This window comes from Lissotriton vulgaris, chromosome 1_1 (genome assembly GCF_964263255.1).
Source record: "Lissotriton vulgaris chromosome 1_1, aLisVul1.2, whole genome shotgun sequence".
Taxonomy (NCBI): domain Eukaryota; kingdom Metazoa; phylum Chordata; class Amphibia; order Caudata; family Salamandridae; genus Lissotriton; species Lissotriton vulgaris.
The window spans coordinates 968,512,346-968,800,703 of NC_141685.1; the positions used below are offsets into that span (position 1 = coordinate 968,512,346).

Sequence of the window (288,358 nt, forward strand, 5' to 3'; positions counted from 1 at the left end):
CTGGCAACACCTAAAACTGCATTTAGCCAGTGCTTTAATTGGGTCGGTACTGTCCGGTACTGAGTTCTGGCACTTCTTATTTTGAGAGGGAGAGTACCTGCATTACTCAAGAGAAATGTAATACTTCTAATTGGGGAGTACCAGCACTTCTCAGAAACAAGAAGGTACTCTGGTACAAAGTACCTGCACTTGTATTTTTCCATTTCAAGCACTGTCAAACTAAAATGAAGTAGAGTCATGAAAGGAAAGAAATGTGGGGCTGTGTGCTAAATATGTAGAAGGAGTAAACCAATCATTCATTAAAATATAAGAAGTAAATAGTGTTGATTACATTGTCGGCCGAGCAGCTCTGAAGTCTGATAGACCCTGCAGTCACTACAAGCCATACGTGGGAAGCTTATTGTGTTCTTTTTCTCTGCATTCTGCTACTTGTATGTGTTCTATCATAAATGCAGAACTACAAGTACCAGCATGCAATGTAAACACTACTTGATTGGCTCCCACATAACAGGGACAAGGTCAAAAGCGCTCCCAGTCTCAATGCGCAGTTTTAAAAGAGTTGAGATATGACTCCCCTCCCCCACATCAGTATCACATTTAGAGAGCGGTCGCTTTACCTGCTGCACTTTACCGCCACTCCTGGCAGCATACACCGCCTTGGGCAGAGCTCCCACCCTCCATGGCCAATGGCCCATGCAGATGACACAAGAAATTGGTCCTTTAACACAGGGGCAAGATTGATTTGCATATGGCTGAGACTGAACTTAGGTGGCGAAGTGAGCTAAAGAATGGTGATGGATTCAACCCAGATCTGTGACTGGGGGTTAGTGTCTGAAAAGTTTCAGTTCTCCGTCCATCATCCCCTTGTGTTTGCTTTAAAAGCTCAGGCATCGGAGCGGACACCTAGAAGATCAGCCTGTCCCACGAGTACATTTTATCTAGTAAAAAGTGATAATTCTGTAATTACACCTACTATGTTTCTTTTCCATGAAAAGCTGTACCTGCATACATAGAAATAAAATTTCCCAGCAGCGAAATGGCCCTCAGAGGCCTGTAAATCTAGGCTCAAATCTGTCCAATAGTAGGTTTGCAAATGTCCAAAAACTGGTGTATGACCAACTCTCCCCAGCATTACAGAGATAGCAGACTTATCTGCTGTGTTTTCCTTTAACAGTTGTACAAGTATGTGCCTGAGATAACTGACTCAGTTCCATTCCTAACAGCCTGACATTTGAACCGGTCCTTTGAGTAAATGTCACCAAACTTGTATAGACACCTGTATAGACGTGTTTCTGACTGCTCAGGTGCTATGATACTTTTGCAAATGATGTAAGTAATGCTGAATAAATCATACAATCACCCCCAGTCAAGAGATCTGGGCTAAATCCATTGTTCTTTTGCTCACCATCCCACCCCAGTTTAGACCCAGACATATGCAAATCAGTCTTGCCCCTGTGCCTCATGGGAACAGTCCAGACCGAACTGCCAAGCCAGGTTATCCCTGGACTGGAAACAAGCATCCTGGGACTGGTTTCTGGGTATTACCCTTCATTAGTCAGGCTAACTTGAATCCTGTGGCATAGTGAGCAAGGGACCCACGTTTGGGCATACCCATCCCACTTAGGGTGAAAAGTGCTACGTAAGCAAATGATGGACGGAATGCTGAATAAATCATACATTCACCCCAGTCAAGAGATCTGGGTTGTTGGACTTGGCCCTTTTTGGCAGGTTCACCCTGAACTTTTTGCTTTAAGTTATTCATGGTGGTAGTGATTCTAGGACTCTGCGCACTTTTGCACTGTGGCCCAGTGTAAAGTTTGTGTGCTCTCTGAGTGTGTGTGGTGAGACTGGCCTGCCGTTCCATAGGAATGCATGGGGGATATGTGTGCCCATGGTCATTCCTGGTATGAGGGGAGTGCAAGGTCGAGTTTAGTATATGCAAACTCGTGACAATAAATTCTGCACAATAGTGTGCGCAGATTTATTGTGGTTATTTTAGAAATGCCACTTTTAGAAGTTGTAATTTCTGTGTGCTGTGTGTCTGCCTACATGATGTGATTTGCATGTCTGGCTTGTGAGTGACAGGTGCTGGCTGATGTGGATGGCTCCAGGAGCCAGAATAAGTTTGCCCAGTGGTCAATAGGGAGATCTGCATGTAGATGGGAGGGAGGAGTTGCACCTGGGACCTGAATAGGGCTATGCCTTCCCTCCACAATGGTGGCTTCACCTCCTGTGGTGCGTCTGATGTCTTTGGCCTGTCCTGTGAAAGGGAGAGAGGAGCTGAGCAAAACAAAGTGCTCCAAAGCTCCCCTGAACCAGTTGTATCAGGTTCTCCCATCCCCTACACTTTGAGACAAAGGAAATGTGTGTATAAAAGAAAGGACTGTAACCCCATGTAGATGTTCAGTTCTTGGTTGCTGTTCCTGCCAGAGTGTGCTGCTGCTAAGGCCCAGGGGGCCTACCATGAGGGCTTGCCTCCCTGGGGCCTGCATTGCCCTTTTTACCTGTAAGAACTTCTTGGAACCCTTTTGCCTTTCTTCCAAGTTTCCAGGACCTTTGCAGCATATTTTTCACCCTGGGAGCGCTTCACTTTACCTTGAAAATGGCAGCTGATGGAGAGCGCTTTATTTAAGTCTGGGAGCGCTTTATTTTCTCCCTGCAGCGCTGGGCTGCAATCTTCTGCGAGGGAATCCTGACATGGGGACTCCCCCGGCCGTGCTGTCTTCATAGCGGGTGCCCACCCTGCGTCCTTGCAGCCTCTGAATATTTTATTTTAATGCGGGTGCCCACCACACTTATAATTTTTATTCGGAGGGAGCCTACCTACCCCTCATTGCCACATTTTTAAATGTAAAACTTAAGCGGGAGCCCGCCCCGCGTTTCACCGCCACGGCCTGAGCCGCTTTCTAAATGCTCGCTGAGCCGCTGGTGTTACACCGGCCCGATCCGAAAGCCAGGTGGCCTTGCCTGACTGGGGCAGGCCTAGTGCTCATCACTTGCGCTTTGGAGAAAGGACCCGGCAGTTGGGGAAGTGCTTTGTCGGCGGGGCTCCCATAGCGAAGTGGGGCCCCGCCGCACTTAAAAAGAGGAGCCCGGGTGAAGAGAATGAAGGCAGGCGGGAGCCCACCCCGCCTGCATGGCCGCTGCAGAGTGCAGCTGGATCCCCAGCAAGGAACGAGAATGACTGTAGGAGTTCCCTGTTAGCACCGGGGGCACATTTGTTAAAAGGGCCATTGAGAGCCATTTTTACATTTCCAGCTGCCCAGCAAGTAGCGGGCAGCTGCACCGTTTAGGCCTTTCTTTTAGGGGACATGTTGAGGTAGGAGTGGGATACACTCCTTCGCCCCCATCTTTTCCTTCACAGCTGCGCAGCACTTAGTGCCAGCTGCTACGTTTAGGCCTGCGCAAAGTGTGCACCCTTGACTGTCTCTGCTTTGGCAGCGCACCATGACTCTTTTGGAGCTAGGGCATTTGAGCCCCTTGGAGTTGGCCCCAGGGACTATTAGGTTTGTAGGGTACCAGGCCCTTGTGCGATTAAAGGGTGCTAGGAAATGTAATGTATATAGTATGTTTTAGGCACCCTGATTTATGCTTCTAGATGTGTTTATGATTATGAGATTTTACATACTGTGTTATGTTTTATTTTTATCTTTTACTGTGGTTTAGGTTTGATTTATTCCCTACTGCGTTTTATATTAGTTTATTTCCTAATGCGAGTTATGCTAAGGAGATTACGGTCTACTATGTTTAGGCTTATGAGGTTGACGCAGAATATATTTTTTGCCTTATGTGATTCTGTGCATGATATGATTTATGTTACAGGTTGATGCTGATTATAGTGTCTGCCAGTAGTTGCTGGTTGTGTCTACGTTTATGATATGTTATTACTTTTACTATTTTTACCAAGTGATAATTCTGACAGTGGCCCACGTGGCCCAGTCATGTGTAAATAATCTCCTGTAAATATTGCCCAGTGCCAGTTGGCACAGTATATTTTGTGTGAGTACCATCTAATGTGTTTATGATAATACAAAGGCCATTTTTATATATAACCTTGTGTGGAGTTCCTTTTGTGGTGTGCCTAGTATGTTGTTGCTGTGTGTGTTGTGCAAATGTTTTACACATCGCCACAGGGATAAGCCTGACTGCTCATGCCAAGCTACCAAAGGGGTGAGCAGGGGAGGTTAGCTTTGGCGTGTAACTCCCTTTCCCTGACTAGAGTGGTGGTCTCTGCCTGGCTTTGGCGCAAGCCTTAGCCAACCAGAGATCCCCATTTCTAAATTGGGTTAAATCCATCGTTCCTACTGAACTGAAACAAGCATCCTGGGAGCAGTTTCTGGGTGTTACCCTTCATCAGCCAGGCTGGCTTGAATCCAGTGGCACAGTGAGCAAGGGACCTGCGTCTGGGCATACCAATCCCACTTAGGGTGAAAAGTGCTATGCAAACAAGTGATAAACGGAATGCTGAATAAATCATACATTCACTCCCAGTCAGGAGATCTGGGTTAAATCGATTGTTCTTTTGCACACCATGCACACCCCAGTTTAGACCCAGCCATATGCAAATCAGCCTTGACCTTGTGCCTCATGGGAACAGCCCAGACCGAACTGCCAAGCCAGGTCTTCCCTGCACTGGAAACAAGCATCCTGGGACCCGTTTCTGGGTATTACCCTTCATCAGCCAGGCTATCTTGAATCCAGTGGCACAGTGAGCAAGGAACCCACTTCTAGGAAAACCCATCCCACTTAGGGTGAAAAGTGCTACGCAAACAAATGATGGACGGAATGCTGAATAAATCATACATTCACACCCAGTCAAGAGATCTGGGTCATGTTATGTTATGTTATGGAAACTTTTAGAGTGCGCGATTCCCCAGAGGTGTCCTGGAGCTAGTAACTTGTCCGTAATGCAGAGCTAGGCAAAAAGATGGTTTCTTTATCAAAAAGCCAGGTCTTCAACCCTTTCCTGAAAGATAGAAGATTGGTACCATTTCTCAGATGGAATGGCAAGTCATTCCAGGCTTTTGCTGTGCATGAAGAGAAGCTTCTGCCACCCCACTGAGCTTTTTTTGTTGGTGGGTCTATGCCCAATTTGGCTCCCAGTGATCTAAGAGTTCTTGTCGGTCTATACATTGAAACTGGCATCTTAAATGATCTGGTCCCAGGCCCTGAAGTGCTTTAAAGACCATGCAAAGAGATTTAAAATGCACCCGGTTCCTCACCGGGACCCAGTGCAATTTTTTTCTACCTCTTTGGAAATTGGGGGGAAATTGGATGTGTCTGTAAGTAATCTGCCCATGGCATTTTGACCACCTGAGCACCAAAACAGCACCACCTCAACACAGCACCGTTTCAGCATCGCACCACCTCCTTATAAGTGTACCACCATGAGTGCAGTATCAGCACAGAACCACCTCAGCACCAGAGCACCCCCACCTCAACATCAGCACAGCACCATCTCAGCATCAGCACAGCACCACCTCAGCAGCAATTCAGCACCAATGCAGCACCACTTCAACATTAGCGCAGCACCACCTCAGCATCAGCGCAGCATCAGCTCAGCACAGCACCAACTCATCATCACCTGAGCACCAGTGCAGCACCACCACCTCATCATGACTCAGCATCAAAGCATCACTCAGCACCACCTCACCATCACACAGCACCCTCTGAGTATCATTCATCAGCATCTGATCATCACCTCTGCAACAGCTGGAGTTCATATAGGAGTTTTTGTTGTATATTTAGAGGCTGTTACAGTAGTCCAGCCTCGACAATACCAATGCTGTAACCACTGTTTGCCGGCTCCCCAAAGGTAGAAGCCGCAATACCTTCTTAAAAGTTCTCAGGACACGTTCTGTTGTTGAAGTTACTGCATTTACCTTGGCCCCAAAGGAGAATTTCTCATGTAGTATTATTCCCAAATGTTTCACCTTTTTAGAGGGTGGGGGGAGTGACCCCATGGAGGCTGGCCACCAGTTAGGAGTTCAGAAATTAAGATCATTCCCAAACAGCATTACTTCAGTTTTACCTGAATTCAGCTTTAGGCAATTGTCTGCCATCCATCTCCCAACTGCTCCGAAAAGACGCTGTCCCCATCTCCCGCTTTCAGTTTCTTAGTTGTACACGACTATTCTACTTCACAGAACTCAAAATACTCGCTGGTCACCACTTCAGCATTAGTGCAGCACCAGTACAGCATCACTTCAGCAGCAGCGCAGCATCACTCGGCACTACCTCAGTATCACTCAGCACTACCTCAACACCACCCCAGCATCACTCAGCACCCCCTCTGCACAAGCACACCGCCACCTTAGCACCACCTCAGTGTCACTCAGCACAACCTCTGCATCAGTGCAGCACCACCTCAGCATCGGCACAGGACCACCTGAGCACCATCTCGGCATCAGCACAGCACCCCCTCCACACCAGTAAATCACTACCAGTGCAGCCCCACCTCAGCAGTACCTCAGCACCAACACTGACCCACTTCAGCATCAGAGAAGCACCACCTCAGCATCAGCACAGCACCATCTGAGCACCATCCCAGCATCAGTGCAGCACCACCTCCACACCAGTGAACCACCGCCAGTGCAGCCCCACCTTTGCAGCAATCTAGCACCAACACTGCACCACTTCAGCATCAGAGCAGCACCACCTCAGCATCAGCATAGCATCACCTCAGCACAGAACCAGCTCAGCACCACCTGAGCACCAGCTCAGCACCCCCTGTGCACCAGGACAGCACCACCACCTCAGCATGCTTCAGCACCACCACAGCATCACTTGGCACCACTACAACACACACTCCACCTTAGCATCACACAGCACTGCCCCACCATCAGCACAGCCCTATCTGAGCATCACCACACAGCACCACTTCAGCACGGGATCATCTCAGCATCACTTCACCTCCTCATCAGAGCACCATCACCAGTGCAGAACTACCTCAGCATCTGCACAGCACCACCTCAGCACCACCTCAACATCAGCGCAGCACCATCTCAGCATCAGCACCATCTGAGCATCAGCTCAGCACCACCTCTGCATCAGTGCACCACCACCAGTGCAGCACCAATTTAGCATCACTCAGCACCGCCTCCCATCAGCAAAGCACCACCTGAGCACCACAACAGCACCACCTCAACACAGCACCGTTTCAGCATCGCACCACCTCCTTATCAGTGTACTACCATGAGTGCAGTATCAGCACAGAACCACCTCAGCACCAGAGCACCCCCACCTCAACATCAGCACAGCACCATCTCAGAATCAGCACATCACCACCTCAGCAGCAATTCAGCACCAATGCAGCACCACTTCAACATTAGCACAGCACCACCTCAGGATCAGCGCAGCATCACCTCAGCACAGCACCAACTCATCATCACCTGAGCACCAGTGCAGCACCACCACATCATCATGACTCAGCATCACAGCATCACAGCATCACTCAGCACTACCTCACCATCACACAGCACCACCTGAGTATCATTCATCAGCATCTGATCATCACCTCTGCAACATCTCAGCATCTTTTAGCACCACCCCAGCACCAACTTAGCATCACCCAGCACCACCTGAGCACCACCAAAGCATCATTCAGCACAACCTCAGTATCACTCAGTACCACCTGAAAACTACCTCCACAGAAGCACACCATCACCTCAGCACCTCCTCAGTGTCACTGAGCACCATTGCAACAAAACCTCAGCACCACCTCAGCATCAGTGCAGCACCACCTCAGCATCATGACAGCACCATCTCAGCATTAGAACAGCACTACCTCCTCATCAGTAAACCACCACCAGTGCAGCACCAACTCGGTACCAGCACAGCACCAGTGCAACACCACCTTAATGCAGCACCACCTCAACATCAGCATAGCACCATCTCAGCATCAGCACAGCACCATTCTGCATCAGTGCACCACCACCAGCCCAGACCCACCTCAGCACCAGTGTAGCCCTAACTTTGCACCAGCACAACACCTGCTCAGCAGCAACTCAGCACCAATGCAGTACCACCTCAGTATCAGTGCAGCACCACCTCAGCCTCACTCAGCATCACCTGCGCACCAGCTCAGCCCCTTAATTTAGAAACAAACTTGAGCAAGAAACAAGCAACACAAATATATCTGCAGGCTTACAATATACAAATAAGCAACAAACAATTAGATTGTAATTCAGATTCAGATTCAGAAAAGCTTTATTCGATTTTTAAGAGAAAATCATAAAAGCGAACATTACAATAAAAGTGCCCAAAACAGTTAAATATTTATACATACTATTTAAAAATACAATAAGAGTTTGTCAGGCAAGTTAATACATTGAAATCCGGAATTTTATAACAAGTTTTAAAAAGCCAGAGACTGCATGAATACCAAAATCGTTTTCTAATTGCTGAAGTCTGCTAAAAGCAAGTTTACATGTACGGATGCCCCACTGCTTTAAAATCGGTTGTAATTCATTAAATGATTGGCTGTGGACGTTTGCTTCGCCTGTTTTTAGCTGCTGGTCTGCTGCTGTGAGCTGGGGTGCACACCTACACCTCGCCGGACCCGCTGCGCGGGTCCCGCTTCGTACCTGGAGTCTGCGGGAAGGACTGCGACGTGGGACATCTGAAGGGGCTGCTGGAAAGCTGACTGTCGGGGTAAGCAGCAAAGCACCGGCAGGGCTGCGAGCACTGTAGCAGGGACTCAAATTCCCAAGAGTCCCTGCTCGTTCAGCCCGCAACACCTGGGCCGCTCTCCCTGCCGGCCACGCCCCCCGCCCTAGCTCCACTTAAACATCCTGTAAGACTGCTGTGCAGTAGCGTGCGGGAGCGCCCGGGGCGAAGCCCGGGCAAAGGGCGGGCCCTCTGAGGCCCTCGTAGGCCGGAGTAGGCTGGGCTGGGCCTACCCTCTTACTTTTGCTTCCCCACGTGGGGTCCCTGAAACAACTGTTGGACATGGCTCTGATTCCCGAGGATGCCACTACTGGAAAACCGGGGGGGTCAAGAAATGGGATAACGGACAATTACTTTTCCAGGGTATCGATCGATGGTGATAGGAAAAGCTTGTTGGCAGAGCGCAGGGCTGAGCGCCGACGCTCTATTGAAAGTTTGAAAAATAGGCCTCTTGCCGACCCCACACCCCACGTCGTTGCCCAGGAGGGAGGAAGCCCAAGTAGTAATGAAGACCTACTATCAATGGATAGTGTCCCACTGCTGTTGCAGGACTGTACCCCCACTCCTTGTGTTCTTATTGACCAGATTGTTTGTGCTTCCCCCCTTCAATTTCAACCTGTACGGCTGTCGACTTAATTACCCAGATCCCCACCCGTGCTAAGCTGACAAGGATGAAGCCGAAGCATCTAGCATTGGCGAAAACCCATGGCCCACCCCCTAGTAAAAAAGACAGAAGATGGGGGGAGGGCTGCTCAAATCTAAAACTAGCCACTCTGATTTTGGTAAAACTACAAAGCCCGTTAATAAACCTGTCTTGGCGCCAGTGGAGGTGCCAGAAAGTCCCTCAATCTTGACATTACCGCCAGCAGTTGCACTACCTACCACGGATATCAATATCACTGAGCCTGACCCTACCCTTGTGGAGCCACTACTGAATGTAGTATCCACCACAATTCCACAGGGGAATTTGGAATACTTAATTAGATCTCTTCTCCAGCCCATTATAGAGAGTTTAAAAAGGGTGGAGATTAGACTTACGATCCTAGAGACCGCCATAAGTAGTAAGGTTATTCCTCCCAAGGCCCAGGTAAATGTGACTGCTCCGTCCACAATCTCAGCTATGTTACCTTCTACTAATGTCGCTAAAGCCCCATCTCAGATTACTAAAGCTATTCCACAGCCCTCTAGTAGGGGCGACTCTACCCATCAAAAGCCACAGCCACTAAAGTAGGTGGGAGCGCCGGTTAGTGAACTGTAAAGGGGTCTGGCAATAGCCCCCACAGGGATCACACGGGAGGAATGGGGAAGTGCTAGACATACTAGAGCCACAGTGAACAAAGGGCCACAAGTGGAACTACTGCCACAAGCTTTGCCATTTGTGGTTGTTCTAACGGGGGTTCCACCACTATCAGCCAATAAGAGAGAAGGGTTTGCCCAGCTAAAGAATAAAATCATGCATTGGCTGGGTACTTATAGACCCATCTCACACAACATTGATGGCGAGATAGTGCACGTTAGGCGACTTACCTGGCTGGGTAGTAGATGTCAAGACATTGAGGGCGATCTGGTGGTAATTAACTTTGGAGACCCGCGTGCAGTGGATTACATATTAAATTGGCCCAGGGGAAGTGGTGATAATTGCATTACCCCTCGGGCCCTGACATATTTTTACCCTAGATCTTTGGTCTTCCCCCCATCTTTTCCAAATGGGCTGATCCCCACTCATTTAAATCCCCTGCCATTATACAATATTAGGCAAGCGCCTCAAGGCCAATACCCTGCACAAGTGCTCGATCCCTTCGGGTGGAACACAGTACCCCCGAGATATAATAGAAACACCAGTAGGAGAATGGACCATTTGAGACCTTTTACACCTCTGGAGTCAGGGAACAGGTTTTCAGTGCTAGCAGGTATGGAAGACTGCGATTGAAGATCACAGCTGAGGGTACACATGGGTGGTCGATCATGTGATGCCAGCCTAGGGGGTATAGCCCAAGTGGCTACAAGTGAAGCCAGTTGTCATGATACGGGGGATCCTATACTAGCCAATTTCATGGGTAGTAGTGTAACCACTGCCTCAACAGAGATAGTGTGCCCGGGTTTCAATGATGGTAATAATGTAGCCCTAAATCTAACTAAAGATGTGGAGGCCAGTCCAAAGCCCATTGTTCGGGGGAGGAGTGGGAACAAGGGGGCCCCTGATGCGTCTGATATAGGTCATAGGGTTGTTCACTTGTTATCTTGGAATGTGGCGGGGTTAAAAAGGAAGATGGCTTTACCGGAATGGCACACTTTCATTGGGAAGTTCGATGTGTGTCTGTTCCAAGAGACTTGGTCTTTGCTCCCATTACATAAATCAGGGTACTCAACCTTCTTCTCCCCCGCCACAAGCTGTGGGAAGGGCAGGCCAGCGGGAGGCTTATTGGCCTGGATTAAAATTGATCTGAACTGGGATGTTATTAGCAACAATTCAGCATGCAGGGATATCCTACATCTTTCATTTAGGGTACAAAATGAGGGGAGTAGGTTTGGCTTATTTAATGTTTATTCCAGAGGGACACCGGGGGATACAGCCTCGCCTACTCTAATGAGTCTAGATTTGGCATTAGCCAATTGTCCCCCATCATCTAAAATTATAGTGGGTGGGGATTTTAACTGTACATTTGAGCCCCTAAGTGGGGATGATCCATTGGGCATTGAGGAGGAAGATTCTCGATGGTCCATTCCAACCTTGTCTTTAGCCCCAATCAGAAAATGGTCAGCAAGGGCAATACAAATTAATGCACTTACCAGGGAACATAATCTAAGAGCACTGAACCGTAGGACTATGTCTGACCGTGCTGGCACGATGACTTTTAATAGGCTCACTGGTCCGTCAAGAATTGACTATATCTTACTGGACGTAAAATTGTGGAGGGACCTGGTAGATATGGAGGTGGTATGTACACAGGACAGTGACCACAATCCCCTTTGTACCAAGTTAAGGTGGGGCATCCCAAATGGATGTGTGAAGAACGTTCCCTTGAGGATAACCAATGAGGTCATCCCTTACAATGGTAACCGTAGGCTGAAATGGGACAAGGCCCAACTACAGGAAGATCAACTTGTGAGTATTAAGTCACAAGTGGCAGATCTGACTGCGGAATTGATGGCTCTGGAACTGGGAATGGAAAATGTCCAGGAGTCCCCTCTTGTTTTTGCCAAAGCATATAAAAATACAATAGAAGTAGTAGGCCAACACTTTTTATCTAAGGGGAAAAGAGGAAGAGTAAATAATACAACTTCTATATCCACCAACCCTTGGTATACGGTTCAGTGCAGGGAAAAAAGGAAAGAGCTAACAGCTGCCCTGCTAAAAAAAGATCCTTCACTAGTTAGAGCGGCTAGGAAGGATTATGCAAGGGTAATGGCACAGGCCAAACGAGAATGGGAAGAACAACATTGGAAGGATCTTAATTCTGCAGTTAGTAAGAGGAATTCAATGTTGTTTTGGGAGCTTATTAATAAAGCTAGGCAGAAGAGCTCCCAACCACTAGCGACCCACATAACAAGCCAACAATGGTTCTCCCATTTTTCTGCACTGTACGGTGGAGTTGAAGAGCCCTCTTGTCCCCCTCTAGCCTCGGCTAGAAGGGACCAACTCCCACTCGTGATTGAGGACCCATTCCTACCAGCGGAGCTAGTAGTGGCAATCAGGCACTTGACCCCGGGGAGGGCGGCAGGCCCGGATGGGATCCCAGGGGACCTCCTGTTAGAAGATCCTACTGCTTGGGCTAAACGTATTGCCCCTATAATGAACCTTATCGCCAAGGGACAACCTGTGCCAGACTCTTGGAAGGGGGCAGAGGTCATCACCGTGTTTAAAAAGGGGGCCAGAGATGACCCTGCCAACTACAGACCCATTAGTCTGATAGATGTGATTCAGAAGGTGGTTGGCAGGGTCATTATCTCTAGGGTGGGAACCTGGATGGAAGAGGAACATGTCCTGTCCCATTTTCAGGCAGGATTCCATCAAAAGGTAGGCACAATGGACCAGGTCTTTCGTTTTTTTGCTATCTATTGGAAGTGTGTGACCATCAATAAGGGTAGTCTCTACCTCGCTTTCATAGATCTTAAGACGGCATTTGACCTGGTCCCTCGGGCAAGGCTGTGGGACACGCTGGAGAAGATGGGCTTTCCCGGGCCTCTTTTGGGCTTGATTGTAAAGGCTTCACGAGGGGAACTACGCGAGGATTAGATGGGGCACCCAGGGACAACTGACAGATAGGGTGCCCGTGAGGAGTGAGGAGTCCGCCAGGGTTGTGTCATGGCGCCGACCCTCTTCTCTCTCTTTGTGAATGGTGTGGTGGACCATCTGAGAGAGGAAGAGGCAGACGCGCCAACCCTGGCGGGGGAAAAAACACCTACTCTGCTCTTCGCGGATGATACCATACTAATCTCCAAATCCCCCGTGGGACGCCAAAAGCTTTTGCACCGCTTTAGCACCTTCTGCACGGATAGAGGTCTCATCATCAATACCTCTAAAACTAAGCTTATGGCCCTCTCTCCCTTCAAAAGAATTAGGAACAACTTCACGCTCAACGGGACACCTTTGGAGCTGGTAGATTCCTTCGACTATTTGGGGGTTCAGGTTAATAGTCAGATGAATTGGAAGGACCATCTGGCCAAAATGTTACTCAGCCATAAAAGAGTGTCAGGGGTGACCTTGAGAGAACATCGGAAGTCGATGAGCAAACCTGTGGCACCGGCTCTGGCGATCTATGAGGGACAGATTCTACCGGCCGCCCAATACGGCTCCGAGCTGTGGGGGTTTGAGAATGTCTCGAAGTTGGTCTCAGCTGAAAACAAATTTTTGAGGGATTTGGTGGCCCTCCCTGTCTCCACCCCGCTAATCCCTTTACGGCTAGATTTAGGCAGGTGCTCCTTTAAAGATCTAGTGCGACTGCACCCACTATTATTTTGGGTACGGCTGAGAAGGACCGAGGAGCTTACAAACTATGCTGCTGTCTTAGATGAACTTATTTTGCTCAATACCAGTGATAAAATCAGATGGTTGAGCAACCTGAGACAGCTGGTTATGCATCTGGGCTTGAGTGATGTATGGACTAGCCAAATGCCACCCCCTAAACTGGTGATGAAGAAACTCTACTGGGACTGGGTTCAGGCAGAGGCAATGCGTAGTGGCGCTGGGGGCTTACTCACCGAGCGGTTCTTAGAGTTTAAATGGTCAAGAAAATTAGAATCTTTCCTAGACCTTATATCAAAGCCACTGGACAGAGCACTTTATTTAAAACTTAGGTATGGGACCCTCCCGGTGCATGACTTCACTTCAGGGTGGACCAACGTTGGCAGTTTGTCGAACCCTTGCCCCTGTTGTGCTGCCCCGAATGAGTCTGTGGCGCACTTCCTCTTTGCTTGCCCTGCATATAAAACTGCCAGGAAGGTTTGGCTAAAACCACTATGTAGGGAGTTGGGTCTTAGATGCCACAAAATGGCCCTACGAGTACTCTGCACTGATACGTCCTCCACCCTTTTGGTCTGCGGGGTAGCTAAATATCTGGGTAGTGCTTGGCTGACACGTATGAGGAGGATCAAGCCCCATCCCACCCCGCTTAACACCTAGACGCCCCTTTTTTAGGATACTTGATGGTATTTTTGTAGTGGCTAAAATGGACCCCACCAGTATGCAAGGGGACAGTCATGTGAGATCACAAGCATATTTGGTTGTTGAGCCTTACCATACTATGTGTACACTACAATATGCACACTCTCGATGGAATTTTATTGAATGAGGTATCTATTAATGTATTTTTAACTTAAATATGTATGCTATAAATTGTATACTTTTATTGATACAACATTGTTTTTAATCATTTTTGTGTAAAAAATATTAGAAAGGTTCACTTTATTAAAAACATAATTTTCAATTATGTTGTCCTGTACAGTAGGCAAATGCAAAAATATTTCATTTATTGTGGCATAATTGTCAATTATTACATCCTAGTTGGTGTGCTAATCTTGTGGACATTAATTTTGTTCGCATTACATTAGTTCTTCAAATTTTAATACAATGGTGTCCAATATGTAGGCACAAGAGTTGGCGGTATGTAGACACTATGCTCGTTTCGGCGGGAATGCCTTCATCAGGGAGCCATCACTTCAGTCGCTAATGCTCTTGCAGGCAATACAAAAGGAGAAGAAATCCATGTTTTACAGAGGAGACTAAAGTGGAACAAAATACACACATCAGTCCTAAGCAGGTGGAAAAGTGATTAGCCGATAAGAGCTGATGAATTCCCAAGTGGCAATATCCCTGAGAACTGGATCAAACTGTCGACCAAGGTATATCATCTCTTAATAGGTAAACAAAGAAGGCACCCCCCAACATTTAGAGAAAGGTCCTGTTGTCAACTCCAACTTCAGTGTAAAAAGGCGGAGCAAAGAAAGAGGCTACTTAGAACTGCCTTACGCAACCACAAGCGAGAGGGAAAAAACTAAACACATCAAATCCTACTTCTAGCAAGGAAAACACACAAAAAAAACGTCTTGGATCACAAAAGGAAACAACAAGACTCCGAATGGTTGCATGTTTTCACTTTGCTGACTCCAAGCAAACAGGCGGAATTCTGGTTGAATATTAACAGGCTCTCAGGGCACGGCCATGATCGACACAATGTGGTCGCCCGCGACAAATGGATAAACCATGTAACTTCACTATACTGAGGAGCCTCTAACACTCCATCACTGGGACGCAGAGGCCCACCATCATCACGGGTTGGACTGACACGCCTCCCGTAGACACACTTGGACAACTTGGGACAGGGAAATTGACAACCATTGAAGAAACATTTGAAGTATTAGCCCCGGGGGATCGGGAGATGACAATCTTAAAAAATATCAGAAAAGATGGGGCTCCCGGCCCCAATGGCCTACCAGGTCATCTTTTCAAAGAAGATTGAGACTTCTGGGGAACCGTACTCACGCCACTTTATCAATTCTGTTTGATAAACTCAACAGTCCAGGAGACTTGTTGCAACTTATCCACAAAAAGGGAGACACTGGGGACCCTTCCAATTACAGGTTTATTGCCCTGCTAGACATCGAGGCGAAAGGATATTCCAGCCTTCTCCTGCAAGACCTACAGGATTGGGCTAATGAAAATGAAATTCTACCTGCGTACCAAACCGGCTTTAGACTAGGAGCATCTACAACGGACAACATTTTAGCTATCGCCTACTTAACAGGTCAGTCCGGGCAGAAAAACTTGGCTACCCTCTGTGCATGTTTCATGGATTACTCTGCTGCTTTTGACGGAGTCAATCGGAGTCTGTTGTGGCGGAAACTGCAAGACTGGGGGATACCAACAAACCATAATCAGTCTCTACACAGGAACTTGGGTACGGGTAAAAACCGCAACGAATTCAGCCACTAAAAAGAACATCAAAACTTTTTATTTAAAATATGGGTTAAACATTCTGAAGATAATTACGAATGCACTTTATAACTCGGTGACTCCAACCCTCCACTGTAAGACTTGCAAAGTTTGCACATAAGGGGAAAGACCGTTCAGTATTGAATTGATTTCTTGTATTCATTCCAGTACTCTATTGATTGTATCTGTTTTTGTAAAAATCATCTTTGTTTGTTTTAGATCAAAACTCGCTAGGTATGTATTAATTGTAACGAAGTATATGAGATTTTATTTGAATTTTTGTAACAATTTTTATTAATTGACACCACAAACTACTCATTGATTGATTCATTCATTTATTCAGTAGCTAATGATGCGACTCAATTGTCCAATGTCAAATTAATGGACAGTTGGATGCAACATGTCATCCGACAATAATTTCTTCCTGGGATTACCTAGTTTAATCGGGTACTAGATCCGTTTAGGTTTCTCCTTCTCGAGGAGACCAAATGGGCAAAGTTAAATGATTGCTTCAGACAGCACAAGTGATTGCCCTGCTAATACTCTTACGTTGTTACGTGCAGCAGCTGTTGCCTTTATAAAGCCCACATGCAAAGCAAATGAATTATTGCTGCTGCTCAGCTAGACAGCTCTATCAATGTGGCTATTCACACTCGAGAGCCACAGACTGGTGAGGCGAGCCTCTCTGCTGTCCCCAGTCTACCAGCTCAGCTGCACCTGAGCACTAATGCAGCACCACCACCTCAGCATGACTCAACACCACCTCATCATGACTCAGCACCGCTTCAGCATCACTCAGTACCACCTCAGCATCACTCAGCATTACCTGAGCACTACCACAGTACAAGCTCAGCATCTGCACAGCACCATCTTAGCATCAGCACCACTTCCAGGGTTGGATTGGGATAAAAAATCAGCCCAGGCATACTAAAACTAAGTGGACCACATTTGCATTTTGTCTATCCACAAAACACTGCTTCAGTGAAATTGAATTAAATAGGGGGAGGGGGAGTAAAAAAAAAGCACTGCTTAGTTTACACTGGTGAAACACACCTGAAAACAAGTGAGGCCACTTCTGCTCAGGCCCCCTGCTCCTCTCAATCAGCATATATTAATGGGCCGGCCCAGCAAGAGAAAGGGAGTGACACCTCTGCCGCTTGATAAAAGGGAGGTAATGGGCGCTCATCTGCCTCCAGAAAGGCCGCTCAAGTACCCACTGGGTCGCTGGCGGTATCCGAATAACACAGAAAACACCCAAATCGGCCCCCAGACTGGTCAAAAAAGCAGCCCACCACTGGAACTGGACACCGGCCCGTCGGGCATTGCCCGAGTGCCCTCGTTACCAATCCGACCCTGACCACCTCCTCATCAGTGCACCACCACCAGCGCAGCAGCACCTCAGCACAGGTGCAGCACCACCTCAAAATTGGCACAGCACCATCTCGGCATCAGCACAGCACCAGCTCTGCATTAGTGCTCTGCCACCAGTGCAGCCCCACCTCAGCACCATGCAGCTCCACCTCAGCATTAATTCAGCACCAAAGCAGCGCCACTTCAGCATCAGCTCAGCACCACATCAGCATTAGCAAAGCACCAACTCTGACCTCTGAATCTGGCATCTGATTCTCCCCTAGTGTCCGTCCACTGCTCGTGTTGTAATTCAGGTGCTACTTACCAACCTCCAACCTGCTGTTGGTTATGTCAGCCCCATAACAAACAAAAACCTATAACAAACAAGCATCAGAAAACGCAGGAAGCTGTTGCCTGTATTGCAAGGATAAAGAACTAGAAGACATGTATTATGTTAATTCTTTTAACAGGGTCGTTCAGTCATGCATAATGTCTTCTTGGTTACATATAGGGTAACAAAAATGCTTATAACACTTTTTTATTATTATAACCTTACAACATGCTGCACAACAGCTACACTGTTCTACACCACAGTTTAAAGACATTGGCAAAGCCAATAGCTCTGGCTAAACACTTATAAGGTCCTAAAGGCCAGACCTATTGGCTATGCCAATGATTGTTTTTCAAGGTCACCCAGAGGAGTAATTAACGAAGTACAAAAGTAGTGAGCTTTGCACGGGTGGAATATTACAATCCGGTAAAAGGCAGCAGCTGTCTAACTCTTGAAGGCTGAGCTGAGCTGCTTGGGGGAGAGGGTGACCAACATCCACCTCCAATGGATGACGGACCATACACAGGGTGTGCATGTGTGTGGCCACACTTTTTCTGAAATAATGTCTGCCGTTAGCAGCCATTGCGATGCTCTGGGGGTCATGGGAATTTAAGGCTGGCCCAGGAGTCACGTCCTTACTATCCAAGAAGTCTCTAGTGGCAGAGAGAGCCCTGGGCTCCTATGTGCCCCTGCCCTCCCTCCAGTTCAGACCGCCTGCTCGGTGGAGGAGTGAGTGTTGGCTGCCCTTGTGGCTGTTTATTATCTATTCAGCAATGCAGTGAAATGTGTATTTTGGCCCGATCTGGGCTCTGCCTGTTCAGGGACATGTGCGGTGTTGATTGGCTCCTAAGACTCGCTTCGTCGAATCAGGGTTCGCGTGGTCTTTCCTCCCCTGCTGCTCTTCCTTCCCTTGCCCATGGTCTCTCCTTGTCTCAAGTTGGATACTTCTCCTTTCCCTTCGGATCGCGCCCGGGGAACATGGGACATGTTCACTCTTCACTCCTCTTCTTGTTTCACAATAGTCTCTCATTTAATGCACTAACTAGGCTATCCCCTTCACTCCTCGCCCCCCCTCCCCCCCCACCCCCTCTGCCAGGATGGGGCCTGTGCCGCAGCTCAGTTTGTCCTTGCCCCCCTCTTGGGCCCACCACCACTGTATTGAATGAACCCTTCCTTGCAGGCAGCGCTCTTTTATGTACCAATTTAAATTCATGATTGACTATGTATTTATATACTCAGGTATAGAGATATATTTATAGTCAGCTTTAAACCTTCTATGCAAACGTGTATGTATAAATAAATCCGCACACCGCTCCATACAATTGCCCTTTGTGGGTTGCCCCAGCAGTTTCATCTGCAATCCATTGTGTGTCCAATTTAAATTATCTTCGATTTACGCCCCGCCCTTTACTTATCTTCCTCCCCAGGGTTGTAAGTGGGCCAGGTTTTGCCGGTGCCCAGCACCTGCAGTTTTAAAAAGTAGGTTCTGAGAGGGCCCCCTGTCGGGCTTTACATTTTTGCCCTCAGCATCCGGATGCAAAAAAAAAAAAATCTTAACTCTGCAGCAGTTTCACCCTTCGCTGCCTTTGATGTAACTTCAAAGAGGCTCGTATAGTCCTTTCACAGTCTCATTCAGAATTAAGCATTTTCAATTAGCTATACAACGAAGCCGTAGTTATTAATCTTAGGCAACTAACAACCATTGACAAAGCCATTAGTACTGGCTTGGTGTTGTAAGTGTAATGTATCTGGATGGAATGACAGAAGTTGCACAATACCAGTTTGGCGGCACACTATGTTAAGCACAGATTTTCAGTTTCTGAGCTTTTAAGCCACATCCTTAATTACATCAATCGCGCCCCTTTCAGAGACCGGCCGTTTTTTCATCCCACTTAAAGCCCCGTTCCTTACTGATTTTACGCAATCACTCGCCCCTTCACTGACCCTCCCCTCTGTCTCTGATGTCATTCACCTCCTGTCAGTCACTCCTCCACCTTAGCTGGCCCCGCCCCTCTCCGGCACCTTAAATAACGCGCTCTTGGTCCACGAGAGTGACTCTTCAGCCACCCGAACAGAGACAGCAGCTCCCGGCAGAGGCTGCACAAGGTGAGAGGATTTGTTTTTCTCTCGATAGTATCCCCGATTAGATAAACACTATACAAAGCGTATTGCAAGATCATTGGAATTTCTTTTTTAATACGGGGAGATTTCAAACCTACTACTATTTTGAAGTTCGAAAACGGGTCAATTTGAGTTAGCTTGGAGCAATAATTTCTAGAATGAGTGTCCGTGCCTTTTACTATGGAACAGTGCAAGGTTTGCCTAAACTAGTTTAAAATAGTACAATGTAAAGATTATTTTTATATTATATTGGGCCAGATGATAGGATTTAGTAGCAGTACCAAATAGAGACACATTAATTTAAATATTACTTTAACACAACCCCTGATATTCGAAGGCATTATTGTTCTGAAGCTTGGGATGCGTGTCTGGCGGAAACCGTTGTTTCCATTACATATAATGAATTTGGCATGCCATTGAGTGTCATCGGTGTAATGATATCTATCTGAAAGAATTTGACAGGAATAGAGCTGTGAAAAATAAATCCTGTCCCAGGAGAATTAACTCCCCTTGTGTAAAATGTTAATGAAAACGTGGTGACCATCAAGTAAGTAGATGTGAAAGAGGAAAAATGTTTACTGCAATCCTATTTACAATGAATATCCCTTAACAATTTTGGCACTATCATAATTAAAATAACAGTAGTGTTGGGTATTTGATCACAGAATCCTCTTTGGCGGGTCAGCAGTGCATACCATCTCCTGATACCTTCCGATATGCTATAATTTATATTTGGACTAAATTCCTCCAAAAGCAGGGCTTTAGGCTGGTAGGGTCTCAGAGATACAGACCCTGCAGTGATAAAAATATTCCTTTACATTTTGCCTGTAAAGTTATTGTTACTTAACATTTACAGGCAAAAGTTTTTTGATTTCTGAACAGTGTACACACTGTTAAGGTAATTCATTTAAACGATTCAGGGCCAGATGTAGGTCGGCAAATACCGGTCGGTAATGGCCGAAAATCGGTAATTTCGGCTGTTACCGACCGGTATCCATGACATGAGATGTAGGAGTCTAATTTTTTCCGAATCGGAAAATATGAGTCGGTATTATTCCAAATCGGTAAATATGAGTCGGTATATTACCGATGCAGAATTTTCCGAATTCACATTTACCGAATTCTTAATTACCGAATCGGTAAATAAGAAATTGTAAAATAATGGGCATGGAGATGTAGGAAACCTGAAAAATACCGAATTGAAGGAAATTCGGTATTTAGGAGTCAGTATTTACCATGGATTGAATGCAGGTGGTAACCAAGTGCAGGCTATAAAAAGAGTCCCAAAATGCAACAGTGTAACCAGAGTGGCGGTTTTCTTCGTAATTGCAAGGAGGCAAAGACTACAGGCAGCAGGAGAGAGGGAATGGCTTGGCTAAGGGAGGAGCAAGGGTACAGGCAGAGGATAACACTTTTCCAACTGACAGAGCCACAAATACTCCAAAAGTACAGGCTACATCCCCAAACCATCCAGAACCTGATCAGGGACCTACACCCACTCCTGGAGCACCCAACACCAAGGGCGCACGCCATCCCACCCCATGTGCAGGTGCTGTGCAGCCTACACCTGCTTGCCTCTGGGAGTTATCAAAGTGTGATAGCTGCAGTAGGTGGTGTGTCCCAGAGCTGCCTGTCACGTTTCTTCCGGAGGTTCCTTGACACCATGATGCAGAGGATGGAGCATTATATTTAATTCCCTGACACACCTGCAAAACTTGCAAAGACCAAGACTGATTTCTATCAACTGGCACAGTTCCCTCACGTGATAGGCTGCATAGATGGCACCCACATACCACTCTGTCCACCTGCAGCCACAGAACACATATACAGGAACCGGAAGTCGACGCACTCCATCAATGTGCAGGTCATATGCAACGCTGGCAACATCATCACAGACATCATTGCGAAATTCCCTGGGAGTACCCATGATTCGAACATATTCCAGAATAGTGGGATATACACACGCCTAGTTGCCGGAGATTTTGGGAACGGATACCTGCTAGGTAAACGACATTGACACACCCTGACAGTCACAGTAGATGAATGTATCATGTTTATGCAACTAATGGCAATCTTTTCCCCCCCTAGGCGACAGAGCATATGCCCTGTGGTCCTTTGTGCTCACCCCCTACCTCAACCCATCCACCAGGAGTGAAAGGCGTTACAATGTGGCTCACAGATCTACACGCAACGTTGTGGAGCGCACATTTGGACTCTTCAAGAGCAGGTTTCGCTGCCTCCACAAGAGTGGAGGGGCACGCCAGTACACTCCAATCCTGTGTTGCAAAATCATTGCGACCTGTGCCATATTACACAATCTCGCCACCAAGGAAGGCACAGAGGTGGAGATCACACATCATGAGGACATTGATGATGACACAGAACAGGGAGAGCCCTATGCTACAGTAGCAGCACCAGCTACAAATGGGAGACTAAGACGGGCAGAGATCACACAGAAATATTTCTGAGTGAGTAATGAGACACAGTCAGGCTAAGATTATGATGTACGTAGTTTAATTTTCACTACACCATTGCAATGATACCACACAATGGTTACATAAATTATCAATGTCCATGACTGGGTGGTCACAGTTAACCCCACCGTGACCTGTCCTTTGGGTGGAGGGCATAGTCAATGTTTCCGTCCACGGATTACAGGGTGCGACTGATGTGGCTGTGTTTCACGGCTTTCGGTGGGGTCTGTCTCTGTGGAATGATGCCTGCCGCTCCTGCATATTTCTGGGACAGGAGTGCTTGCGCCACTCCTGCTGGTGCATTCTTCACTTTCAGCCACACATGTGTCGCCTCGAGTGGCTGTCTGTTGTGTAAGCATCAGCTCCATGGCAGAGGTCACTCTGCCCATCCCCACAGATAAATTGGTGCAGCACTGCACAATAGCATCCTGCATCGCTACTGACCGTCTGAACAGCAGGGAGGTTGCAGTTGCAAAGCGGTTTAATGCTTTTGTCTGCTGGCGCACATCCACACGAGCCTTGCGCCTCTCCAAGTGGTCCCTGTCCAATTTGTCGCACAGGACAGTCATGCACTGGGTCATGTCTGTCATGCCATTTGCCAGCAACTGCATGCTGTCCGAAATGTTTCCTATGCCCTTGTCAATGTTATCCAGCTTGTTGTTGATGCTGCGCGCCTGCATCTGAACACCCATCATTGCCTTTGCCTGCAGGCGCTGGACCTTGACCATGGTGGCCTCCAGAACGCAGAAGACCCCCTGACCCTACTGCCCTTCAGCTCTTTCCTGTGACCTTCTTCCTCGGACACTGGCCCGCACAGCTCTTGGAGTGGGCTGCTGCTCAGCGTTGGCTGACTCTGGTGGATTGCTGGGAATGTCACCCTCCTCCTCTTCCTCCTCAGATGTTTCTAGAATGCGGGGAGGGGGTACATCAAGCCACCTTGCCCTTTCCTGCACAGGTGATGGAGTTGTTGGTGTGGGGGACTGTGCAGCTGCTCCTGACTCCTGAGTCCCAAACAAAAGAGGAGACTGAGGCTGTGGTGTGGTTGTCTGCTCAGGTGTCTTGGCTGCCTGCTCTGTGTTCTTCCCTCCTTGAACTGTGCTGGGACCAGCTTCTTCTCTCCTCTTCTCCCTATCCATTGCTATGCTGCGCGATAACTCTCCTGTGGACAGACATGGACATTGTGTCAGTGGAGTAGTTCACCTGTGTGTCTTGATTAAATCACACTACTATCACACATTTGCCTGCTCCTCATTTGCTTATGCTAGTAGTGTGTTGCAACCCTTGCTGTATGGTAAGCTGATGTGTTACCAAAGAGGGGTTTTACTCAAAGCGTCACTGGGACCTGGGTGCTAAATGATACATATATAGGGGTCCCAGAGGGATAGCGTATCAAGGAGGGGTACGCAATTATTGAATTGAAACCTTTATGATTGCAAAGTTCATCATGTTTAATAGAGCAAAACTGTCAATTAATCACAAAATGCTACTGAATTAATTCAAATATTTAACGTAAAAATTAATAAAGCCCTATATACAAGGGAGAGGGAGAAAAGATGAAGTGTGGAATGAAAAAGAGTAAAAGTGATTCACAGAAGAGAACACAATTTCATATTCAGAACAAAAATATTCATAATTAATGTAAAGAAGGCTACAACTTATTCAAGCCAAAAGTACAGTTAAACTAATACAAAAATCATTCTGCTGTCACATTTGTAAATATTTAGATCATGGATAGTGCCGGATGACAAAACAGGTAGAGCCGTCGACGTTTCGACCCCTACATGGGAGGTTTACTTGAGCCCTTAGACGGGGTCTTCATCAGGACAGGGAAAGTGGTGACGGGGCCAGATAATTCTAAAAGGTAAAGGAGGATTTAATAAATTCAAATAGAAAGGTGAATTTAAAATTAGTTATATACTAATAGAAGAATGTTATTTACCATGGTGTATCGGGCCAGCCGGCTCCGATGTTCGAGAATCTGGAAGACCAACTTCTGTGTGGTCTGTGGCTAGTGGGTAGGCCAACTAGAGAGGAGCAAGAATGGTATCAAGAATGAATAAGTGACAAGTGTCAGCTTCACTAACACATGAAATTGTTTAAGGGTGTCTAACTCACATGTGGTCTTAGTATTTAGAGCTGGAGTCAGTCCGTCAATGCAGAGGGAGTGGGAAATGGTTTAACTTCAGCGTGGCCTTCACTGGAGGAACGAGAGGAATATGGTTTAGGAAACAGTCCAACACCAGCACTACTTAGAATGTGTTTTAGTTAATTCCCTGATCAAAAGAACTTACATTTGTCAGGCAGTCATGTAGGATTTCAAAAATCCTCCTTAATCGCTCTTGGCGTTAGTCACGTAACGTGTAGCCGCAGCCGCGGTCTCTCATCTCCACAGTGCTCGCTGCTGGATGTACGCAAAGTGAATGCACTTCCGCGTTTGGCTTGTGAGCTCACTCGCGTGGTCACATGAATGAGTAGAAAGGGAAAGAATACTACTCCGCAGATTGGGGCAACAATAGTATTTTCTGTTATTGTTGAAAATGAGCACATTTATTTTAGGTATTGAGATTATGTCCGGCTTACTGAATCACTAATTAATCAGTCAATGTTACATGACTAGCACCTCGTCAACACAGGGGTATAGATGTTCAGTGGGCAATTCCACAATAGGGAGCTATTTGATTGAGGCCCGATCGTGAGGTGTTCGAACTATTTTGCAAATAAGCCGGGCATTATTTTATGGACACAAAAAGCTCACTACTTAAAATTGGGGGAGTCTAATCAGTTTACAAAACGTGCACCTCTCCCACACGAGGGTGTAAACGTTCAGTCATTATACATGCTGTAAATCAAAGACGACCATTCAATGAAAACCTGTCCCATGTAAAGAATTGTTAGATGACCAAAACACTCAGTAGATCGAGAACGCGCACCTCTCCGACATGAGGGTGTAGACGTAATCAGTGCAGTTATATATAATTTTTTTTTTTATTTTGTCGTGATTATAACAGTACATCCTAATGAAACACTATAGTTACTGTCCTAATGCTGCCATCTGGGCATAACTGCTATCCATTTCATTAAGACCATTAGCGATTGAATCAAATATAGCCATCCATTTCAATTCACGGGTGTTCAACACTGTTGTCAGGTTCCCGCCTCTTCTGCCCAGAGTGATCTTCTCTATGACTAACCATGTTAGATCTTGTACAGTGTGCCCCATTCTATGACAAGGTTCTACCAGGGGTGCTCCTGGTACGTTACAACATATCCTGCTACCATGCTGTAGGATGCTCTGTTTGATCTTCTGTTGAGTCTGGCCAACATATATTTTCTCACAGGGGCATTGGATGATATATATAACGTTGGCCGTGTTACAATTAGTGTAGGATTTTAGAAAGAAAGTCTGATTTTGGTGGACAAATTTCTTGGTCTGTAGAGTGGTGGCACAGGCAACGCATGATCCACATTTATAATGCCCAATGATCGGTGGGAGATTCCATAAGGATGTAATAGTTGGTTGTTCAGGTGTATCTAGAAAGGAGTGGACCACCATGTCTCTGATGTTTTTAGCTCGTTTGAAGGAGTGTAACGGTAAGTGTTCCTGGTTGATATCTTCAGCTACCAGGGACCAGTTCTTATTGATCTTTTTAATTTCGTTACTTCTTGTAGAGAAGGTGGTAACGCAAATAATGCGCTCACAGTCAGTTTTCTACTGGTCTTCGGTGTTGAGAAGAGTCTCACGTGGATTATTCCAGGCCCGTTTGCGGGCTTTTTTCACAAGTCTGCCAGGGTATCCTCGGGCTACTAGAAGATCCGATAGATCTTGGGACTCAAGCATATAGTCATCCTTTTTGGAACAATTCCTTCTGATACGCAGGAACTGTCCCACGGGCAAATTGTCTTTTAGACCTCTCGGGTGATGACTTTCATACTGCAGCAAAGAATTCCTCTCCGTAGGTTTCCTGTATAGGGTCGTCTGAAGATGTTCATTTTCGGCATAGATGGTAATATCCAAGAATGGGACCTGTTTATTGCTTAACTGGATGGTAAATTGTATATCTTTATTGCATAGATTCAGCCAGGTATGAAATGAATTTAAATCCTCCAGGTTGCCATCCCAAATGCAAAGGACATCATCAATATATCTAACCCATAAGGCCAGATTGGCCTTAAATGGGTTGATGTCAGAAAAAATCAATTGTTTTTCAAAGAAGTCCATGAATATAATCGCTAGATTTGGGGCAAATGTAGCCCCCATAGCAACGCTCTTTGTTTGAAGGTAAAAGTCTTCTTGAAATATGAAGAAATTCTTCATCATTGCCAATTTGAGCAAATCAATAATGAAATCGGTTGGTACTGGTACGGGTGCTGGGCGTTCGTCCAAGACGTTGCGGATGACTTCGACCGCTTCCAACTGTGGAATACTAGTGTATAAAGACACTATGTCACAAGTGACTAACAGTTGTCGGGTGCAATCAAAGGGGCGCTGGTCCACTAGATTAATAGTTTGGGTGGTGTCTCGAAGATATGCCTTGGTGTTTCTGGCTGTTGGTTTAAGGAAAAAGTCTATATACTCGCAAAGTGGTTCTAGCATTGAGCCGCAACCCGATACGATAGGCCGACCCGGCGGGTTGTTAGCATCCTTATGCACTTTTGGCAAAGTGTATATGGTGGCCAATCTTGGGTGTTGTTGATTGAGGAATTTAAACTCCTGGTCTGACAAGAAACCTTCTTCCAAACCTCTCTGTGTAGCTTGAAGTATGTCCATCGCTAATTCACGAGAAGGATCAGTATGTAGTTTTTGATAACTCACTCCATCCGAAAGCTGACGATAAATCTCTTCCTTGTATTTGGTGAGGTCTTGAACAACAATCGCTCCCCCTTTGTCAGCGGGCTTTATCACCACTTGTTTGTTCTTTTAAGGGTGGCTAAAGCAGTCTTTTCAGATTAACTTAGATTAAATCTCGTGTACTTCTAATGTCCAAGTAGTCTATCCACTTCTTTGGTGACAATATCCTCAAAAGCCAAGATTTTGTGACTCATGGCATATGTCGGAGAAAAGAAGGTTGAGGGTGATCTTAATCCAGTGGTGGAGGTTCGTTGTTGGGATGTTTGGTTCCTGAAGTAGTGTCTCAACCGAATTTTCCGAAAAAACCTAACCAGCTCTGTCTTCAGTTGGAATTTGTTCGGTGTTGCCGTTGGGACGTAGGATAGACCTCTACTCAGGATTTGTATTTCCTGATCATTCAGTTCATGTTGGGAAATGTTGATGACCGGGTTGGAATTTGGTCGTGTGTTACTGTCAACATTCTGGTCAAACGTTGGGAGGGATTGGGGGAGGGATTGGTTACCATCTGTAGGTATTCCTCCTGGTCGAAATTTCCCCGCGTGTCTCCGGACGGAAGGTAACTTGTTTCTGTACCTTGCCTCTGCCCCATTCCAATTGTTCGGGTTCTGTTGTTGTCCTCGTGTTTGACCACGGGCCCAGTTGTTGTCACGGCCCGGGGCGGTCTCCATTGCCCCCGGCCTAAAAATGATGAGGGGGAAATTGTGGTGGACCCTGAGGGTATTGTTGGTAACCAAAATCCTGTTGGTTGTAATTATAAGATGTGCTCGTGCTTGGTTCTCCTTCACTTCCCGAGCTGAAGGAAGAGTCAAAGAACGTAGTGTAATTACGCCTCCCTCGGTAATTACCGCGTCCCCGATTGGTGAACCGGCCTTGATTATCCTGTTTGAAGTAATCAGGTTGTAAATAAGGATAAACGTTTTTCTTATCAAATATTCGTAGGTCTTTCGCCAGTTTCTCAAATTTCTTTGTCTGAGCCATTATATCAAATTCCTTAAGGGTTGCATCCAGACTTTCCAAAGCCTCCTTAGCATTAGTTAGTGTGCTGTCTCCAAGGATCTTGGATCTCAACGCTGATATTTCCTTAGTCGAAGACTGGACCTGCTCTGCAGCTGTTTCTACTCCCAGCACCATCCAGTGCCGGGAGCAGTTTTTCGCCACTGGTGCAGATGCGATGGCATTTACCTTTGCTTGGATATCAATCCAAGTAGTGCGCTTGACATACTCTGCAACATGCAGTGACTGTTTTCCATAGATTTTGCTGTAGTGTTTCACTACCTCTGCAACCAGCACCTGCAGTTCTTCAGGGCTGAATTTCAGTTTCCTCCTGCGCTCTGCTGCATCCCTCTGTCCATCCTGGGTCTCCATGGTGCTGCATCACTCAGGGGTACCACAGCATCACTCAGGGGCACCACAGCATCACTATGCGCTACCACAGCATCACTGAAAGCCACAACATCACTCGTCACCACCACAACATCACTCAGCGCCACCACAGTATCAATCTGTGCAACCATTCAACAATAACTGGTTCAAATATTTTCTCTCAATGTTTCAAGCTTTATTACAAATGTCACAAAAAGATGTCATTATTTCACTTCTGTTCTTGGATTTTCGTCACAATTAAATACACTGAACATAATCTTCACAAAAGTTTAAGCTATTGCCATTATAAATTACAATAACTTTTATTTAAGTATTAATTATTTAAAAAAATTAAAAACTATTGTTATTTGTAATATCAATACATCTAAGTCACGTAAATACAAAACATGTTGCATTACAAATGCTATAGGTGTCACATTTGCAAAAGATAAAAGTATTGGCATTGTAAATGACAAAGCTATTAATTTAGCTATTTTCAAAACCAACACATAAATAAAAACTTTGTCATTTACAAGTTCAATAGCTCAAACTTTCCTAATGCGAGACCTATTGCATTGCAAATGCTTGTTTTATTTGTCATCCCACAAGCCAAGCCACAAGGGCCTGTGTATCTTTTAATTTGTGTTTTTTTTATGGCTTTTTTTTTATGGCCTGGGCTTTTGCTGTCGATCTGTCTCATATTGTAAAAGGTGTTTGCACAACTAAAGTTAAAAACATTTTTTTTACCGCTTTTAATGGTATCTGCCATCTTGGATCAGTAAAGAAAAAAGGGCAAGCGCCTTAATGGAGATGCACCTTTCTAGGTAAGGTATGCCGGCCTCCCACCTGTGATTCAACACCACATAAGCAAAAACCACTGGCAAAGCCAGTGTACCCCGAAGTCAAGACCTATTGGCTTTGACAATGCTGGTTTGAATTAAGCGACCTTACCAGAACCAACGAAAACATACCTGCGCTCATAGAGCATAGTGCTGCCTGCATATTCTCCTAGGCAGTTGAAATTTGTTTTTGGATGTTTTGTGTATCCCGCTTAAATTGGAGTGGTTGTCTGTTTCCAATCAACCTCAGTATAGGCAGGCTGAAGAAGAGGGGTTGGCACTCTTAGATTTACCCAAGATCACACAGTTTGAAAAACTAAGGGATGGTGGATAGCACATCTGGTCTCCTGCATCTTTAGCTGACAGTTTACCCACTAATACACAGATCCTAAAGGGAGTAAACAAACGTTTGCACAAGAGGTGCCAAGGGCACAAAGGATAATTATATGGGCCACCGAGGAATGTGAAACCAGCTTTTTGCCAACGATGGGGCCAATTACACCGCTCATTCCTGTCAGGGCCTTGCCAGGTCTTTGTACGAAGACAGGAGAGTGCTTTTCTCTTCCAACCGCGATGGGCGGAGCAGGTATGTAAATGATATGTTTGTGTTTTATAATAGGATCTCTGCACAATGGGTGGGGCGGCTTACTGATGGATCTGGTGATTTTGACCTCAACGGGGAGTGATCTGAACGGTTGATGGATCTGGGCAGGTCTGACAGACATCATACCAAGGCCGATAGGGTTGGGGAACAACTAGTCGCCTATTGAGTATGTAGACCTATAGGGTGGGCAGGAATGGGTCACCTGGCTATGGTTGCATAATTAAGGAATAAGGGATGGTTTCCTAAAGGGACCCATCCCACCACTTCCCTTTGGCCACTGCGAACCACAATCCCTGTAGGTAACTAGCCACCTTCGGTTCAACAATGCTATAGTCCTAATCTTTTCCAGACTAGGACCAGCTGGATGCCCACATCCATGGCAGTTGCCTCTGACCAAAGAGATTGACCCATGCAGTGCTCGGGTTTGCAGGTGGTGGGCACCGGCATTCATTTTTGAAGACTGAGACTGATTTTTCATCATCAGACTTCAGGCCAAGCCAGAGAGGGAGGCAGAAAAGGGTGAAGGAAAGAGGGAGAGAAACAATGGTGATAAATTAAGCTAGCCGGAATGAAAAAAGAACCTGCAAGAACAACAGTGCTGGAGCAGTGTTCAGACTGGGTGTCCCGAACATTAACATCATAAAACACTCAAACGGTGATGGGGCTGCTTGCAGTTAGTCTAACCACTGCCAATCGCTTCGGTCTCATTCCAACCTATCCTTTGTTTGCTTACCATGCCACCTCAGTTTAGACCCAGTGATATGCATATCAGTCTTGACCCTGCTCCAATGGGAACAGTCCAGTCCCAACTGCAATGCCCGTTCCTCCCTGAACCAGAACACAAGCATCCCAGGAAAGGTTTTGCCCCAGTTATGGGCTCATCAGTGTTTCGTGTATTGCCCTAAGTGGCACGGGTGTGGCCAGACATGGGTCACTGTGTCGGTGGAACCGAGATGTACCCATATGATCCCATAACTAGGGCAAAACCGTCCTTCCTCCTGGGGGAGTGCCCTGCTGGTGAAATGGCCAGCAATAATGCAAAATGATGGGGCCCGTGCAGAATGTGATACATGCTAGATGTCTTGCAGACAATAATTCGCACTGGGTGGGGCTGGAGGGCTAAGTCCCCCTTCCGACGCCACTGTGGAGGGAATGGATGCGTCTCATGCTGCCCTGGATGCATGCAGAAGTACCCGTGAGTGGGCGCCATTTCTGTACATGCTGCCTGAGGTAGCACAGTGGCTCAGGGGAGAGTGATATGCAGCACAGAAGGTGTTACGTGCCACACGGGTGTAGAACATATTACATGCTAATGAGGAGTAATGTAAAAACCAGGGGTGAAGCTCCTCAAACGCATCAAATGCAGCCAGCCAAGCTTAATTGACTGTTATTGTAATACCAGCCAACTCCTTCTTCAAAGCACCCTCAAGACAGGTTCCCTGAGGTTTATGTCACTGTTATTTGGCTCAAGTACCACATTGGGCTGTATATCCCAGGTGCAGTATTTATAACCGGTTTGCTCACATGAGCTGGTGCACATTTCCTTCAATACATCCATGCTTTGCAGTGATGGAGAATTATTGTTGCTGAGAGCTGTGCCAGAACAAAGAGAAGTGGAGCATTTTAACTGTCCCTCTTAAGGACCAGTAAACACAATTTATTAGTGGCCAATGTATTTGACATTGCATTGCAGGTTGCCTAATTCAGAACCAATGTATACAAAAGATTGTGCAGAATTATGCGGATCTAACTGGAAATCAGCATAACACTCCTACATATGAGGATGCACAGGAGTAAAACAAGCAAGATGTAAATTGGATATATTTTGTAAAGTTGGTATTTTGTTCTAGGATCCATTTTCCTCAAGAAACTGGGACTGATTCTCCCGCCTTTGCGTGCTTGGGTCACATCCAGGCTATTTTACTCATTGTTTGCTTGCGTTGGCCAACCCAATACGTCAGCGGTATCTCCTGGTCATCCTGATCTGCCTTTTTATTTTCTAGGCAATCAACATCGTTTTAGGCTTTCAGGCTGTTTCACAGAGCAATGCTTTGTTGGATACCTGCAAAGTGGCAATTTCTGTCCAGTAGCTGAGCTCTGTTAATAGCTCTAAGTCAAATAAATGTGAGTCCTATTGCATTTCTAATGCTTGTTTAATTCATCGCAAAGCAGAGCAGAGGGTTACTGCAAAGAATGCGTTATGCAGATCACAGAATTGTATTTTATGTTCATAGCTCAGTGGATTCTGATTTTGTCACAGGGATACTCGTGTTACTTGCAGTTCATAACATACAATCCTAACATACCACAGTAAGCTATAGGCTAGCTTCAAAGCGCTGCATGTAAACTGCAAGCCATACCTTAGAATGTTATGCTTTCCCCAGTCTCATCAGCCAGACCAAGCACTCTTAAAACGAGCATTTGCAATGCAATAGGTCTCGCATTAGGAAAGTTTAAGCTATTGGTATTGTAAATGACAATTTTTTTAATTTATGTGTTGGTTTTGAAAATAGTGAAAATTAATAGCTTTGTCATTTACAATGCCAATAGATTTAACTTTCGCAAGTGTGACACCAATAAAATTTGTAATGAAATATGTGTTGTATTTACATCTTAGATGTATTGCTATTAAAAATAACAATGACTATTTTTTAAATTGTAATACTTAAATAAAAGTTATTGTAATTTATAATGGCAATAGCTTCAACTTTTGTAAATAACATTTGTGAAGATTATGTTCAGTGTATTTTATTGTGACGAAAATCCAAGAACAGCAGTGAAATATTAACATCTTTTTGTGACATTTGTAATAAAGCTTGAAACATTGAGAGAACATATTTGAACCAGTTGTTGTTGAATGGTTGCCCAGATTGATGCTGTGGTGGCGCTGAGTGATGCTGTTGTGTTCAGTGATGCCGTGGTAGCGCATAGTGATGTTGTGGTGCCCCTGAGTAATGCTGTGGTGGTGCTGAGTGATGCTGTGGTGATGCGACAGATAGATAGAGGGAGGGCGATAGATAGATAGATAGATAGATAGAGAGAGTGAGGGTGACAGACAGACAGACAGACAGACAGACAGAGTGAGGGTGATAGATAGATAGGCAGATAGACAGATAGACAGATAGAGTGAGGGTGATAGATAGATAGGCAGATAGACAGATAGACAGATAGAGTGAGGGTGATAGATAGACAGACAGACAGACAGATAGACAGATAGATAGACAGACAGACAGATAGAGTGAGGGTGATAGACAGACAGACAGGGTGAGGGTGATAGATAGACAGACAGACAGATAGACAGATAGATAGACAGACAGACAGATAGAGTGAGGGTGATAGACAGACAGACAGAGTGAGGGTGATAGACAGACAGATAGATAGACAGACAGGCAGATAGAGTGAGGGTGATAGACAGATAGACAGACAGACAGACGGATAGGCAGACAGATAGGCAGACAGATAGGCAGGCAGATAGGCAGGCAGATAGGCAGGCAGATAGGCAGGCAGATAGATAGAGAGAGGGTGATAGATAGATAGATAGATAGATAGATAGATAGATAGATAGATAGATAGATAGATAGATAGATAGATAGAGTAAAGCCGAAAGATAGATAGCTAGATAGAGTAAGGGCGATAGACAGAGTGAGGGTGACAGAGTAAGGGCGATAGACAGAGTGAGGGTGATAAATAGATAGAGTGAGGGTGATAGATAGATAGAGTGAGGGTGATAGATAGATAGAGTGAGGGCGATAGATAGAGTGAGGGTGATAGATAGATAGAGTGAGGGTGATAGATAGATAGAGTAAGGGCGATAGATAGAGTGAGGGCGATAGATAGATAGAGTGAGGGCGATAGATAGAGTGAGGGCGATAGATAGATAGAGTGAGGGCGACAGATAGATAGAGTAAGGGCAATAGATAGATAGAGTGAGGGTGATAGATAGAGTGAGGGCGATAGATAGATAGAGTGAGGACGATAGATAGATCGCTAGAGTGAGGGCGATAGATAGATAGAGTGAGGGTGATAGATAGATAGAGTGAGGGCGATAGAGTGAGGGCCACAGATAGAGTGAGGGCGACAGATAGATAGAGTGATGGCGACAGACAGACAGATAGAGTGAGGGCGACAGATAGAGTGATGGCGACAGATAGATAAGAGTGATGGCGATAGATAGATAAGCAGAGTGAGGGCGATAGATAGATAAGCAGAGTGAGGGCGATAGATAGATAGATATAGTGAGGGCGACAGATAGAGTAAGGGCGACGGATAGATAGCTAGATAGAGTGAGGGCGATAGACAGAGCAAGGGTGATAGATAGAGTGAGGGCAATTTTAGACATTTTGAGCGCCTTTGAAAACAATAGCAGCTGTTGATGTTTTCAGTAAGGGAAATTGCAGTGGTTTGGCAGAGCAAATCTAGCTGTCCCATCGATTCGAATCAATAGTGTTTATCTCTATGTGAGCTGCATTATTTTACATATAAAAAAACTCTGCTCACCAGTAAATCCTAAGCATAACTTTCACAAGTCACTGTATCCGTTCCTGCAGATAAAGTGAACCCAGTGCATGTGAGAGACCCTGCGATTTGACTACCTTAAGAGAAGCGGGCAGGGCATGTTCAAGGCTTGATTAACATATTAGAAACCCCCTGTCCCTAAAGAGCACGCGTTGATTGCCCTGTGACTAGGAATCGCAGAAACCAACCCTGCCTTGAAAGTTCAGTGCTTTACAGCTAATGCACATCAAGGCTGTTTAGTAATGACCCGCTGCTTGGAGACAATAAAACTGCAAAGGATTTACAGCCGTAGGTTCTCCTACCACTGGCCTGATACAATAAACCATGAGCCCTTTTCAAGCTTCTTATCTGTGTTTTCACACAGGCATGCAAAGATGTGCGTAGTCAGCATGTGCAAGTTCTGTGTGAGAGCTGATGTGCGGAAGCCACTTGTTTTCACTTTCAGGCTTTAGGATTTGTTGTTGGGTACTGAAATAAGCAAAGGCTGAGACACACTTTCCACATGCGTTCTGTAATCATCATTGTAGGCAACAGTAAAGATCCGTAAGAGTGAGCAGGGACTGACTAGCTATTGAGGCAATTTGAAATTCTGGTAGCCTTATCACAAAAAATAAAGACTGAAAGGAGTATGTTGCAATGAAAATAAAGGCACGCAATGGCAATAAGATGTATGTATGTATGTATGTGTCTTGTAAAGTGCACTGCTGCCCTGAGGCGTCGTGGCGCTGTAGACCGCTGGGGAACCCGTCCTGCCTATCCCTGTGAGATGGTCCCCACTGGGTATCTCCAAGGTGAAACCAGGCATCCCCGGCGAATGTGGGGGGCCGTTGTAGAGATGAGGCAAGCTAATGCTCAGAGTTGCCGAGTGTGATCCCTGGTTAGAGTAGGCACCGAGGCAAGAATTATCGAGTCCGCTGACCCTGGTCCACGACCCTGCCGCGTCGGAAATTGAACCCTGGTCCCAGGCCGTTCTCTGCTTCCGGGTCTGCCACCTCTAACCAGTGAACCACACCACTCCCCTTGTAGACAGCGTGTGAGTGTGATTAGGTATGAGTGAAAATCAGTGAGGGAAGGAGTGTATCTGAGTGTGACTGTCTGCATTAGAATGAGAGTCTCAGTGAGCGTGTGTAACAGTGAGAGCGAGTGAAAATGAGTATTGAGTGAGACAGGGAATGAGAAGGGTTGCGGGAGCAAGAGTGAGTGAAAGGGTGAGTATGACTGAAGTAGTGTGACAGAATGAGTGAGGGAGATGAGCATGAGTGTGTGTGCGTTTGTGAGTGACAGTGTGTCAGTAGGTTTATTTGATAAGTGGCCATGAGTATAAGTGAGAGGCGGAGTGTGAATGTGAGCGAGTTAGAATGAGTAAGTGTGAGTGAGCGAGAGTGTGTGGTATGCCTGAGAGTCTGCCACTGGCATTGGCATACTCCAGAGAATATTTGCTTCTTAGGCACCCCAGCAATATGCTGGACCTGTCATGCTACAGTAGATTCTTGGCTTAATGGAAGATACCCATGGTAATATGTTGTCCTTGGCATACAGAAGATGATTCTTGGAATATGGGGGCACCACTGATTGCAATGGCAAACCAGAATTCATACTGAACCTACAGGGGGGGGGGGGCACATAGCAATTAGGAGAAAAAAATGGGATCCCCTCCTGGGAAGCTTCGTAAGCCTGGCACATCATGAAAGTACTGGGATATTTAATGAGTGCCTATTCAGAGCTTTACTTACATGTATGTGAAAATTACGCTATAAAATGCAATTTTTTACGCCATTTTCTTTCAAATGTTCTCGGGGGGAGAGAGTCATCCTCCCGCCCTCAGCAAGTCAAGCTCATTGGAAGTTATTAGGCTCCAGGTGATGCAGTTTGTAATTGGGGGCAGGCTGGTGTTGTGACAAAGGGTTCAGCTGGTGTGAAATGTCCCTAGTATCTAAGCTGCTATACGATACAGTGAGAATTATGGGCTCTTTGGGATGCAAATGACTCCAATATACTTACGTAGGTTTCTGTAAAGTCTACCAATCATGCTTTTTGTGAAAGGTGACGTATATTGCGCGTTCGTAAAGTGCTTTTGCAACACATTTTTGAAGGATGGCAATTTACCCTTGTGTCTGTGGAGGACATTGCAGCACCGTTCCGTAGCTGCCTCCGTGAAAATCCTTCTCTGCTGATAATGTACCATTTTCCAGATGGTAAGCGTTGGTTTAAAGGGAAGCTATTGACTTGCAGCTGCGTCTCCCTTCTGAAATATGAATAGACGCTTTCCATAAACCTGCAGAATGGGACGGAAACTCATCAGTTTTATTCCTAGCAGTCTGAGGACGACTACTGTCCACGGTCACTCGGAATCCGAGCGAGCAGAAGTTTTTCGGATGTGGCAGGAGCGGGGGAGCGCATTCCTTTGAAGTCTGAAGCGGGGGAGCGGATTCCTTTGAATTCTGATGCCGAGGCCGATGGTGTGCGATGTGGCTGGCGATGTGCACGCTCCTGGCTCACATGAACTGTACCCAATCCGCAGTTTGGGTAGACTTTTGAAAGCCTTACTATAATCTCGACAAACAAGCATTGTTAAAGCAATGCTGTAGTCGAGACCTAAAAATACTGCCTGACAGTATGGATGATAGGTGGCTCCTATACTGTAGTCCTTGTTTTATGTAACATTTCCAACAAACTTTAGGATTTGTTATCTATGAATAATGTGTCTGTGATGTAAAGCAATGTGACACACTACCCTGAGTAGCACTATTTAACAAATTAAAACTATGCGTCAGATGGGCTATGGAGAGACAACGGGCCTCACCGTTGGAGTTTGATAGTAAGGGAACGCCAAGAAATCTTGTCACATGGGGCGCCACTGGTGCTAAAGCCAGCCCTGATTTCAGTGCTTTAAGGAAGGGAAAAACGTGAATTTGTGCTATTGTCCGTTATTGAGCTGAATGTCCCATGTGGATTTCCTGTTCCTTCGCTCATTGGGTGCATTAGGCAGTGCTTAATTTGAAGCAGTGGTTGCTGGTCGGGACCATCCGCACTCTGACATTATCTAAGAGAATGAGCGGGAACACACACAAAGGAGAAAGGCAGAAGAAAATTGACAGAACCCTCACAAAGAGAGAAAGCCAGAATATGTACAAGGGAGACAAAGGGGCAGGAAGTGTGTAGTAATAGTTTAATAAGCCTCAGGGGGTTTTAAGGCTTGGCATCCTTGGTATTAGGTGTGCTGACCTTTTAATTGCACCGGCCGCGGCTCCTGACATGAGCTTTGGGCACCTGCATGCCTACTTTTAAAAATAAAGCCCTACTCTGGGCTACAGTGGGCTCAGTCCACAATTTTACCAGCATTTAGCCCCAGAATTCGTTCCAAGAGATGCCGTATACCGATGGTCGCAAGAGACCAGAGATATAATCTCCACTTCCGTCACTTGACCAGACTGTGTGACCCTGGGCACATATCTTCTCTCTGCGCTTAGGTTCCCCTATGCACAAGAATGCACGGTGCTTGACCAGCTCTAGCCTTATTTTGTTTCTGTAGAAAAACTGTTACCTTTGGTTTCTAGCGCAGTGAAGTTTTTGGAATAACCAATTGTAGTGATTATTTTTATGCACGCGTATAGAGCGAAGGAAGAGCTATACATTCTTGTAGTGTCTTGTACATTTTTCTTATGAAGAATGTACCTATTTATTACATGAATTTGAACACAATGCATCAATAACTGACAATTGATTTGAAATTGTGTAATCTGTTTCTCCTTGGATCCCTGTTTGTGGGTCATTTTGGGAAAAGAAATATAGGTCGGGCGAGCTCTGTTAATTTAATTTGTATTAGAAGTCAACGCGTGGCTTTTTATAAAACCCATAAATGAATGATCTGTATTCATGCACACATGCCTATTGGTGAACCGAGGTTGTGCTGCACGTTTGAAGTGGGTGATAAACAGAAGTCTAACTATCAATATTGCAGCAGGTGCATTTGAGCATGGGGTGCACTGCAGCCCAGTTATGGCTGCTTTTATTACCAAACCAGGTGTTGGGGGCTCTATTTTGCTAGCTTACATTGGGACCCATGGCATCCTTTCCACAACACTATTGTTTAAGAGTGCACTATACCTGATCATATGGAGGTCTGGCCAGTACTACCCCCTCAAAGGCACAAGATTGCACAATATGAGTGGAACAATTCCAACCTCCGTCCCCCCCCTCTCCCCTCCCACCGCGGTGCTCACCATGGCTGCACTGGGACGGACCATTGTAGATATGTGCATGGATGGAGCACGTGCAGCATGCAGATTTCCTTTCCTTTTAAAGCCACAACAAATAACTGCTGGCCTTAAATTTAAGGGGCCTATATGATGTTGGGCTGGCTTTCGGCTGCCAGACACCGTCTCAGAAACAGGACCGACCAACCTCCGGTTGGTGCTAACGACTGCCTCATTATGATGCTACCGTACATGGTGCGGTCACATTCCCAAATTCCCCTGAGGATCATGTGTTAAGGCCATAGTACATGCTCCCATAGGGAAATGTGAGGTAGTGTTAATCCCTGCACCCCAGGGTGCCTGTCACTGGGTGCAGGGATTAACGGAGGGCATCATAGGTGCGACCAACATCATAATTGGCCCCTAAATGTCGAGTTGGTTGTCATGTGGTGTACCAATAGGGGTGTGCATGGTACTTTTTCACTCTAGAAGTTTTGCAAAGTTCCCAATTTTCGTCCTCCTCATAGGGTGTGAGGTTTCTTAGTTTCTCTTTGCCATTGTGAAGCTAGTAAGTCACTTTCTATGTTAACATATCCAAGGCAAGCAGCACATGCCTCAAAGTGCAGTTCATGAAGTGCTAATAAAAGGCACAACATAATTACAACACTCAATAACCTGCAACGTATAGATAGCAGCTCCCCCTTCTTTCTTAGGAACACATTCTCTAAAGGAGTGTATTTCCTGCCCTCTCTGGTAAGAATAGAAATTGGCATGCCAATGCCTAGACTGCTGCAAGTATGTAAGCCGGTGGTTTTTGTAAAGGACAAGCCTTTTTTTTTTTCTTTTTTTTGTCCTCATATTTGCCACCAGAATATATTTGCTCTAGATGGGTCTCACTGTTGCCTCTTATACTGTTGTTTTTCGAGTCCGCCATGGAGACAGTATCATAGCATACAGGGATGTCCCAGAGGTAGGCTGCTTTCCTTATCCTACTCCTCCAGGCCTATATTAGGCACCCTAGGCCTGGTGGAGGACAGGACCGACACAACCTCTGGCATAATCACAGGACCGTTCACCTATTTATCCAGACCACCAATTTAGACCAAACGTTCTCGGTGTTCTCTTTTCGACCAGCCAAATCCATTTTACAAACTTCCATTATATACTTCAGGCATTCTGCAAAACTAGGAGGAGACACTGACTTCCACTCCATACAAATTTGTCTCCTAGCAATGATTATTATATAAAAAATAAACTGTGAGTCCAGACTATTGATATCATAATCTTTCGATAAACCAAAAAAAACAAGTCTACGAGAACAAATAATAGTTGTTGAGAGTACATCACCCAAAAAATCCATTACCGCTTTCCAGTAGTCTTGAATAACTGGACATTCTAAAAAGATGTGAATATCGTCAGCTGCATTATGTTTACATCGGGACAATATTAGTTGTTTCGTGTGATCTTATGCAGTTTGGCCGGAGTCAATAAAGGACAAGCCTGGCGGGAATCAGGACGGGTAGAGGATGAGATCCCAGAAGTAGGCATTGGTCACTTTGTTCATCTGCATCAGCTGTACTAGACACGTGTCTTGGAGGGATGCAGCAGAGCCTGAGATTGACTTCATTGGCGCAAGTTGATGAGCCACCATTGAAAAGCAACAATAACATGATTAGCTCTGTTTTTTTGTTTTGTTGCTGCGATCATGAGCGAGATCTGCTCAAATCTACGAGCTACTGAACAGACTACAGGTGGTGAGTATGGCCACTCAGTCAGGCTTTGTGTGAGTATCTTTCTAGAGTAAAGTACATTGATACCAAGGGCTATTGAGTCCCACCATGAGTAAGACTTTCTAGGTGAGTGAGACCCACTAAGGTATACTTGGCAAAGATTTGGCCATCATTGGGACTGTGTGTGGCTGAGTGAAACCCATTAGAGTCTATGGGGTGACTGGGTCAGACCTTGAGGGAGAGCATTTCTAAACTGAATAACACTCATTCATGTCTAGTCCTTCCGGCTCACTTGAATGTGATTGTTTCTACAGTAAGACTATTCCAAGAAACCACTGTTTCCCAATGAGATATGGGGAAAGTGTTCTATGCTGGAACTGGAGCAACTCTTCCATCATCCAATATTCTTCTACTTTGGACCAACACCGGGGCACTCCTTGAGTGCTGTGCTTTGCCGGGCAAACCTTGCATACATCCACAGCACAGTCACACCTGTGAGGGAGCTCCAGAGATGGTCACTCCTACCCATAATGCCCCTGACTCCAACCTTTTAGTTGTTAATTGGTAATAAGTTATTTTGCAGTAAAACTACTCAACCACGTAACCACCAAGGTTAGCAGCATTGTCTTGTAGCATTTTCTCTGCTTGGGGTTTTAAGCTCTAGAAGAGCAGAGGGCCAGAACATTTACTCTGTTTCACTGTCTTTAATCCGAATTTGGCACCCTTCTCTTTTCTCTCTTTAATATGTTAACTAAATGTAAAGCCTCTTTTGTTTCCTTCAAAAAGTCTGACCACTTGTGATGCCACTTCTCCAGGGTGGACCTCTCAGCCAGTGTAGCACAGCTGAATGTATCATCCTCTTCCTATGGGCTGTGTCCACTGCTATAGAGTGGATTCCTTGGGACTGATGTGTTTTTCTACAATGGCTGCTCCTCTACCACTCGGGGTGGACTCTATATAGCATTCGCTTGTTGGTTACTCATTCCTCGATGTAATGGGCTTGTGTCCCGCTTACGTAAACTACATACAACAATTTATGGTTGATTAACACCCCCTTGGAAATAAATGACAAATGTTCTGTGCCTTGTGCTTGATCTATTTATTATCACAGCTTTGGTGCTTTGCCAAAACCAATAGGCGGTATCATAACGAACAAACAGCGTAGCCGAGCAGTGCATGTACCAGTTTTGTCTAAATAAACTCTGCAGTCCAGAACAAATATTTCACCTGTCCAGATTATCAGTAATTCTCAATCAACGTTTATTTCTACAATTGCACAATAATTCCTGGTAAGAAATGGGCATTGTTGGCACTTCAGTTCTCATCACATCAAAGCTTGGCACTGCTCAGTTTCAACCCAGACTGAGATGGAACATATGGAAATTGTTTTCACCTCCACCCTTCTAAACCAGTTTTTCAAGACTGTTGGGACAGAAAAGTCCCTCTCATTTTGATGGACCTGCACCTTGCCCTGAGTGCTCCAGCTGCACTGATGTATTGATCTCTGGTGGTCATTTTAAATCATGGGCAAACTCAGATCACTCATGTACGGCATGACCTAGGCTTGTCTCATGAAATGTGGTCTTGCCTAGACTGGGATGAGTACCCAAAGAACTAACCTCATAAGTGGTAAAGAGCTGCTGGTCTTACCAAAAAGGTAATATGTGCGGGCACAATGGTGGCATCAATATTGATGATCAGTGGGGTGGGCAGACCTTTTTACCTGTCTACTGCCCCACTCATGTAAAAATCTGCTGCTGTGTACTGAACTCACACTTGGCCGAGATGGTGCTGGCATGTAGCGCTGTGCAGTGTAAGTGTGTGCACGATGTATGTGTGCTTGGGAGTGCTACAATACATGGTGGCCTATGGGTTCCATATTGGAAGCCCAGGGTCTTGAGGAGGAAAAGTGCAGAAGGAGACCTCTCAGACAGATTTGTGGATGTGCTGGCTGGGACACACTAGAGGGAGAAAGGCTCTCCTGTGCACTTCACAAAGGACTCATTGTTTCCAAAGTACAGTGGGTCTGAGTAAAACTGAGGCAGGAGATGGGGCTGATAAGGGAATCATGCAGAGTGGAGCAGGGAGCTTTGGTAGGCATTTGTCCGTGAGGCTTGCATTCGGTTGTCATCAACAAGGAACTCCTACGGCTTGTGTTCTGGGGCTATCTGGGTTGGAGTAGCTTGTGCTGTGACAAGCTGCTTCCTGGGAAAAGGACAGGACAGAGGAGTGGGCACTTCAAAGAAGGCACCCGCCACATGAACTCCACAGCATGAGACACCAAATCGCATCTGTGTCTGAAAATTAACTATAAAATGGTGAGCTGAAAGCCTCCAAATTGTCAACCATCGAGCAGCCAGTGAGAATCTCAGTAAGAGCTCTGCCTTGTGTGACCAGAACTGGGAATTAAGGTCTGTCAGTCTCCCAGGTGGGTGAAGGGACAACTCCCCGGGAAATCAAGACCACCGGCCCTGGAACAAGGAGCATCAGTGCCTGCCTGCAGAGACCAGAGGACCCTATGGGAAGTTGAGTCTGGTGGAGCAAGGTCAAGTGGGGGATCCTGGTGAGTTGATCCCATTAGTGAGGTGTGAGATAGCAGCTGTTGCACTGATCGGGCCATTGTCTGTGTGCAGACTGAAGTCAGCAACCAAAATGCCAGAGCGGACCCCATAAATAAAACTGCTATTGCCCATGTGCAGACCAAAGTCCATTACCTCATATGCCAGAGGGGGCGGCTTTCTTGCCATGCGAGAAGGCTAAAACAAATGGTAGTTCTCTATTATTTGTTTCTGTTTTCTCGCACGGCGCGAAAGCAGTGGGGCGGCACCAAAACACACCATGGAGGATCCGCCACTGCCATGCCCTATGTAATATTTATAACTTCTGAATATTACCTGAATATTACCCCTTCTCAAATGGGGCTCGCTCGTTGTCGAGGATTGACCTGCTTGCAGAGTGCATATGCACTGCTGGTTCCATGCAAACAACTGACAGAAATAGCTGATAGGTTTGTTATTCCCTTCTGCCCAGAATAATGGAAAATACCAAAAACAGATCTTAAGCCTCAAAGACATTCAGTGAAAAGTTGGATGGGTGGTGGAGCATCCATGTGTCATCTGCCTCTTATCATTGAATCCAAGGGCCTGAGTGCTTGGCCTTCAGATGTCTATGCCAGGAGGTATCTTGGGGCCATTACTTGGTGGTTGCTCAACATGGAAAAATTAGTTAGAAGTGTATTTATATACATACACACAGTGGGTGCAGCACATTCGCACATTTTTGTATTTTCAATGATCAGTGAGTTTTCTGCAGGGTTTTGGAAAACGCAAGTGTAAAACAATGATAATAAGGTCATTTCAGGCCCAAAAGGGACACCAAAGACACTTTCCCAATTTGTGGCTTCAGACTCTAATTTGAACACACACACCTTATTACTTCATTTCCTTTGCCTGATAGCAGTGTCAATTGGGTGACTTAAACAAATAATAAACTCTGTGGAGTGATGAACCAGTGGAAAGATGTAATTCTCATTAACATGATGTTTTTCCTTCCATCCTTTTCATTTTGTTACTAATCAAGTATATAATTATTTTTTACAGATAAAATCATGAAATATTTCATCCTTCTTCAAGCCTTTCTTGTGTGTGCAACATCAGGTCAAGGTAAGAGACATTTACAGACAGGGTGAAAGTCCTAACAAGCATTGGCATAGCCAATAGATCTTGCTTTGAGACCTTGTATGTGTTGAACCATGCAACAGTTAATGTTGTTGCACCAAGGATATTGTGATGCATAACTAAATACTTATATTCCTTGTTGTTTGCTGCTGCTTCCTCGCTGGGCTCACTGTGTTTGAAGCCGTCTCTGCTAACCAGGATCCAGGAAACTGCTCGCGGTACCCGCTGCGCGGGTCCCGCTTCGCCCGAGGCGGACATCTCCTGACAGCGCTTATTTAAACTTGACTTCGTGTGCCAGGACCTGCAGGGCTGCGAGCGTGTTGTGGGCGCAGGACTACAAGTCCCAGGAGCGCCCACAACTCCCAATTCTTACCAGCTGGGACGCTCTCCCTGCAGGCTCCTGCCTGGTCCTTCGACGCGGTAATAAGCCGCCTCTTCACCTGCACCGGCGGATTTCCTTGTTGTTTGCTGCTGCTTCCTCGCTGGGCTCACTGTGTTTGAAGCCGTCTCTGCTAACCAGGATCCAGGAAACTGCTCGCGGTACCCGCTGCACGGGTCCCGCTTCGCCCGAGGCGGACATCTCCTGACAGCGCTTTTATTTAAACTTGACTTTGTGTGCCAGGACCTGCAGGGCTGCGAGCGTGTTGTGGGCGCAGGACTACAAGTCCCAGGAGCGCCCACAACTCCCAATTCTTACCAGCTGGGACGCTCTCCCTGCAGGCTCCTCCTCTTCCACTTTAGATAGTATATTAACAACCAACGGATCCCGCTGCGCGGGAGCGTGCCCGGGAGAAGCCCGGGACAAGGGCGGGACCGTCTGTGGCCGTCAGGGGCCGAAGGAGGCCGGGCTGGGCCATCCCACTAACATTTGCTGACCTGGTATTTCTATATAGCCATTTGTATAGTGTAGTGCTCTAATATATTCAGGGGGCTAAAGGGTTTTTTATATGGCTTGTACCATAAATACCTCTACTTTGCTGCCCCCCCTGAGTGAGGGGGAAGCTACTGTTATGGGCCCTCTAGATAGATATTTCAAACGGCTGCCTCAGGATATTGATAGGGAAATCGCCCTGGCAGAAAGACGCACGGGGCGTAGGCTGTCCATTGAGCTTTTGAAAACCCCTGGTGAAAGAAGTAAAAGCCAAAGTTTTCCTGCATTGGTCACCCCTTTATCGTCCATTACGTTGCCTGCTGCACATGATATCCCACAATTCTCACCCTTAACAAATGAGACATCGGTTACTTTTCCCTTAGAAACTGTAACCACTACGCTGCCTGTAACTTCCCCTGGTGTTTCTACTAATCCACCCACTGGGCAACATCCTACCCCTCAAACCAGCGTTTCAGTGCATCCCACAAAACTTAAACTTTGTCCCAAAAGGAAAAGGAGTGTAACTACAAAGAAATGTCAGGTCCCAAAACCACCAAGAAAATATAGGAAACTAGGGACAAACACACAACCTTGTAATACTACTGGGGATAACCCAACTGGGTTATCAGCGGACAAGGGAGAAGTTGTACCATCAGGCTTGGATCCCGCAATAATGGCATCACCTAGGACACCATTAACATCGGGTCCTGATCCCATTGTTATTATTTCCCCTGGGACACCGATACCGAAGCCACAACTCCTCTCAGAGTTGGAAAAATTAATACGGTCCCTTTTGAACCCCTTTGAAGATAGACTTAGGAAGCTAGCTGATCAATTGGACCACTTAGAGCAGGCTAGCCTAGACAATTTTTTTTCTACCAAATCTTTAATTAAGTCTTGTCTCAAATTGGGTGATAATAGGAATGACCAACAAATAGCTGAGCGAGATGTAGGTGCCCCGTCGGTTGACTCACATTCTCCTGCTGTGAGTGTTGTAACCAACCAGCGGGGAAAAGGACAGAGTAGTAAGACTACTACTGATGCACCGATTACTGTAACCAACAGCAATCGTGGGAAAATCAAGCCACATAGCACTGTAGCAAAGAGTAGTAATGAACGTCCAAAGAGTGTCACCCCTGCTAGTGATAATATTCAATCCATACCAAGTGCTTCGCTAACTTGCCAGGGTTCCTTGGCAAGCAATGATAGAAACTCTTGTAAAAAAGGTGTTGGGACAAGTAAATCTCATGTTCCACAAGTCCAAAATAGAGCTGGTCCTGTAAGCAATGGTAATAGAATATCTGAGAAAAATCAGGCTTCCATGGTACTAAAGAACACTCTCCCACCAGGGTCTGTTGCTCCAGAACAAAGTCGGCCAACATTATGTGTGACAAAACCTCCAACTAGGACACCTCCAGTACAACTCACCCCTGATTCTTATCCCTATGTGGCTATCCTTACTAATGTCCCACCCTTATAAGAAGGACAAAGAGAAACCTACCAGATGCTAAAAAACAAGGTTATGTACTGGTTAAGGGTTAATAGACCTCTGCCCGGGGAAGTAGATGGCCTGATCATCGGGGTTAGAAGGGTCAACTGGATAGGATGCACCCCAAAGAAACTGGGGGGGTGAATGTATTATAATTAACTTTCAAGATCCAAGGGTGGTAGGATTGATCACAGGACCAGGCTGGAGTACCAGCAGTGGCGGGATTGGTATTGTGGATCTCACTTTTTTCTATCCAAGACCAGTGGACATTCATCTTGGTGGGAACAACGAGCAAGGAAGATTCAGTTTTTTACCCCAGGTAGAGATCAACCCCTTTAACGTCCCTTTCCCATGCCTAAATGATTGTTATAAACAAGCTTGTAACCCTTATGATGGATTGGGAAATTCAAGGTGGGGATGTTGACGGAAATTGGCTGACCTCATTTATACTGGGGACAACATGGTTGGGGTGAACAAATTTGAGAAACCCCTGGAAACAACTAGGGATGTAGCACCAGGTTCAAATGGAGTGATCCCCAGTGGGGAAATTGAGAATGGGAGGAGGGATAGTATGGGGTATAGGGAAATTTTGGGGGGTAATCCAAGATCTCCATTAAATGTGGGGGTTATCGAGGGAAATGATGCTAATTGTGTCGATTCTGTCGTAGAAGAGGAAGGTAACTGTGGAAGTTTGACTAACCTCCCGTCTATGCCTGTCATTGACGTGGGAATTTGTAATGGCAATACCACAGGGAGGTTCTTTTCGTGGAATATCGCGGGGCTGGGTACCAGATTACTGTCACAAAATTGGATAGATTTTGTCAATATGTTTGAAATGTGTTTGTTTCAGGAGACATGGGCTTGCGACCCAATATTCCTCCCAGGATATCTAAACTTTTGTATCCCAGCAAGTAGAGCCCCAAGGGGTAGACCCATGGGAGGTTTAACAGTATGGATCAAGCAAAGTTTGCAAGTTAAAATAAAAGTGCTTGATCTGGGTTGCAAGGATATACAATTGTTAAGAATGTCATCAGATAAGGGGGGCATAATAGACATATACAATATCTATGCCAGGGGTACCAATGTCGGGAATTCCCCCACCCTAGAGGCTCTATCCACCTTCTTAGAAACGCGGTCCCTGGGAAACAGAGTGGTTGTGGCGGGAGACCTCAATAGGACCTTTGAACCGTTGGAAAACTAGGAAAACCCGATAGGACAGGAGGAAGATGTTCAATGGAGCATCCCAAACTTAAACCTGGCACCAGTTAAACGGTGGACAAAAGATATATTGCTACTGAATGCGCTATGTTTGGAATATGGCTTGAGGGCCCTTAATGGAAGGACAAAGAGCGATCAGGGTGGCAATTGTACATTTGACAATGGTCATAGTAAAAGTCGAATAGACTATGTCATTTGTAGCCTTAACCTATGGTGTGGGATAGGCGACATGGAAATCAAGGGTAGATTAGAAAGTGATCATAATCCCCTTTGTGTCACCCACTCCTGGTGGGGGGTCACGCCTGATAATCCAGAGTCGTGTAGTGAAGTTGTGCCTGTTATGGCCAATGATATGCGAAGAGTTAAATGGCCTAATGTGTTGGGTAATGTGGCATCCATGGATAATATAAATTCGGAGGTGGATAAAGCAATTGCCGACATGGAGGCAGTAAACCCTGTAACACCTGGTTCCTCTTCGACAACAGTTATACACGATACGTTCTTTTCCCTTCTAAAACCGCATTTTACTAGACTAAGCAAGGTAAATAGGAAAGCCCCACTCAAAATGGCTAGGTGGTTCAACAAACAGTGTAGGTTAGCCAGATTGGAGTTGGGTAGGGCACTCAAAAATAGAGATAAGGCTTTGATTAGTGCAGCCAGGAAAAGCTACAATGTTAGTATTCACAAGGCCAAGAAAAAGTGGGATGAGGAATACTGGGAGGAGTTGCTGGAAGCTTCTGGGACAAGGGACTCCAGACTTTTCTGGAAAATTGTGAAGTGGGGCCGAGGTGGCACCCCTGGCAATCCAGATAATAATGTCAATGAGTCATCATGGGTTGAGTATTTTAAACCCCAGTATGCAGAGAATAGGGATATTGTGGCCTTAGAACCAATCCCAGTGGCATTTTTTAATGGAAACCTGTTTTCAAATAAAGAAGCTGAAATGGTAATTTCAACCCTACAAGGGGAAAGGCACCGGGCTTGGATGGGATTCCTTCTGATTTGTTTAAGAACGACAAGGTACGGTGGGCCAGTTATGTGACCCTGCTGGGAAATGCTCTAGCTAAAGGGGCTAAAGTCCCAGATATATGGAAGGGGGCAATAATCATACCGATCTATAAGAAAGGTGATCGGTCACTCCCGGCCAATTACAGGCCGATAAGCCTGATTGCCACCGTTCAAAAAATGGTGGGGAAGATGGTGGTCAATAAGCTCATGGACTGGGTAGATGAGAACAACGCCCTTTCCCCTTATCAGGCAGGCTTTAGGCGCGCAACCAGCACGGTGCATCAAATATTCCGATTTACCATGTTGCGGTGGGGGACGGTACTCCTTGGCGAAGGCAGCCTATATGTCGCATTTGTAGACTTGAGGGCTGCCTTCGACCTGGTCCCGAGGAACAAGCTATGGGCAGTTCTGAAAACGATAGGGGTCCCACTTGAGTTGCTAACTTTAATAATGCGTCTTCATGAATGCAATTTTGCCAAGGTCCAATGGGGGAGGAACGGGGAATCAACTGTTAATTTTCCTGTCGAGCGGGGTGTACGGCAGGGATGTGCAATGGCACCCCTGCTCTTCTCCTTGTTCATTAATGGTATTGTGGACAGGATGTTGGACGCAAGTGTGGATGCACCTTCGCTAGCGGGCATCAGGGTCCCGATCCTGATGTTCGCTGACGACACCCTAATTGTGTCCAAAACCCCAGCTGGACTCCAGCGTGCCCTAAATATATTTGATATGTTTTGCAAGGAGCATGGCCTTGAAGTCAATGCTAGCAAAACAAAGCTGATGGTTTTCTCTCAAAGGCGCCGACCCCAACCAAAGGTATCTCTGAATAACATCGAGCTAGAGGTAGTAAATGTTTTTACTTACCTTGGGGTGGAGATATCAAGTAAGCCAGGTTGGTCACGACACATAGAAAAGGCGGTATTGAGACATCAGCAGATTTCAGGGGCGCTTCGGGTGGAACAAGTGAAATCAAAAATTAGGCCCATAAAACCGGTCCTTATGGTCTATGACGCTAAAACTCTAGGGGCAGCCCTGTATGGGGCAGAAGTATGGGGTTTTGAGAGGCTACCTAATTTACAATTATCAGAGAATAGGTTTCTGAGGGGAATCACGGGTCTGCCCCAGAGTGTGCCATTAATACCCCTTGGCCTTGACCTTGGGAGGAGATCGGTTAGTGATCGGGCCCGATTAAGGCCTATCCTTTATTGGAGACGGCTTTGGACGACCCCAGAGATCCGACACTATGCCGACGGGTTCTTAGCCCTAGTTAAATCAGACACCTTCCATAAAATAACATGGTTGAAGATGCTCAGGGCTGTTCTTGCTGAGCTCGGTCTCTCTAATCTTTGGGAAAACCCGTCTGGGGAAGTATTCCCAAGTAAAAATACCATCAAGGCCATATACTGGGATTATGTGGAAGACAAGCTCTGGAGGGGTACACACGCGGAAACAATGGGGGGTAGATTCATGGAAATTAAAATGAGACCTGTATTAGAGCAGTATTGGGACAGTATAACTGTCCCGATAGACAGGAAACTATTCTTCCAGCTAAGATCAGGATCTCTCCCCTTGCGGTCATTGACGGGCAGGTGGAAGAGTACTAATACTTCAAGCTGCCCGGTATGTGGTGCCCCCAACGAAACCATTGCTCACTTCTTATTCCTGTGTAAGGCCTATGTAAATCCGAGGAGAGTTTGGCTAGCTCCAGTTTGTAGAAACCTTGGGGTTTCCAGTGGTGTTGAGGGGTTGAGAATTATTTGTACCTCCACCGAAATGCCTATAGTGTTGGGAACGGCAAAATATTTGGGGTGGGCATGATCCATTAGGCGGAGGGCTCTACCTTCCAATATGAATTAACATTTTACAGTTTATGTATTTTCTTGTCAAAGCTTGCACAATTGTTTAATATCTATTTTATGTGTATGAAATGTGAATTTTAATTGTAATGTATTCTAAAATGTATGAATTTTAACATGTATGTTTGTGCTTTTATGAGTGTATAACTCGAATAAAGCTTTTTCAATCAACTTATATGGACCCAAAAGCGAGACCTATTGGCTATGCCAATGCTTGTTTTATATTGTGCTTTTATGTTAAGAAAAAATACATTTCTTAATTTAATGATGCAAGTGGTGACAATGGCAACCACGTGATTGTGTAGGTGCTGGCATGCTTTGTGGCTCATGTCTCACCTACAGAATGGCATGATCAGAAACAAAAGTCGTGTGATGGCATGTTTTTCTTTTTTTGCCAATGCTGTGCAGCATCAGAAAAATGCATTGGCAAAGAGCTATTATGTCCAAAAGGTGAGACATATAGGCTTTATGAATGCTTATTTTATTTGATATGGTAACATGCAGTGTACATATTTAATGGCGATACCCCTGGGTTAATTCTATACAACCAGTTACAAATGGTGCCTACTGAATCTAGAGTGAGCACATGGAATAGTGGAGATTGGTCAATATATGGCCTGTGAGGAAACAGAAGGGACTCTTGTTTGGTGAAATAAAACAAGGTGCACAAATATATATGACTTTCGATTAAATGTATAAAGGGGCTGGGTATCCTCCTGCACGTATTTACATGTAACCAAGGCTACTTCAAGAACTCTGCAAGGATGCACTGCAGCCCAAGAAAAATCTCTGGAATATGTAGGGGATCAGTACAAGCTCTCCGACATAAGGTATCTTTAGAGAAAGGGTATGTCTTCATCACCACATACACATTTAATTTGACATATCATTAAGAAAAAGCAACTTAACCTTATCCAGATGAAACCATGACTGTGATCTGGGAATCAATATTTTACCAGAATTTGTTTCGGTTTCCTAACTCACTTTGAACCTATTAGACAGGCTGGCTCGTGCTTGTTAGCTAAAAATAATTATTATAATACACAACATTGTTATTTTCATTGATATTATTATTATACCTAAGGCCACTGGAATTATGCGATTGTGCGGCTGCAGCGATTTGCGCATAATTATGATGAATTTGCTGCATTTGCCACATAATCCATCATTTGCTGCATAATCTGCAGGTTTTAGCAAAAAATAATATTGTTTGTTTCTAGCTCAAATGGTTCAAAAGTTACGCAAAACCCAGTGCCACATGTTACAGTACAGTGAAAGGCCATTTGCAGAGGTTGACAGGTTAACTTTCAATTGCTTATTGCTGTATTTGGGTACACCTCACCTCATGTCCAGACAGTGTAAACAAGTGTAACAAGCATTTACAATGCAATGGTTTCGCCTTTGGAAAAGTTAGAGCTATTGGCATTGTAAATGACAAATTTTGTATTTATGTGTTGGTTTTGAAAACAGATAAATAAATGGCATTGTCATTTACATTGCCATTCTCCCGCAAATGTGAGACCTATTGTACCCTACGGACGAGCTCAGCAGACAGCAATTACTACCACACACACACACAGCCACACACACACACACACACACACACACACACACACACAGAGCCAGCCACACACACCCAGAGCCACACACACACACACACCCAGAGCCACACACACACACACACCCAGAGCCACACACACACACCCAGTAGTTTCTGATACACTGGTTGTTCTCTTAAACATCTTAAGCCATCCTTTTTAGCCATTTACTACACATTTTATAGTTTGTGTTCTTTTAAATGCCATACTAGTAGAATACCAGCTCCCTAATGACATACTGACAACTGTGTCACAATGAATCTGAATTCTTCACACAGACAGACAGTAAAGATACAAGTAAGTACTGAGTCACAAAGATTTTGCTGTGACTAGCTATTGTGGTACATCTAGCTTACTACTGAATTTCAGGAGTACGTCCTAAGTATACCAGGGTTGCTCTTGGCATTCAAAAGTCAGCAAGGAGTACTACAAGAGTAAATCATATATACTCGTAGCCTTCATATGGACTTGGTGGGTGGAGTTGGGATTGCCCCTATCACACTACATATGCACCTCTAATACCAGAACATGTTATTTCACTGTACTAAGAGTTGTGCTGCTTCTGTGACTCCCCTTCGTCTCATCACCTTCCAAATAATCCACAGAGGAACTGTCATTAGGGGCCCCATCAGATGCACAAGTTTGGGATCTGGATGCCTAATATATCAAAGTATAACTATATATGGGCATTTGCTGTTCAATTACTTTCTGGGCCCAAGTCATAAAGCTTATACTCATTTTCTTAGTGTGTTTTTTTTGTACTCCCAGAGGTTTTGTGTTACAAGAGGCCAAAATTGAGAGTCACATTTAGAGTAAAAAACTAAAACTGTGTGCAATTTTTAGAATGAAAACAAAAATGACAAGGTGCTGATGGCGAGGAGATAACAAAGAGGAAAAATTCGCAGGGAGTTTTCAAGATATGTAAAAGGTTAACAGACTCGTAAACTCCCATTTTATAATTCAAGGCATATAAAAACAAGACACACCAGCCTAGCACACACACTCACTTGTCGTTAGTTGTAGAGTCCGATCTGATTCCATCCTAGGAACACACAACATGTTACATAAATATCACATTAAATGAACATGCCAATACTGATATGCATGTAAACACACAGAGACATATAAAAACCCTTGCAGGTATGCTGCTTGAAACTCTACGCACAGATAATAGCATCAAAATTCACCAAGAGGTTGATGATACACAAATCTACTTGAAAGTCTTTTTGCGACATACCATACCTCAAACAGTACCTGCATATCGTCTAGAACTGGATGCCTAGCCCAACCAAGATAGAATTCTAGTTATTTGCCAACAAACAACAAACACTACAACCCTTGATCACTTGCATCAAACATTTGTAAAGCACAGCACTGTCACCCTAAGGGTATCTGGGCACTGGGCATAAACATGATTGTTTTGAAGCCCAACTTTCACTGAATGCCAAGCCACTTTGTTTCATCCTAGTCATCAACGTCGCCCTTAAGGGATATACTGCCAAAAAAGTATAAATACGGCCTGGGACCAGCTTTCTCATCTAAATAAAGGAACAGTTTTTTTTCTCCATAAAGTGACTTCAGAACTGCTGTTCAAGTCCTCGCACTTTCACAAATAGATGGCTGCAATGCCAAGCCCATGGCCTCTCTGACTTCACACTAGCACCACATAAGGGCATCCTAAACACTGCAGTACGTCTCATTCTGAGCCTTAAATAATAGGATCAAGTCTCCCTATACTGATTTAACTTAATTATCTCCCCTTTCGGTCCACACTATCTCAAAACCAGCGGCATCATTTTCAAATTAATCACGACACACACCTGGTGGTTCTCAGCACACAAGAAGCCTGGGTACCCTCACAATGCAGACTCCTAAGTGTAACTAAAAATAAACAAAGGGCAGCAAGCCTTTTCTATTTATGCAACTAGAGTACGGGAAAAACATTTGTGTATCCATCAAGACTACCACAAAGCTACGTCAGTTTAAGAAATGACTGAAGGAACACCTCTTAAGAAAACAACGAATTTCTCAACCAACAGTCCATAAACTAGGTAACTATCATGGTCACATGAGACTTCTTTCTTCGCTATGACTGCATAGGGCACTACTGTCTTTTAGCTAGGTTTGCGCTAGAGAAATTTCCCATACATACAATTAAGTGCACGTATGTACCATTTATTGTTAGCATGCCCGAAGTCGACATCCAGATGTTGTTAGTATTAAACACCCAAGCACTTGTCGCGGAGTTAAAAAAATAAATAAAGAATCTAGTCCTTAATACGATTGAGCCATTAATCGGAAGTAGCCAATGAGTCTCAATTAAAAACACAACGTATTAAGTATACACGGTAGCACTATTGACATCTGTCAAATCCTGGGCTGAAGCCAAACTCAGCACTCTATGCGGTTAGCTTATCTTTACAATGCCCTTGATGTAGCCATGCCTCTCCGCGAAATCCACAGCCCTGAGCTTGGCTGGGCCCTTCCTGTGTTTCACATGAGCCTTGAAGACGGACCCCGCACCTTTTCGCTGACCCCTGATCACTCACCCCATGGTGCTCTGTAGACACAATAAAATACGATCAGCAAAGGAAATATGCACATACTCGCACCCGTTTTCACATATCGATTTTATCGTTATTTATGTAGCCCTGTCTTCAACATGTTAGTGAAGACCACTGAACAAGTCGTATCTCTTCTTCCTGGCCTAACACACAGAATACATGCAGTATCCTCCCTCAGCCGTCCACGACATGGATTACAACAGTTTCATTTGTCTGCCTATCGGTACGGAAATGTGACATAGTAGTTCAGAATTCTAACATCCCACCACCACGGGAACCCCGGTTTATGACACAGGAAAGCGGGTGTGACAGAAAAGGCATGGCTACCACCAAATGCCCGGTCCGTTCCACCCCACACAGGAGCTGTGGTTACTTTGAAAACTATCCCAACTCTTCGCAAAGAACTGACTCCAGCAGATAGCTGATACAAACAAGAGATTCAAGACGGATTTCGGAGCAACCTCATCTGCCATATACCTACCCGTGCCGGGCTATCTCAAGAAAGGAAGTGGCAAGCACCAGTGCTCAAACTTCTTCCGGAGCAATAGACATAGAGGAAGTACAGATGTCAAAAGCGCAATACAGGTGGCCATATTGAAAAATATTTAATTAATGAGAACCCTTATTTTGGGAACTAGTATTACAAAAAAAAGGAGATGAAGCATTCTAAAGTGCCGCGCGTACGTTTTGCTACTCTATTAAAAATAAGTAATTCTTTTCTTGGTATTTCGGAGTGTAACACAGTGCAACACAACATTGTCGACTCGGAAAAGCACATAGTCTAAGATGGCAGCTGCTTTGCCAAGTTTACTTACTCTGGGGACGGAGCTCCTCCGATTTCTCCAAAAGCTCACATGAATTCGCTAATTGTTAACTTTGTACGTGGTCAGCTGCATACACGCACACAGCCAACCAGCCGCGCACACACAGCCGGCTGGTTTCCACCGGCCGGAGACACGGACAGCGGGGGAGGGGGGGACGGGACGGAACGGGCACACGGACAGCGGGAGGGGGGCGGGATAGGTTTAAGAAAAGCGCTTAGCGGCTGCCGCGAGCTGAGGAGCACTTGTTTGTGTTGCAGCAGGGGCTGAAATCACTCTCCACCGGGTGCCATCTACAAAATAATGCCCAAACAAACCTAAATTAAAAAAAATATTAAACCACCGCCCACCGCCGCACTGACGTCCTAAAAGGGGCCGGATGAGAAAAATTCTCAGGAACGCCCACGAGTCGCCTCGCATAATGACGGACGCCTCTGTTTTCCAATAGCTAGCCTCCATTTATGGAGCTAGCCAATGGGAAACGGAGGCGGGACAAACAGCCATACTGCAAAACAAAAGATTTCGCCTGCGCGAAACGCTGCTTGCCTAGTTTTCGATAGGCGAAACCTAAAAAGTACAAAATAATGAAGTACTACTTTAAAAAAATGTACTGCATTACATCTCATAATTTGCTTTTCCTTGCAACATAATATACTCAACCTTGCAGCATAATTAACCCTCTCCTACCGCATAATTCCAGTGGCCCTGAATATACCTTAGACCGCAACCTGAACGGTCTCTGATAATAGCTTTATTAATCTTTATTTGTTGTTTGCCATCGAGATAGAGAGAGATGGAGGAGGAGCCTAGCGATGAACGAAGATGGCCGCATAAGCTCTCGGCTCCGTCGACCTCCTCCTGCTGCTTGAATATCCTGCTACAAATCCTGCTTTTTCGCCTCACCCCCGTGTGGGTGACCCGTTGCTGATGCTGGCGGTGTGGTCCTGGGAAACTTACGGCCCGGATTGCCGGAGTTACATCGAGTGGAAGTTCTTGGCCTAACGCTGACCGAGAGCCGGGACCTCGAGTACTGACCCTGCCGGGTTGCAGTGCAACAACGGCGGCCGGGGGATCCAGACACGGTCCGGTCGATAGAAGTGGAGAGCAACCTGCCCCTGGATTGGTGGAGAGCCTGCGGTTCTACCCGCATTGTGGAGGTGTAATGATCCTGTGAGTGGCTGAGAGGTCGGGGGTCCCCTTCTCGGCGTTCCCTTCCCACTGGGGTGGGGCCCCCTTCCGAGAGGCCCTATCGTTGCTGGACTGTGTGCCTCCTGCCCCCGCCTGCCCTCATCGCACTTTGGTCCCTGGGGGAATCGGGTGACCCGAAGGGCGCATTGATGTCTGGAGTCGATCATTTCGCGGCGGTGCGGGGTGAAGAAGAGCAATCATTGCGAACCGTGATGGCCGCCATTAAGGGTCTGTGCTCCTACATGGTTGCTCTTTCACATAAGTCGATTGTGGATGACACCGAAACTGCCCGATCGCATAAGGACTCTGATCTGTCTGGTCCCCCTAAGCGAGCCGTTTCTCCCACTTTGATCCCGGAATCTACGACTCGAGGCCCATCTAGTGTCGAAGCCTGGATAGCAATGTCTGTACCGCTGTGTGCTGCTGAACCCGCCGCCATGGTGTTCCGCCCGCCCACGTTGGCTAGTCCACCTGTGGTCGTGTTCACGTGCTCGTCCCCCTATGACTTTATTGAACCTGTGACCCGACGGAAACAGCGAACATCTATCGATCGTGTGAGCTGTGCAGTGTGGTGGAGTATGGAACGGTCGGGATCTGGTCATACCGTGGCGAGTGTCATGGCGGCTGAGGATTGTGGTGGACGGTGGATATCCGTTGGACTCGCCGCACAGATTCGTGGACTGGCTGAACTTTTGACTTATCCTGTGAATACGCGGGTGCGGTGTGCGGAACTCATGGTGAACACTCGTAGAGGTCAAGGGTGAGACTGGTGTTCGACTCGGATGCTAGGGGTTTGAGAGGGACCCGGGATCCGCCATTTTCTTGTATCAGGGGGCGGGGCGGTGTAGGACGTCTTTCCTGGGTTCTACCGAATTTACTTTGCTTTGCTGCTGATTGTTGAATGACCAGGGCTGTACGTCGCAGGAGGGGGTAGTGCGACCGGGGATGCGAGGGTCTCCTCCTCCCTTAACTTTTCTTTTCTTTCTTTTTCTGTGTTTCCTTCCTTTATAAATCTCTTTTCTACTATATTTCGGGTTTTTGGTCGCTGGGCGATAGGCACGCTGCTAGGGGGTAGGCTGTAGCCATCTGCAGGGGTGCAGGGTGGGGGGTAGGGGGTGGGGTATTTTTGTTTGTCCGTTCTCTGTTTCTATGGCCTTTTTCTCTTCTTTTAGTTTGACTGGACTTCCTTTTTTCTCTCTCCCTGGGTTGGGGGTCAGTTTATCGGGTTACTGTTTGGACTTTTTGGGCGGTGCTGGGACTGTGGCCGCTCAGTCTCTCCTGTCATTGGTTTCATCGGGTGGGGCATTAGTCGGTAGTTTTCAGAAATGTATGCTTGCTTATATTGTTTGCTTAAAAATGTTGTCGTCTCTGCAGTTGGACATGCTTCCCTGCCCACCCGGTGATTGTATCTACTTTAGATCCCGTAGCCGGCCCCCTCCTGTTCTCTTTTCTCTCTTTCCATCTCGTTAACATATGGAACTGTATTACGTATTTACTGTGTATATCCTGTTTTATTTTTAAAAAATTGACCTCTTTAATCCTGAGATGCTCTCCTGGGTGTGCCGAAACTGTCCGATTTTCTATTTTTTGCTGTCATGCCTCCGGGATGTTTGGCTGAATAGCTGTGTGCACCCTCTTCTAAATAAAGGTTCTCCAAAAATAAAAAAAAATAAAAAAGAGATAGAGAGAGATGTGCCTGAGGAAGATTTAAATTGTTGAACAAAATGTTAGAAAGAAACAATTTCTCAAAGTCGGTAATTTGTCCAACACAATTGTGTGGCGATGTGCTGAGCTACAGTCGGGGCTGGTGGGAAAAGAACAGGCAGGCCATGAGCCTGCGGGCCCACGGAGAGGAGAAAGTGCGGAATTAGCAGGCAGACAATGGGCTCAATAAAGCGGCGGATCGGATTACAGGCCTTTGTCAGCGGATCCGCCCCCCCCAGTGCCAGGGGGTTAATGAGCCAGAAGAGATCAGAGAAGGGCGATAGAAGTGGGCATTGAGGAAGGTGTCAATAAAAGCCCAGCAGACAAAGGGCGAAAACACACACCGTCAAAGGAGGACAGATGGGAGTGAAAGAGACAGATAGTGGGAAGAAAAACAATTAGGGGCCTTTGGAGGGAGGAGGAGGCTTCATCATTAAACAGTTAGCCTGCCCGGGCCGTGTTCTGGTGAATGAAATTGTCACCCCTGCCCCCCTCTTTTTTTTTTTGCCTCTGGAAATGAGAAACGACCCAGAAAGCACTTATCGATGCGGCTGTAGAAACCAGGCCCTTTAAGGACTGTTTTATGGGGTGAAAAAATAAGGGGGTTCTGTAACAAAAGAGCAAGTGGAGCTGAAAGGCTAACAACATCTGAGAGAAAAAGATTGGTGCGTCACATTTTGCAGATGAGAAGCAAAAAATCAACACCCGATTAGATGGCGCCAGATAATCTTAACGCAGACTTCATCCAGTATCTTCATATCCTTACAGGTGATAAAACTTGCATTAGGGCAATGCTGACGTAAATGTTGTCTCATCTGGCTTTGGTAAAACTATTAGAAAGAACTCAGGTTGCTACTGAAATTCCTGGTTTAGTTAATTAGTGTCTTAACTGCACAGGAGGAAAACAAGAATTGGCCACGCGGCCTTGAAAGTAACGCGGCCGAAAAACCAAGTGATGCCAGGGATGCGCACTGTGGTGGCGGTGGGGCAGAGCGTGGCACTTGGGAGAGCAAGGCTTAATGAGCCATGAAAGCCACATGGCGGCTGAGCGCGTGGCTGCAAGCTTGATACCAGGAAAAGAATGATTGTGTTAGCACTTTGAAAAGCCACTAACTAAATGTCTCGCAGAGCAGTGCATGCGCTGGCTCAGCAAGACCTAAAAATGACGTGGGTGGACTAACCAGGTTAGGCAGAATGCAAGTGACATCACTGTGCATGACATCAAAGCAAGTGGAATCTTGACCTCACAGGAAGTGACACCATGTTTAGCAGATTTATCAGGAGTACATGTGAGCACATTATGAGATTTAACAAATGACTTTGACTGGAGTTCCCCGTCTAAAGGAATTAACAGCCCAAATGGGGATAACGTTTAATGTCTGACTATCTACAGTAGACAAGCCACTAAGTGCTACAAGACAGGCATACCTAATGGGGCACCAGGAACGAAGCACAGTTCATGCATTCCATACAAATGGTAAAAGCTGCAATTGTGAATATCAAAACTATAACCTTTATTAACCTACTAAATGTACCACCATTATATACACCGATAACCATTACCAAATAATAGTTGCAAGTCCCACTGTATTTGGTATTCTGGGCATGGCGCTATGAAAGTTAGTTATACTTATATATTCTGTATGTTAGAAATCGGGTTTCTGTTTGGCAGAGGTATGCACCCTGTCCAAGCAGGAGCCGTAAGTCAGATACACACCATAAATTAACCTGAGCTCACCCTCTGGTAGCTTGGCAAAGAGCAGGCAAGCTTTCATTAAGAGTATTTGTGCAAAGCTTCAAATAGTAAGACAGTGAGTTATGAATTTTTAAAGAATAAACTGAAAAGTAGTGCTTAAAGGCATAACGTGAAGGCTGAAGCTGTCTGGTCATACCACACCAGATCATTTCCAAACATTCAAGCTGACCACAATGTAGCGTGGGTAGGATACAGGGACCTGCTTTGGCCCACAACAAAGAACCTTAGTTCTGTGGTTGAAGAAGCCAAGATGCAAGAAGCAAAGAGGCAAAGTATTGGTGCTGTGCTGAGCAAAGTCAAAGATGCATCATAACAGGAAGTGATGCCCGAGCAGTCGGCAATGCATTGTCCTTGGTGTGTCACTGCATCGATGGAGATGTGCCGGTTACAAGCAGCACACCACAGTCTATGCGTGTTTTTTTGTTGCAGCACTTTACACCCACGTCCAAGTGTCCAGGACCAGATCGACACCACTTGACAGGGCAAGACTCTCAGATGGCAGAGTCCAAGTGCTGTAGCATGTGAGTTGGAAGTCTTTCATGCCCCTGAGACTGCAAAACAGGAGGCAAGCCCTTGGAGTTACTATGGTTCTGGGTTGGAGAGAAGCAGGTCCAGTCTTTCTCACTCACAGGCAAGGAGGGCAGCATGCAGCAGGTCTGTACATCAGAGCAAGGGTCCAGCAGAGTGGCAGTCCTTTGAACAGCACTGCCGTCTTTCTTGGTAAAGTATCCACAGGTCCTAAAGTGTGCTGAAGTGGTAGTGTCAGAGGTCAAGTACTTATACTTAGTTGTGCCTTTTGAAGTGGGAGGGATGTCAAAAAGATGCCTTTGAAGAGCACAGAGTGCCTGCCCTGGCTCCAGAGTCACCACAGAGGGGTATGCACCCTTTGTGTTGGGACAGAACACAGCCTAGTCAGGTGAAAGTGAACACTCCTACCTCCCATTCTGCCCATGATGGCCCATAGTCACACCTAAGCTCTCTTTGTGTGTGGCTGGATAGAGATAATGCACAATGCCGAGAGGTCACTGACCCCTGACATTTAGTCAGAGACAGACAGAAGACCAAATGGTTTAAAAAAGAAAATGACAACTTTCTAAAAGTGGCATTTTTTTTAATTAAAATTGAAAAATCTGACTTTACCATAAGTTGTAATTTTTAAATTGTGATTCCAGAGGCACCAAACCTGGGAGTTATATATTTAACCAATTGGAAATGACCCTTCTAAAACGTAATAAGTTAGTCCCAATGTTATCCTTTGGGAGAAATAGGCCTTGCAATAGTAAAAAATAAAGGTACGAGTTTTTTACTACCAGGAAATGTAAAACCTAAAAGTACATGTCCTACTTTTTAAATACACTACACCCTGCCCTTGGTCTGCCCAGGCCCTTCCTTATGGGCGAACTGCATATATTAAAAAAGGTTTGTGCCTGGCAAAAAGGTTAACTTGCCAGGTCCACTTGGCAGTTTAAAGCTGCACACACAGGCTCTGCAAAGGCAGGCCTGTGACATGTTTAAGGGGCTACTTAAGTGGGTGGCACGATCGGGGCTGCAGACCCACTAGTAGCATTTGAGTTACAGGCCCTGGGCACACTTATTACAGTTTACCAGGAACGTTTAAGGAAACGAAATATGTAAAATGTGGATAAGCCAATGACACCGTATTTGAAACAGAAAGCACATTCACTTTTGCTTTGGTCAGCAGTGGTATAGTGCTGAAAGTCAGCAAAAACAGGAGGTCTGAAAGCAAAAAGTCAGGGAAACCACAGCAAGGATGCCAGGTTTAACAATGTACATATATTAATTGAGTCACTGTTCCTGAGATGGGAATTAGGAGAACGAGTCAGTCATTTTTGAAAGGTGAAGAAGAGTCGGATAGACTCTTACTTGATGCCCCCACAAACCCCAGTTTAATTCCTGAAAGAGTTGGATTTTAATTATGGAATATGCAGTACTGGTACATGAGCTTTAATGAATGAACCTCGACGCGGATTAGCAGTCCGAGAAGGTAGCACTGTTGGGGGATACAGCAGTGGCTGATCAGACCAGTGTGAGCTATTTACACTCAACTAGAGCTTCAAACTCTGTGCTCACAATCCAGCACATCACACATGCACTGAACACTGACCAACAAATCATGTAAAGGGAATACAGTTCTCCTCTCCCCCTGTTTCTTTTATCAAATGTTCTTGCTGTGTCTCCTTTACCCTATTTCAGTGGATTTCTCCTTCTGCATTATTTCTCTTTTGCAAAGACTTAATACTTTTCAGAAGCCTTCTATCTCTGTCTTTCACTGGCTCTCTTTTACTTTTTTACTCTTTGTGGCCTCCCAGTCTTTTCCAACCTTTTTCCTATTTGGGATCTTTTTACCCTACATTTATAGATATTTCTTTCTCTTTCAACATTTTTTATCACATCTCTGGGGTTGTTTCCTTCACCCTTTCTGCCTTCCAGGATCCCATACTTTTGCTCCCTGAGGCCTTACTTCATCCATCTTTGCCCCATCTCTCGATCTATGAATCAGGGTTTTTATAAAGCGAGCTACTCACCCATGAGGGTCTCAAGGCCCTGGGGGTGGGGGACAGGTGGGAGGGGGGGGGGTTGTTGCAGCTCCGGTTCTATCAAAGAGCCAGGTCTTGAGGTTCTTCCTGAAGATGTCCAGGAGTGTCTGATGTTCACTGGGAGCTTGTTCCAGGCCTTGGCTGCGACATAGGAGAAGGCTCTTCCGCCTGCTCTGTTCCTTCAGATGTGGGGGGTCTCTGCCAGGGTGAGATCGGCGGAGCGGACCTTCCTTTTGGGTTCGTGGAAGGTGACTCTCTCGTTGAGGTATTTGGATCCGATGTTGTGGAGGGATTAGTAGGGTTGGGTGAGCAGTTTGATGGTTACTCCATTCTCGACGGGAAGCCAGTGAAGGTCTTGTCAGTGTTGGATCATGTGATTGTGCTGTGGGGTCCCGAGGACAAGTCAGGCTGTGGTGTTCTGGATGGTTTGGTGCTTGTGGATTCCGGCGTTGAGGGTGTTGCCGTAGTCCATTCTGCTAGTTATAGTGCGTGGGTGATGGTCTTTCAGCATTCGGGGAGATCCATTTGAAGGTCTTGCGGAGGCAATTGAAACAGGTGGAGTTGACGGAATTGATCTGGTTGGTCATGGTGAGGGAGGAGTCAAGGATGATCTGTTGGGACTCTAGAGGGCAGAGGACCGCCAGGTGTTGTCCTAGGCAGAGGTGGAGGGTCCAGGGACGAGGACCTCAGTCTTCTTCGAGTTGAGCTTCAGGCAGCTATTTTTCATCCAGGCTGCGACATCCTTCATTCCTTCCTGGAAGCAGAGTCGGGAGTCTTCAGAGTTCTTCGTGAGGGAGAAGATAAGCTGGGTGTCGTCAGCGTATGATACTATGCTGAGCCCATGCTGTCTGACGATGGTGCCAAGGGGGGGCATGTAAAAGTTGAAGAGCATGGGGTTGAGCGATGATCCCTGGGGTACTCTGCAGTTGATATCTGTAGATTCGGAGAGGAAGGGAAAGAGTCTGATCCTCTGGGTTCTACCGGGTCCTATTTTATGGGATTTCTTTCACTCTCTCCTAGGTTGTCTAACATTACCTTTCTTTCTTTGCTCATCCTCTCTTTATTAATCCGCTGACACAGGTCCACGCAACGCAATCTACCATCTCTGGCTTCTTTAATATTCTCTGCACAACATATTTTGATCAATAGAAAGAACCTATTGTTTTTCAGGGATCCGTACAAAACTCAATTCATGTGCTCTCTCTCTCTCGTGGCTTAGCTGCGTTTCTCCCTCATTCTCAAGGGTGCCTGTTGTGCTCTTGTGGGTCTCTTTCACTCTATGTTGCTTTGTGGGTTTGTCATGCTCCTTTTCTATTTACTCTTTGGGGATTTCTTTTACCATTTGATCTTGGATTCTTTCACGCCAGAGTTTTTTCCTAAGGGCAAACTAATAAATTTTCCATAGCTCTAATCCTGTTTTCTTTCTCACATGTACACATTTGTGCTCTTTAAATATCACTTTTTTCCTCTCTGTTTATATATTCACATCTCAGGTTGCTTTAAGGTTTCTCAGATTTGTGGTCTTATATTTTGCTGTTACACTCAAACACTGTAAACTTATTTCACTTTCCTTTGGCCTGCGGAATTCTCTGATAACCGTCTTCACCTCAAGGCACCTCTTATAATAAAGTGTTTTTATTCTGTATTTCTATAGTCTCAAATGCATTACTGTACACATTTACCAACCTCAAAATGATAGAAGTATGACTTAGCCTAGTTGAGATTCAAATTCATGAACTACAGTTCACAAAAAATGTCTTCTCATTTGATCTCACTATATCTTCTCTCACTTTCCCCACCTCAAGTCTTCTTCTCTCCTTAGTTCTCTCACCCTTCGTCTCTTTCTCTCTCTGCATCACTTACACTCATTATTTACATTTAGCTCCTTCTCATTATCTTACACCTCCTCTGCTTATGTTCTGTCCCCCCCCCCCCTATCTGGTTCTTCACCCCTTATGTTCTGCTTCTTCTGTCACCTAATCTTTTCTTTTTCTCTGGCTTTTCACATTTGTTTCCCCTCATATTGTTACATTTCTCAATCATGTTTCCCTTCTATCATTTTCTTGCTCTGACGGGCGCCCTTTCAGCTCTAATTTCATCCTCCACTATGTCCCTTATATTTCTGTCTGAGAGTTCAGGCTTTATGTGTAGAGGTCTTGCTTTGCATTTGAGAGTGAAACTATAAAATAGGGTTAGAATCCCATACAGGAGTAATACGTTAAATAACTCCAAGGACTGCATCACCTCATGGATAGGCAGCATTCTAATATAACACTGCATATAGGTTTTAACAACATAATGCCATCTGAAAAATACAAATTGCAGCATTATTACCACTAATAATATGCACTGGCCTTTGTGTTCTTGGGTCCTCTGCAGTGTTTACTATGGAGCTGAGGTCAAGGAACCTTTCTCCAGCACAAGTGCTATCCTAAATGGACTGCTGTGAATCTAGGCACATTTATTACATTGTGTTAATGATCTCTGGCATCCCCAAAAAATGGAAAAAGACTTCTCACCCCAGGAAACTGTATGTATAGACAACAAACATTAGTTAAATGCCAAGTAAGTGTCTAAGTTTCGAGAGCAAGAACAGAAGCACTCGCCTTCGTTCACTCTGAAAAATCACTTTGTCCTAAATGTGTTTCTTTCAACTTTCCACTACTAGTTCCTTTTTATAAGTTCTTCTAGCTTTTAGGGGAAAATATGTATCTAGCTTGGGAGTGGTAAGCAGGACCAGCTTTAGGGCAGTGCAAGTGGTGCAGCCGCACTAGGCGCCGACCTGGAGAGGGCTCTGTACTCAGGAGGGGTGCTGTGCTTAGCAGATTCTTACGACGTTAGAAACGCCTGCTGCAGAGTTCCTTGTGCATCCAGCTTTCGGGCAGCAATAAATACGTCAAAATGACTCTTGTAATTAATGTTCCTGCTAGAGAAATAGATCAGGGTTGTATGTAGTGGCAGTTTTGACTTACCATAAAGTAGCATAGAGTGTTAATATGCCTGTTGCAAAGAACAGATCTATATTTTATTAGGCTAGGTGAGTGGATTGGTAAAACCACCCTTTAACAGTGCTTTAAAACAAATGAAATGTGATATGGGCTATGGAGAGATGAGGGGCACTTTTGTCAGATGGTAGTGAGGGAATCCTAGGAGGAGGATATGGATGACGGGTGCCAAAAAAACTGTAGCTCCGGACACCACCAGAGCTAAAGTCGGCCCTGGTGGTGAGTGACGAACTGAAAACATTGCATGTGATGAAAGTGCTTACCCTGCCTTCTCAGCACCTCCTCTAAAGTGTCTTGAGCATGAACTGATCTGTCATTTGATGGCTGATGCTGCGCCACTCGCTTATAAAGAATCACAACTCCTGACAAGCAGCCAGAGCACCCTCGCATTACAGCCTCCCAGAAATAATCTACAAATGAAACCACTGATCATCTCTGATGCCAATATGTGCCTGGTCTGTTTTTTTTTCTACCTGTCCTTCCAGTTTCTTTCTCTCCAGCGAGTGGAAACAGAGGTTGGTGCAGGGCAGATATGAGGAAAAACACATATCTGAGGAGCCTACAAGTTAAAATAAATGCAGTCTATACAGGCGGGAGACAACCATTACAACGTGGAATTAACAACGCGATACCTTTACAACGCGGTCATCACAACGCAAGTTCTTACAATTACTTGCGCTGGATGGTACTATATACTAAGGAATAGTATGATTTGCTATTCCAACACCTTCCCTACTGTTACGTGGGCTGGAGTTGGAATAGTAAATTATACTATTCCTAAGTCCAGCGCCTCTAGCGCAAGTCGTTGTAACGACTTGCGTTGTGATGACCGCGTCGTAAAGATATCGCGGTGTAAAGACCACGTTGTAATGACATACATCCACACAGGCATGATGCCCCCACTTTGCTCCTTAACCCCGGTGTCACTGCACTACTGATAGATCTGACCCTGATTTTGTACCTTCCAATGTGTCCCAGCAGAGTCCTGTTCCTGGAGCTGCAAATCTTCTCCTGCCTTGTCCTTTCTCAGAGGAGGGGTGCCGTGAGGAGAATTGCGATTTTCCTATTAGCATGACCAGAGAATCTGGATTTCATTAAAGACACGGAGGCTAAAATTATGCATTCTTTTTAATGCAGTGACAAGCTGATAATCGTAGAATGCAGTGAACACATGGTATAAAAGGCATGAGGAACAAACAGACAGCCTCTTTTAAATGATTTGAAGCAACAAAAGTTCCACAAAGGTGAGATCCAACTTGATCTTGAGAGAGAAGAAAACAGGAATCCAAAGGGAGGAAACAAATTGAGGAGGAGTCCAAGATGATGAGAATAATCCATCAGGTGGAGTTATCTGGAAAGAAGGAAGAAAATGTTAAATAGGTCATAAACTCGAGCGGTAAAAGCAGTATAATCAAATACATAGAAAAATAAACATAGCTATAAGTTCTCAGTCCAAGGGATAATGTTAGCCTCCGTGTCTTTAATGGAATCCTGGTTCTCTGGTCATGCTAGTAGGAGAATCGCAGTTTCATTACAAGACCGGAGGGAACATTATGCATTTTGGTAGCCTTGAAGGACAACATCAGACATATGCTCAATAGGTTTACAATAGTGATGAGCAAAAGTGGAACCATTGGACCAATCCACCGCTTTCAGGATATCATCCAACTTACCACCAGACCAGAAAGATTTACTGGCCATAGCACCTCTGAGATAGTGGGCCTGGAATTTAGATCGGTCAATCCCAGGAAGACTCATTGCGGACTTCTGGCTATGGAAGAAGAAGAAACTGGTTTAAAGGGTTTAACAAAAGAAATAAGGAGTTGATTAGCATCCTGAGGGAGAACATCTCTCATTCTAGAGTCCTACTTCTTCATACATTCTACAACACAGAGTCTTTTGCACAGATCAAAACGAGGATACAAAATAGAGTCTGACATAGTTTTGGTCCTTCTAATGATTTCAAACTTAACTCCATACATATTAAGTATGGGCGAATTTTGCGAATTTGCGTATTTATGAATTTGCAATCCGCAAAATTCGCGAACTTTCGCGAATTTGCAGATTTTTTTGTGTGTTCGCAAGGGTTTCTGCCAGTTCCAAGGGTTTTTTACCAGTTTGCAAACGGAAACTTACTTGTCGGGTCGCAACGGTCGCAACCATGTTGTTTCTACGTCTGGTTCATAACAGCACCCTCTGTTTCACCACTGCCACCCTCTGGTACACCCATGCCACCCTCTGGTACATCACTGCCACCCTCTGGTTCATCACTGTAGATTATGAGGGGAAAAGCATACCTGCCCTGCCTCAACTGACATGAATTAATGTGGGGCTGATTAATGTGTCACTGAATTTGAGCTGGCACCTGCTTCCTTATCTGTAAGTGCTTCCTGATTAATGATGAGCTTAAACTTTTGCACCTGCTAAGTGCTTTCAGTTTTGCAAAATTCGTTAGCACACCTGCCCTGCCTCAACTGACATGGATGAATTAGGGGCTGATTAATGGGTCACTGAATTTGAACTTCCAGTCTGGCACCTGCTTCCTTATCTGTAATTGCTTTCTGTTACAGTGTAATTTTTCAAACAGGACCTTTATGGTATACTTGTAGCTATTCTATGAGCCTGCTGTGAGGGTCAGAGCAGGGTCATAGAATAGTTGCAAGTAGGCAACTGAACTCTGGAGGGGCCTCTCAGAAAGCACTACAGGGAATGGTTACTAATGATGAGCTTGAACTTTTGCACCTGCTGAGTGCTTTCAGTTTGCAAAAATCGTTTTTCTACAATTTCGCAGCGAATTTGCGCGAGATCGAATTTGGAAGCCGCAAATTCGTGCGAATATGCAATTTGTTTTTTGCGGTGTGTTAGTTCTCGTGGTTTTTTGCGTTTTCGCGAGCCGCTTGTAGTGCAACGACGCGAAGTTACCCTAACGGTCATACATGGGCGCGGCCATCTTGTTTGCGTGATGTATTTCCGTTTCCGGGCACCATGTGTAATCTCGCGAAGTGTGCGGCTCGCTAGTACAAGTTCACGTGTGATCGCGGGGGAAATCTCGCGCTGCCATCTTGTTTTTCATTCATTGCTATGGTTCTGGGCATCCTTTCTGTATCCTCTCTCAATCTCTGCCATCCTTTGCTTGTTTGAAGTTTTTTTGATCTATTTTACTTATTATCTATCCCTCTATTTTTCTAGCTCTATATGTTTGTGTTTTCTGCTACTTTTGGTTAATTTTAAACTACTTTTTTAAACTTGTTTCTTGTCTTCTTCCCTATTCTATTTCTTATTTATTATTTATCTTCCTTTCTGCCCAGACCATGGTAAAGGGAGCCAGGAAGCAGCCCGAGAAGGGGAAGGGTCCCGCACCCCGTGCCTGGCTCCCGTGCGGGCATTTGAGGGGGGAGCTAGTGATGCCATGGAAGATCTTTAGCACGGAGGAGGTGGCCTCACTAGTGTTTTTCTATGTACAGCGCCGCCTCCCCAGGACCATTGTGGCAGTCGGCAAGATCGCAAGCGGCTACGGGCTCCAGGAGCGCCGGAAGCGATGGGAGAAGGTGTGCCGGGCCATATATGAACAACCAGGCCACCCACAGTTGGACGGATCTCCTGAACCGGCAACGCGACCTGCTCAAGCTGCTCGGCGTCGAGATCCCCGGGCTTGGTGAGTAGTAGTAGCTATTTCATCACTACTCTGTTTTCTCTTGCTCTGTGTGTTATTATATTGCAAATTTTTGTTTTTTACCAAGAGCAATAATGCTGCTGATTACATTGTAGGTAAATTATATTTAGGGCTCCCGGTTTTCCGTATTTACGGTTTTTTACAAATAAATACAGACGGAAACTTTTTTTTTCCTTCGTCTGTATTTATATGTAGAAGCGGAAAAATACGAGTAAGTGAGTTCGCCTGCACCAGGCCGCCGGCATTTTCACTGTAAAGGTATGTGCCCGATGTCTGTGGGCAGATCGATTGCTCCCGCCTCTCTCTGTTCCTCTGCAGCCTCAGGCTCCTGCCCTCCCGCCCCCACCTGCGCAGCACCAGTTGTTTGCATCCCTGGCGTTGCGTGGGAGGGGAAGGGAGGGCGGGAGCCCGAGGCTGCAGAGGGACAGAGAGAGGCAGCTTACAGTGGCCAGTCCCCCGCCAGAGTTCGCCTGCACCAACCCGCCGGCATTTTCACTTTAAAAGTAGGTGTATGTGCCCGATGTCTGTGGGCAGATCTATACACCATAAAAGCAGCTCCTGCCTCTCTCTGTCCCTCTGCAGCCTCGGGCTCCTGCCCACCCGCCCCCACCTGCGCAGCACCAGCTGTTTGCATCCCTGGTGTTGCGTGGGTGGGGGAGGGAGGGCAGGAGCCCGAGGCTGCAGAGGGACAGAGAGAGAGGCGGCTTACAGAGGCCAGCCCCCCGCAAGAGTTCACCTGCACCAGCCTGCCGGCATTTTCACAAACTTAACAACATTTGTCAAACCTTATTACCATGCTCTGATTAACTAACTTCATTTTCTAACACACACATACTTCAAGCATGGTCTTAATAATGTAACAGGCACATTAAGCAAGATCCGGTCTTCCTGGCAAATGTAATAGTGCACAATTCGATATAGGACTTTGTTAATAATGCTTGTTTTCATGGCATTGTTGATTGTATCTGTGCCCAGGGCTGTACCAGACCACGCAGAGCCAAACATACCCCCTCTTGCGCTCAGTAGTCGACCGATACCTTGAGGAACAAAATAACCACAAACAGCGAACCGGTACCTATGCCGGCCTTTCCCAACAGCAGGAAACGAGGAGAAATGTTAGCAGGGCTTGGAGGAACAAAATGTATTATCCTCAGCTTGGTACAGAGCTCAGCCCGGTGCACGAGGTTCCAGCTTCCACTTCTCATCGACTGGGGCAGTGCGTATGGCTCCATTTGCTGCCTAGCGCAGCTCCTGCACTCAGTTTTGTCTATCTGCCTTCTCATGTGCCCAGCAGATCCTGGTCTACTCCCTGCACTTTGCCTCCTCTCTCTTGAGATGGGAATTGCAGCCTGCAGTTCTGTCCCATGGGAACGCTAAGCACATGCCAGGTGCCTGGCTGTCATCAGGGCCAGACTGTTGCGTTTAAGCCCCCTGTCAAGGCATTGATTTATTTATGCGTTTTTATATAGCGCAGACTTTACCCGAAGGTATCAGAGCGCTTCACAATAGGAACAGTAACATTACAAGAGCAAACACTACGTGACATGAGGGAAAAGTGACAATTGTGCAAGTAACAACAGTAACCAAGGTACAAGATGAGGTAGCAACCGGTATGTTACAAGAGGGAACAGTGACAAGTGTGCATGTTACATAAGCATACTGGATACAAATAGAAGTATAATACTGCAATGAGTGCTGTCACTCCAAACACAAGAACACACTGGGAAGGCACTTCTATAGGCATGGAGTACAGAATTTCCTATAGTGAGAGAACTTCCTTGAGGGGTCTGTGTTCACTTTGTGTTTCTTGCTTTCAGTGTGTTGCACTCCCCTGACTCACCGGCTGCTGCAAGGCCCTTGCACTTCCATGTAATTATTTATTATTACTGTTAGCACACTGTTTGAAAGAGAGGTTGTTAATTTTGAATCGGTGGGCCCACTCGGCCTTTCATCCTTATCAGGTTGATAGTCAGTATGGTGTTTGCCTACGGTGAGGGCAACTGTTCAGAGAAAAAGCACATCAAACAACAAATCCAAAAATATTGAACGGGTTTTCAGTGGTCTTCATTTCATTAACAAACCAGAAAGAGCCGCAATGTCTGTAAAGTCTCCTGAAATGCACATGTGCTTGTACTACAATGGCAAAGTTTTCAGATGAATGTATTGTGTTGACCAATAACAACCCAACGCTAGTGTGCATTGTCAATTTAAATAAATGCAGAAAAATACTACCTGTAGTGGCGTCTTTTGCGTGTGGCAAAAATAAATGTGGATAAATACAGAAAAAATGCCCAAAAAATAAATATGGATAAATACAGACGGAAATGGTCAAAAGATAAATACCATAAAACCGGGAGCCCTAATTATATTTCAAAATCTTCTGTGCATTTCAGGTGCACTGCTCTCCTTCTCAGTAGCGTTGCTACTATGCTTATTTGTTTTCGATTTTGTGTTCATTTCATTGGCCTGAGAAATTATGTATGAGTGTATTTTCCAGAACTGCGTAATGCTAGACACTAAGGGGCAGATTTGCAATTACTGGCGCATCCCTGCAAAGTAGCAGGGATGCGCCAATAATTGTGCGCCATGCCACCACCACCCATGGTGCGCCGTATTTACAATGCAGCGCACCATGGGCCCAAAACGTCACCGAAGCGTTACGCATCTGTGCCGTAAAGGCGGCGCATTGCTAAAGTTGCGTCGCAACGATGGCGCAGCTCCAGCAATGCTCTGGGGTGCCCTATCTCCCCAATGGTGCGTCAAGCCGTACGTCTGCTTCAAGCAGGCGCAGGGTTTGAGTGACGCATCATTGTCCTAAAAGTGACTGATTGAAATCTTGTAGATTTCCCTCAGCCACTTTTAGGATGCGTTCCTGCGCAGGAACGCCCTCCCTTGCGCCGGAATGCCCCCTGATGGCGCAGAACTTTACAACGTGATGCATCTCCCATATGCATCACTTTGTTAATATAAGCCGCACCATGGCGCCTCTTTTGTTCTGCCACTGCGTCACAAAAGTCACGCAACAACGGAGCAAAAGAGCTGCAAGGGGCTTGTAAATCTGCCCCTACAGACTCAAGTCCAGTCCTTCCTTTGTACACCTGGCAATAAGAAGAAATACTGGTGGTGGATTGATAGTTTGAGTATTTTAATGACTGGTTAATGTAGTAGGAAACTTTTTAGTGTTGTCACTGATCTGCAATCACAATGGAGTTTGTCTGTCACTTCGTGTGGACTTCTGCCAGCCAGTCCTAGGCAAACCTTTTTAGTAGTTTGTTTAGTGAGTTACATAACTTTCCAAGTCGACGGTCCGCAAATCAAGCAATACTAATATCATAGTAGACCACATGAGATAGGTCAATATATCCCATGGAATAGTTCTTTATTTGCTATTTCGCCAAAATATTTTGTTATTGTTCTTTTGAAATGTTTGATTTGGTTGACACCAATCATCCATGTTTTCGGGTCTTTCTTTCTTTCATGTTGTACATCAGCTCCCCCCAGGGGCAAGAGGACAGAGGAGGAGGTGGTATCGGCTGCTGTTGCTGTAGAAGGCCAGGAAAGGTCAGGCGAGGGCTCCTTTGCTGGCCCCGGTAAGTTTTCATTTTAATATATAGTACCTATTTTTTCCTAGCGTTCCTCATTCGATTTTTTTCTAAATCGTCTTTGATCTTCTTGTGGACTGTATCTAAATTCTTATCCTGCTTCTACTATGACTCCCTGTGGTATTACTAGATTATTCTTATTAGTCTGTCTGTGTAGCTAACTAAGATTGCACATTTGGCAAAAGGTGTTGAACGAATCTTTATTAAAAGTAAAAACATTTATTAAAATCAAGCTTGTCATAAAACATAAACGGTTGATTAAAAATGGAAAAGTGCTTAGTGATTTATTTCACACATTTATTGTGGGCGAGCTGAGCCCTCACCTGATTTGAACTTTTCTTTTTCTTTTTGGTGCTGAATCGTTGGTCACTCCGTCCTAGTGATGATACTCTGATCTTGCTCTTGTTCTTAGAAGTGAAGCTTCTGTCTGTTATGAGAAAAATGGTGCGTGTTAAAAAGCAAGCATTCATCATTTGTGCCAAAAAGTGCAGCAAGACAACACCCTTCCCTGGAAAAGGGACATTTTTACTTTAGAGTAGACAGTCACAAATTATTACATTGGTTTCTGTATTCAAATTTCTTTATTCCTAGATAAAATACTAGTGAGTGGTGTATGTCTATGACATCTAACATTCTTAAATGTACTTTGTAGGTGGAACATCTGGTGCCGGGGCCAGCGCAGAGGTTGAGGAGGACACTTCTGGGGAGGAGGCGGTGCAAGTGCCGGAGGAAACTGCTGTGAGGGTTGCCACGGTAGTGGCGGGCAGTGGTAAGCTCTTATATTCCTTACTTATTGAGATTTCAGACTGCAGAGTGTGCTCTCTGCACGGGTGTAGTGTACTATATATGTTGTACAGTTAAGTTACTATACTGTTAAGAAGACTTTCAAATTTAGAACAAAGTTTTTATAAACCAGGTAGTAGCCTCCTCTAAATTTACTTCAACTCAGCAGTGAATTTTTTTTCGAGAATCCAAATCAGATCTGAGATGAACTTGATGGATGGGATGAACGAAAAGCGAAAGAAGGGTGTAAGGAAGTGTGGAAGGACGAGCAACTTAAAAGTAATGATGACTGACAAAGAAGAATGATACAGGTTTGATTGGTGCCCGAGGTTGCTGGGAAGGAATATGATGCATGGCTGGGTGAAGGATGAAGCAAGGATGGGTGGAAGGAGAACAGCCTGGGTGGGTGAAACAGAAACTGTATGTGTGCGCAATATATCCTTTGGTTGAAATTCAAATGCAAGTCAAACACGGATGTATGGCTTGCAGTTTCCCAAATAAAATGAAAAGGTTGTTTTCCCGTAAGAGAACGTAAGGTTTGTCCAGATAATAGACATGAAGAAGAATGATTGACATATAGTTTGAATGGATGGATGCCTGGATCATTGTACTATCTGACTCTTAGATAGCATATGTGTATCTAGAGAGAGTAGACGGTCACTGGATGAACTAAGTGTTACTTTGAAGAGCATGTAACACCGCACCCGGACGTCCGTTCCAGTGTAGGAAAGGCAAGGAAAAGAAGTTTTAATTTTGTCCGAATACTACCATGAATAGTAGCAGTAGTTTGTATTGCAAGCACAGCATATATCCGGCTATTACAATGGCCACTTACTACCTCTGTTAATAAGTTTAGTAGAACTCGGTCATTCATGTGTGAATGTATCACTGTTCACTCAATAAAAAGCAAAGCACCTAAAGTCATCCCATATGTAAGCAAATACATACCATGTGCAGAGATAGATAATCAGATTATTTATCTTTTTCATTTTCCTTTTCTAGTATTCATTGGCACTGTAGGGTGAAAGTTAAATTAATTAAGCAGTAGCGCTTGTAACAGAGTATTCTCAGTGCCACCCGTAATAGAAAAGTAAGAGCATCACCACCTGCATGTACTGTACTGGTACAGTAACGCAAGTCTGTCTCACTCATCATGGCGGGCGTCTGTTTTTCTCTGGTGCAAGTTGACTGCGCTGGCATTATGCCGGCTTGCAGAAGTTAACGTACCAATTTTGCTAAACAAGAGAGAAGAAGAAGAATAAGACTGGTGTACTGTCATAGTCGACTCTAATGGAGTGAGTCCATAGTGCTCGTAGAATTTTGCTAAACAAGAGAGAAGAAGAAGAATAAGACTGGTGTACTGTCATAGTCGACTCTAATGGAGTGAGTCCATAGTGCTCGTAGAATTGATTCCTTAAACTCCCACTAATGTTAGAGCAAGGATGAAGAAGTGGGAGGTTAGATAGATACTGGTCACAATAGTTATGTACTGCGCTTGCAAGTTGCTAGTTCTACCTACTGTGACACAACTTTCTGCTGAATCATTTTGTGTTAATCTTGAAGAGCATTGGTTACAGACTATGTCTTTCTTTCTTCATATAGATGCACCTTCCAAACCAACACAGAAGGAGCTGGCTAAAAGGGCCCGGCAACGGAGGCTGGAGGCGACTGTTGCCGAATATTGGATCTGGAGGCCCAGGAGGAGGGGGACACGCAGTCGACCACAACATCGACCGGGACAGCTGCATCCTCCTCCGCGCTCCCTGGGTCAGCCAGTCAGCGCAGCAGGTCTCCAGCGGTACGGAGCCGGGGTACTGCAGCCACCCGCCTCCGCCGAGCAGCAAACAAATCAGCTGCCCCCCACAGCAGTACCAAAAAAAGGTTGCACCGCCTTTCACTCAGGATGTCTTACCTCGAGCAGGAGCTGTTGAACACCAAAACCCTGCTCTAGACCCTCCGCAAGGAGCATGTCGACCTGGCCCGAAAAGTGAACAGCAGCCAGCAGTAGGAGGAGACTGTCCCTTGCCCCTTTTTTAAAGACTTCTGGGGGTGAGAATTGGGAGTTGGGTTTTTTGGACTTTTCACTGACATTCGTTGGGGTTAGGGAGGGGAGGTCGGTTGGGTCTTGCGGGAAATTATTTATGTTAGGGATATAAATATACTTTAAACTTTACCTTAGCATAAGTGTTTTTTAATGCTTTTGAGGCTGGTGGGTGGGGGTTTAACAGTAAGTTTGTTTTCCTGAAACTTAATTGGCATCTTGATTCAAGTTGTGTAAGTAATTGCCCAAATGTTTTCAAAACTAAGTGCCTCTCACAGAGTAAGTGAATTCAATAGTCCTAGGACTTTACTATTACTACCGTCAGTCTCTCGTCTCTCCTAATACTCCATTATACTACCTCCCCCCAAACGCTTATCTTACCTGTAATTTGTGTTTGGAAATAGGGCTAGGCACAGGGCTGGCTGCACGGGAAATGGCGATTAAGGTTGGCAATCCTGGGCGGATGAAATGTCATCATTGCGGTGGTACTAGTGGTGTTACACAGTGGCAGTTGCAGCATATGAAAAAAAAGAAAATGAAACCTTGTTTGTCCTTACCGTAGCATTAGAACGGTACGATATAAATATAGCAGGTGATAGTACACTAGAACAGTGCCACAATGTAGCCTAACAAATGGTAAAGTATTGAAAGTATAACTACTACTTGAGTTGAATTTCTTTGACATTGGCTACTAATTCAAGAAATAGTACTGAAGGTAAAGGACACAGCAGCGTAATCATTTGCCACGTCTAGGAGGAGGATGTTCTTGATGATCAATCAAGTTGATGGCGCACATAAAAATCTGCTTTCATTTGCCAATAGTCATGGGTCTGTGTCAAGCTGAGTAAGAATATATCCTCGGATTCCTTCACCAGCCTATTGCTATGACCGTATCCTCCCCAGCAAGTGTGTGGAATTATTGCTGTCATTTAGTCACACATCAATCAAAACTACACAGCCCGGGGGAAGAGGGTTAGGGTTTGGAAAATGGATGGGAATGGGGTTTTTTGGGAAAGTTTTTTTTGAGAAAGGAAAAAAAAGCACAGCATGGACAAACAATAATTGAAGATAAACAAATCTTTGGGTACAAAGCTATCCATAAATCTTTTAAGTGACATAAAGGAAGTGCATGCACTACTGCATGCATGGTTACTGAAAAGTAAGTAGTACTTTCAACAACCGTGAATGAAAGAATGCTACAGTACAGGGCTGCAGTAATTATGCGTTTTCACTTGCCTATCTCTGCACTCAGAGAAACACTTCGTACATTAAATTAGGTTTGAAAAATAGCAGAAGTAAAACCTATACAATGGCTGTAGGGATGAATTTAGAAGCAGAGATCAAAGAAATGCAGAGTCACACTCATAGAAGTTCACAGAAATAACATTACTTAAAAGATAATTAGAAAAGAACGGATACTGTATCTGTATGTTGTTGTAGTTGTCCTGTTGAATTTGGGAAGTTGCATGCATCTAACCATTCCTTTTATTAGCGGGACTCCTCCATTCCATCTGATGCTCCGTCCGACAATGTTGGTGACCAGAAGACACCCTGTCCACTTCCTGCCTGGCGGATGCTTAATTGCGGCTCGCTAATGTGAAGCCTGACTTCATCCTTTTTTTCCCATTGCACAGGCTGAAACCCGGCCTGTAATCTTTTATGGAAAAACAGGAAGTGATATTAGAACACCACTGACAAATAAATATAAGGTTTGATATAAGTGATGAAAGTTGAAAGTTTAATGATTTTAGGCATGGATTCTGAATTAAAACTTGGGAAAGAGGAGGAAGCTCTTATCTTTATATCCGTGGTCGTGCTTAGATTACTGATCTCAGCCGGCTGGAAGGATAGCGTGGCCCCCTCCTTTCAAATGTGGCTTACTAGATTGCTGGTAATTCACAATATTGAGTCGGCACTCTATGAACTGAAAGGAACTAGAACTCGGGACTTTGGAAGAAGACTTTGGGCCCCAATCACAGATTGGAGGAAATCAAAAATGTAAAAAGCCGAAACGTGAAAATGTCTTTTAGATTCAACTTTTAGCTTTCGATTTATCAGTGTAGAAGGATGAAGAAATTAATAACAGGATGTAATTATATTGAAATTGTTTTAGCCATGTTGAATAACATGAGTATATATTTATTGCCACATAATTTATTCATTGTATTGTCTAGTCGCGTGATGTTTTGTTTGTTAGTGTACTTTGTAAGAATTGCTGCTTTTCCACCGGATTTTATATGAACAATGTTTTCTTTTTTTATTAATTGTAACTGCACTTATATTCCCAATAAAAATATAATAATAAAAAAAAGACAAATAAATATAAGGTATGTATGCTGTGTAGTGCAAAAAGTCACACTTTAAGTTTCCTAATAGACAGTACAATATTTTTGAAAGTGCGTACTCTGGCTGAGTCTCCTTTTGAAGGATAAGTAAGTATGGGCGAATTAATTTAGCGGATCTTTCCCCTCAAGCTAGGTGTACTGTAAACTGTGTATTAGAACACAATTAGACCTTCCCAGTAGTGGTCCCAGACCCTTTCTAAACCCTGTCGCAAAAATATAGAAGACCCCAATCAGATCTCAAAAAACGAGGCCTAGTAGAAAATGGTAACAAAACGTACTTTGAAAGAAAAGTAGGCCCAAATCCCCCCTTACCCACCATGGATTGTATTCAAACCACTTGCAAGCAAGCAATAGTATCATACCCAGCATTGCTCCAAGACTCGCAAACCCCCCCCACAAACACCAGGAACCCCCACAAACAGCCCCCCAAAAACGGTAGAGTGAGCAAAATCTCAGAAAATGCAAAAACTTTTTCCCAGGGATTGTCTCCAAAACACTTTCTTTCGGGTATTGGACCTTCCCAGCAATGGTCCCAGAACTGTCATCCCGGGCGAAAACAAGTTTAACACCCCCAACAAGCCAAAAGGTAAAACCCTGGAAAAGCCACACTTAGAAAACTTTGGGCCTACCTGGAATTCAGTCCAAATGCGCTCTGCAGCTAGGCCCCAACTCCCCTTTTCCACCATGTATTTCCTGTAAAACAAATGCAATCAACATTAGAATGTGCCAGCAGTGCTCCCAGACCCCAAAACCCACCCCGAACAACCTAAAAGCCCCCCAAACAGCACCCCAAAAACAGACAAGTGATCAACTGCGCAAAAACATTTTCTACTCCGATTTTCTCCAAACCACTTTTAGCCAGTATTGCACCTTACAAGCAAGGCCCCCAGACCCGTGAACCCGGGCAAAAACCAGTTTCAACCCCCCAAAAAGCCGAAAAGTAAAACCGGGAAAAGCCACACTTAGGAAACTTTTGGCCTACCTGGAATGCAGTCCAAACGGGCTCAGCAGCTAGGTCCTAACTCCCCTTATCCACCACGGATTTTCTAAAAAACAAATGCAATCAACATTAGACTGTGCCAGCAGTGCTCACAGACCCCAAAACCCACCCACAAAAACCTGGAAGCCCCCCCAAACAGCACCCCAAAGACAGGCAAGTGAGCAAAAATGCAAAAACTTTTTTTCACCATGGATTTGGTCCAAAACACTTGATTCCGATATTAGACCTTCCGAGCTATGCCCCCAGAGCCCTTCAGTCACCCACAAAAAAGCAGAACACCCCCAAACAGACAAAAAGCAAAAATGGGCCTACCTTCAATTCTGTCCAAACGCGCTGTGCAGCTAGGCCCTAACTCCCCTTTTCCACCATGGATTTCCTGAAAAACAAATGCAATCAACATTCGACAGTGGCAGCAGTGCTCCCAGACCACAAAGCCCACCCCCAGCAACCTAAAAGCCCCCCAAACAGCATCCCAAAGACAGGCAAGTGATCAAAAGCGCAAAAACGTTTTCTGTTCCGATTTTCTCCAAACCACTCCAAATTACACCTTCCAAGCAAGGCCCCCAGACCCGTGAACCCGGGCAAAAACAAGTTTCATCCCTCCAAAAAGCCGAAAAGCAAAACCGGGAAAAGCCACACTTAGGAAACTTTGGGCCTACCTGGAATGCAGTCCAAATGATTTCTGTAGCTAGGCCCTAACTCCCCTTTTCCACCACGGATTTTCTGAAAAACAAATGCAATCAACATTAGACTGTGCCAGCAGTGCTCACAGACCCCAAAACATACCCACAAAAACCTGGAAGCCCCCCAAACAGCACCCCAAAGACAGGCAAGTGAGCCAAAACGCAAAATCTTTTTCACCATGGATTTGGTCTAAAACACTTGATTCCGATATTGTGAACTTGTGAACCTGAGGAATGCAGACTGCGGCACCTTCAAATTAATAAGCAAATAAGTGAAGACAGTTCTGCTGATGGGCTTGTTTTTGTGATTAGGTGATTAAAGTTTTTTTCTATATAGATTTTGCAAAACAAAGAAAGACAGACACACAGGAATAAAAGTGAATAGGGATGAAAAAGAAAGTTAGTGATTCATTGACTCATTTTCAGGGCTCGGTGTCAGGGAAGAAGAGCTCGTCCTCAAACTCTGCAAATTCAGACGGGAGTAGGTCAGTTAACCAAGAAGAACTCCCCTCATCTAAGTTGGTGTCCTCCTCCTCTTCTTCCTGCGTGCATTCTCGTATTTTGTAATCTGGTGGTATGAAGTGCTGATTCATCTTGATCATTGTTAACCTCTCCACATTTTTGGGTGAGAGGCGGGTCCTTTTGGAAGTTACAATGCCACCAGCAGCACTGAAAACACGTTCAGAAGACACGCTTGCGAGTGGGCAAGACAAGTAATTTATAGCCAGGTTGGTGGTCGCTGGCCACAATTCTTTTTTCCCATGCCAATACGCCAATGGGTCATGATGAACATAGACCTCTGAGTCATTCAGATAGGCCTGCACCATCGACTCAAGGTTCTCCAGGGTTCAATCCTCTTCTTCACACAATATTACTGTTGTGTCTGGTGCAGATGACGTTAACGGCTGAGAGGGAAAATCACTCACTTCTGCCACAGCCACAGATGCAGAAGTGGATTTTTTTGACTCCGGATGGCCTGCTGATGCTTATGTACTGCCTTTTCCTTCATTTTCCTGCCGTTCTCTTTCAAACCGAGTGGCTGACACAGCTAGCCAATGTTTGTACTTTGTAACATCTGCGTCATCAAAAGGAAAGCATACTCTGTCTGCCACTGCCTTTTTGTACCCTGGATCCAGAATAGTAGCAGAAATGTAATGCTGTTCTGTGTGGATCTTTTCAAGACGTTCATTGTGTAGTAGGCGCTGTAATAACTTCTCCGCCAACTCAAATGCTTCTTGCTTGCCATCTTTTTGAAACATAGAAGACACCGCCTTCAGTTCGTGCTCTAGCATGCGCAACAATGGGATAGCTTTTCCCAAATTACAGTCCTCCCTGCTGACTGCACACGTGAAGACCTCAAAAGGACGAAGCATGTCTGTCAGGCTTTTAACTAGCTCCCATTGCTCCACCTGTATCCTCAGGTCTATCATTGGTGTACCCAGTTTAAAGAAATACTGATCGACTACCGCATACTGCTCATACAGACGCTCAAGCATGTAGAAAGTTGAGTTCCAACGTGTTACCACCTCCTGGATGAGTGCTTTCACTGGCACTTTACGTTCAAGTTGCAGGCACCTCAGCTGCTTCCGGGCCTTAAAAGAATGGTTGAAATGTGTGCACATTCTTCGGCGGGTGGTCAGTAACTCGTAGACTGGACTTTCTTCACTCAAGAATTTTTTAACAACCAGGTTTATACAGTGCGGCAAACGCAGCACTCTGAAATAGTTACCCTTATCCATGGCCTTACCTACATTGGCGCCATTATCCGTGGAAACATAACCAATCATGCGATTTCTTGGGGGCAGCCATTGAAAGACCTTTGTGTTAAACTCATGCAAAATGTTTTCTTCTGTATGATTTTTCTCCATGGCAAACATGGCTATTGTTGCATGTTTCCGAGCAGCTTTATAAACTTTGTCCGTGTCAACACCTGCGTTTAGCTTTGCTTTAACCCCTGAAAAAGAGACCCAGTTTGCAGGGATGCAGATGTGATCAAGGGCTTGGCAACTGGTCCACATGTCTGTTGTCAGATGTATAGTGTGAACAGCACTCTTCTGCAAAGCTGCCCCTATCACCTCCAGCACATCTTCATGTAGTGCTGGAACCGCAACTCTGGCAAAATAGAACCGGCTAGGAACCTTCCATTTCGGACAGAGCGTTGCCACCATTTCAAGAAAACCCAACCCTTCCACAAAAGAAAAAGGGAGAAGGTCCAGCGCTAGCATTTTAGCCAGCTTAGTGTTATACAGACGCGCCATTGGGTGGTTGTGTTCAAATTGCGCATCTGAAAACAACATGCTTCTAATGGTGGGCTGGAGCATTTTACGGGATGATGAGGACTTCTTCGACCCAGTTACGCTCAGTGATGAACTTTTTCGCATTGGTGTCTCACTCTCTCCCACACTCTTAGTGTGGCTCATATATCTTGCAGGGGGTGTGCTGCTGACAGGGGTACTGGGTGTAACTGAAGAAATGTTTGACGCTTCTTCCTCCTCGTCATCATCAGATGAAACATCAACGGATACAATTTGTTGACTTGCAATTTGGGCTGTCTTGATCTCCCTTAGGTGCGCATGCCATTTGACAGTGTGCTGTCTCTCAAGATGACCCCTCTGGCCTCCGATACCATAGTTGGTACCAAGCTTACCACGACTAACTCAAACCTTACAAATGGTACAAATGGCTATGTTTTCCCTTGTTGGGCTAACACTAAAGAAGTCCCAAACTGTGGACTTCAAATGTCTGTGGGGGGCGGAGGAGGCGATACTGGGAATGCTAATGCCAGATGAAGTGGAGGATGTGTGTTGCCGAAATTTGCTACGTTGTGCACTTACATCACCAATAATTGAGGAAATGGAGGTTGAGGTGGATGGAGGTCCCTTCTGACGAGAAAATATGGAAGCTGTAGGTGGCGGTGTACTAGTTAACTGCATTGGTGGTGGTCCCATTGACACGTCGCCAACATCACACTGAGCAGCATTTCGGGATAGGGTAAAAATGTCTGTTTGCTGCATGCCCGCTGAGGCTGGAGTGATGTCTATGATGACTGCGTCGTCGTCGTGAGAGTCTTCATCAGCAGGAGTATACGCCACTTCTTGTTGAGCGTCATCATCACACTCCATAACTATGAGACTTTCGGGGGCCTTCCTTTTACGCTTAGCTACCTTTGTCAGATCATGGTGTGCCTCACTCTCAGACGGCACTGGTGGTTCCCAATTTTCATCCATATCATCAGAAGGAAGGGGGCTTGAAGAAGATGTAGACACCATCCTTGATCTTTTCCTGGCTGGGGATCTGGAAGACAATGAATGATCAGGAGGAGTGGCTACCTCAGATGATACCTCAGCTTGAATGTCGATTTCCTGATGCGCCCCTACTTCGGGAGGAACAACTATTGTGGGCACTTGTGCCGCTCCATGCACCTCTGCTTGCGCCTCTCCTTGCGCCTAAGGGACAAAGCACACTGCCTGGCGTCAAAATGGGCCCTTGAACCCCACCACATGTCCAGGCCCTGCCTGTACCAGTCCTCAAAATGGCCCCCACCCACATGGCCATGCCCCATCAACACCCCAAAAAATCGAGAAAAAAACCCACAAAAATCACCACAATCCAATGCCATCCATGCCCTCCATGATGTTTACATTAAAGAGACCCCACAGAAAGACTCAGTCCATGCACCACTGAGTACCCCTGGGCAAAAGGCCCCAACAACAGCCAAAAAATCAAATAACACACAAAAATCACCACAATCCAATGCCAGCCATGCCCTCAATCATGTTGAAATTCAAGACACCCCACAGAAAGACTCGGTCCATGCACCACTGAGGAATACCCCTGGGCATAATGGATGAAAGCATGGCAGACTGGGTGCAGGCCTATGACACAACAAAGCAAACTGCCTGGCTTCAAAATGGCCCCTAGACCCCCACCCACATGGCCAGGCCCTGCCTGGACCAGGCCTCAAAATGGCCCCCACCCACATGGCCATGCCCCATCAACACCCCAAAAAATCGAGAAAAACCCCCACAAAAATCACCACAATTCAATGCCATCCATGCCCTCCATGATGTTTACATTAAAGAGACCCCACAGAAAGACTCAGTCCATGCACCACTGAGTACCCCTGGGCAAAAGGCCCCAACAACAGCCAAAAAATCAAATAACACACAAAAATCACCACAATCCAATGCCAGCCATGCCCTCAATCATGTTGAAATTCAAGACACCCCACAGAAAGACTCGGTCCATGCACCACTGAGGAATACCCCTGGGCATAATGGATGAAAGCATGGCAGACTGGGTGCAGGCCTATGACACAACAAAGCAAACTGCCTGGCTTCAAAATGGCCCCTAGACCCCCACCCACATGGCCAGGCCCTGCCTGGACCAGGCCTCAAAATGGCCCCCACCCACATGGACAGTCCCCAACACCACCCCAAAAAATCGAAAAACACACAAAAATCACCACAATCCAATGCCATCCATGCCCTCCATGATGTTTACATTAAAGAGACCCCACAGAAAGACTCAGTCCATGCACCACTGAGTACCCCTGGGCAAAAGGCCCCAACAACAGCCAAAAAATCAAAAAACACACAAAAATCACCACAATCCAATGCCATCCATGCCCTAAATCATGTTGAAATTCAACAAAACAGTTGTATCATGCACTCATAACTAACCCTGGTCTTACTGGATACTGTGGCTACCCCAATGTATTTTATTTAATGTTCTGAAAAAGTTCCAAAGTTGTAGTTGCAGCAACTGTAATGCCCCAAACAAACTTACTTGTGAAATTTCTAATCCAAAAGTGATCCAAAGAAAGTCAAAAAGGACTCAAATCCAAACATCCAGCAGCATCCACAAAAAGTAATCCTTCCAGGTCAAGATCCAAATCAAAGTGACCAGGACATGAACAAAGCACTGGGAGGAGCCTGCTGGACAGGAACAGGAAGTTGGAGACTGTGGGGCACTTCTAAGCATGTCGAATTTTGCGAATTCGCGATCCGCGAATTTGCGGATTTGTGAATTCGCGATCTGCAATATTCGCGAATTTGTGCGAATTTTTGTTTTTTTTGCGTGTTCGCTGGGTTTTTTGCGTGTTCGCGGGGTTTTTTGCGTGTTCATAGGGATTTTTGCATCTTCGCGAGCCGCTTGCAAAGGAAGTTACCCATGCAGTCGTTTATGGGAGAGGGAGAGAGAGATAGATAGATAGATAGATAGATAGATAGATAGATAGATAGATAGATAGATAGATAGATAGATAGAGAGAAAGAGAGGGAAAGAGAGAGGGAGAGAGAGAACGAGAGAAAGAAAGAGAGGCCGGATCTCTGAAGGGCCAGATTCCTGAGTTGCCCCTACAGAACATACAGCTTTTTATTTTTAGCAAAATGCATATGAAAATTGTGCTGTAAAGGTCTCTTTTAGTTTAACCCCTCCTGACAACTCAAAATGGGTGTATTTGCCATCCTCTCCCTTCTTCCTGTTTTTTATATCTGTAAGTGCTTCCTGATGAGGTTTAATTCCTTGGACAGGTGCCTCGTTGCCTACTTGTAACTATTCTCTGACCCTGCTTCAAGGGTCAGAGCAGGGTCAGAGAATAGTTGCAAGTAGGCAACCAGGCGCCAGGAAGCAATTAGCAGCAGGTGTCCAAGTTGAAGTTAATTTGTTTGTAACCCTTTTGTAAAAGGTTACAAAGAAATTAGGTTCAACTTTTGTACCTGCTGCTGTAACCCTTGCTTGGCTGAAAATTTGTCCCGCTGATTCGCGGATTTTACCGCGATTTAGCGAGATTCGCGGATCGCGAAATCGCGGAAAATCCGCAAATTTGCCCGCAAAACGGATTTTACGCCCACCCTTAGGCACTTCATTCCCCCCCCCCCCAAAAAAGGACTACTTGCAAAGAAAGTGCAGGCAAATGTCAACCTGAGGAGTTATTCTGATAAAAATCATCATTTTCAGAAGATTTATACTGCCTGCTGGTGGATTTCTTGTGCAGAATTGCAAATTTAGCAATTTCGCAAACGCGAGATTGTTGCTGCCCGCCGCATCTACGTGTTCGCAATTGTTTACTCCCGCGATGCGTGATCACGGGCCTTTATGACATACTCGCGTTGACAAACTCTTGCTGTGCAAGGTGGCAAGCTGCAAGGCCGTAATCGCGGTCCACAAACTCCTGCGGGATCTCGCAGCAAGATCCAAAATGGCGCAGCACACGCAAACATGGAGAAAAACAACTCTTCAAACACTGAATGACGGTAAGTTAACGCCGCGTGCCGCAATATTGTATTTGTCAAGCACGACCAAGCAAAAAAATCGGCTACGTGCGAATTTGCGAATTTTCGGCAAATTCGCGAGAATTCGTGGATCGCGAATTTGCCGAAAATCCGCAAATTCCGCAAGCGGAACGGATTTTACGCCCATACTTAATACATATCATATGATCTATTAGAAATATCAAGACATTTCACATCAGAAACCATACGACAAGAAATTAACCACAAGATAGTTGCGAGTTTAATGGAAAGACATTTTCTATTAAGTGAAGCGTTATCAGGCCAAAAAGAAAAAATGTCTAAAATAGCTTTAACATCCCACAAGGATTGGTATTTAGGTCTAAGGGGTTTCTTCAGTCTAATAGTTTTCAGAACTCTACAAATGATAACATTCTTACCTACCGTTTTACCATTGAAAAGGGAGTGTCCAGCAGAGATTACTGATCTATAACAATTAATAGATCTATAAGAAAGGCCCTTGTTAAATTCTTCGACAAGAAAGTTAACAATATTCACAATAGGAGCCTCCACGGGATCCAAGTTCCTCTCCATGCCCCAACAAAACCATTTTCTCCAAATGTTGTTGTACCTATAGTGTGTTTCTGGTACCCAGGATTCACCAAGGAGATTGAGAGCTGATGACGAAAGGCCAGACAATTAGTTAGATTGCCTGACACTTTCCAAGCGAGAAGGTACAAATTCCCTGTAAGAATTAGGTGATCTTCTCCGTCTGCGTTTGAAACCAGACCAGCACTGGAAAAAGGTGTTCACCGCAAGAGCCCCCGGGTCGGGCGTCCAGCTGAAGTATTTCGGCAACTGGAAAGTCAATCATCTGGCAATTAAGTCCACATCCAGAGGACACCAAAAGTGAAACAGAACATTGAAAACGTTCACATTGAGTTTCCAATCGCCGAAGGCCGAGCAGAATCTTGAGTTCCAATCGCAGAAAAATTCGACTTTCCCTGGAGGTATTCTGACTTCAGGGAAATCTTGTGTTCTAAACAAAACATTCAGAGCTTCTTGGCTAAATTGGAGAGTTCTGCTGATCTGCTCCCGCCAAGGCGGTTGATATATGAGACTGGGGAGATGTTGTCCATCTTCAGGATGACAGATCTGCCCTGAAGTGAGTGTTTGAAGCTCATTAGGGTTTATAAGCCTGCCGTAAGCTCTAAGAAATTTAGATGATGGGAGGATTCCGCAAGAGACCATACACCACCCGTATTTTGGTCGAGGAAGCGAGCACCCCAACCGTGAAGGCTCGCATCTGATTCTAGGGCCAATTCCGGGGCAGAGCCGAATATTGCTTTGCCATTCCAGGCATCTAAATTCTCCAGCCACCAAGAGAGTTCCGATCTGGCTTCTTGATCCAAGGTCACAGGATCTCCGTACCATAGACAAGACCTGAGGGCTTTTCGTTTTATTCTCTGAAGAGCACAGTAATTCAGGGGTTCCGAAAGATAGCTTGAATGGAAGAGGAAATGAGGCCCAGAAGTCAGGCTAACTCATGCAGGGTTAGAGACTCTTGTTTTAGAACTGACCTGATCTCTTTGCAAATTTTGACAATTTTCTTGGTGGGAACTCAAGGTATCTACGGTGATTTGGAGGGGGGTAAGGATAGATTTTTCCTGGTTTATAATGAAACCAAGACTTTCTATAAGATCCATTGCAGTATTGAGATCATTTAGTAGTTGCGGGTGGAGTTGGGACATGATGAGGATGTCGTCCAAATAAATAATTAAGCGAATACCCTTTTCTCTCAAAAGAGACAATAGCCCTCATAATCTTGTTGAAACACCAAAGGGCAGAGGAAAGTCTGAAGGGGAGAGCATGAAATTGGAAAAGACCGTTGTTCCAGATGAACTGAAGGAAGGGTTGGTGTTCTTGGGCCATAGGGATGGTAAAGTAAGCGTCCTTTAAATCCAGCTTGACCAACCAGTCTCCTTCCAGGAGGATGTCCCTCAGGAGGTGAATAGCCTCCCTTTTGAAGTGTATGTAAACTAGGTATTTGTTTACTTCTCGAAGGTTTATGACCAGTCTCCAACCCTTTTCCTTTTTTTGAACGAGGAAAAGAGTGCTGACAAACCTCTTTAGAGATCATGGGACTTCTAACATAGTGCCCTTTTGAAGCATTGAAGCAATCTCCTCTTTGACAATCTCTTAATGTCCTCCGAAAAAGTCAAAAGTTTTTGGGGCCTGCGTTTGAAAAGGGAGATCTAGAAAATCTATTCTGAAACCCTGAACGGTCTCTAAAACCCAGGGGTCTTGAGTTAAAGATTCCCATATATGATAAAAGTATTGCAGCCCGCCCCCTACCTTTGGGGGGGAAGAAGAGGAAGGAAGAGGAGGACTTACTTGAAGGATTGCTGTTGTTGGGTGTTCCACAGTATCTGTAACCTCTGTTCCGTGAGCCTCTTCTTCTCTGAGGATAGAATTGATGGTTAGATGGGTAGAATCCTCTACATGTTCGTCTGAAGGTTGAGAAGGGCCGTTGGTTGCCACTGCCGGAAGAACGGCACCTTCTTCCAGCCTGTCCAAAACAGTTGGTATTAAAGATGCGTTTCATATTAGCCTGGGCCTTGTCAAGAGCGGTAAAGATAGAGACATACTTTCCTATTGATTTAATCATGTCTTCGCCAAAGAGGAGGCCCCTGGGGTTCTGAAAGGGCTCCTTTTCGGCCACATCACCCAACTTTGGGTTGATCTTGGTGAGGATAGTTCTCCTCCTCTCAATGTTGAGACTGGAATTGGCGTTTCTGAGGAGGACGAGGGCCCTTTGACTCCAACCTCTAATGAGGTTAATGTCAAGAGGAGTGCGAGAGATATGAGATTCTTCTGCCAAGTCCAAAATCCTGGTGAGGGGGCCAAGGATGTCGAGGAGATGATCCTGGCAGCCATTAAGGGCTCTCTCTAGACATTTCCTTGGGTCTTTGCCCAGTTTAAATAGAAATGTAATCATGTCAGGGTCAAGGTTTAGAGTCTGACAAACCTTGTCTTGTATGGAGGGTCCAGGACACTCGGATTTGAGGATGTTCTGAGTCTCTCTTTCGAGTAAATTCCTGAGCCATCTTGTAATAAATTGGGAAACATGTTCCTGAGGGAACCATTTAGAGCTATTGGGGTGGGAGATGTTGAGAGGGCAGAACATTTCCTCTCCCAGGGGGTTGAGGATAGCATTTTTAGAGGAGGAGGAGGAGGAGTCGACCTCAGGTTGGTTGTTAAAATCAATGTCTTCATCAACCAAATCCAGGACGAATTCATTTTAGGGTTTTTGGAAAGTTTCCTCCTCCTCGGAGTCAGTATCTGCATCTTTCTGAGCACTATTGTAGTTTGTGCCGCTAGGGACACCTATCAAATGTGTGCCACCAGGGACACCCATCAAAGTTGTGCCCTGAGGGACACCAGTAACATTTGAGGTGCAAGGGCCTCCCATCAAGTTTGAGGTGCTAAGACCTCCCAAACCAGTTGAAGTGTTAGGACCTCCCATAGTGCTTGCAGAAAGAGGCTCAGAATGTTTAGACTTTTTGGTCCTCTTGCCCTGAGTTAGACATTGAGGATCACGAGAAGGCGGGTAATCAGGGAGATCGTCGTGATCGAGGGCAAGGGGTCTCTTTGAGGACATCACCTCTTTAAGAGTATCCAGCATGCAAGACCTAATTTCTCTTGGGAGGAAGATTTTTAAAAGATTCATTATCATGATTAAGGGAACTAGCAGTGGCATCATCAGAGTCAAGGTCAGACATAATATTGGTCTGCTTTGGCAAAAGTATAGGTTTGTAATCTGAGTTTCCCTTGTCTGGGCAACTGTATAGGTTTGTAAACTGCTTTTCCCCTAATTTTCCTTAAAAAAATTGTTTTAAAGGATATGTCTGTTGTTTTATTTGCAGAGTGCAATCATAAAAAAGAGGGGTCAAAATGATCTCCGGCAGCAGCTGAGGAGAGCGAATTAACTGACACGATCTCTCGAGCCCAGCCACTGCCAGAGAATTCAATTAAAGGAAAGACCGTAGGCAAGCGGGGCACGCGACGCCACTGTTGCTAAGGTGCATTCCTTTGTTGTGAAGACTCGCTCGTGAAGACAGAGCGAGTGCGTATAGAGATTAAAACAAAGTGATGCGCAAAGGATTAAGGGAGCAAATTTGCTTAAAGACTGTATAGCGGACAAACAGTGAAGAAGTGAGAGGGCGTTTCGCAAACGTACGGTGCCCTTAAATGAGAGTGCGGGCCCGCCCGAGGAGAAAAAACAAACTTCGGCGAGGAAGTGGAGGGGAAGGGCGGGTAAAACTCGATAACCATAGATAGGAAATCGAGGGGTGGGGAAGGATGGTGAGAAATCTAGGGTGTAAACTTGAAGATTCAAGTTGGGAAAATAAAATAGCTAGATAGGCAATACAGTGAACAAGCCATAAAGCAGAACAGTCTACAAGTCTATAAGAGAAGAAAAGCTTAATATGATGAAAAGCAAGTCATAAAAACGAATGGTAAAATGTGAGCAACTAATCTGCTTGCGAGCCACATTTAAAAGAGGCAGTCTGTTTGCTCCTCATGCCTTTTATACCATGTGTTCACTGCATTATAGAATTGTTTGGGTTATGATGTAGTGCGGCTGCTTGTGACTGCATTAAAAAAGATGAATGCATAATGAAGCCTCCTGGCTTGTAATGAAATTATATCTCTGAGGCCCCCCCCGCCCTTGTCAGGGTCCTGACTGAATAGTTGTTGCTTTGTTTTTCTCCAGCCCTGGGTCCGTGCGGGGAGCTCGGAGCAGGCTGCACACTGCAGCTGCTTCAGAGCTAGACACACAGCTTTCTACAGATGAGCTGAGAGTGCCCCCCCCTCACATACTGAAGACTGGACCCCCGCACCATGGGGGGGCGGCAGGGGTGTTTGTTACACCCCTTGTACCTAGATTGGACCATTCTGCACTGCTTTCTAATACTTTCTTTCAGTATGTTCCATATTGTCTGCTTTTAAGTCTTCTGTGCTTTCAGAGGGTGAGTTAATGTCGACTGAGGTTCTTTAAACTACAAAGGAAAATGTGCTTTTGTCTGGTTCTCCTGTTTATCCTAAACCTCTATTGACACATTTTCATATAGGGTCTTGTATTCTTTCATAATATAAATTTCTGTCTCTGTTTTAGATCCTACTCTCTTAGACAATGTGGACTTTCCTGGAAGTGACATTGAGAAAATCTTGGCTCCAGATGCGGAATGCTGCCAGATTTACTGCACTGCCCATTTTCGATGCACATTTTTCACCTTTATTTTAAAGCATCCTGGGATTCCAAGGTAGCTGACGTTTTATAATGTGTATTCATGGGTATATTGCCTGTTGAACAAGAAAGACATATTACTGGCCTCTAACATGACAGCAGAACTGAAAACTTATGTAAGCAGGCCCTTAAGTGCAGGTGAGTATGGAAGTCCCAAAACCAAACTAATTCCAGGGTGCAACCAATTTGCAACCAATTTTCAGCAAGGTACAGAAAGGCGGGGAATTACGGTTACAAATTATATTAGCACCTCCAATGTGTGCATCCTATTTATCCTGTACAGGGAGACGCTAGTTGATGTCATCAACAAGTTGGATGTCTGTGTGGACCAGTACACCGAATAATTCTCAATGATACCTGCAGAGGCAGGGAGCCAATGAGGGAATGGAAAAGATGTAGATCTGAGTTCCAATCCTTCCCCAGTCAAAGGAAATTATTTCAAGGCACTGCAGCTCCCCAACCCCCCCTCCCCCAAGAGAAGAGTTGACCCCTATCAATCTCTGATACCCGTGGCTAACTTTAGATACCCAAAGATATGGCAATGAATCCTCGCAGCTGCCATTCTGGTTTCAAGCAGCAGCAGGGAAATTTGGGATACGAAGTGCTGAAGACCCAGGTAGATAGACAGCATCACATGCAGCCAGTCTGATCAGGGTTCTGGTGTCCATGGCACTGTGTAAGGGGTGTGCATCCTGGCAATGGACAGTCTGACACATAGAGGAGGCACCGGGCTAGTGAGGGTGTGCCTCTTCTTCCTTGCATAGCGACGGTTCTGACCAGAGGGACCTGTAAATAGTGTGGAACCAACAGCTCAAAATGAAGGAAAATGTGTGCAGAGACAAGCCACAGTGCGGGAACTTGCCTACGAGCCCAGTGGCCTTGTCACTGTGGCTTTGCCAACAGGGTCTGTGGCCTCATGGTGCATAGCTTGTAGGGGATGTGACCTTGCCTGCTGCGCATTAACTAGTTGAGCCATGAAAGTTTTGCTCGTGTAGGGGCTGTATGAGGGCCACCTCCAACCACCATCGAGATTAGAGTAGTAGACCGCAAAGGCCTCGTAGATTGCTAACCTGACTATACAGAAGTTTATCCTCTAAGCTGCACATTTGCAGTACTTGAGAACCCTTTTATCGAAGTTAGTGAGCCGGTTTATCATTCTACCAGTCTTGTCACATTCCGCATTCGCTCTTGTTATGTATGCTCGGAACCCGTATGCCTGTTGTCAATTCTCTAACATGATGAATTTCTCCCTTTCTGCTCAGTCCTTCTTGAGATGCCTATGTTCCCTCATTTAGCTCTAACTATGATAAGAGTTCCTCCTGGTGTGCAATCTCGACATGAAGCTAGGCCCAAGTCCCCACCACAGCTGATATGCAGTGATCGCATGCTATTTAATTTAAATGCCTCCAATTCTGTTAGTAAAGAAGAAGCCTCACCAATGTTCTCCCTAAAGTAATTACAGATCATGTCCCTCAGTGCAAATGTTGTAGTGCTGAGTTTTGAGGCCGGAATGCTAGGTCTGGATATCTTCCAGTCAAGAGTCCATAAATGTAAATGTAAATGTATGTGTCTTTTATGTTATGGTCAGAGTGAGTTTTTGCAAGATATTCAGCTTCTTTGGATCTCGTCTATGTCAGTAGAATGTAAGAAAACATCTAGGCGTACCAATAGTTCATGCATTCTCAAGTAAAAAGAATAAACTCCGCCCTCCGGCTATAAGATTCACCAGGTGTCATCAAATCCCCGGTTGTTGATCCAGTCTCAAAACAATTTGTAGTCTTATGGATCGAGGAGGGGATGTAGGTAGTGTGGGATGTGGGCTAAAATTACATCAGCCACACAGTTGAGATCTCCTCTGAGTAATATAGGGTAGTGGTAGTGGTGTATACTGGTGAGGAGGGGCACTGGAGAAAGATAGCTGGCCAGCATTAGGAGCATAAATGTTCACGAGGGCTATGTCTTTGCCATTTAACTTGACTGCAAATAGCACATCTACCTCCTGGCAGTGCTTTTTTTGTAAAAAAAGAGTGCTGGTGCTGAAAAGCCACAGCCCACATCTACGTCCGGTGTACCCAACTTTCAACTCCAGCATTGCCTCAGTCTCTATCCTGTAACCATACTCTGCTGTCTGTTCCCTAAATCATGTGTTTTACTTCTTTACCTACACCCGACAGATGAGTGCAAAAACAAAATGCAAGTAATATTGTACCCACCCCCTGCAGAGTCAGAAATCGTAGCCCTGGACTTTTGAAAAGTGCCGGTGCTGAGCACCGGAAAGCACGTCTCAAATTAAGCACTGCCTTCTGAGTCAGTCATCTCTATCTGTGAGAAGAACAGGGTCCCAGAAAACATCCAAGCCAGCACCCCTCTAGTGAGTAATGAATACATAAGAGCAAAGATTTTCCTCCTCCAGCACTTCTGCAGCGCCAGGCCATCCTCTTTTGTTAGGCAAGTCTCCTGGAGGAAAACAATTTGGACCCTCCATCCTTGAGCTGCATCGCTACGAGGTAACGTCCCTTCCAACCCTTTGTCCACATTGCAACGCCCCTCTTACCCGGTGGCAGACCAAATCACCGAAGCAGGAATACCGTATGTTTTCACTAAACTGCAGATCTCTGCCAAAACATAAGGTGGAAATTTCGTTTCTACTAGAAGATCGTTCGCCGGACGCAGTATTTCTATCTGAAACATGGCTGACACCCGACTCTGACCCGGCTGTTGTAACCTTCCTCCCCTCGGGCTTTCAAATCATCCGACAAGATCGTTCGGAGGGTAGAGGTGGAGGGTTAGCAATTATATTCAAAGAACAATATCACTGCAGACTCATCCCTGAAACTATCCCAGACTGTGAGAGCCTTGCTTTCTCGCTGGAGTTCTCCCCTAACCATTGCTTTTCGGGCAAATTGATATACCGCCCACCTGGTCCCCCTAAACAATTTCACAATCTCTTATCAGTAATTATGGCGCCACACGTTAGCACTTCCGCCAACTATACCGTGCTAGGTGACCTCAATTTTCATTTTGATTCACCGCTGGATTCTCTGGCTATCACGTTAACCGATGACCTGGCTGCGTTGCAACTTAGCCAACGAGTAAAAGCATCTACCCATGTGAAGGGTCACCTGTTAGACCCAGTGTTCAGTAACGGCGAGGACCTTGTGGTTGGGTTTCCGCTCCCCCTCCCGTGGACTGACCACTTTTTGGTTCCCTTTACTTGGTCTACTCAGAAATCCAGTCCGGTAAAACCATCGATAAGACTTGCCAGATCCTGGGCACGGATACTTACAGAGGAATGGAAAAACTTACTTATGAAAGAACTTCCCCCTATGAACGAGGATCCATGTTTGGCTAACCAGGCCTATGAAAACTGGATCCTGCACTCTCTCGAATCCATCCTCCCCCTCAAGAAATCAATGGTAAAACGCCTCCATAAAACAGCACCGTGGTTTTCGGAGGCACTTAGGAACAAAAAGCGCCAATGCCGGCAAATTGAAAGAAAATGGCGCTTAGACTATTCCATGGAGGAAAAGACTCGATATCGAGAGGAGATAAAAGCATATAAAAGGGAACTAAAAGCCGCCCAAGCAGTGTACTTCTCTGACAAGATCTTAGCTGCAAAATCCAAACCTAGAGAAATTTTTCAAACCTTGCAAAAACTTACAAAACTCCCGTCTCCAATTGTTTTGAAGGAAAAGTCTGTTTCCCAGTGCAATGACTTGGCTGAATTTTTTTCTGCAAAAGTAAATAAAATATATGCCTCCTTTCCCTGCACTCTCACTCCCACCCCTCCGCTAATTCAGGATAAAATCAAGACCTCCACCTCTGCTCAGTCACTTTCCTTGCATGGCTCTCGAAGTATTGGAATCCATGGCTCGGAAAGTAAAATCCGGATCTCCATCTGATCCGGCACCCCCTGAAGCCATGATGCTGGTCTTTCAGACTGTCCTACCGATCATTAGGAACCTGCTAAATGCCTCCATTGCCTCGGGCATTGTCCCTTCTGCTTGGAAACGGGCGATGGTCCGAGCGCTGATAAAAAAGCCCAATCTGGAACCATCGGACTTTGGGAACTATCGTCCGATTTCCCTGCTTCCCTGGGTGAGTATGATCGTGGAGAGGTATGTCAATCTCCAGCTGGTCAGCTTCCTTGAGGATAACCAGCTGCTAGACACCACCCAGACAGGGTTCAGGCCTAAGCATGGAACAGAATCCGCCCTCCTAATGGCCATCGAGGAGTCCAGGAAAATCCTTGATCAGGGAGGATCAGTGGCAGTGATCCTCCTTGATCTCAGTGAGGCATTCGACACGGTCAGTCATGCCACCTTACTGAACCGTCTTTCGGATGTCGGCATTGTGGACAAGGCGTGGCTCTGGTTAAAATCTTTTTTGAGCAACAGGTCATTCCAAGTGTTTGATGGACAGACAGTGTCTTCTAGCATTCCCCTGAAGTGCGGAGTCCCGCAGGGCTCCTCATTAAGCCCCGCGCTTTTTAACGTCTATATGAGGCCACTGGCTGAGGTAGTTCGTCCGTATGGAGTCAAGATCATATCCTATGCGGACGATACCCAGCTGGTGGTCTCATTAGCGCATGAGGCTCTTCAATCACGATCAGGGGGACTTACCGAATGTCTGGAGGAGGTGAAGACCTGGATGACTCAGTCATCATTGAAACTTAATGGTGACAAAACGGAGCTCATGCTCCTGGGCCCTGCCAACCCCACATTTTTCAACTCATTGTGGCCCCCCTGTCTAGGTCCCCCCCCCGGCCCCGAAGGATAACATCAAAAGCCTAGGGGTATGGCTGGACAGGAGTCTCTCACTCAACACCCAGGCCACAAAGCTTTCAGCCACCTGCTTTGGAATACTCAGGACACTGAAGAAAGTTCTTCCTTTGCTCCCAATGGAGGCAAAGCAGATAGCCATACAGGGCCTGATACAATCACGGCTGGACTCTAACAACGTCCTATATCTGGGTGCACCAGAGTACACCTTAAAGAGACTACAGCTGGTACAAAACTGTGCCGCGCGTACTCTGCTGCAGATTCCTCGTAGATTGTCAGTAAAGGCGGCTCTGACCAATCTTCACTGGCTCCCAGTGTGTAAGAGAGTCTTTTTTAAAGCAATGTGTATTGCCCACCAGGCTTTCTGGGATTCGGTCCTCCAATCACCCGTGATCTAGTAAGCCAGTATCACCCAGGTAGAAATCTGCGCTCTAGTCAGGCCTTCATGGCAGCAGTCAGTCCCCAGAGTCAAAAGGTCTAGATCTAGCGGAAGGACGTATGCCTTCAACGCCGCCAAGATCTGGAACTCCCTCCCGTCTCACCTGAGATCCAATCCTGATCTCGTTTCCTTCCGTAAACAATTAAAAACACACCTATTCAATTCCGTTTAATTTAACTCAGTTTTTCCCTCTTTTTCTGGTTCTCAGCCTCTTTATCCTTCACTGGTTCCTTTTTTTAGCACTTGGACGCCTCGGGCAGGAATCGCGCTGTTATAAATTCACTTTCATTCATTCTTTCATTCATTCATCCTTTAAGACATGTCTGGCCCTTGTGCCTCTTGGAAGAGGAATTTCTTGGGAGCACCCCTATAGTGGGAGTAGTGCAAGCCATTGGGCTAGAGTCAGAATCTGAGAGTGTTGCATCCCAACATGCGGCCTACTCCATATCTCCCTCCAGTAGGACATGCGTGTGTAGGAATAAAGCAAACACCCAAGTATATGATGAATGGAGAAACTTCAACAGTCCCCCCCCACCCAATACGCCTCCCCGGGCAGTCGGGCCATGACACTTCATCCAAGCAATAATAAACCATAGCATTAACGCTTCTCTAGTGAGAACTGATGGGACTGTCAATTGAGATTAGGGAGGGGGAGTAAACCCTCTTAGTCCTGGGATCTAAAGTTTGAGTCCTTCCCTACCCTTCCCAAAGGACTCAAGCCATGCAGGAGGCAATTCAATTGGTGTGTCAGATATCAGGAGGGGTCTTTCGAGCAGATCTCCTGAGTGCAGCTTACGCGGATGTCTGTAGCCTGAAGTACGGATTCTTCCTGTTCCCGATCCACGAATAAGGAGTGGTCAAGAGTACATCGATAGAGACAACCCCGGCTCCATTAATTGGGCGAGCGTGTGGACTTTTGGAAGTGAGAGCGGATGCCCTCATTTAACGGAGGGCCCGCTTTGTGTACATTAGACAAGGAAGCTTTCCCTGTGTCCAGGAATAGTTAACCTGTGTGGATTATATCATTCTTGCAAGTACCCTTTTCCTGATGAAGCCAAAAAGGACAACTGGCGGAAACGCGACCGCGACTGTGTCGACACCTGTGTGATAAGAAGTCCCCATATATTTGGATTTTGTGTTTCATTTCTGGCGCCCTCATAAATATATATTTCTTTGTTAAGGAGAATTTACAACCTAGGCGCTGCAAGGACTTCCTCTGTTGTGATATATCACTCAAAACGTGGGAGTGGGTATTGTAAAAATGTCGTTTTTTTCTTTGTAGGGTACACTGTTGTATGTGTAGTATATATATTGTATATGTAGGCTGTATATATAGTGAATTTTTGTAATATTCTGATTGCCTTGTTGTTTTGTACCACTTTGTCTTGTGACACGTATACATGTCCTTAAAAATGTTCTGTATAAATTTGATTCTGATACAAATAATCGTAAAAAACAGGATACTTAAATATATCTTGTTGGAAAAATAAATGTTGAATTGATTCCTCACTACCTTTTTTCTCTACTTCCTTATCCTTGTGATGCCCCTTGCCTAGGAATGGGAGGGTAATTTGGGCAGAACCCCTTCATAATTTTCTAGTAGCTTACTCCTGCCCGGCAGACCAGCCGGGGATATTGTACTGTCAAATGTCATCCACCGATTTAGGTGTGATCTCAGGTAGCTGGGCGCAGGAGCTAGTGATACGGTCCACATCAGACCCAGAGTCCTCGTCCGAAGGGACTGCACTGCCCTGGTCTCTCTCGCTGTGCACCATCAGGGCAGACGTTGCAAGAGCCAGGCCTCTTCCTGCCCAAGCCTGTCACACTGAACCCTCGGCTTTCTTTCTCCTGGAGGGAGACCATTTGAATCTCCACAGTATGGGGATACCTTTCCTATGGTCTGGACTGCATTGGGGCACCTGCTTGTGAAGCCATTCCTGTGCTGCAGTGTGGGTTTAAAAAAAGACTTTTTATTCTGTAGTACGCTGAGTTTAGCAGGAACAAAGCATGTGTAATATCTAGATCACGCAGCCTCTCTTTGATTGGTATAAAGGAAATCATAGTAAGCCCTGGCAGCTACTGTGATCATCAGAAAAAATTAGACTTTTGTATTTTCCACTTGGAAGGGGCCCGCAATGCAAGCCTGTTGCAGTAGATAGCCTGTCACAGTAATGAAGAAGCCAGGCCACTATGGGCAGAGGTAGCACGCCTGGCACTGAGGAAATCGGTACGCTACTCTGTATGTTCACTACAGGGCATACATTTTGAACAGGCCTTCCTGGGCTACCACCTCTTGTAGCGAATACTCAAGAAAGGAAATCATTGAGTCACCTTTTATACATTCAGGAAGACCTACTGTTATATTATTACACTGGGCCCTGCCCTCTTGATCTTCAATTCTGGCCGCCAATGTTCAGATCTGATCAGACATATTGTGCAATGTAGATGAATGACCAGGGCTAGATTGGCAACAGGAGTCTCCACTGTGTGCATTTGGTCTGCTAATTTTCTGTGATCTCTGAGTAAACGGAGATCTATCGCCACTGAATCAATCTTGGCCTCCAGTGACTCTTTGATAGAGTTATTGGCTTTGAGTTGCATCCAGTTTGAACCCTGTGGCGAAGTTACATCCACATCTGCTGCATGTATAGGTAGGGGACAAACTGGTATCCCCTGTCGGGGGGGGGGTCCCTGTGGAGGGGGTGTTCTTCCTTTGTCTTATTAGTGCACCCCATGAGCCTAGGAGTGATGATGCAATGGTACTAGATCATTGTGTAAGGACTATGATGTGTATATATATTTGTGGGGTCTGTCTAGAGCTGGGGCAAGGCACAGAGAGGCAGGATATAGACCCTACGTATCGGGCTAAGCGTCTGTGCTCTACTCCTGTATTGCGGAAGGAAAGTTTCTGATGAAGGCCAAAAGGGGGAAAGCATGGAGACGGAGGTGAATGGGGCTGTACTCCTGAAGAGCCACTGCTTTTGAGGTCTCTGTGTGGTTACTAATGGTGGATAAGTCTCTCAGGGGTACTGAACACGGAGGGAGCCCCCTCCGTCTAGTAGTCAGTAATGCCCTGTATGCTTCCTCTGACAAATGGAGTAACATGGTGTCTTGCCGCTCATTACCCCAGGTTGCTTGGGCTGTAGGTCCCGCTCGGGCTATGCCCTTGGTGCCCTCTATGCTGTGAAGCCCTCTGGGGTGGAAGGTGCACAGAGTGAGGCTCCGAGTTCAGGTCCTCTCTGCAGGGCAACCTGGCCATGACAGTGATGTGCTATTACCCCCTGCAGTCCCCAGCTGGCCAGGTTTGATTATGTCATGGTGGCGTTCAAGGCACTCAGTGAGGTCTGAGTAAAGAAAGCACTGGGGCCTTCCTGAGAATTTGTCAGAGGATAGCCATAATGGCTATTTTGCTTGTGATCGTCTGGATGCATTCTCCATATTGTACACAGGGAATCTCCACTTTGCTGCTCAGGGGCCACTATCTGTCCTTTTAATTCAGCTCCATGCCATTCACACCATCTTTCCGTTGTCCAGACAGCCCGTGATACTTTCAGTGTGGGGAATGCGACATCCCCCCACAGGACGCAGGGCACACGACACTGACACCAGATGCGGTCACCACACACTGGATGACAATCGATCCTGTGGGTGGGTGGGGCATTCTCTGCTCCTTGGGACAATCGACCAGTCATAGGAAAGGAAGAGAGCAAGCGGCCCCTACAGCCCCATGTCAAGAGGGTCAGACCGCATTCAAGGCTGCAGTCTAGTGATTCCCATTGGGTAACAGCAGTGGGCCTGCTTTGCGGCACAGCAGCAGCTTCCTTATGGTGCTATCTTGAAAGAACATGGTCAGTTGCATGCCATGACTCCCAGGGCGGCAATCTTAAGCGGTGCCTCCACCCCCGAGCAGTCTACCGCCTCCCTCTTGGTCTTTGAGACACCGGGTCGAGCAAATAGAGCTTCAAAAGTGGGATTTACCGCATGGCGGGTAGCTCTGCCCCCCCTCCCCCCATTCCCAGGATCAGAACTTATCACTGTAAACATGGCTGTAGAGGGGGTTACTTGAACAAACTAAGACTCCTTCTGACTGATGGGCACCAGGGTTCAATAGAAATTAGTATTACATAGTTTCACAGCTCTAATATGTAGCTAGATGAGCAGTAGGAGATGAATCACCGTTGACTGTGTACCTCAGCTGAATTGTGGTCGAAGTCTCTATTGGAGCCTTGAGGAGCCTGAAGCTTCATTTCTGCAGGCTACGGCACATGACTGTTGTGCTAGTTATCTGAAAAGGATGGGCGTGCTCTTGATCCTCTTCGGTGGTAGCCTAGATCTATAGAGGCATGCAAGAATATCAATGTGTCTTGGAGCTGGGACTACCACTGTGGGTGAAGTGTATGAATCACACGGGCTCCACACATTTGATGATATTAAGTCCAACTATATATCTATTGCACAGTTCTTGGCATAACTGCTCCTCATCAAATCAAATGTCATAAGAATTAATTTGGTCAGATGTATTTGCCTGTACAGATGATTAGAAACAACTTTTCCTGCAGGTTCTCCCAGTGTGTTATTAATTTGTGTGATTTTTAATTGCTAAATAGTGTTTTTTTAATCTTTTTAAATTGTCCTTTGGAAATTATTGCTTTATGTATGATCATATGTTCAATTAGATTTTAATAAAATATTTGTATTTTTCCTACACTTGGCCTTTGATGGAGGTGGTGTTATGTTCTGGTGATGTGGTTTTATGTATGAATGTATATGTTGAAGTGAAGTGAGTTACCCAAGGGGGATTTCTTTCTGACTGAGGTGTTCTAAACATAAAACAATTACACAGAGACCCACTTTGTCACATGAAAACCCTAACATGCCATTTAAACAACTGTCACATATACGCCTTAACACCTCACCCAGACACATGAATGACCACTTATTCACAGAGTACTCCGTGACGAAATACAAACTACACCCAAATTCACTTCCTGCACTCGTTCATGGAGATACTTACTCAGCTCACATAGGCAAACACCTTTGGATTGAATATATCTTCACATTATAGTTAGACGGTTGAAAACTATATACCATGCAATTTTAATTGTTTTTTAATGTTTGTACTGCCAATATGATTGAGTTTACGAATGTCAGGGGTTGTAGTGTAGTAAACATAAATTGACTGTCAAGTGCACATATTAACAAAGTGCTTGATTTTAGGGCTACAATTCCATCAATATTTCATTTTTCATTTCTTTCTTTGCAGCTATACCTGTTTTCTGAAATACACGGACATTGGTCTTCCGTTAAGGAGAGCCACTTTGGAAAATGCTGTGTCTGGGTTTCGTTTATCCACAGATGACCCAAACAAACATAGTACGTATTGTATAAATGAACGCTTCCCCTTGGAATCGTCTGTCCAATCTGTTTTATTTGAATATTAGATGAATGATGCACATCTGAGAAGCGTGTACATAGTGACAACTCCAGTGCAATCACTGCTCATCCTTATGTGGTTATAGTCTGAAAACAGTTTGTACAATTTTTATATATTTGCTAACTTTGTTGTTTTTTTGTGCATAGCAAACCTATTTTCTAAACACGTGATCTTAGATAGATGTTTGACAAGACTTTATATTCAGTTGTTTCATTCTTTTTCTTTTTTGTGATTCAGTATACATACTATTTGCATCAATATGTTAAAAAACTGCAACTTCTAGACTGAGTTTTCCTGGACCGGAATCAAGCATCCTAAGACTGGTTTCTGGCTACGTCTGACCATAGCCATCCCACTCGGGGTGACAAATGCAAAAACCACAGTTGATGGACAGAATGCAGAGCAATGTCATACAATGTCATACATTCACCCCAGTGCAATCTAATGCCTAAAACATTAAAGATTCAGAAAAGGGGGTTGTGATGGACAGAGTATCTGAATTAAGCAGACCACTCCTACCCAGTCCAAAGATCAGAGCTTGATCCATCACCGTTTTTTAGCTCACTGCACCATTCCAGCTCAGAACCCAGCTACATGCAAATTAGTCTGTCCCTGGCCCAGTGCATCATGGGAACAGGGCAGACCAAACTTCCAAGCCAATTATTTTACTGGAAAGGAAACAAGCTTCCGGGGACCGGTTTGTGGCATTACAGCCGTCTTCGGCCCGGCTTGCTTGAATCCTGATGGTGCAGTGAGCAAGGGACTCACATCTGAGCATACCCTTCCACGCTTATGGTGGACAAAACGATTCAGAAAAGGGGGTGGTGATGGACAGAGTATCTGAATTAAGCAGACCACTCCTACCCAGTCCAAAGATCAGGGCTTGATCCATCACCGTTTTTTAGCTCACTGCACCAGTCCAGCTCAGAACCCGGCTACATGCAAATTAGTCTGTCCCCGGCCCAGTGCATCATGGGAACAGGGCAGACCAAACTACCAAGCCAATTCTTTTGCTGGAAAGGAAAACAGCTTCCGGGGACCGGTTTCTGGCATTACAGCCGTCTTCGGCCCGGCTTGCTTGAATCCTGATGGTGCAGTGAGCAAGGGACTCATATCTGAGCATACCCTTCCACGCTTATGGTGGACAAAACGATTCAGAAAAGGGGGTGGTGATGGACAGAGTATTTGAATTAAGCAGACCACTCCTACCCAGTCCAAAGATCAGGGCTTGATCCATCACCGTTTTTTAGCTCACTGCACCATTCCAGCTCAGAACCCGGCTACATGCAAATTAGTCTGTCCCTGGCCCAGTGCATCATGGGGACAGGGCAGACCAAACTACCAAGCCAATTCTTTTACTGGAAAGGAAACAAGCTTCCGGGGACCGGTTTCTGGCATTACAGCCATCTTCGGCCCGGCTTGCTTGAATCCTGATGGTGCAGTGAGCAAGGGACTCACATCTGAGCATACCCTTCCACGCTTATGGTGGACAAAACGATTCAGAAAAGGGGGTGGTGATGGACAGAGTATCTGAATTAAGCAGACCACTCCTACCCAGTCCAAAGATCAGGACTTGATCCATCACCGTTTTTTAGCTCACTGCACCATTCCAGCTCTGAACCCGGCTACATGCAAATTAGTCTGTCCCTGGCCCAGTGCATCATGGGTACAGGGCAGACCAAACTACCAAGCCAATTATTTTACTGGAAAGGAAACAAGCTTCCGGGAAACGGTTTCTGGCATTACAGCCGTCATCGGCCCGGCTTGCTTGAATTCTGATGGTGCAGTGAGCAAGGGACTCGCATCTGAGCATACCCTTCCACGCTTATGGTGGACAAAACAATTCAGAAAAGGGGGTGGTGATGGACAGAGTATCTGAATCAAGCAGACCACTCCTACCCAGTCCAAAGATCAGGGCTTGATCCATCACCGTTTTTTAGCTCACTGCACCATTCCAGCTCAGAACCCAGCTACATGCAAATTAGTCTGTCCCTGGCCCAGTGCATCATGGGAACAGGGCAGACCAAACTACCAAGCCAATTCTTTTACTGGAAAGGAAACAAGCTTCCGGGGACCGGTTTCTGGCATTACAGCCGTCTTCAGCCCGGCTTGCTTGAATCCTGATGGTGTAGTGAGCAAGGGACTCACATCTGAGCATACCCTTCCACGCTTATGGTGGACAAAACGATTCAGAAAAGGGGGTGGTGATGGACAGAGTATCTGAATTAAGCAGACCACTCCTACTCAGTCCAAAGATCAGGGCTTGATCCATCACCGTTTTTTAGCTCACTGCACCATTCCAGCTCAGAACCCGGCTACATGCAAATTAGTCTGTCCCTGGCCCAGTGCATCATGGGAACAGGGCAGACCAAACTACCAAGCCAATTCTTTTACTGGAAAGGAAACAAGCTTCCGGGGACCGATTTCTGGCATTACAGCCGTCTTCGGCCCGGCTTGCTTGAATCCTGATGGTGCAGTGAGCAAGGGACTCACATCTGAGCATACCCTTCCCCCTTTTTCTGAATAAAACATTAAAGAGCCAACCACAGATATCGAGTCATGCAAGACCTGGTCAAAATCTAAAGGTCAGGCCAACTGCGATGGAGTGCAGTTTGAATACAAGAAGTAGGTTGTGCACAGTCAGCGCCCACCTTCGGACTTTGGAAAGGAAAGTGTCTGAGAAGGTACCATTTCAGCAAGGATGCAGGAGTGCCAAAAAAGGAGGGTCTTTGTCAGATGGCCATAGAGTGAAGTCACAGAGAATGTTACCTTCAGATTTAGCTGTCAAAATGGAAGTTGAAAATATCCAGCAGGATGAAGCAGGAGGCTGTAGCTAAAGACAGTTTGTTCCATGAGGTCGATCCCCCTTTGGCGAAGGACCCACTGAAAAGGATTTGCTGCTGCTGACAAGAATGTAGCGGGAGAAGCAGCAAAGTCTATCTGACCAGCAGTGCATGTAGGGCGGATAGGCAAACAGGTTGGTCCCGGACTCCTCATTTTTCTCAAAGAACATTTTGGGCACATTTGGTCTGTCCTCCATTTTTGAAAATGCCCTTTTGGCACATTTAGCACCACAACCTAGGGTCCAAGAGTGAAGGGAGACCTCTTGGGAGTTCAGGGCTCATTCAGGCAGGTCCAGGTGCGCGTAAGATGGTGGGAGCCAGTTATGTCCCTGTGGCTCTGAACAGGAGGTCAGCAAACTAGCCCTTGGAGGCACTTCTGGCAATCCTGGCTGAAGATGCAGGGCTGGCCTCTGAGGGTTCAAAGCAGGCTCCAAGTAACGGCAGTAAGGCAGAGTGCACAGCAGGTCACCAAAGCAGGCAGTCCTCTGAGCCCCTCCGCAGGTCCAGTAGTTTATGCCCTCGTGCCCTGCTTCTAGAAGGCGGGAGAAGCTTCTGGAAAGTTTCTTTGAATGGCATGGAATTTCCTAGCTCCACTACCCTGGCTGTTGCAGTGGCAATACAGGGTTGTTCAGCTTAATATGAGGAGACAGGACACAGACTATTCAAGTCCAAGTGGGCTGTGCTCAGCTCTGCACCCCCCTCCAATCCTGTCATTGATGGCCCATTGATTCTCAGTTAATACCACTATTGTGATTGGATGTGAGGAATTCACAAAGTCTGTCATCTACACATAATCATGTGAATTAAGACAGGCTGCAGGAACAAAGGTCTAGGTGCAGGAACATGTCAACTTTCTAAAAGTGCAAAAACCAGTTGATGGGCAGAATGCAGAACAATGTCATACATTCACCCCAGTACAGAGATCTGGGCCTAAATCCATTGTTTTTTGCACTCCACACCAGCCCAGTTCAGACATGGCCATATGCAAATCAGCCTTGACCCTGTGTTTCATGAGAACAGTCCAACCCGAACTGCCAAGCCATGTCTTTCCTGTACCGGAATCAAGCATCCTAGGATCGGTTTCTGGCTATCAGCCGTCTTCAGCCAGGATAGCTTGACTCCAGTGGTGTGGAGAGCATGGGACTCACGTCTGAGCATACCCATCCCACTCGGGGTGACGAATGCAAAAACCACAGTTGATAAACAGAATGCAGAACAATGTCATACATTCACCCCAGTACAGAGATCTGGGGCTAAATCCATCATTTATTTGCACTCCACACCACCCCAGTTCAGACATGGCGATATGCAAATCAGTCTTGACCCTGTGCCTCATGGGAACAGTCCAGCCAGAACTGCCAAGCCATGTCTTTCCTGGACTGGAATCAAGCATCCTAGGTCCGGTTTCTGGCTATCAGCCGTCTTCAGCCAGGATAGCTTGATTCCAGTGGTGTGGAGAGCATGGACACCACCCCAGTTCAGACATGTGGAGAAGCGTGGCTCCACGGTTAGAGCGGCAGACCCTGATGCAGAGGTCTGGCCCGGGACCAGGGTTCCATTCCCACCTCGGCGGCTCTTAGACTCAATCTCCCCGGACCTGATTGTTCTCGCCTCGGTGCCTAGTCTAATCATGGGTCCCACTCTGTGACTCTGGGCAATAGCTTTCTTAATCTCCACAAAGGCCCCATCAACGCTTGGATGCCTGGCTTCACCTTGGGGGTGCCCAGGAGTGGACATCTCACAGGAAAGCCAGGAAAAGTTCCACAGCGGTATAAATACAGCGCTACGAGACCTCTGGGTAGAAGGCGCTATATAAATGCAAACACATTTACATTTACATTTACATGGCCATATGCAAATCAGCCTTGATCCTGTGCCTCATGGGAACAGTCCAGCCCGAACTGCCAAGCCATGTCTTTCCTGGACTGGAATCAAGCATCCTAGGACCGGTTTCTGGCTATCAGCCGTCTTCAGCCAGGATAGCTTGACTCCAGTGGTGTGGAGAGCATGGGACTCACGCCTGAGCATACCCATCCCACTCTGGGTGACAAATGCCCATACTTCATGGCTATCAGACACCGTGTGCTTCTGATCTGGCAGAGGACATACTGCCTGAGGGTTGGGACCGACTATGGCTGGATATCCCAAAAGTATATCCGAGTACGCTGCAGCAGGAGTCAGCGTATAGGCTGATGCCGAGATGGTATTACACCATGACCCGATTACATCAAATGGTCCCAAGTTTTAACCGACCTGTTGGAGGTGTCAGGGTGACAAAGGGGATTTTATCCACATATGGTGGTCATGCCCGAACCTCACAATGTTCTGGAAGGGGGTCCACAGTCACATAAAGGAGGTAGTGAGGTTTTCTATCCACTCTACGCCATTAGTTACCCTATTGGGCATTAATCCTTTAACACTGACTGCAATGACACACATGGACTAGTGCTTGATTTTACATTTGCTGGGGGCGGCTAGGTAGTCAGTTGCTTTATATTGGAAGAAGCCACACCCTCCCCCCATTTTCACTTGGTTCCTCTATTTGTGGAACTTTCAAGGCCTTGAATTACTTACTGCCCATATTAACCACACAGATGCCAAATTCACTCGTATTTGGCACTATTTTACTATGACTAGACACTCCACCCGCCTACATGCTTTACAGTTGTTTGAAGATTTCCTTAAACAATACGCTAGGGGCCGGAAACCGGACTCACCCGAGGGATCCCCCCTCCCCCTCAATGACTTTGACACTCCCATGGAAGTTGAACCCACTCAGCGCACCCCATCCTTACTCCTTTCTTTTTTTCTGTCTCTTTTTTCTTTCTTTTTCTTTTCTTCTCCAAGTTATTTATTTATATATATATTCACTGAAAAAAACATAGGTTTTACACACGTTATAGCTAGGAAGTAGCATTTGAAAAACCTATGAAATTCACTGAAAAAACCATAGGTTTTACACACGTTATAGTTCGGAAGTAGCATTTAAAAAACCTATGAAATTCACTGAAAAAACCATAGGTTTGACACATGTTATAGTTAGCTGGACATTTCACTCATATAAAACCAATGAAATTCCCCCGTTATAGTTACTTCAGCTAACTATAACTCGCGCGCCCGCAATGCACTGCTGATGATGTCACACATCACAGCACTCATGACATCATCTATTAAATGGGTTAGTTTTGAAAATTACATATATTTTATATGTGTAGATCAGAAAGTTGGTTGAAAAAAAATTGTAGTAAATAAGTGTATAAACGGTTGCTTTTTGGGTGACAAATAGATTCTATAACTGACTGATTATATATATCTTAATGAGTACATGTGTTACTTAGTAATATTTAAATATATACCTATATGTGTCTGTCTATCAGTTTCTATTTTAGTGGCTAAATGTGTTTATAAGTAGCTTTATCACTGATACATTATATCTATATAGGTTATTGTTTCTTTATTATTACCAAAAGTATCTAGGTGTCTAAGTGTTAATATGCTACATTAGGAGATTTTACATATTCCATACATGCAAGAGTCAGTGACATACTATTCCTATATGTTGTAGGCAGCATATGTCAAATACTAGATATTATCAGTGATATCAAAAGTAATGTCACTAACCATGTGATGAGTGATGTAATATGTAACATCATCAGCAGTGCATTGCGGGCGCGCGAGTTATAGTTAGCTGAAGTAACTATAACGGGGGAATTTAATTGGTTTTATATGAGTGAAATGTCCAGCTAACTATAACATGTGTCAAACCTATGGTTTTTTCAGTGAATTTCATAGGTTTTTTAAATGCTACTTCCTAACTATAACGTGTGTAAAACCTATGGTTTTTTCAGTGAATTTCATAGGTTTTTCAAATGCTACTTCCTAACTATAACGTGTGTAAAACCTATGGTTTTTTCAGTGAATTTCATAGTTTTTTTGAATGCTAGTTCCTAACTATAAAGGATATACCTGAAATAAATATCGCCATACCAATCTTACGTGTGCGACCGAGTGCGCGCACCCACCTATATATTTTGTGAAAGCTTTGCAATTTGAACCTAATGAATTTCTTCATAGACCAATGAAAGAACTTATAGTACGTTAAAGACACTGAACCTAGGCTTCTGTTTTTTTTTCATATAAACCTTTTAATTAAATGGAGCCGAATATCTTTTTAAACTTTCGTGCGTGACTGGATGTACACACCTTAATATTTTTTTAAAAAATATGAAAGGTTTTATAGTTTAACAATTGTATACTTAAATCGAGCTCTAAAGATATGTAAAATCCGTATGTGTTTGAATTCACTCCTTTTCACGTTTTCAAACTTCGCTGAAGAAGATCGCTACTTCCAAATCACGTACGTGACTAGATACTGTCACCGCGTACACGTCCTGAGAAGCGCATGTGAAGTCATGTGACTTGAAAAGAACACTTCCAATTGGTTCTTAGTAGTTTCTATTCTGGAATTTACACGCAGCACTCCACCCACTTCCCTCACTATCTTTTCTACTCTCAAGAGAGAACAACGTCCAACATTTTTCCGAAGACTTTGCTGAAATGGCTGCCACTCCGCATTCATCTTCCGAATCTGAAGAAAATGAGCGACTACCTTTAAGAAGAAAAACGGAATCTTTCATTTGGCAATTTTTCACTTATCCTGAAGATCAAAAGAAAGTGAATGCGCCAAAAGTAACCTGCACGATATGCAAATCGGAGCTCTCCAGAGGAAATCCAAGGAAAAAATATTCCTTTTCCATACATACCATGAAGCGGCATGTCAAACAAAGGCACCCTATAGAGTTTGCAAAGGCATCGACAAGAGCTCTGGCCACGCTATTACCATCAGAAGTGGCCAGCACATCTTCTGCAGGACGACCTGCATCTCCATCGAGTGCTGAGATGGACTTGAGACCATATCTTGCGAAGGTGCACATGAAATGCAACGACTGTGGAGAAATTCTTCTATACGGAGAGCAGAGCCTTATTCTAATTAAACTCAAAATTGAGAGTCATAAATGCTCCGAGAAAAGATAAATTTCTTCATTTCATTTTGATGGTATGACATACTTAAAAATGTCGTTGCAAGTTTAAGAAATCAAAAGCAACATAACACTTGTTTCCAAAAAAAAAAAAAAAAAAGTTCTTTTCAGAACTAACTCTTTGTACCAAAACGAGCTCCAAGAGCATATTATAAAGAAAAGTTTCTCGCCGCTTTCTTTTAGTGCGCGACCGGGTGCGCACCCATCGCATACAGGACCTGAGACGCGCATGTGAAGTCATGTGACTTGAAAACAACACTTCCAATTGGTTCTTAGTAGTTTCTATTCTGGAATTTACACCAAGCACTCCACCCACTTCCCTCACTTTCTTTTCTACCATCAAGAGACAACAACGTCGAACATCTTCCGGAAGACTTTGCTGAAATGGCTGCCGTTCCGCATTCATCTTCCGAATCTGAAGGAAATGAGCGACCACCTTTAAGAAGAAAAAAGGAATCTTTCATTTGGCAATTTTTCACTTATCCTGAAGGTCAAAAGAAAGTAAATGCGCCAAAAGTAACCTGCACGATATGCAAATCGGAGCTCTCAAGGGGAAATCCAAATAGAAAATATTCCTTTTCCATACATACCATGCAACGGCATGTCAAACAAAGGCACCCTGAGCATTATGCAAAAGCATCGACAAGAGCACTGGCCACGCTATTACCATCAGAGGTGGCCAGCACATCTTCTGGTGGACGACCTGTATCTCCATCGAGTGCTGAGATGGACTTGAGACCATATCTTGCGAAGGTGCACATGAAATGCAACGAGTGTGGAGAAATTCTTTTGTACGGAGAGCAGAGCCTCATTCTTATTAAACTCAAAATTGAGAGTCATAAATGCCCCAAGAAAAGATAAATTTCTTCATTTCATTTTAATGGTATGACATACTTAAAAATGTCGTTGCAAGTTTAAGAAATCAAAAGCAGCATAACACTTGTTTCCAAAAAAAAAAAAAAAAAAAAAAGTTCTTTTCAGAACTAACTCTTTGTACCAAAACGAGCTTCAAGAGCATATTATAAAGAAGTTTATAGCCGCTTTCTTTTAGTGCGCGACTGGATGCGCGCACCCACCTATCGAGTACAGGACCTGAGACGCGCATGTGAAGTCATGTGACTTGAAAACAACAATTCCAATTGGTTCTTAGTAGTTTCTATTCTGGAATTTACACCAAGCACTCCACCCACTTCCCTCACTTTCTTTTCTACTCTCAAGAGACAACAACGTCGAACATCTTCCGGAAGACTTTGCTGAAATGGCTGCCGTTCCGCATACATCTTCCGAATCTGAAGGAAATGAGCGACCACCTTTAAGAAGAAAAAAGGAATCTTTCATTTGGCAATTTTTCACTTATCCTGAAGGTCAAAAGAAAGTGAATGCGCCAAAAGTAACCTGCACGATATGCAAATCAGAGCTCTCAAGGGGAAATCCAAATAGAAAATATTCCTTTTCCATACATACCATGCAACGGCATGTCAAACAAAGGCACCCTGAGCATTATGCAAAAGCATCGACAAGAGCACTGGCCACGCTATTACCATCAGAGGTGGCCAGCACATCTTCTGGTGGACGACCTGTATCTCCATCGAGTGCTGAGATGGACTTGAGACCATATCTTGCGAAGCGGCACATGAAATGCAACGAGTGTGGAGAAATTCTTTTGTACGGAGAGCAGAGCCTCATTCTTATTAAACTCAAAATTGAGAGTCATAAATGCCCCAAGAAAAGATAAATTTCTTCATTTCATTTTGATGGTATGACATACTTAAAAATGTTGTTGCAAGTTTAAGAAATCAAAAGCAGCATAACACTTGTTTCCCAAAAAAAAAAAAAAAAAAAAAGTTCTTTTCAGAACTAACTCTTTGTACCAAAACGAGCTCCAAGAGCATATTATAAAGAAGTTTATCGCCGCTTTCTTTTAGTGCGCGACCGGGTGCGCGCACCCACCTTTCGAGTACAGGACCTGAGACGCGCATGTGAAGTCATGTGACTTGAAAACAACACTTCCAATTGGTTCTTAGTAGTTTCTGTTCTCCAATTTACACGGAACACTCCACCCACTTCCCTTGAGAAAAAGTTTATCGGAAAACTTTTAAACCCTCCTCTTATCAAACATTCGACATCGTTCACATAACAGTGTAGTAAATAAAACTAGATCCACTCCGTCCTTTAATTACGAGGGACATATTGCTGTGTGAAAACAACTTTTGTTTTCCCGCGATAATGTGAAATACTGAGCCTGCTACAGGATTTTCTTTCACATATATGTTACCATTCTTCTTCAAGCACTAACACTGTAAAAAATACCACCAATAGCGGTGATATTTTTTAACGCCGAGAACGGGCGATTTTTATCGCTTAGAGCCCTTGCTATTATAAAGGTTTATCTCCTAAGTCTCTGATCTCCAACTGTGGAACGCTGCTCCCCTGTGTGTCGTAATGAGGTGCTAGGGGCGCCGCGCACACTCTACTGTGACTAAGCATCCATAAATTCCACGGACATCTCTACCCTGCTATCTGCAATTGTAAACATCAAAAGGAGCTGCGCTGCGCCCCTTGGAGAGGCCTCACTCCCACTGCTACAACGGCTTGACAGTCGCCAAGATCCACAAGAACAGCGTCTCGGATCCATTGAACTTCTGTGACGGTCTCAATGAAAATAAGCACTAAACAATATTCAAGTATGTAGTAGTCCTCCTGCTTTGTTAGAGACTAAAAATTTACCGCAGCGCTGCGGCGATTTTTACCGCAAATAAACCTTGGTATTAATAAGGTTTAACGCAAATGCGGTAAAAATCGTTGCAAAGCATGAATATCACCGAAAAGTCACCATTATTCATGCATAGCGACCTAATGCTATTAGCCATGTTATCCACCTCCCATTGGATAACATGGCTAAGAACTGCTCAGGGCAGGTGTTAGCTTTTAGAGATATTCCCGCTTAGCGCAAATATCTCCAAAAGCTAGTAATAGGAGATAGCGATGTTAGAGACTATTTTCAGTCGCTAACATCTTGGCACGCCCACTTTGCATCTCATTAGTGATATATATAACTGACATGCAAAGTGGGGCCCAAAATGGTCGCTATCTCCTACTAGCTGTCGCTAACTGGTGTTAGCGGCAGCTAGGTAATAGAGAGATAATTTTATCTCTGCTTTCTTGGCTTTTAAAGCCAAAAAACAGAGATAAACCCCCATGATAATCTACCCCTATATTCAAATTGCTGCGTCAAGACCTACGCCTGCTTCAAGCACATGCACAGTTTTGAAACAGCATGGGCCTGAAAGTCACTGAGTAAAATCTCATGGATTACAGTCAGCCACTTTCAAGACGCATTACTTCAGAGGAACACTTCTTTATGATACAGGGCTTTAGAATGTCACATATCTCCTAGATTCATTAATGTTGTATATATGATACATTATTTCCACTGTCATTATAAAAAATAAAGTGACGAAATTCTAACGCAAAGAGACGCAACATCAACATAAAGGTGCCACAATCTGTTTTAAAGTACCCTTTACATTACACCAAAACTCTCTTTATAAAGAGCCCTCAGGTTTTTTTAACAGCTGTTAAATCCTTCCATACTCATCACAAAGCCGCTCCATCACGAGCATTGCCTCAGCTGTCCTCAGGAAGGACGACATTTGTAATGAACTTGCCGCTGTGCTTGCGCAACAGTAACATTGTGCTTCCTTGACACGTTCTATTGACTAAGCAGAACCATGACGGAACCACTCTATCATGAACACACCTCAACCATGGCTCAGAAAGGAGTAGCTCTATCATGACCATACAAGTACCACTCAGCCCCCCAGCCCCCTAATCCTGAGGCAGAATTAGCACTGCAACACAGGATTTAAAGTCCTGCAAAGAACACCATGTAACATTTAATATCATTTTCCACCAATGTTTTCATATATCAGTATTGCTAAACTCACTCAGTGAAATCTTGCTCATTTTATTAAATCACTTTTAAAGCATGCCTTATAACAATGCACCCAATCCTATGTGGAAGTGTTTAATATAAAACATGACATTCCTTTAATGAGGATAGACAAAGAAAAAACACAATGATGTAAACATTTCTTTATTTTATATACTTACCTAAAAAAAAAGAAAAAAAAAACTAAATTTCTTTTTAAAACGTAGTACCTGTGGAAGAAAATTAAAAATAAGATTATAAAGTACATTTTATTAAAGAAAAAACAATAGGAGACAATAAGAGAGATGCAGAGAAAACTCTCAGATATTATTAGTTGAACTTACCTTATAAATATAATATCTGTGGAGGAGAGTAAAAAAAAATCTGTTATAATACATATTTCTGAATGCAATGTAACAAAATAAGTCAAACAACATATTAAATGGTTTATTTTTGCTGTCCTCAGAATACATTGATTTTCACTATCAAGAGTGATTTCAATATTATTCATCATATAACAGCGGGGAAAAAAAACACAATCAAAATGATTGTGTTTAAAAAACCCATACAAAATCTGCATACATATTATAAATACCTGAAAAAAACATGTCTTAAATGTTTTCCTCAAATTCGCAATTTCTTGAGTAAGCACACTACATCTTCCACAGTTACAAACTAATTAAAATATACCACTTATTTTTCAAGATATGTCAACAAAGCCTCGTGCAGGTATCTCCTATAAAAAATCTATTTGAAAGACACAGTTTCTTCTCTCATACCTTTCCGCCTGGCCAAATTGTATAAGCTAACTCATTATCTTTTAAATACCTCTCCCAAAAACTTGCGTCCATATAAGTTTTAAAATAATTTTCAAAAGTACTAATTTTCTTCTCTCATATTTTTCCACGTGGCCAAATACTATGAGTTAAGTAGTTTTTTTTCTGAAATTATTTAATCTTAGTCTTATCTATTGTTTTCTGAACCTTTACAATTAAAATTTGTAACATGTTTTATACCATCAAACATTAAGTAAATTTGTACCTGATGTTATCACTATGCCAAACACAAATTTCATTTATAGATTTGTACACCCTCATTTACATGATATTTGTAAACTAGTAAGTTTCAGATCTTTACAGTATACATCTTCCTACAGCAAGTCATTCTACTGAAATTTGGGTTCCAAAAATAACAGATAAGAGTTAGTTAAGGCAAAAGGCAAACGTTTTTTAAAAGTCAATTGGCTATCATTGCAAAGCGTCCAGCCATTAGCACACTTCAAATAAGCTGTATAATGTCCTGATGATGTAGAAGGCCCTTCATGAAAAATAATGGCTACAGTTACAAATGTTCTTCTAGAAATAGAAACTTGAGAAGCCACAACATTTTTAATTAAAGTTGACAATTTACTCCCATCAGCTCTGCATCGTTGAAACATTAAAATTACATATTGTCCGTATCTATGGATAAATAAAGTTGATAACATTTCAGACTTGCATTGAGAACAGACCATGTTCTGATGTGCATCTTTAACTAGTTTATTAAAAGGCACTTCTTTGCAGTCTGGTAATGTCAAATATAAAAATCTTTCACTGTGTATATCAGTACTACTTAAAAATGAGCAATTATCACACTTATGTTCCCATTTATAAGAAAGGCCAAAAAGACTATCAATATCTACACCTTCATCTTCCAAAACTGTAAACATATACATGATAAATTCCTGACAATCTTGCTGAATATTCTGAGAAAATTGATTTACTCCTGCACATATGTCTAAAACATTCCTTAGTTCTGAAACACTTGCTACTTCACTATCACCACTAATACATATTTCAAATATAGAATTTAAAGAATAGCAAAATGTTTGCTCCTGATTTTCTATAATCTGTTCCTCAACATTTTTCAGAAAGAAAACAACATTAACTACTTCATTTGCATAGCAGTTGACACCAGACCTATTTTCAAACTTAAATCCAACAATCTCTTCAATACTAACAGTATTGCTACGGCTACCAACAACAGCTACATCTTTTTTTTGTCGTTTCTCGACTACTTCAGCACATTTGTCCCCATTTTTCCTTTTTTGACCAACTATACGCCTTTCAATTAAAGGATATTGAGGTAAACTTGGAGCATATTCTCTTCTTAACCTATTATACTCCTTCACACAATTTAAATCTGCACTAATCTTTGTCTCATCATAATCAATTAGTTAAAGTCCACATAAAGTTCTAATTCGCGATAAAGCAACATACGCCATACCCTCTTTGAATACAGTGCTTCCAATATTTACCAAAGCACAATCTACACTTAAACCTTGAGATTTATGTATAGTCACTGCATATGCCAAACAAATTGGAAATTGCTTACGACGGACATATGAGTCTTTCACAAGCAAAAAACGAGTCGAACATCGACTAATTTGTTGAACTTCCTCAATTCCATCAAATTTTATTCTCAAAAATTCAATCTCATCTCTATTTGTATAATTGACAAAACCAACAACATTACCCATTGCTCCATTTACCAATCCTCTTTCTACATGTAAATTTCTCCTTAAAATTATCCGACAATTTAAACATACATACAGATTTTTCTCTAAACCAGCAGTTTTAGATATAGTTTTTTGAAGAGAATCAAATTTTAACTTCAACTTTTCAGACAAAACAATAGTACTACCTTCATGCTCTATTCTATCTTTAGCTTCCAGTTTCTTAATTTCTTGATTTTCTAAATTCAACATTTTCTCATTAAAAACTGAACATTCTTTCAGAGTTGGCATCAAGCATATCACTGACTTATCTGCTACCTCTTTACTATATATTTTCTCAGGTACATTATCTTCATTTGGAAACATCTTGGAAAGTAATCAGGTTCGTAGAGTGTGTTTCGCATCTTCAGTTAGTTTTCCAATCCTAATATCTTGAAGAATACTTCCATATTTAATATCCTTTGCCTGTCGCATATTTTGAATCAGTTCAGTATATTTGAAATGTGACCATATATTTACATTTCCAATACTGCCCAGGCACTTTCTGGTCTCCTCATGTGTAACAGTTTCAAATACAGGTTGTCCTTTCACAGAAGTTAGCTGCAGTAGATCTCCAAAAACTATGACATGTTTACCTCCAAATAACACATCATACTCTGTCTTAAGTGTCTGTTGCATTCTTAAATGCACAAAAGCAAGCATTAAATTGGATACCATGCTTACTTCATCAATAATAAGAAGTTTCATTTTTTTAAGGACTCTAGAAACTTCAAAACAAGCTTCTCCAGATAGCTTCTGATATTGTAATTTATTTTCATGTTCAACTGGCAGCATCAGTAAACGATGTAAAGTAACACCTTTAATATTATGTGCTGCCAATCCAGTTGGAGCAGTAACAACACACGACAGTGTTGATTGAGTTGTTTGCTGTAAATATGTAGTAATTCCTTTAATTAGGAAATTTTTACCAGTCCCAGCTTCTCCACTTACATATAATCGAATAGGTTCAAATGACATACATGAGCAATCTTTTCTCTCATGACGAAAGCCATGCTCAATGTGCTCTGTCACTTCATCATATATCTGTCTTTGCTCAACATTAAACTGCTTCTTTAATTCTTCTAAGTCGATTACTTCCTCTTGACCTTGCTGCATTGCTCTTTCCACCTCATCCATGGCGATGGCTGCTTCATTTTGGATAATTGGTTGTCCCAGTGGATCTTGACTTAATGAAGCCGAACTTTGACTACCTTGTGAACTATCTCTAGCAATCTCCGCTGCAATTGTCGCTTCTTGCTCTATTTCATCATTCAACATTTGGAGATAATTATTAAAATGTAAATGTGGCGTATTTGTATAGCGCGAACAGTGACCCGGAGGCATCCCGGCGCTTGTACTCCTACCACAAGGGAACCCCTCCTGGCTTTTCCGTGTAGGGTGTCCACTCCTGGGCATCCCATGGTGAAACCAGGCATCCCTTGTGTATCAGGGGGCCTTTGTGGAGACTAAGCAAGCTATTGCCCAGAGTTGCAGCGTGGGACCCATGCTTAGAATCGGCACTGAGGCGAGAATATCTGGTCAGAGGAATTTAAGCCCGAAACCCACCGAGGCGGGAACCGAACCCTGGTCCCTGGCCAGCGTTCTGCATCAAGGTCTGCCGCTCTAAGCATTGAGCCACACTTCTCCACAGGACAATCAATATTACTTTTAGATGCGTTGAAAGAATCTTCATAACTATCAAAGTCTCCAAATAGTTCCTCTTCTCTACGCCATGGTTTAAAAAGTTGCAAAAGAGCAAAATAGTAAAATTCTCTTTTGTCAGGTTTTCGCAACTCAGTTTCCGATGATTTATCAAGTGTCCTTTTCTTTGTTTTACCAGACATCCTTCATGTCCAATTACAGCATGTACACCTTTATCAATGTTTTCCGTAACATTCCTTTTAAAAGTATAATTTTGAAGTATTTCATACAGACAAATGTTTTCAAGCAGAGTACTTCTATTTGGATAGTATGTATCCAACATATTTGCTTTCAAAATGTCTGTACTGTTTGGTTCTTTCTGGGCTAAATATTCAATTTCTTGCACAGGTTTCAGAACATGGCTTCGTGTTTCTGCTAGGCCCAAACTCACCCAGAGAATAGTCCTTGATTTAGCATAAAGACTTGCTGATGATAATTTGTCACAACATTCATATGCTCCAATTTCTCGATGAGACAGCATCTTCAAACTGTACGTATACAATTTCTTGCTTAGGCTCTTTTCATGAGAAATGTCTTCCCACATCTCCTTCAGTTCCGTCTTTTCAGATTTCGTGATGTAAGACGTTACATATCGAGCCACAGCAATAGAGTTGTCTGCAACATATTGTATGTCCATGTTAGCATTCCACATGGACAAAATGACTAGGTTATAGTCATTTATATATTTGGATTCTTCACCTCTTCTTAAATTGTACGTATTTTTAGGTGACCTCCTTCTGATGTTATGTCGCAAACATGACATCAAATTGTTGACTCTTCCTTTTGAAAGTACCGGCCGTGCAAATCCAAAGCGACATTTGGTGTAGAATTTGCTCTTTGATTTGAATTTTCGCTGACAATATTTTCCACAACGATGACTTTGAAAACGTAACACTTTTCCTCTTAAGTCCTTATCAGTTGTACTATTAGGTATGTCACAAGTGGCAAACTGTTCAATAAAAGACAGTACAGTCTCATCCGAGTCTATTCCAAATTTAGGAGCATCCTTGATCCATAGCAGCATATGAATATGGGGAGCACCTCTTGCTTGATATTCTTTTCTCCAAAAGAAATCCAGTACTTCACCAAGAGGCGGATTTTTCTTGTTTGTAATGAAAGACATCATAGCTTCAAATCTATGATTAAAATATCTGCAAACATTAACTGGATCTAATGAACACAGTTCTCCAGGTGTCTTGTAGTTTATGTTTTCTATGTTTGCATTCGCCTCCCGAAAAAATTCAAGTAAATCTTCCCAAGTATACTCTGCACAGCTTAGAGTTAAAAACCATGTTGGTGCTCCTAAGTTTCTAAGCATGCACTTCAAATCTCCATGACGACGGTACCAATACTCATTAGTACCCCGCGGACAAGCCATTAAATTAATTAGATGTGAATCCAAAACACTATCTTTCTGTTGCATTTTATCCATAAATTCCTTTGCTGAAATATTTTGTAGATGTACACCACTTTTTAAGATATGATTTACTGCATAAGACAGACCAGATAAGTCACTCTCAAACAGAAGATGAAACAAATATGGAATGCATTGGCGAAACCTTGGATCTTCTGCATATAATCGTGTTGTCCGGTACTCAGATGCAGGAATCTGCATAGGTCGATCATCATATCGTGTACCTTCACCTGTAGGAAATAACTGTGGAAAACAACGACCTTCCAAACTTTCTTCCCACACACTAATAGGATTTCCTTTCACCTTTTTCATCTGAAATAATTCAATAGTATTCCCTATTGCTTCTTTGGAATGTAGTGGATGAACACTGTAATGTTCATAAATTTCTTCAGATCTGGATACATCAACTTTTTCAATTTGTCCACTTGACAAATCACTATCCTCTTCTTCACTTACATCTTCTTGTTCTACGTATACATCTTTGTAATACTTATTATTTTGCACTAAATACAACATTCCCTTTTTCACTTTCCTAACATCCACTAAATCTTGCCAGATTTTCTTTCTCTTTGTAGGTACACCATTAACTAGAATAACTAGAGGTTCCTCTTCTACATTTTCAACACCAATTGTTTCCATATTTTTTTTTTAAATCAAGTGGCAAATACACAACTCTACCATTTAATCCTCCAAGCTCATTAAAAGATAATTTGAACTGTCAATGGAGAACATCTCAAAATACATATCTAGTATAAGCAGATAGAACCACATGTGAATAATTTAAGATAAAATCATGTTCCAAACATTTCAAAAAATATTCTTTATTATTTTCATCACCACCCACAGAAATTGCCAAAGCAAAAAAAGTAAATCACCTGAAAAAAGAATATATTCCCTCAAATTATATAATTGAAAAGGCAGGTTGTTGCTTTCAGGCACCAAACACTCTAAAAAAGGAAATAATAAAATTTTATTAACTTATTACAAACTTATTTACTACACAATATACAGTCATTATAGCATTGAACAAGCATAACTAATAGGTTCCCCAAAATCCCCTGCATTAAAACCAAATTCAAAATTTCTCATTTATAAAAGCATTGCGCCACAGATATGTCACTTTTCCCCATGTTAAAATTCATGCACCTGCAACAGTAGGCCTTCATAACTAAAAGGCCAAGTCACAAAAAAACAAAGGCCTTATTTATGAAGACCTTGCGCCGCCAGTGCATCACTTTTAACATGGGAAAAGTGACACACCGGTGGCGCAAGGCCTTCATAAATAAGGCCCCATGTCCATAGACAAAAAATACAGGGCCAGCATTATACACATGCACTTTTCCCCATGTTAAAATTCATGCACCTGCAACAGTAGGCCTTCATAACTAAAAGGCCAAGTCACAAAAAAACAAAGCCCTTATTTATGAAGACCTTGCATTGCCAGTGCGTCACTTTTAATATAGGAAAACTGACGCACCGGTGGCGCAAGGCCTTCATAAATAAGTCCCCATGTCCATAGACAAAAAATACAGGGCCAGCATTATACACATGCAAGCAGTACACTTGCACAGAACCACCAAACCCCAAGGGCCACCATGTTAATATATATCCTTAATATAATAAACCTCTGAGAATGGATACATATTTCCGTGGCAGCCCATACCAGAAATCTGGCGTCCTCTGACTCTGATCCACTACCAAACACCCTGACCCCCCCCCCCCTCTTCACTGAACTCCGCACTCCACCCCACCCGGACCCCCTGTTACAAACCCCCTACCTACCCTCCCTACCCAAGGCCACCATGAGCCTAGAACCGCCCCTGGTAAAGTTATAAGACACAGCATTACTAAAACTCAAAGAATAGGCAACAGGCAGATAAACTAAATAGTACATAAAGACGCATATTTTTTACATAATCCCATTGAAAAACATGTAGTATTTTTTTTAAATCTATCATGCAACTGGCCCTCCAGAACCGCTTTGAAAACTCCTGCTTTAAGACTTTACATTTCATTTTTAAACCATACACTTTCAATTACATTTTTTATTTAATTACAATTCCTGTAATGTTACACACCTTTTCTAAAATACACCAGTCCCTGTTATTATAAGGATTTTTTTTCATTCTTCATCAGTGATACTTTCTTAACATATAATGAAAATCACTGTAACTTTTTAAACGACAAAGCTAACGCGGTAAAAATAACTCTCCATTTGCTTTCCTTTAAGAATTTAGATTATCTACCCCACGCATGCGATCCTTGATATTTGCATTTGGCAACGAATACCGACCTTGAATCGGAAGACATGAACAAGAGCTCCATTGTCACATTTAAAACTTAACGTAGCATCTGCTCACACACATATCTTTCACTTAGCTAATATTCACAGAGAACAGCATTCGTGTAAAAAAAAAATTTGACCTTCCTTTTCAATTTGCTCAAATGACTCCCTTATTTTTTAACGCATCCTCCACTTCAAGACAGGCTATTTTTTTGATAACTACTAAGCAATATTTAAGTGACTAGTCTACTAGAAAATTTATCAAGTCATTCTGCTACTCTTCACTGCATAGCCGGCGACCTATTTCTGTGGAGTTCCTGATGAACTGGCAGTGCTGCGTCGTTTCCCCTAACATCTTGGGAAATTCAAAATGGATGTCCCTCCTGTCTTCGCAAACGAGCTGGACCACTTAGAACTTTTTCGACAGAGAATGCTTCTCTACTACGGCACCTTAGCACTCTCGACTTTGAATACTTCATATCGATTATCATTTCGATATTTGTATTTCACCTGTGTGCAGCCTGTATTTCATTGCCTGAGCTGTGATTTCATGTGGGCCCTGGACTTATGTCTCTGCAACTTGGTACATCCTGAAGCGAATTACAATCACCTCATGAATCCGTTAATTGATCATGAACAGCTTTGTTACAACGGAGGGTTTATGGCCTTTGCAGCGATACAAGGAGTTCTGGGTCATTGGAATATATTCGCAGCGGCACAAGATTTCCTAACAGAGAGATACATCGAAAACCCACCGAGCTGTCCTCTGATGGTAAAAGAGGCTCCGATAATAACAGATCATGAATGCTGCTTTCCTCTTTTCAATTGGATGGCTGACATGTTTTCAGATGATAACAGTGATTTCCTGTTAGAAGCACTTGCTGCCTACTTTGCTTACACAATGGAGGGATAACTCTTTCCTAACAGAGAGCTACATCGAAAACCCACCGAGCTGTCCTCTGATGGTAAAAGAGGCTCCGATAATAACAAATCATGAATACTGCTTTTCTCTTTTCAATAGGATGGCTGACATGTTTTCAAATGATAACAGTGATTTCCTGTTAGAAGCAGAAGCCACCTACTTTGCCTACACAATGCTTCGATAACTCTTATGCAAGCCATTGACGTTCTCATTTCCTTTTGCCTCCCTATATTCTTCACGTTCTTTTGGATATTTTCTTATGAAGAACAGACCTATTGGCTTTACTAACAGTGGACATTATGATTTCGTGCTGGTTAAATTTTGGTCTTTTATGTGGACTAAATTTTTTTCTTCAGCTACTCGATTTTCAACTTTTTTTTTTTAAACTCTAATCTCAACAATTCTATTGCATATCTTATCTTATGTTATTTCAAACGTACTCGATGCAAAACTCGCTAATATATGCTACATGTGCCCTAATTAATGTGTAAATATAAAACAAGTTTTTTATAACTGTAAACGCCATTTCGCCTCTCAACTGCTTATTTCCGCCTCACACGCCTCTGCTCCTTTAATTTTCCATAAAAATATATTTTTTTAAATACATAAGAGAAAAATATGTTCTTTCAATAATATTTCCATTGTTTCTTGTGCTGTATTTCAAATGCAATACTGCAACCTTCAAAAGATATCTCAATACAGTAGTTCTTCTCAACAGTGATTTGCGCACCATCCAACAGATTACATACATGCACCTATCACCATTTTGTCGCTTTTGGTGCCTTTTTTTCCCCTCACACAGTAACATAACACAAACTTGATAGTGCTTCGCATGTAGACAGCTGATTGATAAAGTGATGATGTGTAACCACTAGCATTTTCATATATCGTTCCTCAACTGAAAGGCCAGACACCTTCTTCCATTTATTAAAATATAATATACTTCCTTATAAGAGTGTGCAATTAATTTTGCGAAACTATATTCATTTTTCTTCAACTATAGCGTTTGTATTCCATGTACTACTGACAATACCGATTACTGTGTTTTTTGCAATGTCTGTACTCATATTACATAATGATTTGCCTTCAAAACAATGCATTTCTGAATAAACATTTCAAATATTCACGTTCTCTCTTTTAATCCATAATCTCAACTGAAATGATTATATATTGAAAGACTATTCATGTGTTCCACGTAACCTCAGCTGTACTAACTTAATGTTTTCTTTTGTCGACCTCACTTACTAATACTACAACCCGCAAGCCTATAACGGCCCGTGAACTCTTTCTTAGTAGGTCGCGCACCATACAGACAGTTGTACCTCTGTTAAAAAAAAAATGTATTACTGTTACCAAGCACCGCCGCAGTTCCGCTTGACTCAGAGTTAATCACTGCTCCCACGCTTCTACAGGCCAGACGCTATGTCGTATTTCACTCCTCATCACGCTTTCATCTTCACAATAACAAACAGTTCTCCGCCAGCCACCAAAGAACAGAGTGCAGATGCAGAGGCACTAATTAGTGAAATACGACATACCCTCTGCTCTGTGAAAGCAACCAAGCGGTAATTGTGAAAGAGAACATTCACTAGCGCTTCAAAAAAGCAATGCAATTATATAATTATTTTTTAGAAAACATTCCAACTACTTTGATAGGACTATCTGTGTCTGCCTCCACAGCAAACTTCCTCAGCCCGGACTGAAGGCAGACACGGACAGACACACACACAATAAGATAACACAGGGCAACGGAGACGGAAAACAGAAGGGACATGAAGATGCAGTCAAACAGCAGGAGTGAGAAAGATATTTTTATACTCCGTTTGCTACCTCAATGTACGAACACATTTACTGCAGAAATCTGTGTACAACCTCATGGTCAAAACTTTTCATTTTATTTCACTCGACCACCTCCCTTTCTCACCCCACCAGTGCAAACCGCGACCAGAAACCGCACTATAATTTTGTCGTGTAACAGAAACTTTGTGAATACCTTAATCATTACCACTTAAGCCCCCTTCCCCCTCCCTCTCACCCCACCCCCACCAGTGCAGGCCACGGCCACCAACCAGCCTGAAATTTTGTCGACTGACAAAAAGTTTACGAATTCATTAACCATTAGCATTTTTTGACGACAGTATCACTAGTAATTTACCATTTGTCTCTCTTTCTGCATTATCTGTCTCTCTGCTAATATCATTTTTTCACTTCCTGAACAACTTCTCTCATTATATATAAACGCTTCAAAATCTCAAAAATAATTACTCTCTATATTAAAAATATTTTATACTGCGTATTCAACATTTAAATGAAAAAATTACTTTTAGAAATACAACACATTATGACAGCCAAAAATTAGTTTTCTTTTAGGGTACGAGGAAAATCAATCAATGTTTGTGACTAAACTATATTTTACAGTACATGACAAAACAAACTGTTACAGACTTACCTTTACCAATGCTTTGTACGATGTACAACAGTGACAGACACAAAACAGATATTCGTTTGACGGAACTGTCTATTAAGCTTCTATCACTGCAACTAAAATTCAATGGCACAGATATCCAGTCAATACACACTCATATAACTCTCTTCAGCCAATCACATTTCGTCACGCAAAATTGTAAAATCAAATTTACATTTCAATTGGTTGTCCTTCACAATATTTTCAATCTCACGTGAAAGTCACCCATCACCAACTGCCATCTCTGGCTGTTTCCATGGTAACACCTCATTCTGCACCTGGCTGAAGGCACAGGTCAAAAGTTCACGTCTCAACGTTCTACAGCAAATTAAGAAGACTGTTTTCCCTCCAGAAACACCTGCCAATCCACAGCTCTGTTACATGTCATTTTTTTCACACCCAATAGTACTTTTCGTTTAACATAAACATTAACATGCAACGTACTCTTCAATCTCAAGGTATTACAATCAACCAATCCTTTTTACTTTTTCAACCACACCCAGCCTCATCCTTTTTTTTATCCTGACTTTCAGCTTCCAACTACCATTCCACTTCCAGAACCGATCGGAGTACGACTACATATCCCTTGAAAATGAAGGTCTGGCTTCTAGGACACAGTTATATTCACTGGAGTGGAAAATATGCAGCAAGCAGACGAATTTCCAACCTTGATTTAACAAATGTACACATAACGTGGATTGGCCAAAGAGGATTGAAATGTCACCAATTGATTCCATTGGTGAAAACTTTTATGCATCTCCCAGAACCAGACCTTATAATTGTGCACTGTGGTGGGAACGATCTAGGCACAATCACTGAGGTAGGTCTGGAAATGCTACTAAAAGACACCTTTCGACAATTGATGACACTTTTTCCTCGAACTGCCTTGGTATATTCCAATATATGCCAAAGACAGAAATGGAATTGGTCCAATCAACATTGTGCACAAATTGAGAAAGTAAGGAGACATGTAAATAAATCTGTTTCTGCTTTCCTCAGAGAATATAGCATGGGTTCTATTTACCACAACAACTTGCGTTACCACATGCAAGACGTCTATAGGAGAGACGGTGTTCATTTCACGGATGAGGGAAACAGAATCTTCCTCTGCAACATCAGGCTCTGCATCGGTACTCACTTATAAATGCAGAAAAAACTCAATTAACACTAGGGCTCTTTTCAGAGCCACCTTATATCTAAGCACTCAAACTTCTACTTTATCTCTATTTTCACACTCTTGTGAATAGGTGTGCACGACCGGGTGCGCGCACCCCGCAACTTTAAAAAAAAATATATATATATCTTTTCGCGTTTAAGGGCCTTACTGCACACCCTAAGAAAACCTACGCAGCAAGACAATCTCTACCTTCGCCCCTTTCCATGTTTCAACGCTATGAAATGAACAATATATTTACTCGCAGTGACAAAATGGCGGTCAACACTTCCTGATTTCCTTCGAATCGAACGTTAACAGACGTCACGCAGCAAAAAAAAAATTCCGCTCACGCGCAGCCGCCTGGGTGCGCGCGTATAGATATATAATTGACTTTCACTTTAATTATCTCAGCAACTACTGAACGAATTTACACCATTCCAAAAAAGCGTAATCTGCAAACCGAACTCTACAGTTTCGCCAAATTTCCTATAAATCCATTCAGCCGTTCGACCTGTAGCCGAGTCTAAACATCCTATGGAAAATAACATGGAGAAAACACGTTTTGGGACCCCCCTTTTATCTCAGCCCCCACTTGACCAATCCCCCCCAAACTTTCAGGGAAGGAGCGCAACGGACCGAGCCATCTTCTTTGAGAAATTCGCAAAGATTCATCCACCAGGGCCAAAGTTATTCCAAATAGAATGTTGAGGATTTCCTATGGAAACTAGGTCCTAACTATAACTACCTACTGGCGACCGCCAGTAGGTAATATATATATATATATATATATATATATATATATTACCTACTGGCTATCGCCAGTAGGTATATATAGTTAGAATTTTTTCCCTATGGGACTTTTGAAAATTCTATGTCTAATAACTTTGGCGTTTGTGGACGGAATCGGCTGAAATTTTCAGGAAAATGGCACATTTTGTTTCTGAGCAGCCCCTGAAAATTTGGTGGGGTTTCGTCAAGGGGGGGCTGAGAAAAAAGGGGGGTCCCAAAACGCGTTTTTTGCATTGAGTTTTCCATAGGGCGGTTGGACTCACTTTTAGCTCGAACGGCTGAATGGATTTGCACGAAACTTGGCAAAATTGTAGGGACTGTTAGCCCGATGTGCCTTTGCTAGGTCTCAATATATGTGCTCCAGTAGTTTTTGAGAAATTAACGTTCAAACCAAGATATATATCTGTAACAGCGCTCTGGGCAGCGATCCGGTCCGCTTACTTTTCGCTTATCGGAACTTTGCGCGCAGAAAGCTGATTGGCTCTCCGGTGTCTGTCAACATTCTAAACAGTCCGGAGCGGACGCCATCTTGTCTCTCGGTAGGATCGAGAGAGAAGAAGAGGTGGAAAACGAAGGGGGAATTTAATGAAAGGGGGCAAGGTATCCCCCTCTTGACCCCCTAGGAATGTTGTTGGGGTTATTAAAGGGTCCCGTGGGGAAAAAAAAAAAAATGATTTTTCACGGTAGAAGCGCGGCCGCGAACTGGTAGCGAAACGGGAATTCGCCATTTTGTGCTTCGTAAATTAAATTACTAGTTATAAGTGGGTGCGGGAGACGTATCCTAATCCCCTATGTTTCCTGAGGGTGGCTGAGGAGGCTGATATATGTTGATACATCTCTTCCAGCGGCTGTGCGTGAGCTTTTTTTTTTTTTTTGCTGCGTGACAGTCCGGAGCGGCCGCCATCTTGTCTCTCGGTAGGATCGAGAGAGAAGAAAAGGTGAAAAACTAAGGGGGAATTTAATGAAAGGGGGCAAGGTATCCCCCTCTTGACCCCCTAGGAATGTTGTTGGGGTTATTAAAGGGTCCCGTGGGGAAAAAAAAAAAAAAATGATTTTTCACGGTAGAAGCGCTTCACGGGCCGCGAACTGGGCCGCAAACTGGTAGCGAAACGGGAATTCGCCATTTTGTGCTTCGTTAATTAAAGTACTAGGTATAAGGGGGTGCGGGAGACATATCCTAATCCCCTATGTTTCCTGAGGGTGGCTGAGGAGGCTGATATATGTTGATACATCTCTTCCAGCGGCTGCGCCATCTTGCCTTTTTTCGAATGCCACAATTTTGTTGTGCACGGCAGCCATTTTAGATGCCAGGCTGGTTCCAGGCTATCACCTAACCCTGCGGATGTAGTTTATGGCCCCAGCTGTAGAGAATTCAGACATGCCAATCCTCCTGATTCAGGCGTGTGAGTACTGATTTCAGTGCTAGTCTCCCGCCTCCCGATTTCTGCAAGCAAAAACCCGGGGGCATATTACGAACAACTAGCGATAATTTTTGTCTCTAACTTGTTTAGAGACAAAAATTATCGCCGCACATCGGCGATTTTTATCGCAGATAAACCTTGCTATTATCGCAGAAAAGTCCGCGATATTCATGTATTATCGACCTAATGCTCTTAGCCATGTTATCCACCTCCCATTGGATAACATGGCTAAGAACTGCTCAGGGCAGGTGTTAGATTTTGGAGATATTCGCGCTTAGCGCGAATATCTCCAAAAGTTGGTAATAGAAGGTAGCGATGTTAGGGACTGTTTCCAGTCGCTAACATCTTGGCACGCCACTTTGCATGTCATTAGTGATAAGTATCACTGACATGCAAAGCGGGGCCCAAGATGGTCGCTATCTCCTTTTAGCTGTCACTAACTGGTGTTAGCGACAGCTTGATAATAGGGAAATTATTTTATCTCCGCTTTCATGGTTTTTAAAGCCAAAAAAGCGGAGATAAACCCCCTTGATAATATGCCCCACGATTCCTTGGGGGTTTCAGCTGACAGGGCTTGGTATTGTGTTACATGGTAATTTTTCCAGGAAACGTCAGAGGGTCGATGCAGGGGTTCTAGAAGAGGTGATAAACCATTTAAGCCTCATGAACAAGCGCATGGTCTTTTAAAGATTTGTGAAGTACTCGGGGCGGCGGTGTGTGTGTGCCCTTTTTCAGGAGCGGGCGGGGGGGCACTGCCAGCAACTTGCCAGGTCAGGTAGTGTTCAACACGTGCATCACCCTTTCTCTGCCTGCTATTGCGCTCCATGCTTCGGAAAGGTAAGAAAAAGAACGTGCATTTGAGTTTGAAATGTCCGATCCTGCAGCAGCACACTTCCAAAGCCCACACATGACAATAACCCGATTCAAGGCCCCATTCACCCGTTTTTAAAAAAATAGATAACACTCCAACAAAGTAAGGTTATAAAACTTTATTAACTACTAACTTTAACAAACGGAACAAAAACTAAAAACATTTAAACATTTCTCAACACAAAAAGCAACAATGGTTAGAAGCTGTCTTTTGTGCGAATAGTCCCAAGGCAGCACAACGTGCAGAGTTCTGGACGGCACCCAGGTGATGTCGCCTGGGTGCCGCACTGGTTTAGGGATCCTACAATGCTGCTCCGAAAAATGGCGTGGGGCGTCCCGGGTGGGGCGGGGGGAGGCCTCGTCAGTAGCGGTCTGTTGTGCGAATAGTCCCAAGGCAGCACAACGTGCAGAGTTCTGGACGGCACCCAGGTGATGTCGCCTGGGTGCCGCACTGGTTTAGGGATCCTACAATGCAGCACAGAAAAGCAGCGTGGGGCGTCCCGGGTGGTGCGGGGGGAGGCCTCGTCAGTAGCGGTCTGTGTCCAGTGTCACATGGCTGACACAACATGTACGACAGGCACCCAGGTGATGTCCAGTAAACTGCCGCACTGGTTTTGGTATCCTACAATGCTGCTCCGAAAATTGGCGTGCGGCGGCCCGGGGGGGGGGGCGTGGGGGAGCCGGCGTGAACGGGCCTCCCCAGGTGGCGGCCATCTAGCTGAGTTGCGCTCGCTCTTGCGGCCACAGCGTCTCGCTCACCATGTTGTTGAGTTGCTCCCACTCTTGCAGTGCAGCGATAGGCGGCTGCCACATGGCTCTTAAAATGGCGGACAGCTCCTCGGTTTTAGGCCTGGTCCACTGAAATGGTCCTGGGACACTTTGGAACTCGGACGCTTGCCTGCTAGGGCTTGGGTTCCATTCTCGAAAAGCGTCCCCTCAGCCGTGAAGATTGTATAAAAGTCTTGGGGGCCCCCGACTCCCGCAGGCTTCCGGTGGGGAGTGGCTGCCATGATTGCTCGCGGAATGACCACGACGGAGCCACGAGATGGTGGTGCTCTCATGCTGACGCCAGCTTCAGTCTGAATGATCCAGAAACAAGGTGGGGCTTTCATCGTTTGGGAAAAAAAAATGTTCTAAACCAATGAAAAGTGTTATTTTTAGGTCATATGACCAAGCCTTCCATCTTTAGGAAACCAAAAGTAAAATGAACCAATGAAAAGTTTTATAAACAAGTCACATGACCTGTTATGCGACATAGGGCTACAAAAAGCGTAGAAAATCCGTTGGCACGTGAGGCGGCGTCAGTAGCGGACCGATGTGCGAATAGGCCGAAGGCAGCACAACGCGCCGAGATCTGGATGGCACCGAGGTGGTGTCCAGCAAATTGCCGCACTGGTGTGGCCATCCTACAATGCTGCGCCGAAAGACGGCGTGTCCAGCTGAGTTGCGGTCACTGTTGCGGTACAGTGACTCGAACGCGCCGAGATCCGGATGGCACCGAGGTGGTGTCCAGCAAATTGCCGCACTGGTGTGGCCATCCTACAATGCTGCGCCGAAAGACGGCGTGTCCAGCTGAGTTGCGGTCACTCTTGCGGTACAGTGACTCGAACGCGCCGAGATCCGGATGGCGCCGAGGTGGTGTCCAGCAAATTGCCGTACTGGTGTGGCCATCCTACAATGCTGCGCCGAAAGACGGCGTGTTCAGCTGAGTTCCGGTCACTCTTCCGGCACAGTGACTCGAACGCGCTGAGATCCGGATGGCACCGAGGTGGTGTCCAGCAAGTGGCTGCACTGGTGTGGCCATCCTACAATGCTGCGCCGAAAGTCGGCGTGGGGTGCCCCGTTGGCTTATGAGGTGATGTCAGTAGTGGACTGATGTGTGAATAGGTCGGAACCAGCACAAGGCGCCAAGATCCGAATGGCAAGTCCTGGATGTTGAGTGCCTCAGTTGAGATTTCTGAGCAGTGCTTGTAGGACTGTCTGAAGCTTATTTGCACCTGTTGCAGCTTCACTAGGTCCGGCGGAACTTTTTGCCTTTTCCTTTCTGCTTCTTTTCCTACAATGCGTTTCATCTGAAGACACGACCAGGTCCCTGAATGTGTGCAGGGGGACGCTATTGATTGAATGAACGCGCCGAGATCTGGATGGCACCGAGGTGGTGTCCAGAAAATTGCCGCACTGGTGTGGCCATCCTACAATGCTGCGCCGAAAGTCGGCGTGGGGTGCCCCGTTGGTTTATGAGGTGATGTCAGTAGTGGACCGATGTGTGAATAGGTCGGAACCAGCACAAGGCGCCCTGCACTGTTGAGCCTTTTTCAATGTCTCTTTTTTGTTGTTTCCCCTCCATCAAAAACAAAACAAAAATACAAGGCGCCAAGATCCGAATGGCAAGTCCTGGATGTTGAGTGCCTCAGTTGAGAGTTCTGAGCAGTGCTTGTAAGACTGTCTGAAGCTTATTTGCACCTGCTGCAGCTTCACTAGGTCCGGCGGAACTTTTTTCCTTTTCCTTTCTGCTTCTTTTCCTACAATGCGTTTCATCTGAAGACACGACCAGGTCCCTGAATGTGTGCAGGGGGACGCTATTGATTGAATGAAAATGGCGGCTTGACACAAAGCTGACTCAAGCGTTACTGTTGGTGCTATACAGACAAAAATTGGTTTTCAGTTTGTACATTCTTCAGGTTTTTTTTTCTCCATCCAAGTCTGATTGAGAGTTTGTAGAAAAATGGCTTCAGATTTTCCACATACTACTCTTCAACATTCTTCCTAAATGTAACAATGTGAAACTCACTAGGAGAACGGCTGTTTCTGTTTCCTTTCAAAATGCTGCCACCAATATTTTCTGAATGGAAGACACCATCTTGTAGCATAAAGGGCCGAAAGGGGTTCTGGTCTGGCCGATGGTTGGTGGAGACATTTTGACTATATCTTGGACCTGCCCGGCCTCGCCCAAAATGGCGCCGGTATAAATGGGACTCGTAACTCTTTGCCCGCAAATGTATATCTAGAAAATGTTATTGTAAGTGGCCCTGTCGTATTTTAATTACAAAATGTACGTCCACCGATTCCGCAACTGTTAGACACCTTTGTTCTTGTCACCTAATGGCCCGCTCGTTACGTTCTTCTACAGTGTAAATGTCTCCTCATCATATACGATTTCAGTTTGCTCCGTGGCCGGCCCACGTGGTTATAGGCCCGTATTTGTATACTGACATTTTCACAATAAAGGTTTTTAAAACAAAACACGGTAGTAGTATTTTCATTTGTAAAGTTTTTACTTTTAGTGACTGTTTTCGAATCAGTAAAAGGCAAGTGAAATAAAGCAGTCCAATTACATGACGGATAAAAGGTATAATATGTAGGAACGCAGTAAAGATAAATGGTGAAGGGCAGTTGTGTTTTTCATGTCTGCAACATAAAGTGATCGATAAGAATCTGATAATCAGGCGTATCGGCGACTAAGACAGCAGGCCGAATCTCTTTTACTCAACGGCTCCGTCATGGAAGGAAGAAACGCCCTCTTTCTCGAAAAAGGAATATATTTTACTTGCAAGACAGTTGTAAATTTTCCGGGAAAGTACATTAGCCTGGAATATTATAACATATGTTTGAAAAAAAAATATTGTTCGAAAATAATAAAAAGCGTAATTTTTAGGTCATATGACCAAGCTTTTCATCATTAAATTAACAAAAGTAAAATGAACCAATGAAAAGTTTTATTAACAAGTCACATGACCTGTTATGCTTACGTTACGCGCTGCGCGCCGCGCCTCGGATCACTTCCGGGTGCGCTAACGCGGCGTGTCATAAAACGCATTACGCGACAACGTAGGTCAAGAATATAGTCTAAATGTCTCCACCAACCAGCGTTCAGAACACAACCCCTTTCAGCAGTCCAAAAAGTTCTGTTAAATGACAACAGAGGGGACAGGCAACAAGAACCATCAGTCAAAGAGGGGAGGGCAAGTTCTTCTCTTCCGGGTCATGTTGGGGCGCTACCGGAACTGATCGAATTGGTAGTCTACAGTGTTTCTGGATGTTTCAGACTAAAGCTGGCGTCAGCATGAGACCACTACCATCTCGTAGCTCCGTCGTGGCCATTCCACGAGCAATCATGGCAGCCGCTCCCCACCAGAAGCCTGCGGGAGTCGGAGGCCCCCAAGACTTTTGTAGAATCTTCACGGCTGAGGGGACGCTTTTCGAGAATGGGACCCAAGCCCTAGCAGACAAGCGTCCGAGTTCCAAGGTGTCCCAGGGCCATTTTAGTGGACCAGGCCCAAAACCGAAGAGCCGGCCGCCATTTTGAGAGTCCTGTGGCAGCCGCCTATCGCTGCACCGCAAGAGCGGGCGCATCTCAACTACATGGTGAGCGAGACGCTGTAGTCGCAAGAGCGGGCGGAAAACAGCTGAATGGCGGAAGAGGCACAGTGTAGCAAAAGCGGGCGGAATAGCAACTAAAACGATAAAGGGGCGCACCACTACAGCTTGTCTTCAGGTCAAACGGATTGTGGGACAAGGTCCAGAATTGAAGAGTCATCAAAAGGCAAAAAGTTCCGCCGGACCCCGGGAGCCGGCCGCCTATGTCGGGGGCGATCTCAGGCTACACCAGTGCTATAAGACTTGGGGAGGGTGTCGGAGCCAAGCGTCTTCTCCGAGTCCATGGCCATCACACCGCCCCTCAGGGGCCTCCGTCAAGCTGTTTAGGAAGGTAACATATCACATTGTTTTCTAATGCAGTCAGGTCCACAAACGACACTCACTTACTTTGAGAATAGTGAAGCTGCAGTAGGTGGAAATAAGCTTCAGACAGTGTTACAAGCACTGCTCAGAACTCTTAACTATGGCACCCAACATCCAGAACTTATGCTATTTGAGAATGGTAGTGACATCGAAGCATCTCAGGGACCAAAACCATTAACGTACTTTCACGTATGAAAATCTTACTTGGGGAAGGGGCAGGAGCGAAGCGCCCCCTCCCAGTCAGCGCCACCACACCGTATGTTGAAAATCTGAAGCCATCGTTCTACAAAGTCAACCAAACTTGGATTGAAAAATCTAGAAAAATGTACAAACTGAAAACCAGTTTTGGTCTGCATAGCATCAGTAACAACGTTTGAGTTAGCTTTGTGTCAAGCCGCCATTTTGATTCAACAAAGCACAGGCATTGAAAAAGGCTGAAATTCAGAACTCTAAACTATGGCACCCAACATCCAGGAGCTTGCTATCCGGATCTTGGAGCCTTGTGCTGTTTTCGATCTATTCACACATCGGTCCACTACTGACATCATCTTATAGACCAACGTTATGTAAATAGTTTTTTAATAAAATGTTTTACCCTGTTTCTTTGCTGGTGTGTTGTCTATATTTTTAATATTTGCATAGGGTTTGTCGTTATTTTGTGCGGGATGGGTGATGGAGCCGAGCTGTCTTGCAGCCCTCATGGTGTGGAGCTCAGTTCATCTCACTATTTTCTTATTTCTCAAGAAGGGTTGTTCCTAATATTTCTATTTTAGCGAGGTCAAAAAGAGATCCAATTAGTGGCCTACTGATTTTGTTCGATTACTTTTATTTTTTTACACGATTTTTCACTATCTGCAAAGACTAAACAGAGTATTGCGACTTTGTGCTTGTTTGTAAATAGAGAATGATCCAAAGAGAACCAATTCTAAAACAGTAAATGCTTGGACAACAATCAATCAAATGGAGAGACAAGGAGGCACGACGGATTACAACGGGGGTAAAGGCCTGCGTTAACTACCCTTCAGTATCTGCAAAGAGAGAGTACTACTAAGGCAAAAGAGGGGAGGGGGGGGGGCAGCGTTCAAAGCACATCAGCGTGCATAAATACGAAAATGTTTTTATCTATCACGTACTTGACATTTTAAAGCTTTTCATATTTGCTATTAAAAAACCAATGAAATTCACAGAAAAAACCATAGGTTATAGTGGATATATAGTTAGGAATTTGCATTTACAAAACCTTGAAAATTCAATGAAAAAACCATAGGTTATAGGCCATATATAGTTAGGAATTAGCATTTACAAAACCTTATTTTACTCGCATAAAACCATTGAAATTCCATATATAGTTAGCTAACTATAAGCGCTAACTATATATCGCGCACCCGCAATCCACTGCTGATGATGTCACATATTACATCATTCATGACATGGTCAGTGACATCACTGATGACATCACTGATGACATCTCAAATGACATCACTGATGACAACTCAAATGATATCAATGATGACATCTCAAATGACATCACAATTGACATCACTGATGACAACTCAAATGACATCACTGATGACATCTCATTTGTCATCACTGATCACATCACTCATGTGATAATACAATGAACCTCTTCAGACTCTAATATAACCTTACATACACTCAGTATAAACAGACACTCACAGACTGTCACTCATCCATGGAGTTACTCACACACCTAGTCAGTCATGCAAAGAATCAATCACACCTCCATTTCCTCAACTATACAGTTATACACATCTTACTTATTCAAACATATAATAACACATATTTACTCTCTTATATAATCCCTGATACAAGCTCACAGTGATCGATACAGCCACTCACACATTCACTGGCTCTTATGTTCAGTTATTTATATATCTCAACTCTCACATGTATTGTGTTTTACATACGTACTTACTTGCACATGTAGCAATGAGAAATCCATTCACTCACCAACACACCCATGCACAGTCAACCGCCCATATAGCTGTTTCCACATGCACTCTTGAACTCATACTCCTAGTGAATCAACTGCTTACACATCTATGCACAGAGTCACGCACCTCCCAGCCACCCACACACACACTCAGCCTCCCATTCAAATACTTGGGCAACCAATCAATAACCCATATGGCCACTCTTATAGCTACATGATCAACACATGCAGCAGCTTACACAACAACAAACATACTGATGCACGAATTAAGACAGTTTAGTCACTAACCCATGTACTCAGTGAGACACATTTAATCACTCACTCATACAGTCAGTCATGCACCTACTAAATTCTTCATCCAGACACTTATACATCCACTCATTCTTCAATATGTGAAACATATTTAAACTTTACAGACACATACAATCACTGGATGTTGTGATCAGTGATGTCACTGACCATGTCATGAATGATGTAATATGTGACATCATCAGCAGTGGATTGCGGGTGCGCGATATATAGTTAGCGCTTATAGTTAGCTAACTATATATGGAATTTCAATGGTTTTATGCGAGTAAAATAAGGTTTTGTAAATGCTAATTCCTAACTATATATGGCCTATAACCTATGGTTTTTTCATTGAATTTTCAAGGTTTTGTAAATGCAAATTCCTAACTATATATCCACTATAACCTATGGTTTTTTCTGTGAATATATATATATATATATATATATATATATATATATATATATATTCACAGAAAAAAACATAGGTTTTACACACGTTATAGTTAGGAAATAGCATTTGAAAAACCTATGAAATTCACTGAAAAAACCATAGGTTTTACACACGTTATAGTTAGGAAATAGCATTTGAAAAACCTATGAAATTCACTGAAAAAACCATAGGTTTGACACCAGTTATAGTTAGCTGGAAATTTTACTGATATAAAACCAATGAAATTCCACGTTATAGTTAGTTGGACTCACTATAACTTGCGCGTGTAATGCACTGCTGATGACATCACATATTACATCACTCATGACATGGTCAGTGACATCACTCATGACATCACTGATGACACCATCCTTGTGAGAAAGTGACAGATACATTTCAGTGTAATGTAACCCTTGAAACACATATTCAAAAATAGAAACTAACATTTTCAAAAAAATGGAGATACCTATACCAGTTACAACAACCAATTCAGTAATTCCAACATTTATATACACATCCACTAATTCACTAACAGTTCTATATAGTCACTCGTATATATGCTTACTGATTATATATAGTGATAGAGCTATACATCCTATTATATACCGACAGACATCCAAAAGTAAATCACACATATATTCATACTTGGAAATAAACTAATAAACATCCATTTATTTACATATACAGATGTACACACAGTAATACCTTACTTCTAAGTAAACTTTCAGTTACTTACTCTTTTAAACAATCACTTATAGAAACACATATTTATTTAAACAGGAACTCTTTCAATCCCTCACTGTCACATTTACTCAGTTATATATATCAATACTTACATACACTACATTAAAACATATGTGGTTACTAATAAACACACTAGTGAAGCAGGTATTCACTGACTAACACACACATATACACACTCAGTCATCCATACAATCCTGCACATCCATTACGTCACTTATTTAAACATTTATTTTTCCATCAACCTCTACATATACATATATAAAACATATTTATTTTTTAAAAAGACACACATTCACTGAATAGTGTCATCAGTGATGTCATCAGCAGTGCATTACACGCGCAAGTTATAGTGAGTCCAACTAACTATAACGTGGAATTTCATTGGTTTTATATCAGTAAAATTTCCAGCTAACTATAACTGGTGTCAAACCTATGGTTTTTTCAGTGAATTTCATAGGTTTTTCAAATGCTATTTCCTAACTATAACGTGTGTAAAACCTATGGTTTTTTCAGTGAATTTCATAGGTTTTTCAAATGCTATTTCCTAACTATAACGTGTGTAAAACCTATGGTTTTTTCAGTGAATTTCATAGGTTTTTTGAATGCTAGTTCCTAAGTATGAAAGATATACCTGAAATAAATATCGACATACCAATCTAACGTGCAGAACCGAGTGCACACACCCACCTATATATTTCATGAAGCTTTCCAATTTAAACCTAATGAATTTCTTCATAGACCAATGAAAAACCTTATAGTACGTTAAAGACACTGAACCTAGGCTTTTTTTCTCCTATAAACTTTTTAAATAAATGGAGCTGAATTTTTTTTAATCATTCGTGCGTGACTGATTGTACACACCTTAATATTTATTTTGAAAAATATAACAGATTTTATAATTTATTAATTGTATACTTAAATCGAGCTGTAAAAATATATCAAATCCGTATGTGTTTGAATTCACTTCTTTTCACGTTTTTAAACTTCAGTAAAGAACATTGCTACTTCCAAATCACGTTCGTAACTAGATAGTGTCACCGCCTACACGTCCTGAGAAGCGCATGTAAAGTCATGTGACTTGAAAACAAGACTTCCAATTGGTTCTTAGTAGTTTCTGTTCTGTAATTTACACGAAGCACTCCACCCACTTTCCTCACAATCTTTTCTACTCTCAAGAGACAACAACGTCGAGCATCTTCCGGAAGACTTTGCTGAAATGGCTGCCCTTCCACATTCATCTTCCGAATCTGAAGGAAATGAACGACCACCGTTAAGAAGAAAAAAGGAATCTTTCATTTGGCAATTTTTTACTTATCCTGAAGATCAAAAGAAAGTGAATGCACCAAAAGTAACCTGCACGATATGCAATTCGGAGCTCTCAAGGGGAAATCCAAATAGAAAATATTCCTTTTCTATACACACCATGCTGCGACATGTTAAACAAAGGCACCCTGAGCATTATGCAAAAGCATCGACAAGAGCCCTGGCCACGCTATTACCATCAGAGGTGGCCAGCACATCTTCTGGAGGACGATCTGTATCTCCATCGAGTGCTGAGATGGACTTGAGACCATATCTTGCGAAGGTGCACATGAAATGCAACGAGTGTGGAGAAATTCTTTTATATGGAGAGCAGAGCCTTGTTCTTATTAAACTCAAAATTGAAAGTCATAAATGCCCCAAGAAAAGATAAATTTCTTCACTTCATTTTCATAGTATTACATACTGAAAAATGTAGTAGCAACTTTAAGAAATCTAAAGCATCATAACACTTGTTTCCCCCCCCCCCAAAAAAAAGGTTCTTTTCAGAACTAACTATTTCTACGAAAACATGCTCCAAGAGCATCTTATGACATGTTTTTTCGGCGCTTCATTGTAGTGCGCGACCGGGTGCGCGCACCCTCCTATCGCGTACAGGTCCTGACACTTGCATGTGAAGTCATGTGACTTCAAAACAACACTTCTAGCTGATATTTTCTCGCCGCTTTCATCTTGTGCGCGACCGGGTGCGCGCACCCGCCTATCACGTACAGGCGTCAAGACACGCATGTGCAGTCATATGACTTTAAAAGAACACTTCCAATTGGTTTTTACTAGTTTCTATTCTGCAATTTACACGGAACACTCCACCCACTTCCCTAGAAAACCAGTTTATCAAAAAACTTTTAAAGCCTCTCCTTATGAAACATTCGACGTTCACATAGCAGTGTAGTAAATAGCACTACATACACTCCGTCCCTTAATTATAAAAGACTTATCAGTATGTGAGAAAAACTTTTGTTTTCACGTGATAATGTGAAATTCTGAGCCTGTTACCGAATTTTTTTTCACATATGTTACTATTCTCCTTCGACCACTAACACCATAGAAAATACCAGCAATACCGGTGATATTTTGTACACCGACAACGGTCGATTTCTATCGCTTACAGCCCTCGCTATTATAAAGTTTTATTTCCTAAGTCTCTGATCTCCAACTGTGGAACGTGACTCCCCTGTGTGTCGTAATGAGGTGCTAAGAGCAGCACGTACACTATACTTCGACTAAGCATCCATAAATTCCGCGGACATTTCTACCCTGCTATCTGCAATTATAAACATCAAAAGGAGCTACGCTGCCCCCCTTAGAGAAGCCTCACTCCCACTGCTACAAAGGCTTGGCAGTCGCCAAGATACACAAAAACAGCGTCTCGGGTCCATTGAACTTCTGTGACGATCTCAATGAAAATAAGCCCTAAACAATATTCAAGTATGTAGTATTCCTTCTACTTGGTTACAGACTAGGGAGCATATTATCAAGGGGGTTGATCACCGCTTTTTTGGCTTTAAAAGCCAAGAAAGCGGAGATAAAATTATCTCCCTATTATCAAGCTGTCGCTAACACCAATTAGTGACAACTAATAGGAGATAGCAACCATCTTGGACCCCGCTTTACATGTCGGTGATATTTATCACTAATGACATCCAAAGTGTGTATGCCAAAATGTTAGCCACTGCAAACAGTCCCTAACATCACTATCTCCTATTAACAACTTTTGGAGATATTCGCGCGAAGCGCAAATATCTCCGAAAGCTAAGACCTGCCCTGAGCAGTTCTTAGCCATGTTATCTAATGGGAGGTGGATAACATGGCTAAGAGCATTTGTTCGATAATTCATGAATATCGCTGACTTTTCATCGATATTCATGCATTGCGGCCGTTTTTTATCGCATTTACGATAAACCTTGCTAATAGCAAGGTTTATCTGCGATAAAAATCGCCAATGTGCGGCGATAATTTTTGTCTCTAAACAAGTTAGAGACACAAATTATCGCTAGTTCTTGGTAATATTGCCCTAAACATTTACCGCAGCGCTGCAGCGTTTTCTTCCGCAAATAAACCTTGGTATTAATAAGGTTTAACGCAAATGCTGTAAAAAACGTTGCAAAGCATAAGTATCACAAAAAAAACAGGATTATTCATAGATAGCGACCTAATGCTATTAGCCATGTTATCCACCCCCCATTGGATAACATAGCTAAGAACTACTCAAGGCAAGTCTTAGCTTTTAGAAATATTCCCGCTTAGCGCAAATATCTCCAAAAGCTACTAATAAGAGATAACGATGTTAAAGACTATTTTCAGTCGGTAACATCTTGGCACGCCCACTTTGCATCTCATTACATATAAATGCAACTGACATGCAAAGTGCACCCAAAATGTTCACTATCTTCTACTAAGTGTTCCTAACTGGTGTTAGCAGCTGCTAAATAATAGAGAGATAATTTTATCTCTGCTTTCTTGACGTTTAAAGTAAAAAAAACACAGATAAACACCTTTCATAATATACCTCTATATTCAAATTGAAGTAGACGTAGGTCTTCACGCAGCAATCACATGCACAGTTTTGAAAGAATATGGCCCAGAAAGTCACTGAGTAAAATCTCATAAATGGCAGTCAACTAATTTCAATACGTATTAGTTTAGAAGAACAGTTCTTTATGATACAGGGCTCTAGAATGACAAACATATCTCGTCTTTATAAAAACCCTTCAGGTTTTTTTAACAACTGTTAAATGGTTCAATACTCATCACAAACGTCCTCCATCATGAACATTGTCTGATCTGTCCTCAGGACGAACAACATTTCTGATGAACTTGCCGCTATGCATGCACAACACTAACATTGTGCTTCCTTAACACGTTCTATTCACTAAGCAGAACCATGACGGAACCACTCTATCATAAACACATCTGAACCATGGCTCATAAAAGGAGTACCTCAATCATGACCATGCAAGTCCCACTAAGCCCCCCAGCCCCCTAATCTTGAGTCAAAATTGGAACTACAACACAGGATTTAAAGTCCTGCAAAGAACACCATGTAACATTTAATACCATATACACCATCGTTTTCATATATCACTTTTCCTAAACTCACTCAGTGAAATATCGCTCATTTTATTTAATCACTTTTAAACCATACCTTCTAACAATGCACCCAATCCTATGTGGAAGTGTTCAATATAAAAGATGACATTGTTTTAAGAAGGATAGAGAAATAAATAACACAATGTTTTAAAAATTTCTTTATTATATATACTTACCTAATAAAAAGAAAAAAAAAATTAAATGTCTAATGAAAACGTAGCACCTGTGGAAAGAAATTAAAAATAAAATTATAAAGTATATTATTTATAGAAAAAACAATACGAAACAATAAGACAGGTCCAAACAAAACTGTCAGATATTATTAAATATACGTACCTTTTAAATATAATATCTGTGGAGGAGAGTAAAAAAAAATCTGTTATAATACATATTTCTGAATACGATGTAGCAAAATAAGTAAACAATATATTAAATGATTTATTTTTGCTGTCCTCAGAAAACATTGATTTTCACTATCAAGAGTGATTTCAACATTAATCATCATATAACAGCAGGGAAAAAAAAACACAATCAAAATGATTGTGTTTAAAAAACCCATACAAAATCTGCATACATATTATAAATACTTGAAAAAAACATGTCTTAAATGTTTTCCTCAAATTCGCAATTTCTTGAGTAAGCACACTACATTTTCCACAGTTACAACCTAATTAAAGTATACCACTTATTTTTCAAGATATCTCAACAAAATCCCGTGCAGCAATCTCCTATAAAAAATGTATTTGAAAGACACAGTTTCTTCTCTCATACATTTCCGCAAGGCCAAATTGTATAAGCTAACTCATTATCTTTTAAATACCTCTCCGAAACACTTACGTCCACATAAGTTTCTAAATAATTCTCAAAAGTACTCATTTTCTTCTCTCATATTTTTCCACGTGGCCAAATACTATGAGTTAAGTAGTTTTTTTCTGAAATTTTGTAATCTTAGTCTCATCCATTATTTTCTGTACTTTTGCAATAAAAATTTGTACCATATGTTATACCATCAAACATTAAGTAAATTTGTACCTGATGTTATCAATATGGAAAACACAAATTTCATGTATAGATTTGTACACCCTTATTTACATGATATTTGTAAACTACTAAGTTTCAGATCTTTATAGTATACATATTCCTACACCGAACCACTCTACTGAAATGTGGGTTCCAAAAATAACAAATAAGAGTTACTCAAGGCAAAAGTCAATTGGCTATCATTGCAAAGTGTCCAGCCAGTAGCACACTTCAAATAAGCCGTATAATGTCCTGATGATGTAGAATGCCCTTCATGATAAATAATGGCTACAGTTACAAATGTTCTTCTAGAAATAGAAACTTGAGAAGCCACAACATTTTTAATTAAAGTTGACAATTTACTCCCATCAGCTCTGCATCGTTGAAACATTAAAATTACATATTGTCCGTATCTATGGATAAATAAAGTTGATAACATTTCAGACTTGCATTGAGAACAGACCATATTTTGATGCGCATCTTTAACTAGTTCATTAAAAGGCACTTCTTTGCAGTCTGGTAATGTCAAATATAAAAATCTTTCGCTGGGTATCTCAGTACTACTTAAAAATGAACAATTATCACACTTATGTTCCCATTTATAAGAAAGCCCAAAAAGACTATCAATATCTACACCTTCATCTTCCAAAGCTGTAAACATATACATAATAAATTCCTGACAATCTTGCTGTATATTCTGAGAAAACTGATTTACTTCTGCACATACATCTAAAACATTCCTTAATTCCGAAACACTTCCTATTTCATTATCACCACTACTACACGTTTCAAATATAGAATTTAAAGAATGACAAAAGGTATACTCCTGATTTTCTATAATCGGTTCCTTAACATTTTTCAAAAAGAAAACAACATTAACTACTACATTTGCATAGCAGTTGACACCACACCTATTTTCCAACTTAAATCCAACAATCTCTTCAATACTAACAGTTTTCTTAGAGCTACCAACAACAGCTACATCTTTTTTTCGTCGTTTCTGGACTACTTCAGCACATTTGTCCTCATTTTTCCTTTTCTGACCAACTATACGCCTTTCAATTAAAGGATATTGAGGTAAACTTGGAGCATATTCTCTTCTTAACCTATTGTACTCCTTCACACAATTTAAATCTGCACTAATCTTTGTCTCATCATAATCAATTAGATAAAGTCCACATAAAGATCTAACACGCGACAGAGCAACATACGCCATACCCTCTTGGAATACAGTACTTCCAATATTTACCAAAGCACAATCTACACTTAAACCTTGAGATTTATGTATAGTCACTGCATATGCCAAACAAATTGGAAATTGTTTACGACGGACATATAAGTCTTTCACAAGCAAACAACGAGTTGAACATCGACTAATTTGTTGAACTTCATCAATCCCATCAAATTTTATCTTCAAAAATTCAATCTCATCTCTATTGGTATAATTCACAAAACCAACAACATTACCCATTGCTCCATTTACCAATCCTCTTTCTACATGTAAATTTCTTCTTAAAATTATCCGACAATTTAAACATACATACAGATTTTTCTCTAAACCAGCAGTTTTAGATATAGTTTTTTGAAGAGAATCCAATTTCAATTTCAACTTTTCAGACAAAACAATAGTACTACCTTCATGCTCTATTCTATCTTTAGCTTCCAGTTTCTTAATTTCTTGCTTTTCTAAATTCAACATTTTCTCATTAAAAACTGAACATTCTTTCAGAGTTGGCATCAAGCATATCACTGACTTATCTACAACCTCTTCACTATATATTCTCTCAGGAACATTATCTTCATTAGGAAACAGCTTGGAAAGTAATCGCGTTCGTAGAGTCTGTTTTGCATCTTCAGTTAATTTTCCAATCCGAATATCTTGAAGAATACTTCCATATTTAGTATCCTTTGCCTGTCGCATATTTTGAATCAGTTCAGTATATTTGAAATGTGACCATATATTTACATTTCCAATACTGCCCAGGCACTTTCTGGTCTCCTCATGTGTAACAGTTTAGAATACAGGTTGTCCTTTGACAGGAGTCAGCTGGAGTAGATCACCAAAAACGATGACATGTTTACCTCCAAATAACACATCATACTCTGTCTTAAGTGTCTGTTGCATTCTTAAATGCACAAAAGCAAGCATTAAATTAGAGACCATGCTTACTTCATCAATAATAAGAAGTTTCATTTTTTTAAGGACTCTAGAAACTTCAAAAGAAGCTTCTCCAGAAAGCTTCTGATATTGTAATTTATTTTCATGTTCAACTGGCAGCATCAGCAAACGTTAAAGTTACCCCTTTTATATTATGTGCTGCCAATCCAGTTGGAGCAGTAACAACACACGACAGTGTTGATTGAGTTGTTTGCTGTAAATATGTAGTAATTCCTTTAATTAGGAAACTTTTACCAGTCCCAGCTTCTCCACTTACATATAATGGAATAGGCTCAAATGACATACATGAGCAATCTTTTCTCTCATGACGAAAGCCATGCTCAATGTGCTCTGTCACTTCATCATATATCTGTCTTTGCTCAACATTAAACTGCTTCTTTAATTCTTCTAAGTCGATTACTTGCTCTTGACCTTGCTGCATTGCGCTTTCCACCTCATCCATGGCGGTGGCTGCTTCATTTTGAATAATTGGTTGTCCCAGTGGATCTTGACTTAATGATGCCGAACTTTGACTATCTTGTGAACTATCTCTAGCAATCTCTGCTGCAATTGTTGCTTCTTGCTCTATTTCGTCATTCAACATTTGGAGATAATTGCTGAAAATAGGACATTCAATAGTACTTTTAGATGCGTTGAATGAATCTTCATAACTATCAAAGTCTCCAAGTAGTTCCTCTTCTCTACGCCATGGTTTAAAGAGTTGGAAAAGAGCAAAATAGTAAAACTCTCTTTTATCAGGTGTTTCGCAACTCAGTTTCCGATGATTTATCAAGTGTCTTTTTCTTTGTTTTACCAGACATCCTTCATGTCCAATTACAGCATGTACACCTTTATCAATATTCTCGGTAACATTTCTCTTAAAAATATAATTTTGAAGTATTTCATACAGACAAATGTTTTCAAGCAGAGTACTTCTATTTGGATAGTATGTATCCAACATATTTGTTTTCAAAATGTCTGTACTGTTTGGTTCTTTCTGGGCTAAGTACTCAATTTCTTGCACAGGTTTTAGAACACGGTTTCGTGTTTCTGCTAGGCCCAAACTCACCCAGAGAATAGTCCTTGACTTCGCATAAAGACTTGCTGATGATAATCTATCACAACATTCATATGCTCCAATTTCTCGATGAGACAGCATCTTCAAACTGTACGTATATAATTTCTTGCTCAGGCTCTTTTCATGAGAAATGTCTTCCCACATCTCCTTCAATTCCGTCTTTTCAGATTTCGTGATGTAAGACGTTACATATCGAGCCACAGCAATAGAGTTGTCTGCAACATACTGTATGTCCATGTTAGCATTCCACATGGACAAAATGACTGGATTATAGTAATTAATATATTTTGATTCTTCACCTCTTCTTAAATTGTACGTATTTTTAGGTGATCTCCTTCTGATATTATGTCGCAAACATGACATCAAATTGTTGACTCTTCCTTTTGAAAGTACCGGTCGTGCAAATCCAAAGCGACATTTGGTATAAAATTTGCTCTTTGATTTGAATTTTCGCCGACAATATTTTCCACAGCAATGACTTTGGAAACGTAACACTTTTCCTCTTAAGTCCTTATCAGTGGTACTATTAGGTATGTCACAAGTGGCATACTGTTCAATAAAAGACAGTACAGTCTCATCCGAGTCTATTCCAAATTTAGGAGCATCCTTGATCCATAGTAGCATATGAATATGAAGAGCACCTCTTGCTTGATATTCTTTTCTCCAAAAGAAATCCAGTACTTCACCAAGAGGCGGATTTCTCTTGTTAGTAATGAAAGACATCATAGCTTCAAATCTATGATTAAAATACCTGCAAACATTAACTGGATCTAATGAACACAGTTCTCCAGGTGTCTTATAGTTTATATTTTCTATATTTGCATTCGCCTCCCGAAGAAATTCAATTAAATCTTCCCAAGCATACTCTGCACAGCTTAGAGTTAAAAACCATGTTGGTGCTCCTAAGTTTCTAAGCATACACTTTAAATCTCCATGACGATGGTACCAATACTCATTAGTACCCCGCTGACAAGCCATTAAATTAATTAAATGAGAATCCAAAACACTACCTTTCTGATGCACTCTATCCATAAATTCCTTTGCTGATATATTTTGCAGAAGTACACCACTTTTTGAGATATGATTTACTGCATAAGACAGACCAGATAAGTCACTCTCAAACAAAAGATGAAACAAATATGGAATACATTGCCGAAACCTTGCATCTTCTGCATATAATCTAGTTGTCCGGTACTCAGATGCAGGAATCTGCATAGGTCGATCATCATATCGTGTACCTTCACCTGTAGGAAATAACTGTGGGAAACGACGACCTTCCAAACTTTCTTCCCAGACACTAATCGGATTTCCTTTCGCCTTTCTCATCTGAAATAATTCAATAGCATTCCCTATTGCTTTTTTGGAATGCAGTGGATGAACACTGTAATGTTCATAAATTTCTTCAGATCTAGATACATCAACTTTCTCAATTTGTCCACTACACAAATCACTATCCTCTTCTTCACTTACATCTTCTTGTTCTACATATATATCTTTGTAATACTTATTATTTTGCACTAAATACAACGTTGCCTTTTTCACTTTCCTAACATCCACTAAATCTTGCCAGATTTTCTTACTCTTTGTGGGTACACCATTCACTAGAATAACTAGAGGTTCCTCTTCTACATTTTCAACACCAATTGTTTCCATATTTTTTTTTAAGATCAAGAGGCAAATACACAACTCTACCCTTTAATCCTCTTAGTAAATCTGAAGGATTTAATTTACCAGTCTTAGGCTCCATTCGAACAATAGCCTGAAAAGGATGTACACATTGAATCAGAATCGTCTCATAAGTATTTAAATTCATCAATTCAGATGGAATATTTACCAACTCTAAATTATTGTGAACAGCTCTAGCAGGCATTTTATTTTCATCTAATTTATTATAACAATATTTACAAACACGTTGCTCAAAACCCAAATCAAAATAGTTTTCCACCAACAAATAAGTTGCAAAATCTTTCCATTGACCATTACTTTCATCTTCACTTTTTAAATATAAATCAACTAACCTCGTTTGACTTTTGTAATGAATTCGTCGACAACAGACACAAGAAAAATTTGGTTTCTCACCTGCAATTACCTTAAACTTTATTATTTCTTGTTCAAAGTTTTCAATATTTACATGCCCAACATTTTCTAACACATTTCCTTCTGTAATTATATCACCTTTTGCATTATCTTCCTCGGGACCAAAATAACTTACCTCAATTTCTGCACAAATCTTCTTAACATCTAATTCACATCCATACAAAAGAGCACTATTTAACTGTTTAAGTTTAAGTTCTGGACTTTTTGCATAGTACAACTTTCTCACTAATTTTCTCATTTTAGTGTGATGCACTGCTAACATCCGGAAGTGATGAAATACACTCTGACATATTTTTTTAGAGAGACAAGCCAGAGAATGGCCTTGCAGACCTATTTTCTCACGCACTCTGCATTCATCTAATTCTTGCAACATTTAAATTTTTTTCTTTAGACTTTCTTTAGTGTACTTACGTAAGAAATTGCGAAAGAAATTAATTGAATCCTGTCGTACACTACAAATGCTACTACAATTCCAACTGTAAACAGGAGCATTAGGACGTCCCTGTAAAGCTTCTCTAACCATAACATCTTCTGCATTTCTAACCACAATTTTCTCTTTCTCAATAACACAACCATCCTTCACCTCATATGCTCGACCTGTGGTGTCAACTGCATGCAACAGATCGTTACTTTGAAAGTAACTCTCTTCATTAAAAAATGGCTCAGAAGTTGAAGTATGCATCCACTTCCCAGAAAACACTTTACAAAAATTACTCCTATTTATATGTCTCTTCCATTTACTTTTACTTTTGAAAACTCGAATCGTCTTATTTAAAATATTTATTCTATTAAGTATTAAAATAAATAACTTTCGTTTTGTCTCAAATGCGCGCTCAACAAAAGCCTCTATGTATATTTTTTTTTTTAGAAAAACAGATCTTTTTTTAGAAACTTTTTCCTTTTGTATTAAATTCGCAACGACTCTGTTGTAAAACATACGCTTCCTGATTTGGCTAAATTGATTACTCCGGGTTTTACTGTACTGACTTTCATCTTTCCTAATTCCAGTAATATTAGTTTGTTTACCTCCAGATGTCTTTTTAGATGATGAAATCGTTTTCTCCTTCTGAACTTCAATAGTTACATTTTTCCTCCCCAAAATACTTTTCACAAACTTTTTAGTTTGCTTACCAGGAGTACTCTTCTTTGTAACCGTCCTCTCAGTCTTTGAAAATAATTCTGTAGTTTTCTTCTTTAAACTGTACGTCCGCTTGTAGAGTTTCTTTTTTTCAATTCTGGTCGGCATCTTAATTTAAAATTTTGATGAGATTGTGAACCTGTAAGACACAAAAATAACAAATATTATAGTTCAGTACTACCATATACCGTACAAATTAAAACCACTCATTCATTTTTTAATAAAATACACATAATAACAGAAAATCTCTGAACAAAGTAGTAAATCCTGTAGTGAATTTTCCTTGTAAATTTATCACACTATATATTTCTTTAAACTTCATAGACAATTTAAAAAAAAAATTTAAAAGCATACAAACAGTACACTTTTTTCAAAAACTATCGGTCATCATAAGTGTTTTAATCTTTTTTTCTACGATCTCTTTTACACTTCATGAGAACATATCTTATCACTCTCATGAAGCATTTCATCGACGAATATATCAAGAAAACTGTCATCACGAATGCTTTGCTATCATTTTTTTTTTATTCATTCAAAACTTCATAATTTAAAAGAACTTCCAACATTAATTCATCAGGGACTTCTTCAAGTCCATTGTCCTCATCTTCTTCTATCAGCTCTAAATAGGCTGAATCTAAGGATATGTCCATAAAATAATAATTTTCATCAGCTTCCTCTTGAACAACCACGTCTAAAATTTCCTCCATCAGTTCATTAATGATGTCAAAATGAATTTCATTCTCTTCTGACCAATTCTTCATAGTTATTTTGATTAAATTCTTCTTTATCCTTTTAAAAAAATATAGACACTAAATTATATATTTTTCCATAACTGTATAACTAAAAACTACCTTTACTAATTTTTAAACTACAGATAATTTTATAATCTCTAACTTATTTACTCTATAATTTGTAAGATACCACATTCCTCTTGTTTTGAAAAAGAAATTGGCAATATAACTCTAAACATTGACACTTTGTTTTTTTAAAATTAAATAATTACTGTTGATAAAAGACATTTCACTGTAAAATTTATTTTTAGATTTTCTACATATTTGAAATATTTATTACCTGTACAATAATTTTTAGAGACCCATTTCTTTTATTTCATCACTACAAAGTGCAATATAAATATATGCACTCTAAAGAAAAGAATCACACTATACAAACCATTTAATTCAATTTACAGATTACTACTTCCCACAGAGACAGTTCCATTTATATTACAACAGTATACTCACCATGTCAATGTCTTACCATATGCAAAATATCATACTTACCATGAACAACCACCTCATAATAAAACTCTACATTAATATTTAAAAAACTGCCTATACATAGTATATTCACAGATATACAGGAAAATAAGCATTACATTTCAATCCATATCATAATACCTCTCTCTAATTAAAAATGGAACACTACCAAACATAATACAACAAGATTTTAGAAATAATGAGCACTTCACAAGTATTACTAAAACAAACCTAAAAGAATTATACTCCAATGATTTCTAAATCTCAACTCCTTGTAAAAGATCACATATCCCAAGCTCATTAAAACATAATTTGAACTGTCAATAGAGAACATCTCAAAAAACATATGTACTATAAGCAGATAGAACCACATGTAAAAAATTTGAGATAAAATCATATTCAAAACATTTACAAATTACTCTTTATTATTTTCATCACCACCCACAGAAATTGCCAAACCATAAAAAGAAACTCACCTGAAAAAAAGAATATATATTCTCAATATATAACTTCGACAGGTTAATCCTTACAGGCACCAAACACTCTAAGAATAGAAAGAATAACATTTTATTAACTTATAACAAACTTATTTCCTACACAATATACAATCATTATAGCATTGAACAAGCATAAGTAATAAGATTCCCAAAATACTCTCCATTAAAAATAAATACAAAATTTATAAAAACATTCTGCCACAGATATGTCACTTTTCCTTATGTTAAAATGTATGCACCTACAACAGTAGGCTTTGAAAAGTAAAAGGCCAACTCACAAAACAAAAAAAGCCTTATTAATGAAACATTGCGTCGCCACTGCGTCACTTTTAGCATGGGAAAAGTGACGCACTAGTGGCGCAAGGCCGTCATAAATAAAGCCCCATGTCCATACAGAAAAACTACAGAGCCAGCATTATACACATGCAAGCAATACACTTGCACAGAACCACAAAACACCAGGAGCCACCATGTTAATATATATCCTTAATATAATAAACCTCTGAGAATGGATACATATTTCCGTGGCAAACTCCTTAGCAATATTTAAGTGACTAAATTAAGGCCCGATGTAGGTAGCCCTTTACCGAACCGAATCGGCCGAAAATACTGATTTTTGGCCGTTTCCAATCGGTAAAGGGCTAACGAGATGTAAGGGCACGTTTTCGGTAATTTTACCGATTCGCTATCATTACCGAATCGGTATTTACCGAATCGGTAATTAAAGAATTGTTAAGGATTCGGTAACGAATCCAGATGTTGGGACCTACATCCCATTTACCGATTTTGAAATACCGAATCGATAGTATTCGGTATTTCAAAATCGGTAAATGGGATTTACCTACATCGGACCCCTAAGACTCCTAGAAAATTTATCAAGTCATTATGCTCCTCTCCACTGCATAGCCGGCAACCTAATTCTGTGGAGTTCCTATACGACCGGCAATACTGCTGCATCCAACAGATTACATACATGCACCTCTCACCATTTTGTCGCTTTTGACGCCTTTTTTTTCCCCCTCACATACATTCACCTCTCGCCATTTTGTCGCTTTTGGCGCCTTTTTTTTCCCCTCACATACATGCACCACTCGCCATTTTGTCGCTTTTGGCGCCTTTTTTTCACCTCACACAGTAACATGACACAAACTTGATAGTGCTTCGCATGTAGACAGCTGATTCATAAAGTAATGATGTATGACCACTTGCATTTTCATATATCCTTCCTAAACTAAAAGACCAGACACCTTCTTCCACTTATTAAAATATAATATACTTCCTTATAAGAGTGTACAATGTTTTTTTCCAACTATATTCATTTTTCTTCAACTATAGCGTTTGTATTCCATGTACTACTAACAATACCAATTACTGTGTTTTTTGCAATTTCTGTACTCATATTACATAATGATTTGCCTTTAGAACAGTACATTTCCAAATAAACATTTCAAATATTCACGGTTTCTCTTTTAATCCATAATCTCAACTGAAATGATTTCATATTGAAAAACTATTCATGGGTTCCACATACCCTTAACTGTAGACACAGAGGACCTTATTTATGAAGACCTTCCGCCGCCGGTGCCTCATTTTTTAAAATAAGAAAAAGTAACGCACCGGTGGCGCAAGGCCTTCATAAATAAAGTCATGAATGTTTTCTTTTCTCGACCTCACTTACTGATACTAGAACCTGCAAGCCAAATACGGCCCGTGAACTCTTTCTTAGTAGGTCGCGCACCGTAAACACAGTTATACCACTGTTAACATTTTTTTTTTACTGTTACTAAGCACCGACACAGTTCCGCTTCACTCAGAGTTAATCACTGCTCCCACGCTTCTACAGGCCAGACGCTATGTCGTATTTCTCTCCTTATCACCCTTTCATCTCCATAATAACAAACAGTTCGCCGCCAGCCACCAGAGAACAGACTCAGATGCAGAGGCACCAAAGAGTGAAATACGACATACCCTCTGCTCTGAGAAAGCAACCAAGCGGTAATTGTGAAAGAAAACATTCAGTAGCGCTTTAAAAATACCAATGCAATTATATCATTATTTTTTTGAAAACGTTCCAATCACTTTAATAGGACTATCTGTGTGTGCCTCCACAGCAAACGTCCTCAGCCCGGATTGAAGGCAAACACACAGACAATAAGATAACACAGGGCAACGGAGATGCAAAACAGAAGGGACATGAAGATGGAGTCAAACAGCAGAACTGAAAGAGATATTTTTATGCTCCGTTTCCAACCTCAATGTACGAACACATTTACTACACAAATCTCTATACAACCTCATGGTCAAAACTTTTCATTTTATTTCACTCGACCACCTCCCTCACCCCACCAGTGCAAACGACGACCAGAAACTGCACTATAATTTTGACGTCTAACAGAAACTTTGTGAATACCTTTATTATTACCACTTTAACCCCCTTCCCCGACCCTCTCGCCCCACCCCCACCAGTGCAGGCCACGGCCACCAACCAGCCTGAAATATTGTCCACTGAAAAAAAGTTTACCAATTCATTAACCATTACCATTTTTTCACAACGGTATCACTAGTAATTTACCATTTCTCTCTCTTTCTCCATTGTCTGTGTCTCTGCTAATATTATTTCTTCATATCCTCAACAACTTCTCTCATTATATATAAACGCTTCAAAATTACAAAAATAATTACTCTATATTAAAAATATTTTTTACTGCGTATTCAACATTTAAATGGAAGAAATTACTTTTACAAATACAACACATTACGACAGCCATAAATTAGTTTTCACATCGAAAATCAATGATTGTTTCTAATTAAACTATATTATACGATACATGACAAAACAAACAGTTACGCACTTACCTTTACCAATGCTTTGAACGATGTACAACAGTGAAAGTCACAAAACAGATATTCGTTAGCGGAACTCTGAATATTGCTTCTATCACTGCAACCAAAATTCAATGGCACAGATATCCAGTCAATACACACTCATATAACTCTCTTCAACCAATCACATTTCCTGACGCAAAATTGTAAAATCAAATTTACATTTCAATTGGTTGTCCTTCACAATATTTTCAGACTCACGTGAGAGACACCCATCACCAACTGCCATCTCCGCCTGTATCCATGGTAACACCTCATTCTGCACCTTGCTGAAGGCACAGGTCAAAAGTTCATGTCTCAACGTTCTACAGCTAACTAAGAAGACTGTTTTCCCTCCAGAAACACCTGCCAATCCACAACTCAGTTACATGTCTTTTTTTCACACCCAATAATACTTTTCGTTTCACATAAACATTAACATGCAACGTACTCTTCAATCTCCACTTATTATAATCAACCAATCATTTTTATTTTATTAACCACACCCAGCCTCTTCCTTTTTTTTTATTTAGAATTTAAACTTGTAACTACCATTCCACTTCCAGAACCGATCGGACGACGACTACAAATCCATTAAAAATGAAGGTCTGGCTAATAGGACACAGTTATATTCACTGGAGTGAAAAATATGCACTAAGGAGACGAATTTGCAACCTCGGCTTACCAAATGTCCTTTTGTGAGGGCTTTATTCCTATCAATAGCCAGTCCCTGGCTCATATTCCCCCCCTGACTCTGGATTCACTTCCACCTCTTCTCAGACGGGTGAAATCTGGTTCCCCCGCTGATGTTTGCCCAGCCCACATATTAAGCCAGATCTTTCTAGATTGCCCTTCCCCTGCCCTCACCCTGCTAAATAAATCATTTGAACAGGGTACTGTCCCGCCTTCTTTCAAGGCCGCCACAATCATCCCGATACTGAAGAAACCAGGGGCGGACCCTGGCGTCCCGGCTAATTACCGTCCAATCTCCCTCCTTCCCTTCCTTGGGAAGATTGCCGAGTCCCATCTCACGCAGGTCCTTAGCTCCTTTATCGAGGATAGTAATTATCTTGCTCCCTGCCAAGCGGGTTTTCGTCCCCGCCACTCCACAGAGAAGGTGGTCATTTCAGTTCTGGACCGACTCAGGGAGGGATTGGACTCCAACGTACCTCAGGCCCTCGTTTTATTAGATCTGTCCGCCGGATCACTGAAATAATATCGACTGCCAAAATATCGACTTGCCAAAATATCGTGGACAAAATATCGACAGTCAAAATATCGAGTTTGTATCTACAAACAGGTAAGTACAAAAATATCGAGTACAAAATATCGTTAACAAAAATATAGATGTAAAAAATATCGACTTTATTAAAAACAGTGTTAAATTAAATTAATATTAAATTTTAATTACTAAAATATACTTAAAACGACTTAAATTAAATTATAATAATAAAATAATAAATGAAAATAATAAAAATAATTTTTTTAAATCTTATTTGTTGACCCTGAACCCTAAAAATACCCCTTTACCCAAAAACCCAAAACTGACCCTGAACCCTAAAAATACCCCTTTACCCAAAAACCCAAAACTGACCCTGAACCCTAAAAATACCCCTTTACCCATGACCTGAAAACTGACCCTGAACCCTAAAAATACCCCTTTACCCATGACCTGAAAACTGACCCTGAACCCTAAAAATACCCCTTTACCCATGACCTGAAAACTGACCCTGAACCCTAAAAATACCCCTTTACCCATGAACTGAAAACTGACCCTAAACCCTAAAAATACCCCTTTACCCATGAACTGAAAACTGACCCTGAACCCTAAAAATACCCCTTTACCCATGACCTGAAAACTGACCCTGAACCCTAAAAATACCCCTTTACCCATGAACTGAAAACTGACCCTAAACCCTAAAAATACCCCTTTACCCATGACCTGAAAACTGACCCTGAACCCTAAAAATACCCCTTTACCCATGACCTGAAAACTGACCCTGAACCCTAAAAATACCCCTTTACCCATGAACTGAAAACTGACCCTGAACCCTAAAAATACCCCTTTACCCATGACCTGAAAACTGACCCTGAACCCTAAAAATACCCCTTTACCCATGAACTGAAAACTGACCCTGAACCCTAAAAATACCCCTTTACCCATGACCTGAAAACTGACCCTGAACCCTAAAAATGCTCCTTTACCCAAAATGTATCAATATTATTTAATTACCAATTAATTATTAATTAACAATAACAATAAAGTAAATATATTAGAACATTAGGTGTAATTATTTTAATAATTAATATTATTTTATCAAAATTAATTACTTAAAAATAACACAAAATTATATATATAAAAAATGTACTCTAATTAATGTAATTAACTAATTACAATTAATTAATTAACAATTATTTACTAATACAAAATATATTCAAAATTATATTAATTAATTAACTAATTAATATTAATTAATTATCAATTAATTATTAATTAAAAATAATAACAAACATATATTAATTAATTAATTATTATTAAATTACTTCCCACCCTATTCCCCTATAAACCCACAACCCGCTACAGAATTACATTACGCAATTATTATCAAAACAAAATTCATGTAATAAAATATTTAATAACATTAATACACACTATTCACACATATTATTACATAAAAATACACTATAAAATATTATATATTATTAAAAAATCGATATTTTTGCTATCTATATTTTATACAGTCGATATTACTTCACTTACCTGAAAAACGATATTTTTGTAGTCGATATTATGTCCAGTCGATATTTTGTCCAGTCTATATTTTAAACTCGATATTATGTCCAGTCGATATTTTGGAGTCGATATTTTGTCTCTATACCCTGTCCGCCGCCTTTGACACGGTGGATCACTCCATCCTCTTACGCCGTGTCAGGTTGGCGGGCATCGAGGGCCCTCCGTTGGTTTGGCTGAAGTCCTTCCTGTCTGGTCGCTCCCAGTCTGTCCATCTGGCAGAATTTGCTGCCCCTTCTCGTGAAATCACGTGCGGGGTCCCTCAGGGCTCTTCGCTGTCCCCTCTACTTTTCAATTTATATATTTTTCCCCTTATTTTTGCTTTACAGCACATGGAGGTCGCGGTGTACAATTACGCCGACGACCTCCAACTCATCTTTGATTTATCCCCGACCTCGCCAGGTCAAACCAGCTTCCAGTCCGTGATGCTATTCATCCGTGATTGGATGAATACTAACCATCTCAAATTAAATCCGGACAAAACGGAGCTGGTTCTGACGGGCGGGGTCGCAAATCCATGGTCACCTCTTTTTTGGCCCCCATCCTTAGGCACCCCTCCCATTCCTTCCCCTTCAGTTAAAACGCTGGGCATTACTCTTAATCACCAACTCACCTTACATTCACATATTAGTTCAGTTGTCTCCTCTTGTTTCTTTTCCCTACGGACTATTAGGAAAATTTCCCGTTTTTTTTCTGTGTCAGCACTTAAACTGATCGTCATGGCCATGGTACTGTCAAAAATTGATTATGGGAACATCGTCTTCAATGGTGCCCCCGCATATGCCCTTCACCGTCTACAGCTGGTCCAGAACCAGGCAGCCCGCCTGGTTTATGGCCTGGCTAAGTCACACCATTCCACCCCCCTTTTAAAAAACCTTCACTGGCTCCCTATCAAGCAACGGGCTCTGTTCAAATTAGGATGCCTTACATTTCAAGCCCGAGCGGGCACAGCTCCGGCATTTATCAACTCTGCCGTTACAAACTATTGCCCGCCGAGAGCCCTTCGTTCCTCTTCTTTGGGCCTGCTAGTAGTACCCCGTTTTAAAAAGAAAAGAGCCGGTGGTCAGAAATTCACAGTTCTGGCCCCCACTTTTTGGAACGCCCTTCCCCCTTCAATTAGACTCCTACCATCCTATATGGAATATCGTAGGGCCTTAAAAACCCTCTTGTTCCAGCAAGCATTTACTGGTTAGCCGCGTCCCCCGTTTGTTTGTTTTTACCACTGTAGCTCCCAGCGCCAAGAAACTGCTTTAGTATACGAGCGCTCTATAAATGTTTTTAAATTCCAAAATAACATGGATTGCCAAAGGAGGATTGAACTGTCACCAATTGATTCCATTGGTGAAAACTTTTATGCATCTCCCAGAACCAGACCTTATAATTGTGCACTGTGGTGGGAACGATCTACGCACAATCACTCGGGTAGGTCTGGAAATGCTTCTAAAAGACACCTTTCCACAATTGATAACACTTTTTCCTCGATCTGCCTTGGTATATTCCAATATATGCCAAAGACAGAAATGGAATTGGTCCAATCAACATTGTGCACAATTTGAGAAAGCAAGGAGACATGTAAATACATCTGTTTCTGCGTTCCTCAGAGATTATAGCATGGGTTCTATTTACCACAACAACTTAAATACATCTGTTTCTGCGTTCCTCAGAGATTATAGCATGGGTTCTATTTACCACAACAACTTGCGATACCACATACAAGACGTCTATAGGAGAGACGGTGTTCATTTCACGAATGAGGGAAACACAATCTTCCTCTGCAACATCAGGCTCTGCATCGGTACTTACCTATAAATGCAGAAAACACTCAATTAACACAAGGGCTCTTTTCAAAGCCACTTTATATCTAAGCACTCAAACTTCTAATTTATCTCCATTTTCACACTCTTGTGAATAGGTGTGCGCGACCGGGTGCGCGCACCCCGTTATTTTTTCCGGAAAAAAAATATATTTTTTCGCGTTTAAGGGCCTTACTACACACCCCGAGAAAACCTACGCAGCAAGACAATCTCTACCTTCTCCCCTTTCCATGTTTAAACGCTATGAAATGAACAATATATTTACTCGCAGTGACAAAATGGCAGACAAAACTTCCTGATTTCCTTCGAATCGAACGTTAACAGACGTCACGCAGCAAAAAAAAAATCCGCTCACGCGCTGCCGCTTGGGTGAGCGCACGTGTGCGCGGCTATAGATATATAATTGACTTTAACTTTAATTTTCTCAACAACTACTGAACGGATTTACACCATTCCAAAAAAAGCGTAATCTGCGAACAGGACTCTACAGTTTTGCCAAATTTCATATAAATCCATTCAGCCGTTCGACCTGTAGCCGAGTCTAAAGGTCCTATGGAAAATAACATGGAGAAAACACGTTTTGGGACCCCCCTTTTATCTCAGCCCCCACTTCACCAATCTCCCCCAAACTTTCAGGAAATGAGCGCAGCGCACCGAGCCATCTTCTTTGAGATATTCACAAAGATTCATCCACCAGGGCCAAAGTTATTCCAAATAGAATGTTGAGGATTTCCTATGGAAAACAATCCTAACTATAACTACCTACTGGCGACCGCCAGTAGGTAATATATATGTATATATATATCATTGCTGATAGTTCCCTGCTGCCTTGATAGTTTAAAAGGCCCCGCGTCCAGAGACCTATACGTTTATATTGAATTGTCCCACATGGCCAGATAGTAATGTTTTCACCGATCTCTCAATCAGTGGACTCTTTTATATTGACTACAATATCCTGGGCCTCTTTATAATGTTTTTAACCCCTGGCCGACATGTCCATTCTCCTAAGATAACTGGGGATAGGGGGGATCATACGATCTCTCCCTTTCTACACTACTGCAGCTCTATGGGACTATTTCAGTGAAATATGTGAAGGGATTGATCTCATTGTATAGGCTTCTTGTCACAATGTCCTATTATGTAAAGTGGATAATAGCCTTGCTTGGTGATTCTCTTTGTAGGGGACATGGGCCCTCAGTTTATTTTGATCTTCGCTGTCTGTTATATGATTAATGAACAGAATTGGAAAATAAATAAATTCCCTCGCACTCCAAGAGGCCTTTGAAAACAACATTGGAATGTTGCTTTGCGGGACTTTAACGGCCCGTAAAAGCATGGAGCACTCCATTGTCTTCAGTAGAGCACCCAACATTCCAATGCTCTAATTTAGAGGATATCACTCCACAAGGCCTTACTAGTAAATTAAACATGACAAACTGGTATATGCCAATGAAACCATGTTTAGGGGAGTGAGCACAAGCATTTAAGCACTGATATAGCAGTGGCAGAGTGCACAGAGACCTAAGGCCAACACAAGCAAAAATCCAGCAAATTGGAGGCAAGCAAGCAAAAAGTTTGGGAGAAGACCACATTAAAGCTGACAGGTCTAACAACCTTTCACAGAGGGACCTTCGGATAGTACCGATATTTGTGCCTTAGGAACCCATAAAAATACATTTATAAATAAATGTCTGCAAAAACTATATGTAAATGTAATCATTATTTTTTGTTGGCTAGATCCCCATTTTTCTTCTGACAGACTTGCAACTGAAAAGGTCATTAATAGCATACACATACTTTATGCAGTATTCTGTAGCAATGAAACATGGCGAATGCTTTTGCGTACGTTTAATACCTACCTTATAGTGTACAAGTTCTTTCAAACTCTACATACACTTAGTTCTGAACTTCGATGACGTTTAGAGGAGGGAACTAAGAAAGGTATTTAGACAGAATATCAGAAACAGAAAAATCATGGCCCAAAAGATCATGTCAAGAATATCGAGTATGCCAATATTGTGAAGGTAAGTCTCTACAGCTTAACAAAGTTTTAATATATATATACCTCCACATATATGTCCCTGGACGATAAATTTATCTTCAAGGTACATGGATTTGGGGTTAAGAACAGTAAATCTATACTTAACTTTTTGCCTGTACCTGCTCTATATTTTGGTGCTTGATATTTTTGACACATTAAGTCCACATGATATTTCTGTTTCTGATATTCTGTCAGCGATCCCATAGAGATGCATTCAGAATATAGTCACATTCACCAAACCATATGTATGTGGGTGTGCACAAGCAAATGTAATGTATTTCCTTCGTGTATCTTGAAATCCAGTAGATCCAATCACGTATGCCATAGGGATTGCAGAAAATAATTCCTAGTAGCATTTTAAATAAATTTGTGTATGGATCTGAAACCCTTTATTGAAGGAAGAGAAATTCCACAAATGTCCTAACCTACGTCATGCATGATATTCACACTGCATACAATGGCCCTACATAGAATAAATAAAGTCACTATTTTTGGTGAATACCAAGCACTTGCACAGCTTTGTTTATTGCATTTTTGAGTTGGAAATGGGAAATTTGGTACCAGGTCCAACGACATGTTGAAAATTACTGAGTTGGAATTGGTTCTGCAGATCTTAAACATCATTCTGGATTGTAGAGAAAGCATAATTCTCCTTAAATGGTAACGTGGTCCTGTTTCTTCAGACCAATGATGATCTGGGTGTGGAGTGTCATACTTCAGGGGAGCCATATTGGATCACAAGAACCTGCTGAAGGATGCAGGACTAGGGCTGCTTCATTTTTTTATGACGTCTGCTTCATACAAGTCAAGTTTTATGTTGCAGAGATATAATTGATGGTACCATGATGTCTGGTACTCCTATCATTGTCTATGGGTCAAAGGATGTATTTGGTCACTTGCGTTACCCTGGCATTGCTTGCTGTAAGAGAGTCAGGTTATTTTATTGGGTATACCTTGGTTAAGGAACTGACTACAAGAATCTATAACAAATTGAAAATATTCTATGTGCCAGTACCATTGTAATCTACTTTTTATGTAATATTAAACATTAGGTGACCTCTTTGTATGATATACTTTGTTCTGATTACTTTAAGGTTGTTTCACGAAAACCTACAAAGACGTAGACTTCTTTGGCAGCGATATTAGGGCTCTCATCCGAGAAAACCCCACTGAGTGCCAGGATTCATGCACCAACTCCCCTGACTGTCAGTTCTTCACCTATGTTACAGAGCAGTATAATCCAGCTCCTGAGCTGCGGTAGGTACACAGTGGCATGGTATTCTTGTGGAGCAATATGTTTTGCAGAACAATTTGACAGGCTATAGTTCAGTCTGACACCTGTTCACATATGAACTTCAGAAGATTTGCCACTGGTACAGTGGTACCAAATAGAGAAAGGGGCTCCACAATACCAAACCATATATTCAATCACAAATGTATACCCATGAACATTTGGAGAGCTTTAGTTACCCATCACGAATCATCAACCTATAGAGGGAAACAGCTCTTAGTTGACGGGGCATTCTAATACAAGTTGTCTGTATATCACTGGTGTTGGTGATTGTGGTTTTCTTTTCAAACAAATATACCTGCTTTTATTCATTCCAGCACATTGAAGTCTCTGGTGGTAGAATTCTGAACTCTAAATTCTATTATGCTACCAAGCGATAGGTAGAGTCCCGTACATATCCGATCCACCTAGCATTACAGTGGATCTGTGCTGAGGAACGAACCAACTTTTTGGGCTACATGTTTTTCCTGGTTGTGACAGACAGAAAAAAAAGATTACATCACCCACCGAAAATAGGATTTGCAATGTAATGCCTTCCACTGACAGCCCTACGGATGCTTTGTCGACAGAAAAATCACAGGTTTGGCTGCTGCAAAGTGAGGCAGGTGAACCAAGGGTTTGAGGACCAGGTATTTTGTCATGTTTACCATGGAGTACCCTGTAGAACAAACTCTAAAGTAGACCCTTAATCAACAAAGATAGATCATCAATTGGTCATGAGAATTTTATAATCTTATAGATGAAGGCTATTTCATAATGTTCTATTTCATCATAAACGTCTTGTATAATACAATATGAGCCATAAAAACAAAGATAGGATTAAAACATGGAATGATGCTTAACCATCATTATATAATACATAATTTTAGATATGATTGAGCATATGCTAAGAGACTGTTGCATATTCAAGTCCTACACTTAAATGACCTTCCAGTCACTTAGTGTGAAGTCTTAATCTATGATGGGAAATCTTTGCATTTATTGTATCATAATACATTTATGTACAGACATTTTTATGTATTAGGCGGCAATAGCATTTTGGCTCATGTGCATAGATCAATAGGAAGCCTCCATCAGGATAAAAGGTAAAGGACGGGTATTTATAATGTGTTCTCTTATTATTACAAGTTGAGACAAAACATATAAAAGCGTATGATAATGGGCACACATTCTTGATAGAATTCAAATCAAATGATCCCTGTTGAAAATGATCCCTGAGCAAAATCAACATCTAATTTGTGCAGTAATGACAATGTTTATTAGGAGTCTTGTGCAGTTAGTTTGTTTGGAAACAAACTACACAAGACTACTGCCAAATTTATCTGAGCTAAAAATAAAGCTTGGGAAATTTGTAAATGTTTGCATAATGCAATGTGGTGAAATTGTTTCTTTATGACGGACTGGATTGATTAGAAAATGTCTCACCAAGTGAAATTATTTGCTCACACTATTGTCCTCACATTGTCTTTCATGTCTTCTTTCATCGGGTTATGTCCTCATTTGAAAATGTCATGCATGTAACCAGTGAAATGAAATTTTGCTCCATTTGTGTAATTTCCCAAAAATGTAGCAATTTTATTAAGTTGTATGATTTTGCACACGCACCTCCGACCCTAAATCACATAAGCAGTGGATTTTGTTCTGAGTCTTTTCTAAAGGTGTACCAAATCAGAATCCCAAAGGCATGACCAAGGCAGTTGCCCAAGGTCATGCCACCTACTCCAGGATCCTACCACTCCTCTATGAGCATATGGGTTGCTTTTCTGGTGACGAAGGGCCCTTAGTGATACACACTGCTACTCTGATACCTACTCTGTGTCCCTCCCTCTGTAGGAGTTAGTTTCAAAAAGATGAAGAGCGCGCATGGATTGAATGGCTGTGAAGGAGGCTTGGGTCATTGAGCTTAGCAAATGTAGCTTTACCTGGGGAAAGCTCATTTGTTTTTATTAAAGCGAGAGCAGTGTTTCATGCTTATGATATGCACTGCAGTATAGTACAGCCTACTAAGAAGGACACATATTTAATTAAAAGCCACTGTGGTATCAGCAAGGCTGTGTATATAATGAGAGTTCTGGTATCACTATCATTATGTATATTTATGAAAAAGCTCTGTGATATCAATAAAGCAGTAACTTTAATGAGAATGCTCTGCCTTTCAATTCCAGTAAGTTGTGCTTCCAGAAATTCGCTACGAAGCTACCATATCCACCAGTCATTAATATCCTTGGCAATGTTGTGTCTGGGTTCAGCCCAAGGAACTGCGATGACAGCACTTGTAAGTATTGGACATTATTCTGGTTTCTTCTGTGAAATGAGTGTGTATAAATCAATGCAAGAAATATTCCTGGGTTAGCCATTGTGATGTTTATGGTTACACAGTACATTTGCTTCATGGTATGAATTGAATTTCTTTTTCTCATTCTCTGCCACATCATGTTTGAAACTACAAGATACACTAAACAGTAAATTCAGACATTTAAAGCTCTATCTGATATCCCATGTCCTCATAATGACAAATCAGTCCTCTCTTGATGGCTCCATTGCATACTTCTCCAACCCCACAGTCACAAGACACAACTCAAAATGTTCTTCTCTTTTCTGACCAGACGGTCCACCAATCACGCCTGTGCTCTAGTTTTCTGGCCAACATATCCCAAAGACCCCCTGCCTGCCCATGCACAATGTTGACTTCAACTCCAGCTAAGGGGTCATTAAAAACTTTGAAAGCAATGTGTAATTCCACTGCCAGGCCCACTTGGAAGTGAGGGGAGCACTACCCATGGATGCAGTTCCATTTATGGCCATCCTACTTGACCCCCTAGTAAGGTCAGTCGCACAACCACAGCAATTGTGACTCATTTCATGTGCACACAAACACTCTTCGTCAATTACTTCATTGACCTCCCTTTAGAACCCACTTCCGTACTATTATACAGCCACTCTGGTTCCTGGCTGCAAAATCTACCTCTTGAGGAATAGCAGTGGAGGTCTCGCAGTACAGGACAACAGGGTGCAGTGACCATAGAAAAGAGTGGTTACTTGGCGGATGCTGGCAGGAACAAGAGGTTGAGGGAGAAGAATGGATGGCCATTTGGTTGGGTTTTAAAGTTTGTTGTCTGAGAAGGACAAATAGGGCCAAAGAGCAGCTACAGTGAGGCAGATGGAAAGAGTGTTGTAAGAAATGAGGTAGGTGTATGTATTGTGGGTATCATGGAACAGACAGGATTTGTGCCTGTAGGAGTAGGGTACCTACAGATAGATGGGTGGTGGAAAAAAACTCCAATAGGATGACCTGGATGAGATGTGTCTTGCCTTGGAGGCATCTCCCGTAGGAGATTTAAGAATTACATTAATGACTTCAAACATAGACTAATAGTACCATATTCATTCATCTACCTGATCTCTCTGCTTTCAACCACCACTTGCTTTTTAAACACTTCTTCCTCTGTCTGCCCCCACTGTCTTCCCCCCTGTATCTACCATTATTGTTTCTACTTCTGCCTAACCCACTGGCCCTTTTCTAAAACTCCTCTTTGTTTCTGTGCCTGCTTTCACAGTCTTTGTTTGCCCTTAGCTGTGCTGTTGACTCAAAGTCTTTCCCTCTGCTTGCTCTTACATTATCTCCCCTCTCTCTACAGCTCTCGCTGTCTCTGCCATCACTCCGTTCCTCTGCTTGCTAGCACTGCTCATGCTGATTTGATCTCCTGGTCTTCCTCTGCCATCTATTCATCATGTCTTGCACTGCTTGCCCTCTTGTCGTCATCCTATGCCGCCATCAGCCGTCTCACATTCCTGCCTCTGCTGTGCTTCTTTCATCCTTCTGCCTTCATTCATATATCCTTCCTAGTCTTACTGTGCCTGCCCTCACCTCTCCTCACAGCTTCCTTCATATCTCCTATATCTCCCTCTGCCTACCCTCATGTTTCCTCTGCCATAGTTGTGCTTTCCTCTGCCTACTTATGTTTCATTCCTCTTTCTCTGATGCCTTCCTCTGTCTTCTCTCATGTCTCATTCCACCTCCCCACATGTCGCCTTGCCTGCCCTCTCATCTCAATCTACCTTCCCTTCTGTCACCCTCTGCTAGCTTTCATGTCTTCTACTTGCCTTAAGTCACTGATGCTGAGGTGGAGACGGACCAGAACTCACAAACCTTCTACCACCCTGCCAATTCACCTTTCAGTTCAATAAAACTGCAAAACTAGTCAAAATATATTCTGTTTAAATTAATTTTAATTAGTGCGAATGGATGTTCATCTCACGGAGTTGGTTGGTTTGTATATTGTCAAAGAATATCCAGAATTTAGTTTAGATTATATTTGGGACTGACTGCAGATTTGTTTCTGATTGTGGTTTCCTGCCTCCTCAACCAGCGCTCACTGGAGTCAGGTAAGGGTCCTTTTCAGTGAGTCAAAACCTCAAGCCTTACACTACAGGCCTGTGGGATAAGGGCATGCCATGCTCTCCACTTCCAACGAATTGTCACTTACAGAAGCAGCAGAGTGGGAGGTTGACAGTTTTGTCTTGGTGAAATGGAAGGTAGTGTTTGATTAAAATTCATTCTTCTCTTCTCCTTCTCTCCCTACTCAGGTGATTCTGCATGTCCTGAATTTCTCATTCCCAATGTTAATTTTCCTGGCTATCACCTTGAGCAGGTTCTGGCTCCTGATGCTGAGAACTGCCAGCTCATCTGCAGCAACCATCCTCACTGCCAGTACTTTACATTTCACACAGAAGACTGGACTGCTGACAACAGAAAGTAAAACACTATTTGTCTGTCTGTCTATCTGTCTATATGTTTAATATACAGTGGTGATCACCACTATGTAGTAATGCTTTAACTTTTGACCTTGTGGATAGATTTAGATGAAACCTGCAAATCTTCTAACCCTGTAAGCTACATTTCAGCACGGCACGTTTCTAAGATTTTCATCCTTAATTACCCCTGTGCATTATTCTTAATCTTTTCATAGTATTGGTGATCCTGTCCCTTAGAAACCAATTCTTTTGAGATTTGCCTGAGCTTGATGTTTCCCTCTTCTTATTCGTGGGATATTTTTTGGGTGATAGAAAATGTCTCAAAGCAATCCAAATGCAAAAGTCTGTTACTCTTTTAAGAACATGTTCTAATTTGGTCATAGTCAATCAAAACTCCTCTCTGGAGTCAAGGCAGAAATACAAAATCAAAAGCAGCCCAGAAAAATATTTTTAAAGCCTGCGCCTTCCTCCCCATTACCTCTCTCTTTTAATGTATTCTTTCTATCTTTCTTGCTCAGTCTGCTTCATTTCACCCCAGAGCTGGAGAAAGTCACACAAGTGCATGCAATGGCCATGGCCTTCAAAAGCCGGCCTCCGAAGCCTCCAGCTCCCAGTGGGATGCTGAATGGGATACATGGTCGATCTGGCTGTCTGGAATCCAAGCTGAGTTCTGTTGCAGGTAGCACAGGCTGCAGCTGTACATAGACTCTGTAGACTTGTATGTAGGTTTCTTTACACGTTCACCAGATATACAAGGCACGTTCACAGACATACCACCACAAACATAGATGCTACCGCAGCCGATTCTCAATTTTCGATCTTTGGCCAGGCTGCTGCCTTGAGTATTCTTGGGCTTCAGAAGGAGTTTGCCTCCAGCATATTGCACTGTGGCAAGAAAAAGCATGGCTGTATCCTAGTCAAACAAATATGAATGCCAATGCAATCTAACCAGCAAATAAGAAAGCTGGTGAAATATGGTCTGATTATCCACAAGCCTGCACTTGTTCACCCTGTGCCCGCTGCAGAAGGACCATGCTCATTCGCAGTAAGAGAAGGCCCATGGGCGTTAATAAGAGAGTACTGTCAATGTACGTATGCCAGAAGAAGCTCTCATGGATGATGAGTAAGAATCCTGAGCTGTCTTCCCTGAGGGTACTGTGAGTCCCAGAAGTCTGACCGACACATGTACCACAGCCTTTACCTGAAAGTCAAGTGTAATGTGTTCAAGAACAAGTGCATCTCATGTAGCACATTCACAAACTGAAGGCAGACAAAGACTGCATGCAGCTCCTGCATTGCCAGGCTGAAGTTCGCAGGTCGAAGACTAATGAGGTTCGCAAGAGACGCGAAGAACACCTGCAAGAAAAGAAGGAAGAGATCATAAAGACACTCTCAGAGGAGGGCGAGAACAGAAAGTAGTCAGTCCTTCCAGTGTGTAAATAGTGAGCGTCAATCAGTGCCATAAAACATCCAATACTAATGATTCTCAACTTTCACCAATAGAACTCCTCCCACTGGAACAATCTGTTATCACGCCCTGCCTGACATGGCTCACAGCCAACCTGCATGAACTTAGAAACACTGAAGCTATGCAAGGCAAAATACCACTCACTTTGCAGTTTCATTGTTGAAGCATCAACTTCAGATATGCATTAACAAACTTTATTGTTAAAATTCTTATTTCTCTTCATTCCTGCAGGTGTGAACTGCCCATATAGACCATGTTCATAATTGGTTTGAAGGCAAGCAGCTTAAGTGTCTACTATTTGCTTGTGCACTGGCCATGGGCTTGCAGTATTCTGGGTCTTCTATGGGTCCATCAAAACATGAGTCATAAATGACATATTAAAAACATGATTATTTCTGGCAACCCCAAAAGTACAGGCACATAGGAGCTACTTTTGTGTCCTCCGCGACTGAAATCTGTCCAATAGGAGCAAAGGAAGACTTTGGCCCACAGGGCAGCCTCTTCTAGGTCCCTAGACTCCAAAACGTGCTGAAAGCCAGACCTCTCAAACTATTTGTTAAACTGAGAGTTGAGAGAGTTGGTATTGGAGACAGAAACCTGAGAGAATAGGAAGCAACATGAGGATATAGTCAGAGCAGTCACAAATTAATTTAGGATTGGAGTGGATGTTTAAACTCCAGAACATCCCGTGGAGGCTTTGACAATGTCCTCTTCCCTTTTAAACGCTCTGCAGTTTCTTCTGTGGGTTGTCTACATTCATCAAAGGAGCAGCAACTGAGTCTTTTCAGTTGGTTAAGATGGTTAAACTGTGAACAAATGCACATTATGCCTGTAGCCCATGATAGGGGAGATTTCAATATTTAATTTCTGATCAGTTGTTAATCTGTTTTTCAATAGGTTCTTTTGCTATCTGAAGAACTCTGCCATCATGCCTCCTTCATTCATTGGGTTAAACAACGTCGTTTCAGGCTTCTCGCTAAGAAGCTTTGGGATTAAAAGAAGTAAGTTAAATATATTCTCCTGCATGGCTTATGTTTAGGGTGGATTTTAAAACAGGCTTCACATTTGGGGTGTCTGTGAGTAAGTGCCCTGGGGTTGAAACATCAAATTGTATGGCAAGACAATCTGCCAGGGTAATTGATGATAGATCCTGGTTTCTCAGTGCAATGTTTATTTGTCTGCAGATGCACCTCAAGGATAACACTATAAATCAGGAGCTACAGTTTTAGCAGAACCGTTTTTAGGCAAATATGGACATTATGTGTAGTGTTGATATTCTGCCTTTTTTTCTTTCAACACTTTTGTGTATTTCTGACTACTAATTTTAGTTGAGCCCATGCATTGCATGGTTTATGTACATGGATTCTAGCTAACGTTTGACTGTCTTGAATCCATGACTCTCAAATGGACCCACCTCATAATTTATGTATTGCCAAATAAAGGATACAAATATTGTGACCTGGTATCCTAAAAAAACACCAGACAAAGCAGTTAACATTTTGATCCTTTGTTTGATACATAACGGTCTCTTTGGGCCTGATTCACAATGGTAAACATACACTTTTGTGTAAGTTTACGGGTATTTGCTATCCAAAAGGGGATTTATGAGAAGTCTCTTTACGAGTGCAGGGTCTCCGCATATCAATAGATAAGTCTTTTCATGTGAAGAGACTTTGCACTTGTAGAGATATTTCTCGTAAATCCCTTTGTGAATAGCAAACAATCGTAAACTTACACAAAAGTGAAAGTTTACCTTTATAAATTAGCCCATCAATTTCTGGTTACAATTATACCCTCCAGAAAAGAGGGCAGTGGCGGCTGCTGCTTAATCGTGGTGGGGGGCAAGTTTGGGCAGAGGGGGGAGGGAATTATTGCATATATATATATATATAAATCTCTTACCTGTAGGCCAGTTGCCACCTCTCGGTCTTCTTCGGCTCTTCAGTCGACTGCAAGAGCAGGAAGCACACATGCTCCCAGGCACCCCTAGCTAATCACATGCTGTTGCAGCAGCATTGTGATTGGTCTGAGTGCTGTGGTTCGGCACTCAGAGAGGGTCTGGGAGCCTGTGCATGTTCTCGGTGGAGAACATGCAAAGTGTGCATGTCTGGACGGTCCAAGAAATCCAGCCAAAACATTCATGTGCACTTAAGAGACTGCTCACCACTCCTCTCCCCTGCTCCTCTAACAGCCCAGTCCAGCCCGCTCCACCCCTAACCAGCGTAGCCACGGACAAATAAAGTGATAACGCATTGTTATTATCATTTTATTTTTACTTTTTGACCTGCTCACAGAGCAGTGGGGCAATGCTCTGTCACTTTAGCAGAGGAGCTGCCGCTGAGAGAGAAAGGCATTTGGTGAAAATCGGCTGCAAGCAAATTTTTCTGAAAAAGTGAAACACTAATGATCACTAATAGCAGGGACCTTTTGCTCTCAGTTCCAGAGACTAAAAAGCCAAATTGGATCCTTTGCAGAGGTTCTAGATTCTGTCTTCCTAAATTAATAGAGAACACAAATTAGGTTCAAACTTCCAGACAATTGTGTTGATTAGTTTGAAAGAATTGCTTGAAAAATGTCTGGTTTTGGAACTTTGTCAAAACATTTCTTGGCTTCATTAATCATTTGCAGACTGTATTTTAGCTAGGAGTAATATGCAAGATCATGCCTCTGTAAATATAATGAACACATTTGATTGTGCAGAGTAGAATAGTATGCCTAAAACATTGAACATGGTATTGTTAAATGATGTAATGCTCACCCTGAACATACAAGTATGACTAACATGCACATTTCACCTACCTCCCTCAAATAGAAAAGAACACGCATCATCAATTTTACAATTGATTATGAGTATGGCGACCTACCTAGAAAACATTTGGAGGCAGTAGGACTGTAAAGGGAGTAGAGATTAGGAGCAAAATTGGTCAGGTATGAAATTGAAAGGAAATAAAGAGAGGTAAAAAGTAAAGGTCGTCATTTGTGTGCGACCTATCTAGGAGATCTAACCCTCTTCTTGCCTGATACGAATACTTGGCTTTCAGATGTGTACCAAAAATATGGTAATACCAAGGGTTTAACCTGATAATTTGTAAGAATAAAAACAAAACATACAATTATCACTTTGAAATTAAGATAATACTTTGGGGTCATGGCCTACTGTGTTTTTGGAGCTGCAGACAATTGTTTTGTCGTTAAAATGGATACCTCCACTTTCATCCTCACTCCGGGGGTGGTGGATACATTTAGTATGGATTAATATATTACGTTTTTGCTCGGATAAAGGTAGTAATTTAAGAGGGTTTATCATTAAAATTTCATAGGTACCAAACATGATATATCTACCTCTCCTCAGGTAGGAATTACAGCCTATTAAATGTAATTAGGAATCCCCAATATTATCCTACGGGAGGGGGTAGGTCTCCCTGTAGTGAAAAATAAATGTTAGGTGTTTTTCACTACCAGGACATGTAAAACGTAAAAATATATGTTCAAACTTATATTTATATAAAACCCTGCCGTATGAACTACCTAGGCCCTACTTTCTGTGTGACACATGTAATAATAGGGGACTTTAAGTCTTGTCAATTATGTTTAAATACCAAGTCAACATGGCAATGTAACCCTGCATTCAGGCTGCAATGACAGGCTTGGAAGATGTATTAAGATGCTAAATAAGTGGGAGGCACAGTAAGTGCTGCAGGCCCACAGGTGCATTTAATTTACAGACCCTGGGATGATGGAAATCCACTCTACAAGGGATTTATAAGTAAATTAAATATGCCAATTTGGTACATGCCAATCAAACCATGGTTAGGGGAGTGAGCGCAAGCACTTTAGCCCTCCTTTAAGTAGTAAAGTGCACAGTCCTAAGGTCAACAAGGCAATAATTGGAGGTTAGTAGGCAAAAAGTTTGCAAGTGACCCTGCTGAGGGGCCCTGGTCCATCAGTGCCCTTTCATATTCCAGGGTGTCAGCAAATGTATGTGAACTTGGAAAAAAAATGCACAATTTGATTCAGGTTTTTTTCAACATTTTCTTGGGGGAGGGATACCATCCTCTCCCTCCATTTCTCCTAGAAGAGATCTGACCCACTTTTTTGGCTCATATGCTACAATTTAGTTCAGTATTGTAGTACGCCATACCACTTTCAAAGATCAGGACACTAATATAGGTGTATCTAAAATAGATATTTGCGCTGTGGTATAAATCTTTTATTTTGAAACTTCAGCTATGCCAATTGTTGTTATCTCATCCTTGTTAAGGTCGCTCATATTATGAATGTTCAGTTTCAACACGATTCTGAGTAGTTCTATCTATTCGGGTCTAGTCTGTCTCTTTTGCAGGCACCTTTCCTTTCAGGTACAACATCACCTGATTGTATTTCCGCATAACATCTTCGAAAGGAGCACCTGTCTTCGGGTCTCTAGGGTATTTCTCATTCGGCCAATCAACAGCAATTTTACATTCTGTCCACAGATCTACAGGAACCACTATGTCAAAGAACCCATCTAAATCTTTCAAGAGACATTTCGAGACTTTCACGAATCTCTCGACCTGTCTGTACCACTCTACAGGTTTCTCTCACAATTTTGGGAAGTCATTTGTAAATGACACAATATCTTGTCTGGACCATGGCACATGTACATATCCAGGATACGTAGTGTGGCAGGGAGACTCCCTCCTACAAATGAGTGCGCTGTTTTTCAATGAAACACAACGGTTTCTTCTCCACTTTTTTCAAAATATCATATTCAAATTATTCCATGTATAACAGATCAGTAATCCATGCTAGATCTGCATTTGATTTGTAGTTTTATTTTCACAATTTCATGAAAGTCACATACATTAAAGACACGACAGCTTTTTTGAACTTGTTGAAAAATATTGAACTTAAAATGGATGAAACATACCTACTTTGTACTATTGATGTAACCGCCCTCTATACCTCCATCCCCCACAATGAGGGTATAGAGGCATTAGAATGGAGTCTAATAAACAGTGACCTACAAGAAGAACAGAAACTACTAATTATACAACTCATGCAATTCGCATTGTTTTGTAGTTATTTTGAATGGGATGGAAAATACTACAATCAAAGTAGTGGAACATCTATGGGTTTTGGGGGGGCGCCCTCATACGCGAATATCTTCATGACCAAATTTGAAACTGACCATATTCTGACAAATCCGCAATGGACAGAACATTTGATTATGTACAAGAGGTACATTGATGATCTATTTATAATATGGAGAGGTGCAAAAGAAGACCTGGAAAACAACATCATTGCACTCAATGCGTGTAATGAACGAATAAAATTCACCCATACCATAGATGAACAAAGCATCGCATTTCTTGATGTGAAAGTGACAATTATTAACAACAGAATTGAGACTAATGTACACATTAAGAAAACAGACAAAAATTCATCTCTACTGTTTCAAAGTTTTCACCCTATGGCGTTGAAAAAGCACTTACCTACTTCTCAATTCATAAGAATGAAAAGAATAACCTCAAATGAAGAAGAGCTGTCAAAAATTTTGCAAGAACAAATGAAGAAATATCAAGCAAGAGGATATCCTAATGATGTACTGCAAACATCATTTGATAGAGTGGCAAATCAATCTCGAACCAGCATGTTAAAGGAAACTGCTAAAATTCAAGAGACTAAAACTGTTTGTGTACTAAAATTCTCGACAGATGCACCAAAAATTAAAAAAATTGTGAATAAACATTGGAGACTCATCCTGCAAGAGCCTGATTTAAAAGACCTATACAATGAAAAAATAACTTTTGCATTTCAAAGATCGAAAAACATAAAAGAAATGTTGAATACTCCTAAGAAAATCACCATGACCTTTAAAGGCATGCAAAAATGCCAAAACTGCATCCATTGTGGAAATGTGATTACTGGAAACCAATTTACTCACCCCACGAAAGGGCATCTAATTGAATTGAAACATAACAGTACATGTGATACGATGAACTGCGTGTATGCCATCAAATGCCCGTGTGGCAAAACCTATGTAGGACAGACTGAAAGAAAAGTAAAAACACGCATAACTGAACATAAGAGCAATATTAGACTCATGAACTCCAAATCTACCATTGCATGCCACTGGCTTGAAGCACGACATCAAATTTCCCAACTAAGATATATGGTCTTAGAGAGAATCTTCCCACGCAGTGACCTGGATCCTTCTAAGCAAAGACTTAGATGTGAATACCATTGGATCAAAAAACTCAATTCGGCCCACCCCATTGGGCTCAATGATAGAATTGAACATTCGTGTTTTTTGTAAAAGTTGCAACTATGGGTTTGAACTATATCCGTGAACCTTGAAGTGTTATTTGAACTTTAAGACTCAACGCATTATATTTCGTTTTTACTGTTTATTTCTTTAATATATTCATATTGTCATGGTAAAGCATTATGTAGCTATTAGTATAGATCACATACCAACCGCAATATACATAAGCAACTTGTTGTTTCTCTTATTTTCACTTCCGTGAAGCCAGCACGGACCCTGTCACATGATCGGAGTAATACTCTGCCGTGATTGGAAGGCTTTCCGATCACGTGCGTGAAACTTTACTCGATAGTTAGCTCTTGACTTTTGGCGCGCAAATTTGTGAACGCTGAGACGCCAGTTTACTCTGCGCTACAGACCGGACGGTCGAATGTAAGTTGAATTGAAAAACGAGCGGATGTTTTTGATGTCTGGCATAGTTAAGAGATCGTGCACTATCAGTTCATGTGTTTTTATAATATAGCGATATACCAACTAGTCCGAATTTAGGAAAGTGAAATTGTATTGTTTTCATCCATTAAAATTGAGAAGTCAGATACAGATTTCAGGTTGGAGAATCATAGTTAGTGTTAATGTTTAGTACCTATATCGTTATATTAATTGTGTATACATTGGACAGTGAATTAATTGGTCCTGTTTCCTTTCATTCCTTAGCCCCCTGATGAAGGGTCCGATGTATGAGACCCGAAATGCATTGGGAATATAAGATGTATTGATGATTGGCACATTATCTTTCATGAAATTGTGAAAATAAAACTACAAATCAAATGCAGATCTAGCATGGATTACTGATCTGTTATACATGGAATAATTTGAATATGATATTTTGAAAAAAGTGGAGAAGAAACCGTTGTGTTTCATTGAAAAACAGCGCACTCATTTCTAGGAGGGAGTCTCCCTGCCACACTACGTATCCTGTTATTGTAAGACAAGGGCCAGGACGCCTTGTGACATGAGTTGCGCTAACTAAGAACTACTACAATATATGTTTATAAAACTTTATCACTATAGAGTGCACCAGGATAACAAGCTTTCAGTTACATGTACATATCCTCCACCTGGTACTTCTCTCATGGGACATAATTTTTCTACCTTGTCTGCTTCCTTTAGGACGAATTCTGAAGCCAATTGCCTTGACCGCACCTCTTCCTTTTTCTTTGCCCATCTGGCTCTCCATTTTTCTAGATCACCCCATTTTTGCATCAAATTCATCAATTCTCTAATCTGGACCTTTTTCCCTGACACATTCATGTTTTCTAAATCTTTGTCAGAAAATTCTACTCGATAGGGTTTCTGCAACACTTTAGAATTGCCAATGTCAATTCCCATGCTAGCTGCCATATCCATTAATTTTTCGTGAAACACCCTTGTATTTCTAGTGATGCCTTTGCAGATAAACTGCAATTCCTCTTCACTGAGGACATTCAATCTTTCAAGTCCCATATTCCAATTCATCAATTCTTCTATTTCAATTCTTAATTTAAGTATGTCTAATGGCTTGGGCTGCGATTTCGGTCTCTCTATTTCTCGGGTCCATCTCTCTATTTCTTCTGGAGTCACTACTGTGGCACTTCTCGTACCTGATAAAGTCTCTATCTGTACTTCCCTTGTGGGTACTGGTGTAGGTTTTCTCATGGAACCAGTTTCAGGCTCTCGTATGGGTAAATACATCAAGGAAATCACAGATTCACATTCGCTTGCCTGATCATCCACTATCAGGGTTTCTTTCCGTGGCTGCACTACTGATGTCGTTATAACTGGAGCCTTTGGACTAGCTTGTTTGTCTCCCTACAATGGAACAACTGTGCCAATGGTTACCGGAATTGTCAAAGCCTCATGACTAGTATTTAACTGGGATATCTTCTGAATTAGTTCAGTTCTTTATTTAACTAAAGCCTCTCGCTCTCTTTCTTGTAATACCTTTTCCATGGTAGTCTCATGTACTATCTGTGGAATCAAGGTAGGGTTATAATTTGGGGCACTTGGATTTGTCATACTTGATCCCTCACCATAATTTGGTTTCAGGAATGGGTTTCTCTCACTTAGGAATCTGGGTTCCTCATTATAAGGTGGTAGATTTTTCATTAATAAATCCTTCAGGTATTCATCCTCAGAATCACCAGCAGTCATTAAATGTCTGGTTTTCTCAGACCTTTTACCTCCCATAGGCTCATCTAAGGTTAGTACTGGGTAAAGTCCTTTTACCATCATGTTCTGTCTCCATTCTTTCATTATTTTCTCGCGGGTCTCTTTCTGTACTTTCGGATAAAATTTTGCTAACCCTTTATCAATTCTGGGTCTATCTCGCTCAAAAGCCTCTATTTCCCATTCTTCTAAGGCCTCATATTGCGTTAGTCTGGGTCTGGGATGTAAATCATTCATTCGAGTCCTCAAATTAAACAAAATCCTACCATTAAAGGTACCGTTTAGAGGGAATGCTAAAATTCCGTCATCTTTGGTATATTCCACCCAATTTTCCAACCATATGCAAGCATGTTAGCCTCTATCAAACATCATAAATGATGCGGGAGTATTAGGTGGTGGAATAATAACTCCTTCTCTAGTTTTGATTGGCTCGTCTTTCCTAAAATAATTCTTTACTCTGTCTACCAGAGTCATTTTTCTCTTGCTTCCGTACATAGCGTTTAGTCTATGGCCTTTCCACTGATCTCTCACAAAACCTTGATATCTTGGATCAGGTCGAGTCTCGGGATGAGTCGGATACCACATATACCTTATCGCAAACTACTCTGTTTACAAAATCACTTCCAATACAAATGCGTCTTTTATTTTTATGTAACCAACTAACAATACGATTTCAAAAATAATTTAATCCTATGGGTGCGCGGATTTTCTCGTGAGACAAATTCCCACATTCCTGTGCTCACCCCTCTTTTACAATGCCAGCTCCGTTACACGCCCGCTGTTTCGACCAATACCAGTGCGGCACTGAGTGACGTCTGCGCAGCTCCGCAACTGACTCCCTGCTTCACAAGGTAACGGAAACTCACTTTCTTTCTTAAAGTGCAAGTGCTTTATTTAATTTACAACGTATAACATTTGCCACTGTACTCGAGTGTCTAGAAAGGAAAGATTTGTTTCACTGCAAGTAAACTTCTTCTGTCTACTTTTCATATACTACGGATAGATCCCTTCTACCTATCCTTCATACAAGCATTAGAGAACCTGCTACTCCTTCGATTCATCCACTCTGGGATATATACTAAGCCAAAAGTTTCACCAATGAACCCCTTTGCTATCAATCAAGCTCAGACGAACCTGCTACTCATCCCGTGTGACCCTTACTAGGTTATATTACAATAGAAGTTTTGCCAGCTAACTCTTTGTTATCATTTATTCAATTATTCATACAGAAAACCCTAATTAGTGCTTCCAGTTCTGCCCAACCTGCACTAACTTTTCCTCGAGCCACTGACCTCACTGCGAGGTGGATTCTCCTCACCACCAGCTATTCTGCCCCTGGGATTCCAGACAAACATATAACAATCACTAACGAGTTGTGTTAATACATAGATCAATATAACAGCATCAAATAAACATTTCAAAATATTTCATAACATTTCAAAGCAATTTTAATTTGATCGATCAATACTCTTATTTAGCAGCAATTACATTTTCACAGTTAGCAGCAATTAACCTATCTACCTATCTTAACTAGTCCCTAACCATAGCTCTTCTACCAGAAAATTACTGATAGAGCGTGCAGGTCACCCGACTAACAATTTTACCATAAGCACACTTGGGCCCATGAAATTCAATGTATTATACTTATTCAATCGGGTAACCTACACTCTACTACTACTAGTAACCCTGTTCATTTCTGTTTATCTCCAATGTACCTGACTTACCAATCCTCGTCTCAGGTACCTAAGATCACAATGGATCAGGAAGCTAGCTGTAAAGATAAGCAGTCATCACAATACAATATCATTTAAAATATTTGAACTCTTGATAATAACCACAGACTCAGGAAGTTTTGAAAACCTTTATCTAATCATCATCATCATCATATGTCATGAGTTTAAGATTTACACAGATAAGACTATCTATAACTAGAATTAGAAATAGCGTATAGCTATGAATAAGACAGAGAATGCTAACCATTTAGAAATCGTATTATAAAGGGAAGGTGAAAATAAGGAACATGCTAATTTAGACCAATAGACTTTCACAGATTGACTAAAGGCGGGTAAAGAGAAGGAACATGCTAAATCAAAGCAGACTTTCACAATTCACTAGCAGTTTGAAAGGAAATGAAACTTATGCAATTGGATTTATCCAGATTTAGCTTATTCACTATAGGGAGGGTAGGTTTGGAACATACTATTTAATTCTCCTATAAGGGAGGGTAAGAAAAGGAACATAGGCTATATAGAAACGATTAGCATTTGGCTAAAAGTGGGTAGAAAAATGGAACATGCTAATAGACGAGAAATGCATGAAAATCTCATTTATCAAGGTGCAAGGGAGAAAAAGAGACATATGAAATTTTAAGCAAACTTTGCAGATTCAGGAAGAATAAGAAATACACGGTAATATCTCAACACTCACACAGACTTATATTTACCTAGGACAGAGTGAAGACCAACCCTGGCCACGGGTCAGTTGGAAAAGATGGGAAGGAAACCTCAAGGACTTAGGTGCTAGTAGGCGAGCAGGTACAGCTCATGGACAGTCAGGACAGGATAACCCCAGAATTTGGATCAGGACTGGGTTCACCAAAGGGTACGACCAACACCCGCAGCGGTACACAGTCAAAATATCGAGTAGGAAATATCGACCTACCATAATATCGAGTACGAAATATCGAAGGTGCATAATATCGAAGTCAAGAATATCGTAGGACAGAATATCGACCCTAAGGTAAGTAATATCGAAATTCTTTATATCGATGTAAGTAATATCGAAGTTAGTAATATCGATAGCATATATATCGATGTAACTAATTTCAATGACACTAATATCGATATTTGTATTATTTTATAGTTTTTTATTATGTATGTGTTATATGTTTAACTTAAGTATTTAAAATAATTACTATTATATGTGTATTAATTTTATATAATAATAAATTAATTTATAAGAAAATTGTATGTTTTAGTACCGGAGCGGGTTGTGGGTTTATAGGGGAATAGGGTGGGAAGTAATTTAATCATGGTAAATTGATTATTAATTAGTAGGATTTATTAATAAATTATAATTAATCGGTAAATATTTGTAAATAATTGGAAAATAATTTTAATTAATTTATTAATTGATATATATGTTCTGTAGCGGGTTGTGGGTTTATAGGGGAATAGGGTGGGAAGTAATTTAATTATGGTAAGTTGATTAATAATTAGTAGGATTTATTAATTAATTATAATTAATTGCTAATTATTTTTAATTAATTGGAGAAAAAAAATAATTGATTAATTGATATATATGTTCTGTAGCGGGATGTGGGTTTATGGGGAATAGGCTGGGAAGTAATTTAATTATGGTTAATTAATTCATAATTAGTAGGAATTATAAAATAAATTTAATTAATTGGTAATTAATTTTAATTAATAGTTAATTAATTTTAATTATTTGCTAATTAATCTTCATTAATTCATAAATGGATAAATGTGTTATGTTGTGGGTAGTGGTTTTATAGGGAAATATGGTGGGAAGTAATGTAAATTTAATTAATTAATAATGTATTAAAAATTATTGTATTGCTAATAATATAATTGTTAATTAATTATTGGTAATAAAATATTATTAAATGGTATTATTTTAAATTTATTTTAGGTTAAATAAGATTTTGCTAAGCATGTATTTTATAATTATGTATAGGTATTGTATATGGTTTCTATTTATTTAATAGTTTATTTTTTTATAATTACAAAAATCTTTTATTTATAAGTATGTTACTTTAACCCTTATACTATCCAACGCTTTCCCTACTGTTGCACTCTCTGGAGTTGGAATAGTATTTTTTACCCCTACGCTATCCAACGCTTTCCCTACTGTTGCACTCTCTGGAGTGGGAATAGTAATTTTTACCCCTATGCTATCCAACGCTTTCCCTACAGTTGCACTCTCTGGAGTGGGAATAGTAATTTTTACCCCTACGCTATCCAATGCTTTCCCTACTGTTGCACTCTCTGGAGTGGGAATAGTAATTTTTACCCCTACGCTATCCAACGCTTTCCCTACTGTTGTACTCTCTGGAGTGGGAATAGTAATTTTTACTCCTACGCTATCCAACGCTTTCCCTACTGTTGCACTCTCTGGAGTGGGAATAGTAATTTATACTACTACGCTATCCAACGCTTTCCCTACTGTTGCACTCTCTGGAGTGGGAATAGTAATTTTTACCCCTACGCTATCCAACGCTTTCCCTACTGTTGCACTCTCTGGAGTGGGAATAGTAATTTTTACCCCTACGCTATCCAATGCTTTTCCTACTGTTGCACTCTCTGGAGTGGGAATAGTAATTTTTACCCCTACGCTATCCAACGCTTTCCCTACCGTTGCACTCTCTGGAGTGGGAATAGTAATTTTTACCCCTACGCTATCCAATGCTTTCCCTACTGTTGCACTCTCTGGAGTGGGAATAGTAATTTTTACCCGTACGCTATCCAACGCTTTCCCTACTGTTGCACTCTCTGAAGAGTGAATAGTAATTTTTACCCCTAAGCTATCCAATGCTTTCCCTACTGTTGCACTCTCTGGAGTGGGAATAGTAATTTTTACCCCTACGCTATCCAACGCTTTCCCTACTGTTGCACTCTCTGGAGTGGGAATAGTAATTTTTACCCCTACGCTATCCAATGCTTTCCCTACTGTTGCACTCTCTGGAGTGGAAATAGTAATTTTTACTCCTACGCTATCCAACGCTTTCCCTACTGTTGCACTCTCTGGAGTGGGAATAGTAATTTTTACCCCTACGCTATCCAACGCTTTCCCTACTGTTGCACTCTCTGGAGAGGGAATAGTAATTTTTACCCCTATGCTATCCAACGCTTTTCCTACTGTTGCACTCTCTGGAGTGGGAATAGTAATTTTTACCCGTACGCTATCCAACGCTTTCCCTACTGTTGCACTCTCTGGAGTGGGAATAGTAATTTTTAACCCTACGCTATCCAACGCTTTCCCTACTGTTGCACTCTCTGGAGTGGGAATAGTAATTTTTACCCCTACGCTATCCAACGCTTTCCCTACTGTTGCACTCTCTAGAGTGGGAATAGTAATTTTTACCCCTACGCTATCCAATGCTTTCCCTACTGTTGCACTCCCTGGAGTGGTAATAGTAATTTCTACTCCTACGCTATCCAACGCTTTCCCTACTGTTGCACTCTCTGGAGTGGGAATAGTAATTTTTAACCCTACGCTATCCAACGCTTTCCCTACTGTTGCACTCTCTGGAGTGGGAATAGTAATTTTTACCCCTACGCTATCCAACGCTTTCCCTACTGTTGCACTCTGTGGAGTGGGAATAGTAATTTTTACCTGTACGCTATCCAACGCTTTCTCTACTGTTGCACTCTCTGGAGTGGGAATAGTAATTTTTACCCATACGCTATCCAACGCTTTCCCTACTGTTGCACTCTCTGGAGTGGGAATAGTAATTTTTAACCCTACGCTATCCAACGCTTTCCCTACTGTTGCACTCTCTGGAGTGGGAATAGTAATTTTTACCCCTACGCTATCCAACGCTTTCCCTACTGTTGCACTCTCTGGAGTGGGAATAGTACAATTTACCCTTACGCTATCCAAAGTTTTATATAATTAATTGTAAAATAAAATAAATGTTTATTTTATTCTTTATATTAGTTACCTTTTATTTATGTTGTTTTATGTTTGTAAATGTATTAGTAATTTAGAATATATTTTATTAATTTATAAATTAGTAAAATAATTATTAATACTTATTGTTCAGTACACATATATTATATATTTACTGCATATATTTAATTAATGTATTATTAATATATATGTATTATTTATTAAATTTAAACATTAATAGATACTTTTAAATATGTAGATTTTATTTATTAGTGTTATATACTTTATTTTACATATATATATTAAAAGAAAAAAAATCGATATTTTTAACATCGATATTTTTTACATCTATATTATTTTTTCAATATTTTTGTACTTACCATGTTGTAGATAGGATGTCGATATTTTTGCCCTCAATATTGTTGACTCGATATTCCTGTAGGTCGATATTTAGGAGGTCGAAATTCTGTCAGTGATCCACCTGCAGCTTCGGTTGCAACGCCTGCGCTACTCCCTCTCTGCAAGGAATCTGCCAATAACCCCGATTGGGTTCTCGAAACCTCCCAGCAAAGTGCTTCTTCAGCACTTTAAGTCAGCAGTAAAACCCTGAATGGGTTTCTCGAACCTCCCAACAGAGTGCTTCGCAGCTCTCTGAGTTCAGTCACGTATAGAGTGCATTGGGTCAGTGACAGGTCAGCTATTCGGACAAGTGGAACAATTTCTCTAGCTAAACCTACGCTAGTTGTACTGTTTTTCGGGTCAGTGTACCACCCCCCAATGTTGCAAGTGTAAGGATCCCTAATTTTGATTGGTCAAAGGAGGAGGTTAAGTCATCACACCACCTAAATTTTAGACTTTCTCAGGCTTAATATTCAATCTTTGTACCCACCCGCTAGTTTCTGACTTCCCATGACATATGATTTTCACATAACAATGGTGAATACAATAATCAGGTACAATTGTATCAAATGATGTACAGTTCAGCTTCGTTCAGCTAGGTCGCAGGTCGGTTCCCAGGAGCATCTCGGCTGTGGCTGCCAGCTGGCTGGGTTCCACTGCTGCATGGTTTTCTTTTCCCCCATCACGTGACTGGTACCATACGGGCATTCAAGATGGAGTAGTAAGCACCTCCCAGGCCCAAAGAATACGATACATGAAAAGCTAGCGAAAACAATTTAGAAATACAGAACAAAGTGATTACACTGTATACCATGAATGGCTATTAGGATTAATAAACACATAGGCAAGCGTCACTAGGACACCCCGTGTAGTGTAAAAGTGTGCAATATTAGTAACACAAAACATATTGATTATTTTTATTAACATTATTTGAGGTTCATGATACGAGCAAGTCGCTTAACGTGCGAATCCTTGCTCCATCAAAGGGTCATAGGTCATATGAGATTGCTTACTTTTGATGTGGTATTTATGTCAAAGGTGTGTGATGTCAATTCTGCTACCCCTGCAATTTCAGTGAATTGGCGTCCATACGCAGTTGGTTGGACCATCATTTATTATAATAATGTGTGTCTGAGTTCAGAGCTCGAGCTGCCCACAATATCGCCCTGAGAAGTCTGTGACCTCACTGGAAGTCCACTGCTGAAGGGGTTTTACTTGGTCCTGCTTGCAGAGCCATAGTTGGCAGGACTGCCAGTCTACAGAGGCATACAATCACAACCCACAAGGTTGAGACCCAGTAGCCCATGTTTGCCCCATGGCCCACGATCACAGCCTGGCAGCTGCACTACTAGAACATGTCTCTAATAGCAGACACATGTACAGGTTGCCTTCTTCATTCCACGTGTTAAATCGAAATTTCTGATTTGCTGTAAACTTAAATGCTGAATAGAAAAAGAAACATGTAACACTGTTTGTCTAAGTGCTGTCAGGATCTGTAATTCGTATAGCTGACCGGTGGATAATAATGTAGAAGAGAGATTGATTTGTGCCTACCTAGTCAGACCCGAAATGTCCAGTGTTGAATCTTTCTTCAAAGTATATGTACGTTGGTAAAATTCACTGCTCTTGTAAAGGGTCCCACAAGCCTCACTGGGGGAAACAGAGGGGGTCATCTCAATTCAGCTTGTAAAGGAAACTCTTAGAGGAGCTGACAGCACAGTAAACAAGAATCCATCAGACTCCATTTGAATGGTTCTCTAGAAGTGGAAGTGTGCAGTCCTTTCATCAGCTGTCATCTCTTCTCTTGCAGGATGCAGTGACCACATTTTTAAAGGATTGGACTTTCCAGGAAATGACCGTGGGGTGGTCAAGGTTGACTCGGACCAACAATGTCAACAGTTGTGCAAAGAAGATCCTTTATGCCAGTTTTTCACCTTTGTGGATGGCGACTTTTCTAACGTAGCCCAACGGTAAATTCTTTCTTTAAGTCAATTTTGAATAAATGTCTTATCACACTTGTATGTAACATCAAGAACTAGAATGAAATAATACATGAATATTTGAATTGCTTCTTGAGATGAGCATCAACGAGCTCTAGGTGGCTAATGTTTTTTTTAATTGCAATGTATTGGTACTCAGATTATCAGCATTAGATGGCTCTGATGTATTGTGCTGTTGGTAGTGTTTCAAATAGTGCTCAGATCGCCAGTTAGCTGGTTCTGTGCACTTACAAACAGTAATGTGTTATAGGGACCAGGAGATGTGTACATGTGGTGGGTCAGTGTTGTATCCCTTTAACTATTGCTTGGAATTGGAATGCCTAGCGATGTTATGTTCTGTCTCCATGGTGCAGCTTTTGTCCCGTAGGGATTCCTGCTTGATGACTCGATCGGACAACAGCTTCACCAGAGTGCTTCCAACTTCGTGGGTTTACCCTTGAACTCGAAATTCAATAAACTTCTCTTCAACCAACTCCTTGCTTCATATTAATGTTAGAGATGCAACAGTCAGATACCTATAAGCAAATGTGACAGGAAGGTTCTTCTGTACTTCAAAGGCCTCGTGCCATTCAGAAGTCTGGGGGTCTCACCAGGATGTTATGTTAGCAGATACAAAGTTTCTGTTTTCCCCGGTAGCCTCTGTCTCTATACATGATGTCATTGCTGGGCCATGGATTCCTCAATGATGCTATTCATGGCAGCCAATGGCTTGATTACATTTATTTACAAGTGAGTTGGCCTACCTACTTAAACCCTTGGGAGATATTGAACATCCTGGTGACCTGGGAGCAAAGTGCAGGACACTGAACGCCACTTCCTCCAATGGCCTTTGAGACAGGAAGTGCTTGGGATAGAAATCTGTTCCAGCAATTGAGAAAATGACATTCCATCCACCTTAAATTGATTTCTTGTTCAGAGCAAGGTCTCCTCCATTTTAAGTGTCTCATGTTAATTGTCTCTGTTTGGTCAATTGGAGTGTGAATGCAACGTTCTTCTTCCTCTTTGGACAAGATGGGATCACACTAGTCGATCTTGCTCTGTTCGGCTGCTGCGCTCCCTGAGAAGTTGGAAGAGTACTTGGGCATGGAATATCTCACTGCTGAGCACCTGTGCATGGGTGGTCTCTATCACTGCTGAGCACCTGTGCACGGGTGGTCTCTGTCATTGCAGAGCACCTATGCATGGGCGGTCTCTGTCATTGCTGAGCACCTGTGCATGGAATATCGCACTGCTGAGCACCTGTGCATGGAATATCGCACTGCTCAGCACCTGTGCATGGAATATCTGTCACTGCTGAGCACCTGTGCATGGGTGGTCTCTGTCACTGCTGAGCACCTGTGCATGAAATATCTCACTGCTGACCACCTGTGCATGGGTGGACTCTGTCACTGCTGAGCACCTGTGCACGGGTGATCTGTCACTGCTGTACACGGGTGATATGTCACTGCTGTGCACTGGTGATCTGTCACTGCTGAGCACCTGTGCACGGGTGATCTCTCACTGCTGAGCACCTGTACACGGGTGGTCTCTGTCACTGCTGAACACCTGTGCATGAGTGGTCTCTGTCACTGCTGAGCACCTGTGCATGGGTGGTCTCACTAATGAGCACCTGTGCACGGGTGGTCTCTCACTAATGAGCACCTGCGCACGGGTGGTCTCTGTCACTGCTGAGCACCTGTGCATTAAATATCTCACTGCTGAGCATCTGTGCACGGGTGGTCTCTGTCACTGCTGAGCACCTGTGCATTGAATATCTCACTGCTGAGCACCTGTGCACGTGTGGTCTCTGCCACTGCTAGAACTTGTGTATATGCTGAAGCTCTGCCACTGCTGCACTACTGCCCAAAGAGGATCTCTGTGCCTGTCTCCAGTGTGTCTTGCTTACTGTTGTGCCCCAGTCTACAATGTATCTCTATCTCTTCATCTGTGTACAGTGCACAGCTGTCACCGCTTGGACAGACATGTGTCTACAGTAAATCTGTGTCACTGCTATGATCCTCTCTACAGTGCACCTGTCACCACTGAGCTACTGCCTACAGTCTATCATTGTCACTGCATGTGTGTAGAATGTATGTCTGTCACCACTGAGCTCCTGCCTACAGTGTATCACAGCAATAGCAAAGGGGATGATGGACGGAGCGCTTGAGCAAATCAAACACTCACCCCCAGTCAACTAATCTGGGTTTAATCCATCATAATTCTTTAGCTCACTCCACCACCCCTGTTCAGACATGGCTATATGCAAAATCAATCTGACCCTGTGCCTCATGGGAACAGTCCAGCCCGAACTGCCAAGCCATGTCTTCCCTGGACCGGAAACAAGCATCCAAGACCGGTGTCGGGATCATAACCCTCATCAGCCAGGCTATCTTGAATCCAGTGGCAAAGTGAGCAAGGGACCCACGTTTGGGCATACCCTGCCAACTTAGGGTGAACAAAGCGATACCTAAGGGAATGATGGACGGAGCACTTGAGCAAATCAAACACTCATCCCCAGTCAACTGATCTGGGTTTAATCCATCATCATTCTTTAGCTCACTCCACCACCCCAGTTCAGACATGTTCATATGCAAATCAGTCTGACCCTGTGCCTCATGGGAACAGTCTAGCCTCAACTGCCAAGCCATGATCCCGAGAAAAAATTAGCATTTACTACTACTTAAAGATTATAAGCAAAGCATTATTCAGGCTAAAACCTTATATTTTTCTAAAAGAATTGTAGATTCTGCCACCAAGGCGAAAGATATTTTTTCCATTGTGGAAGAACTGTCACACCCAGACAGGGTGACCATTAAACCTCTTCCTTCCCAAGCACTTTGTGACTCCCTTAACTCCTTTTTTGTGGATAAAATTGTTAAAATTAAAAACAGTATTTCTCGCTGCATGCCATTATCTACACTGATCCCCGCCACTATCCCCGCAACTCTGAGTCCCCATTTAGCTGTACAGATACCCTAGATCTCGGAGGAGGAATTTTTTGTTCTATTAAAAAAGGTGGCCTCTAGTTCCCCCACAGACTGCTGCCCCCCCATGTCCTGCGAGAGGCCTTTACTGCCTGTCCATAGCCGCCCCTGACACTTCTCAACAACTCCCTTTGACTCGGTTTGGTCCCCGACTCCTTTAAGACCGCCAAAGTGGTACCTTTCCTAAAGAAGCCTAATGCCGACCCGTCTCTGATGAGTAACTTTCGTCCTATCTCCCTCCTTCCTTTCCTTAGCAAAGTTCTGGAGGTCCATGTCACTAACTTTTTGAGCTCCTTCAGCGAACATACTCAGTTCCTTGATTCCCAACAGGCTGGTTTTAGACCCGCCCATTCGACTGAGTCAGTTATACTCTCAGTGATGGAGGAGCTGCGGAGAGGGGCGGACCTTACGATTAGCCAGGCCTTGGTGCTCGTGGATTTGTCGGCTGCTTTTTACACGGTCGACCACGATATTCTGGTCGGCCGTGTCAGAGGTGCCGGCATCCAGGGGCCAGCCCTTGAGTGGGTTTGCTCCTTCTTAAGCAATCGGCACCAGGCAGTTCGCCTCTCCCACTTTTTAGTGGATAAAGTTAAGTTGACATGTGGTGTCCCTCAGGGTTCTTCCCTTACTCCCCTCCTGTTTAATTTGTACCTCACTCCCCTTATTCGTTCTTTACGTGGTAGCAATGTCACCGCATTTAATTATGCGGATGACATTCAGTTGGTTTTTGACATTGATTCCTCTGACCAATCCATTCACAACTTTCAGTCCACCTTGTGCCTTATCAGTGATTGGATGGGAGAAAATCATCTAAAGCTCAACCCCGACAAGACAGAGTTGGTCTTGATCGGGGGCGCCTCCAATCCTTGGAGTTCCAACTTCTGGCCTTCGTGTCTTGGCTCTCCACCTCGCCCTGCCGACTCTGCTAAGAGCCTGGGAGTTAATATTTGTAAGGACCTCTCAATGAAGCCCCACATTAATGCTGTGATCTCTTATAGCTTTTTCTACCTTCGAAAGATCCGCAAAATATCTCGCTTCCTCACTACAGAGGCCCTTACCCTGGCCCTTCTGGCACTTGTAATCTCCAGGATCGATTACGCTAACTCCCTCTATGTCAGAATTTCTGCATACCAGCTGAACCGTTTGCAGCTGGTGCAGAATCAGGTTGCGAGATTAATTTTTCATCAGCCCAGACACCACCATGTTCGTCCCCTGCTTAAAACCCTTCACTGGCTCCCTGTGGCCAAACGCTGTGAATTTAAATTAGGTTGCATCACCTTTAAAGCCCTGGCCGGCACTGGCCCGGTTTTTATTTCTTCTCTCCTTCACTACTAACTCCCATCGCGCAACCTTCGTTCCTCCCATCTCGCCCTCCTCACGACTCCCACTTTTAAGCGCAAAAAGCATGGTAGCCTCAGATTTTCTTTTCTCGCCCCCTCGCACTGGAATGCACTCCCCCTGGAGCTCAGACTTACCTATTCTTATGCCCATTTTAGGTCCCTCCTGAAAACTTTCTTGTTCTGTAAAGCTTACGACTAAAAACTTCTTCTCTCTGTTGCCTCAACTTCTGACTGTCCGTCCTCTTTTGCTCACAGCGCCATGAAACCATTGGGTGTAGGTGCGTTTTACAAGAATTTTAACATAACATAACATAACATGTCTTCCCTGGACCGGAAACAAGCATCTTGGGACCGGCAGTTGGCAGTTCGGGCTGGACTGTTCCCAGGGGGCACAGGGTCAAGACTGATTTGCATATGGCTGTGTTCAAACTGGAATGGCATGGTGAGCAAAAAAACAATAGATTTAGGCCCAGATCTTTGTACTGGGGTGAATGTATGACATTGTTCTGCATTCTGTCTATCAACTGTTGTTTTTGCATTTGTCACCCTGAGTGGGACGGGTATGCTTAGACGTGAGTCCTGTGCTCTCCATGCCCCTTGAATCAAGCTATCCTGGCTGATGAGGGCTGAAAGCCCGAAACCGGTCCCAGGATGCTTGTTTCCAGTCCAGGGAGGACCTGGCAGTTCGGGCTGGACTGTTCCCATGGGACACAGGGTAAAGACTGATTTGCATATGGCTGGGTTCAAACTGGAATGGCATGGTGAGCAAAAAACCGATGGATTTAGGCCCAGATCTCTGTACTGGGGTGAATGTATGACATTGTTCTGCATTCTGTCCATCAACTGTTGTTTTTGCATTTGTCACCCCGAGTGGGACGGGTATGCTCAGACGTGAGTCCCGTGCCTCCGCGCCCCTGGAATCAAGCTATCCTGGCTGATGAGGGTTGAAAGCCCGAAACCGGTCCTAGGATGCTTGTTTCCTGTCCAGGGAGGACCTGGCTTGGCAGTTTGGGCTGGATTGTTCCTATCGGGGAACAGGGTCAAGACTGATTTGCATATGGCTGGGTTCAAACTGGAATGGTATGGTGAGCAAACAAGCGATGGATTTAGGCCCAGATCTCTGTACTGGGGTGAATGTATGACATTGTTCTGCATTCTGCCCATCAACTGTTGTTTTTGCAATGTATCACTGTCACTGCACATAGAGCAATGTATCTGTTTTACCACTGAGCACGGGTCTACGGTGCAATCGATGCAATGTATCTGTTTTACTACTGAGCACCGGTCTACGGGCACCTCTTCCACTGCTGGGACTGAGGCGTCTACAGTGTGTCTGTCACTGCTGAGCTCCAGTCTACGAGATATCACTGCGGTTGCGCCTGCTTATAATGTATCTTAGTAGTGAGCTCCTCCCTGCAGTGCATCTCTGCCACTGCACCTGTGTACAGTGAATCTATGTTATGTCTGCGCTCCTGATTGCACCCAATCTCTGTCACTGCTGAGGTTACAGTCTGCAGAGTATCTCTGTTTCTACTCTGACCTGTACTACAGTGAATCACTGGCTCTGCTGAGCTCCTGTCACAGTGCACCTGTCGTTGATGTGCTCCAGCCTACAGTGTATCTCGGTCACTGCACCTGTTTCCAATGTATCTCTCACTTTCGTGCTTCACTTCGCAGTGCACTTTTGTCACTACTGATGCACCAGTGCACAGTGCATCACTTTCAGCGCACCAGCCAACAGAGTATCGCCGTCACTGGTGCAGACAGCCCACGGCATATGTCTGTCAGTGCACCTGTGTACAGTGTAGATCTATCACTGCAGGGGCCTGCTGCAACGGATTCTGTCACTGGAACTCCTGCCTAGAGTGAATCTCTTTCACTGGTTCTATTCTGCCATTTCATGCACTACAGTGTTGAAGCAGCCCAGCACGTTGGTAATCACTGATATGAGTGCTGTGTAATAATAGGATTAATGTGTTACCAGTGTGAAATATCACAGTAGTAAAGTGACATTTCCTTCTGCGAACAGTTCTCAAAGCTAATTTTGGTGCAAGCTGCTCCTTCAACCTGTTCAATGCACTGAGGATGATAGGAGTGAGAGGAGGAAAGCAGGGCGCTGTGTGTGCATGAGCTTGCTGTACCTCCAGCACCGCCTTCGTCCATTCAAGTTAGCCTGAAGTTTATTTGGAGTTTTCCATGACTAAGGGGTGGTTTACAGCTGGTGGGAAAGCAGGAAACACACCTCCCCAGCTAAAACGGAAGCAAAACCTGAATCAAAAACGTAAACAAATGGAATTTGAACTATATTTTTTATGACCAGTTAAATTGGTTGATAAGGAAGTAGATCATAATACATTTAAAAAAATACTTTTATGTATTTATATTAAAAATCGAATGCTGGATATCAAGTACATATATAAATAATTCATATTAAACAATACAAAATAAACAAATTCTGAAAAAATAAAGCACGTAAATAAACCAGTAATAATGTAAAAAAGCATAACTAGTTATGATTGCTCCTGATTTTTTTTGTGTGTGTGTGTGTGTGTGTCTGACTGTCTGTGTGTGTGTGTGTAACTTCTTTCTTGGATATTTTATTTCTTTGTGACTCATTGTATCCTTTGGGATCCAGATTTTTGCCCTGGCTGACTGCTGTTTTCCTGTGATCCTTCATCTTAAAGTGTATATATATTGCCACTGATTTTGAAAGGTGTGTTACTGAACTAAAAGCCCGGCTAAAAGACCGAGGCTACTCTGATCGCACCTTTAACCAAGCTTTAGCTAAAGCTAGGTTGAGAAGTAGGGAGAGCCTTTTGCCAAATATTAATGTTGATTCAGAATACACTGAGTCTGTTGCCAATACAGTGTTGAAAAATACTACTTGTCCGAGATTCATCACAGCCTACAGCAGTGATGAAAAGGCCATTCAAAAGATTATCCGGAAAAATTGGCCAATAGTCTTAACGGACAACATTCTCAATTCCACTTTGCCCCGGACTCCTACTGTCACCTTTCGACGGGCTAGAAATATGGGAGTTTCTTTAGATACCAGCAGTCCGGAGCTAAAATCAAAGGGCACATGGCTAAAAGCTAAAGCAGGTTTTTACAAATGCACACATTGCAGAGCATGCAAATTTGGTGTAAATATGACTCACTATCGTACACCATTTAGCATGAGTGAAACTCCTATCAAGGGCAACCATGATTGTAAAACTGATTTTGCAGTCTATGTTCTGACGTGCACCTGCGGTCTTAACTACATTGGCAGCACAAAAGCCCAGGTGCACGTCAGAATTCTTCAACACCTTAGAGCAATACTCCACAATGATCAAGCCTACCCAGTGGCGCGTCATTTTGCGCTAAAACACAATCAAGATCTGCAGTGTTTAAGGTACTATGTAGTAGGGTCGGTACCTCCTTTGCGTAGAGGAGGTAACAGGGAGTTGCTACTAAGACAGTTGGAAACACGTTTCATTCTCCAGTTCGACAGTAAGTGGCCCAATGGGCTTAATAACACTGAAGTTATAAACAACTTCTTATAGAGCCCAGGGTCCTTGTTGTAATTGTCGTGTTCTGAATTCCTGTTTCAACTGTATGTTGATTCATTCATCTATTTATGCCCTGCATTAATATTTGAGTTTTACATCAATCCTGCTTGAAATTAACTTATTACAGTCATCAAATGTCTGATTCATCACGATGTATCTCCAGTTGGGTGGGCAGTCAGGTTCCCTGTTGCCCACCCATACTTCTTTGGATTACAAGAAGGGATAAACTTTACTATTTATGATGCACAATAGATAGTCAGGTTCCCTGTTATCTATTAGATTTTAGCATATCCCTTTCATTAATATATCTCTGTCCTTCGGCCATTTTACATCTGTGGCATTCCTTCCTTTTTACACTTTCATTTTTATCGCTGCATATTTTATCACTATATTTATTCCACACTTGTAAAATCATGATGAATTATTGTTTTTAGAATAGCATTTTTTACTTACCTTTTATCATACAAATATGGCTTTGTACATGTTTAGATTACTGATAATGTTCGTATATGCATTCTCTGTTAACAGGAACACACATATATATCATGGATTGTACCACTTTTGTGATGTGAATATTTGCACTTTAGATTTAGCCTCTTTGCACTACAGACAAGGTTGTCTTAGCTTCAGGTGTTTGACACTACAGCACTTTTTTTTTTGCTCATTTGCACATCCGGCCGCCCATTCCCTCACACATATGTACATAGGTCCTTTGGAATTTATTATAAAGGACATTGTTCTAGCTTCCAAGATTGTTCATCCCTATCTATGATGACATATCGGATTTACCCGGTTATTTTTCTCTTTTCATTTGTGGGTTGGAACCCTATGTTAAATATACATAGAATATGATGTCTATAGTCTATAAATGCATTTATGCAGAAATTGGACTATTATATACATTAACCCACAAACAATTTTTATTATGGTTAATGAATATGAATATACCATCAACAAAATTGCATCATTGCATTAAATCTGTTGCTTAACTGTGTATTCAGACGCATCAAGTCTGTTATTCATGTCAATAGACCATGTGACCTAGTGGGAGGCGGCCTGAGGGCGGAGCACAATGCACTTTAAAAATCACCTAATGCAGCTACTCCTTGCATGTGAACAAGGGCTGCAAAGCCCGAAACGCTTCATGGTCGGTTGTACTAGCAAAACCTGCAAATAAAAAAACAGTTTCCTGAAACCTGTGGTCTGTCTCCTGCTTCGCCAGTTCTTTACGAGTGGAGGTGGCATTTTGGAGTTCCTGCACATATATATATATATATATATATATATATATATATATATATATATATATATATATATATATATATATATATATATATATATATATATATATATATATATATATATATATGCTTCAATAGCTCGCCTCCGCCACAACTTCACCACAGACTTGCAAGTAAGACGAGGTAGGCCCTATATATTGGGTTGACGTCTCCAGCAATGTTTATCTATATTGAATTGTTCTCATATTCTAGGTATTTTTCATGTTTGTTTTGTGTTTGGTATAAGAACGAAGTTGCATCTAGTAAATTTGCACATCAACTTGACAGATAAATGACTGTTCACAAGTTGTGTAGGGTATTAATGCCATGTACAAGAAAAAAATACACTCATCTGAAAATATGAGAATTGTTGTAATAGCACATGTGTACAGCTAACTGAACTTCTTTTGGAATCCATATTTTTTTTTATCATCTGCGCTGCCCATGTACACAGCAATCTGGGAGGTTTCTGGGCACCCTTTTTAGAGGTGTGTGGTTAGTGCGCTTTTGGATGTAGAGAGTGGGAGATGTTGGTTACGTTACGCATATGCGTGAAATGTTTCGAGAGTGTTTGAGGAGTCACAGCTGGGCATTCTGTTATAGTTTGAATTCATCATAGTTAATAACTTGTGTTTATATTGAAGGGAAATGCCAGGTTTTTATTGCTTCTGGAATTGGAGGTGGCCTGCCCCTCCAGACAGAGAGAATGTAGAGACTCACAAAGGAAGATACAATATTTTTCTGTCTTTAGTTATATGTAAAAACCAAAAATAGCATAAAAGTGGACTCCCTAAATATGATGGTGGGCAATATTGTGTATTTTGCCGCCTACAGAGCAGGGAAAAATAGCACTTCCACTAAACCATACAAAAGCAATTAGTATTTACTTCAGATGAATGACCATTGTGTAACAAGCATTGGCAAAGCCAATAGGTCAGACATTGGCCATCAGCCTTCTGGCAATTCTTGTTTTGTTATGGGTTTTGCAACACTTGATTTTGGAATATGCACAGCTCTTGTCAATGTAAAAAATAAAACATTTGTGACAGGCAAAAAAACGTTTTGGGTCTCAAAAACACGAGTTATTATAGTACTATCTGTCGCTGACGGGAACTACTTAATGAGTTAATAAGTCTGGTATTGGCTGAAGAAATATATCAAGGTATTTAACAAAAGAGGGAAGAAGGCAAGAAGGAGGGCAAGAAGGCAAGAGAATGAGGGCAAGAAAGGAAGAAGGAAAAAGAGGGAAAGAGGGTGAGAGAGGGGAAGAGAAAGGGTAAGGAGAAAGTATGATGGCTAAAAAGAAAGAAGCATGGGTGGCAAGAAGGAGCAAGAGGGCAGGAAAGAAAGATGGCAAGAAGGAAGGCAACAAATGTGCAAGAAGCAAGGCAAGAAAGAAAGAAGGAAAAGAAAACAAGGAAATATGGAATGATAGAGAAAAGGAAATGGAAGGTTAGAGCAGGAAAGAATAGAAAAAAGATGGAAAGAAGGAAAGAGGAGAGAAGGCAAGTAAGAGAGAAGGCAAGGCAAGAGAAGAAAAACAGAAAAGAGGGCAATAAAGAAGTTAAGCATGAAGGAAAGACAGGAAGAAAGAGAAAGAAGTAAAGATATAGAGAGGAAAGAGAAAAAAGAAGGAAAGGGTGTTTAGGAAAGTAAAAGAAGGAAAGGGCAAGAAAGAAGGCAAAAAATAAGAGGTAAGAAAAAAGGGAAAGAAGGAAGGCAAGAGGGAAAGAAAGGAGGAATGGAAGAGAAGGAAAAAAGAAAGGGGGGAAAGGAAAAGAAGCCAGAGTAAAGTAAAGAGTGAAGGAAATACAGCAAAGAAAAGAGAAGGGAAAGATGATGAGAGCAAAAAAAGGCAAGAATGAAAGGTAAAACAAGGTAAGCGGGAAAGAGAAGGGGAAAAGTAGGAAAGAGCAAAGGAGAGAGGGAAAGAAGGTATGAAAGAGGTCAAGAATGGGAAGGAAAGACAGCAGTAAAGAGTAAATGAAGAAAGTAAGAATTAAATGTCTAGAGGGGAAAGAAAAGGAAAGAAGGAAATAAGTCAAGAGAAGGAAGAATAAGAAGGAAAGGAAGTAAATAAACAAAGAAAAAAGATGTACCAATATACAAAAACAGTGTCAAATGGACACATTCTGGTATGCTGTGAAACAGCAGCAGTCAAAAACACTAACCACTCCAAAAGAAATTTACAACGGCATTGGCAGGAGATGGGATCTGATAAAACTGGAAAGTGCACCAACAGCATCCTGCGATCACATCAAGTTCTAAATACATAGGTAAAACAAAAGAAATTATAAGGTAAAAACAAAAACACTGGCCCTGAAGGGGACTAGCTTGTGTGCGGATGTGCTCGTTGTAAGAGCAAAATGCAGTCACTACAAGTAAAGAGGAAATGTGAATTAAGTAGGCTGACCCACTGCTCTATGCTAAATGCTGTATTGGGCAGAAGCAAAAACAACTGACCAATGGAATGAAGATTGATGGCTAAAAGCCCCAATATGTAAGTATTGTACACATATTTAAGAAACATCAAAAGGTCTTGGCTAACGCCAGGCCTAAAAATAGGATCAGGCAAAAATCAGTTCCTGTCATGAAACATAGCATGCAAATTGAACCCAAGCAGCCTTTCACAGGGAAAATACCACATAATTATCCCCTTTCAAAAAAATTTCACCTTGAAAATTTGTCAGAATTTCTAATTGTCTTCCCCTTGTAATCCATTATGCGAGCAACACATTAAAACTTCCAAAGAAAGAAATTGCACTTCCTGCTGGATAAGAGAAAAACAAAGCTTCACGGGGAAAAATTTGATCAAAGTAGCTATATTCAACTGGCATTTCTCTTTAAAATTATTTCCTGGAGGTCTGATCAAAAATTTGAGAATTATGCTTATTTTTCATCAGTTCGCAAAAAGATAGTTTGCAGCAGTACATTTTTCAATATCAGTTTCTCAACATTTATTTTTGGGCATTTGTGTGCTTTGCTTATTAGTTGTGTCTTTTATGACTTTAATTTGAAGCTCAAACGTCTTTGTCCTAAATCGGTGCAAGTCCTAAAATGAACGCAAATACTCTGCGCCTGTTTTAGCAATAACACCCGTAAATAACGCCATCAAGGCCTCATTTCACTCAATAAATTGAGTACGAAAAATGTTTGGTCTTGTTTTAGCAGTTGTAATTATTTTGCGTTGTGTGCAAATAGAGCAACGTAGTAGTCAAATAATGAAGGTATGTATGTACAAATATGGCAAATTATCTGCTAAAACCTAGTGACAATCCAGTGTAATACATAATTATATCAAGGAAGTTTAGAGCCCGTTATACCCCTGCTTCAAAATGGACATTATTGAGTAAGTTGTAAATCTAATCAACGTGGTTTTTTTTTCCACCGCAGGAAGGACTGTTACATGAAGAGTGTGATCGCGCTCCCGCAGCCTTCTCAGATAAGAATCATAAAAGACGTGGTGTCTGGATTTTCGAGAATACCATAGGAGGATTCCATTACAGGTAAACCAGACATGACCTGCTATAACAAGACACACCTGTGCCATCAGGATGTAAACTCACTTGCTATGGTTCTGACCCAAAGGGTAGCAGGGTTAGCTGTCATGAGATTTATTTGATTTCTTAATTTTTTTATTGTTACCGTAATAATACCACTCTACTTGTAGATTGGGTACTAGAGGGCGACACAATAAATACCTACAGAGACTGCAATCTATTTACAAATATCTCAAAAGTTAACACATTATAGGGAAGAAAGTGAATTAAATAGTTGATAAAACAAATGTCAGTATATCATGTGGAATTAATTTTGAGTGTAAAGTAGAGAGGTATCCCTTGAGAAAACCAAGGGAAATGGGGTTATCCAACCAAAGTATGAGAGTTACCATGAAACAGAACTGAGCCCAGGTTTGCAATACCAAACCTTACAATGTCACAAGTACATACAACAAAAACATATTGGAAGTTAAAAATTCATTTATTTTGAATACATTTAAAAAAACACAATAGTAGGGCTGACTGATCTAGATCCCTAGTCTAAAACACAATTAAAACAATACACCCAATTGCGACCTGCACAATTGGGAACAGAGAGAACAGGTACAACATAAAATTGTTGAGTACGAATTGTATATTCTGGCTCCATTGTGATAACACCAGTATTGTATCGCTACGACATCAGCATATCAACTTTGGTGTTGGAGGCTTGAATTCTACCAGTCATTGCGTCGACGCGTTTCGGTGGGTTCTCCTTATAGTTACCACCTTTATCAAGACATGTAATTATATGTCACAACCAGGGAGTATATACAATCGCCCCTAGGTTCCTGATAACGGTCACTTATTGTGGTTAAAGATCTATTTCTGATTGAAACGTGGACTTCAACTGGAGACTTGATAAATTGCTGCTGCCAGTTGTATATCCTGTTTTGCTTTATACGACATTTATTTATCCCACTTCATATCAGTATCCAAAGTTAAATTGGTAATAATAAAAATCTTTTGGTTTGTTTGTTTCTAGGCCACAAATGCCATCAGCGGTATCCGTGTAGTCCCTGCTTCTTACAGGAGCTGAGTAATACAAGAGCACGAGGAGAAGAGAAATATGGCTCCAGAGAAAATATGTCACACATGTTTTCTGGTGTAGTTGTGTTGGATAGTGGGCATCAATTATCTAACCTTACACTTGCCAGTGAGTGCAATATTGAAGCAGTCTACCAGCCATGGAAACCTAACAGTGAGTCACTTGTCCCCTCCCCAAGTCACCACGACTCTCAAGAGTCAAAGTGAGACTGCACAAGGCTAAAGATTCAGCCTGTGAAGACAGACACTCCAGGAGGCCTATTAGACTGCTAGCACATATAACCTCCATAGCAGTCCAACCAGCAATTCCCACAACATTTAAAAGAGCAGGTTGTGATGGGAAAAGTTCAACCTTGAGTGACCAGATAAGATAACGCATTAAGAGATGTGTACCCGCTGCTGGGTGTTTTACATAGATGGATGTAAGCTCAGAACAGATGACTTGGGGGTAACATGCATGGGCTGACAACAAACATCCGCGAGCCACTTGTCCCTCTCCTCAAGGCCCCACAGGGTCCAAGTGAGACTTCTTGAGGCAAAATAGCAAGTGTATGAAGTCAGGAGTCAGAGGAGGCCTGGCACACTTCCAGCAGGAAGGCAAGCCACAGGGGCCCAAAGATCTATTCCTCAAAATGTGGAAGAGTGGGTTGAAAAGCGAACGCGTCATTGTTGAATGACAGGAGGAGATTACCCATACCAGAATGTGTATCTGTTTCTAGGTGTCTTGTAGGTAAGGATGTGAGTTCAAAACAGGTGGGCCACAGATTATCACAATAAGACCTAGAAGGATGTCTAGGGTCGTGGCAATAGACATTAACAATATCATTGACTCAGCTGTTTCTTTTGTGGTATGGGTGGGGCATATTGCAGAGAGGTTTGCCCCAATTTAAGTGTCAGTTTTGAAAATCACAGTTGATTCCACTGCCCGTTTCGAAGAAGAGCTCTGTTTCCACCTGGCCTTTACCTTCTCTGATTCTTTTCTGCCACTTTGAAATGTGAAACCTGACACAGTACTTAACAATATAATAATAAATAAGGAGTCGAGCATCTTAAACCAGGATTGTAAAATCTATCAGTTTAAAATTCAACACATTTTTCAGTGTTTGTCTTTGTGGTACATGGTGGGGGTAATGAGTGACACCACTTCCACCCCCCTGTGTGTGGTGGTGTTGATGATGCCTAACCAAGGGTCACTGGAAATGCCTGACAAAGGTCTCATTTCACTCATATTTAGTTTCACTCAACACTTACAATTATTTCTATTATGATTTATGGCTGTAGCTTCTGGTTTAAAAATTGTGTTTTTATGTAAAATGTGAGCTATAATTTCTCTTTATGAATGAAAAGTGTGAAAGTGTTTTTTGAACAAATGTCGAATTGTTTACATATGTGAACAATACATTTTTCTACATTATGTCTACCACATGCATGCAACTTAATATCATTTAAAAAAATGTTTCCCTAAAGGAATTGTTGTGGGCAATGCCCAGGTCAATCAAAATTGTTATCTGGGCCTTACATCAAGCTCAATAGTCTTCTTAAAATTGAAACATTACAATTATAACGTATAAAAAAAAATAATTTTTAACCACAGACCTCCCCGCACAACTTCTTCAATGATCTAGATTTCCAAGAGGGTCCTGCATACTTAGTCAAATATAATTCATTTCCATAATCAAAGTGAAAGGACAGTGCAAGCTTTCCCTCTTTATCTGCTCCCCATTCATCTCCAAGCAGCCAATCGGTGCCAATTGGTAAATAATGATGGCCAATTGTCCAGTGTGTGATTTTCACTCAAAGCCAGTGTTGAGTTTGTTGGACCAGCAGTCTTAGCACCAGCCTAGTCTAGTAGTTGTCTGCATCAGACTGGTCAGGTCTTTCTACCGAGTCCTGGATAATACTAGCCACCATAGACCTAACTAGTGCCAGGTTTTCAGAGTTTCCACTGGTTGTGTATCTGAACTTATTTAAGTTAATATTTCATATATGTAGATGCATGCTATGCAGATCTTCTGAAAACTGGACTTGGATCTGGCCTTCGTTAGGCAACTGTGATTTAAGACGTTGTACATATTTGGCGGGCACAGAGCTTTAAAATCCAAATTTTTTAGGTGAATAACCCATCTTATCTGACTTACTAAAATGGTGACAAGGTTTCTGAGCCGACGTTCTTTTGAAAATTACACACGTCTTCTTCTTCAACTTACAAAGCTGACTTGTTCTAATCTTCATTTGACAGGTTGATGAACCCCGTCCCTGAGAGCTCCTGCGGGGGTCAGGAGAAAAGGCTGCTGATTGTTCCAGCCAATAACGTGATCGTTATTTGAATCCTATTTTCTGTAGAAATCAATTCTTTTTACATAAAAAAACAAAAACCCAGTAAAATGCAAAGTTTTGAATTGGCTGGACATTTTTTATTTATTCGTCGCTTCTTGTGTATGTTTAGTTTGTCTGTAAAGCATGAGTAGCAGAACCTGATTGCTGCTAGGTACTATTGTCTTAGCAGAGTGCACTAGATACAAATGTTTTGCAGCATGGACGTCTCTTAGATTCACATACTGGGCATATTCCGCCATCTAGTGGTTGAAGTTGGAACCTGACAACCCCCCCCCCCTCCCCACTTGGTTCCTCATGCAACATAGCAAGTAATTATTTCCCATACAGTCTCCAGGTATTAGGTCTCAGCCTGCGTAGGCTGCGCTTGTGCAGTCTCGCTGGAGAGATCTTATGTTTTTCAGAGTGGGGCTTGAACCCGCCCCTCGTCTCCATTGGCTGGCTTCCTAAACGGAGGCCAGCCTTTGGAGGAGAGGGGCGTCTGTTCATTTAAGCCCTGTCTTTTTGGGATTCGGAGGTGTGTTTTTTAGTTTCTTTCTCTCCTCTTCCCATTTGCTGGAAGTTTACATTCCAGCCAATGGGAAGAGGAGAGAAAAAAAACACGCCCCCGAATCCGAAAAAATGACAGTGCGTTTCTCCGAGGCATTTCTGCTTGACCTCGGAGAAACATGGTGGTCCTTTCCCCCTTGCACTGTTCTTGGGGCTCTCTGAGTGTCTGTCCCTCGGGCCCAGCTTGTTCTGGTACCGCACCACACAGGGTAGGCACATACTTGACATTCCATTCAACTAACATAAAAGAAGGCTTGCGAGAGAGAACGTTCTAAGTTTACTGCTTAACCGCACAGAATCATTAAGTGACTGCCGCCACCAACTGGCAAGCCTCTAATTACCTCATACATCATTACTGGGACAAAAATTAACAGCATTATAAGCATCAAACACAAGCATTAACAAGTTTGCTACAACAGTATACGTACTGTTCTTACGGAAGATCAACCACAACGAAAAGCTCTCCAGCAGCCACATGAAAATGCAAAGAGTAATTCTGATTTATTTTCTCTTACAAATGATCCGCCTATGTATTGAATACTTAATGACACCACCTTAAGATGGCGGTCTTGACTGAAGCGAAGCAGTGGCCTTCACTAAATGCGAGTAGCCTGACATTGTTTTTAAAATAACTTGCTCAGCGCACGAAGAAGATCTAACTTCTTATTTTGCATTTGGGAATATAAATTTCGTTTTATATGATTCTCTTACGAAGTTCTCTTATAATAACCTAGCTATATAACGCAGCAATTACGAAGAACCTGGGCGAGTGATTACCGACAAAAATAGAGCAATCACATGAATTTCCACTGAAATACAGCACAAGGCTATGTGTGATACTTCAGCGTAGAGCGGCTAACCTACCAAGTCGGTCCTCTTGGTGGCCCCCTTCCCGGCTGGCTGCCAGCATGGGGCGGAGCACTGGGCGGCGAGTAAGTCCTTTCTCTGTGTCGGCGGCGGTGCTGCCGGGTTCGGTGGTCAGACACACTCGCTCTGAACTTTCGGGATGGCGGCAGCCGGAGTGACCTCTATATGGAGCGAAGTGAGCCGGACAGCGCGGCGACTACACACGAGCATTGAAATCCATAAACAAAAGTAAGAGCAACAGCTGTCCAGTCTCCTTCCGCTCACCCTCTCTCCTTATAGGGACGTGTCCCTGCAGTCCCATACTCTTTTTTATTTATTTATACGTTTTTATATAGCGCTGACTTTACCCGAGGGGAAAAGGGGAAACTTACAAGTGAACAAATTACAACAGCAAACATTAAGTTAAGTGAGGCAAAAGTGACAAATGTGAGCAAACAATGTACAAGAGGTAGCAAACGGTACATTATAGGAGGAAAAAGTGACGTGTGCAGGTTACAAAGGTATACAAAGTACAAGTAGCGGTATAATACTGCAATAAATGGCAGACACTCAAACACAAGAACAAACGTTATGTAGGCAATGGTGGCACTTGTGCAAGTATCTAAAGCAAACAAAATGTGATAGGTAGCAAACAGTGTGTTACAAGAGAAAAGTGACGTGTGCAAGCTACAAAAGAGTATCAAACACAGGTAGAAGGATAATGCTGCAATACTTGGCAGACACTCAGACCACAAGAACACACTGGGAAGGCACTTCCATAGTCATGGAGAATAGAATTTTCTGTAATGGACTCTTAGGAGGATTAGCACCCTTTGCACCTATCATATATGGAAATCTTTATACGAACCACCCTCGGACATTGGTCATTGTGTGCGTGAATTAAGAGCATATTTACTTATATGAATGATTTCGAATGCCCAATTAGCTGAACAGTTCTTAATAAAGCATAGCGCTTCAGTTTAGGACATATCTTTTTAAAAGTGTATCCGTTCATTTATGCTCATTTAGCAATTGTTTGCTCGATTTAGAATAACATCGAGTTACAGACTAATAGTCAATATCTATCATGCAGTCACCGAGAAACACGTTTTACTTGTATGTAAAGTTTCAGCAGGAGACAGCGGCACTGCGTTGTTGAGTAAGCTTAGTACCTGCAGAGGAGTGATGGTAGAGGAAGTGTAAATAGTGTCTTAGCACAGGGTACGGTGTGAGGCTTGGGGTTAAATGGAGGGGGACGCAAGAAGTGAAGCCATTGTGCATGAAAGATGGCAATAAATAACTGTCAAAAGTGGATGCATCACTTTGTTGGATTTGCCCGTGGGCAGTAGGTGAGGGTATTAAAGGGACAGGCATGGAGGAGAGCATCCCATAAAAAATTACTTTGCTTCAGATGCTAGCGGTGAAGCTCCCAGTGCTGAATGTATGCTAGTATAAAAAATAACTGGAGTTTCTAGCTTGAAGCATCCTGTGCTTAGGTCTTGACCTGCGTAGGCTGCACTTGCGCAGTCTCGCTGGCGAGAGATCTTATGTTTTACAGAGTGGGGCTTAAACCCACCCCTCTTCTCCATTGGCTGGCTTCCTAAACGGAGGCAAGCCATTGAAGAAGACTGGCGTCTGTCCATTTAAGCCCCGTCTTTTTGGGATTCAGGGGTGTGTTTTTTAGTTTCTTTCTCTCCTCTTCCCATTGGCTGGAATTTTACATTCCAGCCAATGGGAAGAGGAGAGAAAGAAAAACAATCCACCAGTCCGAAAATAACGGGGCGTTTCTCCGAGGCATTTCTGTTTCACCTCAGAGAAACATGGTGGTGTGGAGCGCTCCTCTCTTGCCTTCGGGACCCTCCCGCCATGGGGCACTTTGGAGTGGCCCAATGATATCCGGGGCCGCTCGGACACGGTGCCTCACGCGAACACCACCCACACGATCAGTGTTTACACCGCTGCTCACAGTTACGTTTACACGTGATGCCAAATGCTATACATGACAACTTACCTATTGCTTTCCAGCAACACGCTCTATGAATGTAGACTTCAGTAGCCTCTGTCGACTTGCATAGTGACGGCACTGTCATACAGCACAACAGCCCTGGGTAAGGTTCATTTAAAGGTTTTGGGGACACGCTCACGCTGCAGTTGAGCCCCGCCACTATAGTACATTTAAAAACACTTCCTGCTCCAAGATGGCACTCACAAAAATGCAGTTTATGTGACACTCGTTTTCCCATTCCAAAATGGCACCCAGCGATTGTCCAAACACTGTAAGGAAGCTCGTATTTCCTATCCAATATGGCAAACGAGCAACGCGAGCCCGGTCGTCCAGTGACGTCACCTGTTCACGCAGTGAGTAAGGCTTTTAGCCTGCTACCCAGAGCGGTTTGGAGTCAGTGACCTGGGCAGGTATGAGAGCAATAAATACGTTCTTACTCCTGAATAATATATTGTTCAAGGTTTAAAACAGTGGTCCTGTGTTAATGCTGGTGGCGTGGATACTGGTGTTTTAATTTTTCTCAGAGTGCATGGAATCGAGGTGTTAATGCATGTGTACCATGTGGATATGGATGAGAATTACCACTTGGGAGCCTGCCGCTCACTGGCGTCACTGTAGTAGGAGACGGGGAGAATGCCCCATGCTCACTTTGCAGTTTTGGGTTATTCAGACTGTTAACCTTCCAGTTTTATCCTTTGATGCCTTACGATTTGTCTGACGGGCGTATGTGTGCGTGGAGTACTCATCCTCCAGTGTTTGTCTTCCATTTAGTATAATCGGGACCATGGGAATAATGCGGCAGGAGAGTACCAAATTCCCTGGCAAGGTTGACTACAAAATGCGGAATGAATAAGCAAAGTATGCTGTAAAAGGCAGCACATTTTTTAAAAGTATTATTTCATTATGTGTGTGGTGCTGTGTGTGTGTGTGGCTCTGTGTGTGTGGCGCTCTGTGTATGTGTGTGGCTCTGTGTATATGTGTGTGGCTCTGTGTATATGTGTGTGGCTCTGTGTATACGTGTGTGGCTCTGTGTATATGTGTGTGGCTCTGTGTGCGTGTGTGTGGCTCTGTGTGTGTGTGGGGATCTGTGTGTGTGTGTGTGTGTGGCTCTGTGTGTGTGTGTGGCTCTGTGTATATGTGTGTGGCTCCGTGTGTGTGTGTGGCTCTGTGTGTTTGGCTCTGTGTGTGTGTGGTTCTGTGTGTGTGGCTCTGTGAATATGTGTGGGGCTCTGTGTGTGTGTGCCTCTGTGTGGCTGTGTGTGTGGCTCTGTGTGTGTGTGTGGCTGATTGTGTGTATATGTGGCTCTGTGTGTGTGTGGCTCTGTGTGTGTGGCTCTGTGTGTGTGTGTGTGGCTCTCTGTGTGTGTGGCTCTGTGTGTGTGTGTGGCTCTGTGAGGCTCTGTGTGTGTGTGGCTCTGTGTGTGTGTGTGGCACTGTGTGTGTGTGTGGCTCTGTGTGTGGGTGTGTGGCTCTGTGTATATGTGTGTGGCTCTGTGTGTGTGTGGCTCTATGTGTATGGCTCTGTGTGTGTGGCTCTGTTTGTGTGGCTGTGTGTGTGTGTGTGTGGCTCTCTGTGTGTGTGGCTCTGTGTGTGTGGCGCTGTGTGTGTGTGTGGCTCTGTGTATATCTGTGTGGCTCTGTGTATATGTGTGTGGATGTGTGTGTGTGTGGCTCTGTGTGTGTGTGTGGCTCTGTGTGTGTGGCTCTGTGTGTGTGGCTCTGTGTGTGTGTATGGCTGTGTGTGTGGCTGTGTGTGTTGCTCTGTGTGTGTGTGTGGCTCTGTGTGTGTTGGGCTCTGTGTGTGTGGGGCTGTGTGTGTGTGTGACTCTGTGTGTGTGGCTCTGTGTGTGTGTGTGGCTCTCTGTGGCTGTGTGTGTTGCTCTGTGTGTGTGTGTGTGTGGCTGTGTGTGTGTGTATGGCTGTGCGTGTTGCTCTGTGTGTGTGTGTGTGTGTGTGTGTGGCTGTGTGTGTGTGTGTGGCTGCGTGTGGCTGCGTGTGTCTGTGTGTGGCTGTGTGTGTGTATGTGGCTGCGTGTGTGTATGTGGCTGTGTGTGTGTGTGTGTGTGTGTGTGTGTGGCTCCGTGGAGGTGCAAATGCAATAGGTCTCACATTTGCGAGAGATTAAGCTATTGGCATTGTAAATGACAATGCCATTTATTTATCTGTTTTCAAAACCAACACATAAATAACAATTTTGTCATTTACAATGCCAATAGTTCTAACTTTTGCAAAGGCGAGACTGTTGCATTGCAAATGCTTTTTTAGGAGAGGTGGGGGGAAGTCTGTGAGGAGCTGATGCTTCATTAGAAAACAAGGTAAGAATGTGCTCCTTTATATTTAATATATGAGCAAAGTACAGAAGAATTGCCCCAGATGCTAGCAAGAAAACTTGAAGTTAAGCAGCACTGTTGCCGCTTTTTTACATTACAAGGTCGGAAGAATACAACACATCTACCATGCAGCGCCTAAGGCAATTTATCAATGTGCTGTTCATATACTACGTGCGCGTTCTTTAAGTTATTTTAAACGTATTTTCAAAGTTTTGTACCACGTGAACGCACAAAACCTCTACCATGCTGTGCCTCTGGCAATGTATGCATGTACTATTTATACACTACTTGTGTGTTTTTTTAGTTATTCCAAACCTACTTTCATAGTTGTTGTACTAAATTTGATACGCACAACAGTGCCTCTTCCAAAAAGCACAGCGCACAACAATTCTAGGAACAAATTATTCCCAAATCTTGTCTGTTCCTAAACTGTCTAAGGCTCAAATATGTGCACTAGCATTACAGGGGGTAAAGGAAACAAAGAAAAACTGTTTTCCTCTATTTGAGATGCTGAACAATATTCAGGCCTACACTGGAGGGTTAACTCCCCAAATTTTTTTCTGATATCAATATAGAAAACATGCAATAAGCCATCAGATATTATTAGGATTCACGGCAGAGCAAACCTTGTGTTAATCACAAACAGTAAATATCTGGGCACAATACTTCTAATGCGGCACCTGATTCAGCTCAGGTCTGCAAAGGGTTTCTAGGCAAACGGAAGGGTCAAAAACCCCGCCCCACACTCGACTTCAAAAGCGGACACAACATTTTTTTTTCGGGTCGAACAAAAGGACCCCATAAAACTTTTGCTTATCTCCAGGAAGTGCATTTCTCGAAGGCTCTCTGAAAACCGGCAGACACGCAGGCATGAGGCCCCAGCAACAACACAGGTTGTTTGTGGGCTGTTACCAGAGCTATGAATAAAGTGATGATCTGGTCAGGTAGGCCCTTCCCTGGAGAATGTCCGCACTTGTTTCAGGGAACTACTACGGTTCCTTATCTGTATTTAAAACACTGTTTACTTCAATAACGATCATAGACCATCTTATCAATGATTCATCTCTTCTTTATTTTTAGAATTATTCAATTGCTTCAGTAAACTCCAATTCACTGAACATTATTACATCATATTGTAATTGCAATCCATAAATTCAACCACCCAATGCATTTCGGGTCGCTCCAAGGACCCGTCCTCAGGGGTCTAAAAAATGATAAACAAGTTTCTAAATAAATAGTATACATATATTACAGGTTATGCTGTCATGTCACTTTCAAAGTTAATTTGCATATGGTCATACATAATCAATATCCAATCTACACTAAGTAAAGATGTAAAATTAAAACTTTAACTATATCATCATGCTCATAAGTATAGACAATCATGCATATCGCAATCTCTGTTCTTGATATTAGGAAGATTTCCCTTTCTCAAAAATGCTAGTATACATGCACATCCGCTTACTCTTAACCCCAATGAACAGTGTTTGTCTGTTTTAAGATGGTGAAAGCGGGACTGACTTGCTTTTGAAAACAAAATCACTACTCCATCCTGCTGAAACAGTCTGTTCCGATTACACGTTTAAATATTAATGTCTTTTACGCTCGCGTTCAACGTGGTTTAAAGAGTGAACTCTATGTCAAGAGTTAGTCATAATTTCTACCTCTGCTGCTACATCCGTGTTTAAACTCGAAAGAACAAGTAAGTTAACGCATTTAATGGACTCGGGATCCATAACGGAATCCGCTCGCTCAGAAAAATTCAAACACTCTTCCTGTCTACGCTTCACTCAGCGTGATATGCAACGTGACGGTGTCACGTGTCAGATCACCGTGGTGTGTTTAAAGGGGACGATTACACTGCTCGTAAGCACACAGATTAAAGTTGAAAAGCCAAAAAAACGAGTTTAAGTAAATTAAAAAAGACATGGTTCATCGCCTACAAGTACTATACAGCATGTGTGTAAAAACGTAATGGGTTATGGACACAACATGATCTTATATAATATAGTTAAGACTTCATTCCTGTAAAATGCTGCAATATCAATCTCTCATATGACATGATCTGCACCAAATGTACACAAACAAAATTAAACATTCAAAGAAAACATTCAAAGAAAACATGCTAGTTCAATCCGGTCGTTCAACCCGAAGGGTTGTGTAGAATAAAAAATTTTGATCCAGAGAAATTCAGATCTCAGTAGCTGTTTATGCGGATCAATTCCTGGACTGATTTTCAAAGATTCTAATATGGTGAATCTTAATTGTGACACTTTATGTCCTGTTTCCAACCAATGCATGGCTACTGACGATTTTTCGTTCTTCAGTTTTATATTACTTTTGTGTTCAGTTATTCGTATTTTAATTTTCCTTTCAGTGATTCCTACATAGATTTTACCAAAAGGGCACTTAATGCCATATACCACATTTTTAGTATCACAAGTACTTGTGTGTTTTAGATCAATTTTGTAACCCTTTGAAGGATGTGTTAGTTCATTGCCTTTCATTACATTGCTGCAATGCGTGCAGTTCCCACAAATTTGCCTGCCTTTAAATTGAATGGATGGTTCTTTCGTGGCCTTCTTCGATAGTAATTCCTTTAAGTTCTTTGAGCTTTGAAACAAAAATATCATTTTGTACTTGGTGATGCATCTTGAATCGATTTCATCCTCAATCAAGTGCCAATGGTTTTTCACAGTGTTTTTTATTTTGTTAGCCTCAGTAGACTGTTCCATAATACATATATTGACATTTTCATCGACTTTAGTCTTGTGTTCAAGAAGAGTTAATCTTTCCATGTGCCGTACTTTATCAATTGATTCACTAATCAGTGTTTTAGGATATCCTCTCTGTGTAAATCGATCAGAAAAGGTTTTTATGGTTTCCATGGCTTCTTCTTCTGTATTTGTGATTCTTTTCAACCTTAAAACTGTGAGAATGGCAGATGTCTTTTAGGTGCCTGTTGGTGGAAGCTTTTAAAATGAATACAGTTATTCTGATCCGTGGGTTTTATGTGTACATTGGTTTTGACTTTATTTCCTTCAATTTGTATTAAAACATCCAAAAAGGCAATACTTTTTTCATTCATCGTGTGAGTGAATTTAATATGTTGATGGCATTCATTTAGACATCTAATATTTTCAACTAATGCCTTCTCTTCACCTTTCCAAATTATGAAAATGTAATCTATATATCTTTTGAACATCACGAAGTTGTTGCTCCATGTTGCTTCCTGAAGGATATGATGATACTCAAATTTAGACCTAAACATATTTGCATAGGCTGGTGCTCCAGCAAAGCCCATTGAAGTACCATTACATTGAGCATAGAAGTTACCCTCCCATTGAAAATAGCTATGATATAATGCGAAATGCATTAATTCCAAAAGAAAAATCTTATTGGCTCCTGTACATTCATTATTTAGTAAGAACATTTCTATTGCTTCAAGCCCCTCGTTGTGTGGAATCGAGGTGTATAAGGAGGTTACATCCACATTACATAGCCACCATTTTGTCATGTCTTCTTTCGGTAATGATTCAAGGAAATTTAAAAAAGAGGTTGTGTCCTTAATAGTGAAAAAATAATGAAACCCTGTGGTTTGTTCTTGGTCATTCAGTAAGACCAATGTATTTACTATGTGTAAGGACTGTGTGATGTGTGGAGGCGGGGGGACGAGTTCCTAATTGGAATTTATGCAAAGTACATCTAACATTAGTACCAATGGGTGACACAATTCAGTACAAGAAACAAGAATGAACTAAGGTATATATAAAAATATAGTGCAATTTATTTAGGTACCTCCCTGTTAAGGGTTACACTCTAAATTAAAAACATAAGTTTAAAAACAATACATTTCATTATAAAAAAGCAATTTCCATAACCATAAAACAGTCAAAAAACAAAGGTCGACGCGGCTGTCACTGTACTTGCTCCCCTCCCTGTGAATAGAACCAGGGGAACCTTCCAACTATATTTTTGGTTGTGTCCTTAATATACATTATCCAGTTCTGTACCATTGGCTGAAAAAAATAATCCAGGAACCGACCAATCGGATCCGACAAAGATCCACACGCTGACACTATGGGTCTGAACGGAGGTGTAAATAGATTTTTATGAACTTTAGGTAACATGTAGAACTGGGGGCGTTGTGGATATTCACTGTCCAAGAACTGATACGTCTTTGTACTGATTCTGCCCATCTCTAGGGTTTGATCAAGAATTTGTCTAAGGATCTTTTGAAATTCCATATTCGGGTCTTTCTCGAGATTCATATATACTCATTGATCTGGTACATGGGTAGACATGCTATTTTGATAGAATTCCGTGTTCATGACTACCAATGTGCCACCCTAATCTGCCTTTTGGAAAGTAAGTTGAGGATTTTGTCATATCTCAAAGAATATTCCATTCCTTTTTTGTACAGTTGTTTTTTTTGGTTTGCCAAATCTAATTTTATTGGAATCTGTTTTTACTAGACATTCAAAGATGCTGATTGTTTTATGTGAAGATGGTGCGCAAAATGCACTCTTTTTTTAAACTCCACATACTCATGTCCTGATGTTTGATCTGTTGAAGTAGGCAAAATACTAAAAATATTTAAGCCTCCAAGTGCGTAAAAATTTGAAAATGGAGATTTCTGTTTCAGTGATGTTGCTGCTATACGTGGGAACAAACAATGTTCCTTTATTCAATACTTGTATTTGATCCTTTGTCAAATTGACGTTTGATATGTTGATCACTAAGTCGTTTTTGTGGCGCTCCTCAGACATCTCTTGATTGTCTGGGTTTGTGTCTTTTGCCCCTGCGGGTTTTTCTGAATTTGGTGCATTGTTGGCTGCTGGACTTGTGGACAAAAAAGACACCTCTGTTCCTTTTGGTGCTTGCGCACTCATGACTTGTGTGGATGTGCTTTCTCCCAAGTTCATTGGTGGCCTGTTCAGTGCAACATCTGATTCTGAGACCATACTTTCTTGAGATGAGCTTATTTGTGTTTTCTGTTGCCATTTTCTTTGACTATAGACTTCCACCCAAGTATAAACCTCCTCAAGTTTATAATCGATAGTATCCCTACGATATTTCTTGATTTTTCTCTCATTCATTTCTTTTCGTATTTATCTAATTTTTTTTGGTTTCATCCAATGTGTCTTGCAAATCCCCATGTTTATCCAGTTCTACTTTAATGTTAAACAACTCCTCTTCCAAACTCTTCAAGATGTTTGACAATTCCTCCACAATTAATAGGATGAGGTCCAAAGAACACTTATTCAGAATTTGGTACCATTTTTCAACAAAGGCTTTATTATTTCAACAAAGCATAGGTTATAGTGCTATTCTTAGACCTTTGGATTCACTTATTTTTGTGATAGTGGATCAGCGTTGTGGCATGTAATCTCTGGTTTATTTCCTTTCTGCTAACATATTCAAGTTGTTTTAAGAGCTGTGCGACCATGTTGACCTGAGGACTGAATGTTTTAGCTTCTTGAATCAAATCATAAATTCCAGCTGCTTCTTCAGATGAAAAAACTAATGTCTCAGCCTTGTTAGTAGTGGAAATCCAGCGATAATTACACTGCAACCAGCGGTACATTGCTGATAGGGCAGGTTGTTCTTAGCCATGTAATCCACCTCCTATTGGATTACATGGCTAAGTCAGATCACAAGCAGGTGAAAGGAAAGTAGCAATAACCGTAGTTAGTGCTACTTTTCTTATTGCTCTGTCTGTTAGCGTGCAGCTTAATAATTGGAGAAATGTCGGTTAGCTACATTTCTCCAGTTATTTCGAGGAGGAACGCTCACTTTGCATCTCATTAGAGAGCTGGGCATTGTTGTGACTGGTGCTAAGTCAGTAAAACACGCGATAGCATGTCTTTGCTGATAAGGCAATGAAATTATCGCCCCTTTTTGCCCGAAAACGGACACAAAAACGCCAATAATTTCATAGCATCGCCTTGATAATATGCCCCTTATTGATTAATAACTATTGATAGGAGAAGACTAGCCAGAACATTCAAGACTTCCCAGAATGTTAGTAGTAAATCCAACAATATTATACTGTTGAATCTCTCCTAAAGTGTACATACAAGTAGTTATAAGACTTTCTTGTTTGTGAGTCCAATTTCAGCCTTCCAGTGGTCTGCCCTGATTGGTCAGAGTTAAGTGGATTAGCCAGGCTGCTTTGAAGAGGTTATAAAGAGCCATTGGGATTACCAACTCTGCTGGGAGGGCTGTGTGCTGGTCCATAGGAATGCCAGGCCAGGCGGTGGAGTCGTAAACCATGCTCTTTAAAGGCACAGGGAGGCCTGGGTGTCAGTTACACTTTTACACTCGTGACACAGAGTCAGGGCTAGGCTTAAGGAAGGTATGTGCAGATGGTAGTGGGAGAGTCTAAGGAAATAAGCCACCCCGGGGGTGTGTTTAGCCAGGTCTTGACTCTGCTGGAAAATAAGCCATTATGGATTTGGAAGATGTGATGCACTCTGGGACAAAAGAATGCCACACTTTACAGGATGTGGTCATCACCTTGAGGAGTTACCCTGCTCTCATTGGTCAGAAGTGTCCTCCTGCATGACCCAGAGAACTTGGAATATATATCTGTGAGGGGCAGAGCCCTCTAGATCTGTTGCTTGAAACTGAATGAAGCAAGAAGTGCCCTGCTGAGAAGATTTTGCTGTGCATCTAATTCTAAGGTCTGACCTCTGAAGACTGCACCATCTGAAACTACAGCCCAGTGGATTATCTTGCTGGAAAAGAACTAAAGAGTGGACTCCCTGAAAGCTACAGGTTAAAACAAGCTCAACTGGAACATCACCAACTAAATCTACACCTTGGAGACCCATCAGTGGATTTGTAAGGGTGTTGTACCAATGGATTGTGGGAACTGAAGTCCTTAACTTTCAAGGACCATCTTGGAGCTTCTAGACCCTTGGAGTTAGTTTGAGACACTGTGTGACCCCTTGAGGAACTTCAGGAAGTAGTTTGGACCAAGTTTGGAAAAAAACTCCATAGAGGGACCGACTCAACCTGGCCAGCCAGGCCGCCTGCCTTCAACCGCGAGCCGGCCAAGCTACCCAGGTTCGTTCCGCTATAAGCTCCATAGCTCTAACTTCCAGAGATTGACCGGGACTAGAGAAAATCTGAAGCCTGCGAACCCTCACCAGATTCAGCTACATGAGGAGCATCAAGAGACCCCATGAGAAAAAGCTCCAGAAATGTTTCTAAGTACGCTTGTAGAAAAGTCGACCGGGAGCAACAGCGAGAGCCAAGCCGCCTGCCTTCCATCGCGTGTGGGCCTGGTTTCTTGGGTTGCCCCGCTGAAGCAAATTTGAAATATTTTCTAAGTTCGCTCCAGGGAAGTTCACCGGGACCTCATCACAAGTCAAGCTGGTGAACCCTCACCGAATCCGGACTGGCTGGGAGCTTGAAGGGGCCTCGAGAGAAAAAGCTCCAGAAAAGTTTCTAAGTGTGAAGGTAGAAACTGAGACTGGGACCTGCCGGTGGCTGTAGCCGCTCAGGGCTCCATCGCGCCTGGCCTGAAACTTTGACTTTGCCCCGGTCTATCGCGAGCAGGTATCACAATATAGTACTATAATCTTATGAGTGCTATATTTTATAAAATCTTTGAAAATTCATATCTCCGATTCCCTACATTGAATTTTTGTTGTTTTGGTGTCATTTAAAAGATAAACATATTGGGGGAGGAGTTACGGCGGCCACCAAGATGGCCGCTTAGGGACCCGGCTCTGCCGGCCCCTCTCGCTTGCTCCGCTATCCTGCTACCAATCCTGAGCCCTGCACAGACCCTCCGGTGAGGGAATAATAGCGACGGCCGCCGAGGGTCGATCGAACCGTCTCCGAGCTTGGATGGAGGAGCTATGCCGTCGCGAATATTGCGGCCTACTTCCATTGAAGACCGGAACCTCACGTGATGCATCTTTTTTTTGGAGGCCTCTGCACCCTCGGTCACATTGTTGTGGAGTGCTGTGTGTTGCCGGATAAAGAATAGCTTGGAGGATATGAGCGGCGGCCGGCTGGTGCATTTGTTCTGACTGGGTGGTGCGTGAGGTGTGACACCTTCATTGTTGTATATCTCATAACTGCAGAGAGTAAAAAGAGGAGGAGGTGCGGCCCTTGACAACAATGCATGCCTCTGGGTGCTGTGTAAACTAAAGGAAGTGATCCTGATTTTTGACTGAATTTGGCCGGTTGGACTCTACGTGCAACATCTGTAATCGACCCTCACCGTGTCGGACATTCTGAATGAGTGGTGTACAGCGACCTCAACGACTGCGTTGAAAACGACGTGCGTACTATCAGGAGCCAAAATGGCGGCGTGAGCGGAACAGGATAAAACCCAGCCTAAGCCCCCTAGAGGTTCCAGAAATATCCAGACTAATAAATTGGACCGCTACACTTTACCTAAAGGGTCCCCGTTGGATCCGAAGAGGGGCCCTGCCGGGGGGACGGAGAAGGCTCCTACGGGCACTGAGCCATCGCTGGCAGACCTCATGGTGGCCATCACCGGGGTTCAGTCTTCTCTGGGCCAGAAAATCGAGGTTCTAGACAATAAGCTTGATACCGTGACAATAGAGATAGGGTTAATCAGAGCCGACCTCACAAAGGTGAGTGAAAAAGTCAAATCGCTGGAAGTCAAGACAGCTAGCCTATTCGACGATGTGAACCTGTTGCAGCAAGAGGTGCGAGATCTTAAAGCCTCAAGGGTTCTCACCGATCGTAAGTTTGAAGATTTTGAAGGAAGGGCACGGCGCAACAACGTTCGTATACTGGGGGTGCCGGAAGGGCAAACTCCAGATTTATTTGTGGAAAACCTTATTCTTAACCACCTGCAACCTAAGGGTTAAGTAACTACTTCATGGTTAAGCAGATCCACAGAGTTCCGGGAGGTAAGCCTAAGCTGGGGGCTCCTCCCCGTCCTATGATTGCTAGAGTTCTGAACTTTCGGGACAGAGATGTGATCCTTTAGGCGGCGAGGACCGGGGCTCCACTAAAATTCGAGAATGCTATTCTCACCTTGTACCCGGTTTCAATCAAACAGTGTAAAAACAAAGACAAAGCTTCATGGCAGTAAAGAGGAAACTGAGGAACAAGGGTATAACATATGCTATGATGTTAGGGGCAGATATGTTGGCATATCGGGAGGACTGGGGGGTCGGACAGCAACCTTTTTATCTATCTACATACCACCGGGCCTTCAGGCTGACACCTTTAAAGATTTGACCTCCATTTTCCTCACTCTGCCTTTGGGTCTTCTTGTTCTGGGGGTTGACTTTAATGCCGTGTTGGATTGTGCCGTTGATAGATTTCCTCCACGGGCGCGGGTGGCGGCACAGGGGTGGCTCCCTGACTTTCTTGAATCTTTGGGGCTGGTAGATTGCTGGAGACTCCGTAACCTAACTCAGTAAGGCTTCACCCACGTTTCGGCCGCACACAATAGTATGTCTAGATTGGATTATATTTTGGTCCCGGCGCCCATGGCGCGTACCATTAGAGAGGTGGGGCACCTGGGGAGGGGCATTTCTGACCATTCCCCGGTGTGGCTGCAACTTGAGGTGGGACAGCCTGCAGTGGGTAGAATCACACCGATCAATGTCTGGCTTTTGAGAGACCCTGCCACCAAAAAGGAGGTGCACCAGGTATTGGAACATTTTTTTCAGGATAACCTAGGTACAGTTGACTCAGCACAGTCCCTTAGGGAGGCATACAAGGTGGTGTTACGGGGAGCGGTCCATTCTTTGATTGTGGGGAAAAAGAGGAGGCACCAAACCAAAGTGGTTAAGGTGGAGGCAGAAGTGGTAGTCTTGGAGAGAAAGGTGACAGACAGGGAGACTCGGGAAGACATGCATTTGTTAAAACTGAAACAAGATGAATATAAAGGCCTTTCTAGGGAGTGTGTTATGAGAAAAAGGGTTGACCCAAGAAAGTCACTGGGACATGGGTGTTTAGCGTTAAGAAGAAGGGGTCCCAGTAGAGAGGACGTAAGAATGAAAGAAATTCAAGACAAAGTAGAAAATAAATACATCTATAATGTTTTATTCACATTATAGGGAGGAAGATTGTCAAAACCAAATGTACAATACAAAATCGTATCAGTGCCCCAAGGGGGGTAGGGGGGACGTGTGGGTAGGGGGTAGGAGGAGGCTGTGTGGGAGTTGAGAAACTCCCACACAGCCTCCTCCTACCCCAAATTGTGTATAGTACGGACTTAGGGGCATGTGTATCTCGAACTGTTAATCTGATTTGTTGTCTACTACGTTGTCGAATTGACATTTAACTTATGAGAATGTCTGAATAATACTTGTTTTTATGGTCACTAATTCCTTCCTCACACTACCCTCACGTTTGCACGTCCCCCCTACCCCCCTTGGGGCACTGATACGATTTTGTATTGTACATTTGGTTTTGACAATCTTCCTCCCTATAATGTGAATAAAACATTATAGATGTATTTATTTTCTACTTTGTCTTGAATTTCTTTCATTCTTACGTCCTCTCTACTGGGACCCCTTCTTCTTATTTCTAGGGAGTGAGCAATTGCACAAAATAACGAGGTGCAAAGCCGAATATATGAGCATGGCGATAAGGCCGGTAAATTGATTGCTTGGCTCGAGCGTGGAGAGCGTGCCTCTCGTCTGGTGCCGGAGTTGGAGGGGTCGTGACCTGATAAAGTTGCAGATCCACAGGCAGTGGCAGATACCTTTTCTGAATATTATAAGGAGGTGTATGCATCGCCAAATGGCTTTACCGAAATAGAAAATGGAGAGATGATCAGAGATATTGCGATGCCCAGCCTGACAGAAGAACATAGGGGATTCTTGGAGTCACCCATTACAGATGATGAAATTGCACAAGCTATTAGGGGTATCCAGTCCGGGAAGGCGACTGACCCTAACGAACTGCCTATAGAACTATATAAACTGAACACTAACACAATTGCTCCTCATTTGAGTGCCATGTTCCTAGAGAGTAGGGACTTGGAAGAATTGCCTTATGATCAACGGGTGGCGAATATTGTCATTAATTATAAATTGGGCAGGGTCCAGACGTCCCCTTCCTCATATCGGCCTATCTCGCTTCTTAATGCGGAACCCAAGATACTGGCAAAGTTGCTTGCCACTAGATTAGTTAAGGTCATCACTGCTCTGATACACCCCGATCAGTCTGGCTTTATGCCACGTCGAAATACAGCCCTGAATTTGCGTAGACTCCATGGAATATTGGGAGGTTCTTCGAAGATATTAGAACCATCAGTCTTGGTGTCCCTGGATGCCACCATGGCCTTTGATCGAGTTGAGTGGGCTTACCACTTTGCCGTTTTGAGTCAGTTGGGCTTTGGCCCTGAGTTTATTGGATGGGTCAGATTGTTGTATGCCGCTCCCCTGGCCAGAGTGATTGTAAATAACTGCAAATCAGCCAACTTTGTTCTTGGAAGGGGCACGAGGCAGGGATGTCCAGTGTCCCCACTCCTTTTTGTGCTAGCACTGGAGCTGCTCGCGTCATGGGTCCGATGGGACCGGTCAATATGCGGGCTGCGGTGGACGTTGGACTGGGAAGATAAAATCTCGCTTTACGCAGATGATATTTTGTTATATTTAACAAAACCCAGAGTGTCCTTGAGCAACTTCCTAGATGTTCTAGCGATCCTCGGCAGATATTCTGAATTTGCCATAAATTGGACGAAATCTGTTTTATTTGTCATATCCGGTGACCCACCGGTCGTCCCCGAGGCATGCCCTATTAGTATAGAACAGGTGGGTTTTAAATATCTAGGGATCTATATAACGTTGGATCCAAAGGTGAGATACAACAACAACTTGGTGCCTCCCCTGAGTCAGCTTAGAAGGGACGTGGAACGATGGAGGGCCCTCCCATTGTCGTTACTTGGTAGGGCGGTTCTGTTTAAAATGTTGGCTCTGCCCCGGTTTTTGTATATACTTCAGAACTCCATGGACCCTGTGCCTGCGGCTTATTTACGGGAGATTGAAGCGCTCCAGCGGCAGCTTCTGTGGGACGGCAGGGCTCGTAAAGCCTTTGTCAAACTCACACTTCACTGGTATGATGGTGGAATTGGGCTGCCGGACTTGAAAAAATATTATTGGGCCACTCATCTCGCCGCAGTGAATCACGTGATCTATGGCTCGCCTGGAGATCCTGATTTTGCTATGGATAGAGGACTCTCCCCAGGTGGAGACATAGCCAGAGCTCTATATGCCGGACCGGGGAGATTTGCTCTTTCGAGTCCGACAGCGCATGCGGCGCACGTCTGGCATGCGGCCAACAGAGGTTTGGGATGGGAAGGGAAATTAACTATGGCTACTCCCCTGTTTAACTCGGAGAGGCTTGGGAGCCTGTTGCCTACTAAGGGGTTTGACAAATGGGACCACATCGGTATCAGTCAAATTAAGGATGTGTGGGGGAGGGACGATGTACAGACTTTCGAGTCCCTTCAACAACAGTATAGCCTACATACCAATGAACACTTTCAATACCGCCAGATTAGACACGCCCTGCTTACTCATGTGCCGTCTGATACTGAGCATCTGGATGCCTCCCCCCTTGAGGACCGACTATTGGACGGGTACCTCCCTGACAAGACTTTCTCACTGATCTACAAGAAACTAATTAATAATATGGATAGCCCGCTGGGTAGTATCAAAGATGAGTGGGTTGCAGACGGGATTGGAACTTGGCGATGAGGATTGAACAGAGGCAGTCTCTTCCCCGAGAGTAGAGGCTATCCAGATGAGGTTCAGGTTGATGCAACTTAAAATCCTACACAGATCTTACTTTACTGGGCCAAGGCTGGTTAATATGGGAAGGGTCACTAGTGGAGATTGCAGGAGAGGGTGTGGTGAAGTGGACACGTTCATACACATTTTATGGCATTGTGATGAGATAAAAACCTACTGGATGAAGGTGCATGATATTATGGGAGAGGTGCTGGGGATGGAGCTTTGATCGGAAGCCTGTAGATGTATTTTAAATGTGTGGGAACACACTGATTTAAACGGTTATCAGAAACAATGGGTGGCTTTGGCGTGTAGGGTGGCGAAACGTAACATCGCTCAGTTGTGGGGAGCCAGTCAGCCACCCCAGCCTGCCAAGTGGTGTCAAGATCTGGACTGGTGCATGTTTCTGGAGAGGGCGGTATATGTGGCCAGGGGCTGTCCCGAGAAATGGGGGAAGATTTGGGGGTTTGGAATAGCCACCGGGGTGACATATGTGCGCCCCTTCGACACTGAGAGATGAAGCAGCGCCAGATTCCCCGTGATCCCAATTATTATATATACTGTAATGATTATTTGTATGATTGACAGTAATGCCCTTCTCATGTCCTTGAGATTCGCTCACCTGATGATTTATTTGTTTATGTTATGTCTGGTTCAATAAAAAGTAAAAAAAAAAAAGATAAACATATTTCCTATTTTTATGAATTGGTGTTGGATTTTTATTATGTGTTGTGTCTTAATTATTTACTGAAATTGTGTTTTTAAATGCTTTACATACCTGTCTTTCAAGTTAAGCCAGTCTGTTCGCAGTCAAATTACCCAGGGTTGAGCATAGGAATAATTTTCTAAGACCTATGCTTAGTCTTATCATGTGTTAGTGGCCTTATTGCAAGTGACAGACCTACATTTGCCCTTACCAATAACCCACTTTTCAACAGAACAGATCACAACTAGTCTTTGCTGCTGCCTCAAACACGCACTTAAAAGTAAAGCAACTTCCTTACAACCATTTGACATATGTAATAAACAAACAAAGGTAAAAACAAGTACAATATTTAGGCAAGCAACTTATTATTCAATGCATCGCTAAATATTTATTAACAGCTGATTCTATTTAACACATGACACACACAAGGTAAACAACGTATAGCCCAAAATAACACACTATTACATGTACTATGTCAATTTTTACCAGTAACTGCAGTAACTTCAACAAATGTATTAAACTTGCGGCATAGCATTGCAACATACAACGTAACAGAGGAACATCGCACTTCAAGGTAAAAATACGCGCAGTATTGCAGCATTACCTACTGAGCCTCTACAAACTCTAAAGTTGCGATGGTAGGTTAATATTGTATGCTAACCTGCTTATACCAGGAAAACCAGGTACACTGGCTCAAGGACAATGCAGGTTTGGCACATGCCCAAAAAAACATGGACTAGGCCTACATATAGACAAGTACATAGGGCCATACACATTTCCCTTTAAAATTACCCCCATTAAGGGCTGGGTAATAATACATAAGGGTTTATATTTATTCTGCACCCAAAAATAAGGAAAATAGGTTGTGTTTCCAGCTCAAATATTTGGATACATCCCCAAATAACAGTGCACAATAAAGTAACCCATCACTGTATAGTTATATAGAGGTATATGCATATGTGTGCATATAATAAATAGCTAGATTTTATATACAGACATATACATATATGTATAATATATAATTAGGAGGGAGACCCACAATCAAATACATATGTACATGTGAATATATATAAAGACTATATATATATATATATATATATATATTCACTGAAAAAACCATAGGTTATAGACCATATATAGTTAGGAATTAGCATTTACAAAACCTTGAAAATTCACTGAAAAAACCATAGGTTATAGACCATATATAGTTAGGAATTAGCATTTACAAAACCTTATTTTACTCACACAAAACCATTGAAATTTTATATATAGTTAGTTGCACTAACTATATATCGCGCACCCGCAATCCACTGCTGATCATGTCACATATTACATCATTCATGACATGATCAGTGACATCACTGATGACATCACTGATGACATCTCAAATGACATCACTGATGACATCACTGATGACATCTCATTTGCCCTTACTGATCACATCACTGATGACATCATTCATGTGATAATACGGTGAACCTCTTCAGACTCTAATATAATCTTAGATACACTCAGAGTAAATAGACGCTCACAGACTGTCACTCATCCATGGAGTTACTCACACACCTAGTCAGTCATGCAAAGAATCAATCACACTTCCATTCCTCAACTATACAGTTATACACACCTTACTTATTCAAACCTATACTAACACATATTTACTCTCTTATACAATCCCTGATACAAGTTCACAATGATCCATACAGCCACTCACACATTCACTGGCTCTTATGCACGGTTATTTATATATGTCAACTCTTACATGGACTGTGTTTTACATATGTACTTACTTTGACATGTAACACTGAGATATCCATTCACTCACCAATACACTAATGCAGACAGTCAACCGCCCATACAGCTGTTTCCACATGCACTTTTGAACCCATACATCTAGTGAATCAACTGCTCACACTTCTATGCACATAGTCACACACCTCACAGCCACCCACACACACACTCACTCTCCCATACAAATACTTGGGCAACCAATCAATAACCCATATACTTAATCATAAAGCTACTGATCAACACATGCAGCAGTTTACAGAACAACAGACATAATGATGCACAAATTAAGACAGTTTAGTCACTAACCCATGCACTCAGTGAGACACATTTAATCACTCACTCATACAGTCAGTCATGCACCTACTAAATCCTTCATCCAGACACTTGTACATCCACTCATTCTTCAATATGTAAGACATATTTTGACTTTTCAGAAACATACAGTCACTGGATGTTGTCATCAGTGATGTCATCAGTGATGTCATTTGAGATGTCATCAGTGATGTCATCAGTGATGTCATCAGTGATGTCACTGATCATGTCATGAATGATGTAATATGTGACATGATCAGCAGTGGATTGCGGATGCGCGATATATAGTTAGTGCAACTAACTATATATGAAATTTCAATGGTTTTGTGTGAGTAAAATAAGGTTTTGTAAATGCTAATTCCTAACTATATATGGTCTATAACCTATGGTTTTTTCAGTGAATTTTCAAGGTTTTGTAAATGCTAATTCCTAACTATATATGGTCTATAACCTATGGTTTTTTTCAGTGAATTTCATTGGTTTTTTAAAAGCTAATATCTGTAGCTGTAAAATGTATTTTTCTTTAAATCCAAAAATATATTTTATATGTTTATTAATAATTTTTTTTTAATGTTTTTTTTGTTCGCCCCCGGTTCGCGAACCGGGAAGCTTTCCGTTAGCTGAATTTGATGCCGCGACCCGGTCCGCAAACCGGTAAACGTTCCGTTTGCGCAACTGCCGCGTTAGAAATCAACATCGTGACCGTCGCGGAAGCGCAACATATCACGTTGTCGCGTAATGCGTCTTATGACGCGCCGCGTTAGCGCACCCGGAAGTGCTCCGGACCGCGAACTGAGGCGCGAAACGCAGCTTCCCGGAAGCGATCCGGGGCGCGGCGCACAGCGCGTAACATAAGTGTAACAGGTCATGTGACTTGTTAATAAAACTTTTCTTTGGTTCATTTCACTTTTGGTTTCCTAATGATGTAAGGCTAGGTCAGGTGACCTAAAAATAACACTTTTCATTGGTTTAGAACTATTTTTTTCCCAAATGATGAAAGCCCCCACCTTTTTTTTCACTCTGACTTTCAACTTTGTGAAAGGAAGACCTATTTTGCTCAGTGGAAAATGGCTTCACTAGTAGCTTCAGCTGGTGGACCCCCACCACCACCACCACCTTCTCATAGGAAGAGAGGACCACCTCCACCTCCTTGCCAACACAGAGGAGGAAGAGGATCAAGAAGAGGAAGAGGAAGAACAGGCACCACAGTTTTTACAAGAGGAGCCCCGGGTATCTCATCATAAAAATAGTTTCATTTGGCAGTTTTTTTCATTTCCTGAAGGACAGAAAAAAGTTAATGCTCGTTATGTGATGTGCCTAATATGCAAAGAGGACTTATCTAGAGGCACAAATAAGAAGTATAGTTACGGCAACTATACTATGCACCGTCACATGCAGAGGTGGCATCCTCTAAATTACAGCCGGGCAGAGATGCGTGACCTGCAGGATAACCCACCAACTCCTGTGGCCAGGACATCAACACAGATATCTCTGTCGGGGCCAGAGGCACGGGAAACAGTGCCAAACATACAGGAAAACTTTGTCCACATAAAGATTGTCTGTATATATTGCGGTACCTTACTTTCATGTGCCAATATGAGCATTAACTTAGTAAACAGAGCATTTGAAAATCACAAGTGCTCTAAACGCCCCAAAAAATAAATAAAAAATTGCTCCTGTTGAGCCCTTTCCAATACCTGTTTTTTGTTCTTTCCCCTCCAAAAAAACAAAAAAACATAAAATTGTTCAAAAAATACAAAAAAACTAAAAATGTTCAGAAAATTAAAAAAATATATAAAACAACAAAAACATAAAAAAAAGTTATTTTCAGAACTACCTCCCCTTTATAAAAAAATTGCTAGAATGTTTAGCACTCTGGCAAGCTCTATTTCTTTTGGTTCGCTTTCCGGTTCACTCGCCGGTACGCGAACCGGGAGCTAACCCAAAAATTTTTTTTAAAAAAAAAGAAGAGTAAGTACAAGGGAAGTAAACAGAGAGTAATGTTAAAAGAAAGACAGCTATAGGGACTAAACCAGAGATGCTGTTTAATAGATTTATTTACCGAAGAAAAGATGGAAGAGGATATAATTGTGAAAAACAAAATAGATAAGGAAGTGAAAGAATCAAGCATTGAAAATGCAATAGGTCTCGCAATAGAAGAGTTTGACCTTTTGGTTTTGCAAATGGATGAGTGGCGTTGCGTGGATGAGTGGCGTTGCGTGGATGAGTGGCGTTGCGTGGATGAGTGGCGTTGCGTGGATGAGTGGCGTTGCGTGGATGAGTTACGTGTGTGAGTGGCGTTGCATGTGTGAGTGGCGTTGTGTGTGTGAGTGGCATTGCGTGTGTGAGTGGCATTAAGTGTATGAGTGGTGTTGCGTGTGTGAGTGGCATTGCGTGTGTCAGTGGCGTTGCGTGTGTGAGTGGTGTTGCTGTGGGGAGGGGGGGAGGAGAAATGCACACGGCGGGCAGGGGAGGGGGCGGAGTGGGGAGAGTGGCATGAGGGTGTCAAGCAGCCGGGGCCTTTGAAGTGAAGCTAAGCTTCACTTCAAAGGTGTGGGAGGAGTGCGGTTGAGGGAACAGACGGCGATTTGGTGATGTGCACGCGCATTTTAGGTCAATGCGCTTGCGCATTGACCTAAAAGCCACGGGCACAGCACCAAATCGCCACAGTTAGTTAAACTTTGTTTAAAGCCCTATAGTCAGAAGCCCTATAGAAGCTGTGGAACTAATAGTAGGTGAATGTGATAGAAATGTAACGAAAAGAGTACAAAACATTTACCTTATAATTGTCGTTAACTTACTGTAGACGAAGAATTAATTAAATGTGTTGAAGAATGTGAATCATGGAATGAAAATGACGACATACCAGATGAATTAATGTTACAAATTCTTTTAGATTTTGAAAAATCAGAACAATAAATTTAAATTTTATAAGTTAAAATTGTTTGAGACATTATTCTTTTTTATTTGAAAATGCTGAAAAAGTACCCAAAAGATATAATATAAAATGAGACTTAAAATATACTGTGCAACTTTTTTGTGTTAGATAGTAAATAAAAAAAAATCAACAAAACAAACAATCAATTAACATACAATATTTGAAAAGTCTATCATTCTTTTGTCCTCATAGTACGCTCCCCAGGCCGCTTCCCGGTTCGCAAACCGGAAGCTTCCCACGGAAAAAAAAAAAATTCTTTTTTTTTACCCCGCGGGGCCCTTTTAAAACCTCCACATCAAACCTAGGGGGTCAGGGAGGATCTAATATGCCCCCTTATGGTCATTTACCCCTTTGTTTTGGCCTCCTCTTGTCTCTCGATCCTACCGAGAGACAAGATGGCGGCCGCTCCGGACTGTTTAGAATGTTGACAGACACCGGAGAGCCAATCAGCTTCGCTTCGCGAAGTTCCGTTACGCGTCAAGTACGCGAACTGGAGCGCTGCCCGGAGCGCTGTTACAGATATATCTTTTTTTGAACGTTAATTTCTCAAAATCCACTGGAGCACATATATTGAGACCTAGCAAAGGCACATCGGGCTAACAGTCCCTACAATTTTGCCAAGTTTCGTGCAAATCCATTCAGCCGTTCGGGCTAAAAGTGAGGCCAACCGCCCTATGGAAATTAACATGGGAAAAACGCGTTTTGGGACCCCCCTTTTTTCTCGGCCCCCTCTTGACGAACCCCCCAATTCCGTCCACAAACGCCAAAGTTATTAGACATAGAATTTTCAAAAATCCCATAGAGAAAAAATCCTGACTATATATACCTACTGGCGAGCGCCAGTAGGTAATATATATATATATATATATATATATATATCAATGAAAAAACCATAGGTTATAGACCATATATAGTTAGGAATTCGCATTTACAAAACCTTATTTTACTCGCATAAAACCATTGAAATTCCATATATAGTTAGTTGCGCTAACTATATATCGCGCACCCGCAATCCACTGCTGATGATGTCACATATTACATCATTCATGACATGGTCAGTGACATCACTGATGACATCACTGATGACATCTCAAATGACATCACTGATGACATCTCAAATGACATCACTGATGACATCACTGATGACATCTCATTTGACATTACTGATCACATCACTGATGATATCATTCATGTGATAATACGATGAACCTCTTCAGACTCTAATATAACCTTAGATACAATCAGTGTAAACAGACACTCACAGACTGTCACTCATCCATGGAGTTACTCACACACCTAGTCAGTCATGCAAAGAATCAATCACACCTCCATTTCCTCAACTATACAGTTATACAAACTTTACTTATTCAAACATATACTAACACATATTTACTCTCTTATACAATCCCTGATACAAGTTCACAATGATCCATACAGCCACTCACACATTCACTGGCTCTTATGCACAGTTATTTATATATGTCAACTCTCACATGTACTGTGTTTTACATATGTACTTACTTTGACATGTAGCACTGAGATATCCATTCACTCACCAATACACTCATGCACACAGTCAACCGCCCATACAGCTGTTACCACATGCACTTTTGAAACCATACCTCTAGTGAATCAACTGCTCACACATCTATGCACAGAGTCATACACCTCCCAGCCACCCACACACACACTCAGTCTCCCATACAAATACTAAGGTAACCAATCAATAACCCATATAGTTACTCATATAGCTACTTATCAACACATGCAACAGTTTACAGAACAACAGACATAATGATGCACAAATTAAGACAGTTTAGTCACTAACCCATGCACTCAGTGAGACACATTTAATCACTCACTCATACAGTCAGTCATGCACCTACTAAATCCTTCATCCAGACACTTATACATCCACTCATTCTTCAATATGTAAGACATATTTTAACTTCACAGAAACATACAGTCACTGGATGTTGTCATCAGTGATGTCATTTGAGATGTCATCAGTGATGTCATCAGTGATGTCACTGACCATGTCATGAATGATGTAATATGTGACATCATCAGCAGTGGATTGCGGGTGCGCGATATATAGTTAGCGCAACTAACTATATATGGAATTTCAATGGTTTTATGCGAGTAAAATAAGGTTTTGTAAATGCGAATTCCTAACTATATATGGTCTATAACCTATGGTTTTTTCATTGAATTTCAATGGTTTTTTAAATGCAAATTTCTAACTATATATGGTCTATAACCTATGGTTTTTTCAGTGAATTTCATTGGTTTTTTAAAAGCTAACATCTGTAGCTGTAAAATGTATTATTCTTTAAATCCCAAAATATATTTAGATGTTTATTGATAATTTTTTTTTTAATATTTTTTTTCTTCGCTTCTAGTTCGCGAACCGGGAAGCTTTCCGTTAGCTCATCTTGATGCCGCGATCTAGTCCGCGAACCGGTCAACGTTACGTTAGCGGAACAGTGACGCGCCGCGGAAGCGCGACGTATCACGTTATCGCGTAATGCGTCTAATGACGCGCCGCGTTAGCGCTCCCGGAAGTGCTCCGGACCGCGAACCGGAAGCGATCTGGGACGCGGCGCGCGCCGCGTAACGTAAGCGGAACAGGTCATGTGACTTGTTTATCAAACTTCTCATTGGTTCATTTCACTTTTGGTTTCCAAATGATGTATGACTAGGTCATGTGACCTAAAAATAACACTTTTCATTGGCTCAGAACTTTTGTTTTCCCCAAATCAAGTAAACCCCTCCTTATTTCCTCACTCTGACTTTCATCTTGGTGAGAGAAAGACCATTTATCTGAAGATCCACAATGGCTTCCATTGTTGCTGCAGCTGGTGCACCCCCACCACCACCTCCACCTCCCCATAAGAAGAGAGGACCACCCAGTCAAATTATGACTAACAGAGAGGAGGAAGATGAGGAAGAAGAAGAAGAGGAGAGAGAGGGACAACAATTTGTTGATGAGTTGCCCCGGGTTTCTAAACGAAAAACCAGTTTCATCTGGCAGTTTTTCACCATCCCTCCTGGAACCAAGAAAGTGAATGCAAAATATGCCACCTGCCTCATCTGTGACCACAGATTGTCGAGAGGCACAGAAAAGAAGTACAGTATGGGGAACTATACAATGCACCGTCACATGAGCAGGTGGCATCCCTTGAACTACAGCCGGGCTGAGTTAAGGGATCTTGTAGACAATCCGACGGCAACTCCTGTGGCAAGATCTACATCCACATTGTCTTTGACGGGAAGAGAGGCACAAGAGACTGTGCCAAACATCCAACGTAACTTCCAGCACATGAAGGTGTCTTGTATTTACTGTGGTGCTATGCTGTCATATGGCAACATGAGTGTCAACCTCATGAACATTGCATATGAAAATCATAAGTGCCCTAATGCACCCAAAAAGTAATTTTCTTTTTTTTTGCTCCAGTTGAGCCGTTTTGAAAGCCTGTTTTTTGTTGTCTCCCCTCCTTAAAAAACACAAAAAAAACATAAAACAGTTCTAAAAATACAAAAAAATCAAAAAATGTTCAAAAAATTACAAAAAAAACATAAAACAACAAAAACAAAAAAAAACAGTTCTTTTCAGAACTACCTCCCCTTTCAAACAAAATTGCTAGAATGTTTATCACTCTGGCAAGCTCTATTTCTTTTGGTTCGCTTCAAGTTCGCTGACCGGTTCGCGAACTTTAAGCGAACTAAAAAAAATATTTTTTTAAAAAAAAAGAAGAGTTAGTATAAGGGAAGTAAACAGAGAATAATGTAAAAAGAAAGACAGCTAGAGAGAGTAAATGAGAGATACTGTCAATGACATCATCAGCAGTGCATTGCGGGTAAAAAGAGTGGAAAACATTTACCTTATAATTCTTGTTACCTTTTTTAAATATTTTTTCATACTTTCAATCTGTAAAACAAAGAACAAACATTTCAAAAAATATTAAAACATGTATTTAAAAATTAGAAAAGACAAGGGAAAAGGTTCAAAAACAAACAGTTTTTCAACAACTTTGACATTTACAGAAGTCTCTGCTTCTCTACGTTCCCTACACAATCCTAAAGATATATATTCGAAAGAAACTGTATCTTGATATTGCTGAACTGAGGCCTATTTTGAAACATGATGTTTTTCTTGCACTGCTAATGTCTCACAATAGTGATGCAATAGCAGCGCAAAAAAGATGTAAAGTCATAATAAAATTGTGTCTAACATTGTAAATGATTGTTTTAGGATGCAAATAAGATGTGTGCTTTCAAGAGCTTTCTTTGAGGTGAGGCCTCTTTTTTTTATAAAAAAAAAACACTACCCAGAAGTACAGCACTCTAAGCATTAAAATTGATATTTACAGAACTCACCTTACCCATATGTACCACACATTTCTAAATGTATATCATAAGGACAAAAAGCATAACATTAATTATACATGTTAAATGGTTTATTTTTGCTGTTCTCAGAATGTATCAAATTTCACTTAAATCAGTGACTTGAAGGTATTCATCATGTAACAGCGGGGAAAAAAAAACACAATCAAAATGACTGTGTTTAAAAAACCCATACAACCTAAGAAATCTGATTTCAAAACTTCTTAAAATTAACTTACTTTCAATGACGTCGAAGGATCTCCTATAAACAGCATCCACTCTGTTGTGCTTTAAATATTTTCAGCCCGCCACTTTCTGAAAGAAAACCTCCATCGATACGTGAAATATGTTACATAGAAAAAAAACTTCTCTCATTATATCACATGTTTCCACTAGGCCAAATCATGTTGCCGCGATTCGCAAATCTTGTAATTCTTCCAATCAAATCCCGACATTTTCTATTTTCGCAACTTTCAAAAATAAAATATTTGAGATTATTTTCACAATCCTGGACTACTAATATCTTACTCTTCTTTGTCAGTCATGTTCTCCTTTTCCTATGACACTGATACTGCTTACTATGAAGCAGACTTACTTGCATTAGGTTTATATAGTTGAATTTTTAATCGAGACAGCATTGCAGACTTACATTCCCTCTACTTAAAATTTTGGTTTTAAAAACACCAGGTAAGAATTTTTAAGGTCAAACGGCAATTTTTTTTTGAACGTTACAACAGAATCATTACAGAATGACCAGCCGTTTCCAGACTTTAAGTAAGCTGTATAATGTCTGATGTTGTTGATGGACCATCGTGATAGATAATTGCTACAGTAACAAAAGTCCTCCCTGATATTGACAGCTGAGAAGCCACAAAATTTTTTATTAAAGTTGACAATTTTGTTCCATCAGGCCTACATCGTTGCATCATTTAAAATGACATACTGGCCATATCTACGTATAAATAATGTTGACATCATATCACATTTACATTGGCTACACTCCATGTTGTGATCCGCTGCATTTACTAGCTTATTAAAGGAGACTGATTTACTGTCTGGCAAAGTTAAATATATAAATCTTTCTGAGTCTACACTAGTAGTACTTGATACCATACAGTTCTCGCAGTCATGCTGCCATTGATAAGAAAGCCCAAACAGGTGATCTACATCTACACCCTCAACTTGCAATATATCAAGCATATACATTAAAAACTCCTGACAATCTTGCTGATTATTTTCAGAGAAGTCTGTTTGACCTGAACATTCATCTAACAGATAACGAACTTCAGACACACTTTCTACTTTTGTTCGATCACTGCTACATTTCTCGAAAACAGAATTCAACAAACAGCATAAAATTTGTTCAGAATTCAACAGAATCTGTTCTTTTAAACTCTCTAGTGAAAAGAGAACATTAACCACTACATTTGCATAGCAGTTGACACCAGAACTGTTTTCAAATTGAAAACCGACAACATCTTCAACAGAATCCACTTTCTTTCTGCTAACAATTTTCGGTTCATTGACTTTTAGTCTTTTTGCAACAACCTCCCTACTATTACTGCTATTTCTACGTTTGCGGCCTACCACACGTTTCTCAAACAAAGGATATTGAGGCAAATGTGGCGCATACTCTCTTCTTAACCTATTGTATTCCTTAACACAATCTAGATCCGCACAAATGTTTGTGACATCACAGTCAATCAAGTACAATCCCGATAAAGTTCTAACTCGTGACAATGCCACATATGCCATACCCTCCTTGAACACAGAACTGCCAATATTCACCAATGCACAGTCTACACTTAAACCTTGCGATTTATGGATTGTCACCGCATATGCCAAGCAAACAGGAAACTGTTTACGGCGAACATATAAATCTTTAACAAGCAAAAACCTAGCAGAACAACGACCAATTTGCTGTACTTCCTCAATGCCATCAAATTTAATTTTTAAAAATTCTATTCCATCTCTATTTCTGTATTTCTCAAAATCAACAACATTACCCATTGATCCATTTACCAGACCTCTTTCTACATGTAAATTCCTTCTCAAAATAATTCGGCAATTTAAACACACATTCAAAGTCTTTTCAAAACCCGCTGTTTTAGATATAGTCTTCTCTAATGAATCCAATTTTGATTTCAAATTGTCTGACAAAATAATTGTTGATCCCATATGCTCTAATTTGTCGATAGCTTCAAGTTTCACAATCTCTTGCTTTTCTAAATTCAACATTTTGTTGTTGAAGATGGCACATTCTGCAAGAGTTGGCATGAGACATATCCCGGATTTCTTCTCAGTAATTTTCTGAAAAATATTCTCAGGCACAATATCTTGTTTGGGATACAAATTTGACAGTAACCGTGCATTTAAAGCTTCTTTCCCATGCTCGGTCACTTTTCCAATTCTAATATCTTGTAGAATATTCTTGTAATCTTCATCCTTTGCCTGACGCATATTTTGATGCAGTTCTGCATAATTGAAGTTTAACCATATATTGACGTTGCCAATGCTCCCTAGGCACTTCCTGGTATCTTCATGCGTGAGTATTTTGAACACAGGTTGACCTTTTACTGGTGTCAGCTGTAGAAGATCTCCGAAAACAATAATGTGTTTCCCACCAAATAAGACATCATATTCAGTTTTAAGTACTTCTTGCATTCTCAAATGCACAAAGGCAAGCATGACATTGGAAACCATGCTTACTTCGTCAATGATAAGTAGTTTCATTTTCCTCAAAACTCTTGAAACTTCACAGCAAGCATCTCCAGATAACTTGTTGTATTGTAATTTGTTGTCATGCTCCACCGGCAGCATCAATAGACGATGCAAAGTAATACCTTTAATATTATGTGCTGCCAGTCCAGTAGGAGCGGTGACAACACAAGACAGCGATGACTCAGTCCTTTCCTGCAAATAACAAGAGATTGCTTTAATGAGGAAACTTTTTCCAGTTCCCGCTTCTCCACTCACGTACAGTCGGACAGGCTTCAACGACGTACACGAGCACTCTTTCTTCTCATGACTTAATCCGTGCTCAATTTCCTTGGTAACTTCATCATATATTTTCCTCTGCTCAACGTTGAGTTGTTTTTCCAAGTCTTGTAAGTTAACTGAATCCTCCTGAGCATGTGCCATGGCTCTTTCTACTTCATTCATAGCAGTGGCAGCTTCATTTTCGATAATAGGTCCTCCAAGTGGATCTTGACTCAATGAAACAGAACTCTGACTGTCCTGAGAACTGTCTCTGGCAATCTCGGCTGCAATCGTTGCTTCCTGCTCAATTTCCAAAGTTAGCATTTCTTGATATTTAGAAAAAGCAGGACATTCTATGGACTCCTTGGCTGCATTGAAAGAGTCTTCGTAACAGAGGAAATCTCCAAGCAGTTCCTCTTCTGCACGCCAAGGCTTGAAAAGTTGCAAAAGTGCTAAATAGAAAAACTCCTTTTTTTCTGGAGATTCGCCACTTAATTTTCGATGGTTTACTAATTGGCATTTTCTTTGCTTGACCAGGCATCCCTCACTTCCAATTACAGCATACACTCCTTTCTCAATATCTTCTTTGATGTTCCTCTTGAATATATAATTTTGGAGAACCTCATATAGACAAATATTCTCAAGGTGACTGCTTCGATTTGGATAATATGTATCCAACATGTTGGTCTTCAAAATGTCGGTACTGTTTGGTTCCTTTTCTGCCAAATACTCAATTTCCCGAACAGGTTTAAGAACTCGATTTCGCGTTGCAGCAAGACCAAGACTCGCCCAAACGAGACTCCTGGATTTGGCATAGAGACTTGCTGAAGACAATCGATCAGAACATTCGTAAGCTCCGATTTCTCGATGCGACAACATCTTCAGACTGAAACTGTACAACTTCTTGCTGAGGCTCTTTTCATGGGAAATGTCCTCCCACATATCCTTCAGTTCGGTCTTTTCTTTTTTGGTGATGTAAGATGTCACATACCGAGCCACAGCCATACAGTTGTCAGCCACAAACTGTATATCCATGTTGGCATTCCACATGGACAAAATCACTGGGTTGTAGTCATTGATGTACTTGGACTCTTCGTTCCTTTTCAAATTGTATGTATTCTTGGGTGATTTCCTCGTCACATTATGTCGCAGCGAAGACATCAAACTGTTCACTCTTCCTTTAGAAATCACCGGTCGTGGAAAGTTGAAACGACATTTGGTGTAGAACTTGTCCTTGTTTCTGAATTTACGACGACAGTACTTTCCACAACGATGGCTTTGGAAACGTAGAACTTGTTCTCTTAGACTTTTCTTCTCCGTTGCGTTTGGAACAGCACACGTAGAATACTGTTCGATGAAATTCATCACTAAGTCATCCGGATCTGTTCCAAATTTAGGTGCATCCTTGATCCACAGCAACATATGTATATGAGGGGCACCTCTTGCTTGGTACTCCTTTCTCCAGAAGAAATCCAACACCTCTCCAAGAGGTGGATTCTTTTTATTTGTGATGAAAGACATCATAGCTTCAAATCTATGATTGAAGTACCTGCATACATTCACAGGATCCAAAGAACACAGTTCTCCAGGTGTCTTGAATTCAATGTTTTCAATATTTCCATTTGCCTCTCGTAGAAATTCAAGTAAGTCATCCCAGCCATACTCGGCACAGCTCAGAGTGAGGAACCATGTCGGAGTTCCTAAGTTCCTCAGCATACATTTTAAGTCACCATGACGACGGTACCAGTACTCATTAGTACCACGCTGACACGCCATGAGATTAATTAAGTGAGAATCCAAAATACTGTCTTGGACATTGACTTTATGCATAAAGTCACTTGCCGAGATGTTTCGCATCTGTATACCACTTTTTAAGATGTGGTTCACTGCATATGACAGTCCAGACAGATCGCTTTCAAACAGGAGATGAAACAAATAGGGAATGCATTGCCGAAACCTAGGATCTTCTGCATACAATCGTAAAGTCCGGTATTCAGACGCAGGAATTTCACGAGGTCGCTCATCATATCTTCCTCCTTGACCTGTGGGAAATAGCTGTGGGAAACACCGAGCTTCCAAACTTTCCTCCCAAACACTAATGGGACTCCCTTTGGCTTGTTTCATTTGAAACAACTCAATAGCATTCCCCATCACTTCCTTGGAATGCAAAGGATGAACACTATAATGTTCATATATTTCTTCACTTTTAGAGGCCTCTACTTTCTCAATTTGGCCAGCACACAAATCGCTATCCTCTTCATCACTTACTTCCTCTTCTGCAACATATACATTCTTATAGTACTTATTATTTTTCTTCAAATACACTGTTGCCTTTTTGACTTTCCTAACATCCACTAAATCTTGCCATATTTTCTTATTCTTTGTCGGAACCCCATTAACCAAGATAACCAGAGGTTCCTCTTCCACTTTTTCTATTCCAATTGTGTTAATGTTTTTGTTCAAATCTAGAGGCAAATAAACAACTCTTCCCTTTAATCCTCTCTGTAAATCTGCTGGAGGCAATTTCCCTGTCTTTGGCTCCATTCTTACAATAGCCTGAAAGGGATGGATACTTTGAATCAAAATAGATTCATAAGTATTTAAATCCTTCAATTCAGAAGGAATCTCAACCAATTCCAGATTATTATGAACTGCCCTAGCAGGCATCTGGTTTTGGTTTAATTTATTACAACAATAAGTACACACACGTTGATCCGATCCCAAATCAAAATAATTTTCTACCATCAAGTATGTGGCTAAATCCTTCCATTCACTATTATTTTCCCTTTCACTTTTTGCATATAAATCCACTACCTTAGTCTGATTCTTATAATAAGTGCGTCGACAACATACACAAGTGAAATTAGGCCTCTCACTTGATTTCATCTGAAACGTGGCAATTTCCTTCTGAAAATTATCTGTACTGGAAACCTGTACATTATCTTCCACATTACCCTCTACTTCAGGGTCAATTTGAACATTCTCATCTTTACTACCAAAGTAACAAAACTCAATTTCTTCACAAAGATTCTTCACATCTATTTCAGAACCATGCAAAAGAGCAGCACATAACTGTTTAAGCATAATTGCTGGACTCTTAGCATAATACAACATTCTCACTAATTTTCTCACTTTATTATGATGCACTGCTAGCATCCTGAAATGATGAAAAACACTCTGGCATACTCTCCTGGAAAGACAAGCCAGTGAATGACCACGCAAACCTGTCATTTGTCTCACTCTGCAAGGATCTAAATCTTGCAACAACTTCATTTTCTGCTTCAAACTTTTCTTATTAAATGTCCGTATAAAATCACATAGCAAATTGATGGAAACCTGTCGCACACTGCAAATAGAACTACACTTCCAAATGTACACAGGACCCTTAGGACGTCTTCCTAAAACCTCATCACTTAGCGCCTCTTCTGTCTCTGTTGTCACAAGTAGTTCTTTTTCAACTGGACAACCATCCTTCACTTCATAAGCTCGACCACTGATGTCAACTGCATGCACCAAATCATTATCCTGAAAATAAGTCTCCTCATTAAAAAATGCCTCAGAACTTGAACTATGCATCCATTCTCCAGAAAAAACTTCACAAAAGTTAGTACGATTTACTACTCTCTTCCATCTACTTTTTGTTTTGAAATCAGAAATTACCTTGCTTAGTTTCCTAATTCTATTGATTACCAAAATAAACAACTTTCGCTTGATTTCAAAAGCATGATCAATAATTTTCTCTACATTTTTCTTCTTCCTATAAAATGCCGCTTTCTGTTGGCCTTTCTTTTTAATATTTTTCAATAAATTAACTAATATCCTATTACGGAACATTCGTTGTCGAATGTCCCTAAACTGTTGTTTCCTTCTACTATCATGCACAGAGTTATCTCTTCCTCTACCAGTAACATTTGTGATGGGTCTCTCCTTTCCATTTAAATTACTTCTCTTTTTGTTAAGAGACACATTTTTTTGAGCAAAATTTTTTTTACTACAAATATTTCTTAAGAATGATTTCGTGCTCTTACCCGGACCTTTCTTGGTGTTTTGACAAGTATTTGGGGAAGAGGACTGCTGCAATAAAACATCATCCTGCTGTCTTTGACGTTTTCTAGCCTTTCGTATTCGACTTCTGGAAGGCATTTTCCAAACTATGAAAGAATCTGCAGTTGAATCTGTGAAAAAATATAATATAAAATGTTATTAACCACTATTACCAAACAGTAAATAAATAACAGTCATCTAAAACTTAATGCTGTACTAATTATTTAACATAGCAAATATTTTCCACCAGCACTGCATCACAAAAATGACACTCAATGGTACAAAACAGGCATACAACACTCATAAATCACTCCCTAATATTTTAAATCATTAATTCAGGATGACGATAAGATGTAGCCTATCTAAAGGTTTGTTTAGGCCCAGATCTTTGGACTGGGGTGAATGTGTGTCATTGATCCACATTCAGTCCATCACCTGTTTTGTTTATTTGAGGTGAGGCCAACACATGGTTGCAGATAAGATTTTCACTGAAAAAAAACCAAGGTAAAAAAACATGTGAAGGCCTACCAATGAAGTAAATCATTAAATGAAAACCAATACATTTCTGGAAATATGCACTACTAGTGCTTCATAAGATGTTTTGGATCATATTTATAAGTTATTTGAGTATCTAGTATGCTATTTTACATTCTTCATGGTGCAAATTTATTGTAAATACGCTCCCACCTGCGGTTGGCAAATTTAGATTTTGATTATGGGAGTTAGATAGGCATGTTAATAATTTCCCAAAAATGGTATATAACCCCAAACAACCTTTGAAGCAAATGCTCTTAGCCATGTTATCCACCTCCCATTGGATAACATGGCTAAGAAATGCTTGCAAATGTGATAAAAAAAGGCCTGCAATGCATGAATAACGCAGAAAAATCAGCGATATTCATGCATTTTCCAACAAATGCTCTTAGCCATGTTATCCACTTCCTATTAAATAACATGGCTAAGAACTGCTCAGGGCACCATGAGGAACGCTTTCCATTTAAAAAGGGAAAAATAACATCAAAGACACTAAAATGCCTTCTAAATATGAACCCAAACAACCTATGAAGCAATGTGAAAAAAAACTGCCGCAATGCATGAATATAGCAGAAAAATCAGCGATATTCATGCATTTTCCAGCAAATGCTCTTAGCCATGTTATCCACTTCCAATTAAATAACATGGCTAAGAACTGCTCAGGGCCCCATGAGGAACGCTTTCCATTTAAAAAGGGAAAAATAACATCAAAGACACTAAAATACCTTCTAAATATGAACCCAAACAACCTATGAAGCAATGTGAAAAAAACGGCCACAATGCATGAATATAGCAGAAAAATCAGCGATATTCATGCATTTTCCAGCAAATGCTCTTAGCCATGTGATCCACTTCCTATTAAATAACATGGCTAAGAACTGCTCAGGGCCCCATGAGGAACGCTTTCCATTTAAAAAGGGAAAAATAACATCAAAGACACTAAAATGCCTTCTAAATATGAACCCAAACAACCTATGAAGCAATGTGAAAAAAAACGGCCACAATGCATGAATATAGCAGAAAAATCAGCGATATTCATGCATTTCCCAGCAAATGCTCTTAGCCATGTTATCCACTTCCTATTAAATAACATGGCTAAGAACTGCTCAGGGCCCCATGAGGAACGCTTTCCATTTAAAAAGGGAAAAATAACTTCAAAGACACTAAAATGCCTTCTAAATATGACCCCAAACAACCTATGAAGCTCTAACAGTACATATCCTGAAATTTAATTCATTTCAAAATTCGTTTTTAAACACAGCATATAAATCAATTGTATACCTGCATTCATGAAGAAATGACTAAAAATGTCCTTGAGACACATGAAAGTGTTTTCTGGAATGCCCTAGCACCATTTTTGGGACACTATTAACATGGCTAGGTAACTCCCATAATCAAAATCTAAATTTGCCAAGCACAAGTGGGAGCGTATTTACAAGACACTTGTCCCATGAGGAACACTTTACATTTTAAAAGGCGAACACAACATCTTAGACACTCAAATACCTTATAAATATGGCCCAAAACAACCTATGAAGCTCTAGCAGTACATATCTAGAAATGTAATTGATTTCTTAAATCGTTTTTAAAAGCAACATATCTGTTTCAGCTTACATAACAGACCATGAAATGGCCTCCATGTATTACAATATCTTGTGTAACTGCATGCCAGAATGTTACACCAAATATGCAATTATAATTTCTCTTTGAAACTAATTCTATTAGTATATCACTAGAGACAAAACCACATTTTAAAAACACAGCTTTCTTCATCATTTTCTCCTTAAATCATACTATTCTCTATCTAAATTAAATAAATCTTTTCTCACCTTAGCAAATATTTTTTGAGTTTTGAAAACAGTCTCAGAAATACACCAAATTGTCTTCAGCAGAAGAAAAAGGATGCACTCCAAAGGCTGCAGCTATTGAAAGCACAGAAATACAGATATTCTTTTCACATATCTCTCATATTAGCCAATCATACCTCTTCCCTCACTTTTTTCAAATCAAAACCCTTCCCCCCTCTGCCCTGTCTGCCTTGTTTCCATAGCAACCACCTCCTGGAAGACCTCTCATGTTTGCAAATTCACACAACAATGTTTCAATTGAACTCTGAACTCTCAGTGCACCTGCGTATCCAGTGCAATCTTTCATTAAATGTTTCTTCCTTGACCATTCAAATTACATCTTTCAAAGAACACATCCATGCACCCTAACTTTCTGTTTTCAGAAATGGAAATGCACCAATCACTGCTAATGAATCATTAGCATTGTAAATCCACAGTTTTTTTTCTTTAGAAACTCCTACTGTTTCAACTGCCCTTTCATTACCACACTTCATCTGACTGCAGAACAACCTTCTTCCACCATGTTTAACGTCTGGATTGTTGGACATAGTTACATCCACTGGGCTCAAAGGTATGCTGAGAGCAGAAATTTACACAACCTCAATTTACAAGATGTGGAAATTAAGTGGTTGGGCCAAAGAGGATTAAAATGTCACCAATTGATACCATTGGTGAAAACCTTTATGCATTTGCCAAAACCTGACCTGTTAATAGTGCACTGTGGAGGTAATGATTTGGGCACTTTGACAGGGGTAGGTCTGGAAATGCTTTTAAAGGACACCTTGGAGCAATTAATGGCACTTTTTCCTCAAACTGCCTTGGTATATTCCAATATATGCCAAAGACAGAAATGGAGGTGGTCCAACCAATTTTGTCCACAAATTGAGAAAGCGAGGAAGCATGTAAACAAATCTGTTTCAGCTTACATGAGAGACCATGGAATGGGCTCTCTGTACAACAATAACTTGCGTTACTACATGCAAGATATCTACAGAGGAGATGGAGTTCACTTCTCAGATGAGGGCAACAGAATTTTCATTCTGAATTTAAGACTCTGCATTGGTACCTACTTATAAGTACCTAAATGTACCATAAACCCAAAAGCTCTTCTCAGAGCTACCCTACATCTGATCACTCACAATTATTATTTTTCTCTAACTTTTTTCACTAATTTTCCACAAAATTCGCTCCCCGGAGCGCTACCCGGTTCGCTAACCGAAAGCTAACCTCGCGGAATTTTTTTAAAAAAATTTTTTTTTCCGCACATATAAGCCTCCTCAGCCACGCTCAGAAAACCTAGGGGGTCAAGATATTCCCAATATATGCCAAAGACAGAAATGGAGGTGGTCCAACCAATTTTGTCCACAAATTGAGAAAGCGAGGAAGCATGTAAACAAATCTGTTTCAGCTTACATGAGAGACCATGGAATGGGCTCTCTGTACAACAATAACTTGCGTTACTACATGCAAGATATCTACAGAGGAGATGGAGTTCACTTCTCAGATGAGGGCAACAGAATTTTCATTCTGAATTTAAGACTCTGCATTGGTACCTACTTATAAGTACCTAAATGTACCATAAACCCAAAAGCTCTTCTCAGAGCTACCCTACATCTGATCACTCACAATTATTATTTTTCTCTAACTTTTTTCACTAATTTTCCACAAAATTCGCTCCCCGGAGCGCTACCCGGTTCGCTAACCGAAAGCTAACCTCGCGGAATTTTTTTAAAAAAATTTTTTTTTCCGCACATATAAGCCTCCTCAGCCACGCTCAGAAAACCTAGGGGGTCAAGATAAGTCTACCATGACCCCTTCTACCCATTCTAAACATTATTTGCCCTCCATCTTGTATCTTAATGCGAACGAAACACAAAATGGTGGACTCCCGTGACGCTTAAGGTTCGCTAACCGGGCAGCTTCCCGGAAAGCGGTCCTAAAAAAAGGCGGGAAAGTAATTTACAGAATAACGACTAGAAACACTCTCACCAAATATAGATTAGCTCATACTACATAACAATCCCTTCCATTCTCACAAATTTCATTGAAATTCCATTTAGCCATTTAGCCTGTAGACCTCTCCAAGTACCGTGAGGTAAATTACTTCACAAAACACATCTGAATTGTTGGAATTGACAACCAATGAAAATGTTACTTTCATTTTCTACTTTTATTACCTGACATTTGATTGGTTATATACCTGTATATATATAAAGGGAGAGAAGGAAACACAGCCATTTTGACTACTACTTCTTGTTGTACCTCCTATTTCAAAAGCTTCAAAAAACTTCAACTTCTTTGTGAAGGTAAGTTATAATTTAATATATTGTGCACTATGACTTAATATAGTAGACTTTTTCTGCTACATATACACTATCCCTCTGTAGTAGTAGTGTCTTGGTTAAATCACATACACTTTTTTTTAGTCCTATTTCCACTCTCATACTATACACTGCCAAAAGATAAATTCACTGATAAAAACTGCCTATCTAAAATTAATCCCAACAGTGCCCTATCTCTACTAATATATATTTTTTTAATCCAAATTTCAGGCAAAATGGAAGGCGAGCAGCAAGTTTCATTTTCGATTGAACTGAAGGAGAGCAGCCAAGACAAACTTGATGACTTTATGGATGACAGTAGAGACCACGAACTTCTACAATGTGTTGAAGCAGTAGACAACTTGCTTCAAAATGAAAAACAATTACACCCTATAATAAATTATGACATTTCTGACAATGAAATGTTAGAAAATTTAATAAAGTATGAAACACAATCATAATAAAAAAAATAAATAAATAAAGAAAACAAAAAAAAACAAGAAAAACAACAAACAATTAACATACAGTATTAGAAAAGTCTTTCATTCTTTTATCCATAAAGTTCGCTGCCCAGAAAGCTATCCGGTTCGCGAACTTGGCGCTTACCACGCAAAAAAAAATTTTTTTTTTTGGACCCTCCTAGGCCCTTTTAAAACCTCCACATAAAACCTAGGGGGTCAACGAGGATCTACTATGCCCCCTTATGGTAATTTCCCCCTTTGTTTTGGCCTCCTCTTGTCTCTCGATCCTACCGAGAGACAAGATGGCGGCCGCTCCGGACTGTTTAGAATGTTGACAGACACCGGAGGGCCAATCAGCTTCTCATCGCAAAGTTCCGTTACGCGAAAGGTTCGCGAACCGGATCGCTGCCCGGAGCGCTGTTACAGATATATATCTTGATTTAAACGTTAATTTCTCAAAATCCACTGAAGCACATATATTGAGACCTAGCAAAGGCACATCGGGCTAACAGTCCCTACAATTTTGCCAAGTTTCGTGAAAATCCATTCAGCCGTTCGGGCTAAAAGTGAGTCCAACCGCCCTATGGAAATTAACATGGGAAAAAGGCGTTTTGGGACCCCCCTTTTTTCTCGGCCCCCCCTCCACAAAACCCCCCCAAATTTTCAAGGTCTGCTCAGAAACAAAATGTGCCATTTTCCTGAAAATTTCAGCCAATTCCGTCCACGAACGCAAAAGTTATTAGGCATAGAATTTTCAGAAATCCCATAGGGAAAAAATCCTAACTATATATACCTACTGGCGACCGCCAGTAGGTAATATATATATATATATATATATATATATATATGTTCACACTGGGTGTCCCCCTGCGAGGACGCACTTAAAAAAAAACAGCGAATCCTGCACCATTAAACAGCATTCTTTTATTCATCCAAACCGGACATCACAGCGCTCGTTGAACTCCTTTGCCCTACGCGTTTCAGAGCTACAAGCTCCTTGTTCACGGGCTTCGTGCAAAGTCAGTAGGCAGAGTCAGGTGAAAATTCCGAGTCATTTAATTTGCTGGCTTTTGTTCAACTTCCGATGAGTCACGCCCTCTGATGGGTTGGTTAATTAATTCAGCCTTCTGGGACTCGTAGTTTTGCACCTCGATAAACATCCTCCAGTGGATTCTGCCGATTTGACAATTCATTTGGCACAATTTTAAACTCTCTGGTGAGTACCAAACTCTGGATTCCGGTTTGATTTTCATTTCTGTTTTTAATCCAAAGGCGCTGAAACAGATAGTCTGTGCGTCGTGGCCTGCCATTATTTCCGGCAGTAGTGCAGTCCTCTCGGCCTGGGACCGGCCGATATAAATGTTCACACTGGGTGTCCCCCTGCGAGGACGCACTTAAAAAAAACAGCGAATCCTGCACCATTAAACAGCATTCTTTTATTCATCCAAACCGGACATCACAGCGCTCGTTGAAATCCTTTGCCCTACGCGTTTCAGAGCTACAAGCTCCTTGTTCACGGGCTTCGTGCAAAGTCAGTAGGCAGAGTCAGGTGAAAATTCCGAGTCATTTAATTTGCTGGCTTTTGTTCAACTTCCGATGAGTCACGCCCTCTGATGGGTTGGTTAATTAATTCAGCCTTCTGGGACTCGTAGTTTTGCACCTCGATAAACATCCTCCAGTGGATTCTGCCGATTTGACAATTCATTTGGCACAATTTTAAACTCTCTGGTGAGTACCAAACTCTGGATTCCGGTTTGATTTTCATTTCTGTTTTTAATCCAAAGGCGCTGAAACAGATAGTCTGTGCGTCGTGGCCTGCCATTATTTCCGGCAGTAGTGCAGTCCTCTCGGCCTGGGACCGGCCGATATAAATGTTCACACTGGGTGTCCCCCTGCGAGGACGCACTTAAAAAAAACAGCGAATCCTGCACCATTAAACAGCATTCTTTTATTCATCCAAACCGGACATCACAGCGCTCGTTGAAATCCTTTGCCCTACGCGTTTCAGAGCTACAAGCTCCTTGTTCACGGGCTTCGTGCAAAGTCAGTAGGCAGAGTCAGGTGAAAATTCCGAGTCATTTAATTTGCTGGCTTTTGTTCAACTTCCGATGAGTCACGCCCTCTGATGGGTTGGTTAATTAATTCAGCCTTCTGGGACTCGTAGTTTTGCACCTCGATAAACATCCTCCAGTGGATTCTGCCGATTTGACAATTCATTTGGCACAATTTTAAACTCTCTGGTGAGTACCAAACTCTGGATTCCGGTTTGATTTTCATTTCTGTTTTTAATCCAAAGGCGCTGAAACAGATAGTCTGTGCGTCGTGGCCTGCCATTATTTCCGGCAGTAGTGCAGTCCTCTCGGCCTGGGACCGGCCGATATAAATGTTCACACTGGGTGTCCCCCTGCGAGGACGCACTTAAAAAAAACAGCGAATCCTGCACCATTAAACAGCATTCTTTTATTCATCCAAACCGGACATCACAGCGCTCGTTGAAATCCTTTGCCCTACACGTTTCAGAGCTACAAGCTCCTTGTTCACGGGCTTCGTGCAAAGTCAGTAGGCAGAGTCAGGTGAAAATTCCGAGTCATTTAATTTGCTGGCTTTTGTTCAACTTCCGATGAGTCACGCCCTCTGATGGGTTGGTTAATTAATTCAGCCTTCTGGGACTCGTAGTTTTGCACCTCGATAAACATCCTCCAGTGGATTCTGCCGATTTGACAATTCATTTGGCACAATTTTAAACTCTCTGGTGAGTACCAAACTCTGGATTCCGGTTTGATTTTCATTTCTGTTTTTAATCCAAAGGCGCTGAAACAGATAGTCTGTGCGTCGTGGCCTGCCATTATTTCCGGCAGTAGTGCAGTCCTCTCGGCCTGGGACCGGCCGATATAAATGTTCACACTGGGTGTCCCCCTGCGAGGACGCACTTAAAAAAAACAGCGAATCCTGCACCATTAAACAGCATTCTTTTATTCATCCAAACCGGACATCACAGCGCTCGTTGAAATCCTTTGCCCTACGCGTTTCAGAGCTACAAGCTCCTTGTTCACGGGCTTCGTGCAAAGTCAGTAGGCAGAGTCAGGTGAAAATTCCGAGTCATTTAATTTGCTGGCTTTTGTTCAACTTCCGATGAGTCACGCCCTCTGATGGGTTGGTTAATTAATTCAGCCTTCTGGGACTCGTAGTTTTGCACCTCGATAAACATCCTCCAGTGGATTCTGCCGATTTGACAATTCATTTGGCACAATTTTAAACTCTCTGGTGAGTACCAAACTCTGGATTCCGGTTTGATTTTCATTTCTGTTTTTAATCCAAAGGCGCTGAAACAGATAGTCTGTGCGTCGTGGCCTGCCATTATTTCCGGCAGTAGTGCAGTCCTCTCGGCCTGGGACCGGCCGATATAAATGTTCACACTGGGTGTCCCCCTGCGAGGACGCACTTAAAAAAAACAGCGAATCCTGCACCATTAAACAGCATTCTTTTATTCATCCAAACCGGACATCACAGCGCTCGTTGAAATCCTTTGCCCTACGCGTTTCAGAGCTACAAGCTCCTTGTTCACGGGCTTCGTGCAAAGTCAGTAGGCAGAGTCAGGTGAAAATTCCGAGTCATTTAATTTGCTGGCTTTTGTTCAACTTCCGATGAGTCACGCCCTCTGATGGGTTGGTTAATTAATTCAGCCTTCTGGGACTCGTAGTTTTGCACCTCGATAAACATCCTCCAGTGGATTCTGCCGATTTGACAATTCATTTGGCACAATTTTAAACTCTCTGGTGAGTACCAAACTCTGGATTCCGGTTTGATTTTCATTTCTGTTTTTAATCCAAAGGCGCTGAAACAGATAGTCTGTGCGTCGTGGCCTGCCATTATTTCCGGCAGTAGTGCAGTCCTCTCGGCCTGGGACCGGCCGATATAAATGTTCACACTGGGTGTCCCCCTGCGAGGACGCACTTAAAAAAAACAGCGAATCCTGCACCATTAAACAGCATTCTTTTATTCATCCAAACCGGACATCACAGCGCTCGTTGAAATCCTTTGCCCTACGCGTTTCAGAGCTACAAGCTCCTTGTTCACGGGCTTCGTGCAAAGTCAGTAGGCAGAGTCAGGTGAAAATTCCGAGTCATTTAATTTGCTGGCTTTTGTTCAACTTCCGATGAGTCACGCCCTCTGATGGGTTGGTTAATTAATTCAGCCTTCTGGGACTCGTAGTTTTGCACCTCGATAAACATCCTCCAGTGGATTCTGCCGATTTGACAATTCATTTGGCACAATTTTAAACTCTCTGGTGAGTACCAAACTCTGGATTCCGGTTTGATTTTCATTTCTGTTTTTAATCCAAAGGCGCTGAAACAGATAGTCTGTGCGTCGTGGCCTGCCATTATTTCCGGCAGTAGTGCAGTCCTCTCGGCCTGGGACCGGCCGATATAAATGTTCACACTGGGTGTTCCCCTGCGAGGACGCACTTAAAAAAAACAGCGAATCCTGCACCATTAAACAGCATTCTTTTATTCATCCAAACCGGACATCACAGCGCTCGTTGAAATCCTTTGCCCTACGCGTTTCAGAGCTACAAGCTCCTTGTTCACGGGCTTCGTGCAAAGTCAGTAGGCAGAGTCAGGTGAAAATTCAGAGTCATTTAATTTGCTGGCTTTTGTTCAACTTCCGATGAGTCACGCCCTCTGATGGGTTGGTTAATTAATTCAGCCTTCTGGGACTCGTAGTTTTGCACCTCGATAAACATCCTCCAGTGGATTCTGCCGATTTGACAATTCATTTGGCACAATTTTAAACTCTCTGGTGAGTACCAAACTCTGGATTCCGGTTTGATTTTCATTTCTGTTTTTAATCCAAAGGCGCTGAAACAGATAGTCTGTGCGTCGTGGCCTGCCATTATTTCCGGCAGTAGTGCAGTCCTCTCGGCCTGGGACCGGCCGATATAAATGTTCACACTGGGTGTCCCCCTGCGAGGACGCACTTAAAAAAAACAGCGAATCCTGCACCATTAAACAGCATTCTTTTATTCATCCAAACCGGACATCACAGCGCTCGTTGAAATCCTTTGCCCTACGCGTTTCAGAGCTACAAGCTCCTTGTTCACGGGCTTCGTGCAAAGTCAGTAGGCAGAGTCAGGTGAAAATTCCGAGTCATTTAATTTGCTGGCTTTTGTTCAACTTCCGATGAGTCACGCCCTCTGATGGGTTGGTTAATTAATTCAGCCTTCTGGGACTCGTAGTTTTGCACCTCGATAAACATCCTCCAGTGGATTCTGCCGATTTGACAATTCATTTGGCACAATTTTAAACTCTCTGGTGAGTACCAAACTCTGGATTCCGGTTTGATTTTCATTTCTGTTTTTAATCCAAAGGCGCTGAAACAGATAGTCTGTGCGTCGTGGCCTGCCATTATTTCCGGCAGTAGTGCAGTCCTCTCGGCCTGGGACCGGCCGATATAAATGTTCACACTGGGTGTCCCCCTGCGAGGACGCACTTAAAAAAAACAGCGAATCCTGCACCATTAAACAGCATTCTTTTATTCATCCAAACCGGACATCACAGCGCTCGTTGAAATCCTTTGCCCTACGCGTTTCAGAGCTACAAGCTCCTTGTTCACGGGCTTCGTGCAAAGTCAGTAGGCAGAGTCAGGTGAAAATTCCGAGTCATTTAATTTGCTGGCTTTTGTTCAACTTCCGATGAGTCACGCCCTCTGATGGGTTGGTTAATTAATTCAGCCTTCTGGGACTCGTAGTTTTGCACCTCGATAAACATCCTCCAGTGGATTCTGCCGATTTGACAATTCATTTGGCACAATTTTAAACTCTCTGGTGAGTACCAAACTCTGGATTCCGGTTTGATTTTCATTTCTGTTTTTAATCCAAAGGCGCTGAAACAGATAGTCTGTGCGTCGTGGCCTGCCATTATTTCCGGCAGTAGTGCAGTCCTCTCGGCCTGGGACCGGCCGATATAAATGTTCACACTGGGTGTCCCCCTGCGAGGACGCACTTAAAAAAAACAGCGAATCCTGCACCATTAAACAGCATTCTTTTATTCATCCAAACCGGACATCACAGCGCTCGTTGAAATCCTTTGCCCTACGCGTTTCAGAGCTACAAGCTCCTTGTTCACGGGCTTCGTGCAAAGTCAGTAGGCAGAGTCAGGTGAAAATTCCGAGTCATTTAATTTGCTGGCTTTTGTTCAACTTCCGATGAGTCACGCCCTCTGATGGGTTGGTTAATTAATTCAGCCTTCTGGGACTCGTAGTTTTGCACCTCGATAAACATCCTCCAGTGGATTCTGCCGATTTGACAATTCATTTGGCACAATTTTAAACTCTCTGGTGAGTACCAAACTCTGGATTCCGGTTTGATTTTCATTTCTGTTTTTAATCCAAAGGCGCTGAAACAGATAGTCTGTGCGTCGTGGCCTGCCATTATTTCCGGCAGTAGTGCAGTCCTCTCGGCCTGGGACCGGCCGATATAAATGTTCACACTGGGTGTCCCCCTGCGAGGACGCACTTAAAAAAAACAGCGAATCCTGCACCATTAAACGGCATTCTTTTATTCATCCAAACCGGACATCACAGCGCTCGTTGAAATCCTTTGCCCTACGCGTTTCAGAGCTACAAGCTCCTTGTTCACGGGCTTCGTGCAAAGTCAGTAGGCAGAGTCAGGTGAAAATTCCGAGTCATTTAATTTGCTGGCTTTTGTTCAACTTCCGATGAGTCACGCCCTCTGATGGGTTGGTTAATTAATTCAGCCTTCTGGGACTCGTAGTTTTGCACCTCGATAAACATCCTCCAGTGGATTCTGCCGATTTGACAATTCATTTGGCACAATTTTAAACTCTCTGGTGAGTACCAAACTCTGGATTCCGGTTTGATTTTCATTTCTGTTTTTAATCCAAAGGCGCTGAAACAGATAGTCTGTGCGTCGTGGCCTGCCATTATTTCCGGCAGTAGTGCAGTCCTCTCGGCCTGGGACCGGCCGATATAAATGTTCACACTGGGTGTCCCCCTGCGAGGACGCACTTAAAAAAAACAGCGAATCCTGCACCATTAAACAGCATTCTTTTATTCATCCAAACCGGACATCACAGCGCTCGTTGAAATCCTTTGCCCTACGCGTTTCAGAGCTACAAGCTCCTTGTTCACGGGCTTCGTGCAAAGTCAGTAGGCAGAGTCAGGTGAAAATTCCGAGTCATTTAATTTGCTGGCTTTTGTTCAACTTCCGATGAGTCACGCCCTCTGATGGGTTGGTTAATTAATTCAGCCTTCTGGGACTCGTAGTTTTGCACCTCGATAAACATCCTCCAGTGGATTCTGCCGATTTGACAATTCATTTGGCACAATTTTAAACTCTCTGGTGAGTACCAAACTCTGGATTCCGGTTTGATTTTCATTTCTGTTTTTAATCCAAAGGCGCTGAAACAGATAGTCTGTGCACAGAAAACGCGTAGGGCAAAGGATTTCAACGAGCGCTGTGATGTCCGGTTTGGATGAATAAAAGAATGCTGTTTAATGGTGCAGGATTCGCTGGTTTTTTTAAGTGCGTCCTCGCAGGGGGACACCCAGTGTGAACATTTATATCGGCCGGTCCCAGGCCGAGAGGACTGCACTACTGCCGGAAATAATGGCAGGCCACGACGCACAGACTATCTGTTTCAGCGCCTTTGGATTAAAAACAGAAATGAAAATCAAACCGGAATCCAGAGTTTGGTACTCACCAGAGAGTTTAAAATTGTGCCAAATGAATTGTCAAATCGGCAGAATCCACTGGAGGATGTTTATCGAGGTGCAAAACTACGAGTCCCAGAAGGCTGAATTAATTAACCAACCCATCAGAGGGCGTGACTCATCGGAAGTTGAACAAAAGCCAGCAAATTAAATGACTCGGAATTTTCACCTGAATCTGCCTACTGACTTTGCACGAAGCCCGTGAACAAGGAGCTTGTAGCTCTGAAACGCGTAGGGCAAAGGATTTCAACGAGCGCTGTGATGTCCGGTTTGGATGAATAAAAGAATGCTGTTTAATGGTGCAGGATTCGCTGTTTTTTTTAAGTGCGTCCTCGCAGGGGGACACCCAGTGTGAACATTTATATCGGCCGTTCCCAGGCCGAGAGGACTGCACTACTGCCGGAAATAATGGCAGGCCACGACGCACAGACTATCTGTTTCAGCGCCTTTGGATTAAAAACAGAAATGAAAATCAAACCGGAATCCAGAGTTTGGTACTCACCAGAGAGTTTAAAATTGTGCCAAATGAATTGTCAAATCGGCAGAATCCACTGGAGGATGTTTATCGAGGTGCAAAACTACGAGTCCCAGAAGGCTGAATTAATTAACCAACCCATCAGAGGGCGTGACTCATCGGAAGTTGAACAAAAGCCAGCAAATTAAATGACTCGGAATTTTCACCTGACTCTGCCTACTGACTTTGCACGAAGCCCGTGAACAAGGAGCTTGTAGCTCTGAAACGCGTAGGGCAAAGGATTTCAACGAGCGCTGTGATGTCCGGTTTGGATGAATAAAAGAATGCTGTTTAATGGTGCAGGATTCGCTGTTTTTTTTAAGTGCGTCCTCGCAGGGGGACACCCAGTGTGAACATTTATATCGGCCGGTCCCAGGCCGAGAGGACTGCACTACTGCCGGAAATAATGGCAGGCCACGACGCACAGACTATCTGTTTCAGCGCCTTTGGATTAAAAACAGAAATGAAAATCAAACCGGAATCCAGAGTTTGGTACTCACCAGAGAGTTTAAAATTGTGCCAAATGAATTGTCAAATCGGCAGAATCCACTGGAGGATGTTTATCGAGGTGCAAAACTACGAGTCCCAGAAGGCTGAATTAATTAACCAACCCATCAGAGGGCGTGACTCATCGGAAGTTGAACAAAAGCCAGCAAATTAAATGACTCGGAATTTTCACCTGACTCTGCCTACTGACTTTGCACGAAGCCCGTGAACAAGGAGCTTGTAGCTCTGAAACGTGTAGGGCAAAGGATTTCAACGAGCGCTGTGATGTCCGGTTTGGATGAATAAAAGAATGCTGTTTAATGGTGCAGGATTCGCTGTTTTTTTTAAGTGCGTCCTCGCAGGGGGACACCCAGTGTGAACATTTATATCGGCCGGTCCCAGGCCGAGAGGACTGCACTACTGCCGGAAATAATGGCAGGCCACGACGCACAGACTATCTGTTTCAGCGCCTTTGGATTAAAAACAGAAATGAAAATCAAACCGGAATCCACAGTTTGGTACTCACCAGAGAGTTTAAAATTGTGCCAAATGAATTGTCAAATCGGCAGAATCCACTGGAGGATGTTTATCGAGGTGCAAAACTACGAGTCCCAGAAGGCTGAATTAATTAACCAACCCATCAGAGGGCGTGACTCATCGGAAGTTGAACAAAAGCCAGCAAATTAAATGACTCGGAATTTTCACCTGACTCTGCCTACTGACTTTGCACGAAGCCCGTGAACAAGGAGCTTGTAGCTCTGAAACGTGTAGGGCAAAGGATTTCAACGAGCGCTGTGATGTCCGGTTTGGATGAATAAAAGAATGCTGTTTAATGGTGCAGGATTCGCTGTTTTTTTTAAGTGCGTCCTCGCAGGGGGACACCCAGTGTGAACATTTATATCGGCCGGTCCCAGGCCGAGAGGACTGCACTACTGCCGGAAATAATGGCAGGCCACGACGCACAGACTATCTGTTTCAGCGCCTTTGGATTAAAAACAGAAATGAAAATCAAACCGGAATCCACAGTTTGGTACTCACCAGAGAGTTTAAAATTGTGCCAAATGAATTGTCAAATCGGCAGAATCCACTGGAGGATGTTTATCGAGGTGCAAAACTACGAGTCCCAGAAGGCTGAATTAATTAACCAACCCATCAGAGGGCGTGACTCATCGGAAGTTGAACAAAAGCCAGCAAATTAAATGACTCGGAATTTTCACCTGAATCTGCCTACTGACTTTGCACGAAGCCCGTGAACAAGGAGCTTGTAGCTCTGAAACGCGTAGGGCAAAGGATTTCAACGAGCGCTGTGATGTCCGGTTTGGATGAATAAAAGAATGCTGTTTAATGGTGCAGGATTCGCTGTTTTTTTTAAGTGCGTCCTCGCAGGGGGACACCCAGTGTGAACATTTATATCGGCCGGTCCCAGGCCGAGAGGACTGCACTACTGCCGGAAATAATGGCAGGCCACGACGCACAGACTATCTGTTTCAGCGCCTTTGGATTAAAAACAGAAATGAAAATCAAACCGGAATCCACAGTTTGGTACTCACCAGAGAGTTTAAAATTGTGCCAAATGAATTGTCAAATCGGCAGAATCCACTGGAGGATGTTTATCGAGGTGCAAAACTACGAGTCCCAGAAGGCTGAATTAATTAACCAACCCATCAGAGGGCGTGACTCATCGGAAGTTGAACAAAAGCCAGCAAATTAAATGACTCGGAATTTTCACCTGAATCTGCCTACTGACTTTGCACGAAGCCCGTGAACAAGGAGCTTGTAGCTCTGAAACGCGTAGGGCAAAGGATTTCAACGAGCGCTGTGATGTCCGGTTTGGATGAATAAAAGAATGCTGTTTAATGGTGCAGGATTCGCTGTTTTTTTTAAGTGCGTCCTCGCAGGGGGACACCCAGTGTGAACATTTATATCGGCCGGTCCCAGGCCGAGAGGACTGCACTACTGCCGGAAATAATGGCAGGCCACGACGCACAGACTATCTGTTTCAGCGCCTTTGGATTAAAAACAGAAATGAAAATCAAACCGGAATCCAGAGTTTGGTACTCACCAGAGAGTTTAAAATTGTGCCAAATGAATTGTCAAATCGGCAGAATCCACTGGAGGATGTTTATCGAGGTGCAAAACTACGAGTCCCAGAAGGCTGAATTAATTAACCAACCCATCAGAGGGCGTGACTCATCGGAAGTTGAACAAAAGCCAGCAAATTAAATGACTCGGAATTTTCACCTGAATCTGCCTACTGACTTTGCACGAAGCCCGTGAACAAGGAGCTTGTAGCTCTGAAACGCGTAGGGCAAAGGATTTCAACGAGCGCTGTGATGTCCGGTTTGGATGAATAAAAGAATGCTGTTTAATGGTGCAGGATTCGCTGTGTTTTTTTTAAGTGCGTCCTCGCAGGGGGACACCCAGTGTGAACATATATATATATATATATATATATATATATATATATATATATATATATATATATATATATATATATATATATATATATATATATATATATATATATATATATATATATATGTGTGTACTCCCTTTAACACAAATCCACCACATTACACCGTTGTTAACCCTTTCGCTGCTAGACCTCCCCCCTAGTGCTAAGGCTTTTTTGGGCTATTTGAGGTAGTTCGTATTTAGGCTCCTGTAACTTTTTAACCACATAAGGTATCCATGCCAAATTTGTGTCCTTTTTTTCCAACATCATGGGTATTCTAGAGGTACCCATCGTTTGTGGATTCCCCTGGAGGGGACCCAGGAATTAGCCAAAATACTGTAAAATTTAGTTTTTGGGGGAAAAATGGGAAAAAAGTGCAAATGAAAGTGAGTGTTTTTGTCCCTGCAAATGGTATCAACAAAGGGTTTGTAGGCTGAAATCACCATTTCCCCAGCTTTTATGGACCGACAGACTTTGGCAGTAAACCAACATTTTTTACACAGTTTTCGCATTTTACTGGGATATAGCCTATTTTTTGTGCTTTCAACCTTCTTCCAGTTAATGGTAGAAATGGGTATGAAAGCAATAATGGTTATTAATTTGGCTCAACATTTTCACCTGCAACTTCTTCTAATTGTGACAGCTGTTTAAAATCAATATACTGTTACATCCGCTAGACCCTTCTGGTTTTGGGGATATATAGGACTTATAGGTCTACCAAGAACCCGACGAACCCAGAACCAATAACTGATCAGCGTCTTGCAATGGTTTTTTATTATGTATCGGGTATATAGCAATCAATGTGGGAAAGTATATACATAGAAAAATCGGTATGAAAGACACCTATGTATTTCTGAAATTGGAACAAAATATAGAGTTTAGAAACAGTAGATATTTGCACATTTCCAAAATTGGTAGTATCCATACTAGCATGAGTATTAAAAGTCATTTTTCAAAATGACTTCTTTTTTACACATTGTCTTTCATTTGGAAGGCTGAAATGCATTGAAAGTCAATAGGTAATTCCAGTTTCTCTCCAATTCTGTGTTACCCTGAGTCTCCCGATAACAATGGTACCTCACTTGTGTGGGTGGGCCTATATCCTGCGACAGGAAACAGCTCAGAACACAACGTGGACATACTACATTTTCACATTGTATAGGTTTGCTAGGTTTACCCTGGTGCAGGCAGAGCTAGGGTTAAAAATCTTATTTTTTATTTAAAACTAGACACCCAGTGGAATCCAGGATGGGGTGACTTGACTGGCTCTCACCAGGTTCTGTTACCCAGAATCCCTTGCAAACCTCAAAATTTGTCCCCAAAAAAATGGTCCTTACATTTCTGTGGTAGGTAGTTCTGAAATCTGTGTCAATCCACAAAATTCCAGCCAACCCGCATTCCCTAAAGTCTTCAGAGAAAAATGGTATCTCACTTGTGTGGGTAAGCCTAGTGCCCGCGACAGGAAATGGCCCAAAACGCAACGTGGACACACCATATTTTCACAGTGAAAACTGACCCTTTTTTTGCGAAGTTCCTAGCTGTAGATTTTGAACCCTAGCTACACCAGCACCTAGAGAAGCCTAGCAAAACTATTCATTTTTTTAAAATAGACACCCAGGGGACTTGACTAGCTCTCACTAGGTTCTGTTACCCAGAATCCCTTGCAAAACTCAACATTTGTCAAACAACCCACATTTTTCTCAAATTTCTGTTGTGGAAAGTTCTGGAATCTGCGTGGATCCACAAAATTCCACACACCCCGCGTTCCCCAAAGTATTCCGAGAAAAATGGTACCTCACTTGTGTCAGTAGTGCCCGCGACAGGAAGCGGCCCAAAACACAACGTGGACCCACCACATTTTCACATTGAAAACAGAACCTTTTTTTGCAAAGTTCTGGAATCTGCGTGGATCCACAAAATTGCACCCACACCACATTCCTCAAAATCTTCTGAGAAAAATGGTACCTCACTCGAGTGGGTGGGTCAAGTACCAGTGACTGGCAAGGGCCCAAAATCCATTGAGGCGACATCAAAATTACCTATCACAACAAATCTGGGTTTGTAAGGGGGTCCCATGAGTCTTTGGCAGAGGGCTCGGCGGCCATCTAGGAAAATGTTAAAAACTTGGATTTTTGGTAGGCTAGGGCATGTGCCAACACCAGGCAGAAACCACCACTCTAGTTAGGATAAGGGAGTTACACTCCTGAAATAACACCTGCTCACCCCCTTGGTAGCTTAGCACAAGCAGTCAGGCTTATCTTAGGGGCAGTGTGTTAAACATTTTGACATAACCAACAGTAATATAGTGTAAGCTCTACAAAAGGACACCACACTAGTTTAGAAAAATATCCAATATTGTTATATACTTAAGACAAGAGCAAAAATGATTTTAAAAATCCACAGTACAGTTCTTAAAAATCTTCAGTTATCAAAATATGCTTGAAAAACAGTTCCTTGATGCCAATAGCTCTGTTCGGGGCTATCACGGCATTGTGCACAAACAAATCCAAGCAGTTCGAGCTACGGTGTTGGGAAGACCTGCAAACAGTATCTATTAAAAATGCAGGACATCGGCAACCTCTCTGAGCTTCTGAAAGCACAGCGTCTGTTCCGGAGGTCGTTGCAGGACTCATCGGGCAATCGAAGTCACACGCGTTACAGATCGATCTCCTTTCTGTTGGAGTCAGGAGCTCTGACATCGTCAGGCGTCAGGTGCTGCGGTGCGAAGTGCAGCGGTGCGGCGTGCGGTGCCCTCAGGTTGTGGTGCGAGCAGCGGCTTGGTGGCGGCATCAGATGGCGGCATCGGTGAGTCCAGGGTTGCGGTAGAGGTGAATGAGGTGAATGAGGTGCTGGTCATGGTGCTGGGATTTCACTGTGCAAGTAGCGGCGTAGTCGTTGCTGAAACACTGTCTTCGGCTGAGAAACTGGAGTCGATGGCTCCGGCATTGGTAGGCCAAGGATGTGGTGTGGGATGAGGGCGGTGCATCATGTAACTTTACGAGCAGTGCCCTCAAACCACGGTGCAAGCAGTGGCGTAGATTTCGGCACCGAGCATCGTAGTCGTGGAAACCAAGGCATCATCATGAAGAGAGGCAGTGGGGAGTGCGGTGCCCACGGGTGGCAATGCAAGCAGCGGCTCGGTGGCGACGTCATCAGTGAGACCATAGTCGCATTGTGGCGGTGCCCTCTGCGGTGCTTTCAAGACACGGAGTTGGCAACACCGTCATAGATGCCGTTGGTTTGCTTTTTCTCCTGTTGCAGGACAAAATCCACAGGGGCAGATGTACAAGAAAGTGCCGCAGCGTGGCTCCGCAACCCCTTTGGCTGCGCTACACTCCAGCACTTTCAGGGCACAGGAATGCGACATATTTACAAGAATATGTTGCATTCCTGTGCTCTCCCCTGCCCTGGCACACAAACAGCTGCTACGCGCCGGCAGAGGCACCCTTGTACCATGGTGCAAGGATGCCTGCCCCATGGGGAGATTGTTTTTGTGCAGGAAGGGGTACCTTCCTGCGCAAAAACAATCACTAAAGTCTTTTACCTCTTTCAATGCGTGCTGTAGAATGCAGCACACATGTAAGAGAAAAACACGAGGAGAAATGAAAACATTTCTGCTAGTTGCACCTTCCTACGCCACCTCTAGGGTGGCATAGCATTCAGATGCATCTCCAGATTTACGATTTCTCGTGAATCTGGAGATGTTTGTTACATGGGTGTTGCATGGGAACACCCACAGCAACACCCATGGAACGCCCCTTCAACGCAAACTGCTGCGTGTGAAGGGGCTGTATTTACAAGGAGAGGAAAAGTCACGCAGGGTGGCTTTTCCTGTCCTTGTAAATATGGAGGAGCCCCCTGCGCCACCAGTACATCACAAAAAGTGACGTACTGGTGGTGCAGGGGGCTTGTAAATCTGCCCCCAGTTCTGAGGGCAGAAGAGCTTGAAGTCTTTGCTGTTCCTGAGACTTCTTGAACAGGGGACAAGCTCTACCTCATGCCCTTGGAGACATTCACAAAAGTAGATTGCAGAAAGTTCAGTCCAGTCCTTTCAGTGCCCAAGACAGAAGCAGCCACTGCCGGCCAACACAGCCAAGCACACAGCAATGTGGTAGTTCCTCCTCACAGCTTCTCCAGCTCTTCTTCTTGGCAGTCTTCTTGGTCCAAAAGAGTTCTAAAGTTCAGGGGTTTGAGCCCCAGTATTTATATCCCAAAATCCTTTGATCTCTTAGGCAGAGAGTGTCTGTGCCCAGCCAGAACTAGTTCTGCCTTCTCTGGTGTGACTTCCTGGCAGGAGGTGGAGACGGCATGGTCAGAGGCAGACCAGGCCCTTTGACGTGCATGGATATCTATCAATCAATCAATCAAGCACATTTGTATAGCGCGCTACTCACCCGCTGGGGTCTCAAGGCGCTGAGGGTGGGGGGAGTTGTTACTGTTTGAACAGCCAGGTCTTGAGCTGCTTCCTGAAGGAGAGATGGTCCTGGGTCAACTTGAGGTCGGTGGGGAGGGAGTTCTATGTCTTGGCCGCCAGGTAGGAGAAGGATCTTCCTCCGGCCGTGGCTCTGCGAATTCGTGGGACAGTGGCGAGGGCAAAACTGGCGGATCGGAGCTGGCAGTGGGTGTGTAGAATGTGAGGCGGCTGTTGAGGTATTTGGGGCCCATGTCGTGGAGGGCCTTGAGTGCGTGGGTGCGGAGTCTGAACGTGATCCTCTTGCTGACGGGGAGCCAGTGCAGGTCTTTCAGATGGGCGGAGATGTGGCTGTGACGAGGGATGTCCAAGATGAGTCGTGCTGAGGCGTTCTGTATGCGCTGGAGTCTTTTCTGGAGTTTGGCTGTGGTTCCAGCATAGAGGTTGTTCCCGTAGTCCAGATGGCTGGTGAGGAGGGCCTGGGTGACCATCTTCCTGTTGTGGTGGGGATCCACCGGAAGATCTTTTGGAGCATGCGCAGGGTGTTGAAACAGGATGACGAGACGGCGTTGACTTGCTTGGTCATCGTGAGGGAGGAGTCCAGGATGAAGCCCAGGTTGCGTGCGTGGTCCGTTGGCTTGGGTGCGGTGCCCAGGGCAGGGGGCCACCAGGATTCGTCTCAGGCAGAGGGGGATGGTCCCAGGATGAGGACTTCCGTTTTGTCTGAGTTCAGTTTCAGACGGCTGAGCTTCATCCATTCCACGACGTCTTTCATTCCTTCCTGGAGGCTGGCTCTGGCGGAGGCGGGGTCGTTGGTGAGGGGGAGGATCAGCTGGGTGTCGTCGGCATAGGATATGATCTTAAGGTGGTGTCCGCGTGCGATGGCTGCGAGGGGGCACATGTAGACGTTGAAGAGGGTGGGGCTGAGTGAGGATCCTTGCGGGACGCCGCAGATGACTTCGGTGGCCGCGAATCTGAATGAAGGGAGACTGACTTTCTGGGTTCCACTCCAAAGCCTTTCCTTGGATTCCGGTGTTGCTGAGGCGCTGTATCAAGGTGCGGTATTATACCGTGTCGAAGGCTGCTGAGAGGTCCAGGAGGATGAGGGCAGCTGTTTCCCCGTTGTCGTGCAGTGACCTGATGTCGTCGGTCGCTGCGATGAGGGCGGTCTCGGTGCTGTGGTTTGCTCGGAAACCGGACTGCGAGGGGTCGAGGGATCCGTTTGTCTCGAGGAAGGCGGAGAGTTGTTTGTTGACGGTCTTCTCGATTACTTTGGCAGGAAATTGGAGGAGCTAGATGGGGCGGATGTTCTTGAGGTCCGTGGGGTCCGCAGTGGGTTTCTTCAGGAGGGCGCTGAGCTCGGCATATTTCCAGCTCTCCGGGAAGGTGGCGGATGCAAATGAGCTGTTGATGATGTCCCGGAGTTGGGGTGCGATGATGGAGTCGGCTTTGTTAAAGATGTGGTGTGGGCATGGGTCGGTAGGGTAGCCGGAGTGGATGGTGTTCATCGTGCGGGTGGTGTCTTTGGTGCTGACCGAGGTCCAGGTGCAGAGGGTGGTGGTTGGGTGCGCTGGTTCGGTGATTAGGTGCGTGGTCTGTGCTCTGAAGCTGTTGTGCATGTCGGCGATCTTGTGGTGAAAAAACAAGGTGAGTGAGTCGCAGAGGTCTTGCGAGGGTGTGATGTTGTTATTGCAGGCGCTGGGGTTGGTGAGCTCTTTGACGATGCTGAAGAGTTCCTTGCTGTTGTGGGTGTTGTTGTCTAGTTGTTCTTTGAATGTAGTCCTTTTGGTGGTGCGGATCAGTTGGTGGTGTTTGCGGGTGGCATTCTTGAGGGCTGTCATATTTTCTGTTGTCTGGTCGTGGCGCCAGGCTTTCTCGAGGGTGCGGCAGGTTTTCTCGGAATTTTTGAGGTCGTTGGTGAACCACAAGGCTTTCTTGCTGCCGGGTCTGCTGGGTGGTTTCTTCAGTGGTGCGAGGTCGTCGGCGCAGTTGGTGAGCCACTGTGTGAGGTTGCGGGCTGCTTCATTGGGGTCCGTCGTGTTGGTGGGGGGGTTCTGGCTGAGGAAGGTGGTGAGCTGGTCAGCGGTAATCTTGCAGCAGCTTCTGCGGGGAACCTGTTGCAGGTGGTGGTGAGTCGTGGTTCTCCTGAAGTTGAAGTGGACGCAGCTGTGATCTGTCCAGTGTAGTCCGGTGGTGTGGCTGAAGGATATGTGCTTGCTGGAGGAGAAGATGGGGTCAAGCGTGTGGCCGGCGTTATGGGTGGGGGTGTTCACCAGTTGCTTGAGTCCGAGGTTGGCGAGGTTGTCCAGCAGGGTGGTGGTGTTGCTGTCCTTGTTGTTCTCCAGGTGGAAGTTGAGGTCCCCTAGGAGGATGTAGTCTGAGGAGGTGAGGGCGTGCGGGCTGACGAAGTCTGTGATGGCTTCGCTGAATTGTGTGCGTGGTCCCGGGGGTCTGTAGACAAGAGTGCCTCTAAGGGTCGTTCTGGGGTCGGTGTGTATCTGGAAGTGGAGGTGTTTGGTGGCAGAGAGTGTGTAGTCGGAGTTGGTCGTGACTCGGATGGTGTTTCTGTGGACGATGGCAATGCCCCCTCCAGTTTGGTTGACGCGGTCCCTCTGGGTGATCTTGTAGCCGTCCGGGATGGCTATGGCGATGTCGAGGGCTGAGGAGGGGTTCATCCAGGTTTCTGTGAGGAAGGCAACGTCTGGTGCTGTTGTGTCCAGGAGGTTCCAGAGTTCGACGGCGTGCCTGTGGACGTAGCGGGTGTTCAGCAGGATGCACTTGAGGTGGTTGTTGTTGGTGCTAGGCTTGGCGGGTGCCGAACCGGGTCGGAGGCAGGTGAATTTGCAGTCTTGGCAGGTGAAGGGTCCATGGGTGCGTTTCGGGGTGGCTCTGTAGCAGGTGGGGTTTCGGCCGGCGTTGAGTGCGTGGAGGGTGTCGGCATCCTAAGTCCGTCGGGTGCGCTAGCATCGTCGAGGGCCAGGGGTCTTGGCGTTGGGCGCAGTCCAGGCGCAGACGGGTGCAGATGTGCCTGCCTTTGGCATGCTTTGGCGTGCAAACGGCGCACCCGCTGTGCATGTTCGCTGCGCGTACGTGCGGTCCCAGCCATAAATGGCAAAGTGGGAGGGAGTAGCAGCTGGGAGGCAGGAGCGGGGCGGCGAATAGGAAGGGTGCTGGGCACAGGAACGAAAAGGGGGCGGGCCGCAGGGGAGCAGCGGTGGGGGAGCGGGGGCGGGGGTTGCACAGAGCGGGAAGACGGTCGTGCGGGGCGGCGAAGAAAAAACTAGAAAACAGTCAAAGGGCACAAATGGCAATACAGTAAAGACAGTCACAGGGCACAAAGGATGGTACAAAAGTCAAATCAGACACAATACTCAGCAGCAGGGCGGGCTCAGGGCAGCAGCGGGAACAACTCGGGCACAATTACGGGGGGCCGTGTGGTGCGTGGAGCGACCGGCCCTGGGAACAGGGTCAGAGGTCACAGCTCACAACCGCGCGGTCCCAGCCATAAATGACCAAGTGGGGGGGAGGAGCAGCTGGGAGGCGGGAGCGGGCGGCGAATAGGAAGGATGCTGGGCACAGGAACGAAAAGGGGGCGGCCACAGGGGAGCAGCGGCGGGGGAGCGGGGTGGGGGGTGCACAGAGCGAGAAGACGGTCGCGCAGGGCGGCGAAGAAAAAATTAGAAAACAGTCACAGGGCAAAAATGGCAATACAGTAAAGACAATCACAGGGCACAAAGGATGTACAAAAGACAAAATCAGGCACAATACTCAGCAGCAGGGCGGGCTCAGGGCAGCAGCGGGAACAACTCTGGCACAATCACGGGGAGTCGTGTGGTGCATGGAGCGACCGGCCCTGTGAACAGGGTCAGAGGTCACGTCTCCTCCCCTTCCCCAATTGCAGCCCAGGTCTATTCTTTCCTGAAACACCTAGACTATATGGAGCCACTCCTGCTCCCCAGCCTTCTGTCATCTAAACCCCAGACAGGCAATCCACATTCTAGCAGAGGCACACAGGATGACTGAGCAAGAAAATACCTACTTTCTAAAAGGGGTATTTTTCAAACGCTGATTGTAAAAATCACCTTTACTCAAAGAGGCATCTTTTGTTTATGAGTTCAGGCATGCTAAAAGTTATTTTCCCACCTAATTACCTGGTCCAGTTATGTTTATAAGATGTTATAAACAAACTCCCCATTCTGTCCTATAGAGAAAACATGTAGCCTTGCAATAGCGAAAAACAAAATTGGCCATAATTCGCTATCAAGACATGCCACACACACAGGGCTTGTCCTACCTTTCACAAACACTGCACCCGGCGCACAGGGGGACCTTGGCCCTACCTTAGGGGTGGCTGACAGATAAAACAAGCATTTGCAATGCAATAGGTCTCGCATTAGGAAAGTATGAGCTATTGGTATTGTAAAAGACGCATTTGTTTAATATGTTTTGGCTTTGAAAATATATAAACTAATAGCATCATTATTCACAAAGCCAATAGCTTACACGTTCCTAATGCGAGTCCTATTGGCTATGGCAATGCTTGTTGGTAGCAAGCAAGGACAGTGCTGTTGTGGTGCTGAGTGATGATGTGGTTGGGCTGACTGATGTTGTGGTGTATTAGTGATGTGGTGGTGTCCCAGAGTGATGTGGTGGTGTCCCCGAGTGATGTGGTGGTGTCCCCGAGTGATGTGGTGGTGTCCCTGAGTGATGTGGTGTTGTCCCCGAGTGATATGGTGTTGTCCCTGAGTGATGTGGTGGTGTCTCCGAGTGATGCGGTGGTGTTCCCGAGTGATGTGGTGGTGTTCCCGAGTGATGTGATGGTGTTCCTGAGTGATGTGGTGGTGTCTCTGAGTGATGGAGGGTGGAGTTTTGGGTGGAGTTGGAGGGTGTAGTTGGAGGGTGGAGTTGGAGTTGGAGGGTGGAGTTGGATTTGGAGTGTGGAGTTGGAGGGTAGAGTTGGAGTTTGAAGGTGGAGTTGGAGGGTGGAGGTGGATTTGGAGGGTGGAGTTGGAGTTGGAGGGTGGAGGTGGAGGGTGGAGGTGGAGTTGGAGGGTGAAGTTGGGGGGTTGAGTTGGAGGGTGGAGTTGGAGGGTGGAGGGTGGAGTTGGAGTTGGAGGGTGGAGTTGGAGGTGGAGTTGGAGGGTGGATGTGGAGTTGGAGGGTGGAGTTGGAGGGTTGAGTTGGAGGGTGGAGTTGGAGGGTGGAGTTGGATTTAGAGGGTGGAGTTGAAGTTGGAGGGTGGAGTTGAAGTTGGAGGGTGGAGTTGGAGGGTGGAGTTGGAGGGTGGAGCTGGAGTTGGAAGGTGGAGTTGGAGTTGGAGGGTGGAGTTGGAGATTGAGGTTGGAGGTTGGAGTTGGAGGGTGGAGTTGGAGGGTGGAGATGGAGGGTGGAGTTGGAGTTTGGAGTTGGATGGTGGAGTTGGAGTTGGAGGGTGGAGATGGAGTTGGAGGGTGAGGTTGGAGGGTGGAGTTGGAGGGTGAGGTTGGAGGGTGAGGTTGGAGGGTGAGGTTGGAGGGTGGAGTTGGAGGGTGGAGTTGGAGGGTGGAGTTGGAGTTGGAGGGTAGAGTTGGAGTTTGATGGTGGAGTTGGAGGGTGGAGTTGGAGGGTTGAGTTGGAGTTGGAGGGTGGAGTTGGAGTTGGAGGGTGGAGTTGGAGTTGGACGGTGGAGTTGGACGGTGGAGTTGGAGGGTGGAGTTGGAGGTTGGAGTTGGAGGGTGGAGTTGGAGTTGGAGGGTGGAGTTGGAGGGTGGAGTTGGAGGGTGGTGGTGGAGTTGGAGGGTAGAGTTGGAGGGTGGAGTTGGAGGGTGGAGTTGGAGGGTGGAGTTGGAGTTTGGAGTTGGATGGTGGAGTTGGAGTTGGAGGGTGGAGATGGAGTTGGAGGGTGAGGTTGGAGGGTGGAGTTGGAGGGTGAGGTTGGAGGGTGAGGTTGGAGGGTGAGGTTGGAGGGTGAGGTTGGAGGGTGAGGTTGGAGGGAGGAGTTGGAGGGTGGAGTTGGAGGGTGGAGTTGGAGGGTGGAGTTGGAGTTTGGAGTTGGATGGTGGAGTTGGAGTTGGAGGGTGGAGTTGGAGTTGGAGGGTGGAGTTGGAGTTGGAGGGTGGAGTTGGAGTTGGACGGTGGAGTTGGACGGTGGAGTTGGAGGGTGGAGTTGGAGTTGGAGGGTGGAGTTGGAGGGTGGAGTTGGAGGGTGGTGGTGGAGTTGGAGGGTAGAGTTGGAGGGTGGAGTTGGAGGGTGGAGTTGGAGGGTGGAGTCGGAGGGTGGAGTCGGAGAGTGGAGTTGGAGGGTGGAGTTGGAGGGTGGAGTTGGAGTTGGAGGGTGGAGTTGGAGTTGGAGGGTGGAGTTGGAGGGTGGAGTTGGAAAGTGGAGTTGGAGTTGGAGGGAGGAGTTGGAGGGTGGAGTTGGAGGGTGGAGTTGGAGGGTGGAGTTGGAGGGTGGAGTTGGAGTTGGAGGGTGGAGTTGGAGGGTGGAGTTGGAGGTTAGAGTTGGAGGGTGGAGTTGGAGGTTGGAGTTGGAGGGAGGAGTTGGAGGGTGGAGTTGGAGGGTGGAGTTGGAGGGTGGAGTTGGAGTTGGAGGGTGGAGTTGGAGGGTGGAGTTGGAGGTTAGAGTTGGAGGGTGGAGTTGGAGTTGGAGGTTGGAGTTGGAGGGTGGAGTTGGGGTTGGAGGGTGGAGTTGGAGTTTTTAGGGTGGAGTTGGAGGGTGGAGTTGGAGGGTGGAGTTGGAGGGTGGAGGGTGGAGTTGGAGGGTGGAGTTGGAGGTTGGAGTTGGAGGGTGGAGTTGGAGTTGGAGGGTGGAGTTGGAGGTTGGAGTCGGAGGGTGAAGTCAGAGGGTGGAGTCGGAGGGTGGAGTCGGAGGGTGGAGTTGGAGGGTGGAGTTGGAGGGTGGAGTTGGAGAGTGGAGTTGGAGTTGGAGGGTGGAGTTGGAGTTGGAGGGTGGAGTTGGAGTGTGGAGTTGGAGGGTGGAGTTGGAGGGTGGAGTTGGAGTTGGAGGGTAGAGTTGGAGTTTGAGGGTGGAGTTGGAGGGTGGAGTTGGAGGGTTGAGTTGGAGTAGGAGGGTGGAGTTGGAGTTGGAGGGTGGAGTTGGAGTTGGACGTTGGAGTTGGATGGTGGAGTTGGAGGGTGGAGTTGGAGGTTGGAGTTGGAGGGTGGAGTTGGAGGGTGGAGTTGGAGTTGGAGGGTGGGGTTGGAGGGTGGAGTTGGAGGGTGGCGGTGGAGTTGGAGGGTAGAGTTGGAGTTTGAGGGTGGAGTTGGAGGGTGGAGTTGGAGGGTTGAGTTGGAGTAGGAGGGTGGAGTTGGAGTTGGAGGGTGGAGTTGGAGTTGGACGGTGGAGTTGGATGGTGGAGTTGGAGGGTGGAGTTGGAGGTTGGAGTTGGAGGGTGGAGTTGGAGTTGGAGGGTGGGGTTGGAGGGTGGAGTTGGAGGGTGGCAGTGGAGTTGGAGGGTAGAGTTGGAGGGTGGAGTTGGAGGGTGGAGTTGGAGGGTGGAGTTGGAGTTGGAGGGTAGAGTTGGAGGGTGGAGTTGGAGTTGGAGGGTGGAGTTGGAGGGTGGAGTTGGAGGTTGGAGTCGGAGGGTGGAGTTGGAGTTGGAGGGTGGAGTTGGAGGTTGGAGTCGGAGGGTGGAGTCGGAGGGTGGAGTCGGTGGGTGGAGTCGGAGGGTGGAGTTGGAGGGTGGAGTTGGAGGGTGGAGTTGGAGAGTGGAGTTGGAGTTGGAGGGTGGAGTTGGAGTTGGAGGGTGGAGTTGGAGGGTGGAGTTGGAGGGTGGAGTTGGAGGGTGGAGTTGGAGTTGGAGGGTAGAGTTGGAGTTTGATGGTGGAGTTGGAGGGTGGAGTTGGAGGGTTGAGTTGGAGTTGGAGGGTGGAGTTGGAGTTGGAGGGTGGAGTTGGAGTTGGACGGTGGAGTTGGACGGTGGAGTTGGAGGGTGGAGTTGGAGGTTGGAGTTGGAGGGTGGAGTTGGAGTTGGAGGGTGGAGTTGGAGGGTGGAGTTGGAGGGTGGTGGTGGAGTTGGAGGGTAGAGTTGGAGGGTGGAGTTGGAGGGTGGAGTTGGAGGGTGGAGTTGGAGTTGGAGGGTGGAGTTGGAGGGTGGAGTTGGAAAGTGGAGTTGGAGTTGGAGGGAGGAGTTGGAGGGTGGAGTTGGAGGGTGGAGTTGGAGGGTGGAGTTGGAGTTTGGAGTTGGATGGTGGAGTTGGAGTTGGAGGGTGGAGATGGAGTTGGAGGGTGAGGTTGGAGGGTGGAGTTGGAGGGTGAGGTTGGAGGGTGAGGTTGGAGGGTGAGGTTGGAGGGTGAGGTTGGAGGGTGAGGTTGGAGGGAGGAGTTGGAGGGTGGAGTTGGAGGGTGGAGTTGGAGGGTGGGGTTGGAGTTTGGAGTTGGATGGTGGAGTTGGAGTTGGAGGGTGGAGTTGGAGTTGGAGGGTGGAGTTGGAGTTGGAGGGTGGAGTTGGAGTTGGACGGTGGAGTTGGACGGTGGAGTTGGAGGGTGGAGTTGGAGGTTGGAGTTGGAGGGTGGAGTTGGAGTTGGAGGGTGGAGTTGGAGGGTGGAGTTGGAGGGTGGTTGTGGAGTTGGAGGGTAGAGTTGGAGGGTGGAGTTGGAGGGTGGAGTTGGAGGGTGGAGTCGGAGGGTGGAGTCGGAGAGTGGAGTTGGAGGGTGGAGTTGGAGGGTGGAGTTGGAGTTGGAGGGTGGAGTTGGAGTTGGAGGGTGGAGTTGGAGGGTGGAGTTGGAAAGTGGAGTTGGAGTTGGAGGGAGGAGTTGGAGGGTGGAGTTGGAGGGTGGAGTTGGAGGGTGGAGTTGGAGGGTGGAGTTGGAGGTTAGAGTTGGAGGGTGGAGTTGGAGGTTGGAGTTGGAGGGAGGAGTTGGAGGGTGGAGTTGGAGGGTGGAGTTGGAGGGTGGAGTTGGAGGGTGGAGTTGGAGTTGGAGGGTGGAGGTGGATTTGGAGGGTGGAGTTGGAGTTGGAGGGTGGAGGTGGAGGGTGGAGGTGGAGTTGGAGGGTGAAGTTGGGGGGTTGAGTTGGAGGGTGGAGTTGGAGGGTGGAGGGTGGAGTTGGAGTTGGAGGGTGGAGTTGGAGGTGGAGTTGGAGGGTGGATGTGGAGTTGGAGGGTGGAGTTGGAGGGTTGAGTTGGAGGGTGGAGTTGGAGGGTGGAGTTGGATTTAGAGGGTGGAGTTGAAGTTGGAGGGTGGAGTTGAAGTTGGAGGGTGGAGTTGGAGGGTGGAGTTGGAGGGTGGAGCTAGAGTTGGAAGGTGGAGTTGGAGTTGGAGGGTGGAGTTGGAGATTGAGGTTGGAGGTTGGAGTTGGAGGGTGGAGTTGGAGGGTGGAGATGGAGGGTGGAGTTGGAGTTTGGAGTTGGATGGTGGAGTTGGAGTTAGAGGGTGGAGATGGAGTTGGAGGGTGAGGTTGGAGGGTGGAGTTGGAGGGTGAGGTTGGAGGGTGAGGTTGGAGGGTGAGGTTGGAGGGTGAGGTTGGAGGGTGAGGTTGGAGGTTGGAGTTGGAGGGTGGAGTTGGAGGGTGGAGTTGGAGGGTGGGGTTGGAGTTGGAGGGTGGAGTTGGAGTTGGAGGGTGAGGTTGGAGGGTGGAGTTGGAGTTGGAGGGTGAGGTTGGAGGGTGGAGTTGGAGGGTGAGGTTGGAGGGTGGAGTTGGAGGGTGAGGTTGGAGGGTGGAGTTGGAGGGTGAGGTTGGAGAGTGGAGTTGGAGGGTGAGGTTGGAGGGTGGAGTTGGAGGGTGAGGTTGGAGGGTGGAGTTGGAGGGTGAGGTTGGAGAGTGGAGTTGGAGGGTGGAGGTGAAGGGTGGAGTTCGAGGGTGGAGTTGGAGTTGGAGGGTGGAGTTGGAGTTGGAGGGTGAAGTTGGAGGGTGAGGTTGGAGGGTGGAGTTGGAGGGTGGAGTTGGAGGGTGGAGTCGGAGGGTGGAGTCGGAGGGTGGAGTCAGAGGGTGGAGTCAGAGGGTGGAGTCAGAGGGTGGAGTCAGAGGGTGGAGTCAAAGGGTGGAGTCGGAGGGTGGAGTCTAAGGGTGGAGTTGGAGGGTGGAGTTGGAGTTGGAGGGTTGGGTTGGAGTTGGAGGGTGAGGTTGGAGGGTGGAGTTGGAGGGTGGAGTTGGAGGGTGGAGTTGGAGGGTGGAGTTGGAGGTTGGAGTTGGAGGGTGGAGTTGGAGGTTGGAGTCGGAGGGTGGAGTCGGAGGGTGGAGTCGGAGGGTGGAGTCGGAGGGTGGAGTCGGAGAGTGGAGTTGGAGGGTGGAGTTGGAGGGTGGAGTTGGAGTTGGAGGGTGGAGTTGGAGTTGGAGGGTGGAGTTGGAGGGTGGAGTTGGAAAGTGGAGTTGGAGTTGGAGGGTGGAGTTGGAGGGTGGAGTTAGAGGGTGGAGTTGGAGGGTGGAGTTGGAGGGTGGAGTTGGAGGGTGGAGTTGGAGGTTAGAGTTGGAGGGTGGAGTTGGAGGGTGGAGTTGGGGTTGGAGGGTGGAGTTGGAGTTTTTAGGGTGGAGTTGGAGGGTGGAGTTGGAGGGTGGAGTTGGAGGGTGGAGTTGGAGGGTGGAGTTGGAGGGTGGAGGGTGGAGTTGGAGGGTGGAGTTGGAGGTTGGAGTTGGAGGGTGGAGTTGGAGTTGGAGGGTGGAGTTGGAGGTTGGAGTCGGAGGGTGGAGTCGGAGGGTGGAGTCGGTGGGTGGAGTCGGAGGGTGGAGTTGGAGGGTGGAGTTGGAGGGTGGAGTTGGAGAGTGGAGTTGGAGTTGGAGGGTGGAGTTGGAGGTGGAGGGTGGAGTTGGAGGGTGGAGTTGGAGGGTGGAGTTGGAGGGTGGAGTTGGAGTTGGAGGGTAGAGTTGGAGTTTGATGGTGGAGTTGGAGGGTGGAGTTGGAGGGTTGAGTTGGAGTTGGAGGGTGGAGTTGGAGTTGGAGGGTGGAGTTGGAGTTGGACGGTGGAGTTGGACGGTGGAGTTGGAGGGTGGAGTTGGAGGTTGGAGTTGGAGGGTGGAGTTGGAGTTGGAGGGTGGAGTTGGAGGGTGGAGTTGGAGGGTGGTGGTGGAGTTGGAGGGTAGAGTTGGAGGGTGGAGTTCGAGGGTGGAGTTGGAGGGTGGAGTTGGAGTTGGAGGGTGGAGTTGGAGGGTGGAGTTGGAAAGTGGAGTTGGAGTTGGAGGGAGGAGTTGGAGGGTGGAGTTGGAGGGTGGAGTTGGAGGGTGGAGTTGGAGTTTGGAGTTGGATGGTGGAGTTGGAGTTGGAGGGTGGAGATGGAGTTGGAGGGTGAGGTTGGAGGGTGGAGTTGGAGGGTGAGGTTGGAGGGTGAGGTTGGAGGGTGAGGTTGGAGGGTGAGGTTGGAGGGAGGAGTTGGAGGGTGGAGTTGGAGGGTGGAGTTGGAGGGTGGAGTTGGAGTTTGGAGTTGGATGGTGGAGTTGGAGTTGGAGGGTGGAGTTGGAGTTGGAGGGTGGAGTTGGAGTTGGAGGGTGGAGTTGGAGTTGGACGGTGGAGTTGGACGGTGGAGTTGGAGGGTGGAGTTGGAGTTGGAGGGTGGAGTTGGAGGGTGGAGTTGGAGGGTGGTGGTGGAGTTGGAGGGTAGAGTTGGAGGGTGGAGTTGGAGGGTGGAGTTGGAGGGTGGAGTCGGAGGGTGGAGTCGGAGAGTGGAGTTGGAGGGTGGAGTTGGAGGGTGGAGTTGGAGTTGGAGGGTGGAGTTGGAGTTGGAGGGTGGAGTTGGAGGGTGGAGTTGGAAAGTGGAGTTGGAGTTGGAGGGAGGAGTTGGAGGGTGGAGTTGGAGGGTGGAGTTGGAGGGTGGAGTTGGAGGGTGGAGTTGGAGTTGGAGGGTGGAGTTGGAGGGTGGAGTTGGAGGTTAGAGTTGGAGGGTGGAGTTGGAGGTTGGAGTTGGAGGGAGGAGTTGGAGGGTGGAGTTGGAGGGTGGAGTTGGAGGGTGGAGTTGGAGTTGGAGGGTGGAGTTGGAGGGTGGAGTTGGAGGTTAGAGTTGGAGGGTGGAGTTGGAGTTGGAGGTTGAAGTTGGAGGGTGGAGTTGGGGTTGGAGGGTGGAGTTGGAGTTTTTAGGGTGGAGTTGGAGGGTGGAGTTGGAGGGTGGAGTTGGAGGGTGGAGGGTGGAGTTGGAGGGTGGAGTTGGAGGTTGGAGTTGGAGGGTGGAGTTGGAGTTGGAGGGTGGAGTTGGAGGTTAGAGTCGGAGGGTGGAGTCAGAGGGTGGAGTCGGAGGGTGGAGTCGGAGGGTGGAGTTGGAGGGTGGAGTTGGAGGGTGGAGTTGGAGAGTGGAGTTGGAGTTGGAGGGTGGAGTTGGAGTTGGAGGGTGGAGTTGGAGTGTGGAGTTGGAGGGTGGAGTTGGAGGGTGGAGTTGGAGTTGGAGGGTAGAGTTGGAGTTTGAGGGTGGAGTTGGAGGGTGGAGTTGGAGGGTTGAGTTGGAGTAGGAGGGTGGAGTTGGAGTTGGAGGGTGGAGTTGGAGTTGGACGGTGGAGTTGGATGGTGGAGTTGGAGGGTGGAGTTGGAGGTTGGAGTTGGAGGGTGGAGTTGGAGGGTGGAGTTGGAGTTGGAGGGTGGGGTTGGAGGGTGGAGTTGGAGGGTGGCGGTGGAGTTGGAGGGTAGAGTTGGAGTTTGAGGGTGGAGTTGGAGGGTGGAGTTGGAGGGTTGAGTTGGAGTAGGAGGGTGGAGTTGGAGTTGGAGGGTGGAGTTGGAGTTGGACGGTGGAGTTGGATGGTGGAGTTGGAGGGTGGAGTTGGAGGTTGGAGTTGGAGGGTGGAGTTGGAGTTGGAGGGTGGGGTTGGAGGGTGGAGTTGGAGGGTGGCGGTGGAGTTGGAGGGTAGAGTTGGAGGGTGGAGTTGGAGGGTGGAGTTGGAGGGTGGAGTTGGAGTTGGAGGGTAGAGTTGGAGGGTGGAGTTGGAGTTGGAGGGTGGAGTTGGAGGGTGGAGTTGGAGGTTGGAGTCGGAGGGTGGAGTTGGAGTTGGAGGGTGGAGTTGGAGGTTGGAGTCGGAGGGTGGAGTCGGAGGGTGGAGTCGGTGGGTGGAGTCGGAGGGTGGAGTTGGAGGGTGGAGTTGGAGGGTGGAGTTGGAGAGTGGAGTTGGAGTTGGAGGGTGGAGTTGGAGTTGGAGGGTGGAGTTGGAGGGTGGAGTTGGAGGGTGGAGTTGGAGGGTGGAGTTGGAGTTGGAGGGTAGAGTTGGAGTTTGATGGTGGAGTTGGAGGGTGGAGTTGGAGGGTTGAGTTGGAGTTGGAGGGTGGAGTTGGAGTTGGAGGGTGGAGTTGGAGTTGGACGGTGGAGTTGGATGGTGGAGTTGGAGGGTGGAGTTGGAGGTTGGAGTTGGAGGGTGGAGTTGGAGTTGGAGGGTGGAGTTGGAGGGTGGAGTTGGAGGGTGGTGGTGGAGTTGGAGGGTAGAGTTGGAGGGTGGAGTTGGAGGGTGGAGTTGGAGGGTGGAGTTGGAGTTGGAGGGTGGAGTTGGAGGGTGGAGTTGGAAAGTGGAGTTGGAGTTGGAGGGAGGAGTTGGAGGGTGGAGTTGGAGGGTGGAGTTGGAGGGTGGAGTTGGAGTTTGGAGTTGGATGGTGGAGTTGGAGTTGGAGGGTGGAGATGGAGTTGGAGGGTGAGGTTGGAGGGTGGAGTTGGAGGGTGAGGTTGGAGGGTGAGGTTGGAGGGTGAGGTTGGAGGGTGAGGTTGGAGGGAGGAGTTGGAGGGTGGAGTTGGAGGGTGGAGTTGGAGGGTGGAGTTGGAGTTTGGAGTTGGATGGTGGAGTTGGAGTTGGAGGGTGGAGTTGGAGTTGGAGGGTGGAGTTGGAGTTGGAGGGTGGAGTTGGAGTTGGACGGTGGAGTTGGACGGTGGAGTTGGAGGGTGGAGTTGGAGTTGGAGGGTGGAGTTGGAGGGTGGAGTTGGAGGGTGGTGGTGGAGTTGGAGGGTAGAGTTGGAGGGTGGAGTTGGAGGGTGGAGTTGGAGGGTGGAGTCGGAGGGTGGAGTCGGAGAGTGGAGTTGGAGGGTGGAGTTGGAGTTGGAGGGTGGAGTTGGAGTTGGAGGGTGGAGTTGGAGTTGGAGGGTGGAGTTGGAGGGTGGAGTTGGAAAGTGGAGTTGGAGTTGGAGGGAGGAGTTGGAGGGTGGAGTTGGAGGGTGGAGTTGGAGGGTGGAGTTGGAGGGTGGAGTTGGAGTTGGAGGGTGGAGTTGGAGGGTGGAGTTGGAGGTTAGAGTTGGAGGGTGGAGTTGGAGGTTGGAGTTGGAGGGAGGAGTTGGAGGGTGGAGTTGGAGGGTGGAGTTGGAGGGTGGAGTTGGAGTTGGAGGGTGGAGTTGGAGGGTGGAGTTGGAGGTTAGAGTTGGAGGGTGGAGTTGGAGTTGGAGGTTGAAGTTGGAGGGTGGAGTTGGGGTTAGAGGGTGGAGTTGGAGTTTTTAGGGTGGAGTTGGAGGGTGGAGTTGGAGGGTGGAGTTGGAGGGTGGAGGGTGGAGTTGGAGGGTGGAGTTGGAGGTTGGAGTTGGAGGGTGGAGTTGGAGTTGGAGGGTGGAGTTGGAGGTTGGAGTCGGAGGGTGGAGTCAGAGGGTGGAGTCGGAGGGTGGAGTCGGAGGGTGGAGTTGGAGGGTGGAGTTGGAGGGTGGAGTTGGAGAGTGGAGTTGGAGTTGGAGGGTGGAGTTGGAGTTGGAGGGTGGAGTTGGAGTGTGGAGTTGGAGGGTGGAGTTGGAGGGTGGAGTTGGAGTTGGAGGGTAGAGTTGGAGTTTGAGGGTGGAGTTGGAGGGTGGAGTTGGAGGGTTGAGTTGGAGTAGGAGGGTGGAGTTGGAGTTGGAGGGTGGAGTTGGAGTTGGACGGTGGAGTTGGATGGTGGAGTTGGAGGGTGGAGTTGGAGGTTGGAGTTGGAGGGTGGAGTTGGAGGGTGGAGTTGGAGTTGGAGGGTGGGGTTGGAGGGTGGAGTTGGAGGGTGGCGGTGGAGTTGGAGGGTAGAGTTGGAGTTTGAGGGTGGAGTTGGAGGGTGGAGTTGGAGGGTTGAGTTGGAGTAGGAGGGTGGAGTTGGAGTTGGAGGGTGGAGTTGGAGTTGGACGGTGGAGTTGGATGGTGGAGTTGGAGGGTGGAGTTGGAGGTTGGAGTTGGAGGGTGGAGTTGGAGTTGGAGGGTGGGGTTGGAGGGTGGAGTTGGAGGGTGGCGGTGGAGTTGGAGGGTAGAGTTGGAGGGTGGAGTTGGAGGGTGGAGTTGGAGGGTGGAGTTGGAGTTGGAGGGTAGAGTTGGAGGGTGGAGTTGGAGTTGGAGGGTGGAGTTGGAGGGTGGAGTTGGAGGTTGGAGGTTGGAGTCGGAGGGTGGAGTTGGAGTTGGAGGGTGGAGTTGGAGGTTGGAGTCGGAGGGTGGAGTCGGAGGGTGGAGTCGGTGGGTGGAGTCGGAGGGTGGAGTTGGAGGGTGGAGTTGGAGGGTGGAGTTGGAGAGTGGAGTTGGAGTTGGAGGGTGGAGTTGGAGTTGGAGGGTGGAGTTGGAGGGTGGAGTTGGAGGGTGGAGTTGGAGGGTGGAGTTGGAGTTGGAGGGTAGAGTTGGAGTTTGATGGTGGAGTTGGAGGGTGGAGTTGGAGGGTTGAGTTGGAGTTGGAGGGTGGAGTTGAAGTTGGAGGGTGGAGTTGGAGTTGGACGGTGGAGTTGGACGGTGGAGTTGGAGGGTGGAGTTGGAGGTTGGAGTTGGAGGGTGGAGTTGGAGTTGGAGGGTGGAGTTGGAGGGTGGAGTTGGAGGGTGGTGGTGGAGTTGGAGGGTAGAGTTGGAGGGTGGAGTTGGAGGGTGGAGTTGGAGGGTGGAGTTGGAGTTGGAGGGTGGAGTTGGAGGGTGGAGTTGGAAAGTGGAGTTGGAGTTGGAGGGAGGAGTTGGAGGGTGGAGTTGGAGGGTGGAGTTGGAGGGTGGAGTTGGAGTTTGGAGTTGGATGGTGGAGTTGGAGTTGGAGGGTGGAGATGGAGTTGGAGGGTGAGGTTGGAGGGTGGAGTTGGAGGGTGAGGTTGGAGGGTGAGGTTGGAGGGTGAGGTTGGAGGGTGAGGTTGGAGGGTGAGGTTGGAGGGAGGAGTTGGAGGGTGGAGTTGGAGGGTGGAGTTGGAGGGTGGAGTTGGAGTTTGGAGTTGGATGGTGGAGTTGGAGTTGGAGGGTGGAGTTGGAGTTGGAGGGTGGAGTTGGAGTTGGAGGGTGGAGTTGGAGTTGGACGGTGGAGTTGGACGGTGGAGTTGGAGGGTGGAGTTGGAGGTTGGAGTTGGAGGGTGGAGTTGGAGTTGGAGGGTGGAGTTGGAGGGTGGAGTTGGAGGGTGGTTGTGGAGTTGGAGGGTAGAGTTGGAGGGTGGAGTTGGAGGGTGGAGTTGGAGGGTGGAGTCGGAGGGTGGAGTCGGAGAGTGGAGTTGGAGGGTGGAGTTGGAGGGTGGAGTTGGAGTTGGAGGGTGGAGTTGGAGTTGGAGGGTGGAGTTGGAGGGTGGAGTTGGAAAGTGGAGTTGGAGTTGGAGGGAGGAGTTGGAGGGTGGAGTTGGAGGGTGGAGTTGGAGGGTGGAGTTGGAGGGTGGAGTTGGAGTTGGAGGGTGGAGTTGGAGGGTGGAGTTGGAGGTTAGAGTTGGAGGGTGGAGTTGGAGGTTGGAGTTGGATGGAGGAGTTGGAGGGTGGAGTTGGAGGGTGGAGTTGGAGGGTGGAGTTGGAGGGTGGAGTTGGAGTTGGAGGGTGGAGTTGGAGGGTGGAGTTGGAGGTTAGAGTTGGAGGGTGGAGTTGGAGTTGGAGGTTGGAGTTGGAGGGTGGAGTTGGGGTTGGAGGGTGGAGTTGGAGTTTTTAGGGTGGAGTTGGAGGGTGGAGTTGGAGGGTGGAGTTGGAGGGTGGAGGGTGGAGTTGGAGGGTGGAGTTGGAGGTTGGAGTTGGAGGGTGGAGTTGGAGTTGGAGGGTGGAGTTGGAGGTTGGAGTCGGAGGGTGGAGTCGGAGGGTGGAGTCGGAGGGTGGAGTCGGAGGGTGGAGTTGGAGGGTGGAGTTGGAGGGTGGAGTTGGAGAGTGGAGTTGGAGTTGGAGGGTGGAGTTGGAGTTGGAGGGTGGAGTTGGAGTGTGGAGTTGGAGGGTGGAGTTGGAGGGTGGAGTTGGAGTTGGAGGGTAGAGTTGGAGTTTGAGGGTGGAGTTGGAGGGTGGAGTTGGAGGGTTGAGTTGGAGTAGGAGGGTGGAGTTGGAGTTGGAGGGTGGAGTTAGAGTTGGACGGTGGAGTTGGATGGTGGAGTTGGAGGGTGGAGTTGGAGGTTAGAGTTGGAGGGTGGAGTTGGAGTTGGAGGGTGGAGTTGGAGGGTGGAGTTGGAGGGTGGCGGTGGAGTTGGAGGGTAGAGTTGGAGGGTGGAGTTGGAGGGTGGAGTTGGAGGGTGGAGTTGAAGTTGGAGGGTGGAGTTGGAGGGTGGAGTTGGAGTTGGAGGGTGGAGTTGGAGGGTGGAGTTGGAGGTTGGAGTCGGAGGGTGGAGTCGGAGGGTGGAGTCGGAGGGTGGAGTTGGAGGGTGGAGTTGGAGGGTGGAGTTGGAGTTGGAGAGTGGAGTTGGAGTTGGAGGGTGGAGTTGGAGTTGGAGGGTTGAGTTGGAGTTGGAGGGTGGAGTTGGAGGGTGGAGTTGGAAAGTGGAGTTGGAGTTGGAGGGAGGAGTTGGAGGGTGGAGTTGGAGGGTGGAGTTGGAGGGTGGAGTTGGAGTTGGAGGGTGGAGTTGGAGGGTGGAGTTGGAGGTTCGAGTTGGAGGGTGAAGTTGGAGTTGGAGGTTGGACTTGGAGGGTGGAGTTGGGGTTGGAGGGTGGAGTTGGAGTTTTTAGGGTGGAGTTGGAGGGTGGAGTTGGAGTTGGAGGGTGGAGTTGGAGGGCGAGGTTGGAGGGTGGAGTTGGAGGGTGGAGGGTGGAGTTGGAGGGTGGAGTTGGAGGTTGGAGTTGGAGGGTGGAGTTGGAGTTGGAGGGTGGAGTTGGAGGTTGGAGTCGGAGGGTGGAGTCGGAGGGTGGAGTCGGAGGGTGGAGTTGGAGGGTGGAGTTGGAGGATGGAGTTGGAGGGTGGAGTTGGAGAGTGGAGTTGGAGTTGGAGGGTGGAGTTGGAGTTGGATGGTGGAGTTGGAGGGTGGAGTTGGAGGGTGGAGTTGGAGGGTGGAGTTGGAGTTGGAGGGTAGAGTTGGAGTTTGAGGGTAGAGTTTGAGGGTGGAGTTGGAGGGTGGAGTTGGAGGGTGGAGTTGGAGTTTGAGGGTGGAGTTGGAGGGTGGAGTTGGAGTTGGACGGTGGAGTTGGACGGTGGAGTTGGAGGGTGGAGTCGGAGGTTGGAGTTGGAGGGTGGATTTGGAGTTGGAGGGTGGAGTTGGATGGTGGAGTTGGAGGGTGGCGGTGGAGTTGGAGGGTAGAGTTGGAGGGTGGAGTTGGAGGGTGGAGTTGGAGGGTGGAGTTGGAGTTGGAGGGTGGAGTTGGAGGGTGGAGTTGGAGGGTGGAGTTGGAGTTGTAGGGTGGAGTTGGAGGGTGGAGTTGGAGTTGGAGGGTGGAGTTGGAGGGTGGAGTTGGAGGTTGGAGTCGGAGGGTGTAGTCGGAGGGTGGAGTCGGAGGGTGGAGTCGGAGGGTGGAGTTGGAGGGTGGAGTTGGAGTTGGAGAGTGGAGTTGGAGTTAGAGGGTGGAGTTGGAGTTGGAGGGTGGAGTTGGAGGGTGGATTTGGAGGGTGTAGTTGGAGGGTGGAGTTGGAGGGTAGAGTTGGAGTTTGAGGGTAGAGTTGGAGGGTGGAGTTGGAGGGTGGAGTTGGAGGGTGGAGTTGGAGTTGGAGGGTGGAGTTGGAGTTGGAGGGTGGAGTTGGAGTTGGACGGTGGAGTTGGAGGGTGGAGTTGGAGGTTGGAGTTGGAGGGTGGAGTTGGAGTTGGAGGGTGGAGTAGGAGGGTGGAGTTGGAGGGTGGCAGTGGAGTTGGAGGGTAGAGTTGGAGGGTGGAGTTGGAGGGTGGAGTGGAGGGTGGAGTTGGAGTTGGAGGGTGGAGTTGGAGGGTGGAGTTGGAGGGTGGAGTTGGAGGGTGGAGTAGGAGGGTGGAGTTGGAGGGTGAGTAGGAGGGTGGAGTTGGAGTTGGAGGGTGGAGTTGGAGGGTGAGGTTGGAGGTTGAAGTTGGAGGTTGGAGTTGGACGGTGGAGTTGGAGTTGGAGGGTGGAGTTGGAGTTGGAGGGTGAGGTTGGAGGGTGGAGTTGGAGGGTGAGTTTGGAGGGTGAGGTTGGAGGGTGAGGTTGGAGGGTGAGGTTGGAGGGTGAGGTTGGAGGGTGAGGTTGGAGGGTGGAGTTGGAGGTTGGAGTTGAAGGGTGGAGTTGGAGGGTGGAGTTGGAGGGTGGAGTTGGAGGGTGGGGTTGGAGTTGGAGGGTGGAGTTGGAGTTGGAGGGTGGAGTTGGAGTTGTAGGGTGGAGTAGGAGGGTGGAGTTGGAGGGTGGCGGTGGAGTTGGAGGGTAGAGTTGGAGGGTGGAGTTGGAGGGTGGAGTTGGAGTTGGAGGGTGGAGTTGGAGGGTGGAGTTGGAGGGTGGAGTTGGAGGGTGGAGTAGGAGGGTGGAGTTGGAGTTGGAGGGTGGAGTTGGAGGGTGAGGTTGGAGGTTGAAGTTGGAGGTTGGAGTTGGACGGTGGAGTTGGAGTTGGAGGGTGGAGTTGGAGTTGGAGGGTGAGGTTGGAGGGTGGAGTTGGAGGGTGAGTTTGGAGGGTGAGGTTGGAGGGTGAGGTTGGAGGGTGAGGTTGGAGGGTGAGGTTGGAGGGTGGAGTTGGAGGTTGGAGTTGAAGGGTGGAGTTGGAGGGTGGAGTTGGAGGGTGGAGTTGGAGGGTGGAGTTGGAGTTGGAGGTTGGAGTTGGAGGGTGGAGTTGGGGTTGGAGGGTGGAGTTGGAGTTTTTAGGGTGGAGTTGGAGGGTGGAGTTGGAGGGTGTAGGGTGGAGTTGGAGGGTGGAGTTGGAGGTTGGAGTTGGAGGGTGGAGTTGGAGTTGGAGGGTGGAGTTGGAGGTTGGAGTCGGAGGGTGGAGTCGGAGGGTGGAGTCGGAGGGTGGAGTCGGAGGGTGGAGTTGGAGGGTGGAGTTGGAGGGTGGAGTTGGAGAGTGGAGTTGGAGTTGGAGGGTGGAGTTGGAGTTGGAGGGTGGAGTTGGAGTGTGGAGTTGGAGGGTGGAGTTGGAGGGTGGAGTTGGAGTTGGAGGGTAGAGTTGGAGTTTGAGGGTGGAGTTGGAGGGTGGAGTTGGAGGGTTGAGTTGGAGTAGGAGGGTGGAGTTGGAGGGTGGAGTTGGAGTTGGAGTTGGACGGTGGAGTTGGATGGTGGAGTTGGAGGGTGGAGTTGGAGGTTAGAGTTGGAGGGTGGAGTTGGAGTTGGAGGGTGGAGTTGGAGGGTGGAGTTGGAGGGTGGCGGTGGAGTTGGAGGGTAGAGTTGGAGGGTGGAGTTGGAGGGTGGAGTTGGAGGGTGGAGTTGAAGTTGGAGGGTGGAGTTGGAGGGTGGAGTTGGAGTTGGAGGGTGGAGTTGGAGGGTGGAGTTGGAGGTTGGAGTCGGAGGGTGGAGTCGGAGGGTGGAGTCGGAGGGTGGAGTTGGAGGGTGGAGTTGGAGGGTGGAGTTGGAGTTGGAGAGTGGAGTTGGAGTTGGAGGGTGGAGTTGGAGGGTTGAGTTGGAGTTGGAGGGTGGAGTTGGAGGGTGGAGTTGGAAAGTGGAGTTGGAGTTGGAGGGAGGAGTTGGAGGGTGGAGTTGGAGGGTGGAGTTGAAGGGTGGAGTTGGAGTTGGAGGGTGGAGTTGGAGGGTGGAGTTGGAGGTTCGAGTTGGAGGGTGGAGTTGGAGTTGGAGGTTGGACTTGGAGGGTGGAGTTGGGGTTGGAGGGTGGAGTTGGAGTTTTTAGGGTGGAGTTGGAGGGTGGAGTTGGAGTTGGAGGGTGGAGTTGGAGGGCGAGGTTGGAGGGTGGAGTTGGAGGGTGGAGGGTGGAGTTGGAGGGTGGAGTTGGAGGTTGGAGTTGGAGGGTGGAGTTGGAGTTGGAGGGTGGAGTTGGAGGTTGGAGTCGGAGGGTGGAGTCGGAGGGTGGAGTCGGAGGGTGGAGTCGGAGGGTGGAGTTGGAGGGTGGAGTTGGAGGATGGAGTTGGAGGGTGGAGTTGGAGAGTGGAGTTGGAGTTGGAGGGTGGAGTTGGAGTTGGAGGGTGGAGTTGGAGGGTGGAGTTGGAGGGTGGAGTTGGAGGGTGGAGTTGGAGTTGGAGGGTAGAGTTGGAGTTTGAGGGTAGAGTTTGAGGGTGGAGTTGGAGGGTGGAGTTGGAGGGTGGAGTTGGAGTTTGAGGGTGGAGTTGGAGGGTGGAGTTGGAGTTGGACGGTGGAGTTGGACGGTGGAGTTGGAGGGTGGAGTCGGAGGTTGGAGTTGGAGGGTGGAGTTGGAGTTGGAGGGTGGAGTTGGATGGTGGAGTTGGAGGGTGGCGGTGGAGTTGGAGGGTAGAGTTGGAGGGTGGAGTTGGAGGGTGGAGTTGGAGGGTGGAGTTGGAGTTGGAGGGTGGAGTTGGAGGGTGGAGTTGGAGTTGTAGGGTGGAGTTGGAGGGTGGAGTTGGAGTTGGAGGGTGGAGTTGGAGGGTGGAGTCGGAGGGTGGAGTTGGAGGGTGGAGTTGGAGTTGGAGAGTGGAGTTGCAGTTGGAGGGTGGAGTTGGAGTTGGAGGGTGGAGTTGGAGGGTGGATTTGGAGGGTGTAGTTGGAGGGTGGAGTTGGAGGGTAGAGTTGGAGTTTGAGGGTAGAGTTGGAGGGTGGAGTTGGAGGGTGGAGTTGGAGGGTGGAGTTGGAGTTGGAGGGTGGAGTTGGAGTTGGAGGGTGGAGTTGGAGTTGGACGGTGGAGTTGGAGGGTGGAGTTGGAGGTTGGAGTTGGAGGGTGGAGTTGGAGTTGGAGGGTGGAGTAGGAGGGTGGAGTTGGAGGGTGGCAGTGGAGTTGGAGGGTAGAGTTGGAGGGTGGAGTTGGAGGGTGGAGTTGGAGGGTGGAGTTGGAGTTGGAGGGTGGAGTTGGAGGGTGGAGTTGGAGGGTGGAGTTGGAGGGTGGAGTAGGAGGGTGGAGTTGGAGGGTGGAGTAGGAGGGTGGAGTTGGAGTTGGAGGGTGGAGTTGGAGGGTGAGGTTGGAGGTTGAAGTTGGAGGTTGGAGTTGGACGGTGGAGTTGGAGTTGGAGGGTGGAGTTGGAGTTGGAGGGTGAGGTTGGAGGGTGGAGTTGGAGGGTGAGTTTGGAGGGTGAGGTTGGAGGGTGAGGTTGGAGGGTGAGGTTGGAGGGTGAGGTTGGAGGGTGAGGTTGGAGGGTGGAGTTGGAGGTTGGAGTTGAAGGGTGGAGTTGGAGGGTGGAGTTGGAGGGTGGAGTTGGAGGGTGGGGTTGGAGTTGGAGGGTGGAGTTGGAGTTGGAGGGTGGAGTTAGAGTTGTAGGGTGGAGTAGGAGGGTGGAGTTGGAGGGTGGCGGTGGAGTTGGAGGGTAGAGTTGGAGGGTGGAGTTGGAGGGTGGAGTTGGAGTTGGAGGGGGGAGTTGGAGGGTGGAGTTGGAGGGTGGAGTTGGAGGGTGGAGTAGGAGGGTGGAGTTGGAGTTGGAGGGTGGAGTTGGAGGGTGAGGTTGGAGGTTGAAGTTGGAGGTTGGAGTTGGACGGTGGAGTTGGAGTTGGAGGGTGGAGTTGGAGTTGGAGGGTGAGGTTGGAGGGTGGAGTTGGAGGGTGAGTTTGGAGGGTGAGGTTGGAGGGTGAGGTTGGAGGGTGAGGTTGGAGGGTGAGGTTGGAGGGTGGAGTTGGAGGTTGGAGTTGAAGGGTGGAGTTGGAGGGTGGAGTTGGAGGGTGGAGTTGGAGGGTGGAGTTGGAGGGTGGGGTTGGAGTTGGAGGGTGGAGTTGGAGTTGGAGGGTGGAGTTGGAGGGTGAGGTTGGAGGGTGGAGTTGGAGGGTGGAGTCGGAGGGTGGAGTCAGAGGGTGGAGTCAGAGGGTGGAGTCGGAGGGTGGAGTTGGAGGGTGGAGTTGGAGTTGGAGGGTAGAGTTGGAGTTGGAGGGTGAGGTTGGAGGGTGGAGTTGGAGGGTGGAGTTGGAGGGTGGAGTTGGAGGTTGGAGTTGGAGGGTGGAGTTGGAGGGTGGAGTTGGAGGGTGGAGTCGGAGGGTGGAGTCGGAGAGTGGAGTTGGAGGGTGGAGTTGGAGGGTGGAGTTGGAGTTGAAGGGTGGAGTTGGAGTTGGAGGGTGGAGTTGGAGTTGGAGGGTGGAGTTGGAGGGTGGAGTTGGAGGGTGGAGTTGGAGGTTGGAGTTGGAGGGTGGAGTTGGAGTTGGAGGGTGGACTTAGAGGGTGGAGTCGGAGAGTGGAGTTGGAGGGTGGAGTTGGAGGGTGGAGTTGGAGTTGAAGGGTGGAGTTGGAGTTGAAGGGTGGAGTTGGAGTTGGAGGGTGGAGTTGGAGTTGGAGGGTGGAGTTGGAGGGTGGAGTTGAAGGGTGGAGTTGGAAAGTGGAGTTGGAGTTGGAGGGTAGAGTTGGAGGGTGGAGTTGGAGGGTGGAGTTGGAGTTGGAGGGTGGAGTTGGAGGGTGGAGTTGGAGTTGGAGGGTAGAGTTGGAGTTGGAGGGTGGAGTTGGAGGGTGGAGTTGGAGTTGGAGGGTGGAGTTGGAGGTTAGAGTTGGAGGGTGGAGTTGGAGTTGGAGGTTGGAGATGGAGGTTGGAGTTGGGGTTGGAGGGTGGAGTTGGAGTTTTTAGGGTGGAGTTGGAGGGTGGAGTTGGAGGGTGGAGTTGGAGGGTGGAGTTGGAGGGTGAGGTTGGAGGGTGGAGTTGGAGGGTTAGGTTGGAGGGTGGAGTTGGAGGGTGAGGCTGGAGAGTGGAGTTGGAGGGTGAGGTTGGAGGGTGGAGTTGGAGGGTGAGGTTGGAGGGTGGAGTTGGAGGGTGAGGTTGGAGGGTGGAGTCGGAGTTGGAGGGTGAGGTTGGAGAGTGGAGTTGGAGGGTGGAGTTGGAGGTTCGAGTTGGAGGGTGGAGTTGGAGTTGGAGGGTGGAGTTGGAGTTGGAGGGTGGAGTCAGAGGGTGGAGTCAGAGGGTGGAGTTGAAGGGTGGAGTTGTTTCCCTGGCTTCCGTTGTATTAGTTTTGTCTTCCGATGGGAGGGTCGGATGACCTGTGAAATGAAATACGTTTGACACTGCAGGAGAAGGAACAGGGAATCCCATAACTCGGGGGGCTTTATGCTGGCGATGAAGTACTATGATTTTAGGCTCTAATGGCAGCCCACATGGATCTGCTGGTAATTCCATTTCATTCACTTGGTTAGACTGGGGAGCTGGTAGAACTGGTAAAACTAGTAGAGCTGGTAAAGGCGTAATTTCGTCGCCTGGCAGGGCCGATTCTGGGGCGCCCTCGGTTGTTTTTTCAAAGTTAGTTGTGGGGAGTGTGGTGAATGCTAATGGTCCCGTTGCGCCTTTTAAGGACTCTGTATTTGGTTTGGTCGATGTTTTTAAGTAGTTGTTTCTTCTCTCCCCTGGTTCAGTTAATAGGGTGGACAGGCCTGTATCAGTATCGGGTGTGGCCGGTGAAGCTGGAAGGTAGCCGGATGTCCCTTCTGGTACCTGAGGATGCAGCGGGGAGGGAAGCTCAATTGGTTACAGGTTGAGGTGGAGTAGCGCACCTGCGTCTTTAATAATGAAAAATTTGGAATACATTTTAGGTTGAAATAATTTTTTTCTCTGGGGCTCAGATTGCTTCCAAATAGCCCCTTTTTCTACCTCTCTTAAGTCTTGAACTAAGACTACTAGCAGGGTATCTGGTGATCCTGGGTTGGCGGCGAGGGTCACACGGGGAGCGTTCTCCTGGCCGGTCGGGGTGGTCGAGGTGGCCGGAGTGGTCAGGGTTTGGGTGTTATTTTCAGACAGCTCGTTTGGAACCCTAGAGTTCCTTGTTTTCCTTTTTCTGGTAGTGCTAGTGGAGGTTGTGACTCACCTCACCCTACCAGACCTCATTATCAGCTTGGCACCCTGTGGGAGGATTAGGTGGATTGGATTAGGGGAATTGGTGAGTCTCAGGTTTCGGGTGATCTGTCCCTTGCGTCTTTCACGTCCTTTGCTGCCTTTCGTCTGGTGGCTTTCCAGTTGGCGATGAACTGGCAATTTTTGACAATGATACTGATTGCAGTTCCAACAACAATTTTGGGTTGGTTGCTGAAGACTATTTAGTGCTGCTGGTCGAATTTTAAGCAGAATTTTAAGCAGTTAGGCAAAGTTGGAATGACTATTGGGTCCTCTGTGTTGCCTCTGTGTTGCCTTCGATGGGCCCCCTCTGGCTTTCTTTTCTCTTTTGGTTATTGAAAAATCTTTATTTTTATGAGTAGATCACAAAAAATAGTTGATAGTCGAGGGTTATTAGGGGCTGCCTGTGTCTCTGGTTGTTAGTTGACCTGGTCTCTTGGGAACTTCTCCACGTCTTGTATAGTGGGAGGGGGGCGATGAGAGCCGAGAACAGGGAGCAGAGACCAGAGTACAATGGGCGGAGGCCCCCTCGCCACCCTACTTCCCCCTCTCTTACCCAGATTCAATCTGATTCAGCCTCTTGCAGCCTGGGCGGTTCGGCGGTTCTGGTGGTTGTGGCGGTTGTTGCTCCGCCTCGGCTCCCCTTTAGTGCTTACTGCCTTGCTGCGACTCCGCCTCAGTGCTTCTTGCCACGGAGCTGCTCAGAGCAGTGATTCGACGGTGATTCGGTGTGAAAAGGTTGGTGGTCACCTGTCACGGCGCGCAGCTCCGGGCTCTCCCCCCGTGGTCTTCCTGTGCTCCCATGCACCGTCTCCGTCACCCTCGCGGCAGAGGAGGCAGAAGGGAAGGGAGGGAGGGGGGACAGACTTCGCGTGGTTAGTAGTGCGGTAGTGAGGAGAAATCTGCGTGCGTGGCTCCTCCGCGGGGTTGCTCTCCCTGAGTCCCTGAATCACAAACTCGGTCTGGCTCTATATAGTGAGGTATTGAGGGAGGGAGAGAGTGGTATGTGGTGCGATCGTGTTTGAGGTATTGTAGTGATAGAGAGTGATGTATTGAGTTATAGACAGTGAATAATTTTGTGAGTGATTGTGACAGAGTCTGTGTGAGAGTTAGTGTGGGAATGAGTGTGTATGAGATAAGGATATATATATATATATAGAGAGAGAGATATTGTTAGTGTGAGTTATATTGCAAGTGATTGAATTAGATTGCGTGCTGGAGAGTGATGTTCCAAATTACTGAGGTCTAGTGATGTTGGTATTGATGGAGAGTGTTGTTTATAGGGAAAGTTGTTAAATATAAATCGTAAGATCAAACGTATTTGCATTTTCAAACCAAACCTTTATTAATATAAAAAACTCTTACATATATTAATTACCTTTGTACAAAACTGAAACATGTCAACAGTAAAGTTTCATCTCTTACACAAATTCTTCTTCAGATTTCTCTTTAACAATTTTAATTATTTTCCCATTGCAAAAAAGCACTTCACATTTTTGTGGCAAAGAATGGATAAGTGCTTCTCCAATGTCGTCCACCTCTTCATCAAGCATAAACCATTCTATGAGAATATGGTTTTGAATGTCCATTGACTGAAAAGTCTCAGTGTTAGCAACTTGTGTCGTTATTGTACTGTATTCTCCTTTGGGGTTTTCAATGCCATATATTTCCACGTCAATTAATTCCTGTGGTGCTGGTGTTTCCGGTTGTTAAAAAATGGACATAATAAAAACATTAGAATTTTCTTTTGTAGGATTTTAATCGTTTTTTTATCTACAGTGGGATGGTGTGTGTGATAGTGTGTGTGTGTGTGTGTGTGTGGGTTTGTGTTACTATCCTTGTGGGGACTTGGGTATGATAACACACTCACGCTGTGGGGACTTGATTGCACTGTGGGGACCTGAACCCAGGTCCCCACAAGGTAATGTCCTTTAAATGATAAAAAATGGCTTCAGGAACATCTGTGTCAATTTTTACAACTTTTAAAAAAATTGTCTTGTGGGGACCTGTGTTTCAGAAAGTGTGTTTATATTTTTGCTCCCTCTGCCCCCATAGACAGGAGGCGGTACTGCAGTCTTAAACACACTTTGCATTTAAACACACTTTGTTCACCAGGAACACCAGTTAGCAGCAGAAAGCACAGATGTTTCAAAGGAAAAGCTGCAAAACCCGGGGTTAAAACATATTTTTCATGCAAAGTAAAATTTTCCCCATTTAATAAAGTAAAACTTTATTTACATGAAAATTTTGAATTCAGACTATTTGAGTTTAAAAATTGTTAAACATTGTTACAAGCAATTTGGATACAATTTGAATCCCAGATTACATCACTATTGTGGTATGATCCTTATATGCAATTAAATAATGATGGTGCATTAAAACATGATACAATATAACTGATTGATCGTTTTTTACAAATTTGATTACATAATAATATGCACTTTGGAATACGTTCTTAAGATGATGGTTAGATGAGTGAGTGCCTAGAGTTGCATTGTGCGAACAGCTATGCTCTCTCAGATGCCGAACTGCAGTATTGTCATGCCTACAGCAATGGGAAGTTTAATTTTAACAGAAAAGCATGTTCTTAGAACATTAGTGACATTCTTAAAAAATATATTCAAATATTGCCATAAGTTGAAATTACATTTAATTGAATTGCTTAATTTTAAAACTGTTCCTAATGCTTTACAAATTAAATCCGCTTCATTCCCATAGATGGGTGAAGAACAGCCATATAACAAGCATTGGCAAAGCCAACAGGTGTCACCTATGAGACTCTGCTATCTATCAACCGTAGTGAAGTAGGTGCAGAGGCACAGACTCCTGGTTCACCCTAACTAGTGGGTATGTTTTAAAAGCCAACAAAGGGGAGGTGGATAGGAGACCAAATCCCCAGCTTGCATTTGGGCTCACAGTGCCCTTACTACTGCATTGGCACTCACATGTATTACTGTTTGGACTTAGTGCTTCAGCTAAGGTGCAAAGTTCTGCTGTAAAATGGGCACCCTCGTGTTGATGTCCACTTCAATTTGCCCTTCCTTTGTATTTAAATATAGTTTGCCTTCCAAGATCATACTAGTTTAACTACAACATACTGCAGTAGCATAGGCTGTGCTCAACCACCTGCCTTATAAGTGAGAAGGTGATCAAGTCGGAAGAGTGGAGACGATGTGGCGTTATGCTAGAGCTGCAAACTTCAAACTCAATTCTTGACGTTAGCTTGACATCCTGTGATTCTGGTCAAAATCACTTAATTTCCCTGTGCCTAAAGAAATTGTACATGACTTAACTGGTGCTCCTTTAAAGTGCTTCAAAGTGGAGTGACACAAGCACAGCACTGGTGGGAATGAGGCATTTACAGAAGTATGTGAGAAGTGGCTTCTGTTGCTTCACCATGAGAACTTTTGTGTTGGTTAAGTCTATTAAAGCAACCACAGCCATGGGTGAGGATGATATAGACTACTGCTCAGGTCTCGAGATCTGTCATGAGGTAGCTGCAGCCTGTTACACATCAGTACTAGACCTACTGAGAAGATGAACTGCATGTGTGTTTATATTCCTTCCTCTTTCCTTCAATTGGGAATGTTACTATCATGTGTCTGGAGAAGAAACCCAGGCAGAGCTTCAGGGCAATGACCCTTGCACATAACACATTTCCCATTAACAAGTGAATAGGCCGGTGCAACTGAACCTTCTGAAGTTGATTCCACTCCCATAGTGGGAGATGGGCCCTGCTGGTAACAGCACACCTCTGGAAAGAGAAGCAGTGTGTGTTGTGTCTGACCTAGGACCTTCAAAGCAACTAGTCAGGGAATGAAGCATCCAAAACAGAGGGCCTCACTGATCAAAAACATTTGCTCACGGCATAACATACTTCAATATCAAAATGTCTGGAGCACATAATTGCTGTACACAACTGAACTATTTTAACTACTCAAAGCCCTTACTATGACTATACACTTATTCTGTATAAAAATGACTCAATCTTGGAGAGCCTCATACTCCACCCAAGAGACGAAAGGCTTTCACTGCAGACATAGGATGCATAAAGTATGGACAAGTATATCACATTAAGGGGGTGAAAAGTGTCTTGATTAGAAGTGAAAAATGTATTTGCCATAATATGTTGTCTATGATCATATTGGTCAGTAGTTGGGAGAAGAGATTGTGGGGTTTGCTTAACTGCAGACTATAAAGAGTGTTTATAGGTTTTGGAGGCCTATCTTTAGCAAGGAATCTAGCATACGTATATTGGAATTGAAGCATGAATGTTGCAGTAAATAGACTGTCATTTAAGGAGGGCAGTACTTTTTAAAATGAGGGACTACACTTAATATTTTGGGTAAGCCTAGAAAATTATTGGTATACATCTAAGAAGAAAGAGCCATAGGTATGGATATGGGTGCGGGCAGAAAACAGTAGATGTGTGTCTGTTTTGGAATGTAATTGTGCTACATTACCTACAGCTCATACCCTAGCATGGAAATAGTCTAAGTTAGTATCTAAGCTGTAGACAGTATACTATAAATATTATATCTATTATAAATACAGACATAATTTGCTCACATTTTGATCATGTACTCGTGTGACATTGAAGGGGATTCAATCAACTTTGCCATATAAAATGATTTATGTGTCAAACATTGATGTGAGTGCAGCACCAAATTCTCTGCTCTGTGGTCACAAACCCAATATCAGGGTGGGAACAGTTCAAAGACAACTGGAATACACACAAAGCCAGATCTACTTAACTAATGTATCCTGCATTTGCATGAAGTAATACCACCAAATGAAACCAGGAGCAAACAATGGGTATACGGAAAAGCCTAGGATATTTCCTGACGCACATATCATTTCTGCAAAAATATCCACTTGACACAGCTTACCCTTAGTCTCTTGACATTATGTTGAAGTTTGTACTGGAGGGCTTCGTCGTATATAAATTTCACAAAAGACACTATTAGCTTGCCTTGGCACTGTCGTGCAATGCTTAGAATCGCACAAAACAGACATGATTGGCATGCGACTCTTTGAAAATATGGTGCTTTACTATTTTTCCTGTTTGTCCAAGGGAGTGCAACGGAGTATTACAAATGTTTATATAGCACTGCCAGATGTTTAGTTTATCTAGATCACTGGGTGGCACCGCAGCTCTATGTTTCTAAACAAGGGAGTACTTGTAACAACAAGAGAGTCAGGGAAGGAGAAGAGACGCTCCTATACCCCTTGAATAATCATACATCAAACAACAAAGGTGCGTCACTACTGAAGTGACTGTAGGACAAAACTGATTAGTTTGTCAGCAAGTGTACAAGTACAAAAGAAACCATGTTCGGTTCTTAAAAAGGCCCTCACTCACCACTAGTTGGTGACATGCTTCATCATTGGGCCCCACCGGGAGTGGCCGAATGCCACCCCAGTGTGCTACAACACCAGAAATACTGCGGAGCTGGTTTGTGAAGGGGAAGTGAAGGGTTTAAAATGTCACAATTAGGTCAGAAAAGTATTTTATTAGGTTGCCAATAGGATGGTATAAAAACAGTGAAGGATAAAGGACCAAAATTCAAAGTCCAAGTTTATCCCTATGTGTGGTGTAAAAAAAGGGAACCGCCATGGTTCCGCAAGGCAGTCCTATTCCGCCCGCCTTGCAGAACCCGGAACCAGGACATCATTGCGGTGGTACCATGCAGGCACTGCCGTAGTGATTAACATGAGCCCTTCACCTGTCTTTTTGCGGCGGATATCCCGCCGCAAAAAGACAGGCGGAGACTGGCTTTTGTGGGCCCGTTGTGGGCCCCTTTTGTGGGGGCGCACTGGGGGGTATCCATGGTACCCCCCTACATTTCCATGCACAAAGTGGCAGGCACTGCGTGGTGCCTGCCATGTTGTGCATGGAAATGCACATCGTGGCATTTTGAAATTGTGCACAGTGCTGCAGCCAGCAGCACCGTCCGCAATGTTAAATGACCAGGAAGCGCCCCCCAGTGTAGCGGACGCATCCTAATTGGGCTGGGTGTCCCATCATCATTATGATGGCGGACAGACTGATGTCCACCCACCATCATAATAAGCCCCTTAGTCTCTGCACCCAGATTTGAACATGCCTATAATCAGATAGTAATCCTGTTTAAATGTGAACATCATTACCTTCACACACTATCTGTGAGAATACTTGAAGTTAGTATTTAAACACTACCACTATAGGGACATAGGTCCTGATTTAGATTTCATAACAGTGATGGATATCACGTCCACCGAAATGTAAATCCCATAATATTCTATGGGATTTATATTTCGGCGGATGCAATATCTGTCACTGTTGTGACAGAGTAGCCCTTCCGCCGAAATCTATATCAG

General features: G+C 43.8%; 1 protein-coding gene and 1 pseudogene across 2 annotated transcripts; both read left to right on the plus strand.

Annotated features, from left to right (window-relative positions):
* Positions 1-19,764: 19,764 nt before the first annotated feature.
* Positions 19,765-200,908, plus strand: LOC147748302 (coagulation factor XI-like). 2 transcript variants are annotated; one of them, XM_086960062.1, is made up of 12 exons: positions 19,834-19,886; positions 23,086-23,330; positions 44,070-44,132; positions 91,323-91,470; positions 101,938-102,047; positions 161,888-162,050; positions 164,250-164,359; positions 166,672-166,840; positions 169,205-169,308; positions 184,600-184,759; positions 197,317-197,429; positions 200,749-200,908. In XM_086960062.1, the coding sequence occupies exons 2-11, from the start codon at positions 23,246-23,248 to the stop codon at positions 197,411-197,413; spliced, it is 1,209 nt and encodes a 402-aa protein (XP_086816188.1). In that variant the 5' UTR covers positions 19,834-19,886; positions 23,086-23,245; the 3' UTR covers positions 197,414-197,429; positions 200,749-200,908. The 2 variants fall into 2 exon arrangements, with proteins under 2 accessions (XP_086816197.1, XP_086816188.1); XM_086960071.1 differs by lacking the exon at positions 23,086-23,330 and having other exon boundaries at positions 19,765-19,886.
* LOC147748303 (large ribosomal subunit protein eL19 pseudogene) lies at positions 167,413-168,388 on the plus strand (annotated as a pseudogene).
* Positions 200,909-288,358: the final 87,450 nt, after the last annotated feature.

What these genes read in the sequence shown, in the direction of transcription:
- LOC147748302 (XM_086960062.1), top strand. Translation starts at nt 23,246, where the DNA reads ATGTCACCCTCCTCCTCTTCCTCCTCAGATGTTTCTAGAATGCGGGGA. An exon ending in GTGTGCAACATCAGGTCAAG is followed by an intron (nt 44,133 to 91,322) that starts GTAAGAGACATT and finishes TCTCTGTTTTAG; the next exon opens with ATCCTACTCTCTTAGACAAT. An exon ending in AGATGACCCAAACAAACATA is followed by an intron (nt 102,048 to 161,887) that starts GTACGTATTGTA and finishes GATTACTTTAAG; the next exon opens with GTTGTTTCACGAAAACCTAC.